At 32.8% G+C, this 221,639-nt stretch overlaps 1 protein-coding gene across 13 annotated transcripts; it reads right to left on the bottom strand.

Annotated features, from left to right (window-relative positions):
- Positions 1–34,447: 34,447 nt before the first annotated feature.
- Positions 34,448–215,036, bottom strand: LOC129942174 (uncharacterized). Of its 13 annotated transcripts, none has more exons than XM_056051005.1 (15): positions 214,944–215,036; positions 214,054–214,781; positions 130,842–131,786; positions 130,417–130,517; positions 125,854–125,928; positions 116,104–116,168; positions 115,773–115,993; positions 115,344–115,426; positions 109,507–109,644; positions 101,506–101,658; positions 83,938–84,152; positions 75,499–75,549; positions 69,867–70,445; positions 58,485–58,604; positions 34,448–42,079 (listed from the first exon to the last, which is right to left on the bottom strand). In XM_056051005.1, exons 3-15 carry the CDS (start codon positions 131,774–131,776, stop codon positions 41,933–41,935), a joined length of 2,883 nt encoding a protein of 960 aa, XP_055906980.1. In that variant the 5' UTR covers positions 131,777–131,786; positions 214,054–214,781; positions 214,944–215,036; the 3' UTR covers positions 34,448–41,932. The 13 variants fall into 13 exon arrangements, with proteins under 13 accessions (XP_055906980.1, XP_055906979.1, XP_055906978.1 ...); XM_056051004.1 differs by having other exon boundaries at positions 214,863–215,030; XM_056051003.1 differs by lacking the exon at positions 101,506–101,658 and adding an exon at positions 107,410–107,562 and having other exon boundaries at positions 214,054–215,031.
- Positions 215,037–221,639: the final 6,603 nt, after the last annotated feature.

Here is a 221,639-nt window from a genome sequence, read left to right as displayed (position 1 = left end):
AATTGTAAGCTCTGTTGCATTGATGGATTTTATATTGTTTTCTTGCAGTATAGAAATAATTAGCGATATGTACATGTATATGTAGTTTAAAAAAATTAATTTTAATAAATTAAAAACTATATTGTTTGGTGATTTGTTATTTTAATATTTTGTCACTGTCTACAGTGCTGCTCTTTACCTCTCCCACATATATACCACATCCTTACAATAAGTTATTTATTTCTAGCAAAATATTCTTTAAAAAAGCAAAGTTTGTCGGGTCAGCTAGTTATTTTATATAAATAAGTCGTCCGCAAAAATATATCTTCTCAAAATTAATATAAATAGTTAAATAAAATGAAGAAGTCTAGTCGTAGAAAGATCCCGAACGTTTCCTCTCATAAGTCGATCACTAAAACAGCAATACCATTCGAGAATCTTCTTTTCGTACTTTTTTTAATTAGATAATTTACTGCAAAATGTGAATAGAAAAACTAATTGTAATTGTTTTTTAATAAAAATGGATTCAATAGCCATTGCAATTTTTGAAACAAATGAGGAAAATGAATTAAAGAGATACTTTTAATCCGTTCGACCTTGATGGCAAAATGTTTTTAAGATTTTTCAAAATAGAAGAATTTTATAAATGAAATACATTTGCGGATTAACAACAAGATGCGAGTAAGGTTTATAGAAGCAAGTTAACCGGGATCGAACTAAGATTCTCATGTGTGGAATCTAAATTTTGGAAGAAAATTCCGATTTTAGTATGTGCCTTGAAAATCAAATAAAATAATTCAACACTTAAAAAGTATTTAAATGTTTATCTTGGCTCTTTAATTTATACCATTTTCAATTTAATTTCAATTTTCTTCTGCAAAAGTTTTTCTTTTTCTTGATTGTGCCTCTTGTTTTCATTGAGACTTTTTTCCTTAATCTCAAAAAAGTTTTTCTACTCGTCTGTAGATTTGGCGCAAACAACTTGAAATTTGCTCAACATTTTTTTCTTGCTTATTCCAAAATCCTTCTGTTTTTTGATGCATAATATGAATTGATTTTCGACATTATAGTATCTTCTTAAAGATTAGAGATATTTACTTTGAACTCATTTATTCTTATAGAAAATATTGTTTTTAACAGTCAGTTTTTTTTATTCAAATTAAGATCTACAAAAAATAGTACGCAAAATTGGTAAAAATTGACATTTGATTTTTGATATCTCGTGAATAAATGAAGGTATTGACCTCAAACTCTCTTGTATTGGTATATCACGAAAGTTTCTCCAAGTGTATGCAAGTTTTATTTCGTCAACAAATGCAAGGACATGGCACGGTATGAAATTTTCAAATCGATTTGAAACAACTTCAGGTGTTCCTCAATGTTGTATCCTCAGCCCATTATTATTTGCCCTGTTCATAGATGATGTCGGCGATCTTCTTCCGGGTGGAGTTAATTTTGCTAACATTTTAATCAAAGTCCTGTTGTACGCGGACGATCTAGTTATGCTTGCTGATAATCCTTTCACGCTACAAATGGAAATAAACCGTCTTAGTTCGTTTTGAGAGTCTTGGGGGTTGCAAATTAATAACCAAAAAAAAAGAGACAATCAAGAAGGCGAGCGGAGGAAAAGTGGTCTCTAAATAATACACATATTTAAGCTATCTAAATCACTCTAAAGAAAAAAGCAACGAAGCTTAATTGGCACTTAACATAATGTGGCCAAAGTTTTTTTCGAACCAAAATGTTGATTTAACGTCCAAGTACAAAGTTTTAAACGCGACAGTAAATGCATGCATGACATATGGCGTTCAAGTCTTCGGATACACACACTTCGAAGCTTTTGAAAGTGTACAAAGGAACTTTTTTAAGAGGATATTTCGTTTGCCTAACTCAACACCCAACTACGCCATATATGTAGAGTCAGGAATATTCCCTATATATATTCAAAACTTTAAGGCAAGTACGAACTTCATTACTAGAGTGATGAAAAGAAGTGAAACTTGTCTTCACAAAATCATTTTAAGAAAATTAAATCGAGTGAATGCTTCCCCGTTTAAAGACTTTAACGAACTAGCTTACTCTTACGAAACAAGTTTAAACTTATCAGAAACTAATGTGACCGATTGGCAGGCTCAGTTTGATGATGTGATTGCTAAGGTGGATCACAAAATGTTTCTGGATAATCTTTTCAGAGCATCTTCATCTACTTCAAGAGCTTTTTATAGTCATTTAAATCACCAACTGCCCTCGGAAGTCTCTTACTTTAGTAATGAATTTTGAGCCTCGGTTATAAGTATTATTTTTAGAGCAAGAGTTGAAACTTTAAATTTAAACTTTGTACCTCATCGACCAGACTTGCCCCAGCTTTGTGATCTATGTAACGGAAGAGTGAATGAAGATATTTACCATTTCGTTGCTGCTTGTCCTATTCTACAAGAAATTCGTCTTTTGCATTTTCGGGAAAGTTTTATATCCTTGGAAAAACTTTTTGAAATTTTAAATGGAGCAATGGGCTGCCGCAGCCTCTTTAAATATTGCCAACACAATCTTTCTTACCGTAACAGTTTCACATATTAAACCTAGTCGATTACCCGCTTATTGCAGTTTAAACCAAATTTTATACCTAATAATTTATTGCTTTGTTGCTGATCATACAAAATTTCATATTATTTCTTTTGTGTTTCAAATCACGTTAAAATTGATATAATTGTTTTATATAAATATATTTCTTCATATCTTTTGCTACTTATTTATTTTTATATTTTAAAATTTTGGCTTTTTTATTATTTCTTTTATTTTTAAATCATATATGAAATGTCATCTCAGGCAGACAGCAGTATTGCCATGTCCTTATTCTTAAGTATACAAATTTGTAAACTTTGTGATGAAAAAATAAAGAATTTATCTATCTATCTATCTATTGACCTCAAAATGATTTCATTATGTACTAAATTTTCTTACAAAAATCCAATTTGTATTTGCTTACATTAGATAGAAATGAAAACTTTTAAGAAATGCTGGTGTAAATTGGTTTTCATCACACGTAAAATGTTGTTGGATTCAACTGACAATTTTTTTAACAAAACCCAAAAATTCCAAAACAGTAAAGAACTAATATGAAATTGAACTTAAATATATTTTTAAAAAGAGGCTGGTTTGCGACCTACACTGATAACTTACCATCCTGTCTGTCAATTTGTTTTGCTTAAAACTTCAACCAAACGTTTATAAAAATATTTTGTTTCATTAAATAATTTGAAGTCAAATTTTTCGATTTTGACTCAAGTATTAAAAAAAAAAAAATTGACTTCAAATTATTTAATGAAACGTATAAATATATTTACGTTCAAAACAGTTTAAACGACTTGTATAATAAAAATTATAGGGTTAACAAATTTTATTAATTCGAGTACCATCCCAACCGAACTAAATATAAAAGTCTTGTCAGCAGTCAAGTATAGAACACAGGTTTTTAAAAGAACAACTTTTGTGTGTATAATTCGTCCGAATCATATCAAAGGCCCCCCGTACTAGATCCTTAATAGCCTTGCAGCCGTAAATACTTAGATGTAAATGAGTCCCTTCTTTAGAAATCAATCAATCGATTAACTGTTCCATTAACTTTCAAATAAATAAAATAAAATAAACCTTAAAATTTGCTTTGAAATAGGAAAACTTAACTTTCTATGAACTCTCAAAAAATGATTTCTATGGCAGTAAATTACTAAAATATCCAATATTGTGTATTTTGAGCTCGTTAAGTCCAATTCCATTTGGGTCTAGATTGGTCCCAAAATAGAATATTAGAAATCCATTAACGCATTATTACTTTAATTCAATCAAAAAGAAAACTATATCCTGCCACAAGAAAAGAAAAGAAAAGTGTCAACGATTTTTGGTTTAGAGATTTTTATTTTTATAAACCTCCTTATAGCCCTCTTGTTTTGTATAGCGTCGCCATTTATTTTGGTATAATTAGTACCTTGCATGGTACTAGGACTATAAAAGGACTTCATGCTTTATCCTTTAGATACACACGTAAGTATGTAAGTTGATTCCATTATACACGTCATAGAATATTCAATCATATACCAACTAATAATTTATTTTGTGGAATAATTTTATTTGTTATTTGACAAATTGTTATTTACTTATTCCAACCACCAGCCACCTAAAAAAAAAACATGCGGGTGTGTCCGGCAAAAATTCAACATTCTTTTTCATGTACATATATTTCGTTTTTTGTTGTTGTTTTGTTTTCAAAAAGATTTGTTTCATAGATATCAAAAGAACGATTAGCTAGAAACAAGGCTTTTTACTTGAAAATAAAACAAAATTCAAAATACTCCTCCTCAATAGCAACCTACCCCTAAAACACGAAGCACACATTATCCTTATACATAATTTTCGTATATAATTTTCTTATAGTTAAGTACATTATACATTTCTGGTTATCTGTAGCTATATACTTATATTTATATACAAGCGTTTTCTTTTTTTTATTTTTATAAATGAATGTGTAGATAAGGTGGTACAACACGCAACCACACATACCTTCTTCTTCTTCTTAAAAAAAGGATATAAAATTTGTTAGATCGAAGCTCTTATAGCGAAGTTGAAAAAATGCAGAAAACTCCGCTTTAGGAATTTTTCGTCCTGTCCCTTACAGTCCTTGTTTTTTATTTTGGCTTGACTAGGAAGAAAGGAAAAGAAAAACTACCTACATATATGTATAAACTTTATGTATGTGCATAAAAGTGAATCAAAGTACCTTATAGTTCCTCGGCACCACCCCAACCCCATCGCACTTAATTTCCCTCTACGAGAGGTAATATCCTTCCTTAGTTAAGTGACAGGGGGTTGGGGTAAAATTGTGGAAAATCAAAGCAAACAACTATGTACCTTACCTATACACACTATACACACTCACAAAAGAGGGAGCTAAGTTTAAAACTATCAAAGGATCAGGATCTATGGGTGTGCATGTGTTGAACAGCTATAGCCAAAATAATGGAAACACTTGAAGAAAAATCTCATAAAATAGTCTCGTTTGGTTGGAAACGTCAAATTTTTGGTAAAAATTTAAGTCTAGGTTTAATTACACTGGTCAACAAGATTTTGTCCTGGCCATCGAAATGCACTTATCTTATGGGCTTTGATGACCTTAGTTCAAAGCTGACTCCAAAATAACGGTGTCACATCATGTTTTTAAATTATTATGTATTGACTACCACCTTAGTCAATATGACAACCGTAGTTTCAAGTTCTTTCAACCAAAGTTGTTATATGGACTAGCGCAGCTGTCATATTGACTATCGCATTTGTCATATTGATTACCACATTAGTCAATATGGCAACCGAAGTTTCAATTTCATTCAACCAAAGTTGTCATATTGACTACCGCAGCTTTCTTATTGACTACAGAATTGTCAATTGTCTACCGCAGTTGATTACTTTCTCAGTCAATATGACAACCGTAGTTGTTTTAACCAAAGTTGTCATATAGATTATCGCAGTTGTCATATTGACTACCAAGTTTTCCTATTGATTATCACGTTCATCTTCTGAAAATTGACTATTTAACTGTCAATTTGACTACAAACATTGCCAATAGGATGACTTTTTTCGTTCTGATGATTTTCAATATAAATTTGCACAATTTTCTATTTCTATTGACATGCCAAACCAAGCTATAAATCAATTGCTGTACAGCTGTCAAAATAGCAGCCCGTTAAAGTTGTGTTTCCAACTTAAATTTCTATACAGCTGCTATAATGTCTACGGAGATCTAGAGACGGAGAAAGAGAGTAAAAGCCCTCTAAAAACCGATGCTTTGGAGAACTGTCACAGAAATGTTGTTGCAATATTTTCCTCCTTCAAACACAACCGAGAGTGAATTAAATTTTAGAATTAAATTATAATTAAATAAACGAAAACAATTTTAAACCAATAAAAATGTGCAACCAGCACTGCGCAAGCTAAGTTCGATTATGATTATGAGCTGTCACAATCGAACGAAGAACAAAGAGAAGAGAAAATAAAATTGCAACAACAACTGCAATTCCCATGCAGCTCACCGGCTAGTCAGCTGGGGTGGGTTCTTTCGAAGAAAATTTTTTGTATACTTTTGATAAACTGGAATTGATTGTTAAATTAATTCAGTTTATCAAATGGAAATATATATTTGTACACTAGGGTGCAAAAGAAAATGATAGGGGCGCCAGGAATTTTTTTGTATACATATTTAGAAAATTCCAAAACTAATGAAATAGATTTAGGTGAATTAAAAAAAAAGAGAAATGGATATTTTTGACTAGGTATATGTATTTTATTTTACTTTATTTTGGGAAACCGTGGGATAGAAAATCCCTGGATTAAAACCCAAAAATTTTTTCGAATTGAAAGGCACAACAAAAATTACAATTTATAAATGGCCGTTGTATTGAAATACAACCAAGTGAAAAAGTTAAAAGTAATTAAAAAAAAATGGGTCTTTACGAATTAACCGAAAAATGAAAAACGCACTACGATAGAAATATATATATATTTCGAAATTATGAGTATATATATATATTTCTATTTGAAATTAAACACAACTACTTAGCTTTTTTTTGTTTGCTATTCCTCCTTTCTGCTATCCTTATTCTTTCCTTTATTCTTCCCACCTCGAATCCTGTTTAGATTTATTAAATTTCCTTCTTTATATTTTTTTACTATTAAAATTATCTTCTCCTTCTAAATTTATATCCTCTTTCTTTCCAAAATTCCTCGATCTTTTTTTCAACTCTAGTTTTCGCTTTCAAGGTTCTCCTAAGAGTGCCTTCCAAGCGAAACTTTCTAACTATCCGTCCTCCCTCGTCCATTCCAATCACACACACATACATACAACTCAACCAATCGCTTTCGAGATCGTCGGTCACGGGATTACGGCTTCCTGGAAGCTTGACGCTAACCGAGAAAGCAACCGTTGTAGATTCTCATCGAAACTTTACACTCACACACACAAGCATGGTTTCAACAAGTTGTTGGATGTGTTTCCAAAACTTGCCGAAACGTAATGGCGAGTTCAGACCCCCCCCTTCCAACTAAATTTTCTTTCGAGGAAAATTGAACAAAAAGAGAATCAAATCGAGAAGGAGCCTTAATTAGGCTTTTTCCTACTACTGTATTATTAACGCGGAATTCGAAGTGGGAAATCAATTAAAATAGGTTTGGATATGTAGAAAGGATTGTTATATAAACTACCATTTTTTTTTTTAAATGTCAAAACTAATTGTTACTATTAAAATTTACCGACGTTAAAACCCATTTTGTACAATTCATAATTTTAAGTTAATTTAAATGAGAAATAAAAAATTATATACTATTTAAGTTAATAACATTCGGGACATTTATAACTTTTCGGCTCGTCCGCCGGAATAAAAGATGCTGGAACGCGAGACCGCCCGTCCGCGTATCAATTTTGGAATCACCCGTTCCATTTGGTCATCATGATCGCTGGAACACCTGTTTTATTGCTTATGCAACATATTGGCTAAGTACACCACTGGCTGATGGAACCATGGTTGCCCTCAACTTCACCAATATTTTGCAGCAGCAAAGAAGGTAGAATAGGGAAGTCAAGGAATCGAAGGCTAGTCATTGTTGCGGTAAATTTTACCGTAACAATGTAGTATACCTAACTCCTCAAGAAAGGTGTCAAAATTCATTTAATTCAATAAAATTAAGGATTTTTAACTAAATTTAAAATATAATTAATTATTAAATACATTTAGTTAACATTTTTTCTTTAGGTGTTAAATCAAGTTTTCCTATTTTTGTAGCTAGTAAAATCTAATTGCATATTTCCTTCTAAGGACCTAGTTACCAAAAATTAAGTGATGTAACTATAATTTTGACCCAAGCTGTATATAGGTAGTCTGGGTATGAGTAGTTTCCGAACACCCAATTGGATTGGCGTTGAAATTTTGTCAGTGTATAAGTGAGATAGGTTCAACATGCAATAATTTTCTGAATTGGTTTAGATTTATAAGGACGAAGTTGGCACGAACTTTTACCAAGTTTTACCTTTGATGATAGGTGCTTCGAGGAAAATTGCTAAGAATAGTTACAAAAACCAATAAAGCAAAAGCGAGAAACTACAATTTTGTTTTAAATTTTGCAAGATACCCTATGAATTCGTTTAATATAAATATTCAATTGACGTTTAGAGTTGTACATTAAAGATGGATCGACTTTAAAATTAAATAGAAAAAGTTTTATATTACTCATACGTACGAGTATATATCAATAAAGCTTTATCTTTATTTGAGGGGCCTATTAATGGCATTATGTGTAAAATGACCACGCGCGTATTCGAAAGGGCCAGTTTTAGATGCATAAATCAGGCTGAATTTGAAGGATGGCAATTATTGTACTGTCTTTGAAGGTAGCGGTGGTTTTAAGGCTTATTCGCATAGACCTACTACTGAAGAACGTGCTACAATAACAAGTCTAAAGTGGTCAAAAGTGGTCGCCAAATATGGTCGCGGGAATCGGGGCGAGATAAGCATGTCATGTAACCGCTTGCAAAGAATATGGATTGTGTCTTGGCACTTAGTGCCATCCTTTTAAAACCATATGTATTCGGTTTCATATTAACAAATTCAGGTCACAAGAAGTTGACGGTGATGGTCTGCGCAGCATTAATTTCGAAAAGGAACAGACTGATGACGACTTCAGTCCAAAATTCTCACCTAAATATTACGATATGAACGCTAACATGATTAAAAACAACAACTTGATTGAGGAATTAACAAAAGAAATGAACGAACTTAGAAGAAAAGAAAGTTAAGAGACATCACGTTTTAGTAATCTTCATAGTCTTCAGTAAAGCGTTCGGTACATTAAATCACTCAAATGTTATTGAGTTGACGAAAGATGCTGTGAGTGGGAAAAAAGTGATGAGATATGGAGTTCCGCAAGGATCAAAACCCGTTTCAATTTTGTTTGTCTTTTAGTTTAACGAATTGCTGCGACTTTTAAAACAAAGTATTCCCTTCACTTTTGCTGATAATATGGCTATCAGAAGTCAGCAGTTAAAATCGATAAATCAAAGGATACATTTATAGAATAACGAATGCTCTAAAACGCAAAAAGAATGCATGGAATTCGCTAACAACTACAAGTAGCTGTAAGATGTAATATACAGTCACTTTTTATGGGATAAACACATAGACAAATTGAGGATGGACCTAAAGAAAGCGATGTTTGAACTATCTCACGACGATGTTTTAAAACAATTTTATTACTCATTGGTGGAATCCAGGATACGATATGCAGCTAAAACAAATATTATTAAAATTCCAAAACTCTAAAATGGAGCTATAAAAAAAATTAACAATGTATATTGACTATAACATAATTGCTAGGCAGTTCGCCGCCAATTAAACGCTGCCAGAGAATGTTATGACTCCGCCTGTACTTGAGCGAGTTGGTGATTCTATGAGACCAATCTTTGTTCACAATCGTACTGTCGCAAGAGTCCTTAGAGATCTAAACACACATAAATCCGCTGGTTCGGATGGTATCCCGCTATTGTTCTGAAAAGGTGTTCTTCAACTCTGGCAAAACCTACTCCTCAGGCCTCGTTCCAAGAGGATGAAAAACTGCATTTGCTTAGCCTATCCCCCAAAGAATGCGAATCTTCCCCATCCTATAATTACCGACCGATTGCACTTACGTCCCTCCTTTCCAAGGTGATGGAAATTCTGATTAATTATCAGCTCAAGAAATATCTTGAAGATCGAAAGCTTCTTAATAACCAGCAGTACGGCTTTCGAAGCAATATGTCCACCGAACAGTAGAGCAAATCTTTACATCGTTTTGGAGAAAGTAAGGTTATTGCACTTGATATTTCAAGAGCATTTGATAGAGTTTGGCATCAGGCTTTTCGAAAATGCGTGCTTTCGGTTTGCATGCATCCATGCTTCATTGGATTAGTAATTACCTTTCGGATCGTTTAATACAAGTTTAAAAACCATAAAATAAATGCTGGTGTGCCCCAGGGCTCTGTTCTATCTCCAATACTCTTTCTCATCCCATCTCTGGGTTGGTGCTCCTGCAACCTACTTAAGCCTGTTGGATAGTATTGAACGTAGAGCATTTAAAATGATAGATGATAATATCATCATAAGATCATTTACTTTGCTTGAGCATCGTCGTAAGGTCTCTTGTCTGACCTTTTTTACCGTTATTTTAACGGCTATTGTTCTAGTGAAATAGCCAGTTGTATTCCTCCCCTTAAACCGTTCAACCGTAATACTCGCGCTTCTAGGAATGCTCATCAGTATACCCTCAAACCCAACTTCGGCCGTACTGTCAAATACTGAAATTCGCTCTTTAGCCTTACTACGCGAATGTGGAATGTCTTACCACACTCTGTCTTTCCTAGTCATTGCAATATTCATGAATTCAAAAACAATGTGCACCGACCAGCCATCTTAGTCGTTGGACCTTTATTCTTTACGCCAGGTCAGTGTCACCGCAAAGCCCGAACAGATCGTCGTTGTATTTTCTTCTCCACTCTGCATTTATGTAGACGGGACCAAACATCACCCGAAGAATTTTTCTCTCGAAGCTCTCATCTTTCTTTGACAGGGTCGAGGCCTCAACGCCAGAAATTAGTACCGTGATGTCGAGTGTCTTATAGATGCTGATTTAAAATGCTCGAAAAAAGACTTAACTACTCCATTGCCAAAGAAGCAGTGTATTCTTCCTTTGATTTTAGAGCTGATGTCGTTGTCTGAATTTATAGCCATGTCTAGGTTGAAAAAGTCCTTAAATACCTCAAACTTTTAGCTGTCCATGGTGATGTTTTGTCCAAGACGTCTTCGTTCAATGTCCTTTTTTGATGACAGCATGTACTTGGTCTTGTCCTCATTAAACCCTAAACCCATCTTCTCCGCTTCCGTCGCAATGCTCAAAAACGCTCCACTGACATCACGCTTTGATCTTCCAATTTTGTCAATATCATCTGCATATCGGAGTATTGGATGGACTTTTGGAAGATTGTGCCTCTAGTGATCACAGTTGAGTTTTGCACAATTCTTTCCGGAATGATATTGAAGAAGTCGCCTTGTCTAAAACCTTTTTTGACATCAAATGCATTGATAAGATCTTTTCGAACCTTGATAGAGCAGCTTGAATTCTGCACAAACGGATAAGTTTGACAAATAAATAAATAATTGGGATGGAGGGGATCTACAGTTTATATGCTGAATCCGAACGGCTAATTAAAGAAAGCACTTTTTCATGACAATAGTTACTCTTGGAGAATTTGTCAATTCCTCGCAAGGCATAGGCAGGGATCGAACCTAAGACCTCTGGCATGACAGTCCAACGCACTAGCGATCATGCCACGGGTGCTACTAATCAGTTTGACAGGTATGCCAAAACTAGACATTGCTCTGTAGAGCTCTTCCCATTGGATGCTGTCATACGCGGCTTTTAAATTGGGTATAGATTTGAAGTTCCCGGGTTTTTTCCAAGATCTGTCGTAATGTAAATATTTGGTTAATTGTGGACTTTACTGGTCTGAATCCACACCGATAAGGACCTTTCAGGTTGTTGACGAACGGCTTCAGATGTTCACAAAAAATGGCTAAAAGGATTTGATATACAATGTTCAGTACACTGATGGCTCTATAGTTGGTGCAATTCAAAGGGTCTCCTTTCCTGTGTATTGGGCAAACTATGCTGAGATTCCACTCATCAGACATGCTTTCTTTCTTTGCTGTGCAAGATGCTTTAGATATAGCTAAACTATCTTCACTTCGTCGAGGTCTGATAGACGGAATTGTCGATCTGCGTCGACTAGTTTGATTTTCCTTAAACACTAATCACACGAGCACGACCAACGAATGAACGAATATTCGTCGATTTTGACATTTCTTTCAAATGAGAATTTTTAATTCGTCGCGAATGAAGTTTGACAAGGAGCCACAGCCAAACACCATTCACCACCGAAAAAAACAAGAATGATTTTTTTAGGTTAAGTACGCACGATTATTTTATTTGTGGATAATGTGGATTGTTGGATAATGTGGTACGCGAATAAAGTTTGACAGTCGCGACGAATAAATTTGTTTTTTTAAATTTATTAATATATGATATTGAAAAGTAAAAGTATGCACCATAAATGAAATAGAAACTATATTGCTATCGTTTTGTTAAGAATTTGTGTGGAAATATGTCTTTAAACGTATATAAACTCACATTTTGTAATTCATTCGTCGTTCGTTGGTCGCGCTCATGTGAATACTACTTTACAGTGGAATTCAAATTGTCATCGCCGATATATAATGTGGAAAAGTGGTCTTTCTATATTCTCAGCATAGACTGCGGTTCTACTATGATGTTAATTTAATAAGTCATCCAACATTTATTGACAAACTCTCAAATTAAATATAATAATACCAACTGAAGTGAATTTACCCTATAAATAATAATACTTACTGAAAATGACTGTTTTTCTGCATATTTCTCCAACTCTTTGGTATAATTTGAAATTTTCGTTTTTGCATGTCAAAGTAGGTGGATATTTACGATGCAGGTTTAAGTTTTGTTTTTTTTTTGGCTCCTACAAACATGCAAATTCATAATACTCGAAGTAGGTATGTACCTTTAGCAAAATTTCCTCTTATGACAGGACTTACATAATTAGGTACTTTATTTTCCCGCTTCTCCTTTTTGGCGCTTTATATAGTAATTTTTATAGAAAACTAAAAGTCTGCCGCCGAGCCGCCAAATTACTCGTAGTCGTAGTGGTAACAAATTATCCCCAAAATAAAACGGAAAAATAAAATAGACAAAAATTAATTTAACAATCAGCTGGAAAAGATCTCAGCACAGATGTTTTTTTTTGTATTCCTTCTGTTTTATTTTATTTTATTTATTTAGGGACGACATCACGGACGGGAATGCCGGCGTGGCGCGGCGACAGGTTCTTCCCATATTAATGATAGAAGGTCATTGGAGAGGAACGAGGAAGTGTACATATAGAAATAATATTATAAATGGCTGTGCATATGTTTCAATTGCAACGGATATTTTGATCGGTTCACCGCGTGCCTTTTGTAATGACAGGTGCAAGCCCAACGAATCCCTCAGCGGAACGTCAACCTGTACTCGAACGACGACGGTACATAATATTAGTAGTGGTAGACGCAGACCTGTTGCAAGATAATGCTCTCTTTTAATGTGAGGTAGTAAATGTTTTTTTATTTTCTGTTTTGTTATAAAATAATTGTGAGCACTGACCCATGAATGTAAACCTACTTAAAAACAAAAATTAATGCATTTTAGGTTCCTTATCCTTTTGTCACTTGTATAGAACTTAGGGTGCAACGTGCAGGGTTCAACTTTATAAAAGTTATTCATTGACATGACATTGCAACCATCAGAAGAAGCATATGCTGTCGAATATTGCATCAGGAATTGGTTAGGTCATTATTTATCAGTGTGGGAAAGACAAAAGTTTTTGAATAAAATTTTAGAAGTATGATCCTTATTTTTGTTGCTTCCTTTTCTGTATTCAAATTTTTGTATTGACAGTGAACATGAACTAGTTGAGTTCAGTTCAGAGTTGTGAGAAAATTTGTTGAAAGGTATGAACTCTATAGGTCCTTCGTCCTTTGAGATTAAAAGTGTAAGGAAATATTTTATGTGTGTTTATTAGTGACACAATTGGAGGAAATAGCATTCACCGCAGTATTGGAAATATAATTGAAGTGGATTATTACTTCCCAACATCTTGATTAAATTAACTTCCCTTTGAATTCACATATTATAGAATAAGAAACGTTAAGGTTTTTCAAATAGAATCAATGAAAAAGAGGCTGGGATGCGACCCACACTGATAACTTCCCATTCCGTCTGTCGATTTGTCTTGCTTAAAAGTTTGTCTATATGTATTTTTACCAAATTTGCGCACTATTTTTTGTAGAATTTATTTTTTATAAAAAAAAAACGGACTGTTGGATTTTTATATAAAAATTACTGAATATTGAAAACAATATTTTCTATGAAATAAAATAACTTTGAAGCCAATACTTTTAATTTTTGAAAAGCTATTTGAGCCGAAAGTAAATTTTTACCAACTTTTATACATTTTTTTTTCAGGTTTTTATTTTTTGTAAGAAAACTGTCAATTCGATTTTTCTCAAAATTTGTCCAAATGTTGAAAACAATATTTCTTATAAGAAAAAATTAGTTAGAACCTATTATCTCAAAGTTTTTAAACGATATTTGAGTCGAAAATCATTTTTTACGAACTTTTGTTGATTTTTTTTTCGGTTTTTAATTTTTTGTACAAAAACTGTCAAATCGATTTTTTTCAAACTTTAACTGAATGTTGACAACAAGATGTTTTAAAAGATAAAAATAAATTAAAGCCATATCTCAAAGTTTTGAAAAGATATTTGAGTCATCAAATTTCAATTTTTTTCAATTTTTACCAACTTTTATAATTTTTTTTTAGGTTTTTATTTTTTGTACAAAAACTGTCAATTAGATTTTTCTCAAAATTTGATCAGATGTCAAAAACATTATTCTTCGTTGCACAAAATAGTTTTAGAGATGAAATCATTTTTCAGTCCTAAAATTTTATAGGTGACAAAATTTTTTTTTTCAGTTTTATTGATTTATAAAAAAAAACCGTTATATTGATTTTGTTCAAAAAATATACCTGTTTGGTATCACGTTACAATATATTATATAAAATTTAATTCAAGTCTCTAGCGTTTTTGGTTCGTAAGATATTTAAGGTTAACCAAAATTTTCACCTTTTTTTCAAACTGCTATGGTGAAAAAACCACCCACGCAATTTTCCTGAGAGCCCTTTCTGCATCTTTCTGCCTTATTATCTGTACAACAAAATTTATTTGAAGTCAATATCTCTTCTGGTTCTTGAGCTATGGACGACGAAAAAAACGTCGCGAACGTACGGACGTACGGACGTACAAACGTACGTACACACGCACGCATAGACATCTTTCTAAAAATCTTTTATTTGGACTCTAGGGACCTTGAAACGTCGAGAAATGTCAAAATTTTCAATTTGACAAATAGGACCCATTACAATAACTTCCTATGGGAAGTTAAAAAGAACAGGAAACAAATAGGATATTTTATTTTGTCTAACTGTGGGAATCTTGCCTTTTAAACGGTTCAACGACATTCCTTTGAATACCAGCAATATAGACTTTAAAACGTTTAGGCAGGTTAAAAGACACGTTTTTACTTGTGACATATGTGAAGAATAATATAGGAACTACTGCATTCGTTAAAAATTTCTAACTCGAGATTTCAATCAATGACATTACAATGGTAAGTCGTTGGTCCCTGAAGCTTAAACCATTGGGTCAATTAAGTTCACACTTGGAAGATAAGGCTTAAAGCAGATTAACTTTTGAATTTGTTTTTAAGACTAACAGTAGTTAGTAAAGTAAGTTGTTGGTCAAAAATAGAAAATTGTATTTTATTAATAATAATTAGGTCTGTTAGATAGATAACTTGGAGTATTTTTAACAATCAAATTGAAGAGTAAGAAACAACACCGATACTTGAAGAAAGCTTCGAGGTTACAGATTAAAAGTTGACAAGCCTGAAACGATGCTAAAAACAAATCGACCAGTAGCATTAAGTGCTACCTTTTTGAACCTAATGGGAGTCAAGATCTGCTCACAGCTCGAACCCATAAGTAATTAAAAGGCAGAATTATTGACTTCGTTAACTTTAATTTAGTATGAGTGGGTGGAATTGATCTAATAACAGATATTATTCTGAGCGAAACCTAAATCTTTGACACAACATTATCGACGTGGGTATCCCACATTAGTCTATTGTTAAGGATCAATCCTAAGTTTTTGATTTGTGTAACAAAATGAAGTATATAATTATTTAATATAACGGAAGAGAAGTTTTCAGGTTTGAGTTTTTTTCTTCGATATTGTAAGAGCTATAGTTTTTTCAGGATTAAGTTTAAGAATGTTGCGGGTCGATCAAGCATATAAATGGCGTTTTTCTTTTTTTGGTTCAGAGCTGAGCACTGAGTACTGAGCAGAGCCTGAACGAACAGAATAGAGTAGAGTAGAGTTCTGAGCAGAGTATGTTCAGACCTCTCTGATTTAATTATGAAATAACTTGAGCACTAGACTGTCATGATTTTAAATTTTAAATGATATATTGGTTTCTTGACGTCTGTTTGAAGGCATTCAAAATTTTCTTTAAATAAATTAATTAAAAAAAAGCAGTCATAGCGTTGGTCCCTTTGTAGCTTGAAATAAATTTAATTCATAAAAATGATATTTGCAATTATTTTTTTTTTTCTTTTCCGCCACTTTCATTGTTTTGACGATGATTTTTTTAATTTCCCAGCTTTCAAATATCAAATTGTTTGTGTTCAGCATTTTACTCTGTTATTTTATTCTGAGCTTACAGAACACGCTCTGAACATGTTCAGAACTAAAAAGGAAACACGAATTTGAAGCTCTAAAGGATCAGGGATCAAAAAGAAAAACACTTCTTTCTTTTGATAGTTCGAGCTCTGTTCCTAACAAAAAAAGAAAAACCTTCTTAATCATGCTCTCAGGAAAGCTAATGTATTACTAAACATTATCAGCGTAAATATGGTACTGACAGAAGTCAAAACAGAAGGCAGATTATTAACGAACAACGAAAACAGTAAAAGCCCAAGGATTTGGTAAATATGAATAAATAAGGTTTTTAGTTGTATTAGAGAAGTTAAAATAAGTAGTCAGTTGATCACAGAAAAGATTATAATTCACAAAATTAAATTCAAGTAAGGTTATCATAAGGCCACGGCCTAGTCACTCATAGATCATCGGTTCCCATCGATCACCGAAATCAAGCATCAGTGAGCGTGATTAGGTGGCAGATGGTGAACAGTCTTGAAACCTATCGCGTGCTGTTGTCGTGTGTTCTTTCTATCTATTATTTTTTCCTTCTGTCCTTCTGTCTTGTATTAATGTGTTGTGTTGTTATCACCTTATACATTTATTCTATCGCTCAAGGTGCTGTGTTCTCTACTCTGTACGGTTATGTATGTGTGTGCAGTGACGGATTTAGGCTTGTTGCCGCCTTAGGCCCCGTTCGATGCGCCCGCCGCCCCTTTTGATAATTTGAATTTCATTTTCATTCATTTTGATCCAATATTTTTATTTTAAAATATAATTTTTTAAATATAAATAATACTATTTTTTTTGTTAATTTTCATCATGATAGAAAGTCATTTTCCTTCGATGTAGTCGTTCTCGGGCGCATGTACCGCTTATCACGACACTATGAAAAAGGGTTTGGCCTGCGCACGTGTATGTTCATGGTGTGATTTGGATTCGATCGCCAACTTCGTCGATGATAAGGATGCGAAGAATTATTTCTTGTCAGGGCCGTTGCTCTGCACATATGGTTGATGTGCAATGGAATTTTCACTTGGTGCTGATGTTTTTGGAATTCCCGTTGGGTGTTAGGATGGCTGTTATGTTTTTCGCTCGGTGACAATAGATTGGTTGGGGGGGGGCTTCGTTTTTGTGACGAAATATTTCGAGAAATATTACAGAAAGTGTGACACAGCGTGACAATGGGGGGAGGGGGTCAGAAAAAGCTGATTTTAGCGTGACGTATTTTATAAACGACCCCTATGGAGTTTTGAACTTATCATTAGACGTGTTGCATTTCAATTTCGTAAAATGTTAATGATGACAATTGAATTAAAGTGGTAACGCTGGTCAGTACCTGTCAAGCGTAGTGCTCTTGTTTTCTGTAAACATTTGAAATACACTCACCCGAACTGCTTAAAAGCACAACAATGCACAATACTCCCGCTTCACTCAAGTTATTGAGATCACGATCACATAAATAAAACACTCTGATAATAAATAAAATTCTTAAAACTTTTTTTTGTATGTATAACTAGCTGACCCGGTGAACTTTGTACCGCCTAACAGTCAATCAATGTCGTGTTAATTTTTAGCTGAATTAATTTAGGCTTTGATGAACGTAAAACAATGATACAAAATAACATATTTATATAGATAGAAACAAAAAAGTATTTTATTATGATAAATGATGATGAAAACATACATACAGAATGAGAATAAAAATAAAATAATAAAAAATAATAATTAAGTACTTCAAACTCATGTCAGAAAAAAATGATTGAAAACTATGTTGTGCAGATAAGGAAAAAAAATAAAACTAGGATTAATTCATTAATATGATTTTCATTCAAGCACTTTGTGGAAAACGACATTTTTTGTTTTTTGGTCAGGCGCAAGAACAAATAAAGCGGATGGTTTGCCGACACGTGCGGATGGACACGACACGTAAAATTGACCATTAGAAAAACATGCATTTTCTAGATTGAGGCTACAAATATTCAAGGATTGGCCCTGTGATTTGTTGATCATCATGGCGAAGGCAAGACGAATCGGGAATTGAATACTTCTAAACTCAATGATCATCGAAATCTTTGGAATATGAACTTCTTCATCTTTAAATTTTCCTTTAAGTATAGACTCGTGAATCACATTGCTCATCAGTTTTCTTATTACCAAACATAAATAAAATTGAGTTCATCTACATCTTCATTTTTAGCGTCCAAAATTGCTCGCTCACTTAACCATTTAGTATTTGTGTGGTTAGCAATGATATCCGGGAATACTTTGTTGATAAGCTCGTCTTTTGATGATATGAAATTGCAAAAATTTGGAGGAAATGAAATCAAACCGCTCGATTTGTCAACAGGAACACGCACATTACCGATAGTCTGCAATTGCATTGAGAAATCATCAGCAGATAGATCGTTCAACAATGAAACTCTCATATTTACAGACAGTTGAAGTTTCTTTACATATCGCCACAGATTTGATGCTTTGAGGCAAGCGTTTATTTCGTCAACAGCAGTAGATCTTGGAATGACTGGTAGTGTTTGTCGGAAATCACCAGATAATAAAATCATTGCACCACTAAAACATCTCGAGTCATTGCGCAGATCTTTTTATGTTCGGTCTAGTGCTTCCAATGCGCGTTTGTGCGCCATTGTGCATTCGTCCCATATGATGATTTTTGATGCTACTAAAACTTTGGCCATTGCAGAGTGTTTCGAAATATTACATGTCGGTTGTTCAATAGTTTGAAGGTTTAATAGCAATTTTAACGCTGAGTGGCCGCTATTTCAGAAGAAGCAATTGCTACCGTAATTTCGGATCTCGCACGTACAGTGGCCAAAATCAATGACATGAGGAATGTCTTCCCAAATCCACCGAAGGCATCCAAAAAAAGCCGCCATTTCCATCATCAATTGCATTATTCAGTGTATCATAGACTTCCCTCTACTTAATTCAACAGAAGTACATTCGTTTGAACTGATTGGATTAGTTCATGTGGGTCATATTCACGTTCACGTTCCAATTCTCTATTAAATGCGTCATTCATTCCGCGATCTGGTGCTGGCATTCCTAACCTAACTAACAAACTTCCGCACATGAGGTAACACATATCTTCGATCAAGAGCAAAGTCTGGTTATGGATCTCCTCATTCACCTCAAGATCGGAATTTCTTGAGCTGAGGCGAACTCGACGTAAAATATCTTCTGACATGTTATCTTTGTATTTGTTCCACAGACAGGTCACGTGGGTTCGATGGGAAGCATGTTGAAATGATGATATCAAATAATGTGCGTATCTGACTTGGAGATGCAGAAATAATTGCTTCAGCGATTGTCGTGTCCCAATGAGTATCGTTTTCAAGCAAATTCAGCTCTTGACATCGAAAATTAATGTCTAAAACAAACAAATATAACGGTACCTGAACTTTGTAGACATTTTACAAAAAATAAATTTCTGAAGGCACACATGATGTCTTCAGAAAAAAATTAGGTAGTGGCTTAAAGGTCTCAGTAACCAGGCCATAAGCTCAAAAAAAATAGTTGTTACACTATTTGACAGGATTGCACAAAAAATGTTTGTCATGTAATAAAAAAAACAGCATCTATTGAAATGATTACGTATTTATTACACATATCGAGTTTTCATTGTTTTTAAGATGTATTCTGCTATTCAGGACGGAAACAAATCCAACAAATCAAAAACCATCGCAATCGGTCCAGCCGTTTTCGAGTAATAAGTGTTGTAACAAACACGACTTTCTTTTATATATATAGATAAGCACATAAATGTAATTGTATCATATGTCGATGACTTTAATATATGTATATCAGTTCACATACTTTATTTAAAAAAAACGAAATTCTTGCACTTGCATTTTCAGATAAATATCTATTTCAGATAAAAAATTTCAATTTTGTACCAATTTGTTGTATGGTTAAAAGAATTGAATATGAAAAAAGACGGTATTTATTTTTCATAAAAAATTATTTTTATGAACAAAAAATGTTCTCACACTTTTGAATGAATATCGAAATGATATTCAATACATGCAAATCTACGGTATTTTTATTTCAAAGTTAAAACAAATTGAGAAGTTATTCCGCTTTAGTAATTTCAAAATGCTTCATACCCGTGAGATTAATCTCACTAAAAAACCAGAAAGTAAAGAACGTTACTCAATAAAGCCTATATAATTGATCTATTAAAAAATTGACATCTTTCCCATGCAGATTAAGAACTAAATTGATGAATTGACTTATAATATATTCTATAAACAATTTCTTATAAAAACTAATCCGAACCAATTTTTAAATTTTATTGTCTCTTTACTGTTTTTAGCCTCTAAAATTTTTTTCATTTCAAAAATGTTGCCACCGATCAAATTATGCCGCACTAGGCCCGGGTCTCAAGAATCCTGACTGCAGATGCAGAGGTGTAAAGAGTTGTTTGCCCTTAATATATTTTTTTAAATTGGTTGTACATAATGCATATAATAATTTCAAAAGTCTTTAATAAAAAAGGAATAATAGATATGGGTCTGTACTCCTTTTCCTTTCCTTGTTTTGGCATAGATATGATGTTAAAAATGTGAGTTATGAGGGGAAGAAGAAGAGGTAGGAGAATTTTAATAAAGTCAGGTTGAATATTGGGGAGTTTAGTGCATTTCGGTCGCATAGAAAAGATTGCTTTTTCTACTTGATAATAATCTACCGCACTTACCGAGTATGCGTTCATACAATAGTACTCTGCAATTTTTGATAACATAAAAGTAATGGGGTTTGGGAAATATAGAATTAACAACTAATATCTTCCAAGTCAATATCATTATAACAAAGTTTGACTTCTTTTCTTAAACCAATGTTCTTAACTTCTTCCCAAAAAACTGTATGCATCGATTTCATTTAGACTTATTTTTGTACAAATTGTATTTTGCAGATTTTTCAAGTTCATAACATCTTTGACTTCATAGCGAGTTCTTAATGGCCCATGTTTATTAAAAAGATAAAAGATTATTATTTTTATAAATTCTTTGTATTTCAATTTAATTTTGTTTAAAGGTCATTAAAGAATACGTTCATGGCTATTCTGCGTCTGCCGGAGTTTACATTACAAAATGAACTAATACAAAATAAGAAAAAAGAAGGAAATATAATTAAATTACAAGATTTAAACAGAAACTTAAAAAAAAGATTTGTAATGTAGTTAACTTAAATTTGATTATTACAATTTTGGATGAGAAGCGAGAGTTTTGATATTTTTTTCAAATTTTATTGATTTGAAACATAAATAAAAGTCAATTTAAATGGTGATTTGAAACATAAAAGGTAATAATTTTAATGATTACGTGTTAGTTAAGAAACTATTATTGATGTACTATAGATTGAGTTCAAATCTATTGATAAACAATCATTAAATAAAGAATCAACATTGATGTTATGAAAGTCACAATACTGGAAGGAATTTTGGGGTTATTTTTGTTTCGAAATTTAAGTCAACCGTTGTGAAAACAAGGTCATGATATGAAAAGACAGGGATCACTCATAAGAAATACATCAATCAAAAATAGAGAGTTAGGGAGAAATTAAGTCGGTTCAATACAATAAACAAAAGAAAATCTATACGTGGTTGCATATAAAAACAACCGACACACCAATTATTATCACCCTCAAAAATATCTTTTAAATAGTAGTCAAGTGCCTCAGTAATATGGCAAGATTAAATGTATGCAATTTGTAACGTATTTATATTGCAACGCCTCCTCTTGTTGTGCGAGTTCGTCAGCTTTACTTACTTACTTAAAGTAGCGCTACAATCCCGTGTGAACTAGGGCCTCACCCAACAAACTTCTCCATCTAGCTTGGTCTCTAGCTAGATGTCTCTAGTTTCGCGCTGTGGTCACCTTCCACTTGTGCGCTCCACCTGATCCGCGGTCTTCCTCTACTGAGCTGTAATGTGGGTGTGGATTCGAAGACTTTCCGGGCCGGAGCATTGGTTTCCATGCGCTCTACGTGACCCAGCCATCTTAGTCGTTGGACTTTTACCCTTCTGGCTAAGTCTACTTCGCTGTACAGCCCGTTCAGCTCATGCTTCTGCATCGTATATCAGGGAACGGATGATGAGGCTCTTGTATAGCGACACTTCGGTTCCGAGAGGGTATGATGTTATACAAATCGAAAACTTATCTAAACCCTTTTTTGACACCGAAAGGTTCTGTTAAGTTGTTTCCAACCTTTATGGAACAGTGTGAATTCTACATGGGATGCCAAAAATATACATGGCTCTATACAGCTCGCCCCTGTAGATGCCGTCATATGCGGATTTGAAATCGATGAAAAGATGGTGGGTGTCGATTTGGTGTTCTTGGGGTTTTTCCGGATCTGCCGTAATGTGAATATTTGATCGACTGCTTCAAAGAGCTCCGCATTCAAGCCATACACTCCAGCTGCTTTGTTAGACTTCAGCTTAGATATGGAAATTGGGAGGACGGGATTGTTGGCTTTCGTCGCCTATGTTGAATGGATCATCCTGCCTGACATCGGAATTCGGTTCATTCATTCATTGCTGCTTTTTACCCTCCCCTTTTTTCTTCTAAGAAGTCAGTGTTCCTCTCGCCTCTTTTGCTCATGAGCAGCTCTCGTCCTTTAATGCAACGTGCTTGTTGTTTGGCTGTATTTGCTTGGTAACATTTCCCATCAAACCAGGGATTCCTTGTTGGTGGTTTCTTGAAACCCAGCACATCAGAGGCGGCTTCTCTGATTGCATCTTGGCAATGTTGCCACTGGTTTTCGATACATTGTGTTGGTGACAGAGAAATTCGAGAGAGGTTACTTGTAAATCAGTCGGAGAAGGATTTTGCGATCTCTTGCGATTGTAGCCGTTCAAAGTTGTAACTTCTCCCGGTACCTCCCTGTTTTGCCTTGGATCTGGAAATCCGAAGTGCTATCTTGCCTAGAACGAGTTAGTGGTCCGAGTCGATGTTAGCTCCTCGGAAAGTTCGTACAAACATTATGCTGGAAGCGTGTCTGGCGTCGATCGCAATATGGTCAATCTGGTTGACGTTAGATTGATCTGGAGAAGTCCAAGTTCTGGCTACCATGACGTTTCGCCCCGCAGCAAATTCTATGAGCCTGAATGCGTTGTCGGAAGTGTTGTCGTTCAGGCTATTCTTTCCGATTATTCCACCAAAGATGTCTTCTCTTCCTAGCTTGGCATTAAAATCGCCCAGGGCTATTTTAATATCGTAGGACACTGCTCATAGTCATATGCTTTGTCTAAAGGCTCGAATAACATATCTATGGTTTTGTCGTCTTTCTCTTCTGTGGGGCGTGGGGGCTTATCAGGCTAATCCGAATTTAGCCTTGATGCGTATGGTCATGAGGCGCTCAATATAGCTCAAGACTTCTTGCCTAAGTCTGGCCCCAATGACGAAGCCGCATCCAAATAAGCGCTGTTGGTTTTCGTGGTAGTAGTCACCATAGTAAATATCGCAGTTTTTTATCCCCTTTTTGCCCGGTCCATCCTAGGCACCCGATGCTCACCACGGAGATGTGAAAGTTGGAGTTGATAGACAGAGGTGGGTTTTGAGAAAAACCTGTGGACGCTTGTTTGAACATCGGCCAGCTCTATTTGGTTCTTTAAGTTGGAATTATCTTTTCTCGATAAAATTCTTTTAACTGACTTACAGCAAACAAGCTCTATTAAAAACTTAAGAAATCGAATTCTTGATTTAGTATTTTCTTCTGACGCTACTAGTACTCTTTTTCTAGAATCTAGATAAGGAATTACTAATAATGATAAATATTACCCCCCTTTGGACATTTTTCTTATGTAATCACCTTACTGAACACAGTAATTCCTTTGATTGCTTACATAATTTTTATTTCAGAAGAGCTAATTTGCATTTTCTAATATTGACGAAGCAGTTTAAAATTTTTATAAGATCCTTAATTATTGTTTGGAAAAAAATCTACCTTTTTATAGAAATCGACAAATACAAACTTTATCCACCCTTGGTACTCAAAAGAACTACGTAACAAAAGAAATAAGGCATGGAAAACTTATCTCAAAACTCTGTCTCCAATCAACTTCTCTTTTTATGTTTTTATTTTTTATTTTGTATATGCTAGTTATGTTATTGATATGGCACCTCTTTGAAAGAAAATCATAAACAATTTTGGAAACTTTAAAACTTAAAGAAAAAATCAGATGGCTTTCACTTCACTTACAAGAACCTTTCATTAGATAAATCTGTTGATATCTGTAACGCTTTGCAACAAATTTCCGTGAGTCATTTGTTAATAGCCCGAAGAAGTTGATGAAGTATATTTTCATGACCTCTTATTCGCAAACCCTGTGTTACAGGATACGGTTCTTGATCTTTTATACGTGTTCAATGATGACTGCTAAGCCGGTTCCGATGGTATTCCCCTGTAAGTATTAAAAAAGTGTATGCTTTAGTTGAACCCCTTACGTTTTTATTCAAACTTTCTCTAAAAACAGGCAAATTTCCAAGTATATGGCGGACAAACAACAGTCCCATTACAAAGCTTTCATGCATTCATAAATTGTTTGAACAAGTTTTTCGTGAAAGTTAAGCATTTTTTAGTAGGAATCTCATTTACAAACAGCAACACGGTTCTGTGAAAAAGATTAACCATTCAAAATTTCTTCACATTCTCAAACATATTTTCAAATGCTTTAGAATAAGGTTACGAAATTAACTGTGTATACAGTATACACTGACTTTTCTAAATCTTTTGATCAACTTAACTACGGATTTATTTTATTTAAACTTAAAGCTTTTGGTTTTCTACCATTTTTCTTAGCTTGGTTCAAATCTTATACCTTGGAAGCAGATCCTATGAGGTAATATGTTCGCAGGGAAAAACTCCCTATTACGAAATTCTTAGAAAACGTATTAAATCAATTCAACATAATTTCATTCGGTTTACCCCAAAGGGTCTTTCTTTTATGGTCTGCCTCCCTTTGAACATTGTAATCTGCTTCTTCAAATGCAATCTCTCCATCAAACGCGTGTTAATAATGACTTAGATTTAAATTTAAATAAGGTGGGATTAAAATTATTTAGAACTTGTGCTTGCCTATCGTAAACGTCTTTATTTTATTTTTTATTCTGTGATTCTCTACGAACTCTTTCAGCAACTTATTTATTTCAACATTCAAAATAACCCTTACAACGTATTTTTTTGACAAATTAAATAACATAATGTTATGTTTTTCGAAACTGCAAACGATCAAGAAAAGAATAATAATCAAAAATATTTGGACAACAAACTTTTTTAGTGCACATTTAATTGGAAAAGCTTTTTCTTATTGTTATTTTTTTTTGCTGTGTGCAACAAAATACTAAGATGTTTTAAGCCGTATGTATGCCTTAGCGACCGAAGTCTATTTGGAAAGGATAACGGTACATAGGGCAGAAAACAAAGCAAATGAACTGATGATTAGCGGTAGTCAAAAGTATTTACACCATTCAAATTAGCATTTATTTTTAATTAATTTTGAGTCAGAGCAGTCTTTAAGTTCCATTGCTTTCATAAACAAAATTTAAAATTTTATAAATAAAATGCCGAAAACAAAGGAATTATCCATTGAAACTCGATTGGAGATCGTTACCAACTTTAAATGTGGGATTTCGGCTTTGGAGTTAGTAAAAATTTATAAAATTGCAAGGAAAACTATTTGTTATTTAGTTAAAAAGAAGGAGACGAACCATTGATTGGACAATTTAAAGAGAACTGGGAGGAAACCGTCGATGACTCAAAAAGAATGCAGAAATCATACAAAATCCCACAGTAAGTCGCGTTAAGGTTGTAGCAGCATCGAATCAGCTTATTGGAAAAAAAGTCAGTGATGCTACACTGCGCCGGAGATTAAAAGAGATTAACATAAACAAGTACGTTCTGCGTAAAGTGGTCGATATTTCTGAAACCAACAAAGCGAAACGCCTCTCAATTGCCTTGGAGTACATCCAAAAGCCTCCACAGTTTTGGTATAATGTGTTGTGGACAGATGAGCTGCATTTCAATTCCAGAGCTCGTTTAGTATACACTTTATGCATTAACAACGTGAAAAGAAGAAAGATGCAGTTCAGCCGCTAAACAGATTCGGAGGTGGCACGGTGATGTTTTAGGCATGTTTATCTTACTACGGTTTTGGAGATTTGGTACCAATTGAGGGCACTCTTAAGCAGTCTGGGTATACAACAATCTTAAATGATCATGCCTTTGTATCCCGGAATAGGCTTTTTCCAACTATATCGACTGGATTTTACTACACTGCAATGCTCTATGTGATAAAGAATGGTTGCCTACTAGACTTTTAAGTGCAGTAAATCAAGTTGTTTTTCTAAACATTATTGAAAATGTTTGGGCTTTCGTCAAAGGTCAGAGGACGATTGATAAGAACCGAAAACGCAATGACACAATTGCTGAAATAACCGAAATTTGGTCCAAATTAACAGTTGAATTTGCGCGCAATTTGGTTAGATCAATTCCAGCCAGATTGCAGGCAGTTATTGATGCCAAACGAGATATAATCATTATTAATTTTATATCTAAGAATAATTAGTTAAGCTAAACTGCAAAATTTAACAATTGTCATTAATCTGGAGCATATTTATTGATTTAAAGTTTTGTGTAAGTTCATTTCTGTCCAATGTACCGTTATCCTTACCAAATAGACTTCGGTCGCTAAGGCATACACAAGACTTAAAAGAACATAGCATTTTGTTGGACTGCAACAGCAACAACAACAACAACAAGAAAAAGCCCTTTCAATTGAATTTGCACAAAAAAGCTTGTTGTGTAAATACTTTTGACCTACCTCTGTATAAAATTACCAGATCCGTTAGTGCTCTTTTAATATCTGCCAATAGGAGCGGACAATAACCAAACACCTTTCAATAAGAAATAGTCCCCTCAGAAAGATTTGAAAGATTTGTCTCAAAATTGTGCAAGAAACTGTCAAAAATTATTTCTTATGTCTTAAAAATCGATATCAGACCATTTTCTGATAATAGCTGACCATGATGATGGCAATATGTACATACAAAATTGTAAGCTTATTAATTATATGACATTTGCAAACAAATTTTTCTTGACAGATCTAATAATATTAGAAAATATGTCAACTGAATTTACTAAAGCTAAGTGCACACGATTGAAAGATCTTTAAGTGTCATGTGAGCTGACAATATCTGACAGTAATCTAACAATTTAGGTAGAAAACTTACTAATCGCTTGCAATTTACTGTCAGAAATTGATTATTGATTAATACCAAATATCTTAAGAGATTCTGCAAGCTCGTTTTGTTAAACAGAGAGATCTTTTGGGTATGCACGTATTCTTGATGTGTATTTTGCATCTTTTTTTTTTCTCATATTCTCCTAACAATTTTTAGATATCTTATTTCTAATTTAATAATATATGTATTTTGTACACTTAATTAGAGGGAATAGGTTTTAGCATTTGAATTTTAAGTTAAAATTGAATTAATGCCACATTTACAAATGTTTATATTGTGGGGTGGACAAATTATAAATAACGAATATGATTAAAGAACAGAAACAGAGAAAAAAGTTTTTTATGAAATGATCACTATGATTGATTTGAACTGCATAAACAAAATTTTAATTATTATATACGTAAATAAACAAAGGGAATAAATATTATCAAATGACGTAGTTTAACAAAGATTCAATGTTATAAGTATCGAAATTAAGAAGCCATAATTTAACTGATTTTAGGAACTGTGGACGGTTTCTAATGCTTCGTAATTCAGCTGGAAGACTATTGTATAATTTGCGAGACACAATAGTATAAGAATTACTAAAAAGTGTAGTTCGAAAAATGTTTAATCGTACCGAGTTAGAATTTCGCATATTATATGTATTACTCATAGGGCTTTCCAAATAACCACTCCTCATAAAAAATATTTTCAAAACCTTAAAATAAAACAAGTGTCTTACTGGTAGAATAACTGTTTGTCTAAATAAATCTGCAGAGTGAGTGAGGCGGGCAGCATTGCATATTTTTCTTAGGACACTTTTTTGAAGAACTGTTAATTGTTGGATTTTGTTTAAGTATGCACCTCCCCAACAACTGATACCATATTGTAACTTCGAGTGGAAAATACCATAGTAAACCTTTTTTAACGTGGAGAATGAACAATATTTTTCTAACCGATAAAAGCATCTTACGGTTGAAAGAAGATATTGCTTTAAATTCATAATGTGCTCAGTCCATTTGAAATGTTGGTCAATTTTGACACCTAAATACTTAAAATCTCTCACTACCTCTATATTGAAGCATGTACTGCAGCAGTTTGCTTCAGAATTAAAGGTATTTATTAAATGAGATACTAGACATTTGCTATTGAAGAGTTTAAAACTAGAACAAGACGGAGCATGGAACAATAATTTTATGTCATTTAGTCCATTGGTGAACATCATAACTTTGGATTTGTTACTGACTAAAAGTTTATGGTCCGCAAACCATAGCCTTAATAAATGTACATCATGGTTTATATCCGAAACCAAATTAAATGGACTAAGTGAATTGTATCCAATTGCTATATTATCAGCAAATGCGTTAACTTTCCCTTAAAATGGCAGATTGAAGATGGAATTTATATAAACCAAGAAAAGAATGGGCCCAAGAACTGACCCTTGTGGGACACTTAGAACATTACCTACTTTGACTATCTGAGACCTTTTACACAGGTAGGATTCAAACCTAGATGAATCCTCGGAAACCAATATCATTTAATTTTTTCAAAAGGATAGGGTGACTGACCATATCAAAGGCTTTTGCAATGTCAACAAAAAGCGCAGCACATTTCATATTTTTGTCCACTCCTTGTTGTATAGAACAGCAGAAAACGCCAACTGAAGTTGATTTATTCAGCGTATTTATAGTTTTCAGTACTTCAAGGCCATTTATTGTTTCGAAGACGAAACTATTTTCACTATGTGCCACATTTGAAGAGCTGAAGCTATTACAACATTCACAAGAGTTTGTGATATCACGAGGAAAAGAAGTTTTACCAACATTTGTAAAATAATTCTTGAATTTTTTTTTTTTTTTTTGTATTCACAAGCACTCAAGGGGTTATTAGTATTCTTTATATGCTTATTTTTAAACACAGTGCGAGCGTTAGGAAAATAGGGAAGGATTTAAGAGGAGATACCGGTGCACATTGGTCTTAAAGTTCTGAACATCAAAATGGGAGGGAAAAATAGAGTTGGCCAAAGCATTCCACATTCTCGATGAGCGATTTAAGAAAGAATCTCTGTACTTAACAGTACGCCCGAAATTGAGCTCAAGGGTAAACTGATGAGCATTCCTAGAAGTGCGAGTATTACGGCTGAATTGTTTAAGGGGTGGAATGCAACTGGCTAATTCGACAGAACATTGTTTGTAAAAATATCTATAAAATAACGAAAGGCATGAAACATTGCGACGGTGTTCTAGCGATGTAAATGTTTCGATTATAGTTCTGTCGCCTATCATTTTTAAAGCCCTTTTTTGAATTCTATCCAAGAGATTTAAATTTGTTTTGGGGGCACCTGCCCAGATATGCGAATTATATTCAAGCTTTGGACGGATAAAAGCTTTGTAGATTATAGCCAGATCAGAAGGGGTGAAAAATTTCTTGCATCTTCGGAGAAATCCTAAGCATCTGGCAGCATTTTTGGCGATATCGAATATGTGATCATTCCATAAGAGGTGATCTGTGATATTCATACCAAGTACTGAAAGTTGATTAGTTTCCTGGATGCAAGTACCGCTCATGGATAGCGGCATCGGGGGTGGGTTACGCTTTAACGACAGGAGACAGCATTGAGTTTTGGAAGCATTAAATTCTACACGGTTTTTGATTCCCCATTGGACAATGCTGTCAAGATCAGAATTTAATGAGCTTATCATACGCTGCCGTTGAAGTTCCACATCCGAAGGACAAGGATGTGAATCTATAAACGAGTATGAAAAGCTGAGGGTACTGTCGTCGGCGAAACAGGTTAATGGATTAGAAGTGGCAGACATAAGATCATTTATGAATATAAGAAAGAGTGTCGGAGACAAAACGGAGCCCTGGGGAACACCAGCATTTATTTTAAGAATTTCAGACTTGTAACCATCCAATACAACTTGTATTGAACGGTTAGAAAGGTAATTTCTAATCCAACGAAGAAGAGATTCATCAATACCAAAAGCACGCATTTTCGATAAGAGAGCTTGGTGCCATACTCTATCAAATGCTTTTGAAATATCAAGTGCAATAATCTTACTTTCTCCAAAACGATGTAAGGATTTGTTCCACTGTTCGGTGAGATGAACCATGAGATCACCAGTGGATCTATTGCTACGAAAGCCATACTGTCGGTCATTAAGAAGCTTCCGTTCTTCAAGATATTTCTTAAGCTGAAAATTAATCAGCGTTTCCATGACCTAGGAAAGAAGGGACGTAAGTGCAATTGGACGATAGTTTGAGGGAGAGGAGGATTCGCCTTTTTTTGGGACAGGCTGGACAAATGCAGTTTTCCATCCACTCGGGAAGAGACCTGTAGAATAGGACAGATGGAAAAGCTTACGCAGTGGTTTTGCCAGCGTTGAAGAACACCTCTTCAGAACAATAGGGGGAATACTATCCGGGCCAGCGGATTTGTGAATGTCAAGGTCTTTCAGTACTCTTTCGACTGCACGAGTGCGAAAGAACATTCGTCCCATAGAATCATTTACGCTCTCAAGAACAGGAGGACTCATGACACTATCCGGTAGCGTCGAATTAACAGCAAAATGTGCTGCAAGCAAATTGGCTTTATCAATCGAGCTAACATATGGAGTGTCATTGTGGACGAGCGTTGGAACCGAGGATGACGTGGTGTTTCGTACGTTTTTTACAAATGACCAGAAATTTTTACTACCTTTGGGACATTGTAGTATTTTTTGCCTTAATTTCTGATCATGCAAAAATTTCGTTCGTCGAATATGACCACTACAGGTCTTTCTAGCTTGTTTAAACTTATTCCGGTATTCCTCAGTCGGGTTGGCTTTGTAACAACGGAAACTTACATCTCTGAACCTAATAACCTTTTTACAGCTCGAATCAAACCATGAGTTCTCTTTGGGTTTGATAGATTTAACCCTGTTCGGGATAAAATTTCTCATTCCACAAAGAATTAAATTTGTAACCATATCTGCGCTGGAATCCACGTCACTATCGAGGAAGCATAGTGACCAGTTAAAGTTCCTGAAGAATTCATTGAGACCGTCCCAGTTGGCTTTCTCATATTGCCAAACGGTTCTCATAGAGTTTTTTCTTTAACTGGGTTTTTTCGACATGAGAATTTTGCAGATATGATACAATGGTCTGATGTGCCTAGAGGCGGTAATACACTAATTGTGTATTTATTAGGGTCAGAGGTAAGAAACAAGTCTAGGGTGTTGGCGGATTGACCTGCAACGTCAGGGATTCGAGTTGGCTCATCGACAAGCTGGGTTAATTGATTTAACTCAGCAAAGATCTCAACATACCTTCCTTCCGGTGTTGACTGACCAGAATAACGAAGCCAAGAAGAATTGTGTACATTGAAATCGCCCGCAATGACAATTTCAGTGTGAGGATAATGGGCAACAATTCTTTGAATGGAGTCAGACAGAGCATCAAATTCGTTAAAAGTTGAATTTCTGTCCAGATTTGGACTTCGATATAAAAAACAAGTGTGGATGATGTGTTTATTTACCGTGAATTTTAACCACATGAAGTTAAAGTTTGTGTTAGTGCACAAACCATATTGTGGCTGGAGTTGGTATGCAACATCATTTCTTATATATACGGCTAGTCCATGATGAGGAAAAAATAATGGCACTAAGTTATACCCATTTAGATTGAATTCCGAATGATCGGAATCTTCACCTATTTGAGTTTCACTCAATGCCAAAACAGCTGGCCTGTTTGATGCAATGTGGACATATGTGGCATAGGAATTCTTTCTTAATCCACGAATGTTACTAAAGTCCACCCTGAATTCACTCAACATTTTAATGTATAAAAACTTGTAAAACAACAAATTCGGACAATTACCTATAGTAAATGTAATATCTAGAATCCAATTTGAACTTTTCAATAACAGACTTTCACTAGTGTTATGCCTTAGTGAAAATCTGCATATCGATCCGCCCCTGGTTAACTAGATATCACATGTACTAATCTATCCGAAGACACATCAACTCAATCCATATATACACTGCATAGCAATAAAAAGAACCGTAGGCAATGTCTACATCGATTGCGATAATATGACTGTGAGGGATGGAGGGAAGGGAGAGAAGGGATTACCCATTGCACTGTGTTATTGTGTTATCATTATAACTTTTGCCATTTCGCTAATTGCTTATGAATTTTTGTTGTAACACTAGTTTAGGTTTTGAATAAATTTGCAATTTCTTTTGGATTTGAAATTCATGTGTCTCCATATTCAACTACCAAAGATTACACAAATGTCAAAGTGATCTTGACATTTGAAATTCATAAGAGTTTAATCATCTTCCGATAGCATGATGATGCGCCCCCTAGTGCTAAGTTGCCCAAGTAGAAAAAAAAATAAGAAGACAACAACAAGACATTTGTTTTCTGTTTTAGATTTATTTTTGCAAAGCTTTTTCTTGTGTGTATTTACATTTATTCATTCTTTTCATTATTATTTGTTTTAATTTGTTTGTTGAAATTAATATATAATATAATGTTTTTCTTGTCTTTGTCGATATTACAAATACGATTTATTTAATGTGGTATTTGATTAATTCGAAATCGATTTTAAAATTTTATTTTATTTTTCTATATAACTATATAATAATAATTTTTCTTGTAAATAAATTGATTTCTCTTCTTTTTTTTTAATTTTGTTTTTTGTAATAAGTAATAAATAATGTATATCATAATAATAATAATAATTTTTATTTAGAATATTATACTTACGAAATAAATAAATTGTATGTTTTTTTAAAGAATTCTTTTTCCTTTTTTTGTAATAAAAATACAAACATAAACAATAAAATATATAAGCATAGAATATATAGTTTGTTTTTTAATAATACGATAACGTGAGTTATATTTTTATTTTTTTATTTGATTCTAAACTTTTTATTTTGTCAATAAACTGAAAACAATTCTCTTTTACAATTGTTGCGACTAGTGTTTAAATTTTTAGCCACTTTTAATATAACCTAGAAATAATATTTGAATTAATTTATAAATATATTAATAAAATTTTATTTACAATTTTTCTGTTAATGTTGGTTTTATTTTGATGTTTGGTTTTTGTTTTTAGGTACAAACTGCTTTTTGGTTTTATTTTATTGAAATATTGCAAAATAAGTTATTGTGGGTTTGTGACATTCCAACGAGGCGGTTTTCAAAAAACATTACATTGATGCTTTTGGGCGGGTATCTTAAACTCAAATTGGTCATTGATTTTCTTGAACTTAAATCATTTTCAAAATTGCCATTTAATAATAAACAAGCCCAATTTTATAAGTTTTTTTTTAGCAATTTCATCTTTGAATATAAATACAGCACCCTCCATTTTTGTTTCTTAAAAGAAGAAACTTAACGCGTTAAGTATTTCTAATATTGTTTTTTAAATTTAAATTTAAGAGTATTTATGTTTTATTTTTTGACTAATGCATCCTCAAAACGATTTAAAAGCTTTATCATACCATTCATTGGATATTAATATGTACAATACAATTAATTTCATCTATCAATTGTTCGCGAAAGCGCTGTGCCCTAGAGTATTTATATATATTTTCAGTTTCTTATTTTTCTAATGTTTTTATATTTTTTAAATATGAAATGAAATGATTTGTTTCTCTTTGAAAATTGTGGGATATTTTTGTTTAGTTTGATATCTATTTTATTTTTAGTGCAGTTGATATAAAATTATGTCTTTTTTAGTCAAGTGTTATATTATTTTTGTATTTTATATTAAATCTGTGATGTGTGGTTTTTTTTCTGGTGAGAGTGTAGTTTTTATTTTGCGAAATAATAAAATGCAAACTCAAAAATTTAAATAAATATTTTTTTCTTGAAAGGCACCTATCGATTTTTTGTTTGTTTTAAATTTATTAAATTTATAGCATTTTACCTACTTAAAAAATGTTTGCTTACATTATAATAATTTTTAGAAGTAATTTTATTTTTATGAAAATTATTTAACACTTTTGTTGTTTTTATATTTTTGAGAATTTCTTACAAGAGTACCTTTTTTTAACTTTTTGGTTGGTTTAAATTTTGTTGGTTTGTGATAATTTAAGCATTGGCATCTTTTGGATATTATGGTTTTTAATAAATTTATTAATTAATTTTTTGTGTTTTGTTTTTAAATGAAAAATAAAATTCATAAGAAGAATTATGTATGCTCATAGTTTTTATATATTTTTATTATACATTTTGAAATGGGATGGTAAAGATGTTATTTTGTTTTTGTTATTTCTATAATTTATTTTTTTACTTGTGATAAATCTTAATATTTGGCAATAATTATATAAAATTAGTAAATAAGTAATTATAAGTTTATTTTGTCTTGTTTTCTTTTTTTCTTGTTTTAAATATAAAAATCTACTTAAGTGCAAGTGAAGGCAATAAAATATTAGACATTGTGTGATGACTTAGTTAACAAATATGAATTAGTTTTTTTTTTTATTTTAAATATTAATATTTACAAAATTGGTTTCAATATTAACGCTATATTGAATTTTGGTTTTTTTTTTGTACAAAACAGAATTGTATTTGATTTTATGCATTAATAAAGGTATTTATTTCAAAAATTTAAAAGGGAACGAAAGTGTAAGTTATTTGTTTAAATATGGAGAAATAAAAACAAATTTTAAAATAGCTAAACATATAGTAAACATTAATATAAAAGTAAAAGTATAATTTAGGATTGAAATAAAATGTATTCACTATTTTATGACCGCTTTTGTCTTTACCTAAACATGTTAAAATAAAATTAAAAAAAAAATGGAAAACATATATTTATCTGTAAAATTCTTTTTGAAAACTTGTGGTCCTTTATGTACCAATTTTTTACATTGTATGTAAAATAATACCTTAATTTAAAATTTAAATTTTCTGTTACAATGTTCTAAATTTGAATTTGAGTATCTTCGTTAAATCAATAAGTTCCTAGAACTGTTCAAATTTCTGTATTTAGAAACAATATTATCAAATTAATATTGTATTGAGAAAAAAATATAAAGAGAAAGTTCATGTTTTATTAAGGTCATATCCTCTAGCTTTTGACATTTGAAAAAATCATATTAGCTGAAATCCTCCGGAAGTTGCAGTGGAAGTACTACTAACACTATTAAGTTGTTACTTAGGCTCTTATTAATCAAGCAAAAGAAGTTCTTCTTAGAAATTCCGACACTTTCAATACAATATTTATGCCTTATGTTTCGAAAAATCAAGATCACAGGTCCACTTTATTACAATAATCCAATACTTATAAATTTTGTCCCTCTGAACTAAACTTAACGAAAAAAGTAAAACGCAATACAAGTTTTTTGAAGATGAAATGTTTGACTGTTAACAGTCGAATTGTTTTTTCCTGAACACCGTTTAATTTAATAAATATGATTTGAAATCATGAAAATGAATATAAAAATAAACCAGCATGGTGTTCATATATGCGTTTTGCCCCGATGTAATAGTTGGGCTCATCAGAACAGTCAAACATTTCATCTTCAAATGTCTTATAGCAAGGAAATAAAAATAGCTACAATTTATCTTCTCTGAAGACTTGTAGCAACCATATAATTCACAGTAGCTCCATGTCGCTCATATTATATGGATTCTCGTTTTATTCGAGAAAATATGCGTCAAGACAAGGTGGAATGTTCATCTTCTGATGAGCCCAACCATTACATCGGGCGAAACGCATATATGAGCACCATGCTGGATATATTCATTTTCATGATTACAAATCATATTTATTTAAAAAAACAAGTTTTTTGTTTTTAGCTCCGAAATGACTTCTTAACAAGTTCAGAATATATCGATTATGCTCGGGCATCGCAGAAATATACCTTAACATTTAGCTGACACTATTAGACATTTTTAATCTACTGTCACTTTTTTCACACAATGTTTTGTTCAACAGCTCAGGGTTTGATAGCCAATTATCAGTTTGGTTTTAGACCAGGAAAGTCTACAAAGACGGTCAAATGTTCACCCTACGGCAGATCCTGGAAAACCCAGGAACATCAAATCGAAACCCACAGCATCTCCAGAGACGAGCCGTATAGAGCCATGTCTTGTTTAAGCATCCTTGCCATGCTCGTCCGTTTGTGCAGGAAGACCATGGAGAATTCACGCTGCTCCATAAAGGTTGGAAACAACTTAACTTAATCCTTCGATATGAAAAAAGGCTTTAAGCAAGGTGAATCCACACCCACAGGACAGCGCAGTAGACGAAGACCGCGGATCAGGTGGTTCGCACAAGTGGAAAATGGCTAGGGACCGAGCTAGATGGAGAAGCTTGGCCTTAGTTCACACAGGATTATAGAGCCACCTTAAGTAAGTCTTTCGTCTGCTATGAACTAGAAACGAATAACGCCTTTTATACACTGGACTGTCAAAAAAAAATGTTTCTAAATGCTCAGAGCGGTCTTAAATGCTCGGAGAAGAAATAACGAGCATTCGGACTAAAAACCTGAACAGGACAAATTTCAAGCGTGTAAAAGAGAGGAACTAAATACAAATTCTCTAAACAATCAAAATTGTGGAAGAAGGAAAATGTTTTGCCAAAGAATGTCATCAATAGATATGGCTCTTATCAAACTGTCATAATAAAATTTTTCTCCTTAGTGTGCTTAGAGCTTTAAAGATGTAATATATTTTTAGTTTCGAGGATGTGTTTTGAGTGTTCAAAGCACTATCAACAAGCTCAAAGAAAGGCTTAACGTTGTGAATAAAAAGCTGAACACAACAAACGTGGAAGATGGAATTTAATACAAATTAATTGAAAAAAAGAAAATGGGGGAAGAAGCAGTGGAGATAATTATTTTTTGGAAATAAAAAGCTCAATATTTTATTTATTACTCAAAAACAACAACATTTCATACTTCAAATGGAAAAGATGTACAATCATGTTCTTAAGCTTGTTCTTTTTGAAAGAGTTTACTAATTTCCAGACCATCTTATATTTTTGTTTAGAATGTAAGCTCTCAAAAATCACAAATGAAAAATCTTGAGTTTTAAAAGTTCGTTTTCAAGCCTAGTACGCTGCTGATGCGAAACGAAATTTTTCGGTGGTCTCCAAGTGTAGAGCGAAATTAAAACGAAAACCACAACGGAAAAATATTTGTGTAGAGTTCTGTCAGCTGTGGAAAACAAAAAACAAAAACACCGAAAGTCACGAGTAAACAATTTTCAATTTTGATTTGTAAACAATTTTTTCCAATAAATAAATTAAACGTCAAAATTTCGCAAGCAATTAATATACCGGGCAATTAAATTGAGAACGAAAAGAGTGGAGAATTGTACTAAAAAATCTAGTACAGCTATCCACTAAAATGACACATTTCGTTGTTCAGCAGCGTACTGAAAAACGAAAAGCACAGCGAAATTTTTCGTTTATGATTTCGTCATGTCATTTTTGTATGGGAAATTTCGTTTCGCATCAGCAGCGTACTAGGCTTCATTTCAAAACAACTTGTGAGTTTTCAGGAAATATCTAGCATCTTCTGAAGTCTCAGAAACTCAGCTCTGAACTTAAAGAGTAAAAGAACGTAGCTTTAACAAATTACGAAAGCTTTTAAGAATTAAAATGACATTTCTTCAGTTCAAAACGTTAAAGAATAAATCTTCTTAATATACATTAAAGCTTTCGTTCAATTTTGTTTAAAGCCCACTAAATCCACATTTTTTTTAACTTAACTTTGGCAAGTAGTTTCCTTGAAATTTTAAAATTGTTATTTGTTAATTCTTTTTTTAAGTTGCTTAGAAGAATTTTCGTTAAGCAAATGCTTCTGATTTTCGTTTAGTTTTTGACAATTTCTTTCAGTTTAAAACGTTCAAGGATAAATCTTCTTAATATACATTTAAGCTTTCGTTCACTTTTGTTAAAATGACCACTAAATTCAAATTTTTTGTTAACAAACTTAACTTTGACAAGTAATTTCCTTGAAATTTTAAAATTGATATTTGTTAACTTCTTTTTAAAAGAAGAATTTTCGTCAAATACTTTTGATTTCCGTTCAGTTTAAGATAATACATCTGATAGCAACCTTTCCACTTTATAGAATTGAAATGTCAAAAATGGAAATAAGAATCTTTACGAATGTAATACAAAACATGGTTTCCAAGACTATACAAGTCAAATTTTGTGTCGAACTTATTTTAATAATTAAATCAATAATTAGTTTTGGTAATTTAATCACTTTCTTTCTTAGACCTCCTTTAATTCATTTATATAGTAATCGCAGTCAAGTTTAACTCAGCATTCGTTAAGTTTAGGATAATACAGTTGAAAGTTTGTAAACTTTCCATTTTATAGAATTGAAATGTCAAAAATGGAAATAAGAATCTTAACGAACGTAATACAAAACATGACTTCCAAGAAACTATACAAGTCAAATTTTGTGTGGAACCTATTTTAATAATTGAATCGAATTATTAGTTTTGGTAATTCGTTCACTTTCTTTCTTTAACCTCCGTCAATACATTTATTTATCGCATTTAAGTTCAAGTCCGTTTTGGAAATATTCATAGCTGCCAACTTTGGGTGCAGGACGTAAACTTCATCGGATGTAAGTGGGGAGTAATTTTACTTGAAGTTTTTGTTTTAATTAAACGTCAGAAGTCATTTCTTAAAGTGATGTGGAGTTATTTCTGTCACATTTTTATTATCTTTTAAAAAATTGACATTTCTAATGGACTTAACTGTCATTAACTCTGTATTGTTACTTTAATGGTGATTGAAAATATAGAAAAAGAAAACTACTTTTTTGTTAATTGTATGATCAAATGAAATAAAATAATTCTATATGAATTTGGTGTTTTAAAATTGTTTGCTGTGCCGAGTAGGATAAAAAAATATGAATTTTCAAAAATTTTACGTCATTGCCTATTAATTAAAAGTGCGAACAATTAATTTAAGCTCTAAACACAATAATTTTGGTATTTATTTTTGTTTTAATTTTATGGACGGGCAAACATAGGTGGAAATATTCTGTTTGTTTATTGCAGGTATAAATTTATTATAGCGATTGTCAATATTGTAAATATAATTAATAAATATTGGGTAAATATTTTACATATGATGTATTTAAAATTGTTCAATTTAGTTTTTTTTTTTATAAAACACGCAAATTATAAAATAAATTAAAATTATTTTGCAAAAATTTTTACAACATTGAATATAGTGTAATTTATTTATGTTTTTTTTTTTTATTTTAATTTTGTTTGTTTTTATTTAAAGGCAATGTCATTTTTGAAAAATAGTTTAATTTATGTAAATATATTAATACTTAATTACAATGGTTAGTGGTTCTTTTTTTGTGTTTTGTTTTTGTTTTTTTTTTGCATAAAAAAGCACTTATGAGTTTATTAATTTTCTTAACATTCTTTTTTACATTTTTTGTTTTAAATATTTATAATAATTCATTAACAAAAAAGATTTTTTGATTTAAAATTTTATTTTAATAATATGCATTTGGTCTTAAGTAAAGTTTTGTTTAACAAATGTTACATTGAACAAAACTACGTAAAATTTGTGTATTTTTGTGTGTATTTAAAAGAATTTAAATAAAAATTAAAATAAAAAAAAAATATAGCAGGGAGGAGCAGTTTGAAAATAAAAATTTTAAAACGTTTCTCATTTGCTCTTATGACATCGATTGTGTTGTTGTATTTTTTAAAAATATTTTTAAAATAAATTGTTGCATATTTACAGAGAAAATTTGTAAATTATAAAAAATACTATTTTGATATGTATTTTCAATCCACAATGGATGCATAAGTTTCTTCTTTTTTTAAAAATTGTATCCTTATTTTTTTGTTTAAATAAATTTCCAACCATTCTTTAACTATTCGCATTCCTTAAAATCGTGTAAGCTATTTTTTAACCAATATTTTGAGGGAAAGAAAATAAGGTTGTTTTGTGAGGCTTATAATTTTTGTGTTTTTTGTTTTTCATTTAAACATAATTTACTTATTGTTTTTCTCACACGCAGATTTTGTCTTGGTTTTTAAGTTTTTTCTTTTTTAACTTTAAATTTTAAAACTATTTCCTATATTTTTTTGCAGATCATTGTGTATTTTTTATTTTGTAAGTCTTAATTTTTTGATTTTTCTAAGCTGTTTTTAAATAATAACTGAATTGCTTACATTTGTTGCAAGTTAAGACCTACAAGGATTTTTTTGTTAATATTTGGTTTTTGGTTCGAGTGCGTAGAGTGTGTCTTATTCTTAAAAGTAAATCGTTGTTTATCGATAAAATTTAATAATTATTTAGCAATGTTTTATATTTGAAATAAAATTCAAAAAATTTAACATAAAAAGGAAATTTTTAAAAAAACCATATCATTGCCAACAATAGTCGACATTTTGAATTATTTTGTTTTATAATACACTTTCTTGTTTAATTTTTGTTTGTTTTCAATTTAAGTTTCTTAACCTTAAAAATATTTTTACATAGCAATATAATTATAATTTAATTGCCAAATCTAATGTGCCTATAATTTGTTTTTTGTTTTATTATTTTTTTAATGCAAATAGTACAAGAAACTTTATGATTGAATTAAATTTTACTATTATTTGGTTTTACTTTTTTTTAATTAATTGTTTTGTTTTAATTTTTATAAAAGGCAGTCAATATAATTTGTTTTTTAAAATATTTGTTGTCATTTTATTTTTCGTACGTAAAACATTCTACAGAAATGATGTATGTATTTTTTTAAATTACATTTTATTTTATTCTGTTCTTGCTTTAATTTTTTTTTTCTAATTTGCATCATTTACTTTTATAATTTTTATCACTTAAGTGTTTCCCTCTGTTAATTTATAATATATATTTATTCATATATATATATATTTTTTAAATTTATAACTAATTTATTTCACAGTTTTGACGATTTCTTTTCAAGTATTGGTTCTATAACAAATAAATCAAAAGAAATGTTAACAAAATAAAAAAATTATTAATATTTTTCTTTTCATTTTACTAAGAATCACAAAAGGTTTTTTTTATTTAGTTTTAATTAAAAGTTAGTTTTTATTTTTTGTTATAATTATTTACTATTTTTATTTTATTTGTTAGCGTAATTTAAAGTTTTAACTTTGCTTTGAATTTTTTAAATTAAAAATCTAAACTAGCGATTTAGTTTTTGTTTTGTTTTTGGTTTGTCTTATTAAATTGTGTGGTTTTTTGTGGCGTGTGTGTGAAGGTGTGTTGGTGTTCAGGATTTAAAATAACTTCTAGGAGAATCCTTTATAATGAACAAAAAAAAAAATTAGGAAAATAGAATAAGCCGTTGGAAAGGTTATCCTGGCAATGACATCAATCGTTTTGGCGACACGAATTGGATGTGGTGGTTCTTTTTTTCGTACTTGAACAAAACAGGTCTGAAAGAAAGAGAAGATTTTTAATAAGTGTCATTTCAAATTTAGAAATGCTTAAAAAATTTTTAAAAAATATAGATTTTTATTAATTTACATATATAAAGCACGTTTCATCAGAAGGAATTATAATTTGCAATCATTTTGTGTAGAGTGTGGTTTTAGTGAAAGTAGATTTGACACTTGACATTATGAAGAGAGTTTGTTTTTAGTGTCTGTAAGTTTGACAGTTAACAGTTGGTTGGCGTTTTTGTGCTTAAAGTGTCTGAAGCGTTAAATTGAATGTCTAGTATTGAGTGGCGACCATTTTATAGCTATCAAGTGATTTATTTCTAGACTTGACATTTCAACGTTAATAGATGAACTCCTGAATAAAGCTTCCAAATTGTAGCGCCCAAATTTTATTTTGCAATGAGGTTTATTTTTGGTTAAATCGATACATCCTCAATTATGTGTTAAGATACGGTTAAATTCACAAAAAATGGTTATTTTGAGTGATTCATTTAGATGGTGGATAACAACATTAACAAAGTCATCGAAAATAAAATATCTATCAATCATAAAATATCTATCATATGTAAAATTATAAGGTCAAAAATTATCTCGCGAAAAATTTCATGTCAATTTTAAAAAATCAGTTCTGCTTATTTCCACTTCAAAGTGCATTTTCCTTAGTGACAGTAGATTTGACACTTGATAATTGATATTATAAAGAAAGTTTGTTTTTAGTATCTGTAATTTTGACAGTTGGTTACCTTTTTTGTGCTTAAGTTTCCGAAGCGGAAGGGTGGATCCAGACTTTTCATGGGGGGGGGGGGGGTATGTCGCGCACTTATATGAGTTTTTACATGTGCACATAGGGTTCCTAGTACCTCAACTGGAGATTGGGTTCCAACCCCAGTGGAAAGTTGTTGGGGCAGCAAACGAGAGAGGTGGGGAGAGGTGTTTCCACTAAGGCACTAAGGCAGCGGAGGGATTCCCGAGATGGAATCAACAGTGGCGTATACAGTTCCCGTAAGGTTGAACTACTTAGTGAACACCTTATAGGTCTTCTTCAACTCCAAGGCTCCCCATACTTGGAGTTATACTTAGGATCTGGCCCTCCAGGTTGGGGGTTGTGCCGTCGGGGTGACTTCCTGGCCACGTAAAAAATTCCTTTATCTGCGAAGCACCAACAAGCCTCGGATACGGACGGATTCACTGTTGACAACCCTCGCAAACGAAATAAGGATAACGAACTTTGGATATGTACGTGGAATGTTAGGTCCCTTAACAGACCACGTGCAGCCGAAGAATTGGCGGAGGCCCTAGACAGCTATAAAGCAGATATCACCGCCATCCAGGAAATACGATGGGATGGGCCGGGCAAAAAGAGGATGAAAAACTGCGATATTTACTATGGTGACTGCTACCACGAAAACCAGCAGCGCTTATTGGGATGCGGCTTCGTCATTGGAGCCAGACTTAGGCAAGAAGTCTTAAGCTATAGGTGCATCAATAAGCGCCTCATGACCATACGCATCAATGCTAAATTCGGCAACATTAGCCTGGTATGCGCGCACGCCCCCACAGAAGAGAAAGATGACAACACCAAAGATATGTTCTTTGAAACGATATTAAAACCATCCAGGGCGTTTATAATGCCAAGCTAGGAAGGAAAGACATCTTTGGTGGAATAATCGGGAAGAACAGCCTGCACGACAACACTTCCGACAACGAATTCAGGCTTATAGATTTTGCTGCGGGGCGAAACGTCATTGTAGCCAGTACGCGTTTTCCACACCTCAACATCCACAAAGGTACTTGGACTTCTCCAGATCAATCTACAATCAACCAGATTGACCATATTGCGATCGACGCCAGACACGCTTCCGGCATCATGGATGTACGAACTTTCCGAGGAGCTAACATCGACTCGGACCACTACCTCGTTGTAGCCAAGGTAGCACTTCGGATTTCCAGACCCAAGGCAAAACAGGGAGGTGCTGGGAGAAGGTACAACATCGAACGGCTACAATCGCAAGATATCGCCAAATCCTTTTCCGACCGAGTTACAAGAAACCTCTCTCGAAGTTTTCTGCCGCCAACACAATGTATCGAAATCTAGTGGCAATATTGCCAAGATGCAATCAGAGAAGCCGCCTCTGATGTGCTGGGTTTCATACAGCTACCAACAAGGAACCCCTGGTTTGATGAGGAATGTTGGCAGGCAAATGCAGCCAAACAACAGGCACGCAAAGTGGCGCTGCATAAGAGGACGAGAGCTGCTCATGAGCTCTATGACCAGAAGAGGCGAGAGGAACGCCGACTTCTCAGAAGGAAAAAGAGAGGGCATGAGAAGCGTGCGGTCGAAGATGTTGAGAGGTTTAAAAGCGGGAATGAAGTTCGAAAGTTTTATGAACAGGTGAAACGAAATTCACAGGTACATAAACCTAGAACCAAAGGCTCCAAAGACGAAAGTGGAAACATGATAGTAGGACCACAGTCAATGCTGAGGATATGGAAGGACCACTTCTGCAGACTGTATAACTGCGACGACGAACTGAATTCCGCTGTCAGGCAGGATGATCCATTCAACATAGACGACTAAGACAACAATCCCGTCCTCCCTACTTAGACGAAGTAAAGATTTCCATATCTAAGCTGAAGTCTAATAGAGCCGCTGGAGCGGATGGCTTGAATGCCGAGCTCTTTAAAGCAGCTGGAGATAAGTTGGTTAGGAGCATGCACTAACTTATCTGTAAGATATAGTCGGAAGGAAGCATGTCCGATGAATGGAACCTTAGTATTGTGTGCCCGATCCTGAAAGAAGGAGACCCTCTATACTGTACCAACTATAGAGGAATCAGTCTACTTGACATCGCCTATAAAATTTTCTCTGCCGTAATATGTGAACGTCTAAAGCCCATCATCAACAACCTGATACACCTTATCAGTGTGGTTTTAGACCAGGAAAGTCCACAGTCGATCAAATATTCACATTACGGCAGATCCTGGAAAAACGCAAGAACACCAAATCGACAACCTCCATCTTTTCATCGATTCCAAGGCCGCATATGACAGCATCTACAAGGACGAGTTGTATAGAGCTATCTCTAATTTTGGCACCCCTGCCAAACTCGTCCGTTTGTGCAGAATGACCATGGAGAATTCACGCTGCTCCATAAAAGTTGGAAACAACTTAACAGAACCTTTCGATGTCAAAAAAGGTTTTAGACAAGGTGATGCGCTGTCATGTGATTTTTTTAACATCGTGCTTGAAAGAATTGTGCAGAGCTCAAAAGTCAACACTAGAGGCACTATTTTTCAAAGGTCTGACACAATCAGAAGAACTCAGCGTGATGTCAATAGGGCTTTTGTGAGTATCGAGGCAGAGGAGGCAAAAATGGGTTTAACGGTTAATGAGGGCAAAACAAAGTACATGCTGTCATCAAGAAAGGACATACAACACCGACGTCCTGGTCAAAACGTTAACATCGACAGACGTACCTTTTAGGTAGTCAAGGACTTTGTCTGCCTAGGCTCCACTGTAAACGCAGAAAACAATACCAGCGCTGAGATCAAACGCAAAATAACTCTTGTTAACTGCTGTTTCTTTGGGTTAAGAAAGATATTGAGTGGTAAGGTCCTCTATCAAGGGACCAAAGTCTCGCAATATAAGATCCTTATCATCCCTATCCTGCTAAACGGTGCAGAAGCATGTACTATGATAAAAGCGGATGAAAGCACCTTGGGTCGGTTCGAGAGAAAAGTTCTTCGTGTCATCTATGGTCCCGTATGCTACGAAGGGGAGTGGAGAAAAAGATGGAACGATGAGCTGTAGGGACTGTATAGCGACGAAGACTTAGCCAGTCCAACGACTAAGATGGCTGGGTCGCGTATAGCGCATGGAAACCAATGGTCCGGCCCAGAAAATCTTCGAATCCACACGCAGAGGACAGCGCAGTAGAGGAATACCGCGGATCAGGTGTCGCGCACAAGTGGAAAGTGTCCTCACTTAACTTGGAGCGCGAAACTGGAGACATCTAGCTAGGGTCCGAGCTAGATGGAGAAGTTTGTTGGGAAAGGTCCTAGTTCACACAGGACTGTAGATCCACCTTAAATAATTGAGTAAGTAACACTACTTTAAGTGGCGGCCAACAAGTGATTTACATTTGAAATTTCAGTGTTCGTAGACTGACCCCTTAACACAGCTTCTAAAGTGTGCAGTTTTAGTATTTATTTATTTCGAGCGAATTTTGTTTATCAATGAGGCTTATTTTTGGTTAAATGGTACGTGTGCGTCCTCAAAAATGTGTTAAGATACCGTTAAATTCGCAAAAAAGTAACTGTTTTGTGTGATTAATGGGCTGATGAATAAATTGGTCCGTACTTCTTTAAAAACGGTGCTGTACATAACATAAACGCAATTTATGGCATAATTAATTTATTGAATGACACGTTTGTCAAACGCGTAGATCTTTTAATTTAACGATTCTCAACTATTTTCTGGAGGGATTTTTCAAGTCGTGAGTCTACGCTCATAAGCGCAAACCTTTTGACCACTTGGATAACAGTATACGGCCACAAATGTTTGACAAAGTCATCGAAAATAGGAACTATAGGTTTGACTAAGTCTGAGCTATAAAAATGGCGGTCATATGACACAAATCATATTTAAATTATAATGTCAAAAAATTATCATCGAAAATTGACAAGAAGCCATTTAAAAACAATTACATATGTCTGTTTATGTCCATTTCAAAGTACAGTTTTTAGTGATAGTAAATTTGACACTTGACAGTTGACATTACAAAGAGAGTTTGTTATTAGTGCCATAGCAAAGTTTTGACAGTTGTTTGGTATTTTTTTGTTTTTAAGTGTTACTAATGAAATGACTACTAGAAGGAAGTCAATCAAAAGTTAGTTTTTGGTTGATTTGTGACATTCGGTTTGATAGCTGACAGATGATCAGAGTAATTATTGTACTTTGATTATTCAAATAAAAGTTCGGTAACTGGATTTTGGTATGCAGGTATATTGATTGCTTCACTCCAAAGTTCTTCATGATATGATTATGTGTAAGTTCAAATAAACGTCAGGCGTATGTATATGAACATGAAAAACCCCTTATATACACCACAAATTGTCTTTTCATTTTAACTTAATATTTTCTATATTGAGTCTGACACCACACAAGAGTCATAAGAGAAAAACTTCCATATCCTTGTATCTTACCTTAATTTTGAATTTAAATTATAGGTTTAAGTTATGTTAAAACTTAAATTAATTACGGTTACGTTTTACACACGGCAGGTGGCGTTGTGCACGATTGTATGTAACTTGATTTGGGTTTTGTTTATGATGCTTTTAACAAAGTTTTCCATCAATTATAAAGTTAAAACTAAAGACCAAAAAGTCCTTGGGTTGTAGATAGTAGATTGTGTTAACAGACTTAGGAAAGGTGTAGGTGAAGTACTAAACTAAATGTTGTAGAAATCATTATTTAAGATGTGTGGGAATATAAAACATTCAGAAGGAAAAAGGGATCATTTTCATTATGTATGATATGACAATGAGTAAAACTGTTGGATTAAAACTAACCTAAGTTAAAAAACTCATATAAGTAACGTAATAAATCTTTTGTACCTATAAAGTTGAAGGTTTTTAAGAAATTCATATTTTGTTTGTAGATGATTTTTTTTGTGAAAAAGGGAGAAGGGAATGAGGAAAACTTTATCTCGTCTAATGTCCTTTTGGTTCTATGTCTGTGTTATTTCAATTATGAGTTTTATCCTAGAGGGAGCTTTTAAATTTGAGTGTCCGTGCCAAAAGATGTAAGCACATCTAGTTGACATTATGTAAATAACTGTAAGTTGCCAAGCGGATGTCTACAGAGAGTTATAGAATTAAATTTTTATCACGTTGTGATGCTGAAATTCATTGTTGAACTTATGTTAATTCGTGTTTTTACTTATGTTTAATCATAATAAATACTGTACCTATTTATTTTAGAAACATTTTTTCTTGTATTAAGAAAAGAAACTACGTATTTTTCAAGTAAAGGAAGTTTTCCATCATAACCGCTCTATCGACGCGCCCCTGAGGTAATTATAAGGCGTGTCCACGTGCACAATTTGAATTTTGAGCTATTTAATAGTGCAGTGTTGCAAACGGAAAATATATAACAATATAAAAGCTGAAGTTCGGGGTTAATAAAGAGGAAAACAGAAAGAACAAGGCATTTTTATTGTTAAGTGATATTTTAAAGTAGATGCTGATCTTTCGAAGAGTTCCTGTCTGATTTCTTTATGAAACGAACTGTAGAACTGAACTATCAAAAGTTTTAGAATTTGCAGTCTATCTCTTTCATAATTCGGTAATTTCTTTTTCAGAGCTCATACAGCTTTCTCGAGCTATAGCCCTGATTGAGGGAAGAATGCATATGCGGTGTACATTGATTTTAAACTTCTGAATATTGCGATGATAGGAAAAGATAGAGCATGGCCAGGCCTTCCACATTCACGTAGTACGGCTAAAAAATGGAACGCTGTACGTCATAGTACGGACTAAGTTGGGCTCAAGGGGAAACTGATGGACATTCCTAGAAGCGCGGGTATTACTGTTATATTGATTAAGGGGAGAAATGCATCTGGCTATTTCATAGTCCGTTGAAATGGCGGCAAAAAAGCATGAGACAAGAAACTTTGCGACAATGTTCGAGTGACGTAATCGAGTTGATGATGTTAATGTTACCAATAATTTTTAAAGCTCTTTGAATACTGTCCAAGAATCAAGAGGCTTAAATAAGTTACTGGAGCACCAGTCTAGAGATAAGTGTTATATTCAAGTTTCGCACGTATATAGGTTTTGTAGACTGTAGCCAGAGAAAAATTTCTTGCAACGACTCAAAAAACTTAGACACCTTGCGCTATTTTTGGCGACATCGCGTATGTTCCATAAAAGGTGGTTGCAGACGCACATTCCGAGGATGCCAAGATTTTCAGTTTCGTTGATACAAGTGCCACTCGTAGGTAGTGGCAAAGAGGATATATCTCGCTTCAACAATAAAAGACTGCATTGGGTTTTCGAGGAATTAAATTCCACACGGTTTTTTAATCCGTATAGAACAATGGATTTTAATGAGCTAATCATACTTTGCAGTTGCAGTTTATCCCAAGAGGAGGGTTGTGAGCCTGGAAATAAATATGAAAAACTAAGAGTACAATCGTCAGCGAAACAATGTATTGGATAAGAAGTAGCAGACATATACAAATGAGGAATAGGGTCGGAGACAAAACGAAGCCCTGGAGCACACCAGCATTAATTTTATGGGTTTCAGACTTAAATCCGTCCAAAACAACTTGAATTGAGCGGTTCGAAAGTAAATTTCTAATCCAACGAAGAAGAGATTCGTCAATACCAAAAGCACGCATTTTTGATAAGAGAGTAAGATGCCAGACTTTATCAAATTCCTTTAAAATATCAAGTGCAATAATCTTACTTGTTCAAAAACGGTGGAGAGATATGTTCAACTGTTAGGTGAGATAAAACATGAGATTCCAAGTATACTTTTGCTATGAAAGCCGTACTGTCCGACATTAGCCTTTTAAGCCTTCGTTCCTCAAGATATGTCTTAAGCTGATAAATAATTATCGTTTCTTAGAAAGAAGGAGAAGAAGATTCGCCTTTTTTGGAAATATCTGAACAAATGCTGTTTTCTAACTATTCGGAACGAGCCCAGAAGAATAGGACAGATGGAGAAGCTAATGCAGTGGTTTTGCTAGTGTGGAAGAACACCTTTTCAAAATAATAGCTTGGATAGCATCCGGACAAGCGGATTTATGAATGTTGAGATCTTTTAAGACTCTCGCCACAATTCAAGTACGATGAAATATTGATCCTATATCTTAACGCGTTCAAGAACTTGAGGAGCCATGACACTATCAGCTAAGGTAAAATTTTCGGCGAACAAGCGTAGGGACCGAAGAAGAGTTGGAATTCCTTATGTCTTTTTACGAATGACAAAAAATTCTTACTGCAGTATTTTTCGTCGTAATTTTTGGTCATGCAAAAATTTGCGCCTTCAAATATAGGCTTTGCAGACTTTCTTTGCAGACTTAAACCTTTTCCGGTTTTCTACAGTTATGTTGGCTCTAAAACCTTGATAACCTCTTTGCAGCTCCAATCGAACCATGATTTAGCCTTGGGTTTAATATTTTTAACTCTATTCGGATAAGATAAGGATACTAGTTATCATGTCTACACTATAGTCTACGTTACTACCAAGGAAGCATAGTGACCAATTAAAGATCCTGAAGAGATTATTGAGATCCACCCCAGTTGGCTTTCTCATACTGCCAAACGGTTTTCCTTGGAGCTCTTTCTTTAACTCTATTTGTTTGACAGGAAAAATTAGAAGATGTGACACTATGTTCCGTTTGGTCGTCAATATACTGATTATAGATTTATCAGGATCAAAAGTTAGAAATAAGTAAAGTGAATTTTCTTTTCGGCTATTAACGTCTGATATTCGAGTGGGCTCATTGATAAGTTGAATAAGATGGTAAACTCGGATCTTCCGAATGAAAAGGCCAAGAAGACAATTCTTTGGAGGGAGTCAGACAAAGCAACAACTTCCTGGGAAGTCGAAACTCTGTCCAGGTTTGTGATCCGATAAGGAAACAATAGTGAAAGATGTGTTTATTCACGGAAAGTTTTAACCAAGTCTTAAAATTTATTTTTAATTATTGTCAGCCCCAGCAGCTTTGTTTTACTTAAGTTTAGATATAGCTATCTTCACTTCGTCGAGGTAAGGTAGGCGGCATTGTTTATCTGCGTCGCCGAAGTTGAGTTGTTCTATCTCTCTTACAGCGCAATTCGGTTCGTCATCGCCGTTGTATAATTTGGAGAAGTGGTCTTTCTATATTCTCAACATAGACTGCGTTTCCACTACGATGTTCCCCTGGTCGTCCTTACAGGCTTCGGTTCGTGGCTTGTACCCTTGGAGGTTTATTTTTAATTTTTGGTAAAATTTACGAGCCTCATTCCTGTTGTGAAATCCCTTTATCTCCTCTTTCGCGAGCTTCTCATGCTCTCTTTTTTGCAGGGGTTTCACTGTTGTGGCCGTTTGAAACCTAGCACTTCAGAGACGGCATCTCAATGCATTGCTACAAGGCAATGTTGACACTGGTTTTCAATGCTTAATGCAGGTAGCATAGGACACCTTAAATGGTTATTAGAGACTCGATTGGAAAAGGTCATGGCAGTCTCTTGCGATTGTGTTGGCTTGGATCGGGATATCCGTAGCCGTACCTTGGCTACAACCAGGTAGTGGTCCGAGTCAATGTTGGCCACTCGGAATGTTCGGATATCCTGTATACTGGAGAAGTGTCGTGCTTCAATCGCAATGTGTACAATCTGGTTGACGGTTTATTGATCAGGAGATTTCCATGTCCCCTTGTGGATATTGAGATATGTGAACTGCGTACTAGCTACCAGAACGTCTCGCCCGCAGTGAAATCGATCAGCCTGAATCCGTTGTCGGAGGTGGTGTCGTGCAGGCTGTATCTCCCGATTATGCCACCAAAGATGTCTTCTCTTCCTAGCTTGGCATTAAAATCTCCTAAGACAATTTTAATGTCATAGCCAGGGAACTGCTCATATGTCTTGTCCAAGAGATCGAAGAATATGTCTTTAGTGTCTTCATATTTCTCCTCTGTCGGGTCATGCGCGGATATTAGGCTTATGTTGGCGAACTTAGCCTTGTCGTGATGCGCTTGCTTGAACTGTTAAAACATTTGCTGAGTCTAGTTCCAACAACAAATCCACACCCAAATACACGCTATCTTTGTTCTCGGTAGCAGTCGCCGTAGTATATATCGCAGTCTTTTAGTTTGCGTTTGCCCGGTCCATCCCATTGCACTTCTTGGATGGCGGTATTATCTTCCTTGCAACAGTTTAGGGATTCCGCTAGTTGTTCGGCTGCACGTGGTCTGTTAAGGGAACTAACATTCCACGTACAGATCCAAAGTTCGTTGTCCTTATTTCGTTTGCGTGGGTTGTCAACAGTGAATCCATCCGTATCCTAAGCTTGTTAGTGCTTCGCAACTAAAGGTATTTTCTACGTGGCCAGGAAGTCACCCCGACGGCACAAAACCCAATCTAGAGGTCCAGATCCTTAGTATAACTCCAAGGACGGGGGCCGGATAAACCGCTCCTTACAGGCCTTTAATTTTGAATTTTTACTTTAATACCTTGAGAACTAAGAAGGAAACTGAATTCAAAGTTGTTGAATCCCATAAACATATTGTTGTTAATGTTTTGTTACATTAAAAGACTTTGTTTCTAACAAAAATCAAAGTCTTACCAATATATATATAATACAATAATATTAATGTATAAATTTGATTTCTCGAATATACAAAAACAAACTTACATTTTTCATTAAAATGTCTTTTAAGTTCTTTACAACAATGGACATGTTTTAAAAAACACCATTTAAATACTTTTATAAAGCTCTCAACCTCTCACAACATCATCCGATATTCCCAAGTGCCTTAATATCGGCATGTTATGTTATCATAAGTACTTGAACCTTAATTGCTAAGTTTTACCTCTCTGTTTGTACAACATCCAAAAAAACCCTTCAATTGTTTTTCAGTTGAAATTTTAGCATCAAGTGTTGTAATTTTTTGTATCAATACACATTAAATTGAATAATTTTTCAAAAAGTGAGTTATAATTGGTTTTTAACCGCCACTAACTACTCAATAACTCGATTCTCTCAGAAAGTGGCTGCCTAAATCCTCTTTAATTTCCACCTTTATCCATCAATGATTTTTATTACAACATTGATATCCTAAGTACCTATACAAAACAACTACATAGAAACGCATTAAACACACATGATGATATGTACGAGTATAATGTATATAAAGGGGAAAAAGAAACACCTTGCTGCATTATCGTCATTTATCCAACATTTAATAGAGTTAACCGAGCGTCAAAATAAATACAGTTTTAAAATCACCTTTAACCTTTCTTATCTATATACACATGTACGTATATACTTTGTCTATATCCCGAATACAAGGACCACAAAAATAAAAACAACATACAAATACATGTTCCTATGTATATAAACATTGTATCCTGGAATAAAATTAAACCACAGTCTTACACCGTAAAAAATAATGTGATCGCATTACACGTTCGTATGCACCAGTGAATTTCGAAGGTATCGTCGTCGTCGTCGTGTCCTCAACATTCTCCATGTCCGCCCGTTTACGATGACGACGATGTCGATGACGGGGCAAAAGGATACTAAACTTTGACTAAAGAGCAGGGTTGCCATGTCCTAAACTAGCATGGTAGCCCAATTAAAGAAGCACTTGAAGTCGAAACCGCAAAAGTAGCTCAAATAATAGATTTATTTAAACACAAATTTTTGAGTGCGAAACAAAATTCATCGCCCAAAATGAGATTTGGGCTACTAAATTTGTTTAGAAACAGCCCATAAATAGCACAATCTAAACGGCCATACAAATAGCCCAATCTGACAGGTAAGAAATGTTTGTTTTACACTATTTTTTTGTGCACAGAAAATTGTCACCCGAGATAAGATTTGGGCTACTAAATTTGCAGTGGGTGATTCTGAAATAAAATAGCCCAATTTTACATAAATATACCAATCTAAAAGGCCGTTTATTTGACCGAAGACAAATTTAGCTCCTGATTGGATGTGGAATAGTTATAGTTGAGTTATGATTGGGTTGGAATACTAAGCTGTTTTTCAGTAATTTTGGAAAAAGTTAGCACAAATTAGGATTAATAGCCCAATGTGACAGGTCAAAAATGTTCTGTTTAAATTATTTATGTGTGCAAATAAAATTATTACTCAAGATTCGATTTGGGCTACTAAATTTTCTGTCGGTAGTTTTTGAATTCAAACAATCCAGTTTGTGATAAATAGCCGAATCTAAAAAGCAAAAAAGTTGTGATAATGTCATTTACTTACAAATTTAGCTCATGATTGGATTTGGGATATTTTTAGCCGAGTAATGATTGGGTCGGCAATTTTGGAAGAAGTTAGCCCAATTTTATATAAATAGCCCAATCTGACAGGTCAACTAAGTTTTGTTTATATTATTGTGCATATGTGTTCGAAGAATTTTATCACTCAAAATTCAATTTGGGCTACTTATAACCCAATTATTTTTTGGTCGTCAATTTTAAAATATGATAGCCCAATCTGGCAAGCCTGCTACATATATCTACCTAGCTACTTCTCGTGTACTCCTCATACTTAGTCCACATAGCATAATAATAAGTGAATGAGTAAGTTTCACTGTGCGTTCTCTCTTACAAGGTATCAAATTAGCATATCTATATGACGCCGAAGACCGACGTTAAAAGCGATACCTATAAAATTGTGTACACGCGTTAAGGTAGGTAAACTTTTTTTCGTCTTGCTGTTGTTGTTGTTCGTCGTCGGTCGTCCTGTTTTTAATTCTAATAAAGCGTCAAACGTGTGTTTGCGGTTTCCGTTTTTTGTTTCGTTGGTGTTTTACTATAGCATGAGCATCCGTGATTTTTTACCTATCGTCTATTTTAAGAGCTATGCATAGGCTCTGCCCTCTGTTGTTTAGCTATTAGCAGGAGGACGATGAAGAAAAGTTCCTTATTGCTATATAACGCTACAACGGCAACGGTGGCGGCGATAAAAGAGTGAAAAACGGCTGCGAAAATTTTATGGTTATTTTTCATTTTTTGTTTGGTAATAAAGCAAACAGTGGGGTTGAAATATTATAAAATTTGCATTAAATCGGGTGCTTAAAATAGTAACATTGGAATTTTGTCTAATTAGGTAGTTCTTTTGGTTTATTATTTTCTACTCTTACTTCTTCGTTATTAAAATAATGCATTCCAAAACAATTCCATCTAAAAAAAAACAAAATCTTCGTCAAATTGTATAAAATAGTTTCGTCAAGTTTTTATTAATTTATGTGATTTGTCATAAGAAACTTTGCATTCAGATGTCACTCAATTCAATTTTAATTATATTTTCGTTTAAGTTGAGTCCCATAAGTATCCGTTTTGCGTTTTTAAAAGCATAGAGCTGGAATTTGACATCTGTCAAATTAAGTTGTTAAACCAATTTTTGTTTTTTAGTTGAAAGTCTGAAAATTACGAAAATGGCATAGAAATTGTTAAAATCTACTACAAAATTGATGATTCTGCCACAGCCACATATCGTGCTTTAAAACGAGATTATGGTTTTCATAACCGTCTAACCACGCAAGCAATTGGTAAAATTGTGAAGAAATTTGAAGAGACTGGATTGAGCATCACCACGATCATTTCGCTCGTACCACTGAAAATATCGCTGTTGTAAATGAAAGTGTTGCCGAAGACCCGAATGTTTTGATTCCTTGTCGTTCTTTTGTAGAATTGTAATATTTGAGGTTCCATAAAAAGTCACTGTTTGGTGCCTCTTTGGTCCGGAGGTGCTTTTGGACCTCCTTTCTTCTTAAACGACGATGGGACGACTGTCACCGTCAATTCGGAACGTTATGGCTTTATTGCAAGACACACGAAAGACCGTATTTATACTGATAAGCCTTTACCTCTTTAACATTTAAAACCAAAATTCGTCAAAATGTGTCAAAAAGTGGTCGAAAATTACCTCAAAAGAATCGATGCTTGCAACAATTTTCGTGGTGGTCATTTAAAGATGTTGTTTAAATTGACGCATGATGTTCAGATCGTAGACATGTGTATTCAAGAGGACTCAAGCGTCCACAGATTTTTCTCAAAACCCACCTCTGTCTATCAACTCCTACTCTCACTCCCCGTGGTGAACATCGGGTGCCTAGAACCTCAACTGGAGATTGGGTTCCAACCCCAGTGGAAAGTTGATGATGGGGCAGCAATCGAGAGAGGTGGGAAGAAGTGTTATCCAGACGGCAGCGGAGGAATTCTCGAGATGGAATCAACGGTTGCGTCTACAGTTTCAGTAAGGTTGAACTACGTAGTGAACACCTTTTAGGGCTTCTACGACTTATTTGCAGTCCAGGCCTTTAAGGAGCGGTTTTATCCTATAGGATCTGGTCCTCCAGGTTGGGGGTTGTGTCGTCGGGGTGACTTTCTGGTCACGTAAACACTTCATAGTTGCGAAGCACCAACAAGCCTCGGATGACAACACCAAAGATATATTTTTGGAGCTCTCAGACAAAACATATGAGCAGTGCCCTAGCTACGAGATTAAAAAAGTTCTGGGCGATTTTAATGCCAAGCTAGGAAGGGAAGACATCTTTGGTGGAATAATCCTGAAAAACAGCCTGCACGACAACACTTCCGACAACTGATTCAGGCTCATAGATTTAGCTGCGGGGGGAAACGTCATGGTAGCCAGTACTCATTTTCCACACCTCAACATCCACAAGGAAACTTGAAGTTCTCCAGATAAATCTATACCGTCAACCAGATTGACCATATTGCGATCGACGCCAGACAAGCTTCCAGCATCATGGATGTACGAACTTTCCGAGGATCTAACATTGACTCGGACCACTACCTCGTTGTAGCCAAGGTAGCACTTTGGATTTCCAGACCCAAGTCAAAACAGGAAGGTGCCGAGAGAAGTAACAACTTTGAATGGCTACAATCGCAAGACATCGCCAAATCCTTTTCCGACCGAGTTACAAGTAACCTCCCTTGAAGTTCTCTGCCTCCAACACAATGTACAATCCCGTCCTCCCAAATTAGACGAAGTAAAGATTGTCATATCTAAGCTGATGTCTAACAAAGCCGCTGGAGCTGTAGATAAGTTGGTTAGGAGCATGCACTAACTTATCTGTAAGATGTGGTCTTAAGAAAGCATCTCCGATGAATGGAACCTAGTTTTGCCATCCCTGCCAAACTCGTCCGTTTGTGCAGGATGACCATGTAGAATTCACGCTGCTCCATAAAAGTGGGAAACAACTTAACAGAACCATTCGATGTCAAAAAAGTTTGTAGACAAGGTGATGCGCTGTCAACCGATATTTTTAATAACATTGTGCTTGCTTCGTCTAAACGCAGAAAACAACACCAGCGCTGAGATAAAACGCAAAATAACTCTTGCTAACCGTTGTTTCTTTGGGCTAAGGAAGCAATTGAGTGGTAAAGTTCTCTCTTGAGGGACCAAAGTGTCGCTATATCCCTCATCATCTCCGTCCTGCTATACGGTGCAGAATTATGGACTATAACAAAAGCGGATGAAAGCACCTTGGGTCGGTTCCGGAGAAAATTTCTTCTTGTGATCTACGGCCGCGTATGCATCGAAGGGAAGTGGAGGAGAAGATGGAACGACGAGCTGTACGGGCTGTACAGCGATCTAGGGACCGAGCCAGAAGGAGACGTTTGTTTGGCGAGGCCCTAGTTCACGAACGACTGTAGCAGCACCTTAAGTAGGTAAGTAAGTAAGTAGTTGACGAATTATGTCAGCATTCAAACTTTATAATAAAAAATAAATATTATGAACAAAAATATTTAATGCATGTCTTATTTGCATGGATAACTCTGTGTGAACGTTCTAAAATATATTTTCGTCAAGTGTTTTTTAAAAATATAAATAGTTATTGCATAACTTTTAAAAAATTCGTGAAGTTTGGGAGAAGTTACTGAGATCAATAAATGATGGCGCTGTTCTGCGATCTAAACCACAACCAGTACGAATTTTCGTTCACTTGTGTTGTGGGTAAATTGGCAGGCGTCGTTTTCACAAGGGCAATTTCTAAGGAGAAGAATTCCTTATCCGAAAAACTGCAGTGATTCGGATTGATTAGATTTTGCATTGACATTGTTTTTCGTTTTTTATTTTATTATCTCTACAGACTAAAGAATTTTTCTAAAAACGTTAAAATGGATAAAATTTCGTCGAGACCGCTTGTATTTTATTTAAATGTGACTGACTTTAGTTTCAACACATTACAATGACAGATTTTCATTTATTTTGAGTTAATTTATTGATAAATTTGTGTAATTATTGTCGATTTATGTTCAGATATAAGGATATTTAGTGTGATTTTGTTTATCGTGGATTGTCTAAGCAATTAAATGCAGTTAAGAAAATTTAACGAAAATTTAATGTCATTTTGACAGATTCTTTTTCCGTGGAAATAAATAAATCATTCCAATTTATTTACCACATTGTACCAGTGTATGAGGTGGAGCTGTGAAAAAAAGGTTATTTTTAACCAAAACTGCCAGCGACATTTTTATTTTACAGTTTAATGTTTTTTCACCGCGTCGTTGTGTCGTCGTCTCGTTTCGTGTGTGCGTTTTTATTTTTCAGCTAAATGGTGTATGTCCATTTTTTAAAACAAATATTTGTATTTATATATTTTACACAACATATATATAAGGTAAATTATTAATGTTTCTTCACCATATTCACCTCTGTTGCACACCCATTGTTAGCTGAATGTGTACACGGACTGCTGCCTCCACCACAGTTGGTGCATGCAACTATTTCATTTGGACCACCAGTTTCACGTTTTTTCTCACCCTGTGAATATTGAAATTTAAAAATAAAACATTTAAGAACAATATTAAAATTTAAAAGGATTTTTTTTTATGGTTGAGCATTCCAAAATAAAATAACATCGATTTTTATATGCAACAGCAACAAAATCAAAATCAAAAACTAAAACTCACTCTCACTACTCACCGGCTAAAAGTCCAAACAGCGCAGCGCACGGGGGCAAATAAGAAATTAAATAACGGAAAAAAGTAGTAGAACCGATATTTTTTCATCAAATAATTTTGTTCAATTGCAATAAAGTTCTTTTTAAATTATTTTCAATTATTTATTGTGTGATGGATATGCAATGAAAAATGGAAAATGAAAAACTGAAATGAAACAAAACGAAACAAAAAAATCAAAACAAAAATCGAAAATATAAACAAATAAAAAATATTTAAAATTTCAAGAGTACGTTTATCATAAAACTAAAATTCAAATTTCAATATTTTTAATTTGAAAAGAAAATAAACGTACTCTTTTGTTTTTGAAAGGTTAGGCCATGTATGAAAATGGGGTTTAAATTATTAACATAATTTCTATAAATGCATCGAAATAATAATAATGGAGATAATTAATGTACAATAACAAATTTCAGTAAATTTTCACTTTTAAAATAATATGATTTTTGAAAAGCATTCATTTTGGTTTTTTGAGGGGAGAAAATTTCGATCGATAAGGATTAATGTATGTATTTTATTTATAATAATGAAATGCAATTCGAAACTTAAAATGTGAATTAAGGTAACAATAAAGCTTTTTTCTAAATAACTGGGCTTAATTTATAAAATATAAAAAATACGTCTTTAAGGCTTGGTTATCTAAATTTGTTGTTTTGTTTGATTAATTTTTCAAATGGCAGAAGCTATAATATTTATATAAATGAATACCTATAAAATTTATTGAACGTAACTCTTGCAATTTTAACTCAATTTTAAAATAATTATATTCATCTACATTTTATTGTATAAATTATGTGTACTAAGGTTTAGCTTGACTACTATATATATTTAACTTGTAACTATGGAACTGGCTTAAACTTATATGTAAATTTTCAGAACAAGAACAAAACGAAATTAATTGAGTTTTGGAAATAATAATAAAATAAAACGTTAAACAAATTAAAACAAAAAATATTTTTCAAATATACTTTTACTTTGATTTCGTTGAATTCAATTTTATTTTAAAAACGTATTCTTCAGTTTTAAAAGTTTAGAATTTATATAAGAAAGATTGGAGGCAACTTTCAGAGAATTCAGTAAAATGTTAAAACTTTTAATTAGTAATTAAGTTTACAAGATGATTGTACTTAATTCAAACAATTTTAGCATCCAACTAATATATCATTTTAGTTTGATGCTAATTAATAAATTAATTAATGGAGCGACAGTCCGTTGTTGTCAGAAATGGAGAGGACCTACAGTTTTAAGCTGAATCAAAACGGCTAATTTGAGAAAACAAATTTCATGACAAGAATTACTCCTGAAGGATTTGTCAATTTCTTCCAAGAAGGAGTACCCGTAAAAAAAACTTCATATGGCACAGGCAGGAATCTAACCTAAGACCTTTGGCATGATAGTCCAACACACTAACCACCACGCCACGGCACAGGTACGATAACATTTCATCTTTTAACAAAGTTAAAATCACAAAATGGCTGCTTTAAATTTAAGTAATTAACTAAAATCCATATTGTTTCTAAGGATCTGTCAGTTGGAATTAGTAGTTCCGTTTCCGTTTTAGTATCTAAGTTTGTTTTTGTTTTTATGAACTGTCACTCTTAAGACGTGTTCAGATAACTCGTTTTTAATAAGAGGAAATGTATACTTTAATTGTTAAATAAACGATTGAATTTTTGGAATGGCTTGGAAACAATTAAACCTATGAATTAGGTGGCGGAACAGCTCGTGGTTTACAACTTTCAACCATTTCTCTGTGCGATTAATGTCAGAGATAGAGGAAGTCTAAAGTTTGTATGCCGAATCCAAACGACTAATTTGAGAAGAATTTCTGCATGACAATAATGCCACTTCCTCACAAAAGGCAAACAACTTTTATAGTTCACAGGGAGGGATTGACCGTAAACCAAACCAACCATAACCAAAGTAAAAACAAAATGGTGGAAAATGTAAAAAGGATTTTTAGCAATTTACTAATCTGCAAAGGTGATTTAGCTAATTTTAATTGATTTTAACATCTTCCTATCTCTTGACATTTTGCGAAAATAAAAATCACGGAATGACTGCGTTCAATCTCGTGTTCGATAGGGTATCTTGGATAGGTGGAGTTTTAGTTACCTTGTTGGAACGAGTCGGATAGCTGTATTGAGATAGCTGTCAACAAATAAAAACAACTTTCAGCTAAGTACAAAGCAGAGAAACATTTAAGCTTCGAAGTCAAAATTGTTGTAAGATAAAACATTTAATTGATAATTCAACTGATTCGTCGGACGATGATGAATTGATAGGTGGGTACCAATTTATTAAATAAGAGTTACTTACTTAAGGTGGCTTACAGTCCTGTGTGAACTAGGTCCTCACCCAACAAACTTCATCTAGCTCGGTTCCTAGTTAGATCAAGTCAAGTTTCGCGCTCCAAGTTGGGTGGGATCACCTTCCACTTGTGCGCGCCACCTAATCCGCGGTCTTCCCCTACTGCGCTGTCTTGTGGGTGTAGATTCGAAGACTTTCCGGGCCGGACCATTGGTTTCCATGCGCTCTACGTGACACAGCCATATTAGTCGTTGGACTTTTACCCTTCTCGCTAAGTCTACGTCGCTGTAAAGCCCGTGTAGCTCGTCGTTGCATCTTCTCCTCCACTCCATTTCGATGCATACGGGACGGACAACTTTTCTCTCGAAGCGACCCAAGGTGCCTTCATCCGCTTTTGTTATAGTCCGTGCTTCTGCACCGTAAAGCAGGACGGGGATGATAAGGATCTTATATAGCAACACTTTGGTCCCTCGAGAGAGGACTTTACCTCAATTGCTTTCTTATTCCAAAGAAACAGCAGTTAGCAAGAGTTATTATGCGTTTGATCTCAGCGCTGGTGTTGTTTTCTGCGTTTACAGCGGAGCCTAGGTAGACAAAGTCCTTGACAACCTCAAAGTTGCGTCTGTCGATGGTGACGTTTTGACCAAGACGTCGGTGTTGTATGTCCTTTCTTGACGAAAGCATGTACTTTGTTTTCCCCTCATTAACCGTTAAACCCATTTTTGCCGCCTCTGCCTCAATACTCACAAAAGCCCCATTGACATCACGCTGAGTTGTTCCGATAATGTCATCAGCATATGCCAGTTATTGGACAGACATTTGAAAGATAGTGCCTCTAGTGTTGACGAGTGAGCTCTGCTCTATTCTTTCAAGCACAATGTTAAAAATATCGCTTGACAGCGCATCACCTTGTCTACAACCTTTTTTGACACCGAAAGGGTCTGTTGAGTTGTTTCCAACCTTTATAGAGCACCGTGAATTCTTCATGGTCATCCTGCACAAACACACAAGTTTGGCAGGAATGCCAAAACTAGACATGGCTCTATACAGCTTGTCCCTGTAGATGCTGTTATATGCGGCCTTTAAATCGATGAAAAGATGGAGGGTGACGATTTGGTGTTCTTGGGTTTTTTCTAGGATCCGTCATAATGTGAATATTTTATCGAGTGTGGACTTTCCTGGTCTAAAACCACACTGATAAGGACCTATCAGGTTGTTGACGATTGGCTTTAGACGTTCACATATTACAGCAGAGAAGATTTTATAGGCGATATTAAGTAGACTGATTCCTCTATAGTTGGTGCAGTTTAGAGGGTCTCCTTTTTTCAGGATCAAACAAACAATACTGAGGTTCCATTCATCGGGCATGCTTTCTTCCGACCATATCTTACAGATAAGTTGGTGCATGCTCCCAACCAAATTATCTCCAGCTGCTTTAAAGAGCTCGGCATTCAAGCCATCCACTCCAGCGGCTTTATAAGACTTCAGCTAAGATATGGCAATGTTTACTTCGTCTAAGTCTGGGGGACGTGATTGTTGGCTTTTGTCGTCTATATTGAATGAATCATCCTGCCTGACAGCTGAATCCGGTTCGTCGTCTCATTTCCATATGCTGAGCATTGACTGCGGTTCCAATATGGTGTTTCCACTTTCGTCTTTGCAGCTTTCGGTTCTAGGTTTACGTACCTGTGAATTTCGTTTCACCTGCTCGTAAAACTTTCGAACTTTATTCCTGCTTTTAAACCTCTCAACATCTTCGACCGCAAGCTTCTCATGCCCTCTCTTTTTCCTTCTGAGAAGTCGGCGTTCCTCTCGCCTTTTCTGCTCATAAAGCTAATGAGCAGCTCTTGTCCTTTTATGCAGCGCCTCTTTGCGTTAACCTTAGAAAATTCGGAGCAAATAGCTGCTACAACTTCAAGTATCACTTTGTATCTTTTTTCCAACAAATACAAAAAGCTGCAATCAATTTTCAAGTTTCTTGACATTCAACCATGTGTTGAATCAGCAGTTCTGACAAATACCTACATACCCCAGAAATTCTTGGATACCTTTTTTGACATCTAAGCTGTTTTTAATCAGCTGTTATTTTACACGTAAAACACTAACAATAAAGGTATTGGTATACCCTGTCTGTCCGAGATTGAACGCAGCCAATGATTACCTAAACTTATAGCAATTTGCAAAATCCATATATATCTGTCAATTAATTTAATAAGAGCAGTGATTGGAATGGTGCAGTCCAAAGTGGGATACGAAATAATAGGTCGTTTATTTTTTTCATGAACTGCCACTGTTTAGACATGTTTGGGTACCTGGCTTTAAAAAAAACTAGTTAGCAATTAACATTTTAGCAAACGAAAAGAAATTCAAAATTTTGGAATTGCTAAATATGTGTTTAAAAAAGTCTTAAGCTCTCAACAGTAGGTTGTTTAAAAACTTGTGTCAATGTTTTGTTAATTTCTGAGATTTGGAAATCAATGTCTGCGTTCAATCTCATGTTCCATAGGCTATTCTAAGTAAGTGAATTTTTAGATATCTAACTGAACGAGTTGAATAGATAGCTAAATTTAAGTAGCTGTCAAAAAATTCAGCTGTTCAGGAAAAACAGACAAACAACCATATATACATAAAATCATTTTTTATTTCAATACAAAATGTTTAAATTTATCAATTTTCAGGATCCTTCAAATTCAACTATGTGTTGAATCAGCTATTCTAGAAAATAGCCATATGCATACTGATAATGTCTGATAGCTTTGGATTTATTTGTTGATAGCTCAACTGATTTCTAAGACATGAACCACTAACAAAAGGGTATTCGGGTACACTTTTTTCTGAGATTGTACACAACTATAGATCTGTTTGATTGCTTAATTTTTCTCACTTAGACGTGTTTCGATGCATGGTTTTCAATTAATATAAACTAGTATTCAAATAACTAGCAAGACAATGTACATTTTTGAGTTCCTAGTAAACTTCTAATTACTAGTATTCAAATAATAACAATTTATATATCAGGGATGGTATAAGTTTTTGAAACTTGGTATAAGTAGGTGCGTTCCACGGATTCTTTTCTTTGTTTCTTGTTTTTATTTTCAAAAATTGTCCCTTGCATTATAAAAGGGAAAAAATGTTTACTAGTTTTTCAAAATGATTCGAATTTAAATGTATACATATAAAGAAAATAACTCAATATTTTCCGCCATTGTTTTCAAGACCAGATTTAGATTAACTTTACCTTCAAGGATCATAGCACTCCCAAAAGATTGTCATATCTTCTGAATTTTCATTTCACGGGAGCTGAGAGAGAAAAATAAACGAATCGATTTGAAATTATGTAGTGGTTTGAATTCGTGAGAGTTATCTTCAAATCCTTTCTTTTGTTTCATCTAGGTTAGGTAGAGATATATAGAACACAATTTTCTTTAAATGCAATTTTTATTTTACACAAAAGAAAAGAAAGTCAGTTTCATTCACTGAAAATGTTCATTATCTTCCTTCTATATAAATACATTCTTTTTTGGGTATACACCCAATGAAGACATATACATTTGAAAAATACTTTGTCATGACTTAGGGGATTTTCTATGACATCTCCAATCTTCATTCTCTTGAGATAACCACATTTCGTTCGTTATACACGAGTAGAGTGTGTGTATGCTTTCTATCCTTTAGTTACGATAAACGTCATTTGAAAGGATTCTTGCCCCCCAATCGAAATTTTCAAAGATTGTTAGAATATCCATATAACTACATATTTTATATACCATGTCCATATCCATATAACCAGATATCTATCTAAACCTAGAAAAAAACGTGCTCTAGAGAATTTCCTTTTGCAATTTTCCATGTGCGAATCTAGCATATCAAATGTAATTTTCTATTTTTCAGAAAAAGGATAACATAAAAAAAAAAAGAATTTAGAAAACTTTGTTGCCTTTACTCAACAACTGCAAAAAACCTCAAACACTCTATCTCTCTCTCTCTCTCTTTATCTTTGAAAAACCCGATTGTCCTACATTTTGTTAAAATTTCATTTCAAAACTTTTGACTTCATTTATGCTGTAGGTACTCTTGGTAAGTTATATAGTCTAATGGGTGTTTGGTTTTAGACTTTATGTTGGCAGAATTATTTTGACATTTCGTCAGCTGTCAGGTTATTTATTTGTAGTTCAGTTTGACATTTCAACGTTGGCTGAAGCCTGCACAAAATGTGAAAATATATTTTGTAATTATGATTTTGTTCGAAATACGCATCATAAGTTATATTTGTTTAATGATGAAGCTCACTTTTGACTTGACTATGATATGGAGAAACTGTGGTTTCATCAAGAAACATCGTCAGAACTAAGTTATTGAAGGAAACGTTTGGTAGCCGCATAGTTTCCAGTAATTATTACATACAGACATCAAGATTTTACGCCGCCGCTTGACTTTTTCTGTCAGGAAATATAAAGTCACTAGCCTATCTTGTTGGCACGATTTGGTGGCAACAGAAACTACTTTTATTAACTCTTCAGTAAAACACAATTGTCTGTGTGAAGGAGTTATAAAATCCTTTGAAATAAATTGTATTTATATAATTATAACTATATTTACAATTCATTTTACTATACACACATTTGTTTCTTAATTTTAGGATTTTTTAAAAGTTTTATTAGGTTATCTAGGTTATACAATTATAGCTTTTAAGGTCCTTCGCGTGCTCAAATTATGGAATGAAAATGGTACAATAAAAAAGGGTTAAAATGGATGCCACTTTATATAGCGGAGACTTCCGGCATATTTGTTTATCCGAAAGCCGCTAACCACCAGGGAGCTTATGACATAACAACCCGATCATACTGGGTCTGCAGCAGGGTTGTTAACAACGCCTGTAAAATGTCAAAAGTATTGGATCAAGTCAGAAATCATATTTAAATTATATAATACCAGAAGATATCTTTTTCATAAAATATATTTCTTGTCAATTTAACAAAAGTCCTGTTTGTTTCATTTCATTTCAAAGTTCTTAACCCCTAAAAAAAACACCCGGTAGTAAAGTCCTTGTAAGGTAGGACGTACTGTATACGCATCTATCTTGAATCTATTCTTACGCAAGTTTGTCCTACTTTTGTTTTATAAGTTTTCCGTTTTGTTATTCCTTTTGTTTTTTATTTCTATTTCATACTTTTGAGTAATAGTTCTACGTACTTGACAAGTGCGTGTACATGTCATATTAGTCAACATCATTAAAACTTTGTTTTTTGTTTTTTTTTAATCTAAGCAATGTGAAATTTCATTTTCCACCCTTAAATTGAGGGATGATGGACTTACTATACGGACACGGAGGTTACATAAGAGTGAAACATTTTATTCATTTTATAGCTTGGTAACTATGTACATAAGGTTTGTGTCTCGTTACAATCTTATGGCTTTTATTACTAACCTCTACCTCTACCTCTACCGATGATGTGTTTTTTTTTTCAGTTCTGTCAACGTTAAAAAATTTCCAGTGAAAATGATTGTTGTTGTTTTATTTTGTCTTCATAAAATCATCAACTACCTCACACAGACATTCTTCAATATAAATACAGAGATAGAGAAAAAAAATACGGAAATTGGATCACTTAAGTTAGTAAAAGGATAAAAGCCAAGTCAGAAGAAGAACACAAAAATCCATCCATTATTAGTTCAAGATACTCTTTCGTTCCGTTTGGCAAGGCAGCTATGATTTACAGGGTAACCCATCAGAAAACATTCTTTAGAAATATGGAAGAATCAGTTTATGATTACAAACATTTGGACTTACCTAGTTTTGTAAAACAATGATCATCTATTTGACAGGTGTCACTAGAAGCAGTGCTGCCAAGTTTTGTTTTGTATCATAACTATTTTCATATTAATTGAAAATTATAGTTACTGAGTGATAGTTCACTCAAGACTTTTTAATTCGAATTATGATTGAAAAGAGTTCGATGCTTTGACAATTTGACCTCATAAGTTGAAATAAAATAGCTACTCACTGCCAAGTTTCTGACACTGTCTGTCGTGGGATTAAACTTGTTTTATTGTTATTTTTTTTTTAGAATTATCATATTTTCGACTTGTTAAGATGTACTGATTTTTTTAAATAGGGAATACATGTCTTGCTAGTAAGCAAAATGGTTTCAAATTTCCAATGGTAAGAGAGTGGCTAAATATTTATAAAATAACAATAAATAAATGAACTGGCTATAAATGTTTATAAAAAAAACTGGATCTAGTGAAACACAGCTCAATTCTTCGTTCGAGTAATGTGAGAAGTATCGGAGACTAACAGTTCGTATGCCGAATCTAAACGGCTAATTTGGGAAGTAATTTTTCATAAGCAGAATTATTCTTAAAGGATTTACTAATTACACGCAAAAAGCAGTACTCGTGAAAGTTACTTTTTAAATGAAACAGGAGAATATTTAGTCCAAACTCCACTAACCGTTAATTCAAAGGTACTACTCCTAACGTTTTACTAAAGTGAAAACAAAATAGCTTCTTACTTTTAGTTTTTGACACTTGAGATTAATTGCTGCTATCAATCTCGCTTGAAAAGTGCCCTGTGTTTAAATTGTCACAAAATAACGAAACCTACTATATCAGCAAAGGTATTCACTTATTGCAAGTGTCAATTATTATTTGATACGAGTATATGTCATAGTTCAACGTGTGCCTAGCCAACTGATGAAAGTTGTGAAAATTAAGAATGATCCAAAAGACTGTAAATACTAAGAAAATGTATGACTATCTTCAAAAGTTGATAAGGTTCTTAATAAATGATATGAAAATATCGAATTTCTAAATTTATCAATTCATAGATGTTTTTGTATTATTTTGCTTGTGTTTATTTGTTAATAATCAGTTCATAGTTGATTAATGTCAAAGTTTAAGATTATATTATCAAATTGATAGGAATTTCGATAGTGAAAAGATATCAAGAACTTTCTGATAATCCTCGAGAAGTAGGTTAAATGTAGTTTTAAAAGGCGAAAATCTAATATTTATCAACTATTAACTATCAACTATCAACAATCAACTATCAACTATCAACTATCAACTATCAACTATCAACTATCAACTATCAACTATCAACTATCAACTATCAACTATCAACTATCAACTATCAACTATCAACTATCAACTATCAACTATCAACTATCAACTATCAACTATCAACTATCAACTATCAACTATCAACTTTCAACTATCAACTATCAACTATCAACTATCAACTATCAACTATCAACTATCAACTATCAAATATCGACTATCAACTATCAACTATAAACTATCAACTATTAACTATCAACTATCAACTATCAACTATCAACTATCAACTATCAACTATCAACTATCAACTATCAACTATCAACTATCAACTTTCAAGTATCAACTATCAACTATCAACTATCAACTATCAACTATCAACTATCAACTATCAACTATCAACTATCAACTATCAACTATCAACTATCAACTATCAACTATCAACTATCAACTATCAACTATCAACTATCAACTATCAACTATCAACTATCAACTATCAACTATCAACTATCAACTATCAACTATCAGCTATCAACTATCAACTATCAACTATCAACTATCAACTATCAACTATCAACTATCAACTATCAACTATCAACTATCAACTATCAACTATCAACTATCAACTATCAACTATCAACTATCAACTATCAACTATCAACTATCAACTATCAACTATCAACTATCAACTATCAACTATCAACTACAATTTAGCTCAGTAATATTAACCAAACATTTCAAATAAATAATTCAAGATATGATTGGGTTTAACGCATAAGTTCACCCTGCGTGGAATGCACTTTGTTGATGCCATCAGCAAAAAAATTGGAAGCAAACTATATCTTTATAAATCGCTTCAAGTATTATGTCAAGAATAATAAATACTTGATGTATATGATAGAAAAGTCTTATCAATTACTGTATTAAACCACTTCAAACTTCTTTAAAGTCTTTAATAAGAAGACAATGGTGCAATAGATATTCCTCCCTATAGACTTTATTTCGTCGTAAATTTGTGGATTACCCTGTTTTTGAAAACTTTAAAACTGCAAGTGCTTTTACAAAGTACAACAACACAACACACATGTATGATTTTGAAGAGGGAAGAAAATTTAGGTTAAATTGTTCCCCGAGGTAATGAATAGATAGAGATACCTACCGTACCGTATCGTACCGACTTCTAAACAACCGACGACGACGACGACGACGACGATGAAGACGACAACACTTTCCCACTGCTTAAATTCTTCGTTAGAACAAAGGGAACTTGAGAATGTTACCTCTTTCCAAGATCCAACATCCCCCATCTAAAACTCTTGAAACATACATTTTTCCACTTACACCCCTACAAAACTTAAGTTCCTTTAACGATGTGCTGTTGCTGTTGGACAGTTAGGATCAGGGCAAAGGATAACACAACAACAAAACAGGAAAAGAAGAAAAAAACCAACACATTTTAACTGCAAGTAGTATCCTCACAAATATTGTACTCTTAATTTACCCTCAAGCTCCCCCTAGCGTACACACCACACAACACACAGCACAGCAAAAGCATACATACAACACACTGGAAAGGGAGTTTTATAGCATTCCAAGTAATATCTTTATTGCAGTTGCAGTAGCAGCATCAGCATAACTAGCGAGAGAGCGACCTCTGTCGTGAGCAAAGCCAAAAACCATACCACACCGCACTTACAAGATTGGTTGTCATTTTAATCTGACCAGCTGTAGCTTCCACATCGTGGACGCCCGATGGCGTTGTTGAACGACTTGATTTGCGCCTCGGAGGTTTAACAGGCAATTGACTTTCGGTCACTTCAACATCCAGGACATTGTCATTCATGTTATCCGTGGTGGTTAATGTTCGTGGAGATGGAGACGGAGACACTCTTCGGCCGCCAATGATGAGTGCTGGGGTATTGGTGGCCATTGAACGTGATTGCCGCATATAAGGTCCGGAGCTGGTTTGCGATGCCTCTGTTGTGTACACTTCAACTGTCTCCACATAAACTGGCTCTCTAGTGCCAGTAAGTGTATCAACTACAATTTGTGATGAGGCCCGGCGAATTGCACTCCCACTGCTTGCACCAGCTCCAGCTCCACCGACACTTATGGCCGTTAAATGTTGATGTTGTGCGTGACTTAAGCCAGTTGTTGTTGGAAAATGCACTGGAACTGCTCTTGTAGCAGAAGTGATTGATGGATGCGGTTCGGCTGCTGCTGCGGCTGCCTTTTCGGATGACAAAGCAGCATGAAATTCTCGTTCGATTATTTCCTAATTTGTTACAATTATTGATAGCTGGAGTTTTTTTTTTCTTTTTTTAGCTTTGTTTTTGATTTTTTTGGTTGGATTTTGTGTGTAAAATACAAGAGAGGAGGGTACATGAGGATGTTGTATATTTGAACAAAAAGAAAGAACTTTTTTTGTAATAGGTTAATTGTTTTAATCGTAGAAACGTACATGAAGTTAGTTTTGGAAAAGACATGGGTTAGTTGTTTTTTCATTCCACATAGAAGCCTTTGGCATGTTTTTGAACTTGTATGCAAATTTCCTGCATGGATTAAGTAACACACAAAAACGGAAAAAGTTAGTTTTTAGACCATAAAAAAGCCTTTTCAAACGGAGTTATATGCTTTAAAGAACACAATGTTTAAAGACAGTTTTTTAAAGTTAAATATGGAAGAAATTTACATTAACATATTTTTATAAACTTTGGCAGCACTCATTCAGTATATAAAACGTCAAAATCTTTGAGAACATTTAAACTGATATAAATTGAGCCAAAACGTCTACTGACTCCAAGTTTCTGACACTTGAAATTATTATGTCTGTTCGTGGGCTTGTTAAATTGATGTTATTTTTGATGATCTGTCATATTTTAGACTTGTTCAGATAAACTAATTTTTAAAAAGAGGTTTCAATTTTGGAATGGCTAGTAGCTGGCTAAAAATGTTTAAAAAAAATTAAAGGAATAAATTCACTGACGCTAAGGTTTGTTAAAAAACAGGGTCTAGTGAATTACAACTCTCCATCAAATTTTGTGTGCGAATAATTTACCTGTGAAAGATGCTTTTCTCGTGTTGGATAGGCTATCTTGGATAGCTAAATAAAATAGTTGCCCATAAAGTAATAACTATTATCAACTTTTTAGAAAAGGCTACGACATCGAAAGAATTAATTATTTCAGCAAAATTATCGATATAAACTTAACGTGAGTGTCAATTATCAGTTGATAAATGTCAACGTGCAACAAGTAACCAGCTCGTTTGGAAGACTAGCAACAAATCCAATTTAAGATTAAGGAAACTAACATCGTACTGAGGTATCTCTTCGCGCCTAGAGAAAACAAAATACAAATATTTAGGAAGCTGCCCAAGATAAATACAAGATTTTCCAGACAGTGAATACTTTGAGTTTAGGCATACTTTATTGTATTTTTAAGCGGAAATTTACATATGGGCATTTCTGCACAATTTGGCAGCATTCATTCAATTTAAAATGTTGAAGCCAAAAGTCAAACATGGGAATGTCTTAAGTTATGATAACATGTTGTTTTTGGTTCTGTTTTTGTAGATTTATGTTAGACTGCCAACCAAACAATTTTTGATTAGCGTTTTAAGAAAATGGAGATTCTCTGTATTGACGTATCCTTTCCTGACTAATGGTAAAATAAGAAGGTGAACAAAAACTATGTAAAAGGTTATACATTTTGCGGTTTCAAAAGTATAGAGCTAGAATTCGACATCTGCCGAACTAAGTCGTTTAACTAATTTTTTTTGTCAGATGACAATTACGAAAGTGGATCGCACAACGCACAAAAATTGTTTAAACCTACTTCAAAAATGCTGTTTCTGCCTCAGCCACATATCGTGCTTTAAGACGAGATTAATGGCTTACATAATAGTCCAACTACGCAAGCAATCGGTAAAATTGTGAAGAAATTTGAGGAGACTGGATTGGTTAAAGATATTGTAAGGCTTGTGCATCATCGTTTCGCTTGTACGACTAAAAATATCACTGTTGTAAGTGAAAGAAGGGGTTGGTGGAGGTGTGTACTCTGAACGACTGAAATTAAGTAACTCATTCCTTCCCAATCATTGTAGCGTGTTCCAGGCGGAACTTTTGGCGATAAAAGAAGTCTTGTCCTGGCTTAAAGAAATAGTGATATCAACATCTGATATCAGTATTTTCTCAGATAGTTAGGCTGCTATCAAATCACTGGACTCTGTCTGTACAAACTCTTTAACAGTCCATAACTGTCAGTTTTATATTCACCTTTGCTGGGTACCGGGCCAGGTAACTGTTAGGCAGATGAACTCGCCAGGAACGCTACAGTGCAGCCCATCCTACCACGTTTGGCACATACTGGCATACCAATCGCCAGGGCAGGAACCAGGTGAAACAACACCACCAGGTGTCATGTCACAAAAAACATCTGGCCAACACTGGATTAAAAACGTTCAAGGTACTTGTTGTCTTTAAGCAGATCGCATATAAGCTCGATAATAGGTGTCATAACCGGACACTGTCTAATAGGAAAGCACGCCACGAGACTAGGAGATTCTCAAATGACTTTTGCAGAAGCTGTATGGACGATTAAGAGGAGGAAACAGTTCTTCATCTTCTCTGCACATGCACTGCTCTGGATCGAAAACGCAAGAATAACCTAGGAGAATTCTTCTTTAACGATCTAAACGATCTTAATCATATCAGCATAATCAACCTCTCACGTTTCGTAAGGAACTTAAACTTGTTCCATTGAGCTTAGGAGGAAGCCTCAAGATTCATGTGGTATCACAATGGGCCATTAAACTGGCCTTAGTGTGTCCGTTTCCATCTTGGACAGCCACTTCAACCTAACCTAACCTAAATGAAAGTGTTGCCGAAGATCCGAATGTGTCGATTCCTCGTCGTTCTCAGGACTAAGGACTGTGTCTTGCGGCACATTTTGGCGTATTTTGGATTTGAATCTAACTCTAAATACACATAAAGTTCAGCTTGTACAAAAACCGAAGCCTGCTGACCTTTCACAACTTCGTCGTAGATACATACGTAGATACAACAGTCGGTGGATGGCGATTTTTCGAACATAATTTTCTTCAGCGACGAAGCACATTTCAAAAAATTGTCGTGTTTGGGGTTCTGAGAATCCTCAAGTAATTGAGGAGATGCCACAAAATCTACAAAAAGTCACTGTAAGGTGCGGTCTTTGGTCCGGAGGTGTGATTGGACCTAACTTCTTCGAAAACGACGACGAACGACTAACACCGTCAATTTGGAGTTTGCAGATAAACCTTTAAATCTTGAACACTTCAAAATCAACATTTGTCAAGTTGTGGCTGAGATACCGAGTATTTGTGTCTAAAAGTGGGCGAAAATTACCTCAAAAGAATCGATGCTTGCAACAATTCGTGTGGTAGTATTTCACACATAATTCCAACTAATTTACGTTTACGTTTACGTTTACCCAAAAATGGATAAACCTGTAAATTGTTTATTTCAATAATAGAAATCAAAGAAACCCACAAATTATTTCTATTTTGACGGGTAGATGGCTGTTTTTATGTTCAAAATGGTAAGGTAGTGTGAACTGTGGTTGAAATAAAAGAGGCAGAAATTGTTTGAAAAGTAAACGAATGTAGCGAGAAAAGAGATATCTACATTGTGTCATTTTCGCAGGGTAAACTAAATCGGAACAAAAATGTTGGTTTTAAAACCGTGGCTTATTTATTCTTACTCAATAAGAACAAAGGTAGATATAGAAAATATTAAAAATATTGATCCTTCCCTTTCAGATAGTCTTTCGAGAGAGGTTAACAAGATTTTTGAGAATTCTTCTAATATTGTTTCTATAATTATTACATTTAAACCACATTCGTGTTGTACGGCTAAAAAATAAACCTTTCTTTCTATTCTGGAATCTGATACGCAATAGTTTTTTGGTTACATTTCATTCCTATATAAAAGTGACATTGAAGGAAGAGAGAGAAATATTGACCGATATCATCAGTTTAGCTAGAAAAAAGTGAAGACGGACCCTAACAAATGGAGATTAGTAAAGTTTGATTCTCTTTTTCACAGAAAGTTAGAAATATTTTAACGTCGCTGATATTACTTTTTAATATGCGAACATTTATTCAAAAAATTCAATGCAATCAAGATTTTTTTGTTAAACTAAATTTAAATTAACCAAAAATAAAATACAATAACAGAAAATTAAAAACCAAACAAAAATTGTTAGTAAATAATTTTAATAGTAAAATTTTGTAACTTTTAAATTCAAATTTCAAACTATAAATAAGGCAGTCTCAATTTTAATTAACATTAATTAATATTTGTACACAAAGCATTTAGCCTAATTTTGTATTTATTAAACTAAAATTTGTAGCTTTTATACTCTTTAACTGTTTCAAAAACAAAAATAATTGATATTTCTAAAATATAATCTTTTCATTAAAATATTTTAAAAACAAGTTAATGTTTACTCATTAATTTAATTTAATATTTTTCAGTCTTAACAAAAGCTTAAGCAAAGTAAAATCTACTCAAATATTGCAGTTTTGGGCTTAGATTGTTCTATATTTTATAATTTTATTTTTTAAAATTGTTCATTTAAACTTTATTTCCACTATCTAATTGGTAGTTTATATTTTAGATAGTGTTTTGTTGCATATAGATTTTGTTTCTTTTTTTTCAAAAATTACGTTTCTTCACACAATAATAATTGATTGTGTGTTTTCGAAACATTTTTCCCAATTATTTGTGACCTTAAAGTGTGTTTTCAGTGATAGAAAAAATAATAATAAAGAAATTACATTAAGAAAGAGTATAGTTTATTTTTTGAATTTGTTGTAAACAAAAGCAGCAGAACATTGTTTGGTTTAAAGTCTTTGTTACAATTTAAATTAATTAACAACGAATTTAATAATAATTGTTTGTTGTTATTTCGAAATGAATTAAGCGTGCAATTAAAGCAATACATAACTTTTTAGTTGGCTTAGCAAAACAGACAAAAATACGCAACATGCTATTTGGTTTTTGGAAGCAGTCAAATTGAAACTTTAAAAAATAAAACATACACTGAGAAAAATAATTAAAAGTTCTCATAACAGAAGCATAAGCAAAGCAGGTGATAATGAATGTTTTACTTAAAAACAAAATTAATTCTTTTATTTTTTAAATTAATTTTTAGTTATTTTTTGTTTAAATTAATTTGAAATTTGGGGTTTTAATTTTTTGTTTTGTGTATTTTTGTGGAAGGGTTTATTCTGTAGATTTATTGTTTTTATTGTTGTTTTTGTAATTGGTGTTGTGCGAAATAGCTTACCAAAGGACTTGCAAGAATAACTCCGATCCTGCTTAGAACCGCTGGAAGACGCTGGAAAAATTTACACAAAATATGTTCATACTCAAAACACACTTTAAGATTGTTTGTAATTTTTTTTTTTTTGGATAGGTAAATAAATTTAAAGAGTTTGTATTTTGTTTATTTTGTTTGTTATAAATATTTCTTTTTTGTTGTAGTATAGAAAGGGTTTTATTTTTTAGTTTTTAAATATATAGGTTTAAAACATTGCTTTTGTATAAAGGTGCGAATATATAATAATATAGTAAAATATAACTCAGGATATTTACGAGAAATTTGTTTTTTGTGTCAATCACGAAAATTGGGAAATAATGTTTTGCATAAATACAATTTAATCCGACGTTTAAATTTTTGTTTGAATATTTTTTTTTAAACATAACTATGCATAATTTATAACCTGCACTGTCTATTTTTTGTGGAATAAAATATACTTAAAAATAAATTTATATTTTCTTTATCTTTGTTTAAGAGGAGTAAGGTAGGACAAACGTTAAAAAATGTATATTATTAAAAGAAAGCAGAATTTAAAATACTTTAAAAAGTTTTGTAAGCTTTAGGTATGATTAAAATTAATTTTGTTAAGAGAAAAGAGGAAAATTATAAACCCTATAGCATTTTAGCGTCTTCTTGAATATTAAGTTTAATCTTAGATCTAATGGAGAAAAATTAACATAAATTAAACCAAAATTTTATTAAAAGGACTAGCTGTAATTTCGAGCTATTTTCTGTTCACTTTTTTGTTTTTAATGGCTAATGATTAATGGGTAATGGTTAATGCTTTATTGCACTTTATTACTTGAAGTTAATTTAACACTAAATTTAAAGCGCTCGATCTAATGTATTACTAAATGTATTTCAATACAAAAATTGTAGTGACAAATTTCTTTCCTATTCGAAATATTTCTGTTCAGTAAAGAAATCATAACTTAAATATAAGAAAAGTGGGTGTGGCAGTGAACGGAGTTTCTTTAAATATGTTTTGAATCTTAAAACCATTGTTATTGCTTTATGTTTCAGTTGAATGTTGAACTATTTTTATTTCTATTTCGTGTGTTTTCGTCTTTTATGTAATTTCTTGAATCAAAAGTTTTTCAATTAAAACCAATATTTGCTTCTAGACAATTTATATAATCGATGTCCTCTAATTTTATTTTATGCGATTTATAAAGAAGTGAAAGGAAAGTTTTGTTCTTTAATATATCAATGCAAAAACACAAAAGTGTCTTTGACATTTTGATGTATCATCTTTGTTAAAAGAATTTTCATATACATTAGAAAAGAGAAACTTTGTCGGTTTATTTATTTATTTTCTTCTTATCTTGTCATGAAAGTAATTTGTTCAAGTTTCTATATGATGAACACCGACAACATCGTATCAATCTGGGTTGTATGTATGAAAATAAGTTTATTTTGAATTACTTTCTTGATTCTTTAAGAAAATTCAATTCATTGATTTCATGGCTTATCATTTTATTTAATTGAAAAAAAAAATTAAAATTAAATAATTAAAATGGCTAAAAATTATGAAATATGAGTATGAATAAAATGTCGGTAATGATGTAGTGAATACTTCATTTAACTTCAATAAAATGTCGGTAATGATGGAGTGAATACTTTATTTGACTGATACATTTTTAGAATTGTTAATTAGAGTAATTTGAAGAGGAATGTATTCTTTTGTGTATTGCAATCATTGATAATGATTCATTGAATTAAACTTAAAAACTGCATTGATTGAATTTATCATTAAATTGAGAAATCAAATTTTATAAAACACCAACTATTTGACCTTTAGGAGATTGTCACAATTTGTATGCAAACAATTTAAATACAAGCAATTGATCTCAATAATTTGAAACTTTGTAAATTCTCTTGCATTCATTTAATGTCTATAATCATTTGAGACTTATGGCATTAATGTGAAGATTTAGCATTCTTTTGTTGTCTTTAAAAGAATGAAAAGAACCTGGAATCGAGCGTAAAAGATTTAAGCTAACTGCTTGCAGTTAAATGATTTTAAACCATTTAAGGTCAAATTATTCATTTTAAATCCGAATTTCTATTGTTAGTGTATCGTTGTAGCTATTATTATTTTCCATCATGTAAAATCAATCATTGGAACGTTTTTGACAGGTCGTTTATAGCGATCATTAAAAAAATTTGTCATTAAACAAAATTTTCCTAATTGAAATTCACCGAAAAATGTTTACTGATAGAAATCTGTCATTGGTATGGTGTGAAATTGGAATACAAATCAGTGGAACGATTCGTTTCACTTTTGAACATAAAAGTATCAGCTGTTTAGAAAGTAGAAAAATTAATTTTTAGCGATAAATTACTGTACAAATAAAGTTAATTTTCTCAATCAAAATTCTTTGTGTGATTTCCGACCGATCAGTACATAATTTTAATTTCTAATTAGTAGGAAAAAAAGTCAAATATCCATTTAAATAAATTTCCAAATTGATTTCAATGATAGCTATGAGTAAAAATAAATTAATTGGGTGGTGCAACAGTCCTTTGTGAACTAGGGCCTAGTGACTTACAACCCTCAACCACTTCTGTGTGCGAGTAATGTTGTCAGGAATGGAGGGGACTTCCATTTTATATGCCGAATCAGAACGGTTAATTTGAGAAAGCACTTTTTCATAACAAGAGTTACTCTTGGAGCATTTCTCAGTTGCTCTCAAGAGGCAGTACCCGTGAAAAGACTTTGGATGGCATAGGCAGGGATCGAACCCAAGACCTCTGGCATGACAGTCCAACGCACTAACTATCATGCCACGGGTACAACTATATAAGCTATATGTTGTCATTTTTAATTTTTTGATTTCATAATTTCAGAACAATGTGCATTTCCAGGTGTCAGTTTTTCTTTCAATGGTCAACTCTAAGATGCCAGTTATAGCTATCATTGAAATAGATCATTACATCGGAAACATTTTTGAATCGATATTTGACCGTGTTAACCTTTGATTAAAAATGAAAATTATATACCGATCCATCGAAAATCACCCAAATATTTTTTTGAGAAAAAAAGTATAATTACTCATTTATATTTCTATTTTCCGGACGGATATTCATTTTCCTGCTGATACTTTTATGTTCAAAAGTGAAACGAATCGTTCCACTGATTTGTGTTCCAATTTCACACAATTCCAATGACAGATTTCTGTTAGGGTCCGGTTATAGCTATCAGTAAGATTCATCAGTAAAATTTGAAACAGGAGGAATCTGAAATGTTTTATTGATGAGCGTTTATAGCAATCAGTAAATTTACGTCATTAAATCTTGTTTTCTATCGATCATAACATCGAGCTTCGCGCCTCAGACAATTTTTTTGCTGTTGCTTTCATCAGTAAAATTTTTAATGATGTGATCGGAACAGCAAAAAATTGAAACACGAACAATAAAACGAAATGGAATTTCTTTTGACTTTTGGCAGTCAGCTGTTCACTAAAATGAAATTTCATCATTAAAAAAATTAAAATGGATTTATAAATTAAATAAAACTTTAAATGCATTGTTTCTTTTTGAAAAAAATACTTCAATATAGGATTCATCTTATTGCATCAATCTTTTGTTAGAAATAAATCTATAACACGCTCAAAAACTAAAAACAAAAATTTTACTGATGGATTTTACTGATAGCTATAACCGGCCCCTTAGTAAAAAAATGTTCGATTTATCAAAGAAACAACACATTTTAACGAAACTGGATCAATTTGAATAACCTTAAAATTCGTTTTCAATATGACAGATAGATGGCTATATTTTGTTTTAAATGGTAAGGTAGTGTGAATTGATCAATTCAAAGAAAAGGGAGGGACCATTTTTGAAAAGTTGACAAAAATAATGAAAAAAAAAGATATCTGTGTAAAATTTGTATTCACTGGGCCTACCTTGTATTATTTTTACAGGGCAACCTATACATGTTTTTTTTGTTGATGATAAAATTAAGCTTACATATATTAAATGAATAAATAGGAATAAAATTATGAAATGAAAACAAAAAATATTGAAAATCGTCTATGAGTTCTACCAAAAATTTGCTTCGAATCTTTTCTTGGAAATCGGAACTAAGTACTCTATAAAGGGTTTTCCATTAAATGCTGGTCGTTTTTTAAATTGATTAAAACAAGTTGTCTTTGAAGGCCCTGGTGGTTTGCGGGTTTGATCCAAAAATGCGGTCCTCATCGCTAAAGATGATTTTTAGACCAAAATTAGGATAATTTTATAAACAGTGGTTATGCTTCGGCAAATTTTGCGTTTCATTAACGTACGTATGTTGGCTGATTGTTCATTGAAACGATGGACTTGAGTTTGGACAAGAAATGTTGAATAGTCAACTTGGATGGGTCAATATGTACCCCATAAAAAAGACGCAACGTGCACATCTTTGCAACTAAAGAACACCCTTTACGTTGTTATAGTTTTATGATTTGTTCGTAATGCTCTGAAATTTGACGTTATCATTTGTCTTTAAGCACCGTTCCTAACGCTAGCACTGTGTTTAAATATAAACATATAAAGGGTAAAAAAAAGGAAACTGCCACGAGCTGTCAAAATCAAATCAACTTGTCCTTTTGGAAAACCCTTTATGTGCGTGCATTGGACTTAGTAAAAGATGTTTTATAAATTATTTTATGCTCTTACAACGTTAATTAGGAAAGTTCTTTAAAGTGGGGCTAAAGCTAAAACTGAGTTAACTGTTGGTAAGTAATGAGTTAACACTGCATTATTTCAACAGATGTGCTTCATGCCATTATGCCATTAGTCAGATTTGGAAAATAATGATTACTTTCATTTCAATTACAAGTAATAAATTTCCATTAACTGTAATTTTAATTGAAAAAATTCAATTCCAAATTACATGTAATTAAAAATTGTAATGGGTTTATGCCTATATGGAACTTTTATCTATTATTACAAAAAAAAAAATCTTTATACAGTAGATTCGCGATAGCAAAAACTCCGTCTTACGTGAACACCGTCTTACGTGGACATTTATTTGTTTGCATTGACTACTCTGTAGCGTGAACAGTGTGTGAAAGCCCTATCAAGTGAACAACTTTTAAATGAGTTTGACATCAAAAACATAGCTTCCTTTGATCGTTTTTCGGTTTTTAAAATCGTTTTACTAAATGGAGAATCCCGTAAAGGATTTTTCAGGTATTATTTACTTTAATTTGGCATTTGTCTTAGTGCGCGGTGTTGGTTTGGCGTAATCGAAAAGAAGATTTTCTTGTAAAATGTCGCAAAAAGTACCAAAATTCTTGTCTTTAAAGGACAAAGTAAGTGTTTTAGAAACATTAAAAGGAGGATTAAGCGTAACCAGCTTAGCAAAGCAATACAATGTTGCGCTATCAACAAAAAAGCTGAGAAACGTTTAAAATGTGTTAACAATACATTTTCTGGACCTGGAATGTGGAAGACTATGAAGCGTTGTAAACTTCCTAAAATGGAAAAAAGCTCCTTACAGTTGGTTCATCAAACATTGAGAAAAAAATCATCCAGTCAATTGATTGATGGTTAAGGAAAAAGCTAAATTTTTCCATTAAAAAAATAATGAAACTCAGGGCGATAGAAGAAGCGTTATGGTGAGCATTTTATTAAAACAAGAAGTGAAAAGTTATCTTATAGACCTGACCTTGTGGACATTTTCAAAAACAATCTGCAAGCCAAAATAAAGGAGCTAGGTCTATCTCACAATCAAATATACAATGCGGATGAATCCGGATTATTTTGGAAGCTGCTTTTTGACAAGACATACGTATCATCTCAAGAAAAAATAAAATGCTCCTGGCAGAAAAACGGGAAACAGAGCGTCACTTTTCTTGCTTGAACAAACGCAACAGGAGAACATAAAATTAAGCTTTTAGTAATTGGAAAGGTAAAAAATCCTCACTCTTTTAGGAATTTAAATCTCCTGTTATTTACAATTGCTCCAAATCGTCACACAGGTAGGAAACAGATTGCAATTTTGCATTGATTTCAAATGTTTTCATGTGTAGGTCATAACAATTTTAAAACACCAAGGGTAACCCACCAAAACTCTTCTTTTAATTGATAACGCTCCATATCATCCACCTGAAAACGTATTAATATATTAGGACGTGTTAATAACTGCTATGTTTATGCCGCCGAATGTCACGCCGCTGCTCATACAGCCTATACATTTTAGACTAACTAAAATGACCGAAAAAACTCATGTTATTAAAGCATTAAAAAAATTGACTTTAAGAGACGCTATTTGCTATTTAAATTCGGGTTGACAACGTCTTGAAAAAGAAACAATAGCAAAACGCTGGACGAATATTTTAACCTCAATATGAAATGAAAAAGAATCTGAAGAGGATATCCCACTAGCTGTTTTGAGAGAAAGAATTTGTTCAATCAACTCTCAAGAGGAACACTAGAACTTTTTCACGCAATTAATCCAGAGGTTTGAACATTTTCTCTTGATCTATGTAGGTCATTTTTTCGGTTGCTGATGTCCATGAAATTAATGAAGATCTTCCAAACGATACCGAAACGAACGAGTTGTTGATCAGTGACGAACGTGAAAGCGAGGACAATATTCTGGAAACAGCACATACCATAGAGCCTAGGGAAGCAATCAAAATTTTCAATAAGGCTTTGTAATGGGCTTAGCCTTTAACAGCACTAAAATTTTAAGTTAGCGTCAATGAGGTTTTGTCGTTGAAGGGTAACAACAATTCCCGCAAAAGAAAAAAACTTCTCAACGGATCTCGAAGTTATGAAAGGAGTATTTGACCTTTCAAACACTTTTAAGACCACTGGATATTTCCTGTTTCTCCATCTGTAAAATTATTCTAACAGGGATTATTCAAAAGACGTATTTAAAAAGTTGAAAACGGATAAAATATATGTAAATAAGTTTAAAAGAATAATCGTTGAAGAAATTAACACTGCAGGAAACTATTTGCTTGATTACTTTTGTTTTCAATTACATTAATGTAATTTAATTACAAGTAATTAAAGAATTTCAATTACATGTAATTGAGAAAATGTATGGGGACTTTAATTACAAGTAATTGTAATTGAAATTTGTTGTAATCAAATCTTCCCAACTCTGCCCTGGGTTCACATACCACTGAAAGCCTTTAAATTTTAGTACGCTTAACGAGGTTTTAATTTAAAAACAGGGCCTACATATGTAAAATACTCATTTTATATGTTGTATTTAAAGCAGGTTTATCTTACTGGTTATTTTTAAGTATTTTATTAAAATATTTTAACATCTAGTTAGTTTAAAGTTTGTAAATATTTTTCTTTAAAAAAACAATAATAATTGTAATAAACATTAAAACGACAAGAAAAAAAGAAACGTCATGCGATTTTTCAATGACAAAAAGAAAAACAATGTATTTTACAACACTTTACAATTAACAATTGTAATTACATGTTGCTGATATAACTAATTCGATTCAATTATTTAATTAGCCATTGTTGAACAAAACACAACGACGCTTTCATATCCTCGTTTGTATCTCATTCAATAAAAATCCTTTTGGCTAAAAATAAACACACACAATAACTACCATCAATTGTTTATTTCTGTTGTGTAGTAATTTTTGTTTTTTAATCATTTCTTTTTATTTATTCTCTGACTGACACGATGTCCTGTCAAAGTGTTTTATGGATTAATTGGCTGTTTCAGTCAAATATCGTATTGCATTCATCATCATTAGTCGTACAATATTAAAAAAAGAAAATAAAAATGATAAAAACAAAACAAACACATACGATAAACATGGAAATAACGAAACAACAACAAAAAAGTAACAATAAAACACAAAAGATTGTACGATCCGATGCAATACAGTGAGGTACAAAAAAAACATACACACGAACATTAATTTGATTTAGTTTGATTTTTATTTTGGTTTTTAAGTTGAAAAAGGACAATTTTACAGGAGGAAGAAAAAAAAAACATTGCTCTAATACCTAACTTTAGATATAAATAAGTTTAATTGGGAAAAATACTTGCTCTATAAATACTCGTACTAACTAAACTAAACTTAACGAAACAAAAAATAAACAACGAAAGTTTGACGTTTGTCTATAGATCTAGAATGAAGGTTTTGAATAAAAAATATGACACAACAAACAGAGATGACAGATTTGAGAAAAAAATCATTTAACAATTTTTGTTTTGTTGAGAAATGAACACCTAGAGTGCACGAAAATGTTTTGTTTCGAAAATGGTTAAATATATAGTTTTTAAATTTCGATATATTTTTTATTGAATTTAAAAATTAAACTTAAAGTCATATATATAACAAAAGAGAATCTGCTTAAAATTTGCTTTGTTTTTGATTTAGAAAATGTTCTAAAAAAATGTTCTTTTTTAAAGTAGAAATATGTTTGTATTACCTGTGTGACTGGATTTTCGCCAGGACGATAGACGACATTGTGCAATGGACGTTTTCGACCAACGTAGTTAACGCAAACGAACTCCAGTAGCGAAGCATAAATAAAGCACATACACACGCCGTCCCAGACATTCATGGCTGTGAGATTTGAGACAACAGGAAGTGTACTTCTGAAACCGTTGGATGTTGTGAAAAAATTCAACATTGTTGTTACACCTGTTTGTATAATAATAAAAGGGAAAAGATTATTAATTTAAATTTTTAATTAAAAACAATTAAAAAGAATGAGTAGATAGGACATTGAGATGTTATGATGTGAATGTTGTTGGTATATATTATGATGATATAGGTTTGGTCTGATGAGTGTGAATTGTTTTTTTTTTTTGCAAGGATCAAGCAATTTATTTTTTGACAGGTGGATAAATATAATTTACACGAGTAACAGACTGAGCTGTCATTTTATTTCACAAACTGGATTACACGACGCACGATGAAATTTTTAATTATAAAATAAAATGTAATGCAACAAAAAAACAGCAGTTTGAAAAATATGACAGAAATGTCACTTTTGTTTTAAAGTTAAAAAACGAGGAAATGTAGTTTCTAGACATTTTACAGGCTTTTAAAAGTAGGGTCTAAAGAATATTCAATTCGAAATTAACTTGAAACTAAGCTCAAAGGCGTCTTTTATATTTTGTGTAACTCATTGACAAAAACTGTTTTGTTTCAATATACATTTTTAAAGGAACTAATATTGATTGGGAATGGAGCGTCTTGATGATTATTGTAAAAGAAAATGGTTCTTCAAATGTCAAATTTTAACATTTCATTCTTTGTTCAGCTGTCACTTCTTAATCTGACAGGTGACTTGTATTGAGCGGAGTTCACATTAGGTTCTTTTGACGTTATAGGTTTAATTTTGTATGTTTATGTTAAGGTCAGTTTATAAATTAAAATAAATATAAAAACGAGGCTGAGAAAAGTCAAATTTTCATTTAAGTGACCTTAAAAAGTATGCTTTCCATATTAAAAGGAAATGACGTTTTGGTTAACTTTATTTTCGTTTTCAAACAAAATTTTTTTTTTTTTTTATAATTAGCAAACACTAAAAGGGTTTTTTATACCTTTAATATGCCAAAGACACAGTGTGAGCATTAGGAAAAGAGGGAAGGGTTGGATAGGAGGTGTCGGTGTACATTGGTTTTAAATTTCTGAACATTGCAATGAAAGGGAAAGATAGAGCGTGGCAAGGCGTTCCACATTCGCGTAGTACGGCTAAAAAAAGAATCTCTGTACTTCATAGTACGTCCGAAGTTGGGCTCAAGGGTAAACTGATGGGCATTCCTAGAAGCGCGGGTATTACGGTTAAATTGTTTAAGGGGAGGAATGCAACTGGCTATTTCACTAGAGCATAGTCCGTTAAAATAACGGTAAAAAAGGGTGAGGCAAGAAACCTTGCGTCGATGTTCGAGTGATGTAAACGAGTTGATGATGTTTATGTCACCAATCATTTTAAAAGCTCTTTTTTGAATACTGTCCAAGAGGCTTAAATAAGTTACTGGAGCACCAGCCCAGAGATGAGAGTTATATTCAAGTTTCGGACGTATATAGGTTTTATAGATTGTAGCTAGATCAGACGGAGAAAAAAATGTCTTGCAACGTCTCAAAAAACCTAGACATCTTGCGGCATTTTTGGCAACATCGCGTATGTGATCGCTCCACAAAAGGTGGTTGCTGATGCACATTCCGAGGATGTCAAGATTTTCTGTTTCGTTGATGCAAGTGCCACTCATAGATAGTGGCAAAGACGGTTTATCTCGCTTTAACGAAGCAAGACAGCATTGCGTTTTCGAAGCATTAAATTCCACACGATTTTTTATTCCCCATTGTACAATGCTATGTAGGTCGGAATTTAATGAGCTAATCATATTTTGCCGTTGCAGTTCCACATCCGAAGAGGAGGGTTGTGAGTCTGGAAACGAATATGAAAAGCTAAGAGTGCTATCGTCAGCGAAACAATGTATTGGATTAGAAGTAGCGGACAGGAGATCATTTATAAAAATGAGGAAGAGGGTCGGAGACAAAACGGAGCCCTGGGGCACACCAGCGTTTATTTTATGAGTTTCAGACTTGAATCCGTCCAGAACAACTTGTATTGAACGGTTCGAAAGAAAATTTCTAATCCAACCAAGAATAGATTCGTCGATACCGAAAGCACGCATTTTCGATAAGAGAGCAAGATGCCAAACTTTATCAAATGCCTTTGAAATATCAAGTGCAATAATCTTACTTTCTCCAAAACGATGTAAAGATCTGTTCCACTGTTCGGTGAGATGAACCATGAGATCACCAGTGGACCTATTGCTACGAAAGCCGTATTGCCGGTCATTAAGAAGCTTCCGTTCCTCAAGATATTTCTTAAGCTGATAATTAATCAGCGTTTCCATGACCTTAGAAAGAAGGGACGTTAGTGCTATCGGTCGGTAATTTGTGGGAGAAGAAGATTCGCCTTTTTTTGGAATTGGCTGAACAAATGCAGTTTTCCAACTACTCGGAACGAGCCCAGAAGAATAGGATAGATGGATAAGCTTACGCAGTGGTTTTGCTAGCGTGGAAGAACACCTCTTCATTTTTTAATTTAAGAATAATATTTTTTTCAAGACGAAATAGGTTTGAAGTCAGTACTGTCATTTGTTCTCGGTATACTCAAACTCTTAAGTGATTTTTCAAAAAATTACACTAGTTGTCAAAAACGTTATTCTGCGTTGGATACAATTATTTTGGAGGAAACATAATTTTTTGTGCTTTGGGATGACAAATATATTGATTTGTATAAGTTCATGCGGTATGACGTCCCGTGTATACCACCAAAGAAAAGAAACGTGAAGTTAAAAGCGTTCAACTTATTATCTTATTTAACACGTTCATTTTTTTTAAAGCTTCAGAATATAGAGCGCGCTATGAGCTAGTTGCGATTGAAAAAAGAAACACAAGCCCAGAGCTTTGATTTATCTGTGCTAAAAAGGAAACACATATCTCTTTTTAACAGTTTAGTTAACTGCTCTATAGTAACGGGTAATCCATTTTGAGGTTTCAAAAGTATAGTGCTGGAATTTGACATCTGTCAAATTAAGTTGTTTAACCAATTTTTTTGCTGTTGAAAGTCTGACATTTACCAAAATGGACTTCTTACTTATCGCAAAATGCATACAATTGTTAAAACTTATTTCCAAAATGATGATTCTGCCACAGAAACATTTCGGGCTTTAAGAAAAGATTATGGTTTACATAATTGTCCATCTACCGAAGCAATTTGCAAAATTGTGAAGAAATTTGAAAAAAGTGGATTAGTTACAGATATTGTAAGGACAGTGCTTATGCAGTTAGACTTTTAACTCTTGAGCTCTTAAAAACCAACATTCGTCAAGTTATGGCTGAGATACCGCCCAATATGTAAAAAAAATTGGTCGAAAGTAACCGCAAAAGAATCGACGCTTGCAACAGTACGCGTGGTGGTCATTTAAATAATGCAGTATTTCAAACATTATGACAACGTTTAAACTTTATAATAGAAAAGAAATATCATGAAAAAAATATTTTATATGATTTTTATTGACGTTTACTTTTGAAACAGAATAATAGATAACCCTGTATAGATTCTATTTGAATTTCCAGTGGGATGTTTATAATAATTTGATGACCATGTTTTCTTGCTCTCACTTGAATGTTTAAAAGAGTTAAGGAAGAGTGGTTTTTGGATGAGTGAAAAGTGGCCAAATTATGAAACGTAATAATCAGTCACCACAAAAACTCTTCAATGTGAACGTTGCCTTAGGCCGTAGCCATTATTAATTTTTGACAATATGCATTGGACTTTGAATTATTTTGACAGCAATTCCTTGACATCGAAAAAGCGTAAAAGATAAAATACATTCATCTTTACTATAAACGTCAAAATCTTGCTCTTTATCCGGAATAGAGTCCCTGTCCCAGTACGCAAAATATACTTTACCTTTTACGATGCAAATGATTTCTACATATACTCAAAACTCATGATTCGTACTTTTGGTAATCACCTATTTCATTTCCAAAATACTACGTGCTTCATAGCTCAAATAGAAACACAAAACCCGAAAAAGTTTAAAACCCCAAATGGGACTTAAATTCCTTTTCGAAGTTCATAAATGGTACCTTTGTATATGAAAAGTTTTCATATACAAAGATGGTACCTAATTCTTCTTCGAAAACTAAAGAAGTTGCTATACCAAAACGTATTCGTTTTTCCTATATTTACGACTTGTATAGTTTATAAGAAGATTTAACCTTTCAAATTATGTTCCTAAAAGGATACACTTCTGTGAGGGGACCACCAACTTAATATACCTAGTTTAAAACGAACTCGAGAGGTCTGCACACACATTGTCGACGTTGTGGTACACAATTCATATTTTTTCAACCTTTATCCGATAAAAGTTTTGTGAATAAGTTATCTACTACAATATAATCGAGGGACTTTCTTTTTATCTTATAATAGTTTCAGGTAAAATATATTCCTTAAAAAAATACTATAAGTTTTTATTCAAAAGCATAAAAGTAAAAGATAAACTAGGTTCTTATCATATTTAAAATTAAAGATAATCTAAATACAAAGGTCTCGCGTGTTTTTTTTTCCACTATGGATTCGTTTCGTTTTTAAAATGCTTGATCCTTGAATTATGATTCACAAGGATAACAAAAAAAAAACACAATTTGTGTGATTTAAATCGGATAACAAAATAAAACTTTTATATCTCAGGAATGGAATTATGTTTGTGTTACAGGAAAATACAAAATACGACTCATAGTTTATTTACACAAAAATGTAGAGTAGGGACGAAAGTAGTAATATACTCGTATCATATGAATCATGAAGGACAATAGAACAAATAAAGGAACTACTCAGAGGAGGACAGGATTAAAAAAACACACACAAATTTTATACCCATGCATAAGTATTTTCAAATCCTTAAAAAGTGTAATATTTAAAGTTTTAAAAGCTCTACTTTGTTTGGTCGTTTTATTACTTTATTTTTAAGGTTTGTTTCTGTCATCCCCTTGTCTGCCCACGCACAATGTTAACAATCACTGAAATCCACTTTAATCCATAATTTTAAGTCCCACAGAATCCATGTTTAACATGACAGAAGTATGAACATGCCACAACGACTCAGCAGAAACAGTGGGGCAGTCTAAGTGCCAAAGATGCAATAATAAATAAATGAAAGATCTCTAAGACCCCTTAAAATAATGCAGTGACAATGCTTTAAAGACACATTTGAAATATTGTTTCAAGGAAGAAATAACGTGTCGTTTAAAAGTTCAATTTAATTACTTCGGTGTTTTTCCAATCAACTTTGTGGCGCTATTGATAATAAATTGTAATGTTTTTTGTTGACACTAGTTTTTTGAATATTAACAAATAATAATACAATTTAGAAGCGTTGTTATGGCGTTAAACGATTCATTATGAATAACCAAACCTTACTGATCAACAAAGTTTGACATTTTTACCTGTCAAACCAAAGACAACAACCACCTTAACCTCTGATGTAGTTGAAAAACAGTTTAGGTTAGGTTAGCTTAGGTTAAAGTGGCTGTCCCTGAAGGAGTACGACACACTTGGGCCAGTTTAATGGCTTAGTGTAATACCACATGAATCCTGAGACTTTTTCTAAGCTTAATGAAACCTGTTTAAGTACCTTACAAAATGTGAGGGACTGATTATGTTAATATGATTGAGATCGCTTAGATCGTTAAAGAAGAATTCTTCTAGATAAATCTTGCGTTTTTGAGCTAGACCAAAGCATGTACAGTTGAGGTGAAGAACAGTTTCATCCTCCGCTTCATCCATACAGCTTCTGCAAAAGTTATTTGAGAATGCGCTTAGCAGCGCTGCATGTCTTTTTCTATTAGACAGCGCCCGGTTATGACACCGATTATAGAGCTTATATGATCTGCTTAGAGATGCAAGAACATTGAGCGCATTAAATTTTGTGACCTGACACATGGTGATGTTAATCCACCTGATGTTTGTCTTCTCCATAGCGTCTTGCATTACCAATAGCTTACCACTTCTGGAGCGTTTGTCTTCCTTACAATTTCCTTGAATGTCGCCGAGCCATATAGACCCAAGAAAGGTGAATATTAAACTGTTGTGCCATCTCCATTAGAGATGACCGAAAGTTATGGACTGTTATAATAGAGTTTGTAGGGACACAGTCCAGAGACTTTCAGAGAAAATACGGATATCAAATGTTGAAATCACGTTTTTTTTGAGCCTGGACAAGACCTCTTCTATTGCCAAACGTTTCGTCTTAAACGCGTTACAATAATAAGAAAGGCGGAATGAGAGATTAAATTTCAGTCCTTCAGAGTACAGACCTCAACCAAGCCCTGTATTTGTTTTTGATCCATCTGTGTTAAAATTGAGTTAATCATCTTCCAGGAATGAAAATTTGCAAGGTATAGAAATCTGGAAGTTTCTGTATAATCGCTGCAGGCGGATGGTGTAGTCTGTGTCCTTTTGAATTGATTCTAAGTAGTTAAGAATTACGGAGTAGCCAATGTTGTTGTTTTTTTTTCAGGCAAATAGCAGAACTTGCAGCTACTTGTTTGCTAAATATATCAAGAGGTGTAAGGTAGAGTAGGGTATTCAGTGTCACAGATGGGGTCTTCAGAATCGATCCGGTTATACATAGGCAAGCTGAACGTTAGACTTTATTTATTTTGTTGCGGTTTGTTACTTTTTCTAAACAAATCCACCATACTGCCTCACCAGAGCTGAATTAAGATGTCCAAAGGCCTCAGGGCAATAAATGAGTGGAGGCCCTCTCGCCCCAAATTATTTTCAAAATAAAGTAAACCATTTTTTTTTCACTCGAGTTTTTCAATAAATAATTCATTGTGAAACCTAGTAGATTCCTTTAGTATTGAACAAACAAATATATGTACATTAATTTAATGGGAAACAAATTATCCGAAATAAAATTTTAGGGTTAACGAACGGAACCTTTTGAGCTTTTTTCGCCGAAAAATCGTTGATGATATCATTGAAATGCAGTTCTCGGAGTAAATCGCTTTCAATACGGTTTTGTCCCATTGTGGTTGCGCTCTCCAGTGCAATTGTTACCATCAAAACCAAATACATTTTTAATACAATATGTTCCATAGTCCTTTTCCTTCTTGTATGAGTCATCAAAAGACACAAATTGAACCAACTCATTACCAAGACTAGATCCTAAATCACAAGACCAACGAGTGTCGCTGAGCTTTTTCAAGACTAAAAACTTTCCGCTTTTTCTTCTTCTCCGATAATTTCTCAATCAGAATTCGGTGCCGCTCTGTACTAGCTTTCTTTAGGCGTCGATCCTTCCATTTATCGAACAACTATAGTTAGTTTATCGATGTGAGCTTTGTCGGAAGTAGAGTCCACTGATACGGAATAATATTTCGATTTTTTAACTCTGGATACTATTTCAGTTAATACCTTATCACCCATAGAACCGATCAGTTCTTCGCAAATCGTGGAAGAAAGGTAACTGACATGACCACTCCCTTTCATTGCATGCTCTTTCAAATGGGTGACCAGTTAGTTCATACTCGGCTAGCAATTCCAAAATTTCCATTTCTTGGTGACCCTACAATTTCATTGTTACCTCGAAATGCTTATCCGCGTTCCGCACTGAATTCAATGGTACTAACGATAATTCTCAGGATTTTTCGCCAATACTCAATTTGTTGACCCTCTTGCATCGCTAGCTCTTGATCGATGCGTCCTGTGACTTGTCGCCGTTGCACTAAAATCATTACTGATTCTAAATGAGTTTTCGAAATCTCCTGTTCATAGAGACTACCGGATGCATGTTTCCAGTCCTTGAAACCTTCTCCACTGAGTTTGTTGTTCTGTAGGGGACATGAATTTGCACGCATAACAATATATTTTGAACGTAGTTGGAGAAAAGGAAAGCCAGAATCGATTGACGGTCTCTTGATTTTTAATGCGGCGTGTAAATATGGTCTTCGTACATTTCCGAACTAAGTTTATCTCGCAGCTGATATTGATGAACTGAAATTGGCAGAGATACTTGATGGCAATTTAGAAGTTCTGTGGAACCTTTTTTCGCCCAATATTCGTTCATTTCCTTTGTTATATTAGCAGACCAAAGACCGATGTCATTTTGGAGACCACACAGTTTTGCTTCTTCCAATGCTTCCTCTTGGGTCTGATATTTGCTTATAGAAAATTGTGGTGTTTCCGGATGAAACCTCTACCTCGTCTGAGAACTTTAATATAGGGATGAGAACGAAAATAGGGATGATTCGGATCATTTCTGAAGATAATTGTCTAAGGCATTTTGTAAAAGTTTTATTAGGGTGTTAAGATGCTTTCCGTCATCCGCATAGTCAAGCACTCGAAATCCGTCACATCTACCAAGTTTCAGAGCGAGGAGATAGAACACCACGTTGCGGTGCCTCTCTACTAACGAATCTTCTAGCAGAAGAGTTGCCTAGTTTTGAGTTAACTATTCTGGTAGTCAGAATTAAATGAATGAACTCTCCAAGCAAACTCTCTCTACGTTCAGAGGTGTTAGTTCAGATGTGATTGTATACATGTCCACGTTGTTAAAAACGCCTTCGATGTCATGGAAAGCAACCATAGAGAACTCTAAGATGGAGGGAGTATTCAATGGTGCTTACTAGTGTGTGTAACACCGATTTATTTTAACAGTAGGCATGGTGAGCCGTACACAGTGTCTTGTATCAATACTTTCCCTTAAATGGATATCAATAAATTATTCTAAGGTCTAAAAAAAGAAGTGACGATACACTTATTAGGTCGTATATCTTTAGGGTTGAATTGAGAGCATTTAAAAACCGGACCTATATATCCGCAGAAACGCACCTTTACATTTTAAAAGAGACCTGTTTTAAAGAATTTTTAAGTAAGTAAATTTTTCTAATTGATTGGTCTTAACAGAGGACCCTAAGAAGAAGATTACTTCTACAAATGTCAGAAGCAAGTATCATCCTACGTTTAAATAGAAAGAGGCTTATGAAACTGTTTAATAAATATACATTCCAATTTTGAGTTGATTACCTCCCACTGTATGGCTCACAAAAAAAGTCCGATGTTAAAAAAGTCCTTTAAGTGGAATAAAGTATTTAAATCAAATTAATTTGTCAGGAGCGCGTCCACGCTGTGTTCACTTCACCCTCCCCTTTATCTACGCTCCCCCTTCCTTATCTCATTTTGACATTGATTTATGAAAACACAAATATAAAAACACAAAAGTTTTTCTGAAACAATTAATCTTTGAATAGTAACAACAAAATAACAAAACAAAAGAAAAACAAATAAATAAGTCAAAAACACAATAAACTAGAACAGTGACATCTGAACAGCAGATCATCTGGGAAAAGCTTCAATGGCAATGTCATTGCTCAAGTATACACCACAGTCAGAATCAAAGACAGAAGAACAGATGATATCCTTCTTAGCCATCATCAGAGTCATCTTCAAGAGAGAGAGAGGAACAAGGACTATATAACATTTGGAAAATATTAAGATTTTGATTCTTTTTTTGATTTCTCTAACGATGCAAAACTTATATTTATTATACTTTCGCTCTAATGTCAAGAACAAGAACGAAAATGATGACGAAAAGTCACGTCCTTGGCTTACAAGGATCAAGGGTTACCACACAACATACGCCATCCTCCACATCCGCCATTTACCACCCAGCGCCCATCAGCATCATCGCATCATTGGATCGGTCCCATCGCGAATTCTGCACAGCACTTAAGACGCCACGCGATACGGCATACATTTTCTCTGTGAACTGAATAAATCTGCATAAGAGAATGGGATGTCGTCCTTAATATTATATCCCCATATCCTTCTTTTGCATAGTTTTTATAGTTTTTGTTTTTATTTCTGCTCTCTGTGTATATTCAAAAAGGATGTGTGGACGTGAAGTGCAGAGGGAGGATGGGCATGAGTTTCAAAAATAACTTTTCGACTTAAAAGTAGGTATTAGTCATTTTTGTTTTTGTTTTTGTTTCATGTTCGCAAAGTCTAAGACTTTGTTTGGTTAACCTCTAACTAGAGCTGGTATTGTACGAATATACTTTCCTAACATTAGGCTCTCGAAAACCCCAGGTTTGAAGTGTATAATTCGAACAAATTAGCTTTTGACGACAAATGACGACGTCGATGTCGACTTTGACGACTACCGATGACGAATGATGACGATGACGATGCCAACATAATGCCCTCGCGTTGACATAATTTTTGTGTTTTAACTGAATGACAGTTTTTGGGGTTGAACTGTCGCCATTCATCATCGCACGAAAATGGGTTTTGGAAGTTTTCCTTTCTAAACATATTATTTTTCGTTGTTGTTTTTGTTTGTTTTTTGTAAAAGGTCTAAATTCAGGAAACTTGACGTCGTTATTATGTCAATTTTGATGAAAGGGTTGCCGCACGCGCAATGCTGGTTAATACGATACGTATATTCGACGTTATAAAGAGACGAGAAAGAGTCTTCTTTCCAAGGATACGAAAAATAAAAAGTTTTGACAAATTAATGTAAGAGTTGTAATTTATTTTAGGCTGAGAAGTTTTTGGCATGTTATACATATTGTTAAACTTAGAAGAAGGAGTGGAATTTTCTTTTTTATTTCGTTTTGTTTTGAAAGTAGGGCACGTTTTATTAGATATTTACTATATTATGAAATAAGGACATCTTCTTATGTGTACGAGTTTCCTTTAATATTATTTGCGATAGATTTTGATGACTTTTTTCAAAAATGAATATTCAAATTACTTATGATAATCTGAATTTAGTAGAAACTCTTGTTTTATCACGATCAAGTTGAATATAAAGTTATTAAGCTCCGTAAATTGCTTGGTAAAGTTTTCTTAGACTGTAGTTCAAGTATTTTAAATTGGAATTGTGCCTTTACATGAGAGGAATATGAGAATATTATAAGAAATAATAATTCAAATTATGTTAAAATAAAAAAGGATTTGTATTAACATATTATTGTACTAATTAAAACGTAGATCAAAAAGGAACATCTTTCCAGTGTTTTTAAAGAATTTTTATATCGTTTAAATGAACAACGTTCACAGGAACATACTTGATACAGTTATTGGAATAACTAAGACTTAATTCTCTTATGAATGTACTTCCAGATTAGTTTTAAGGCCACTATAATTGAGTCCTTGGATCATTCATATTTATGTAAGCAGAAGTATGTTTTTCTTCTAGAAAAAAATATTGTTGGATTGTGCTAATATTATGGGAGAGTAAATTATATTGATGGTTAGTGTGTTGGACTGTCTTGCCAGAGGTCTTCGATTTAAACCCTACCTATGCCGTCTTAAGTTTTTTTTTCAACGATACTGCCTCTTACTAGGAATTGAAAAATCGAACAATACTCGCAAGCAGGAATGGTTGAGAGCTGAAAGTCAATAGGCCTTAGTTTCCAAAGGACTGTTGTTGCACCTAATTTATTTATTTATGTAATTTTGACTTTTTTGACTCACATGTGGAAAAATGTTACGAAATAAGTTTCAAAAGCGCTTTTTTCAAAGAATTATATTTAAATATTTGAGACTGCCTAATTTGTTTTATATGCTAACACTCCCTATATTAAAGGAATCCAATTAAAATTCTCAGACGAGGCGTTGTACAGGGGTCTCAATTAAGACAAAAAATTAAATTGGGAACGCAATTCACAAAGAAGACTCGACAAATCTACTGTAGCTTTCTTCTCTTACAAAAAAGCTATTGGTAATAAATTGGGCTTTCAACCTCGAATTATACGCATCCGTAATCCGACGGATTTTAATATGGTGGATTACTTTAGAAAACCCTATAAAAGGTAGCAAACCAAATAAAGTCTAACGTTCAGCTTGCCTATGTTCAAGCGGATCGCTTCGTACGACCCCATCTGCGGCACCTAGCACCTCTTGATATAATTAGCAAACAAATAGATGCATGCTCTGCTATTCGCCTCAAAGCTTCATTGCAGTGGGTTAACAACTATATTGGCCACTCAGTAATTTTTGAGTACATTGAATCAATTCCAAAGCACATCAGACCATACCATAGCCCAACTGCAATTCGACCGAAATGTCCGGATTTCTATACCTTCCAATACTTTCTGGGAGGAAAGGGCATTCCTGAAAGACGATTCAGTCAAATGGATGGATGGATGTATCAAAAACAAATAATGGGGTTGGTGGAGGTGTGTACTCAGAACTACTAACTATATTTTTAGGTTAACGGACGGAACCCTTCGAGCTTTTTTCGCCGAAAAATCGTTGATGATTTCTTTGAAATCCAGTTCTCGGAGTAAATCGCTTGCAATACTAGAAATCTGCGATAGACGGTATGTCCCATCGTAGTACGAAGCCTATTTTTTATAATTTTAATTTTTGAAAATGAGCGCTATTCAGTGCCATTTGTTACCATCAAAACCAAATACATTCTCAAAGACTAGACTCTTGATCATGCGGATACACTTTCAACAAAACCTCTGCTGCAGCGTGCAAATTTTCAGCATCCATCTTCTCAATGTGATTCAGGAATCCAAATCTCGAACGTACAGCTTCATAGGCATGCAATCTTTCAGAAAGAGAAACGGATAGCTGGTCAATCACTAGGATGAAGGCGGATACTTTGTATTTTTCCTTGCGTGACAGATTTACTTCTTGTTTCAACCTCACATATCTCGTTCTGGTGCGGGTCCGTGATTTTACATATTCATTAGTATGGGATATTTTTGGGCTGCTTCCTCGTATTTATCACAATCATTTTGTTTGGATTCCACGAATGATTTCAATGATTCTGGTACACGCATTGCTGATTCAAGAATCATTTTCTGGTCTTGTAACATCTTGTTTGTAGCGTTGAATCGCTCCAAGATATCGTTCCAAAATGTTGCAAACAAAGCGGTTTCGAGACCACTTTTCTTCTGCAGAAGGTGCGTTGCTTCGTTCCTCACGATGTCTTTTTGCTCTTTATTGGAAGTATGCTGGTTAGAGTTTCTTTGATTTCCGAATAGCCTTCGTAGCTTCAGCTCGACAAGACCAACGAGTGTCGCTGAGCTTTTTCAAGACTAAAAACTGGCCGCGTTTTTTTCTCCGATAATCATCAATCAAAATTCGGGCCGCTCTTTACTGGCTGTGAAAAACGTGTACAAATTCTTCATAAAGTCAAATAATTGAACAGCCAATGGACAAATTACAAATTAGTCAATAATAATTGATTTTTGCCAAGAATTGAAGAACACCGATATACAGCAATTAATTTATATGTACATATAAATATGAACAAACAAAATTTCGTTACACGGAATCGAATACCCAACCTCCGAGGTTGCGGGCAAGTACCACCCCTCTCAGCCATTAAGCGATTGGGATACTCCCTTAAGATGGGTAGTGAATTGGAAGTGCTTCTAATTAGGGCCATTTGAGATTTTGATATTTCACTGATTGCCTGCTTGGAGTGAACAAATATAGATCGACGATTTCTGTTATTTAAGATTAAAATACATAATTAAATAATTATGTAGATATGTACAAAGTACTGTAGGTAAAGGTAAAAGAGAAACAAACATAAATATCAAAGGAATAGATATGTACTAGTGTTTAAGAGTTAGAATTTTAAACACAAATTTTCCGAAGTCTCTATCGTGGGGGCCCCCCGTTTGTGGAGGTTACCCTCCCCTAAATCCGGCCGTAGTACAACTAGTTCTACCACGTTTGGCTAATGGTGGCATACCATTTGCTGAGTGTAAGCTGTTGCTAATGCAAGACGCTATGAAGAAGGCATCAGGTGAAGTAATATCACCACGTTCAACGTAAGCTGATGAGATCAACACGTGCTTAAAATCCACTGAGGCGTAATGTTGAAAAAGTACAAGTGAAAGTAAATATGAGTGTTCAAATGCTTCAAAATCCATCCACTGAAACATTTTTAAAACAACTGTTGGATATAGGCGACGGAAAGTTACTAAAGATGAAACTGGATGCATAAAATTACCGGTCGATTTCTGCACAAAAATTGATGAAAAATGTTATCGAAGCCATAATTCTATTTAGCAAACTTCGAGGTGAAAATATATTACCCACAGATGTGCCAATTCAATTCAAACGCCTTCAATTTTCAATTAGATTGGCATTTGCGATGACTATCAATAAGTCTCAAGGCCAAACGATGACTGTCTGCGGCTTAAATTTGAACACTTCTACAACTACACGTGTTATGCTCTCGAGTGGGCAAACCATCCAGTTGGTTTGTATATGGGAAAGATAGGATCACAAAAAATATTGCATATTGTTGTTTTTTAGTATTGTCATAATTAGCGACATGTTTATTATTTTAAAGAATTAATTTTAACAAATTAAAAAAATTTGGTGCTTGCTATCTCTAAGTAAATCACATATAAGCTCTGTAATCGCTGTCATAACCGGACACTGTCTAATACGAAAGTATGTATGACACGTCGCTAGGCCTATTCTCAAATGACTTTTGCAAAAGCTGTATTGATGTGGAAGAAATAGTTCTTCCTCTCTTCTGTACATGCCTTACACTAGTGCAAAAATGCCAGAATTAACTAGGAGAGTTGTTCTAGAACGATCTTAGCACTCTTAATCATATTAACATAATCGACCGCCACTTTAAACCTAACATAACCTTGGTCAATTATTATTTTGAAACTTTCAAATTGGTGCCCTTTTATATGATCTTTTCTTGGGTGGTCTTTTGTATACATATCTTTTGATATACAAGAATCATATAACAGTTTTCAAATGACTTGTCTTTGTTTGTTTTATGTTTTACCTCCTCACTTGACCGTACACTTTCGGCATAGATTTATGTAGCTAACATTTTTTGTCTTCTGTATGAAATGACTTCATCCAATTATTAAGCGAATGTTATCAATCTACTACTAAATGATAACTCAAAGTAAAAATGTCTGCTTCTAAAATATAATAAAATTCCCAATACCCATTCAGCATTCAATGAATGATGTTATCTTATAAGAAAATAATGCGAAGTTCGAAAAATAATATTTCATTAGAAATTCCAAAATCCAAATTTTGATTCTCAGCATTTTTACCTTTTCTCCTTATCGAACCATTAATTTTTTTTAAAAGGTTTAAATCCCCGAAGCTAACGAGCCCCATCAGCCAGTTATCAGTTCCCTAAAGTCTGTAAATAACATTTTTACTACCTACCTTATACCTCAAAAAAGCCAACAATTCACACAAGATTTAACTTATGTAGGCATAAAAAATCTCTTCCAATAAACAGCTCCATGTGTCTCCATCCAAAACCATTTTTCAAAAAAACACCCTCTTGACTTGTGGTAACCCTAAACATACTTTATTTTCCTTTTCCTTAAAAACCCCACAAAAAAAAAAAAAAAAACAAAACCATGCCTACAACATGACTTAAATATATGGTTGAATGTCATTTTATGTTAAAATACAAGATAAATAAAAATATCCCCCCAAGCGAAGACAGCAAAGAACTTGCACCCATTTTAACCTCAATAATTCTTCGTATGCTCATATCGTATCCAATTTTACGATGTTGTTCGTTGTTTTCTTTTTATTTTTATACATCCCTTACAATAATATTATAGCCACCTTCGCTTCAACCCTCCCTCAAACCCAAAAAAAAAACAAAGAAACCATCAACATGGTTTTATTTTAAAGGATGACATATTAAATTCCCTCTCAGATCTCTGATGATGCGATGAGATGCGATGTGAGGATTTGTGTTGGAGCCGAGGAGCGTGGAAATAGTGCATGAAGGTACTAGAAGTGGTAACTGCACTTTTTGGTTCTAACAAAACTTTCTGAATTAATATCCGCAGAACAGAGAAATGAATGCACAATTCTGCCACAAGACCTGACTTCAAAAAACAACAGAACAATTTTTTTTAAAAATGTCACAAATAAAACAACAATGAAAAAGTGTACAATATAGGTGAAACATATAGAAGAAACAACATCACCGCACCGCAACGGTAGTATGCACAATTTAACAATAAACAATACATATACAATAACAAACAGTGCGCCATGTTTACGCCATTCAGCAAACAAGAAAACTAGAAAACCCAACTGTCTACCATTTCCATCCCCATTAACGAAACCAGGGATGAGGGAGGGTATGTTGCTGTGAGGGTGTGTAGGGTTGGCAGTTGGTATTTTTAGCTTTAGAGATGAAATTCTATTCAATTGCTTTCGTCTGCCCAGTGCCAGCGCTTACAACTCATTTAAAAGAACTTCAAAACCCAACAAGTACTACAACCCTCTAAAAACGGGTGTTTCTTTTTTTTTTAGAGATATACAACTTTAAGTTGGCAACACTGTTTTAACTGTTAGCTATTTTGACAGCTGTCAAAGTGATTTATTTTTAGTTTGGATTGACATTGAATAACACTTCTAAATTCATTTTGAAAACAAGGCTTGTTTTCGAAATACGTACAGATCACTGACGGTGTTCATTTTAAGGTCAAGGTTGGTAAAATTCATCTTAAATTCGATGACCTCTAGAAGAGTTTACTTTTGAGCTAGCCCTTTTATTTCATGTACATTTGAAAAAATGATCTTTATTTTTCCATTCGAAAGAGTTCTATACCTCCAAGAAAACACCCTTTAGTACAACCCTCATCCACCCCTATACAGCATCCCCATTCCCATTGTCATGTGAATTTATTGTTTCTAAGCTTAACCAACAAACTGTCGAAGTCGAGTCGAAGGCACAAAGTACATATACAGATACAATTTAGTGCAGCTAAACTATGAGAACGCAATTGTACGAATAGTTAGTCGTTAGTCGCGTTACCCCGCTTAACCTAGTTTATTGTTTTCGACCACTTTTCAGTTTTTAGTTCTGTTTTATTTTTGTGTGTGTAATTTTTCGTATCTTATTCTGCAGAGCTTTCAAAACAACAATATTTTTTCTCGAGGAGACGACACTTTAAGTGGATTTGAAAATAAATTTAGATATTTTCTATTTTACCTCAAAAATTTAATTAAAAAAGTTTGTTTTAAAAAAAAAATATTCGGTTTGGTTTTTGGGAGAAAGAAACGGGATAGTATTGGATTAAGGGAGACTTAGATAAAGTATAATAATTTTTAATTTTATAACAATGCGCATGCAGAACATAGCTTGTGCATAAAAGTGAATATTTAAACACGTTTTTAACCTACTTTTAAACTACTTGCAATTAACAAATTGAACATTTTTTTTAGCAATATAACAGATTTTAAAATAAAAAGAAAATTAATTCCTATTTTATTTTATTTTTATAACTATCCCCTAGAAATTAAGCCAATTTATATAGTTTCAAAAGACCGTGTTTTTGTCAACTTGATATTTTGAATACTTTAGGTTTTTGACCCTACATTATTTTGTAGTAAAACTATTTTTTTTTTAATATTTTGATTTTGATTTTCATTTCGATTTTTATTTGTTTGTTTTTATTTTTTGTTACATACCAATCATAACTCTGGCTGGTACTGCATTCCATTCTAGCCAAAATGTGATAAATGATGATGTCACCAATATGATTCCAGGTATAAATACAGTTGTGAAATAAAATGCACGATCCCTTGTGAACATAAGTTCAACTTTCAGGCAACTGTAGTTACCTTCAAAAAGAAAAGCGAAGCAATAAAAAAATGCCATTTTTTAAAAGCACCTTTCTGTTTTTTATTTTTTGTTTTGTTTGCTATATTCAAAAATTTCATTCAAAAGAAGCAAAATGGCGTAACCATTTTTTGCAGTTTTGTTTTGTATTTTTAAATAAAAATTGTCTCTTTGAGAGCTAAGCTAATCCTAAAGTTTCTAACGCTACGCGTATGTTCTTAAGGTTAATTTATATTTTTTGTTCTTATTTAAGCTCTAAAATTTGAATGCAAGCATTTTGGATCTTTAATCAAGGTTTCAAATTGAACTTTTTTGATGGGTTTTGAGGACTTTCTTTCAAATCCGATTAAAAATAACTTTTCACGTCAGGTTTTTGCGACAATTTTTGAGAATTTCGAATTCCATAAAGTAGTTTTTCCTTGCGATAAAATTCGTGATGGTTTTCTGTATATCTACCTTTTCTTCTTTTCACATCCAATGTTAACAAGTCAACAAGTTCAAATATCATCAAACGTCTATAAGATGTTGGAAGGAGAGAGCAAGGAAATCCCTTTGCACATAACCCCGTCCACGAACTCGACGAACTTATTCTTTTCATTATTAAATTGTTTGTTTAATAAAATATTTGAAGTTGGCTAATATTTTACCAAACGTAAAATATTTAATAAGTTTGGAATGTTTGGAAATATGTCAAAAATAGTTATGGCCATTTGTCAAAAACATTTTTTTTTTCAACGATTCCTTATTTCCCATTTTTTATTATGGGCACATGCTTTTTGGCAATCGATTTTTCTATTGGAAAAATGTATTAGTTTAAATTACAGCCAAAATATGGAAACATTCCCTAACCCCAAAAATCACCGCTTGCTAAAAACCCACAATGCAATCCCAAATCGAAGTTAAAATATTTTTAATCGTTACGAGCTCGTAAAAGAATCATTTTCAATTTAATCAGAGGGGCCTATTGGCTATTTTCTGTTGAATGTTTAAGAAATAACTTCGTTCTTATTGATTCTCATTATATTCTGGCGCTATAACTAAGGAAAAGAAAATCGTATGGACGCAAGGTACTGCTCACACCATCCGCTATCGATCATCATTAAACACTAATTAAACTTATAATGTTAACCTCAGATATAATATTTAAAAAATATATACTTTAAAACTTAACTAAATACCTAAGCAGAGCCCCTTCTGTGCTATATGAATGGCTGGAAAAGACAGAACGTGGTAAGGCATTCCATATTCGCGAAGTAAGGCGAAAGAACAAATCTCTGAACTTGATAGTACAAGTTGTGCTCGAGGGTATACTGATGAGAATTCCTACAAGAATGAGTATTAAAGTTGAACTGTTCAAGAAGAGAAATGCAGCTGGCTATTTCTTTAGAGCTTAATCCGTTAAAATAAAGGTAACAAAAAGTGAAACAAAAAACTCTACGACTATGTTGAAGGGACGTAAATTAACCCATGATAACCCATGCTTTAGTAAGTTGAAGGAGCAACATCTTGGAGATGGAAAATATGCTCAAGCTTTGGACGTAATAAGCTTCGTAGATAACAGCCAGATAATAGGGTGAGAAAAACATTTTGCATATCCTTAGGAAACCTAAATACCTTGCGGCATTTTTGGCGACATCGCCTATGTGATCGTTCCACAAGAGGTGGTTGATGGTACACATACCGATAATATCGAGATTTTCAGTTCCAAGTTGCAAGTTAAATCCATGGATAATGGCAAGGGGTATATCTCGCTTTAACGATACAAGGTTTTTTATTTCCCATTGTGCAATGCTGTGAAGGTCGGAGTTAAAGCTAATCATATTTTGTCGTTGCAGTTTCACATCCGAAAAAAAGGGATGTGAGTCTGAAAACGATTATGAAAAGCTAAAAGTACTATCGTGAACGAAACAATGCATTGTATTAGAAATTGCAGACAGGAGATTGCGGCATGGCAGATCAGGTAGTTGGTTTAGGCCAGCTATGCAACTTTCTTGCCATGTCGAAGTTCTTGCTTTACATCCTTGTGGTGGCAGTAGGGCAATGAATTGTGTATCCCTATATACATAGCTTAGCATAAATTTCAAGGTGAAGTCTCCTGACTTCAGGATAAGTTACGGAGATTAGCTCTCTTCGTAAGTGACTGTACCGCTCTACTCTGGTCACAATCCAGGAAACGCTCGAGAAGCTGGTGTTGGGTTACTCCTTACAAAAACGGCAACCAGGAGTCTTATTTCGTGGAAGCCCTTTGGCGAAAGGCTTATCAAACCTAGGTTTCAGAGTAGAGTACGATTATACTGTGTTACGCACCGACGGAATTCGCATCCGATGAAGAGAAAGAATGTTTTTATAGTCAACTGGGATTATAGCCTACAACAACAATCCACGCGGAGATATTATTTTGGTTATGGGAGACCTCAATGGTGAGAGGTTCATAGACTTTTGCAATGCCAATAGCCTTGTGATTGGTGGCACTATGTTTGAACACAAACTCTGTCATAAAACTAGCTGCGTGTCGACGGACAGGTAAGTGTCTTCCAAAAAAATTGACCACTTTGCGATTAGTTGACGTCTCAGGAGTAATCTCTTGATTGCACGAAACAGAAGAGGGGTTGATATGGGACTTGCCATGACCACCACTTAAGAATAGCTACGTTAAGATTTCGTACAGCTACAATTCGAAGACCAAACGGAATAACACCAGCCCCTAAATGCAACATCGCCAGACTAAAGGACCCACAGCCTGTCAACAATTGAGGGGTCACCAGTCACACGAAATGATAACAATCAGCAGCACAGTACAAAACGACATCGAACACCACTGGCATGCTTTGAAAAGTGTTTTCATTTCAGGTGCTGACAGAATAGTCGGTCGGAAAGAGGGAAGCAACAACACTTGGCTTTCAGAAGAATCTTGGGCAAGGATCAACGAACGCAAAAAGTTAAGGGCTCGAATAACTGCTGCACAAGGGGAAGAAAGAAACGAGCTGGAGTCCCGGTATCGCATGAAAAATAGACATATCAACGCATTAGTGCAAGCAGCAGAATATGCTGCAAACAAGTGCTACAACAGGACACAGCTCAAAGCAACACCTGGTGAAAGAAGTAGATGGTACTGTCATAAGATCAGTGGATGAGCAAGTCAGAAGGTGGAAAGAACACTTTTCCTCGGTTTTAAATCGAATGTTTGCAAACAACTTGCAGCCGATACCTTCTGAAGCGCTTGAAGAAACTAATCCCCGATTCCGCACCACACCTCCCAGTAAAGATGAGATCGTTGCCGCAATTAAATTAAACAAAGTGGTAGGACTTGATGAAATTCGCGTAAAGCTTTTACAAGCAGGGTCAATGTCATCAAGCGAACTGCTTTATCCGCTTATAAAAGAAGCCTGGACCACCGAAAGCTTCCCCCATGAGTGGAAGAATGGAATTATGGTTACTCTCCCAAAAAAAGGAGATCTTACAAAGTGCAAAAACTGGAGAGGAATTTGCGTTCTACCTGCCGTTGCCGAAATAGTATCAAAATAGATACTGGAACGCATCAGAGAACACCTTGAGGCCACACTCGATACCGAAAAAGCTGTATTTTGCGCTGGATCCTCCTGTATTGATCATAACAACACCCTGCGGATCATTATTGAACATTGCGTTGAATATCGACCACCACTACACCTGCTGTTCATCGACTTCGAGAAGGCCTTTGCTAGCGTTAACAGGGAGTATATCCGGTTAGCTTTACGGATTAGAGGCATCACAGAAAAACTAATTGCTGTTATTAAAGTAACATATGATGGATACAAGTGTCACGATCTGCACGATAGTAGGTTGTAAGATGATTTCGAAATCCGAAGCGGAGTGAGACAGGGCTGTATTCTGTCGCCAATATTGTTTTTGTTGGTGATAAGCGATGTGCTGCGCTAAACTTTGTCAGGTAGGGGAGGGATCCAATGGACTTTGACATCCTATTTAAAGCACTTGGATTACGCGGACGATGTTTGCTTACTCTCTTACTCATGGGATCATGGATCTCCATCAAATCACAACAAGTGTAGAGAGAAGCAGAAGTTGTGGGGCTGAAAGTTAGTTCCGGCAAAACAAAAATGATAAGCCTCGGAATCCGACCATCCTCTCAAATAAATATTTTCTCGCAAACGGTGAAAAAAGTGGAGAGCTTTTAATACCTTGGAAGTATCGTTTCCATCGGAGGCGGAACCGAACACAACGTCATCTGCCGCATCGGTAAAGCAAAAGCTACGTTCGGTATGCTGTCAAAAAAACAAAGCAATGACTGTTTCGCACAAATGTCGAATCTGTGCTTCTTTATGGGCACTTGGAAGGTTACTTCAGCCATAACAAGAAAGCTGCAAACCTTCGTGAATAGATGTCTTCGTAACATCCTAAGAATTTTCTGGCCAAGCCGTATATCAAATGATGTCCTTCATAGAAAGACAGGTCAGGAACCTATAGAATCTATAATACGAAGTAAGTGGCAATGGATTGCACATACGCTTCGAAAAGGTAATGACTGCATTGCAGGCCGAACAATGCAGTGGAATCCGCTCACACAAGAAGGAAGAAGAGCTGGACGACCGAGAAGCACATGGCGCAGAGCAGTCGAGGCGGAATCAGCGTCACTAGGCAAGAGTCGGAGGGCGCTGAAACACATTTTAGGAAGTCGTACACGATGGTGCGTATCCGTAGTAGAGGCCCTATGCCCCTTAAGAGGTTCCCAACGAACTTAACGGGTCTGAAGACCTAAGATAATAAGAAAGTAGACATCCTAACGGATGTTTGAAATAAATATTAGGAATTTACCAATTTATTGATATTTTGAGGAAAAATAATGTTCATACTATTTAAAACTTTTCATTTGGAAAACGTATTCTTATAAAATGCTTGCATTCTGAATTCTTATTGTTTTTAATACTTCAATGTTCTTAATATTGTTTTTCTAACCTTCTAACCTTAAAATATAAATATAATTGGCTTAGAAAATGTATGCAAACATAATTTTTCAATATGCATCTATTTATTATAACTTATAAGTATTTAAGATTTTAATAACCATGCAAAAACAAATTGCGTGATTTTTTATTTTATAATATTATTTTATTTTGTATCTATAAATTATTAAAATAAAAAAGAATAACAAAAATATGTTCATAGCAATACAATATGTCGGGATATTTATAACATTAATTTACTACAGCATTCATCAAAAAGGCAATCAGCTACAGCAGGCGTTTAATATAAATTTTGCATTATGCATGTTTTTTTGTTTTAAAAAGAGCGTTTCGGTCAAAAAACAAACTAAAAATATTTTTAATGAGGTGGGAGTATAATTATTCATTGTTTCTTCCGAAACACCCTGTAAACTTTGACTAATATAATTTTGATAATATATATTGTTTCAAACAAAATGCATGATATTTTGCTGCTGGTTAAAAGAATATATATAAATTTAACGGAAGGATCTAGCCATGTAAGGAATATAATTTATTATTTAAACAAAAAAGAAAATATCAAAAAATTACTCAAATACGTAAAAATAGAAAGGGAAATTCCAGGGATTTGTTGTAGTTTTTTTTTTCTTCTTTTAATTATTTTTTTTTAATTTAATGGTAATGTTTAAATTATTATGTAAATGGTTTTTGTTGTTGTTTATTTTGTTTAAATCAAATGAAAATTGTTGATGTTTTGGATTTTTGAATTCATTATCTGGATTTGAGATTTCGATATTAATTTTTTTCTTTTACCTATCATGGATCGAGCAGGAACTGCATTCCATTCGAGCCAAAATGTGATAAATGAGGACGTCACCAATATTATTCCAGGTATAAAAACGGTGGTGAAATAGAATGCTCGATCTCTTGTAAATATTAAATCGACTTTAAGACAGCTGTAGTTGCCTACGATTATGTATTTTGGGGTTTTTGTTTATTTATTTTTTTTAAGGTTATACATTTTAAAAGATATACATAATTTATTGCAGAGGTCTTATTTCTTTTTCCCAAAACAAACTATATAAATAAATACTTATTTTAAAATAAATTTATTCAAAATAATTTGTAAAAAGAATCCTACCTAATTTGGTGCAAATTTAAAAAAAAATCAAATATGTGCCTCGAAAACACTCATGTGTATCAATTTAAAAGTAAAATATTAAAAATCTTTGTTATAAATTTAATCAACAACTTAATTGGAAAATATTGCAGATAAACTCAGATCTTTCTTGAAAACTTAAAGAAGTGAAAACCATCGAATAAATGCATTCAAAATGAAGTTGTTAAAATTTGTTTTGAAAGGATCAATTTTTTGTGCCGATTTTATACAATTTATAATTTATAAAATTATTTTCTGATTAAAATAGTACAGGATCATTCATTTCGTGTTTTTAATATGACAGTGTTGGCATCTGACATCTTTTAGACTTAGCTGTCATTTGAAGTGTGATTATATCATTTGAATGTCGGCTGCGTAACTAATTGTTTACTGATGTTGGAAGACCTATGTATTGTCGTTCCTTGCAAAATATGGCTGCTCCAAGTAATAAGAATTAGATTTCTCAGTATTCGTAGTAATTTTATGTTTGAATTTGGAATTGAACATAGAAGACTAAATGGATCCCTGAAGTACACCTCTTGTATATTTCAAACTTGAATCCGGCCAAAAGAATTTGAATTGAAAGTTGGAAAATATATTTCTAATAAAAAGAAAATCTCTTCTTCTTTTTTATTAGAAATAAATGCCTTTTAATTTCTCCAAAACCATGAAAAGATTTGATTCTGTTCGGTAAGATGATCACTAGTGGGTCTATATAGCTTTATTTTCTTAAGCTGATAGTTTAATAGCGTTTCCATGATTTTGGAAAGAATCAGTTGGTAATTTCAGGAAGATTGAATGAACAAGTTCTGTTCTTCACCTACCCGGAAGAAGTTACAAACCAATAGATTGATGGGAAATTTTTGTAGGAGTTTTTCGGGCCAACGGGTTTATGTTTGTTGCGATCTCTTTGGATCCTCAACGTACGAAAACACATTGGTCCTATAGAAATATTACCCCCTCAAAAGCTGGGTAGTGATAAAATCAGGAAAAGTTAAAATTATGCAACAATCAAAGCCTGATAAACATAACAGCTATAACTTCCAGAGGCAACGGCAATTTGAATAATAATTTTTCATCTTTAATAAAAAAGTCCAAACTTTTTAAGAAAACAAAATTTTAACAGTAAATTGTCGCTGTGTGTATTTCATTTCTCTTTATTTTTAAATTAAAAAAAATGAATGACCCTGTATACCAACTCAAAAAGGTTAGAACAAATTGATGTTTCAATTATTTATTCCTTTCATTCAGTCAAAAAAGTTAATTCTATCAAATGCATTTATTTTATAATGCAAAAACTTGTATAAAATTCATTTATTCATATTTGTGAAGTTCAATAAATCAGTTGATCTACGAAATAAATTTTAAATCAATTTATTTTTACAGTTTTGTTTTTTATTTCAACCACTCAAGAATAAATTATTGTTAGTTGAAACAAAGTTAAAAAATCAAAAAGCAACCAAAACAAAACAAAATAGGAAAAAATGTCGAGATTAGTTTGGAATTTATGCAATTCATTAAAAAATATACTCAATTTATTAATGTTCCTGAAATAAAATTAAAATATTTATACCAAAATACCTATTACACAAAATTCTTGGTTTTATTGTTTTTATTTATGTGCTTACTCCTAAAAATAAACTACAAATCCTACTTTTTATTTATTCTAATTGAATTTAGTTTAAAATTTAAAAATAAAAAAATCTTCAAACAAATTAAAATTATTTAAAACCAAAATAAAGCCAACTCACCTCTCCAGCTTTTAACAGAACACGTTACGGTTGCGTTTTGTATTAAATATGCATTAAGTGTTGTTAGTGATGGACTTTTACGTAGCGTATCCTCGTCATTTTTCCACACATATTTTATGTGTGATAATTCATATGAAACTGAAATTAAAATATTTAAAGAAATTAAAAATCGTTTAAATTGCAATTAGCTAAATATACCTGTACCTACAGATATGGCCAAAATAATAGGGACAGTAAAAGAAAAATCTAATACAATAGTTTCGTTTGGTAAAAAATCAACTTTTTGGTCGGATTTTTAATCATGGATTAACTCGAAATTATGTCTTAATTTTCTTCACTAAAATGTGTTCGAAAAAAGTTGATTTGAATTTACTCGATAGTTTTACTCTATCGTCAAACAAGTTTAACAATTAAATAATTTATTCATACGTTATTGAAGGAAATTACAGAAAACTTTCTCGTAAACTCATAGTTTTCTATTTATAGACGTTAAGAAACAGATAGCTACTTGTACGAAGACGCCAATCAAAAAACGAGTTACGATATATAATATCAATTCTTCACAATCACGAGTACTGTTTTAGAAATTCTAACATTATTGTAATACAGACGGCATAGCTTTTATAAATAAAATATAAAGAACTGGTGCTAAGTGACTACCTTGCGGAATCCCAGAATTAATTTTCAACATGTTTGATTCACGACGGTTGAAAAGTAAAGAGCGTAACCTATTGGACTTGGTTCATAATTATAAAAGCAAAACTCCATGTGAGAGTTTCTCAAGCGCCTTACGGAAGTCGATAAAAATAAAGCCCAATTTATATCTGCTTTTAAATCATGCAGCAATTGCAGCAAATCTTAAATCCAAGAATTTTAAGGAGACTAAAAAATCATATTTTGAAAAATAATGTAATGGATTGGATTCTTTTTTCGGCTAACGAGTTTTGACAAAATATTGCGAGAGCATTTTTGGAAGACGAGTTCTTTATTTTGCAGATATTGTGCGTTCGTATGTGGTAAGTGGGTTAAAAAATTTCAAACTGAATTTTTTTACTTCAAAAATCTCCAGGCACTTTATCAAACCATCATAAAAAAATTCAAGACTTATTACAGAAAGTAGTAGTAAATATAGACGAAGCTAATAATGTTTACGAATTTATACCCTCCGATTCATCTGATGAATGGTTGGAGAATTGGGAAAATTATTTTTTAAATTAAAACAAAAAAGCAACAGTTTGGTGATGACTCAAAAAAAGTCCCCATGAATCCGACGTGAGCTCAAGCTGCAGTTAAGAGAAACATGAAGTTTGTTTAAGTTTTGCACTTTTATCTCGAAAAATATTTGCCGTATCAAAAAATGTTGTTCTACAAAATTAAAGTTCAGTGAAGAGAAACATATCTTTTTTCGTATGAAAAAATAATCTTCTACAAAATTAAAGCTTATTAAAATTCAGAAAGAAATATTATATAAATTTGATTGTACTTATTTAGTTTGTAAAATAACACTATCGGCATTAACGAAAAACATGTTTTGAAAAGATGCTGCAAGGAAAAGCTTTCGCTAGAGCAGTTCGTTCTTTAATACTAATGCAGACTTCTTTCGCTAATATAATAATAGAACAAGTTGACATAATTAAATGAAATCCAAAATTCAAGAAAAATTTTCTTGATTAGACTCCTTCTTTATAAGCAATAAAACCAAACCCTCATTTCATCCATATTAGTGACAAACTACAAACAAATCTTAACAAAATCAAACCTAATGGACCCACAGCAGACCTATGGATTCAGTTATTTAATATCATTACATTGATTACAAATTTTATTCACGATGAGCGGTCTGGCGATTGGAATGCCCATATTAACTGTGTGAATAATATGATTCCACATTTACATGCCGCCGGACACTTCTCGTACGCCAAATGATGTCATCTGTATTTGCAGGACATGATAAAACTGCATTCTGAGATGACCTCAGATAAATTAAATAATTTTGTGGAAGAAGGTAACTTTACTATGAGAAGAACTAACCGACTTAGGACAGGGGTGTGGTCGGAACGGACAACTAAACAAAGGTATCCTCTATTTCCAGTTACAAATGAAATCATGTCAATAGCGAGTGGCATCGTTAGTGATGATAAAGTAACTTGCTACAATGCTTATTGATGAGCTACGAGTATAGTGTGCCAACGAAAATTTGAAGTAAAACTGTCGCAAAAAAATCGAGCACTCCTCTTGTCTTTTTGTGGTAATGGATCCTTTAATGATATACCAAAAATAAGTATAAAAAAGCAACCCGATGAAGACTTAAAGACTTATATGGAGTATGAGTTGGATCCCTTTCCATTATGATTGTTTGATGAAAATGGGATGCGAAAACGACATAAAATAACCACAACAAATATTGATTTCCTCGAATTTCTTTCCAACGAAAAGAATAAGTCAAGATTGATACCTTTCCTTTCCATGGCACTTTGTTACCAAGGCATAGAGGTAAGAGAAGCACCTGACGATGCTGACCTATTAATTATTCAAACTTCAATAGAAAAATCTGTGGAGACTTCAAACGTTGCAGTGATAGGTGAAGATGTTAATGTTGTGTTCAGCGTAAAAGGAAATAATTTTTATAAAGGAGTTATTTTTACCCTTATACTATTTTTTCTTTCAAAAATTTAATAAGCTTTAATTTTGTAGATAATTATTTTTTGATACGACAAATAGATTTCAAGATATACCCAAAAAAACGTATGTTTATCTTCGCTGTCGCTAGAGTTGTTTAATAAACTGTAAGAGATACGAACAAATTCATCAATGCTTGTTTTTATAAAATTTAATAAGCTTAAATTTTATAGAATAACATTTTTTGATACGACAAATAGTTTTCGAGATAAAAGTACAAAACTTAAACAAACTCCATGTTTCTCTGAACTGCCGTTAGAGCTCACGTCGGTTTTTTTGGGGACTTCTTTTGGGTCATCACCAGACATCCCTTAGTTAGTGTGCCAAGTTTAAAAACTTTTTGGTTTTTTTTTGAGGTGAAGGCAATTTTTTACGTTCATTGATTGGACTATAAAGATATTTCAAGCAAAATATCACCTGGTGAACCTCGCGTGTGTTGGTGTCGTCCCATATAAGGCAGTTTTGCTTGTTAGCACAGCCATTAATCCAAAAATGCACCTCGTCAAATTTTTCGGCTACCTCTTTCAAACGATTCGAAGCCCAGTTAGCGAACAAACGGCATTGTCTATGGTTAAAACTTTGAGCTTCCAGGTCAGTTGATCTTCAGTTTTTAGGTTTTCTACGAAGTTGCAAGAAGTTTTTTACCCTTTCCGATGTGGCTATAATTTACAAAGCTTTTATGCGTCCTAAACTCGAGTATAACTTTCATATTTGGAGTAGAGCTATAATAAAGTACTTGAGTCTTTTGGATAGTATTGAAGAAAGAGCTCTTAAAATGATAGGAGATAGTTCTCTCACCGATACATTTGATTCTCTTGAACACTGCTGCAAGGTCTCATGCCTGTCATTGTTTTATCGTTATTTTTATAAACAATGCTATAGCGAAATATCCAGTTGCATTACTCCCCTTAAACAATTCAACCGTAATACCAAGACCGCTAGGAATCCGCATCAATTTACACTTGAGCCCAATTTTGGACGTACTGTTAAGTACAGAGGTTCTTTCCTTAGCCGCACTACGCGAATGTGAACGCTTAAGCTGACTCAATAATTCCCACTCACAACAATGTGCAGAAATTCAAAACCAATATGCATCGGTTTCTTCTTTCTAATCCTATCCTCCTTTCCTAATTGCTCGCTCTAGTGCGCGCACAATATATATACAAAAAAAATGGTTGGGTCTTGTACGGGAGTAGGCCCAAGTCCTGACGCATAATTAGATAAGTTGAAGTCTGTGAAAGGCCGAGTTCTTGTGCACGGCGAGTAATTCTGAGTATTCGGGTTATGATGTGCACTTTAACGGCCGGAAGCGATGACCTCGGCTGAATTTGCATTCCTTAAACGTACGGGTGTTGGCTGATTGTTTACTGAACCAGTCGTCTCAATTTTTTTTTGAGATGACGACGTTTGGCCAATAAACGTTGAGGAGTCGACTGTGAAGAGCCACCATGTATACCGTAAAATGGACACAAATTGGAGCGTTATGGTCATATGATAACCGACTTTCTTTTGCCTGCTATTGAAGAATACGACTTGGAGAATATGTGGTTTCAAGAAGACGGTGCTACATGCCAACCCCAACAACTCGAGCCAATATAGATGAATTACAAGAGGCATTTTCTGGATAACCCTGTATATTTTAAATGAGCTAATAGTGAATCTTTATCACCTCATTGATCAATAAAGAAAAATTGACCCAACGTACAAATTTTTTTTTACAAAATTTTCGTTTTATTAATTAATTTTGTTTATTGATGAAAGAATTTCGTGAGCTGATGTAAAAACTGAAAAGTGATGAATATTTTCTAAAAGAAAGATTTTTATCAATAATACGAGAAATGTAGGTACTGTTATATTAGGTGTTTCATTAACGTATAAGGGTCAATACGTTAAATCAATTAATTGTTAAATTGAATTTTTCTTTCTTCGGCGTCGTTTTATCGGTATTTTAACAAAAAATTCTCTGTAAAATGTACTTGCACTTCCAGAATTTCAATTTAGGACTGCTGCCAAGTAAATAGAGATTATGTTGTGTACCGTACATTAAGAATGTCGAGTATTTTATGGAACTCTGTTTTTCAATCTCATTTGTACATTCAAATTTTTAAGAACAATGTTGACAAGTACCTTTAACTTAAATACTTAAAAAACTTATATGTGTTGACGATCTATAGAATGTGGACAATATAAATATTTTCCTTAGATGGTGACATAAATTATAGTAACAAAATTGATGTCTTTGAATATTATTTTGAAAAACTGACGTTTCTATTGAGCACAATATTAAAGAGATTAGACATATGTAAGCCTCCTAACAAAACTTATCTTCTCTGTTAACAACGTATTGTTTTTCGAAGTTTAAATAAAGTGTTCCTATTTTTGTGGCCATACTTACATGAAATCTTGACAAACGAAATTGCTTTTCAAAAATCACAATTTATGAATCGTCAATGAAATATTTTAAATTAAAATTAATTAATTAAGTTTTAAATTTGCCGTGTAAAATACACATAATTCTAAAAAAATTAGTTTTGTTCCTATTATTTTAGCCATTGCTGTATACATTTATTTTTTGGCTTCCATACACACTTTTTACTACAAAAACAACCAAATAGAAATGCACCATCATACATTACCATACATTTAGACAAAAATATATTCCTGTTTTTCTGTTTTATATCCTTTTGAAGGACATCAAAAGCATTGCACTAAAAACAGCCAAAAAATACGCGCAAACGAACGAAGCGGAAAAAAGAAGGTTTTCACATTAAGCTAAAAAGCACAACACAAACCAAGCGAATGCAAAAACGAAAATTAAAAGGAAAAAAGAAAAAAACAAAACAGAAATCTCGTTGTAACAATAAACTCTAATTAATGCAAATGGGAAGAGACACCGCTTTTTCATTTACTAACTAACTACTAACGGAATGTGTGCCATTGGCGTCATACGACATATGCATACATTTGTTAACTCACACAGGATATACATATTTAGGTATGACAAAGTACACCCAAAAAAAAACATTCAAATTTAAAATCCTTCTTAAGGCTACTGGCTACACAGTTACACACAAAAGTTGAACTCAACAAGCTTGTTGAACTGAACTGAACTGAATATTATATCCTTACAAAACCCAATTCCTTTGCAAAGTACTTACTGCTTTCCATTGAAAATGAACATTTAGGATCATCGAAGGGAAATATATGCAAACTTCCTTGGCATGACAGAATTAAATGACGTCTGAAAATAAATACAAACAAAATAAACATACAAAAGAGAAAAAGGATATAAAAAAGAACTTTCTTTTGTTAAGGACACTTGAATACAAATTGTCGGATGATTGTTAAAAATTTTCACATTAAAAGTTACAAAATAAAAAAAAGAAAATGGTCAAAGGATGCAAAATAATATGATCCCTACAACGTATCCTTTTCAATTGGTATACATATTTATATTGTCCAAGGATGATGTTGACAAATGATATCCATGAGGAAATGGAAGGGTGAGATGTGGAATAAATAAAATAAAAAAGAAAATTGCAAAGGACTAAAAATAAAAATCCTCAGACTGGGATATTAGAGCTCACCTCATTGCGTACGTAATGGTCCCATTCCGGTAGATTCTCAAAGCGAAATGCATCGGAATGATGGGGTCCTTAAAGTCACCGTGCATAATGAAATACGTATCTGGTGTCCAGATATTGTCATGATGATGCAGTGCATTTAAATAATCATATTGCGATTTATTACCATATTGCAGTCGAGGATCATTCCATTGTTGATTCAATAGGAACTCAACTTCATATTTCTAAAACAATTAAAAACCAAAAATATAAATAAATACATTTAATTAGACTCTCGGGTAATTTGAGGACATTGTTAACGTTTTTTTTAAACATATTTGGTACGTAAACTTACCAAACTAGATTCGTCGGGCGATGCTAAGCTTAGAAGTAATACGTTTACATTAACTGTTAATGTACCTGTAAACAAAAGAGAAAAAATATGGAAAAGAAAATAAGGTAAATTGTAACCTTTATATGTTTTATTTTAAGCCATAAAAGATGTGGATGTGATTTAATGAGGCAATTTACTACAGTTTTTGCCCTTATGTATTTAATATAAACGGTGGTGAGAGGGACACTTCACAATAGAAATAAACATCAACAAAAACAAAACAAAAAACCGAATGAAAACAAAGAAACAAAACTAATGTTGCGTATACGCCATAGTGACCCGGGAGAGAAAATTAATAGCTCTCTTGAAATGGTTATTATGACTTCTGAGACCTTTAACGTAAGTAAAGCGAATAATATAGACTTAAATAAAATGCTAGAAAAGGTATTTTTTGCTTGTTTTAATAGCTTAAGTGTTTGAAGATTGGAAAAAAAGAATATAAGAAATGTGCTAAAAAAAGAATATTTGAATTTCTACAACTGTATAACTTTATTTTTTAGGACTCTTTTGTTTGAATTTGCTTTTCCGTGAAGAATGCTCCTTTTTATTGAGTAAGTTTTAATGCAAGTTTCCATCATAGTTTCTTATTGACCAATTTTACTATTTTTTGATATCTGTTCTTACTTCAAATCGATATTTAGTCAAGAAAATCCAGAAATTAATTCAGGTTAACCTTGGGATGAATGATAGTAAGTTGGAAACTGGTTTAAACATTATTGTTGGTGTTAAGAACATTGTGTAAATAAAATCTCGTGTCTGTGTCGTAAGTTATTGAGGGCCAAAGTTAGCTGTTTCTTTAGTTTCGAAGTATACTCTGCTTCATCAAATAATTGGCTGTTCTAATCTTGATGTTGTAATGGTGTCAGAATCGTGGTTACATGAGGGAATTTCTTGTCAACTTGTTAGTTTTCCTAGGTTAAAACTGTTTAGGAATGATCGACCTTAACGAGGAGGTGGTGTGTGTATTTTTGTAAGAGAAAGTTTTTCATCAAAGCATATCTATTTATCTTCTTAATCTAAAATTGAATTTGTATGCGTTGAAAAATGCGATTTTTTCGTTGTATACTGCCCTCGTTGTTTAGTTAAAGAAGAATTTGTATTTGAATTAGATGAAACGCTTTTAAATTTAAGTAACAGATACAACCATATTGCGTTTGATATTAATGTTAATCAACTAGAAAACTGTGCCACGACTCGATTATTTCGTTATTTTTGTGATAAATTTGGTCTTTCAGCCATCAATAACGTTTGGCCAACTTGTTTTCAATCTCAAAATAATCCATCGCTTATTGATATGTTCTTAACATCCTCAAATGATAAAGTTATTGACTTTGAACAAATAAGGTCTACTTCCGACTTGATTCATGACTTTTTATTTTGTTCTTTTAAATTTGATGTTTAACCCTCAAGAAGTTACCGAACCTTTAGTTATTGGTCATATAGAAAAGCAAACTTGACTGATAAACAAGATAAAGTTCATAATGATGAAAACTGGAATATTATACTTTATATAACTGATGTTTCAACTAAAGTTTCTCTTGTTAATACTTTACTGACTGATTTATACAATGAATGTATCCCACTAGTACAAAAAAGAATTAAAAGTAAAAATTGTCCTTGGTATAACTACGAAATCGAAATGCTTATTCTTGAAAGGGATCAGTTTTTCAGGAGATATAAAAAAATCCTTCATCTTATAATACGAACCAATATATTTTTTCTCGCAACCGAGTTAAAAGACTTATTCGTTTTAGTAAAAGATTGTACTTTTCTCGAAAGCTCAATCTCTCTTTAGGTTCCAAGAAGCTTTGCAGAAACCTTTTTGGCTGATACAGAGCCGCTAGTAATTCATAAAAATAATGTTCGAGCTACTTGGAAGAACAACTTCGGTTTGCCCACTCACAGAGAGCCTTGAAACTAACGTTTCAGAGATAGAGGGCAGAAAGTGTTTAGGGCTAAGAAATTTTTTGAGGTTAAATTAATATTCAAAAAATTAAAATAAGTCAACAATTATCATTGTTTTCTTTTAAATGTATACATTTTTTAAAGGTAGTCTAATTTACCAACGATAAATGCAGAATTTCATCAACATATCACCGTGTTCATTATTAAGTAAAACACAATGTTTAGGACCCGATTTTGGAACCTATGCACACCGCACCGGTTCATTCTTTTAACTACAAAATATTATTTTGAACAATTAAACTAAATGTTTGTCATTGACTTTAATCTATTACTTTTGATCTAATCTAAAAAAAGTTCGCTTAAACTGCCGATTGTGAAAAAGTGTTCAGTAAAATGTTGTGTGCTATAGAATCATTGTGGATCACTTAAAAGTGAGGTTCGCGCATTTAGCGGTCTATATCTTATGACCAGGGATAGGATTTTGCTAACTTTGCTCTTTTTTAAGGGCAAACGGAAGATGAAATCGGCGTTCGATAAACATGTTTCAAGCACTGGTGATTGCAAATATATATATTTTATTTTGCCTTTTTATGCCACAATGGTCCTTTTTTGCCTTTCTTCGCCATTGTTGCCTTTTTCTGCCTTCACTGTTTTTTTTTATTAAATTTTTTTAAGAAATATCTAATAATTGGTTAAGCTTTAAAAAAAATGCGATCACTTTCGCATTCCGTTGAGAATCTTTAGTTCAAAACCCAGATTTTTGAAGATTCGATACAATTTTGCGGCCCTATAAGCTTAAGAGAAAAGGTTTTGTTGTTCGTAACAGACGCTGGACCGCATAAATGAAAAAAAGTGGCAAAACTGTGCAAGGGTTGCACTCGAAAATGGTTCACGTATCTTGTGTCGCTCACGATGTAAACAGAGTTTGTGAAACCATACGCAGTCAATACTCAAAAGTTGACTCTTTCGTGTCTAACTTCAAAAAAAAATATTTCTGAAGAATCCACCTTGGATTGCTATTTTTAAGGATATGGAACCTTTATAGTCCATCCGAAAACACATTATTTTATAGACCTACAAAAATCAGGTTTATTTGACAGTCTTTATCGACTTATAATTTAAGCTAACAATATTGAAGAGATGCCTGTTTTGTAAGATATTGAAGAAAATTAAAAAAAAAAGCAAAAGGGCCCATTGCAGAGAAAGTCTTGAAGAAGTTTACTGCCGTTTTCAATTTAAACACAGGGCTAAGGACGATTGGGGAGATAAATTCTGTAATAAACGGTGACTTGGATTCCAAACTTCAAGGAAACATTGAAGTGAATAATGTTGAAAGCTTTAGATTGGTTCGACTCGTTTCAGCTGTTGAGAGACCGTTGAGCTCCTTCAACCGAAAAAAGATTGCTACCTGAGAACTTTAAAAAAATCTTGTTAGTCCAATGCTGCTTTAATTAAATGTATTTTTGTTTATTTTCCTTTTTTTTATAAATGCCTTTTCTTTGCCTTTTTCAGGGTCTTAGTTTAACTTTTTTAATTTTTTAGGTCAACAAAATCTTAACCCTCCTTCTTAAGCAGACATGATTTTTTTATGAAACTTCCTACAAAATGATAAGAACATCAAAATGAAGCTATAAGTAAGTTTATAGCCTGTCGTCTTTTAATCCAAAATGAAACTCGTATTATTTTACAAAATAAATAGAGATTTTTTTCGTTAGACACCTACAAAAGAAAGAATTTTAATGAACGAAACTAAGTCTCTCATCGATCGTTTGATTAGTCGAGACAGAAAATCGAACAGTGATAAAAGCAAATACCATCAAGTAATACAGTATTAAAACCGGGTTGCAACTTTGAAAGAAAAAGGATTTAGCATTTTAAATTTGATAGGTTGTAGGTTAAAAAAGGGTTTTAATTTGAAGGGTTATGAGACTAGATAAGAAAGCAAATCAATTTTTTATAACTGTTTGAGATCAAGAAAAAAACGCCATTTTAAATAATGACTTTGTATAATTAAATTTAAAAAAAAAAAACTATTTTTCTACTCACGAATTTTTCTAAAGAATTTTCAAAACGTAAATTATAAATTTCTGGAGCTGACAGCATCGCTGCTGAACTATTTAAAGTAGCAGATGATGACTGCTAAAATATGGTCGGAAGAAAGCATGCCCGATGAGTGGAATCTCAGCATAGTGTGGCCGATACATAAGAAAGGAGACCCTCTAAACTGCGCCAACTACAGAGGCATCAGTCACCTTAACATTGCGTATATGATCCTCTCTGCCGTATTACTTGAACGTTGAAGCCATTCGTCAACAACCTGATTTGTCCTTATCTGTGTGGCTTCAGACCAGAAAAGCCCACTATCGACCAAATATTCACACTACGGCAGATCTTGGAAAAACCCAAGAGCTGCGAACCATCTCTTTATAGATTTTAAAGCCGCGTATGACAGCATCCATAGGGATGAGCTCTACAGAGCAATGTCTAGTTTTAGCATCCCTGTCAACCTTATCCGTTTGTGCAGAATGATGATGGAGAATGCACGCTGCTCTATCAAGGTTGGAAAAAATCTCACGGATACATTTGATGTCAAAAAAGGGTTTTAGACAAGGCGATGCACTGTCATGCGACTTCATCAATATCGTTCTGGAAAGAATTGTGCAAAACTCAACCCTCAACGCTAGAGGCACAATCTTCCAAAGGTCCATCCAACTACTCGAATACGCAGATGATATTGAGATAATTGAAAGATAAAAGCGTGATGTCAGTGGAGCGTTTTTAGCATTGCGACGGAAGCAAAAAAGATGGGTCTAGTGGTCAATGAGGGCACGACCAAGTATATGCTGTCATCAAAAAAGGACATTGAAAAACGACGTCTTGGACAAAACGTCACCATAGACGGCTATAGCTTCGAGGTAGTTAAGGACTTTGTCTACCTACGCACTACTATAAACACAGACAACGACACCAGCGCTGAAATCAAACGAAGAATAAATCTTGCAAATCACTGATTCTTTGAACTGACTTATAATTTGACTTAGAAGGCAATTGAGAAGTGAATTCATCTCTCGAGCATCTAAAATTACCATCTTTAAGACACTCATCATCCCGGTTTTCATATATGGCGCTGAGGCATGGGCCTGTCAAAGAAAGATGAGAACGTCTTAGGATGCCTCGAGCAAAAAACGTTTCGGGTGACTTTTGGTCCCGTATGCATAGATGGAGAATGGAGGAGATGATGTGAAAACGAACTGTACGGCCTGTACAGCGGCACTACCTAGTTAACAGAATTAAATTCCAACGGCTTAGATGGCTAGCAAATGGACATAAAGGCTCCAGCCCTGAAGATCTTCAAATCCAATCCCGAGGGACGGCGCAGTAGAGGAAGACCGCTACTCAGGTGGCACACGCAGGAGGGTGAAGATCTCAACCAACTTGGCGTGCGAAACTGGAGACAGCTAGCTAGTGACCGATCTGGCTATAGACGCATGTTGGTTGAGGCACAGCGCTACCCCTGACTTTAGCGCCACTTTAAATATGTAAGTTAGTAAGTTAATTATAAATTGAAGACAATGCTGACTTAAAAAAATTAATAACTTATTTGTTTTGATATAAATTCTTGAAGAAACATTTTAATTTTCAAATTTATCTTTTTGTTTTGAAATTTGTAATGCAACGTTGCTAGGTTAGATTAGGTAAAAGTATCTGTCCGTGATGGCGTTGGACACACTTAGGCTAGTTAAATGGCCAATTGTGATACCACATGAATATTGAAGGTTTCTTCTAAGCTCAATAAAAAAACTGTTTGAGTCCCTTTCGAAAAGTGAAAAACTGATTATGTTAATATGGTTAAGATCGGTTAGATCGTTATAGAACAATTCCCATAGGTACGTGTTTTCCTATTAGACAGTGACCGGTTAAATTTAGTGTAGGCTTCATGTTTTTGGCGACCTGACAAGTGGTGATGTTATTGAAGCTGATGTTTGCCTTCTTTATAGAGGTTCGCATTAGCAATAGTTTATATGTAGGGATTGTAATGTGTAACGTACCTCGAAATGTTGTCGAGTGAGGGATGAAAAAAAAAACTTCAAACCCCTAAAACCATACACTCCGTACACTACCAGTAAGCCTCAGAGCTTACAGGGACTCCAAAGCTGTCCTGGCAGTAAAGTGTATGGGTGCCCAATTTCCTTACCGCGGCATGCTTGCATGGCCAAAGGTTAGCTCGTCGGATTGTCGGGGTTCTTTAGGTTAAAAATCGTACGAAAAATATTCGCGAAGCTGATAATTGTCTTGGTGTAGTAATGACACTATTTGCTATCCTTGATAGAGTGAGGAGAGTTAAGATGATGTTACCCCAGTTTCACACGGCTATGTTCTATGAGCAGAACTATGCGACACATCCTGGTTACTACGTCCTTTATTAGCATTAGCATTAGCCAAACGTAGTAGAATGGTTTGTATTGTACCATTTCTGGCGAGTTCATCTTCTTTACATTTTCCTCTTATGTCTCTATGGGACGGCACCCACTAAAGATGAACATTTAACTGTTGTGCCATCTCCATTAGAGATGATCGAAAGTTATTTACTGAAATAGAGTTTGTAGAGAAAGAGTTAAAAGATTTGATAGTGACCTGACTGGAGTAAGATATTTAATTTCAGTCGTTTAGAGTACACATATCCACGGACCCTTTCAAATATTTTTGACCCATCTGTGTAAATGTGGATTGACTCGTCTTCCAGGACCGCCCTAACCTCCCAGAAAGATCTGGAAGGTATATACAAATCTAAGAAATCTTTCGAATTGCAGTTGGATGATGGTGTAGTGTGTGTGATTTAGAATTGATTCTAAGTACTTAGAAGTTACGGAGTGTCCAATTTGTTGTTAATCCATCCACTGTGTTGAAGTTTTGAGGCAAATAGAAGAGCTTAAAGCTATTTGTTTGCTAAGTGCATCACAAGTTGTTAAGTAGAGTAGGCACTGGGCAGCCACAGATGGGGTCGTGCTAAGCAATCCGCTCGTACACAAACAAGTTGAACGTTGGACTTTTGTTTTACGCGGTTTATAGCTTTTTACTAAACTCTGAAACCCTCCACATCTAAACCAGTTATGATTTCATTTACCACCAAAATTCAGAGGAGAGGTTATAGAACACCACCTAGCGGTATCCCTCTATTAATGAATCTTTTAGTAGAAGTTTTAGCAACGTTGCTAAATTTGATCTAATTGGATGAAATTGTAACGACTTGAATGTACAGTTTTTTTCATTCTTATCAAAAATTATTATTCTATGGTTTTGAAAAATACGATTGAATTTTTCATGGTAATTTTGAAACCGAGTTTGGGGTCAGATTTAAGGAACATGGGTAGATGGTTAGTACGTTATATTATCATGCCAGAAGTCTTGCGTTCAAACCCTGCCTATGTTTTTTTTCACGGTTACTACCACTTGCGGTTAATTGACAAATCCTTTAAGAGAAATTCTTGTCATAAAAAGTGTCTTCTTATAGTAGCCGTCCGGATTTGGCTTAAAACTGTACGTCCCCTATATCCCGACAATAGTACTCTGCCAAAGGAATGGTTAAGTGCGAGTGCAGTCTCAAAGGATTGTTGGTTCGTATAAGACTAATGAGGCTTTTTTGAAACTTTATAAAATAATGAAAATATTTAAACTGAATACGCAAGGATTTAATTTTTCGAAAATATCATCACGAATTATCTTTAAAAAAAACTACTTCTTGAATTCACATAATTTCAAAATGTCTTAAGTTTCAAGTTTCTTTTCGACTTTTTCTGTGTCGTATAATGATTTTGAAACCTTCCAAATGAATTATTTGCTTGACAGTTGCTAAATCTCTTAACCAAGTCCTATTGAATAAACACCAATATTTTCGAAGCTTAAATCTCTTATTTCCTTTGTTTAAGAAATCATCTTAAATCCTTGATTCTACAGCTTAAGGAAAGACCCTTCACTCACTTGGATTTAAAAACTTCCACAGTAGATTCTTCACCAAAAGTGAGAACTGTGGTAAATTTTAAAGTTTCAATTTGTAAATGCCTCAAACAAATAAAGTCTCTAAAAGTAAATTTGCCACAAGAAAGTTTATTCTACTTAACTTCTCCTAAATGCACAAGTTTTACTTTATTTTTGTTTCTTAAATAAAAAAAAGCATACCTATAATTCCAATTATTCTAAAACGTATGCGTAGCTAAGCAGTAGAGACAAAAAAAGTCCAAATTGCGTTGACAAACTTGTTGGCAACCAACATTGTCAACGGCTAGGCAAAGCAAGTCAAGGCAACTTAAAAGTTAATGACAACGAATCGCATCGCATCGCCTGATGGTTTTAAAACCCCGCAGGAAGCTGTCTTTTCACAACTGAGAAACTTTCCCAAAAAAGGAGTTCCGGCAGTAGAATTATGTTATCAAATGCACCAATGCACACGAATCGCAAAGTAGTCTTTTGCAGATAAAGGAAAACGCGACAATTGCAAGAAGTTATTAAAATTTGTATGTTGTTCAATATAAATTTTTCATTGTAATAAAAGTTCCATGATTTTTGCCCATGAACGAACTCTAACAATGGCTTTATTATTACCTCGCAAAAACAGGCTTCTTTCATCATAGCAGTACAGCAACAAAAATGTACTTTAGTGAAAAATGGCACTAAATCACTTGACGTATTTCCCATTAAACAGTTTTCCTTTTTAAAATGAAGAAAACAATTTAAAAATTCATCCAGCAAATTGCCACTCGTTGGGGATGCAATTGATTATGGCTCTCTTATACTTGACCTACCTATGCATACTACATTGCCTAGGTATAGTAAGCCTTAACTGTTATACCTTCCAATCATCTATACCCCTACCTCAACCCGTACTCTAACAAGTCCATTCTGCAGCTGAAATCCCTGCACAAATATCCTTCAACAATGCAACTTCCTTTTATTTGCACCCAGTTTCCACATTTACATTGTTGCGAGAACGGCAAGGCTTCCTTCAGACTTCTCTGCGGCGCGGCGCGGCACGGCTCCTGGCAATGGCAAATGGGCTGACCCATTTTGAAATATTCAAATCGCTCTTCTCTTGTCTACCCTGACCGTACCGAGCCAAGCCAAGCTGAGCCGAGTAGAATGTGCCCGGATGGACGGACTCATGCCCTCGGGGGAAATTTACTTCCTTCATAACACTGTGCTGGATGGACGCCATTGCCATAGCCATCATGGACATGCACATGGACTTCAGGTATTGGTTGCAAAACTTATCATAAATTCATACAAGTAGCATCAGTAACTGACTGGGACTGCGGCTATGGCTACGGCTACCGGAATCCACCTGCTAAAAAGGGATTTTCGCCTTTCCTCTCTCCACATCTCTCTCTAAACATTATTGGAATCGAAAAAGGATGTGGCGGTGGAAAATAATAGAATGGAAAATTCAGTATCCTTTTTTTCTCTGCTGAATTTTGATTTTTCTCTTTTTCATTTTCTACTACCTCGTGACGTTATTGAACTGTGAAATGAATGTTGTTCCAAAAATAGGAGACGTAAAATTCAACAAATTAAAAATAAAAGTAAGAATAAATTACTATCGATATTTTTGTTTCTACTCTTAGTGATTTAAATTTTTACAGTGCAAACATTTTTTTCTTTCAGTGTAAAATATTTTTCTGCTTGAAGAATTATTAAAACAACAACAAAGAAAGAAAGATTGAAAATTAAGTGCGATAACAATTAACAACAAAATAATGAGAAAAGTTTGTTTTATTTTTAATATTTAAATTTTATGGTTTTTTTTTAACGAACCGCGATGGTGTGGTCTCATCGTAGACTGATTTTTCGCATTTTCCGGCGATGACAACCCACAGCAGAAGTCTTCATCTGGAAAAATGGTTGCATGATATTAAAACGGGAACGATAGCAAAACAATTAAAAAGAAATTCTCGTTGTTTCCAAAAATGTATAAAATTCAATGCACATGAATTTCGAACATAAATATTATCATCAAGTCAATAATCATAATCATTTATCTATTTATCATCAGGAACGAACATAAAACTGGAGAATTTAACATTTTGCAGGATTAATTTTTAGTGATGAGATAACGTGATTTCTACGAAGGTATACCAAAAGAGGCAATTAACAATAAATCAATAATATAATATCAATAAAAGTACGGAGCATTTATGTAAAAATGACGGAAATTTAAGAAGGACAATACTACATCTACAGTGGGGCGGGACTTATTCTAATAAAGCAATTAAGAAAATCTAATTTTGTACTAACAAGCTTCTACTTCAATTACTTCAAGAACTGTTATACAAACAAAATTAAAACATACAAAATAAAAAGAATTAAGGAAATATTTTGAACACTAAAGAAAATAAGAAAAGACATAATGCTTGATTACGAGCATCAGAAGTGGGATTACAGATATACTTTTGTACGTTCTTTGTTGCACGAGGTAAATTTTAATACTGAAAACAATGTTTTAGAAGTCATTTAAAGTAAAAGAAATTCTGGAACATTTCCACTTTCAAATGATGATGTAGCCAAGTTTTCATTTTAAGATTGGTGAGTGACTTTTTGAGCTATTTGAGGAGTTAAACTAATTTCTAAGTGTTCATCAGATTTATCATTTGTCGTCATATAAAATTGGTATGAAGTCATTATCACTTTTTCGTCATCGAAAATAAAGTTAGAAGACCATGACCACTACTCAGACTAGTTTACATCTTCAACGTACTTTGACAAGGAGCTGCCTTAATGAGCTGCCCTAATGCTTCTTATCCAACCTGATGTTAAAAAAAAACAATCCAGGAATCAACCTAGCGTTAAAAAAGTAATCCAAGACGCTAAATAACATGTGAAAGTATTACTAGTGCCATCAAGACTGCTCCAACAGCAGCCCTAGAAACATGCCTCTCTTGATATATTCGTGAAAGAACTAGGGTCCAAACAAACCTAAAGAAGACTATTGATATAGACATAGAAACCCAAATAGACTATTTAAAGCCTTAAATAGAATTCAACGCATTTCTGGAAAACATACATATTAAAGAGGATTGGTTGAAAATGGTTAAGCAGGATAATTCACTAAAGGTTTATTAAAATGGCTCTTAACGGAACCTTTCGATGTCAAAGGCTTTAGACAAGGTGATGTGCTGTTTTGTGATTTCCCTTACATCGTCTTTGAAAGAATAGTACAACGCCTCCACATCAACACCAGAGGCACTATCTTTCAAAAGTCAGTCCAATTACTAGCATATGTTGTTTAAATTGACATAATTGGAGAAACTCACCGTGATGTCAATGGGGCTTTTGTGATCATTGGGGCAGAGGCGCCAAAAAGGGTTTAACGGCTTAAGAGGACAAAACAAAGTACATGCTGTCACTATCGACAGATGTGTCAAGGCCTTTGTCTATCTAGGATCCGCTATGAACAAAGAAAATAACACTAGCGCTGAGATCAAACTAACAATTGCTCCTGCTAACCGCTGTTTCTTTGGGCTAAAGCAGTCCAACGACTGCTTTAGCTGGATCACGTAGAACGCATGAAAATCAATGCTCCGTCCCAAAAAGTCTTTGAATCCACAAACCCAGAACTGCACAGTAAAGAAAGGCCGTGGATCAGGTGACGCGCACAAGTGGAAAGTGACATCTCCCAAATTGGAGTGTGAAGCATCTAGTTATGGCCCAAGCTAGATTAAGAATTTTTTTGGCTGAGACCCTAGTTAACACAGGACTGTATCAGCCTCTTAAGTATGTTGGTAAATAGGTGTAAGGTTTTTAAAACTTGCAGGGTTTCAAGGAAGTTATGGCCGAATATTTCCAAAGGAAAAATACCTTTTATCAAGCAGGCCTTGATTGTTTTGTATCCTAAAGTTTCAAGATTATCTGCTTTTAGCACTTAGTTTTTCTTACGGAAAAAGGAGGGACAATTCTGGATGAGGTACAACAATGAATTATGACAATGAGGCACTTAAAAGTAAAAAGATCTCGTCCGGAAACTCCTTTGTGGTATATTTTATGGAAGGAGGAAACTTTTACGACCACTTTTCCTCTGGAAGGGTGGCGTATACCCGGAAACCCAGCGCCTTGAAGTGCCAAACTGGATGGAGTCGGCCCACAACCAAACAAGTTGGAGAACTAAATTTAAAGAAATTTGGTCTGGTTTCAGCAGCAATGACTTGAAAGTGAGTCTTCGGCCAGGCTCACCAAGTAAGTAAATATTACTATTTTTTGTTCGTAAGATATTTGAGCTGATAGTTTTGTTTCCAGTTTGTTGCTCAAATATTTTAAAAACACAAAATTTTGCCATTATAACATTAATTGCTTAAAATCGAAATAAGTTAAAATCCAAGAAACATTTTTTTTACAGAAAATGAAAATATATGAAAAGAAAAACTACTAAAAATCTTGGAAACAGGGGACATTAACTTTAACTAATTTAATCTTGTACAAAATATTCTTGTTAATATTTGATAATTTTATAAAAACACAACTACCACTTTTTCCGATGAGTGGAATCGCAGCATAGTTTGCCTGATACATAAAAAAGGAGACACTATGAATTGCCCCAACTATAGAGGCATCAGTTTCCTTAACATTGCATATAAGATCCTTTCTGCCGCATTATATGAACTTCTGAAGCCGTTTGTCAACAACCTGATAGGTTGTTATCAGTGTGGCATCAGACCAGGAAAGTCCACTTTTGACCAAATATTCACACTACGGCAGATCTTGGAAAAAACCAAGTAACTTCAAGTCGGTACCCGCCTTCTCTTTATCGATTTTAAACCCGCGTATGACAGTATTCATAGGGAAGAGCAAAGCAATGGTAAGGAATCCCTGTCAAACTTATCCGTTTGTGCAGAATGACGATGGAGATTGCACGCTGATCTATCAAGGTAAGAAAAGATCTCACCGATGCATTTGATGTCAAACAATTTTTTAGAAAAGGCGATGCACTGTCATGCGACTTCTTCAACATTGCTTTGTAATAAAGTGTCTACTTAATTACTCCGATACTCAGATGATATTGACATTTTTGGAAGATCAAAGCGTGATGTCAGTAGAGCGTTTTTGAGCATTGCTACGGAAGCGAAGAAGATGGGTTTAGTGGTCAATGAGAGCAAGACCAAGTTTATGCTGTCATCAAGAAAGGACATTGAACAACGACGTCTTGGACAATACGTCACCATGGACAGCTATATCTTTGAGGTAGTTAAGGACTTTGTCTACCTAGGCACCGCTAAAATTCAGACAACGACACCAGCGCTGAAATCAAACAAAGAATAGAAAGCAATTGAGAAGTAAGGTCCTCTCTCGAGCATTTCAAATCACCATCTATAAGCCACTCATCATCCCGATGCTCATTTATGGCGCTAAAACCAGGACCCTGTCAAAGAAAGATGAGAGCGTCTTAGGATGCTTCGAGAGAAAAATTCTTCGGATGATTTTTTGTACCTTATGCATAGATGTAGAAGGGAGGAGAAGGTTCAAAGACATACTGTACGGGCTGTACAGAGACACTGAGCTAGTTAACAGGATCAAAGCCCAACGTCTTAGATGGCTAGGTTTTGTAGAGCGAATATATCCAAGGCTCCAGCCCGGAAGGTCTTCGAATCCAATCCCGAGTTAAAGTGCAGTAGAGAAAGATCACGACTCAGGTCGCACACGCAGGTGGGTGAAGACCTCAACCAACTTAGCGTGCGAAACTGGAGACAGCTAGCTAGGGACCGAGCTGGCTTGAGACGCATGTTGGTTGAGGCTTAGGTCCGCCCAGACTGTAGCACCACTTTAAGTTAAGTACTCGTAAGTAAGTACAACAACCGATTTTTTTTATATAAAGCAACACAAATTACTATTAAAGTAAAAATAAAATCTTGAATATTTTGACGGAAAATAATTTAAAAATCAATTTTGTATTGAATTCATTTTGATGTTCCTTAAATGACAGTAGGGCTTATTGCAAAAAATAATCATTTTAAAGGACAATATCACCATGTCATATCTCAGCATCTATTTTATATTAGGTTTTTCTTAAAGTTTTGTTAAGTTTTAAAATGAAAGTTCAGCAAAGAACGCACAAAAGTTTCTTTAAAAAAAAAACATATTTTTCTTGCATTGAAACGCATTAAAAATTTAAAACGAAAATATACTACAAAAACATCAAATACAATGCAATATTTTGAATTTAACACAAGCGATGTTTCAAAAGAATGATAATTTTATATCTCATATTCATATGTTTCATTAATTAAAACACAAACATTTTGTTTAAAATAATGTTATTTAAATTTAACAGAACAAACATATTTTTTATTTTGTTTTCAATATAAAAAAGTATGAATGTGTTTTGTATACCAATTTTCTCACCATTTACTGGTGGTAGGAGTCTTTTGTCATAACGAGATTTCTGCAATAAATGATCTAGAATTTCCTTATCCGAACTTGATTCGTCAAATCTATAAAAAGAAAAAGAAAGAAGGTAAAGAAATAATTAGATAAAATCTTTTCTTAACAAAAGTCAAGCTTAAAAGGATAACATTTATCACATTGACCCTGAAAATTATATTGTTTTAATATTAAATTATTGAACAAGTTTAAAATATATTCAAAATGTCCCGCTGTAAACAAAATAAGAAAAGAAAAAAGAATGCGTATACGCCCTGGTGTATCATTTTAAATACACATATTCTCTGTTATCTTTTATGAAGTTAAAGTTATTGCTTTGAGCTTTTGGTCCTTAGAGTATTAACTTATGACATAATTGCTTTTGATATACTCACATCGGATGATCCATGACGGTAGCCGATGTAGACGATGTTAAATAGCATAAAACTAATATTACACTAGATGCAGCATAAAGGCTAATTGAGTTTCGGATTGATGAAGTTTTAGCTGAAATTGTTGATGTAGTTGTTGCTGATGCTGATACTGAGGCTGAGGCTGGCGCCAATTCCGTTGCAGATTGCGATACCGATCCTGATACCGATGCTGAGCATTCACTTTGACTATTATGATTTTTATTATTTAAATAACATTTATTCCTAGAATTTAATAAACTATTGCTTCTTCTACTCGTGATACTGCTACTGATGCTACTGATGCTATTATTATTGAATAGTCGTGATGTTATGTAATATCCGGCGCGTATATAATTTTCCATATTGCATTTGGTCCATGCCGCCGTTGTTGTAGTCTCTGGCATCGCTGTTGGAGACACTTTGCCTGACCCAACATCATATTGCTGATGCAGATGGTGCTGCTGGTGCTTTTGCTGTTGGTTCTGCTGATGGCGATTATGTTTTTTATTACTTTCCGATATTACAACAGTGTTGTAGAATTGTTCACTGCTCCTGCTGCAGTTACATGCAACGACAGTGGTGGCAGCAGCAGCAGCGTCGGCGGCGGGGGAGGACGAAAATAACGATGTAGTCGATGTCGATGACGATGACAACACTAACGACGATGACGGCGACGTTGCCGACGACAACGACGAGGATGGAAAATATTTGGAAAAGGATTCGATTTGTAGTTCAAAAGGATCAACTATTTCAAATTCTTTTGCTAAACAATTCGCATCAGCTGCTGATGGGGGGGCTTCTGGTATGTGTGCTCTGGATTTAGTTGTAATAGTTGTTGTTGTTGTTTTAGGACGTTTATCCTTGGATGTAATCTCATTGCATTGATTCCTCTTGGCTGTTTCAAACATACATCCCATGTTATGACATCTGCAAGGACAAAACGATATAAAATAAATAAAATAAATGACTTTGTTTCTTTTCTCATACAGACAAAAATAAAAAGATAACATAAAAAGAAAAACAGAAATCATCATCAATTCAAAAAACCACCACGCACCGCCAACCTTTTACCCTCCTTCTGATGCATATATCATCCTCTTTTTATCTCTTTATGTACAGGGTGTCATTATTCTTGGGTTGCTTGTTAATTTTTTTCTTGTATACAAACAGAAATTTAAACTGAAACATAAAAACCATGTCAAAGGAGTAAATTTTATCAGACAAACACTATCAGGAATATAATTAAGCATTCAGTTTGAAGACGAAAGGGTCTTAATGTATTTAAATTAGCTCCAAGGATTAAACTCATGATTATTTGTTTAAATGTCTGTGTCTACATATTTTCAAAACATTTGTTTTTTTTATCATCCCCTACCCCTTCCCTCTTGAAAAAAAGACTTGTTGAAACACATTCCACATCATCAGGATAAATAAAAACTCTTGTCGCTCTTAGCTAATGATCATCACTTAATTCAGAATGTTTTTGTATTAATGTTTGTTTTAACTGTATTCTGTATCCTTTGTGTGAATTAATGTAGAACTTTTTGAAGTACTCAGTTTGGTCATAATAAGTTGTTTCTTATTCTTGATAGGAACACTTTTAATTTAAAAATTTAAAATTCTTTTACAATTGGGAATATTTCATAAATATTGATTTAATGAAATAAGGATTTTAGTTCCGCTTAATATATGCAGATATCTTATTAAAATTTGTTAAAACTTTTTAACCCGTAATCATTTGATAGCAAATATATGTCATTATTATGAGTGGCTTCGCATTGCTCAAAACGAAAAGCCTTCGTAAATTAATAAATTAGAACTAGACATAGATAGATTTTGTTGTTTTTCGCGAAACAGACTTATTACTCAGGTTTAAGTGTACGGTAGAAATTGATAAATCAAATGTATTTCAAAATACACTTCAGTAAACACAGAACTCTTCAGTTAAGAAGTCTATAGAAATGATCGTCATGTTGGTAATGTAAACGATTTAGGTGGAGGTGTTCTCATAATTTACCATTATGATTCACATTTCTCTTCTTCTGTATCCTTTCCGTTTGAACTATTAATTGAACTGGTCTGTGTATTTTAATGGTATAGACCAAAACTATTTTCATTTTAAACGTATATATTCCTCCAAAAAGTTTAGAGTCTGTTTATAGCAAACTCTCCTTGGCATTAGAATTTCTTATCAGTTTGGCCTGCTCGGACACCAATATTTTACTTCTAGGTGATTTGTAACACTTTGACTGGATTCCATTCGAAGACGAATCCTGCCTTGAAGCCTCTCCTTCTTCTTCATAATTGGGACCATCTCTTCTCGATAAAGTCCTTACTGACTTACAGCAAACATGCTGCATCAAATTCTGGATTTAGCCCTTTCTTCTGACGCTATTAGTGTTCTTGTTCTAGAATCTAGATCAGGAATTACTAATAATGAAAAGTGTCCCCCCCCCCCCTTGGCCATTTTTCTTGACTTAAGAAATCACCTTACTGAACAAAGTAATTCCTTTGATTGCTTTTATAATTTTGACTTCAGAAGAGCTATGTTCCAGTTGTTGTCTAAAGATTTAACCATTTCTGGAATTGCCGATACTTTAGCAGTTTCTGATACTGACAGTTTCAAATTTTTGTAAGATCCTTAATAATTGTTTAAAAAACAATGTACCTTTAAAAAATCGATAAATACAAACTTTAGCCAGCCTTGGTACTCGAAAGAATTGCTTTTACTGCGTAACAAAAGAAATAAAGGCGGATAACTTGTCTTAAAACTTTGTTTCCAATCAATTTTTTTTATGTTTAACTATTAAACAAATTAAAGTCTCTTTCTAGTAGTACCCGTGGCATGATGGTTATTGCGTTGGACTGTCATGCAAGGGGTCTTGGGTTCAATCCATGCCTGCGCCACCTTAATTTTCGCGGGTACTGCCTCATGCGAGGAAATGACAAATACTTCAAGAGTAATTCTTGTCATGAAAAAGTGCTTTCTCAAATTAGCAGTTCGGATTCGGCCTAAAATTTTAGGTCCCTCCCATTCGAGACAAAAATACTCGCACACAGGAATGGTTGAAAATTGTAACTAATTTATTTTATTTTTTAAAGCCTCTTTCTAATTTTGTATATGCTTGTTATGTTACTGATATGGGCACCTCTTTGAAAGATAATCCTAAAAAATTTTGGAATTTTGTAAACTCAAAGAAAAAATTATATGGCTTTCCAGTTAACTTCACTTGCAACAATCTTTCATTAGATAAAACTGTTGATATCTGTAACGCTTTCGCAACAAATTTCTGTGAGTTATTTGTTTATAGCCCTGAAGAAGTTGATGAAGTATATTTTCATAATCTTCACGCTTTTTCGCAAACTAACTGTAGTAACATACCTGTGCTACAGAGTACGGTCCTTGATCTTTTATACGCATTGAATGATGACTGTTCAGCCCCGATGGTTCTTTACGTTCTTATTCCAACTTTCTCTAAAAACAGCCAACTCTCCCAGTATATGGGGGAAGTCATTTCTAACAACAATTTTCAAAAAAAGTAACAAGGCGGATACAACAAACTACAGCCCCATTGCAAAGATTTCTTGCATTCTTAAATTGTTTGAGCAAGTTGTTTGTGAAAGTGTAGCATTTTTAAGTAAGCATCTCATTTGCGAACAGCAACATGGTTTTGTGAAAAAAAGATCAAACGTTACTAATCTCCTCACATTCTCAAACATATGTTCAAACGCTTTAGAACAAGGTTATGAAGTTGACTGTGTATACACTGACTTTTCTAAAGCTTTTGTTCAACTTATCCACGGAATTATTTTATCTAAACTTAAAGCTCTTGGTTTTTCACCATTTTCCTTAGCTTGAATCAAATCATACCTTGAAAATAGATCCTACTAAGAATAATTTTCTGAACCTTTTATTGCTCAATCTGCTGTTCCCCAGGGAAGCCATCTTGGCCCTTTTCTGTTTATACTGTCTATTAGCGATGTATCGTCATGTCTACGCTCAAGTGAAGTTCTCATTTTTGCTGATGACATGAAGATTTTTTAAATAATAAAGTCGACGCATGATCGTATCCTTTTACAAGCCGATATTGATAGTTTTAAATTTTGGTGTGGGAAAAATAGCCTTTCACTCAACCCTTTAAAATTCTAGACGATAACTTTTAATAAAAAACTAATCGGTAGTGTATAAAATTATTGTAATCACAGCAAAAACTCAGTCGCGTAGCCATATTTAAAGATTTAGGTGTTCATTTCTGTTCCAACTTAGAATTTAAACATCAAATTATTTTTATTGTTAATAAGGCAAGTTCTATGCTTGGTTTTATAAAACGCTGGACAAAGGAGTTCAATGATCCCTATATTATTCTTTGTGTGTACAATTGCCATATACTTCCTCATCTTAAATATGCTTCGCAGGTTTGGACTAAACAAAATTTCATTCGCTTTGCACTAGAGGTTCTCCCTTGAGATAATCCTTAAGTTGAGCAAAGTAAAACTCTCAGGTGGCTTTTTAAGCATTTTGAGAGACCTTCCAGGGCCACTTCCTTCTATAAGCGATGGGAGTTGGCATCAAGATCATTTCATTTTCAAGGTTTGTGCTAATCAGATGCCTTGTGACATGTTCAAGCTTGCTGTCAGCAGGGTAGGTGAAGTTTGGCCAAGTGCAAAACTCGTGGTTATTGCTAAGAAAGACATTTATAGTAGACCGATAGCCAGATATATGATTCTAATGGAACCTAGAGGTTGCCAAGCACAACTAGGTGAAAGAGAGTCTTTATATGAATGCCATTGAAATACTCAATAAAGAATCCCTTGCTGACCAAAGGTTCGATCAATTACGGGTTTAAAACGATTAAGATTCAAATTTATACAAAATTTGAGGCCCTCGCAGATAGCTGGGCCTCCTGACTGGGAACACTCGGAGGCGAACTAGCTGTTGGAAGGCCTGAGACGTCGTCTTCTCTCCCGGCAGAGGTTGTCGGTGTTCCCATGCCCTCTCGGATACCGACTCGTACTACTACTAATGTCGACAACAGTCATTCCTATATGGAGACTGAGGACTATCTTTATATGCTTCAGACTCATAAGATCAAAATACCGTGGTGGAGGCTACTATTAGGCGTAGTGATCTGCCTAATTGTAGCCAAAATGCTGCAGTTAGCATACATTAATCTTCAACACACGATAAAGGCCTAGGCCACACTACTTTTTAGTCTGGCCAGAAACGGGGAACACATTGGCCTGATCCAAGGAGCCATAGATTTGATCCATTGTTTGAGGACTCAAGACTCCATACTGTTTTATGTCTATCTGCAGGACCAGATGAAATAATACCAGCTGAACCACAAAAAGCCTTAGACATAATTGCACCAATTCTTGAGGCAATTTTTACCAGCTGTCTTTACCTGGTCCATGTTCCCTCGGCATGGAGAGAAGTTAAAGTTGTTTTTATACCTAAAGCAGGTAAATGCTCCCAAGTCAATCCTAAAGATCTACGATATATAAGTTTATCATAAACCCTTCCTAAGACCTTAGAAAAATTGATTTAAAGGCACGTTACATATCTTGATATGTTAACTAAACAAATAACTGCAAACTCTAATCTTCCCCTCAAAGCTTCGTTGCAGTGGGTTAACTAGAACATTAGCGACCCCGTAATTCTACTAAGAATCAATGGCAAAATATATTACTACGTTTCAGATCACTAAAACCTAGGCTTATTCTCAAAACACTATTGCAAAAGCAGTATGGATGAGAAATAGGTCGAAACAGTTCTTAAACTCCTCTCTACATGCCCTGCTCTAGCTCAAAAATTCAAGAATTACCGAAGAGAATTCTTCTACAACGATCTAATTGATCTCAATCATATGACCATAATCAGTCAGTCTCTCACGTTTCGTAAGGGACTCCCACTGATTTTATTGAACTTAGAAGATTTATGTGATATCACAATGTGCCATTGAACTGGCTTAAGTGTGTCCTACATAATCAATTCAAAGTATCAGATTGGGAAGTTTTTAATTACACTAGCCAAAAAAGTGATTCTCCTGGCAATCAAATTTAACTATAATGATGATTAACTTAATTCTAATCCGATTCCTAAATCACTTTCTCACGTCAGCTTTGTGAGTTATAACTTTTATCAGGCTTTTTGGGGCTATCTAAGTTTGTTAAACGGTTTTTTAATTGCGACATATAGCAAGAACTATATGGCAAGTTATGCATTCGTAAAAAATTTCGAACTCGAGAAAATGGTATAACGATGGTTGAGAAGTCCAAAAAAGTGGGTTCTGCGATTCCGTCCGTCTGTCCTGTCTGTCTGTCCAAGCTCCTACAGCCTAAGCCATTGATTCAATTGAGTTCAAACTTGGAAGTTAAACTTTGGAGCAGATTTAAGTTAGGTTTCTTTTCAATAAAATTTTTGCTAGTTTTTCAAATCTATCTTTAATATTCAGTTTAAATATTTTCAGCATTGAATACAATTTTTTAAAAATCATCATAAGTTGTTCGATTCCACTTGTCATTTATGCTAAAACTATTTTTGACAGAAAACATGTTTTCAAAATTTGGATAGATATTCGAAATTGATATTTGGATACGAAATAAATACTTTTCAAAACCATGAAAGCGCTGTTTTCTCAAAACATCATTTCAGTCAAATCAAGATTCCTATCCAACAAAAAATCTCATTAACGAAGTTTAATACTCAAATGCTTTAAGCGTTATCAAGAATGTGAAGATTTTTACTTTAAAAAATCATCCTTCAATTTGTTGTTTAGAAAAGGCTCAAAAACACCGTTTTTGGTTGTCTTTTAAATTTTTAAAGTATCACATTTTAAAAACCTTATGTAATAGAAAAATTTTAAGGCCATATTCGAATTCAAGACAGCTTAATGAAATTTTGTTTCATTTGTAGGACAGAAATAAAATAAATTTCACCCATCAGTGTTATTTTATTTTTAAAACAAAAACTAGAACAGAAATAAGTTGTTCTAGAAATTGGTCAGTAATATAATTCCAAAACGGTATTAAAGACACAATCTTTTAACTTTATCTCAAATCTGGACTTGTATCTTTTTTCTGTTTTAATTTCAAGTGCATAACTTTGTCCTATAATTGTACCCCAGTCTATACAAGGAGATACATCTCCTGAAAGAATTCCACATCAAGTTTCTATGTTAATCTTTCTAGACACTTTAAATTGTCGACCTAGTTTTAATGAGCGATATAAATACACTTTTGTGTCTTCTTGCGCCAAGGGTTGTTTAGGTTGATTTACAGAGAAAAATCCTTAAGATGTCATTATTATTTGCTCAGATAAACTTCGTTATATAAACTCAATAGGTATACATTTTGTAGATATAAAAATATAGCAAAAGGTGAATCAACAGAAATGAATACTAAAACAAAAACCATCTTCAACGCAGAATATAATTAATGTTAGATTATTCTTCTGACATTAATCCAGAAACTAACTAATAAGAAATAATAAAGAAATAAAAAGAAATCCTTATTATTGTCTGTACATTGACATTTGATTTAATTAAGAGATCAAGATGATGGGAAATATTTTTTTTTGCTAATTAGTCATGTTTTCCTGTTTTGTTCTTATAAATTCTTAGAGCTAAATATTTTTCTTTTTCTTCAATTCAACACCTTCCTACCTTCATATACTTATAAAAAGTTTCAGCAATTAATTTTGTTCTCAGTGAAGGCGGTGAAAACTTGATTAGAAATAAAGAAAGAAGAATATGGTGAGAAATAAGTCTGCATCCTTCGAGGAACACACCCAGGGAATACCTCTCAGCTATAAGCAGCACAGCAAATAATAATGGCTTCGTGCAGGCATTCCAAAGTAGGCCTAGTGATGGGTTACACATAGCTTGCTGATGGGAAACGCTAAAGAAATTAATTTGCATTGCTTAGCAGCTTTCGGTTTTGTGTAGGCTGTTGGCAGCACAGCAGGCATAAGAACTCGTAAATGGGTATAGTTATATGGTATGGAGGTAACCCTGTTAAATTATTCATTTTACTGTCGAAATGAAATCACCCATCCCATTACTATGCCCATACAACTCTCCCTTCCTTTGCCAGTCACCCTGGGGAACAGTGATTTTATAGTTTTTGAACTTACGACTTGTGTTTTGTATGATGATGTCACTGAATACATAAACATAATATTAATGTGGAAGTATAGTGCTGGGGCGGTATTGCCTACATACATACACAGAAAAGTGGAGGTTTTTTGTTGGTTAGGTGACCTTTGACACGCATGTAATAAATCAGGCGAGATATGAAATTTTACACATTCGAGTGATTAAGTGTGTCACTCTATGGTGCAGACGTTAAAAGAATTATATATAAGGCAGTGTTTTGACGAGGATTTAATAATTAAACCCCCTCGAAAAAAAGTCATATATTCTGGCATATCGCAGTACAGGATTACAGATTCCTATAGAAATGTGGTAGAAAGTTAAACTGCCTTAATTTACATTAAGCTGAGATTTATTTGACTTTTTACCAGTTTTTTTTTTGTATTTGTCCCTGAACTGGAATATAAATGAATCTCTTTAGCCTTTATCTATGTGCCTATGAAATACTGTAAGCAGACTCCGTACTTTTTATCCGTTCAACACAAGTAGGGTTTTAAGCATCGAGTCGAAATACTGTCTAGTCAAATTCTGTATGATAATGTTTGGATACATTTAATCCTGTAAGAGCTAAATTCCGTATTTTAAATACAGTAAATTTGAACACTACATAATATTCTATCTCGAAATCGTTTTTCTTATTATGACATATTTTCAAAAATGAGTGTTTTTGCAATATCGTTTTCTTAACTTTCTTTAAAACTTGAGTTAGTTATGCACAAATATTTTTTAAAAATTGGAACAGTCAAACATCGGAATGAAATGTTTCCAATTTCAGTCCATTTACATAATTCTGAAATAAAGAATTTTGATAAATTATAGTTTTAAAATACAGTGTTTTGACCTTCAATGTTTTGTTTATACAATATTTAAACTCTCTGCAAACTAAATTTAGAGTTTTCTATTATATCTGAAGCATTATTTCAAAAACAACAATACAAAAGAAAAGAAGACAAATAGTGGAAGCTCGAGGGATACCGTTAACAAAATCAGCCAAATCTCATACCACAAGATTTCAAAAGTGGTAGGGAGCTGTAAATCAAATACTTTTAGCCGGTGAAAACTCTGATAATCAAAGAAACCTGTTAAAAACCAGCGGAAGTATTCTATAACCATTGAAACCTCAAATGGTTCAGAGAAAACCAATCAAGGGAGGTGCGACAGGTGACAATTTTGATAACCTGACAATTGTATAAATTTGGTCCCATTAACAAATTGGTAATTTTGTAAAATTGTCGGGGAATTCGCCTTAGTTGTCAAGATTTCGGACCATAAAAAAATTGTCATGACAACAAATTTTCAGGGATTTTTATAAACTGTCACAATACCCTGATAAATTTGTAGTAACAATTTCTTAATTAAACAAAAAAAATAGTGCAAATAACAATTATGTCAGTATGTAGTTGAAAATTGTGACAGGAAATCGAGTTTCGGCCGTTATTTTATTTTGATACAATGTTTTCAAGTGAATGTGATGATGAACTTGAAGTACGCCACCCTTATGTTTTTAGACAAAGAATAAACAATGATTTCGTGTAATTAAAAAAAAAAAAAAAACAGAATATATTTTGTTAAAGATTGTTCGGCACCTCCCGCATGTCACAAAAAGAAATCATGCTCTTGATGCTAAGACCCAAATTTAGGTGCCTTACACTGGCTTAAAAGTGGAGCTTAGTACCATGTAGTTGCTGATGGACAGGGTGTTTCTTAAAGTTTGATTCAGCTATGCGTCAAACTTTTCTGCAATCTGATAGTAGACAATTTAAGGGGGGAAGAAAACCGCAGGCCTTCGGAAAAAAACATGTTTAAGACATTTTGCTAATTTGTCTTGTGTTGTTGGAATTGTTAATGGGTCATTAATAAGAATTGATGCTCTAACTGATAATGAGGCAGCATTTGTTGACAGAAATGTTGACCACTCAATAAATGCCAAGTTTGCGTAAGGCCTAAATTTAATAGTTTCTTTTATGTTTCTGCACGCTGGCCTGGATCCGTTCACGATGCTACGGTTGTAAGGAATAGCTCATTAGCACGACGCTGGGAAAATGGATGGAGAGCATTTCCAAATGGTCTAATATTAGGAGACAACGGTTATGGACGAAATAGTTGTCTGATAGCACAAGTTATTCCACACCAAGTTGAACAATCTGAAGCATTATTAACATTAAATGTAACAAATTTGTAGAATTGTCACCTGTTTATGAAATAGGTCCCTGAAGTCAGTAGTTGAACGAACCCCGAAGAAAAAACAGGACTTACTTCCGATGAGGAGGCTTATGTACTTGAGTTTTTATTCGACTATAAATGGTCTAGTCAATCATATACATTAAATAGTTTAATCTAAAAACTACGAGTTGTTAAAAAAGACCTTTAAACTAAAGTTTCTGGGGGCCTACTATGTATTCATTTATTGCCGATTCTACTTTCAAATCGTACTTCGTATGAAAGTAGAAAAAGATGACGGTTATACCAACTTTTTTTCTACAATTTTTACTTGCGATATATAGGAACTATATGGCAAGTTTTGCATTCGTGCAAAATTTCGAACTCGAGATTTTAATCAAACATGATATTACGATGGTAGAGAAGTCGAAAAAAGTGGGTCCCACGATTCCGTCCGGTCGGTTTTGTCTGTCTGTCCACGCTCCTACAGTCTAAACCATTGGGTCGATTGAGTTCAAACTTGGAAGTTAAGGTTTTGAGCAGATTCGCGTTAGGCGTTTTTTTCATTTTTTCTAAGATCAAAACTAACAGTGGCCCCCATACAATTTTTTTGGTCAAAAACCGAAAATTCGAATTTTCTCAAAAACAAACCGATAGATTTTTTAAAATTTTATTTTTAACTTGGCTTCTTTTTATAAGAAAACCATATTTTTGTATTGCTCAGGAAAGGTACCGCTCATAGAACCGTTATTTTGTTTTTTAATTTTCTCAGCAACTTTTGAACTGATTTTAATAAATTTTTTTCTGAATAAGCTCCTTTATTTCCTTAAAAATACTTGATTAACAGAAATTAAATTTTTAATTGTTTGGATTTTTTAAAAAATATTGAATTTTTATTTTTCAAAACTCTATATCTCAAAAACGGGTCAACAATTTTTTACGAAATTCAAACGTAAGACGTATATTTACAATCACTAAATAACTGCATTCCAAAAATATTTTTAGAACAAAATTGGAAAATTTTATATATAAAAAATTAATTTAAAAAAAAACCGCTCTAACGATTTTCAAAATAAAAATTTAAAAATCAACGGTTTTTTTATTTATAAAATGGCATTTACATTTTTGAAGACAAACTTATTTTTCAGGTAAAATTTTGAATCTTAAAATATTATTTATTTAATTATTTTTAGTGTGCATGAGCCCGAAAGAGCGCATTATTTTGACAAAATTGTAATTACATTCCTATCTTTCATCCAAATTAATGCATTTGGTACACATTTATATGATATATTTAATCAACAATCTATTTTAAAGAGTCTATCAAGAAGTATTATCTTGGTAACTTTGTATATAATGATTTTAAAATATTATTCTTTACGAATAAGGTTGTTTCACACAAGATTTACTTGCCTTCGCCTATATAAAAAAATAAATACTTAGTACCTACAAGTTAAAGAAACTGGCCAGAGAGAGTATATGTATTTTCTATTAGAATCACTTTTTCAACGCATACACATTGTACCTATTTATAAAGGTATTACGTACAACTTCTACAACTACTGCTTACGTGTCACTTCTTAACTAAAATCCAAAACGCACAAGAGCCTGACTGTAAACAACACATGAACAGCAATTTCTTGTACTTGTTCGTATGCTTGTTTTTTAAAACTTTAGTGAAAAAATAGATTGAACGTAATAACTCCATATGTTTGCGCTGAAAACTTAAGAAGGAATGTAGTATGTACCTTCTAGCCACCAATAACATTCCTTCATTCCTTCATCATAAACATGAACTTATCTATCTATCTGCATAAAGCTAAGCACGCCAAGTGAACTATTCTATGGTCGTTTTAGACATCTACCTGCTACCTAACTACACATCCAATAGGCGATCGCCTTACAATTTAAACATTCATGGTCTGCCTCTTTCTTATCTTTTGAAGATTTATTTTCCATCCTGGTTCTTCTAATATGAAATTACAATAAAGCTATCTAAAGGAAAAAAGCTTTTAAGGAACAAGTTGAATCTATATCAATCGCATTGTAGCTTTATAGATAATAGAAACCATTTTTCATATACAAAGATCGCACACAAGTAAAAGCAGATTTATGAATGTAAATAAAAACAAATATCGGTGAAAGATCCTAAACAGCTGACTTAAGCATTCAAAAGTTTGTTTCATCCCCTTATTATATACAATATTAAGCCATTTTGTTTGTTAAATAAAGTGCATTGATATAAATAAAACAAAAACAAATTCATCAACCTTCATATGGAAGCTCTTTATATGAAAACATATAGACTCAAATAAAATGAAGGACATTTTGTTGACTTTTTGGGTCGAAAATTAATTATCTCCCTTATTCTGTTGGCTGCTTATGGGAATGGGAATAATATTTTTCTCTCGCTCTCGCTGAATTTCTCCACTTTCGATACTAACGCCACGCCCACGACTCTGCATCTGGTCGCCCTAAAAGTTTATGCTCATGAGAGTACTATGGTTTTCATATACAAAGATCCTGCGGTTTTTTGACAATTAAAATGGCATTTATATCTTTGAAGCCAAACTTATTTTATAGGAATATTTTTAAATCTCATATAAGTACTTTTTTAAACAGACTCTTTGCATACAGGAGCAAGTTCGTGCGACCCAGTCGTGCATTTATTTTTATCAATTTTTGGACAAGAATAACTATTACAAAAATGGATAGAATTTGGTTCAGTTTGCAAAGAAATGAAGAACGGTACGAGCAAATTGAAAGCAGAAGAATACCAAAATAATGGAGCTGAGTGAGAAAAGGTTTGTACAAATATATACGGTAGAATATTTGAACGCGTTATTAATGAAAAATATAAACTTTTGTTTTAGTTTTGCTAAGAGCTATCGTCTTTTTAAAGACGGATTTATGTTTTTACTTAACACCATATTTTCCGATATGACTACTCGCAGAAAACAAAATGCTGTTCCCATTATCATTAAATTATCTGCAACATTGAATTTTTCGGCAACAGGAGGTTACCAAAACCAAGTCGGTGGTGACAAGAACGCTAGCTGATGAGGAATGAAATGAATGCGGAAGAGAAACGAAAGTCCAAACGACATTTTGGGCAAAAATCAGGAATGAATTTCCGGTGTAATTGGGGTGTTAGATGGAACTCATATTCAAAATTTTACTTACACTTTGATAAACAAAAATCTTCGCTCGCGAACAAATTTAATTCTACTTCGGTCTCAGGTAAGGGCAACAAAGTACATTACAGTGCTTGTCAATCAAACTACATTTTTCCCAAGGGTTCTGTTGGGAATTTAAATTTAACTTACATCATGTGTTAAAGATATCAATTTATAAAATAGGTTTTTAAATTTAAATTTGTGATTATTTTACAAAAATAGTTTACATATTTTCAGTATTTTATATAATTTTTGAAAAATCCTCATAAGTTGTTTGTTTTTACCTGTATTACAAAAATTTGAAAGAAACTTTGCATTATTTATGGTAAAGGGACACTGCAAGGTGGTGTTCTGTGTTCTATCCCCTTGCCTCTGGAAGTGGGTAGTAAATGTCTAAATGAAATCCTAACTGGTCTGAATGCGGAGGCTTTCAGAGTGATTGTTTATGCGGAGTGATTGTTTATGCTTAGCAGTTTATTTTAACGCACTAAAGGAATTCTTACTAAATGTTTTAGAGAAACTTATATTTAGGGCTGATCGGTTTAGACGTTTTAGTTCTATTTTCGAGGAAACACAAAATTCCATTTGTTAAGCCTCCCTATATTAAAGGAATCCAATTTAAATTCTCAGACAAGGCTAAATACCTGGGTCTTGTTTTAGACAAAAAAAAATTAAAATTGTAAACGCAATGTACAAGAAAGAGTCAAAAAAGCTACTGTGGCTATCTTTTGCAAGCTGCAAGCTCTGTTATTCGGCTCAAAGCTTCATAGGGGTGGGTTAACAAAAATATCGGCCACTCCATAATTCTTAAGTATTCACAATCAATTCTAAAGCACACAGACTAAGCCATCCCCAAACTGCAATTCGACAGAAACTTCCAGATTTCTATAAATTACAGATTTTTCTGGCAGGATAAGTCAACTTTTACACAGATGGATCAAAAACAAATAAAGGGGATAGTGGAGATATGTACTCTGAAGGTCTTAGATTAAATCTTTTATTCTACCTTCCCAATCATTGAAACGTGTTGCAGACGTAGGTCTTTAAGGCTTGTTCTTGCTTAAAGAAAACGTGATATCACAATCTGATATCGGTATTTTATCAAACAGTCGGGCCGCTATCAAATCTCTGGGCTATGTCTCTATAAACTCTATAACAGACATTCTATTAAATTGTAAACCAGATGAACTTGCAAGAAATAAGACAGTACAACCCTTTCTAACACGTTTAGCTAATACTGGTATAATAAAAAAAAAAAGGTGACACAATAGTCCATGAAGAACCAGGGCCTAGTGACTTACAATTCTCAACCATTCCTGTGTGCGAGTAATGTTGTCAGAGATGGAAGGGACCTACAGTTTATATGCCGAATCCGAACGGCTAATTTCAGAAAGCTTTTTTCATGACAAGAATTACTCTTGAAGGATTTGTCAATTCCTCGCAAGAGATAGTACCCGTGAAAAAAGTTAGGTAGCACAGGCAGGGATTGAACCCAAGACCCCTTGCATGACAGTCCAACGCAGTTACTATAACGCTACGGGTACCTAATACTGGTATACCAATTGCATGTAAGCTCCATAATCGGTGTCATAAGCGGGCACTGTCTAATAGGAACGTACACAACGTGGCTAGGCGTATTCTCAAATGCAGTATGTGCTCTAGCTTTAACTGAAAAACGCAAGAATTCATGTGGGCCATTAAGCCGGCCTAAATGTTAACTACTCTATCACGGACAGCCACTTTAACCTGACCCAACATAACCTATGGTAAGACGATCTACGATAGCTTGAGACCTCTGTTTTCTGCAGAGGTTTTCTCCACTGCTAGCAAATTCACTGTGTCAGCTTTTCCATCTGTGGTGAAACCTCTTAACTTTCTAACTAAGGTCAAATTGCACTTTCATTCCTTCATAGAAAGGTCGATAAATTCTCAGCCAAAGAAATATTTTGAATAGCGAAAGCTTACTTATTACAGGCTGTATGTGTTTCGTATCTATAGAGTCACATTTTTATGATGTTACACTTTATATAGCTATTGTGTCACATTTTAAAAAGTTTGGCGCGGGTTATGATGCCACATTTTATGGTAATTGCAATGAAAAGAATGCAAAGAATTTAAGAAGACTCAAGTAATTACAAACAATTGAAGGCAGTCAAATGTTTGGAAAAAAAGTTATTGCAATCTTTTCATTGTTAAATTGTTAGTAATTGTAATATAAAGTCACATTTTTTTTGTGAATTAAATGAATTAAATCTTTATATTGAAACCGTAATTGATTGCATTCCCAAAAGATTGCATTCTTTTACGCCCATAACATACAAAAAGCTAAACATTTCTACAAAATCTGAAGTATAATAAACAAGGACCAACAGTTTAACCTTGAGGGATACCAATAGCGAACTTGGTAAAATATTACAATCTTTTCGTTAACTTAAGACCTAGAATTCAAGGCTCTAGAGAAATGTAATCTATAATTATTATTGTTCTAAACAAAAAATCAACAAACACAATTTCAGTGTAAATATAAAAATCTTTTAAAAAAAAACATTCTACAATATATCCTTGCAAACGCAACCATATATAATTATGCAGTGTAAATTACGGTCAACCTTGTGTTTGTTAAAATACAAGAAAGAGTAAGTGTAAAGTATGCTTTGCGCTATTTTTTTATTTTAATATTTCAAAACATGAAAACCAACAATTTTGTTCTGTTTTCTTAGCTTGTCAACTCTCCTCACGAAGTATTTTATCCGAGTAGAACATACGACAACACAAACAACACGTTATAATTAAAAATCGTTGACCATTATTATTGTGACATGCAGCACGTCAGGCTAAAAATATACCAAAATCAAATACACGTCATGCTAAATATGAGAACCATGAATCAGAATGAAATTTTCTGGCAAATCCTGCGAATCCTTAAGGGCAATATGAATGATGGCAACAGTGGCAGAGGTAGAACGTAAAAGAGTATGAGGTACTTGAATGGTATGTTAGTCATGGACAGGATCCAACTCATGATTATGATTGCCGCCAAAAAAGGATAAAATAAGAGACTCAATCTCGCTTTAAGGACATAATCCATTTAAATATTGGTCCTTTTTACACTCTTATAGCTGTCAAAACAAGGCTATGCGTATGATACAAATGTGCGTGTGTTTGTGTATTTAAATACGAGTGTGTGTGCGTTATGTCCTGCCATTGACAGATAAACATTAATTAACTAATTGAGGCAATTGACAACAATCAAATCCAAGAGGACGAAACGGTGAAAGGAGAAATGATTAAAAGTTGTGGCCAGAAAGATCCGGTTGTGATGGGGGTAGAGATATAGTTGTCCCTAGGCATGGGAAACACTTAATTGCTTTTAAGGCGGAGATAGCTTTTAATTATCTATGGTTTTCCGTATCTACATTCCAGTCCTGCTTAGGTGATTTGTTGTTGGGTAGAAAGAAGATTATTTGCACAGAAATTGTGAACGAGATATAGAGTCCTGTGATGAGGAGCCCAGATTTGTGATGAAGACTTTTTTATGGTGACTACGTTACAATAGGATCAAATGTAGGCCATGTCTGCCATCACAAGTGTCACACAATCCAACTTAGCAAATAACCACAAATAAGCTATATAGGGGTGCTAAGAGGGTGAATGAGGGGGTTGGAATCGAAAAGGATACGCCAAGACGCGGTTGAACTTTGTCAAGTTTAATATACTATGACAGCTTAAGAGAACGTGACTTGAGAATAAGACAAAAAAGAACTATTTTCTATTATTATACATGAGTTGAGTATTGTATATGTAGATAGATATAAAAGGAGGCAATTTAGAGTACGTTAGGGCCAAAAGTTCAAATTAAAGGATCATTATTCAAATATAAGCTTTGATAATTAAGTTAACTTTAATGGATGACAATAATTGACCCTTAAACGCAAAGAGAGAAAAGGCGACCAAGAACGGTGACAATGAGTAATTAATATGCTTTCATTAAAAGTTCAATAAAATTTAAGTCAATAAAGTTTAATAAACTTTAACGAAATGTTATTTTTGTTACCAATGGCAATAGAAAAAATAACACGACTCTAGTAGATAGAAATTCTAGTAATTAAGAAAGTAAAGAATGGGTATTTAACAATAAAATTAAATATAGGTGTGGTTGAACAGGAAATGATTGGTTTATTTCCAAAATTTGGATTTAATGGCCGACTGTCTATGTTTTTTATGTACATTTATATATTAGGGTGTGTCAAGTTAAACACATTAATTTAAGTCTAAGAAAAACACAGTTTGATATAATTGATTTCTTATGAAATGCACAGCAAGAAAGTACGTAAACATTAAACATTGAAAGGAAAGTAGAACAATCTATGTTAGAATTATTCAAAACATCGAAAGCAATAATTATCGAATACAGATTTCTTCTCAGAACAAAGGGTTTTTAATCAATTAAGATAAACCTGGTCTCATACGATAGAACATCTAAGTTTCTAAAAACCTTACGTAAAGTAAATTTGGTAAATATTTTCTGAACTTTTTTTAATTGTTAAGACTGACGTATAATGCAACAATATTCCAGCAAAGGTCTGACGAGGGATAAATAAAGAGTTTTTAGAGTATAAGGATCTTCAAATGTCTCAGAATTTCCAGAAATAAAAAACAACATCGGGTTAGCTCTAGAAATAACATTGTTAATTTGAAGCTAAAAACTAACCTGAATTGTTTTTTTTATTTCATGATGATCACCAATTTTAACATATTTACTCGTAATACGTTTAACCAAGTAACTTGTAATCCAATCGAGGAGAGCTGAGTTTATTTTAAACAATTGCTTCAAGTACTTTATTGATTAACTGAAGTTTAGCAATATGTCTTCAATTTTCCACAGATCTCTTAGATTTAGATTTGTGCAGAGAATTCATCAGGGGTTGTTTCCAAGTATTTTAAAAAAATTTTTGAAGCAAATACACGTTGAAAATATAACACGGTGGGGCTACTAAATTGTAGTTGCAAAATTAAAAAAAAAGTGTAGGAATACATCTGATGCAGCGAAGAAACTGCTGTTCAGAGATCATAAAGCTGACAACACGTCATCTGTAAATAAACAAAGGCTACCAGCATTTATATTCGAATTCAAATTATTAAAATCTTGGATCATAATTTATTCTCAAAGCCATATTACAAATATCTATCTTTTAAGTTCTCTAAAAAGGCCCCAATCGATTTTCTTTGAGTGTTCAAAAATGAATAAAAACATTTAGAATTTAGAAAACCTTTTTCCATTTGAACACAAACTCTTTCACAAAATGAGCTGGGTGTCGCCGGACAGGCAAGCGTTTTCCAACCAAATTGACCACTTTGCGATTATTCGACAGCAATCTCTTGGATATCCGAAACAGAAGAGGTGCCGATATGATACTTGCCCGTGACAACCACTTGATGATAGCTACCCTAAGATTGCGTACAGCTATAGTTCGAAGATCCAACGGTATAACACGAGACCCCAAATTCAACATCGCCAGACTAAAGGATTCCACGATCCGTCAAAAATTTAGGAACCACCTTAAGAATAACTCTATCAGCTTAAGAACAAAGCTACGACTGTTTTGCACAAATGTCGAATCTGTGCTTCTTTATAGGTGCAGCACTTGGAAGGTTATTTCAGCCATAACAAGAAAGCTGCAAACATTCGTGAAAAGATGTCTTTGTAACATCCTAAGGATTTTCTGGCCAAACCACATATCAAATTATGTCCTTCTAAGAAGGACAACGTCCTTCATGAAAAGTACATGAAATACTTTGTAGCAAAAGACAAAAAATTCGGTATTAAGCTCTGTCGAGGTCAATGTTGCCAGTTTAATTTCATAGATAAATTTGACTTAATTATTTTTACAAATAAAAATGAAAAGCAATCAAATGTTTTTATATCTTTAATTGTTTTCTGGCCTTTTACTGGAAATCAAGTTTTTAAAATATATTTAAAAATTGAAAAATGACCAATTTAAACCTGAACTAGTTTACTCTTTGGAAATGCTATCATTAGTCAATAAAAACTGCCATTTTAAAAAGAAACAAAGGCCACTTGTCGCTGAAATCGTAATAAACATTTATTTTCTAGCAGCTTCTAGTACAAGCTTTAAATATTTAAGAGGCATATTTATTTTCCATTCAAGTACTTTTTTAGCAACTCTAATGATTCTATAAGTAGTTTAAGAAATTGCAACGATTCTAGTACTTTTTTGACTAATTTTAATATTATTTTTTTCAGAAAAGTATCGAACTTAATACTTAAGTTGGTTTCAAGAAACGGTAACTATTTTAAGTAGTCTTTTAGAATTGGTATTCCTATCAATTGGTAACGGTTATAAAACTTTTTTTAAAGTTGGATAAACTGTTCTTGTACTTTTTTTGTAATTTGAAAAGATTCTTGATTTGTACTCGTGTTCACTTATGATAACGATACAATTTCTTTTTGAACAATGATTTTGTTATTTTATTTTAGAAATGGAAACAATTTTAGTGCTCTTTCAAACGATTCACCTATTTTTCCAACAACGAAAAATAGTGATATAACTTTGTTTGGAATGGTAACATTATAGGTTTTTGGTATTTAGAAATAGGAACGATTTAAGTGCTTTTAGATAAACTTAAGCAATCATTAAAAAGTTTATTTTAATCTTCTCTTAAAATAAAACTAGTTTAAAAGAGTTTCTAAAAAGATGCTTGATTTGTTAAGAAAATTTAAGCCGATGTACTTGAAAGCAAATAAGAAGAATAATTACTTTGGGCAGTTAGTGCAGAGTTTTTTGAAAAGCTATAAGGGGGAATCACTATTTTCTTTAGTTCACATCCTTATATATTTACGGATCACTTTTACAAACCTCTTAACCCTATTAACAATAGTCCAATAATCCAATATGCCAGTTCTTTAGTTATAAAACATTACCTTGGTCATCACATTTGTTTGGAGGAGGTCAAAGATGCTAGTGCTAGAACTAAATATAACAAAGAACCTTTTGATTTCTACGAAATTTTAACAGGAGAAGCTTTAGTTGTAACTTCATTCAATCAAATATTTAGTGAAAACATTTTTACACAAAGTTTCCAAAAGGATGACTTGGACTTAGTAGAGAATTATAGAGGTATTTCCTTTCTGAAATGTTTATTGAAAATTTCCGCACTATTACTCTATACAAGGCTTATAGCATGCTGTTTTAAGACAGAATCATTTAACATTTGAAAAAAAAAATGTCACCCTTTTGAATGAACGTTTAGAGCTTCAAATTTGTGATTCTTTTCCTGTTCTGATAGTGTTTTAAGCTTGTTGTAAATTAACTGAGCAGACCGAGTTGAATGCTGAGCACAAGAATTTGACGGGTCAAATTGAAGCAACAAAAAAATCAAACAATTAAAATGACGCAAGAAAATAGTCGTCCTAGTGCCTCCTGCACAAGTTCATATTAAAAATAACAAATAAAATGTATTTTTTTAAAGTCTTGGCTTGAAACGGATGAGAAATATGACTGTAATTCTTCAAAAAACAAATCGAATGCTTGTTTGTTTAAATTTAAGCTTTTTATCTTATTTCTTGTTTCTGAGGAAAATGAAAAATAAACTGAAATGACAAATTGTGACAGCTTAAGTGTTCAGGTGTTTTGTGGACCGGAACGAGGATCCAAGTACTCATATATATACTGATGATATAATCTTGTTATCAAAGAGGTCTCAAGGACTAAGTCGCATGATTCTGGACCTTGAAAAACATTGAGAGATTTAGAATCTCTTAGTGAATTTGAGAAAGTAAAAATGATGAAAGCTGGTGGAATTTATGACAGAAATGGAAAGTGGAAATCACAGAAAAAGATATTGCGATCGTAAGAGTATGATTAGCTAGAAATGAAAATAACCTCAAACTTAAATATGAATAGTCATCTTTCCAACCAGCTTCAATTAGCTAAAACAGCACTTAATAGCACATGGAAGATCTGTATGAGTAAAAATAATTCAGTTTTAGTGCGAAGTATAAACTGTTCGAGGCAACTTCTAAATTAGTCTTGTTTTATGACGCTCAAGTAAGGGTTATCAACAAAATGGAGAAGTTGAAAAACTAGTTGGATTTTTTTCTGAAACGAGTGTTTTATCTCCTATTTAGTTACAAAATTGTAATGCTTTTATTGGAGATGGGAATGCGTCCACTATTTATTTCAGCTTTAAAGCTTCACTTTGATTATGTTGTTATTTCTGCATCTCATCTAAAAAACCATTTAACAAAACTTATTGAAACACATGCAATCTGTTTGAAATGTTTGTTCTATAAAAAGTTTAAAGATAAAGCTAAATCATCATTCTAAAGATAATATTACTGTGAGCTCTACTATTTTCGGGATGAAAACTGTATCTTTAATTCCTCCTCTCCCTCCAACTATAGTCCAATAGCACTCACGTCCCTTCTTTTCAAGATCATGGAAACGCTGATTAATTATCAGCTTAAGAAATATATTAAAGAACGGAAGCTTCTTATTGACCGACAGTTTTGCAACCGAACAGGTCCACTGGTGATCTCATGGTTTATTACACCGAACAGTGGAACAAATCTTTACATCGTTTTGAAGAAAATAAGATTATTGCACTTGATATTTCAAAATCATTTGACAGAGTTTGGCATCAAGCACTTTTATGGAAAATGCGTGCTTTTGGTATCGATAAATCTCTTCTTCATCGGATTAGAAAATACCTTTCTAATCGTTTAATAAAAGTTTTATTGAATAGCTTCAAGTCTGAAATTCATAAAATAAATGCTGGTGTCCCCCAGGGATCCGTTTTGTCTTAAAAAAGATTGATTTGAGCATTACCGTAAAAATTTGTAATTATAATGACTTTAAAATTGAATGAAATTTAATTTAAAATTTAATCTAAAACGATTCTAGTAGTTTTTCAGTAATCCAAACAAGTTTTGTATTTTTTTTCAAGTTAAGCGTTTCTATACGAAACCATCTAGTTTTAGATCCAGAGACAAATAATTCTAGTGCTATCTTGGGAATTGCAACGATTTTAATAAAAATAATTAAAAAATGGAAAATATTCTAGTAACCTAGCCTGAGATCCAATTAGCACTGTAGTGCGCCGTTTTGATAATGGCAAGAATAGTTAACTACTTTTAGGTAATACAAATGATTTAATGTCTTTTTTAGTAATTTAAATTACTCAAGTCCTTTTTCAGTATGCTATTTCATTTTCTGTTGTTTAATGTTGTCTTATGAACTTATTTTACACCAACACTGAAAACCTTTTTTCTTTCGCTTTTTATAAGTTTAACAAGATTAAAAACTAGAAGATTACTATTTTCTTTATGACATACTACAAAAAAGAATTTAAAAACTATTACATTTTAAGGCTTAGTAGATCATAGCACAATATAAAAAACCATTTTTAACTTTACGAACATAAACTGGCCATAATTCTTTTATCATTTCAAGCTCTTATTTACTCTCTTTCCCTCTTGAAAATAAGTCTAAATTTTTTCGAAAATAAAGGATTGTGTGATATTAATTCTTTACGGTTTTAGGAAGACACAAACAATGAGTAAATCATTTATTTTGTCTTTTATGATGGATAAAATAAACTTTCGTCCTTTTGTCTTTCATATATTTTGAGTAAAAATGCAAATGAGAAATATCCTTCCACCCATCCATCAATTCAACACACCACTCATATTGAATAGGATTATAAATCCTTACTACTCCATACACACACTCATACATACACAAAGACACACACAATCACACTATCATGATCGATCATAATTTCTGTTCTCATGCTGATGTGATGGTGTGGTTTTCAATCGCGTAAGGATTATGACATTTAAATGGATGTGGAGTCAGGACTGAACAAAAAAACCAACACAATTATTTATAATCCTTGGAGATTGTATTTTTGTTTGGGTGAGAAGCAACTGTGTGGCTGAAACTTGAAGCTTTATTGTAGTAAATTCAAGCCAAAATAAAACTGCTGCAGGTATTTAATTCATGTGGCACATACGTGCTATGGCATATCCTTGCTCCTTATAACTTATATATGTACCTACAATTGTAGCTATATCCTTTTTCATGAAAACATAATTGGGTTTTTATTAATGTATGCGGTTTTAAGTTATTCATGATGAGAAATTGTAGGGTGAGATTGATATTTGTATTTGCTTAAGCGCGTTTCGGGAATATTTAAGCTGATGGTATAAGTTAAGGATATTTAAATATGTTTTTTTTTGTTTACTCCTGGACGTGTTCGTAAATGAAGGATTTTTATTGAATTATACATAAACATAGGTAAGGTATGTATGTGTATTAAACAAGTCAGTTTATATATGTACAGAAGTTTGTGCAGAAGGTACTTTTAGTTAATTAAATGTTTCAATATAAATTTACTTAAACATGAAACCATTTGCTATGTACATATATTATTATACTCATCATTTACGATAAATTGATAAATCGATAGGGCTTTATTAATTTATACAAGAACAGCATACGAGACATGCAAAAATCCGAACTTATATCCAACCCATTTCTGTATGTACGTTGAAGGCTATTATAGGCTATCAGCTGCGGTGGTGGCTACACTTACCTATGGAATTCTATATAATTTCGATTGAATGTAAAATCAATTGTGGGGCTCGCTATTGATGAAAATAAATACCAGCAAGAATTCATCTTAATAAATTTATTCATGAACAAAAGAAAAAAAAAACAAAATGGAGAAAATGTGATTAATTTGGGAAAAATTTGTAAATATAAATTCGGGAAAATGTTTTACAACCTCATACTCAACTCAAACATGTTTTTGAATACACGAAATGAATTTCCTCAGAAATTCAATTGTTTTACATAACATTTCATTCCAAAAATAAGCTCCGAAAATGCTATTTCTTATCCAAGTCTCTATATTCCTTTGTTCAGGTGGGAATTTAAAAAGTTTTCCTTTGATATATTAACAGAATAAAGGGTAAAGGATAAAGAATATACGCAACGCATCTATATTTGAAATTTTGCGTGGTTATAAAATATGATATGCATAATCCATGAAAGGATCTAAAATGTCAAGGGAATAAAATATTCAATTAATCAAATTGAAGAAATGCTTTATAAGAAATAGGATGTGATTGAAAGAAGACAAAGGGAGTTTAAGGGATTTGTAAAGGCCTCCTTTACCTACGAGTTTGACTGAAGGACTAATAAATTTAAGTTCTATTCCGATGACTTTTTTTGTTTTAATCTAAAATCAATTTTGTGAACATGAAAATAACCTGAATCAGGTGCTATGAATTGGTAAGCAATATTTAAATGTCTAAATTGAAAAAAAAGGAAAATCAATTGAAAGAAAACTATCAATCTTAAGAACTAGACGTTCATTCTAAAAGACCGTATTTTACTGCAAGAAATAAATTATATCATTTTTCAAACAGTTGATCTGGTTAACTTTTTGTACCAGACTTATAAAAGAATGTAATCTTTTCTGAATACATTTAAAGTTGGAAAAAGTTACAATATTTTCTTCCAAAATCTTCTTCTTGAACTATTTTGCATTCACTTGAAGTCCCTTCATTCAATTACAATATTTGTATTTACTTGGAATGGGTGCAATCAGTCAATGCACGTGAGTGCTAATGAATATAGAGACTTCAAAAACGAATGCAAAAGAATAAATAAAGTCTGAATTTATTGCATTAATTGGATAACATTCAAATGATTTCAGAACATATTGTCATATCAGTATGTTCTTATTGCAAACAAAATATTGTTTAAAATTAAATTTGATTGAAGTCGAAAGTACTATCGTCAGTGAAACAATACATTGGATTAGAAGTTGCAGACACGAGATAATTAACAAAAATGAGAAAGAGTGTTGTAGATAGAACAGAGCCCTGAGGCACACTAGGAATAATTTTGTGGTTTTTAGTATCGAACCCATCCAATACTATTTCTATTGAAAGATCCAAAAGTAAATTACTAATACACTGAAAGAGGGACTAATGAAAACCGGGAGCACACATTTTCGATAATAGGACTTGATGCCAAACCATATCAAATGCTTTTGAAATATCAAGTGCAAAAATCTTACTTTCTCCAAAGCAATGTAAAGACTCACTCCACTGTTGATGAACCATGATATCAGTGGGCATGTTGCTGCGAGATATTTCTTGAACTGATAATTAATCAGCGTTTCCTTGACCTTGCAACAAAGAAACGTAAGTACAATCTGTCCCCTTTTTTGGGGATGAGTTGGATAAATGCTGATTTCTATCCGCTGACTTCTATCTTACGCCACCGTTGAAGAACACAAGTTAAGAACAATAGTAGGGATACCATCCAGGTCAGCAGATTTGTGTGTTTTGAAATCTCTTAGAGCTCTTGTCACAGTACGAGTGCGAAAAAAGACTGGTCTCATAAAATCGCTAACGAGTTCGAGAAAAATTGGAGTCATAACATTTATTTGCAACGTTGAATTGGCGGCGAACTGCCTTGCAAAGAGGTTAGCTTTCTCTAAAGAGTTTGCAAATGGAGTGTCATTGACAACGAGCGTAAGAACTGAGAAAGAGTAAAAATTCCTCATGTTTTTTACGTATGAACAAAAATGTTTAGTATCTTCGTGTCATTGCAGGTTTTTTTCTAGTAATTTTTGGTCATGCAAACATTTTGTTTGTCGGTACGTCCGAACGTTCGCGACGTTTTTTTTTTGTCGTCCATAGCTCAAGAAGAGATATCGATTTCAAATAAATTTTGTTATACAGATAATAAGGCAGAAAGATGCAGAAAGGGCTCGCAAGAAAATTGCGTGGGTGGTTTTTTTTACCATAGCAGTTTGAAAAATAGGTGAAAATTTTGGTTAACCCTAAATATTTTACGAACCAAAAACGCTAGAGACTTGAATTAAATTTTATATTATATATTGTAACGTTATATCAAAGAAGTCTATTTTTTGAAAAAATCCATTAATCGGTTTTTTTTTATAAATAAAAAACTGAAAAAAATGTTTTTGATATCTGATAAAATTTTGAGAAAAATCGAATAGACAGTTTTTTTATAAAAAATAAAAATCTAAAAAAACATTACTCTAAGTTGGTAAAAATTGAATATCGATTCAAATATCTTTTCAAAACCTTGAAATTTAGGCTTCAAACTTATTTTATTTTATAAGAAATATTGTTTTCAACACTTTGAAAAATGTTGAGAAAAATCGAATTAACAGTTTTTTTACAAAAAATAAAAAGTTAAAAAAAAGATTAATAAAAGTTGGTAAAAATTGATGTTCGACTCTAATATATATTCTCAACTTTGAGATATTGGCTTTAATTTACTTTTATCTTTCATAAAGTATTGTTGTTAACATTCATTAAGATTTTGAAAAAATCGAATTGACAGTTTTGGTACAAAAAATTTAAAACCTAAAAAAAATTTAACAAAAGTTGGTAAAAATTGATTTTCAACTCAAATATCTTTTCAAAAATTTGAAATATTGGCCTCAAACTAATTTGATCTTATATAAAATATTGTTTTCAGCATTCGATAAAATTAAAAAGAAATCGAATTGACAGTTTTTTTACAAAAAATAAAACTCTAATAAAAAACAATACTAAAACTTGGTAAAAATTTACTTTCGACTCAAATAGCTTTCCAAAAATTAAAAATATTGGCTTCAAACTTATTTTATTTCACAGAAAATATTGTTTTCGATATTCAGTGATTTTTATATAAAAATCCAACAGTCCGTTTTTTTCATAAAAAATAAAATCTACAAAAAATAGTACGAAACATTTGTAAAAATTCATACGAGTAGATATGTATAGACAAACTTTTAAGGAAGCAAATCGACAGACGGGATGGGAAGTTATTAGTTTTTCTATTTTGAGCATGAATAAATAAACAGTTGAGTGTAAAGACTCTACTTAAAATTGGCCATGTGAAGTGTTTGCACTCGGACCTTATTTATGAACATCGAAAATGATAAACGAACATGATAATATAATCTTTTGAAATCAAATGGCATGCTAGTTGGTATCATAGGGATACGCGGTATCAAACACACTTTTCCTTTTGATTTACCAGTTAAGATTGTAGCTTCAATCAAATTTTTCAATAAGTTTTTCACTGCCAATCTGGTGCCATTGTACAGTTTTTTTGGATTGATATTTCGCAAAAATATTATCAAAGAACCAAATTTCAGATTCAAGCAATGCGATTGTATACTAGCCGGTTGGATAATTCATTGCCTTATCTTGATTCATAACACTGTCAATTGATTTATATTTCGTGACTACACCTGGCAATTTCGCTTAAATTTGAAAATTAATGGCATTGATAAAAATATTTGTCGGTGCTAAAATGGTGCGTTCTCTCAACCAATCATAATTCCTGTTATTCTGAAGAATATTCGGAAAAACACATTCAATCAACTCACCTAAAGATTGCGCAATTGAACAAAAATTGTTCAGTAAAGTGATCAATCTGTTGGTATTGTCGATTGGTATTTTTCCATCACCAATTTCTAACAATTGTTTTGATAACTTATGTAGGTTGTTAATTTTTGTACTGTACTCCAAAGAACTGATAACTTCAAACAGGCGTTTATTTCAGCAGTAGGAGTTGATCGAGGAATGACAAACAATGTTTGACGAAAGTCCCCTGACAACAATATCAGAGCACTACCAAAACAGCTGTTGATTACGGCGTAAATCTTGCATTGGTCGATTAAATGCTTCTATTGATTTCTTATTCGCCATTGTGCACTCATCCCACAAAATAATTGACGTTAATCGCAGGACTTTTGCCATAGCAGAATTTCTCGAAATATTGCAAGTTAGAGTTTCAATCAATCAACCTGTACATTCAATGACAATTTTAATGCATAGTGTGCGGTCCGACCACCTTCTAATAATACTATTCCCGAAGATGCAAGTGCAATTTTCTGTTCCGATCGAATAGTCGCTAAAATCAATGATACAACGAAAGTTTTGCCTGCACCACCAGATGCATCCAAGAAATATAAGCCGCCTGTATTATTGGAAACGGCTTGAATGTTATATTCGATTGTACAAATAAACGTAAATCATTAGAAATGAACTCCTGCTCACGTTGCAATTCACGGTCAAAAAATCATGTATCTCAAGATTTGGTGCGGTAATACCCAATTGCGCTAATGCTTTATTTACAATAGTTCGACACACATCTTCGATTATTATTAAAGCTTCGTTGTACATTTCCAAGGTAATCAACAAATATTCTCGACGTACAAATCTTCTTTGGACTTCCACGTATAATTCAAAACCAAAATTAGCCAAATCGGTAAAGGCATTGTTAAGTTATAACTTTACAACGAAAAGTGGCATTGATTTTTATATATATAAATTAAGAAAAAAGATTTCAAGATAGAGTATTATGTAGTGTTCTAATACTGTATTTTAAAATTCGGAATTTAGCTCTTACAGGATTAAATGTATCCAAACAATATCATACAGCATTTGACTAGACAGTATTCGAATCGATGCTTAAAACCCTACTTGTGTTGAACGGATAAAAAGTACGGAGTCTGCTTACAGTATTTCATAGGCACATAGATAAAGGCTTAACAGATTCATTTATATTAAAGTTCAGGGACAAATACAAAAAAAAACTGATAAAAAGTCAAATAAATTTCAGCTTAATGTAAATTAAGGCAGTTGAACTTTCTACCACATTTCTATAGGAATCTGTAAAACTGCACTGCGATATGACAGACAAGACAAATCGACATACGGGATGGGAAGTTATCAGTGTGGGTCGCATCCCAGCCTCTTTTTTTGTTTATGTAATCAAAATATATGTTATTTATTCCTCTTAAAGGAAACTTCTAAAGTTTCAGCAGTTAAATTCAAAATGGCTTATCTTGGAAACAGGTAAAAATTGCATTGTATTTTTACATACTCATATCTCCAGTTAAAAAACTTAAAACCTATTTAAAGAGTTCTTGCAGTTTTCAAAAAATACAATAAAATTTAATCACACAAGAAAGTAAAGACTTAAGTCTCACTTTTTTTAAACAATTATATAATCACCAATTAAGACTTAGGCACGTTTAGACCATATGTACTCGTATGTCTGTATGTGTTCTCTGTATAGAAGGATTCAAAATCCACCATAAAAGCAAATAAAAAGCACTTTTTATATTATTCGTTTCATATACGAGTAAAGCAATAAAAATAGCTACTAAATGACATCATGTTGAAAGGCGGCCTTTTCTGTCACACGAATCGATTATTATTATTATCATACCACATCATCATCATCATAATCATCATCCACCCTCCCAAACTCTCTTTTGTCCTATAGCAACTAAATGTCACTGAACTTATCAACAAATATTATTCTTATTCTTTCCTTCAAACATGCAACCTTACTCCAATTTTATAGACACAACGACACACACACATACGAGTATACAAAACCGCAGTGAACAAAATATATACATACATGTATACACCCCAAACGTTAACACATTTCACTTCCCAGGCTTAAAAATAAGTTATAAAGCTAAAATAATAATAGAAAACTTTGTCAGTGGAAACGACAAACTTTTTCACAAAAACGTAGAATGAAAGTTAAATACAAAAACAACAACAACCAACTAAAACTAAAATTCTAAGTGTCATAATGAACTTAAAAATTAATACTTATATTTCTTTGTGTTTTGGTGTGAGATTATATAAAAGAGAGGAGTTTTTAAAAAAATAAGTTTAAGAATATTTTAACTTAAAATTTATTCTAATTTTTGCGGTGTCAAAGCACAAACATTTTTACAAGTTTTCTTATCTATTACGTAATTTTTGAGTTTAAAAAATGGTAATTTGTGTGCAGTTTTCTTTTTAGTTAAATTTTATATGAAATAACCTTTTTGTATAATGATGGAGTGCGTGGAATATACGTTGGCCTACTCAACTGCCATACTAATGGGAAATTTCATAGCGTGCAGGATGTTGCTGTGATGGCAGAATATAGCCATATAAGGGGTGGTAGAATATTAGAAAAATATAAAGCACGTTATAACTCCTCTAAACTGAAACTTTATGGGTCACCAAATAGGGACTACCATTTCGGGCTTCTAAAGATTAATTTTTACTTTAAATAAAATTAAATAAGTGCAAAAACTCGGTGCAGTACCAGCTCTTTTGAGATTGGGATAATTGACAAAGCTTGAAAGCTGAAGACTCGTTGTGGTCTTATTCACGCTCTCTTTCTGCACATTCAGATCAAATTGATGTGAGTGAACTTAACTATGTCTCTAGTTGAGGATCTGATGCATGAGTTTTGAAATATTCCACAATTTCTGATATTGGCGCTGAACTAGGTTCTTACTCTTATGTTGCTGTAAGTGTCGATGTTGCTGTCAATTCTGATGCCACTTTTTCTTTTGGAAATAAAGTATTATGCTTACTCATCAAATGATGTGCATTTAAATTTCATTAATGGGTTAAGTTTGTTCCAATTGTGCATAGAAGAAAGTCGTTTAATACTCCGTAAGGTAATGAACAGCTCCGTAATCTTGAAAAATTTAAACTGCACGCCTATAATAACATTAAATTTTATCTAAAATATCGAGAGTTATATCAAAACCAATTGCAAATTGTTTTAGATGAAAGAAAGTGTGTTAGAATCCTTAACTCTATGTTCTTCAGAGAGTTGGAATCCTCGGACATAAATGCCACAGTCAAATTGTTTTCTGACTTTTTCCAATCAGTCTACAATAGTTAATTGGATAACTTAGTAAATAAGATTGATCTTGGTTCAAGAAGACATTTTATCTGCAAAGTCAAATGCAGATAGCATACAATTCTTAATTCTGAAAAACTGTTGCAATTCGCTTTGATTGTCCCTAAGTGAGAAATTTCGTTCCTTGTGCGCATTCATAAGTCGGGTGCTAAAAATAATATTGAAAATTAATGAGGTATTTGTAAACTCTCTGCAATTCCCCAGTTATTTGAAAACTTAGTGAAAAAGTAAGTAGATTTTCTTACTTGTGAGTATTTGACTGCAGAATAGCACGTATTTGTCACCGGTAACAAATTTAACTTACTTCACATCATATGTCACTAAAACGAATTCAGAAAGATCTCAAATCGATGCTGTTTATACGATTTTCCGTAAGGAATTTAATTCAGTGAACTTGTTGACATTATTGTGATGCTTGAAATATTTGGATTACATTCATAAATGCTTCGTTGTTTATCTTCATATCTCACTGGTAGAAATCATCAAGTTTAGATAAATAACGTATGCTCTAAGGCCATTTTATGCACGTCAGGTGTTCTTCAAGTAAGCCGTCTTGGTCCACTCTTATTCATTATTATTGATGATGGTCTTTCAGTAATTAATTACTGCGATTGTCTGATGTATGCTTAACTTAGCTTAACGTAGAACCCGTGGCATGATGTTAAGTGCGTTTGACTGTTAGCGGTAGAAAATTTGTTGTGGCAATGTAAATTCTACCACAAAATTCCAAGCTAACAATAGTCTTCCAAACTAACAATGAATTTGCCGATTCTCTTCAGCATTTACACCAGCGATCTGATGGGTTATCTTACAAAGGAAATTGCGTACACCGACGATTTAATTGCGTATAGAGCGGCCGGAAGGGTTGAGGTTATAAGAATTCTCTCACATCGTGATTTCGACAAGATTCAGCGATATTTCAACGACTGGAAACTGAAAATAAATGTCCAAAAGTCGGAGATAATTCTGTTCCAGACTTCGTTGGCTAGGGCCACGAGATAAACGTGCAAGAAATGCCGGAAGATAGTCATCGTTGATTTTCACGGTCAGCCGTTAGCGAGCAAAAGTGTAGTGAAGTACCTTGGTATCGACAGACATATAAATGCTGCTCTGACCAGGGCCTGAGGAGCCATCGCTCTGACGAAACGGTTGTTTTTTAGCAGTCGGCTTGATCCCAGAGTAAAGGTCCTGTGTGGTTCAACGTTGCCCCTTCCCAGATAGAGAAGTTTCGGATTTTCGAGCGGCAGTGTTTACGACGCTGCACAGGCTTATATCGAACAGCCGAATCTTCCTACATGCACTACTATTCCAACGAAGTCCTATACAACGGGGCACAAATCAACAGAATTGACAATTTCGTGATCACATTGCAAGAGCTTTTTCTTTGACCAACAATTTATCGGGGCGTTCTATCTGAACGACGAGTATTTTGAAAGTGCACGCTTGAGCGGCTTCATTCCACCAGTGGCATTCCTCTTTTTACACAGATGCGTCATGGCACAAGGCGGAGCAGAACTCCTCCAGTTCAGTAGGGTTGTGTCCGAACGGGACCGAACTGATAGGGTGAAGCAGGAGAACCAGTTCTGGTGGCTTCAATCGGCACTTGATAGTGGGTAGTCGGGATGGGGTTTTAAGCCTTGGCCGGCTTACATACTTGTTTTATAGTTTTAGGGTTAAGTTTTAAGTAGAATAGGCATGGTGGCACACAAAAAAAAATACAAAAAAGAGGCTGGGATGCGACCCACACTGATAACTTCCCATCCCGTATGTCAATTCGTCTTGCTAAAAAGTGTGTAGGTTTTCGTATTGGGTTAAAAAAGTTGTTAGTTAAATTATTCTTACAAATTTTAAAATTACCAACAGTATGTTCCATATAAAGAGCGTTTAGCGTTTTTGGTTCGTAAGATATACAGGGTTAGCCAAAATTTGCCTTTTTTTTTAACTGCTTTGGTAAAACGAACTCCCACGTTATTTTCTTGCGAACCCTTTCTGCATCTTTCTGCCTAACAAATTTTGTTTGAAGTCGATATCTATTTTGGTTCTTGAGCTATGGACAACGTACAAAACGTAAAAAACACCGAGAACGTACAGACGTACGACATCTTTCTAAAAATCTTTTATTTCGACTCTAGGGACCTTGAAACTCCATGAAATTTTAAAATTTTCAATTTGCAAATCGGACCCATTACAATAACTTCCTATTTGAAGTTAATAAGAACTAGTCAAAACTTTCTAGTCAGGGATCCAAAAGTCTTGATATTTTTATAGCTGAACTTTAATATAAGCTTAAGCTATGATTAAGCACACAATTTGAAGCCGGAAAGAAAAGCTTATGACAAATTAATCTACCTTTAGCTATAAAAATAGCTGTTACTACATTTTAGTTTCTGAATAAAGCACAAAACCTCCTTTGAATGAAAAATCCAAATTGTAGTTTAAGCTTTTTTTTATTCAAAAGATCCAAAAAAGGAAACATTAGAGAAGTTCTACTGTACTTAAAAGAATACAAAAGCACACTTTTGAATATAAGAAAAATACCATGCGTCGTGCGTCGTGCCCTCAATAAACATAATAATATGTGATAGTTTAACTGTTATTTGTATGAATTGTGTATATATAAAATGTTAAATGATCATCCCTAACGCAATTTGTAGTTGTCGTAGTAGTTAACTACCACCACATTGGTAATAGGTCAAAAGGGAGGAATAATTTACAAACCAACTCTGTTCAATATTTTAATTTGATTCGATTTTCTCATCAACAAAATTATTTTTATTTTAAATAAAATTGCTTTTAAACTTAACAATTCCATTAAAAAAATAATAATACTCGCTTAGATTTAGATAAATATAAATATAACATTTATATTGAAAAACCAACAAAAAAAAAAAGTAGTAACAATTTATTGAATTTTTGTTTTTCGTTTGATAGCGTGAAGCAAATTGTGCTTGTCCAGTTTTAAAATAAAATGACAGACAATTAAGCGCTTGTTTATTTTATTGTTGCCGTGGTATGTTTATTTTTGTGTTGTTCTTTCGATAAATTTATTTCTGGCTGACTTAATGGTAATTAACGAAACTATAGGTATTTTTTTTTATTTTAAAAGGACATAATGTTTGAGTGTGTAGCCCGTGGTGGTGTATATTTAAGTTTTAAAATGGTGTTGAAAGAAATTTAAATTGAAATTGACATTTAAATAGAAGTAACTGAGAGCGTGTTTTATAGTTTGTTCTAATATAAAAACATTATTTTAAAAACATGAAACAAAAGCGTTATCTAAGTTTTCGATCTGAAAATGGCTCCCAACGGAACGAAACATTTTCTTGATTATTTTTAAGTATTTTTGTATTCACTTATTCTAACTTAAAATGCTTTGTTTGAAAAACTGTCTCAAAGTTTTAAAATCATATAAATGGCTCATTGGAAGAATTTGCAATTTTTTAAATAATTTCTAACTTTCGATTTAAAAGAAATGATTCGAACATTCCAAGATATTAGTGAAATTTCTTCCCCACACTAATAGAAAAAGAGAAAAAAGCAAATAGCTTACAATCATGAGCGTAAAAACGTAAATTAAAATCATCTAAAACATTTCCAGATATCTTGAAACACCACAATCTTAAGATTTAGAGGTCTTGCTGTATACTCACAATGTTTTCAAATACAGTACTAGATGAACATGCGAAAGCTATATCATCAGCACAAAAGCTGTTGAGGTACCATTCAAATTGAGTTTGATAATTGAATTTATCTAGGCCAAGAAAAACAAAAGCCCAAGTACAGAACCCTGCGGTACACCATTCTTTATTAGCCTTGCATCAATGTAAATTCCTTTAACTCTTAACTAGTTGTTTTCTACTTTTTGAATACGAATAACAAAGCTGCCTCTAAGGCAATAGATCGTGGTCTATTTTATCAAAAGCCTTAGTCACGTCAATAAATAAGCCCATAGTAGATTTGGTGATATTTAAACTATTATAAAATTGACTACACAGACGTAACATAGCATCTTCAGTCTATAAAGATTCTTGAAGAAGTTATACATTTCTAAGAAGGAAACAATTTTAATTCTAAGTAGATCTTAGAAAATGTTGGAAGAAGTGAAGTAGGCCTATAATTCAAAATTGTTGTTCTGTTTCCTTTTCAAAGAAATGGTATAACTCTAGCAGATTTTAGATAATCCGGGAAACAATTGTTTTCAAAACTTTTTTTTACTAAGCAAAATGATTTTCAAGCCTTCATTTGGTTTTATCTAATGAAAAACAGAAAAATTAAATTTAATATTATCCAATACAATCTTTGAAGAAATCGAATAATCGCAGTTTCCACAAGGTTCAACGGCAGGTTTTACTTTTAATGTAATTAAAATTCTAGTAAAATAATCATTAAATTTCTTTGCGAAGGATCAGAAGAATCGGAATCGAAAGTTGATGATCATTGAAAAAAAGGTTCCCAACAATGCAGCTACAAAAGTACTAAATTTCGATGTAAAACTTTTGGAAATATATTCTTAGTGATGAATAAACTCAAACGTATTGATTTTAAAAAATACTTAAAAGTTGTACAACCGCAATTGTAATAACATGTAAATTGGGCCATACGGAACTGCGTTACAGATCCACAGCCAACTATCTTTATCCAGCGCCCAAACAATGAGAGTACAAAAGGCCTAAAATATATTTCGAGTTGCAAAGTAGCCTAAGTGCATTGATTATTAACATTTTGTTATTTATTTTTCTTGCAGTTGTAATAATATGGAAAAAAAAAACACATAAATGGCACCCAACGGAATTTGCTCACTTTAATTGGTCCTTCAACCCGGAACTGATTTGATCCTTAACCAAAATGCATTTCTAGTCAATCATAAATTGCTTACTGCAATATTTTTTTATTTTCTAATTAAATTCTATTATCTCAAAAACTAAAAAAAAGGTCGCCAAAGGTGAAACAAAAAAGGTATTTTGATGAAAGAACCTACAAATGGTGACCGATGGAATTCATTCAAAATTACCCAAAGGTGTTCGTGGCATCAGCCCAGTACTTATTAGTGACTTGATTCTGAATTAGTATGCGTCCCCAGATTTCAGTTAATTCCTTATTGTAAATATTTGTCCATGAATTTTAAGTTGATCTAAATAGATACAAAATAAGAAATGGCGCCCAACAATAAAACAACGAAATAACAAAATACTAACTCAAAACCTTTAAAAATATATTCCGAGATACAATACGTTGATGAAGCGTATTGATTTTAAATATTTCTTTAATTACTGCCACAGCAATTATGATAAAATACATAAAAAATCATTTAAATGCCGCCCAACAGTGAAACAAAATAACTTCAAAATTTTAACGCAAAACCTTTGAAATTCTTGTCCTATTCGCAAAGTAGATTTGAGTTATTGATTTTAAGCAACATTTCTTCCATCATTATAGTAAAATAAATTTTGATGGACAAAAAACACATACATTTATACACAAATGGCGCACAATAAGAGGGTCAACAAACTTTCAAAACATGTTTTTTCCTGAAAAAAAAATTGCTCCATCTTCAAGCTAGTTCTCCAACGTATTTCATCGATACACAAATATTTTCCTATGCTATCAAAAGAACTTCTTATATAGAGCACCATCACTATCGTTATAAGAGCCTCCTCAGTCCTTAAGCCTTCAATTTACCCCCATCTATATGCCTTCAGAAAAAAAATAAAAGGATAGAAAGAGAGAGAAAAAGAAAACACTTCTCTATTCCTGAATTATTCTCAATTACCCTCTTTCACCTTTTTGTAAGTCTATGAACGTATGTGTTCAAAAAGCTGCATCGATATCTACTTAATGGAATTTATTCACATTTTTTTCTTTTTATTTCTAAATTTCAAGTCCCTTAAAGAGTTCACCACCTCCCACTTGCCCTCAGCCTCAACCTAAGGCCAAACCCATGCTGGCCCATTAGCTTGCCTCTGCCTCTCTCCTATCTCTCTGTTCTTCTTTTTATTTTTTTTTTATTTGAAATTCATGTCAAAATGAAATTACTTTTTTTCCTTCTTCATCTATTATTTCCATTTTCTTATATTAAAAGAAAACTATCACATCAAAGAGGTCCTTTTGCGATAGTACGAGTATTCGACATCGACTTGTGTCATAGAGACTTAAACGTAGTGAAGTGTGATAACCTGACAAATAGTGTCACATCATCTCTTTACCCGTGGGCCATCTCTTTGTGTGCTCTAAAGCTGTCAAATATTTAAATCGATAACTGTCATACTGTTTGACGGAAAGGATGGAGAACAGGAGGCGCTGCTCTGTGGGCTAAGATGGGAGGGTTTTTAAAGGGGCCTACATTCAGACGGTTGCATTTAATTTTTATTTCCTTGCATCATCCTCTTTAACTGAATAGGGGTGCTTGCCTGCTGAATGCCGCTGCCGTTGTTGGGGCTGCAGTTTAAGTTAAAATTTACCCAGGACCTGCCGCACTACCGACTCCGTCACAGTCATAGTCACAGTTATAAGCAAAACTGCCACCGGCTGTGGTTGAATTAAACGTGTGCCAGACAAGTTGTAAGTATCATACTTAAAAGTGTATAATTTTTTAAGTCTCTGATGCAGGAGACGAAAAGTTGCGAGAATGACGGGACGGGACGGATGTGACGGGAGAGAACGTACGTATTACGAATACGTTGGAATTATGTACAGTATAAAGATATATCGTAATTAGAACGCGATTACTATCCCAGACAAAATCCAATTACTTATCGTTAGACGAGCGCACGAATATAATGAGGTTGGTAAATGTGTTTTGAAATGTCTTTGTTTCGTTTTTGTTGTTGTTTGTCTTCTTTTACGTTTTTTCTTTTTTAATTTTTAAAGACTCTTAACCTGTCCGGAAAGTGCTAAGCTTTAAGCGAGTGACGTTGGCATGATTGGATAAAGACAAGCAGCGGAATATCTACTACGTACTGAGTGCGATGGCCTCAAAAGCTATTTCTATGAATTTCCTAATATAATTTTCAGCTTTCAGGTCGCTTTGACAGTTTATTTGAAAATTAAATAAATTATGAATTTTGAACGTAAATTAGAAAAAAAAAACTCGGAAAGTCTTTAATTGGAAGCACTTTATGCAGAATCATTTCACTTGAAATTTGTTTGAGAGCCATTCAGTTTTATTTGATTTGGGGAGGGGGAAACGAATTCGTTTGACTTTGATTTTTTTAATAAAATGGAATAGCTTTAATTAATTATAAGTACAATTGGATTCATATTTTAAATGGCGCCCAACGTCGGACTTTATTTTCTTTTTATATTTATACCAATTTCTTATTAAAAAGTTAAAAGAAGTTGAAGAATAGACAAATATTTAAAGAACATACTGCCGCAAATATTTCAAATAAAATGTCAAAAAAATGTATTTCTTCTTTATTCGGTCATTTTCTTTTTTATTGATATTTTTAGTACTCTCCAAATTCCCAACACCCCATTATAATCATTGAAAATCATTTATGTACATCACTAAAGACAACAACAATAATATCATCAGCCAATTTTGGCAAAAGTTTCCCATCAACAAGTCAATAATATTTTTCTGATATACAATAACAACAAAAAGTAGAGTAGGTGTGGTAAGGAAAAGGTAAAAGTTGAAATCAACAAGACATAAACGATCCCTAATTGGACGTGGAAAATAACAACCGACAATTCCCAATGCCAATTTATAATATAACACCTATCACCTTTTTGTATATAGAATAAGGTTAACTTAGGACAACAACTTTACTCTGTACTATGTCGATATAACAACAAAATCATATTGTTGTTGTTATTTTGAGATTTGAGGTTTTTCAACTTGAAATTTATTGACAGATTTGAAAAGATGGTTGTTACAGGGTGTTTATCATTTTATATAATTGCCAATAACGTTTATTTTTTAATGTCATTTCGATGTTGACAAGTATAAAACTCTGAATTTCTTTTGCCAAAATAAGAAGAGACATTTTTAGGTTTTTGCTTTAAGAATTAAAGTTTTGCAGAATTTAGAATACTTTGTGAATATTATTAGAAATTCTCTTACAAATTAATTTCTCAAGAAGCAGAATCACATATTTAGTAAGGAAATCAGATTATCGGAAAAATCGTTCAAAATTCTTTTAACGGTAGGTCTGAAGCTCTCCTGTTTAGACAAGCCCACTGAAAAGGCTTAACTAGTTGGGAAAAAAATTGTCAATTTGTTTTAAATATGGTTCTTTAAGGCCGTTTAAGACAACCAAAAACGATTATTTCAAGGCTAAGCCAAAGCATTATAATAAATTGTGTGATGATTTGTCTTCTACAGTTTAAATAATTTATGTATTTTACAGATTTTATGAAAATATACCCTCTTTGCCACTATGGCACTTGCATCAATGAAAAATCCAGAAATCCCCGAAATGTGCATCAGAGCGATCTCATCCGCGTTTGTCTCCAAAAATGACACAAGATACCTTGCTAAGGTTTTTGAAACGTTGCAAGAATTGTGTCTCTGGCTACAATCTACAAAACCAATATACGTGCGGAACTTGAAAATAACTCTCATCTCTCGGCTGGTGCTCCAGTAACTTATTTAACCCCCTTGGACAGTATTCCAAGAAGAGCTTTTTTAAATCATTGGTGACATTTACATCATCAACTCAATTACGTCATTCGAATATCGTCGCAAAGTTTCTTGTTTCACCCTTTTTTTAGCGTTATTTTAACGGACTTCGCTCTAGTGAAATAGCCAGTTGCATTCCTCCCCTTAAACAATTTAACCGTAATACCCGCTTTAATAATGTCCATTAGTTTCCCCTTGCGCCCAACTTCGGCCGTACGATTAAGTACAGAGATTCATTTTTTAACCGTACTACGTGAATGTGGAATGCCTTGACACACTCTATCTTTCGCTATCATTGAAATGTTTAGGAATTCAAAATCAATGAACACTGACACCTCCTACCCGTTCTTCCATCTTTTCCTTAAGCTCATACTGTGTCTTTGGGATAGAAAAAAAAATTCACTTGACTCTATATGAAGTTTTGAGAAGCTTTCCATGGTTTTAAGAAATACGTTTTAGAGTAAATTTTTTAATTGATTTTGGATTTAAACTTATATTTTGATAATGTTTCCTTTACATTTGAAAAATACTCGTTTTAAACATTATTTTTTTTTTTTAATGTATTCTAAAATCTTTAAGTTCTACGGAGTTTTTACAAAGGTAAACATTTTTGTCAAACCATTTGTCTTGTTTTCTGTTATATAAAGTTTTAGCATAAATAGTTCAATGTTTCTATAAGTTTTGAGTAAGACGGAAGAAATCTAACAACTTATGAAGATTTTTGAAACATTGTACGAAATATTTTGGAAAGAAAAGAGCATCCGTAGCTTCTCACCTCAGGTATTTCTGGGAGCAAGTCGGTTCTACAAAACTGCAAAGCAAATGTCGTCTTATTATGGATCCGGCACTCAAGCTCTTCGAGATAGCGAAGGAAATCTAGTTATTGAAGTACAGAGAATTGTAGACGAGAAGAAACAATTGAACAGCTCATTAACCAACTACGGAAGAGAAAAGTATGCCTGGTATGACTGGTCAAATAGTTTAATATGGAAAATCTACAAAAAATTCGATCTTGTATCCCGCCAAAAATACTTGTTAATGCCGATAACAAGATCATATACAACGTGCTATGTGAGCGACTACGTGCCAGTGTGACTTCAAGCCTGCAGATAAATATAGACCACATATTAAAATTGAGGAAAATCCTAATAAACACCAAGTCGAGACCCACCATCTTTCCATCGATTTCAAAGTCGCATATGATAGCATGAGTCTAAGGATCTTAAAAAACTGATCAAGCTCTGAACCATGACATTACTAAATGCGCGGTGAAACATTCAAATGGGTAACATCTCATTCGAGCTGTTTCAGAGATGTGTCAGGTTCAGGAGCCTAGAGACATTTAAAAAACTTTTTTCAAAACCATTGTCCAATCGAAATAAAAAAAAATTAAGTTTCTATTTTTGATATCTGTTCAGAACAAATTCTCATAACAACAAAACACATGAAATTTTATGAAGTAGCGGAGTAACGTCCGAAATCTCGTTATACATTTGATATTCATTAAAAGTGTTCAACCGTTTTTCACATATTGAAGCTATATTAAATTTAATATATTTCAAAAAATCCAGAAAATAATTAACATTTTTGATCATAAAACATTATAAATAGACCAAAAAATAGATTATTCAAAATCAATCATAAGTTTTTGGAATAATTTAAATAAAAATCATTGTTCCTTAGATATTTTTTTTTTTACAAAAATATATTTTCTTTACCTTCTAAAAAATATAAGTTAAAAGCAAACCAATTTAAAGGACCTGTCAAAAAATTGGGCTTTTGAGTAAATTTGAACTTTCGATTTTTGACCAAAATTTTTGTGTGTGCCCACGAAATCGTTTGACCTACTTTTTTCTCTACCATCATATTGTTCTTAATTTTGTACGAATGCAATGCTTGCAATACTTTTTGACATTTACTGTAGAAGTTGAAAAACCAGAATAACAGTTATTTAAAAAAAATATAATTAAAAGTTGACGACCAGTAATTTTTGTATAAAATATCTATAGAATAAATAAAGGTGTTCACTAAAAATTTATTTTATTTAAAATAAAATAATTTTACTCATTTAAAGTTAAATTTCGGTAAATTTTTTTCGAAGAAATAAAATCCCATTAATCACACAAAATTGGTTCAACTTTTGGAATGTCTCATTGAAAATAGCGTTAACTTTTATTTATTGATCGCATATTTTTAGTTTCATAAATAGCAATTTGGTAAATCGGGAACAATTATTATTTTAAAGCGCACCTATAAGAAGTTATCACATTCTCTTCCGTTAGGGAGATAGAACCACTCAAATAAGGAGATGCAGTTCAACAATTCCACATACCCGAACTCGACGAAATGAATGAATGAAATCGAAACGGAAGTCCAAAAAGCAGCTGGATCTGACGGCATCGCTGCCAAATTATTTAAAGCAGCAAGCGATCTGCAAAATATGGTCGGAAAAATAACTGGGGGATGAATGGAATCTCAGCCTAGTTTGCCGAATAAACAAGAAAGGAGACTTTCTGAATTACCTAAACTTCATAGGCATCAGTCTAATGAACATCGCTTATATTATCCTTTCTGCCAAGCTTTTAGTCAACAACTTGATAGGTTGATATCAGTGCGGCTTCAGACCATATCCATCATTGACCAAATACTCACATTACGGCAGATCTTGGAAAAATAAACCAGAAACTTCAATTTAATACCCAACATCTTTCCATCGATTTCAAAGCCGCGTATGACAGTATCTACAAAGCAATGTGTTTTTAGCATCCTCGTCAAACTTATCTGTTTGTGCAAAATGACGATGGAGAATGTCCGCTGCGTTCTCACCGATGCATTTGATGTCAAAAAAAATGTTTTAGACAAGGCAATGCATCATAGTTCAACATCGTTCTGTAATGAAGTTTGCAAAACTCAACCGTCAAAGTCCATCCAATTGGAGCCGTTTTTAAAATCAAAAATTATTTTGTTCGCAAGATTTCTCTATTCAAACCATACCAGAACAATCAACTTCATAGCAGCCGAAAAATTGAAACTTAACGATATAGTCAAAAAAGAGATCCTGAAAATTGTCCACTTAGTCTGAGCTTCTAAAAGTTGTCAGTCTCCAAAAACCAACATAAAAAAACCTTACTAAATAAGAGAAGAGAAGAGTACGTTGAACTTTCCAAACAAAATTGTTCCAAAGCAAGTTTGAAAATATTGCTGTAGAACTTAATCTTACAGCCTTCAGAACGAACTTCAGAAAAGTGGAAAAAAATCGTTCGAAAATGTAAAACTAAGGAGACCAAAAGAGCAAACAAAAATCTTTATCATTTCATTTCTTTCCATAAAAATACTCATTTTGTTTAATTTCCAAATAATAATTGTCTTCATAAGTTCGTCTTCTTTAAGCAAAATTAAAAAAACACATGTTCCGGAAATTAACAATATAAAAACTAAATTGGACTGAGGATCAAAATATTTTCAAAGTACCGTTTTATATTCTAATTTATAAATACAATCATAATTTAATGAACGAAAAAAAAACTTAACCAACTCATCAAAGACAAATTATAAACTATGAATCATCGTACGATAAAACCATAAAAATTCATAGACATTTTTAAATATCTTTTGAAAATATTTTAGTATGGAAATGTTTGATAGAAAACATTGTTCTTCAAAAATTAAAAAGAATCAGACATTTTAAGATGAAAATAAGCGTAATTCGTATGAATTTAAAGTTTAAAATTCCAAAAATCGACTCTGAATTAAAATTCTAAACGTTGTGATTTTTCTCGTTAAAATTTTGTAGATTCACTTTATTGTTAGGAATTTCAAAGTTTTTTTTTCTCTCATATTATTCATTACTTTACGAACACATCCCCTACTTACAAGTTCGTATCCTGATTTTCATCTTCAAAGGAACGTGATATGAGTAAAACTTAATAAATAATTCAAATACTCTTCACGAGAAAATTGTTCATTTTAGGATAAACATTGGTACATACATATGTAGTACATAGTCTGTCACTCTGTTGAACAACCTTGAAAAATTCGGATGATTCGTAGAAACAAAAATTATGTACATGTATAATAATATCCTTTCCCGCATAACAAAAACTTTAAGAAGACAACAGAAATTTTGCCACCAAATTGTTCTTTTCCTCAAACTTCAATCTATCATTTCCCCACGTTATCTCTTAGACAGCATTTAGTCCTAGAAAAAAAGAATAAGACCTTCGTCGTCGTATTTTTCTATATTATATAAATTGATTTAATACATACACGAAAACAGATAAAAGTTAAAAGGAAAACAACAAAAATGGAAAAACATTTTTTTCCATAAAACCGATAGGTTATCCTTTATCCTTATAGAACCTGATGATGGCTACATTAGCATTTTACTGCGGGCTTTTATGGCCCAATTGGGAGTGTCTCATCTCAGCCGGACGGACGGGCTAAAACAACGTAACGCAACTTAGTCTTTTTACTTCTGTCTTGAAGCTTGAACGATAAACACAGTCAGGATATAACTTTTACTCGAGTCAGTCAAGGTCTCAGTGGAGCCTAAAATTCCACAACACAAAATAATAACACCACGAAAAAAAAAAAAAAAAAACAGAGTAATGGAGTTATGACTCAACCAACATGTATCCGACTTACGTAAGGATTATGATAGCTTTTCGTTGTTGTTCTATGTTTTTATTTGTTTTTTCTCTTTGCTTTGTTTTCTGCTTGAGGCAGATGGATGATGTTTCACACTACCGCAGTTTTTTGATACCGAAATGAATAACATTGTTGAGCAAAGCACAAAATGGCGACTGACAGTTGGTACGTGAGGAACGGATGTTCTGATGTTTTAAACAGATCTGAGGATGAGATCGTCATAGACACAGGACTCAGGACTTTTAACGTCAAAAACTACAAAACAAATTAACAAGGAAAAAAGACATAGAACGGAAACATCATTAACGGAACGGTACATCATTGGAAGTGGAAGAACAACAACAAACTTCTAATGGGTGTTTTTTTTTTGGAAGTTATAGAACTTTAAGTTGGGAACATATTTTATCTCGGTGCCATTTTGTTGCTGTCAATTGATTTATTTTCAGTTTGGTTTGACATTTTAAAATAAATGGACTAACGCCTGAATTACGCTTCCAAATTTTTTACATTTCTTTTTAAAATTATCTTTTTAAAATAGATCTTTTGAAAAGACTTTCATTTACGATCAACATTTTACTGAAACCAGTGGCAGCCATGCAAAAGTTCTTAAGTTCAATCCCTACCTGTGCCATCTAAAGGTTTTATCACGGATGCTGCCTCTTGCGAGGAATTGACAAATTCTCTATGAGTAATCATGAAATCATGAAAATTGCTTTCTCAAATGTGGCTTCGGATTTGGCTTAAAAACTGTAGGCCCTCTCTATCCCTGAGAACATTACTCGCACATAGGAATGGTTGAGAAATGTAAATCACTAGGCGTTAGTTCTGACGAACTGTTGCGTCAACTAATTATTTATTTACTGAAACCGAACTTCCTTATTTAAAGTTATGATAGTTATTAAATGTGCGTTGAGATGTCACTACTGATTGTTTGGGTTGATCTGTACTTCTTTAAAAACGGTTGTTAAACCACCATGATACTTAATGTCGGTAATATGTCCAAAATCATATTAAAATTATAAAGCCAAAGAATTATCATTCGAATTAAGGAGATTACATGTCATTTTAGAAAGACCATGTTTGTTTTATTCCATTTCAAAATGCTGTACTTTCAAAAAAACACCCTTTACTTGACAACAATGACTCCATCAATAACGGCGGCAGTTGGCTATTAAAAAAGGATGTGTGTTAGCCAGAAGCAACGGGCAGTCAGTGGTATGGCATGGAAAGTAGGCTTTCATTATTGATTTAGCCTTTGGGGTTATCCCTGGGCTTTTATTGCCCTTCAAAGGAAGGATTTTGTGTGGCCGAGTGACGGTGACGAGTGACGGTGACGGTAACGGTGGCGTTGGTCGGTCGTTTCGGTTGGTTTTCTAGTTTATTTTAGAAAATGTTGCTTGGTTTTCTACATTACATATTTTTTTTATTACGAGTAGGACCCTACTCCTACTCTTACTCCTATCGGCCATTCAATGTTAGTTGTTGGTTCTTGGTGTTTATTTTTATTTCTGTTGGAATATAAAACAAAATTCTCAGGGAAGTAGAAGTTTCAAACGAAATTATTCTCCCCCAAGGATAGTTTGTGCGTTTGATGTGTTCAAAGCCTTTAAGAGGGAGCAACAAAAAAAACAACGATATAATATTTTTAGTAAAGGTTTATGTTTGTGTTACTTTTTGGAAATAAAAGAACTCTGAACAAAATTTCCTACAAGCCTTTTTTCCTCACTCTCAAATGAAGCTGTGAAAATTGTATCCTTAAGTTAGTGTAAGAACATCAAAATATCTGAACTGAAGGTTGTTCCTTCTAATGATATCCTCTTCTTCATTTTCATCCATGGTTTAACTCTATCAAAATTCAAAAAGGGGGAATAAAGTATAATTTTCCGTCAATGGTATGAATGAATGAATCATACAAATTTCTCTTTTAAAATATAAAGTGCATAGTGTACAAATTCAGAATAAGTTATGTTCAATGTTCAAATGTAAAGGAAAACAAAATGCCGGAAAAATAATTCTTACAAAAGAAAAAATTGAATGTAACGAGAGGTAGAGAGAAGACTACACTAAGTGTCTTCAAAAATACACTTAAAAAAAGTCTAGCCTAAAAATAAGTGTGACAAAGAATTACTGTAAAAAAGTTAATTAAAATTCATCAGAGCTAGGTGAAAAATTTAACACTAAAAATCAAACGAACACAAAATTCTGAAGAATAATATGCCAAATATATAATAATGTTGTTGAATTTCAAAAAAGTTATTTAAAATATAAAACTTATGCATTTTTGTATTGCTTTAAGTTTTTGGGCCAAAAGCAGGGCCGTCGAGAGGAATTCCGGGCCCAGGACGGAAAAATCGAGGGCCCCCAATATTTACCATTTATTTCAAAGTTCATGCCTACTGATATGGTACATTCTAATTTCAATTACAAATAGTATGAAATATGAACCGAAAAATAGTTTTAATCATCAAATCAATCTTACGGGTATAGTCCAATTTAGTTGAAATGGAGGATAGACAAAAAATAGTTCTACATCAGATTCCGAACAGAATCATACATTCAATTCGATATTGCCAACGGCATGTTAGCAACTGTTAATACAGTCGATTAACTATTAAAAAAAAATAGCATGATGATATATTACCTACTATGAAAATAAAATAAAACGAAGTAAAAGTATTTGAAAATTGTCTCTAAAAAAAATGTTTTTCAAAAGGTTTATATTAAATACTCTTTATTGTTTATATTAAATTATTATTACAATATTTTCATTAGAGTTAGTTTGCATTCAATGATAAATTTTCTTTTTGCAAACGAGATTTCCTAGCTTTTTGAACCGCAAAACAACTCATAATTGCATCGAAATTCCATTTCCTTGCCAAAGGTGCTTCGATGCATAGTGAGCAAGTCCGGAAACACGGTCTTGTGATGAGCACAAACGACAAAAATGTTCTGGCAAGGATGCTTAATGAACGTTCGGCACTAACTACGGTTAAAGTAATGGTGGAAAATACACGGAGAGCAACACAAATGTTGGGGAAAATCGTCTACAAGTTCTGGGAATAAATATCATTGAGCAAAAACAATGCCCGAAGTTCTGTTTATAAATGTGTTTCAGATGAATTATTTCTTCTATTAACTCTTGAGACACTTTTGTATGAACCTTTTAGGCGAGTTTTTAACCTCAATTTTTTCCATCAATGAAAACTGCTATAAAAATGAAAATGTAGCATTAAAATTTTTCGTCGTATCGAACAGACGAGAAATTCGAGATGTAATTGACGTAAAAAGTGTTTCTCTTGAAATTTATTTGTTCGTCTGTTTCAATTTGCTCTTCGGCTCCTCGATTTTTTCCAAAATGTCTTTAATTGCCTTTTTCAGTTCGATGGGAACGATTCTAGAACATTCCGCAATCCAGTAGAAACTACTTTGCTACAGATAAAATATGATCCCATCTTTTTCGAATAGTTTTCAAATCGGAGATCAAGTTGTCGAGATTTCTAATTTCAACGTGAAGAATAATGACGGTTCTTTCATTTATAGCGCTAAGAACCTTGCACCAAATTGAAAACTTCTAATGAATTTTTAAGGTTTTTCAGATGGTTTGCAAATGGTGTCACTGCCTCAATTCTAGCTGAACATCTTGTATCAGAAAGTTTGTGAAGGGCACTGCTGCTAAACAAGTTGAAACACTTTTGAAAACACCAAAAATGTGATTTTGGCAGTACAACATTCCGCTATATACACACTTTAAAGTGATTTGACATCCTTCAAATCTTCAGTAAACAACTTATTCAAAATATTAATTAATTGATAAACGATTGCGTGGGATTTTTCGGTCACCCGAAACCGAATAAAAATTTCGTTCCAAGCAGAAACAAAAATAGAAGAAAAGAAACTTTATGAAAACAGGCACCGAAGTATATATTTGTGTTTTGTTTTAAGTTGCCGGGCCCTTACAAAATGATAGATTGGTAGATAACATGAAAACATGAATTGCAAAAGCATAAATGATTTTAAATTTTCGGGCTCCTAAAAATAAGTTTGATAGATAGATTATATTTAAAAAAAAACTCAACTCATTGCTTTCAATTTTACAAGCTCCTAGAAAATCCCGGGCCCTAGGGGTTTCTCCCCCTTTCCCAAAAAGCGAATAATTCCGAAAACATAATATTGCAAGAACTTAACATCTCAAAGACCCCAAGTCAAAAAATCGAATTCCCCAAAAATTATATGAATTATTTCATTTTGGGCATTTCTTTATTAAATTTAATTAAACTTATGTTTTAAAATTCGAAAAACATCAAAAATTCCACAATCCAGAAAGCCCAAAATATCGAAAATCCACAAATGTAAAAACTATTAAATAAAAATGATAAAAAATTATAATTTGGGTATTTTTTTTTAATTTATTTTATTTTAAGCTCTGAACCCAAAATCAAGAAAACTTAAATACTCAAAAACCCAAAGTCTCAAGAATTCGAAATATATAAATGCAATAGACGCAAACTTATGCAAAATCGAAAATTTGGGAGTTTTTTTTTGATAATTTTGATTTTGAGGATTTCAGAAATCCGTGTAACGAAAACAACCAACATACCGAAAACTCAAAACATCAAGTGACTGAGACAAGACATGCAGAGGCCTTGGGTTTGATCCCTGCCTATGCCATCTAAAGTTTTTTCACGGGTACTACCTCTTACGAGGAATTGACAAATTCTCCAATAGTAATTCTTATCATGAAATGTCCTTTCTCAAATTCGTAGTTCGGATTCGGCTTAAACCTGTAGGTCCTCTCCATCAACAGTACTCGCATGGTTGAGAGTTGTAAGTCACTAAGTCTCAACGGACTGTTGCATCACCCAATTTATTTATTTTTTTATGACTGAGAAAAGCATTTATACATTGGATTTGATTTCTTCAACATTTCCATGACGTAAAAGACAGCCTGACAATTCAATCACAAGTAAAACCACCGGTGTTTGTGGCAAGGAATTCAACATTCTAGTAATACGGCTAAAAACCATAATCTTGAAGACCAAAAATAATGAAACCTAATTGCTAAAACACGATAAAACGTAGAAAACCCCAAATGACATAATTTCATTTGATTTCGAGCCTTAAACATATCGCTTTTAAAATTTTAAGTTTTATAGATTATGGAGTTTTTAGATTTTGTGTATTTCAAGATTTCAAATCCTACATTTCTTGAGACCGATTTATAAAAGAATTCAATCTTTGGCGAATGCAATCATTTATCAATTTAAGGATTGCATTCTTGAATTCACAATTATTTTACTGTACTCTTTTGGAAGCATTTTAAAATGCACAAAATTGCCTAGTGTTGCCTAGTAAAAGATATTTAAAGAAAAACTTTAAACAATGCAAATATGCGAAAATTCTCAAAAGACTGCGAAACGATTAGTGCTTGCATTAAATCAGCATAGTTTGCTCAATAATCAAGAACGGAGATCCTCTGAATTGTGCTAACTACAGGGGTATCAGCCTCCTGAATATTCCATATAAGATCCTTTCTGCCGTATTATGTGAACGTGTGAAGCCATTCGTCAACAACCCGATATGTCCTTACCAGTGTGGCTTCAGACCAGGAAAGTTCACTATCGACAAAATATTCATATTACGGCATATCTTGGAAAAAACACAGGAACTTCAAATAGATACCCTGCACCATCTATTAATTGATTTTAAAGCCGCGTATGACACCATCTATAGGGAACAGCTCTACAGAGCAAGGTTTAGATTTGTTATCCCTGTCAAACGTATCTGTTTGTGCAGAATGACGATGGATACTAGGCTATCAAGATCTCAACAATGCATTTGATGTCAAAAAAGGTTCAAGACAAGGAAATGCACTGTCATGCGACTTCTTTAATATCGTTTTGGAAAAAATTGAGCAAAACTCAACCGTCAACACCAGAGGCACAGTCTTCCAAAGGTCCATCCAATTACACGGATAAGCAGATGATATTGACATAATTATCAGTGGAGCATTTTTGAGCATTTCGAAGGAAGCGGAGAAGATGGTTTTCGTGGTCAATGGGGGCAAAACCAAGTATGTGCTGTCATCAAGAAAGGAAAATGAACGACGACGACGTATTAGATGAAAATTCACAGCTTAAAGACAGCTATAACTTTGAGGTTAGTTAAGGACTTTGTCTGCCTAGACGCAGCTAATGATAGACAACGACACCAATGCTAAAATCAAACGAAGAATAACCCTTGGACTTATTAGCAAAGTCCTCTCTGGAGAATTTTAAATCACTTTCCATAAGACACTCATCATCCCTTTGCTCATTTATGGTGCTTAGGCCTTGACCTTGTCAAAGAAAGATGAGAGCGTCTTAGGATGCTTCGAGAGAAAATTTTGGGCTGTATATTGACACTGACCTGGTTAATGAATTAAACAACTTAGATGGCTGGATCATGTAGAGTGAATGTACATAAATGCTCCAGCCCGGAAGGTCTTTAAATTCAATCTCGAGAAAAGGTAGCATAGAAGACGAAGACTGCGACTCAGTTAGCTCAGTCAGATGGGAGAAGACACCAACTAACTTAGTGTGTGAAACTTTAGATAGCTAGGGCCTAGGCTGGCTGGATAGTGGATACGCATGTTGGTTGAGGCATAAGTTCGTCCAGGACTGTGTAAGTGAGTAACGAAACAAATTATTTTCTCTTATGGAAAGTCTCTACCATCTCAAACACAAGACATTTTTCTGAGTGTACTAATCTCAGAATTGTGCGACAATGTTGCCAAGATACCTTTGCTTCCTTTGTATCTATAGGTTAGTCAGTCAAATTGTTGTTGCTGTTGTTGTTCATTGTTATTGAATATTAAAGAAATGCTCATACCACTCTCCCCTTCTCTGAGTTTCTGAAGCTGAATTCAAAGTTGACAATATGAGAATTGAAAGAAAGGAAAATTGCTTTATTGTGGCATCATAAGAAGTGATGAGCATACAAAACAAAAACAACAAAAGTGAAAATTGGAAACTTTGTTTTCTTTTTTTTTCACCATGATCTTTTTTGATTTAATTTTGTTTTTTTAAGAAACAATGATATAATATTTTTGAAAAAGATTGGAATACTAAGTAAGCGTCAAGAGTTTTCTTTTTGTTTGTTTTCCCATCAAGATGAATTGTAATTTTTGAGTGTGGTGAAAACAAAAATAGCGACTTTATTACTTATTGTTGGGAGTTTATGATTATGGATGGTAAGGACTTTTTTTCGTCCTGTTTCTTTTTATTTTATATCATTGACTTTTATGGGCCTATATAAGAGAGTAAGAATATAATGTTGACTTAGATTTTTGTTATATATTTATAAATATTTATTTTACTCGAATACAGACATAGTGTGGTTTGTAATAAAAAGAAAAAATAACGTCAAGACTCATGACTCATGATATTGGAAGGTGGAGCGATTGATTTGTCAATTTTGTTTGTTTCAAGTTTTATTCATGATTTAATTTTTGTATGATAATTTAAGTTTTTTTGTTTATATTTATTACAATTTCTTTTTATTAGTTTGAAACATTTAAGTAAATAACAGATAGATGAATCAGAGTTCGTTTGTTCGGTCAATTTGAATGTTAAGTGTATAAATTGTCTTATAGTTCTTAAAAACGATAATTTTTTTGTTTTTGATCCTGTGCGTCTGAGTCAAATATTTTCAACTAATTAAAGGGTGTACGCTTTGGAATACAAATTCTTTTACTGGGTGACTCACTTAGTATAAAGTAGGTTCTTTATTGCCCCTAATCTCATTTTATCTACTAAATGTTTGTACTTAGAAATCAGTCTCATTGGCATTTTATGATGGCGTTATTAGGGATTTTGGCAACCCGTATTTTTTGTACTGTCTATAGGAAGTTGCATATTGTAATCGAACCGATTTTGGGGAACTTTACAATATTAAATTTCTAGACGTTTCAATGTCCCAAGAATCTAAGTTAATCGTTTTTAGAGAGATTTCAGCGCGTGCGTCAGTCAATATTTTCATTATGAATATATGTTTATTAAGTGGTGAACTGGACTGTTAAAACCATAGTTTCATAGCTCGAATCGGCGATTCATTTTATTTTTGCTAACAGTAAAGTGGAATCCACCTAGGCGAAATTCCAACATTAAAACAAAGCAAATACTCTCGGTGATTAGTAAGGGATGAAAGCCCTTCATATATGTATGTAAGTCTATAAAGAAACGGAGGCTAATCTATTCCATGTAACCATGGAAGAAAACGTAAAGTAAAACTTAAGAACCTTCTGTGGGCACCTTCAAGTCTATCAAGGTAAGTTTAGTAAGAAGGGGCCCAAATTAAATAAACATTTTCAGGGATTGATCTGACGAATGATACATATAGAGTTTTAAGGACATAAGATTCTTAGAATTTCCCTCCGAATCTTTTTAAAAAGCGTAGAATTTTATTAGCTTTTATTCAAATGTGGTTAAAATTATCAGTATAAGTTAACTTTGAGAACAACATGATGCCTCGGTCAAGTACATTATGTTTGCATGTAAGACTCGTTGTTTTGCACTTGTCAATATTAAACATTAAACGATTTGTATTGCACCATTCTCAAAGTCTAAGTAGATCGCATTTAATAAAGGAATTTATTAAAATAGAGGTAAGGTCCTTTAAAAATGGCACAAATAATAACGGATCAAATTGCTAACCTTGAGGAACCCCAGTTTAACGAATTAAAATGGTCATTTTTAAAGACAACAATATAATATCCATCAGAAAGCTAAGTTGATACTCAAGCAAATAATTTGTCATTTAGTTAAATTTGCCTGCTAACTTACTTAAAAGTACTTTATGGCTAAGTTTGTTTAATTCGAATGCTTTGTTAGAATCTGTAAATACACAATCAATTTGTTTTTTTTTTCTTGAAAGCATCAATACAAAATGTTGTAAATTCAAGTATTTATCAACAGTAGATTTTTTTTACAGATGTTGATTATGACAGAAAATAAAGGAACAGGAAGCAAGAGTTTCAGAAAATTTTGGGATAGCAATCAATAAAGCTTTAGGACAATTTGAGAAACCAATAATTCCCTGAAACCTGAAAATATGGACAATTTAATGACTGGTTAAACAGACCCGACAATGGGTATCAAATATGTTTGAGACATATTTTAAGCATGGATGATGTTATTCCGTCAGGGCCAGGTTTAAGGTTGTCTCAAGTCCTAGAATTTTGCAAGCATAGAAGGTTGAGAAGTTCATAGATTAATGTGAACTAGGTGGGGATGTTGATCCATATAATTTTCGAGCTATTACTAAATTGAAAAAAAAATCTTCATAGGCACTTTCTAAAAATCAGCAAACATTTTGGGCAGCGCTTAAGGGTTGTGTTTTTTGGGTATACCCGTAAAATTTTAGTTTACTTTAAACATTTATGGCATACTGAATTCTTTAATTAGCAATTCTAGAACAAAAAGAACACTATCAATATCAGTCGTTTCACCTCACTATTTGTTTTCATTTCTATGAGTTAACTATTTTTTCTATTGAGATAATATGCTTCAAATAATTTAATTGACTTCTTTTTAAAGCTTTTTATCCAACGTAATGTGTCATTTATTGATTTTTTTTTAAATTTAAAAGAGGCTCTAAGGTTGTTACCTCCTTGGAGGCTTAGTCGATAAGCTGAATTGTTACATTGAGGTCTACCAAGCTACCAAGCTACCAAATAACGTTTTGAATTGTTTTCTTTGTTAAAACATAATTCTAGAATATAACGACTAGGACAGAATTATAAAAAAAAAGGCTGGGATGCGACCCACACTGATAGCTTCCCATCCAGTCTGTTGATTTGTCTTGTTTAAGGTTCTTAGGTTTTCGTATTTTGTTCAAAAAAAGTTGTCAATTGAATTATTCTAAAAAATAAAAAGTTTAAAATCAAAATCTATTTTTGTTATACAATGTAGTAGCATTTTTTGAAAGTTTGAATTTCCTTATTATATTCAAAATAATTGGATTCTTCTAAGAGCAATTTCTTACGTTAACAAAAACATTTTGAACAGAATAATTTCATATTTAGGGGCATGCCTTCATTTATTCATGAAATTTCTAGAATCGAATATTAAATTTTAGCAATTTTGCGAAGATATTATTTTTTATGAAAAAAACTGACTGTTGAATATTTTTAAAAGTCGTCAAAAATCTTTTTTGAACAAGTTTTCTCACAATTTTACCAGATGTCAAAAACGTTATTTTCCATTGTACAATTATTTTAGAGATAAAATCGTCTTTTGTTCGTAAAATGTTCGAGGTGACAAATATATTTTTAGATTAATAAAAAAACTGTTACTTGAATTTGTTTCGAAATTGTATTATATATAATTTATTATATAAAATTTAATTCAAGTCTTTAATGTTAATGGTTTACGGGGTATTTTTGGTTAACCAGCATTTTTTTTCTGCAGAACCGATGAAACAACGATATTACCCTGTTTCGGCGGCGTTTCAGAAACATATCGATCAAGAACTCCAGGAGATTTTAGAAGCTGGAGTGATCGAAAAGTCGTAGAGTCCCTGGACACCAACGATTCTTCTCGTTAAGAAGAAAGATAGTAGTTATCTATGTTGACCATATAAATTTGAACAAGGTTACTGATAGGGATGCTTATCCACTACGCTTTATTTCAGCGATTTTAGACAAGCTTCGAAACGTGAAGTACTTGTCTTCTTTCATTAAGCCTGCTTATTGGCAGATACCAATGGATAAAGGATCGCTCAAGTACATAGCCTTTACCGTGGCAGGGTGTGGCCTGTTTCAATTTTGCATGATTCCTTTCAGCTTACACAATTCCCCGGCAACTTGGCAGAGGTTTATTGACGAAGTTTTAGGTCCTGACTTAGAACCGTTCGTCTTTGTGTACTTGGATGACATCATCATCGTCACCGAATCTTTCCATAGGCACATAGAAATTTTAAAAGAAGTTTTTAAAAGTCTAAGAGAAGTGGGTTTAAAAGTAGGTAGGAAAAAGTGTAATTTTTGTACGTCTTCTTTAAAATTTCTAGGTTATCTAGTTGATAGGAATGGGCTTCATGTTGATCCGGAAAAGTAGAAAGCATTATGAAGATTCCTGCACCGAAAAATGAGAAGGAAATAAGAAGCTTTGTAGGGACAATTTCGTGATACCGTAGTTTTGTACCAAGTTTTGCAACTTTGGTTAGGCCACTTACCGATCTCTTAAAAAAGTTTACGGCACTGATTTTGACATTGTCCGGATTTTTCTCGGCCGTTTGTTGTACAAGCAGATGCGTTGCACTATGGCATCGTGCCGTATTATCTCAGTACTTTAAGGTTTGTTTTCTGATATTTTGTTTCAAATTATTACAAATAATAGTAGTGCAATAAAAAGGGAAACAATTTGGCTATGGGAAACAATTACCCACTAACTTTTTTGAGTCCATTCTGCATCTTTCTGCATTATTATCTGTATAACAAAATTTATTTGAAGTTGATATCTCTACTAATTCTTGAGATATGGACTACGAAAACAGCTTCCTGAACGTACGTAGACTCGTTCGAATAGACATCTCTCTAAAAATCAACTTCGATTAATATGAAAATTTTCATAAATACCAAAAAACTCCCTCAAAAAGTCATAATTGGACTTTTTCTTTCGAGGTTTTGCCTCAATAAGCCATAATTAAAATTTTTAAAAAATCATTTTTGAAAATTGTGCTAAACTTTTTTTTAATTAGTAATTACTTAAAATCATTTGAATCGGATAAAACATAGTTATTCTCCCTTTTGTAATGAAAAATCATTATAAGTTAATAGAATAAGAGCGTTTAGTAATGAAATTACGATTTTTTTCCTCTCGTTTAAAAACGTTCAACTCGCAATTCACTCATGAAAAATTGCTTTTAGTTGGATGAGCATTTTTTGTTTACTTATAACAACTTGACGAACCCAGTAAAATATATCATTAAAAATCTTTTGCAGTTTTTATTATTTAAAAAAAAAAAGAATTAAAAAAAACAAACACTCATAAAAGCACCAAAAAGTTTATTTGATCTGAGAGCCTTTTTATATACAAAAAATGCATTTGTCAGTGTTTCTTTTTGTTTAAATAAATACTTTTTTTATTCAGATAACAACACGGCATGAAAATAAATGCTCCCTATATGAGTTCCGCTGATAGAAATCTTTATTATCCTTCCCCAATGTTTTGCCATACTCAAAATATCTCCATCATAAATATATCTTATACCTGGTTCGTATGTCATTAAGGAAAATAAAACAAAAATAAAATATTTTAGCTTAAACAAAAACAGAAAAAAAAAAGAAAAATTCAAACGAAATTTTAATGGTTTTCAGCTGAATAAACATTTGCGACTTTTAAAAAGTATGTACTGGGATATAGAACCATGCTTCGAGGTTCTCGAGGTACTTCACCTCTTAAAAAAAAAAAAACAAAATGCACACCATAACCATAACCTACTATTATCCGAGTTGAATTCAGTTACAAAAATAAACATAAAAGAAAACAACAACAACAACAAAATCGTCACTAACAACAACAACTTTAAAAACAACAACGAAAAAAGCTTCAACCAAAAATAAAAACCAACCAAAAAAAAAAAAGGAAAAAAGTTGTAATGTAGGTCGCAGGAAGTTTTTTCCTGCCAAATTACATCGATGTCCTTTGAATTGGAAACAGAACCAAATCGATTGAATTTTTATACCCACAACATATAAAAGACACAACATAACGAAATAACTTTTACAGGGGAAAAAGTTTGTAGAAAAATGTCGTAGGGACTTGCATGAATTTTGTTTGTATTTTATTAATTTGTTTTGTATGACACACAAAAACATTAAATCGGGAAAAAATTGTTTTAAGTTAAAAACTAGAAGTTGTCATTGGTCAAACTAATTAAATAATGTTAAGTTTGGTCATTAGTGTAACTTCAAAATCTCTCTGATGTCATTCTTTTTTTTGTGGACAAATATCTCGCCCTTAAGTCTAATTCGTATTTCGAAACAAAAACAAAAAGAAACTAAGTCATTGGGGAAAATTCTGTTCTCACAAGAAATCGAACGAAAAGAAAAATACATTAAAAAGAAAAGGACTTATTTCGAAACTGAATTTGAAATGGTTGCACTTTTGAAAATTTATCGTCAAACTCAAGTTACTTTTTTCCAATTTAATTTTCAGAGCATGCTGGATTTGTTAGAAAAAGAAAATTAAATAACTCCAGGGAAATAACTCCCCACCCTCATTTTTCCTTCTTTCATCTCCACCTTCAACTAGAATTTCTAATGCATCCAACTTATTTCTAATTGATGCCCAGCAGAAAAGGAATTTAAAATTAAGACACACAGTAGTTAAGTCAGGGGTATAAGCAGGGAGCGATGAAGAATGACGACGACGACGACGGGTTAAGGAGTGAGTCTTAAGTTTCACCTCAAAAAAGGTAGAACATAAATTATTTGTGAATGTTTCGTTGAGTTTTGTTTTTATTTGTTTAAGAAATTGACGAGAATATAAGATGGCGAAAGACATTACCAACCTACTTACTTTAATGTGGGAGCAATGTTGCCTTTTAAAAAAACGGTGTTGTTGGGAAGAGGCTTTCAAACTTTGTAGGTGCTTTTATAGCCTGGAGTTTCAAAACTACAAACCAAGTCGAATTTTCGGTTTTTATATTTAATTTTTCAACCGAAAACATGATTTTCATGAATGGTCACTGTGGCGTATACGTGCTTTTTTATTTTTTGTTTCTCATTTTAGTGATATCGATTAATTAAGGAACTGTATCGAATAAGCAATGATATCAAAGATAGTATTTCAATTTAATTTATCACAAAAAAGGCCTTTAGATATTTGTACTGGGCTTGAAAAAAGTTCAATAAAGAAGATTTTGCACAATTCTGTTTGGGTTTTCCTTGAAATTTTATAATAAATTAAATTATTTTGCTTGAGGCTGATTTTGCTCAAAAAAATAATTTAAAAAACAACCAACAAAACAAAAAGAAAACAATGAAATCCTGAGCTTTCAATGTGTGCAATATGAATTATTCTAAATACAAACAAACAAAAAACCAAGAAATAAGTATCCATATATAATATTTACCTATACAACAAAACCAACCTAAGGAAAGCTCTAGAGTCAAGGCGTGACTATTAAATATTTTACGATGACATCAAACGTCCGGAGAATGGCAAGCGGTGCAGGAGGGCATGAGGACTGTTTGGTTGGTGGCGCAAGGATATTCGTTTAGGTTACTTTTTTGCGAGTGTGTATTAACTTAGATTAACTGAAGGAAATCGTGACATGAACATTTATATCATTTATAATGATATAATCTTAGAGAGAGAGAGAGAGATGGAGAGTTGCGTTGTGTTGCGTTCACTTCAGTTCAGTTCAGGTAAGCAAAGAGGAAAATTAACAAAAAGAAGTGGGGTGGGGTATAAAAAAGAATAAAAACAAAAATTGTACTGCCTGCTTGTTTGGGAAGCACACCAGATGTTGTTTCTACTTCCACGGAAGATTTCAAAACCAGGTGATGAAGGTAACAACCAAATGTTATGACCCATAAAAAGAACAAAAAAAACCTTCTGTCTGTAACACACTGATAAATTTTGTATATATATAAAATTATATATATTCTTAAAGGTATCTTGTTTATAATCTAATACATGATGGAGGTTTTCGAAGTGCGAGTTGAAAAATCTTCTTAATTAATTTTTGTGATCTTTCTTTTAGAACCTATACAACATTATCAACACATAAATTTGGTGATTTTTGAACCCTTTAAATCAGATTGTTCGAGAAAAAAACATTAGCAGTCACCGTGGCGTATACTTACTTTTTTGTAATTAGTGTTTTAAATGAGATTAGAAAATTTATGAACACGTAGGGATTTTCTTTTACTTCAGGGCAAATTGATATGAGACAAACTTTAATGAGTTATGTCTTTTAAGACAAATTTTTAAATGACAAATGTTTTTACAAATTGAGCGAACAAAATTAAAAGATATATCTTTTTTGTTTGAATTTCATAAATTAGATTATAATATAAATTGAAGCCTTGTACAAAAGTGACTTTTAAGTAAACTTATTAACTTCCCATAGGAAGTTATTGTAATGGGTCCGATTTGTCAAATTGAAAATTTTGACATTTCTCGACGTTTCAAGGTCCCTAGAGTCGAAATAAAAGATTTTTAGAAAGATGTCTGTGCGTGCGTGTGTACGTACGTTTGTACGTCCGTACGTCCGTACGTCCGTATGTCCGTACGTCCGTACGTCCGTACGTCCGTACGTCCGTACGTTCGCGACGTTTTTTTCGTTGTCCATAGCTCAAGAACCAGAAGAGATATCGACTTCAAATAAATTTTGTTATACAGATAATAAGGCAGAAAGATGCAGAAAGGGCTCTCAATAAAATTGCGTGTTTGGTTTTTTTACCATAGCAGTTTGAAAAAAGGGTGAAAATTTTGGTTAACCCTTAATATCTTACGAACCAACAACGCTAGAGACTTGAATTAAATTTTATATAATAGATTGTAACGTGATACCAAACAGGTATATTTTTTGAAAAAAATCAATATAACGGTTTTTTTTTAAATCAATAAAACTGAAAAAAAAAATTTGTCACCTCCAAAATTTTACGACTGATTTTGATGATTTTATCTCTAAAACAATTTTGTGCAACGAAGAATAATGTTTTTGAAATCTGATAAAATTTTGAGAAAAATCTAATTGACAGTTTTTTTATAAAAAATAAAAATCTAAAAAAAAACATTATTCAAAGTTCGTAAAAATTGAATATCGATTCAAATATCTTTTTAAAAACTTGAAATTAAGGCTTCAATTTTATTTTATCTTATGAGAAATATTGTTTTCAACATTCTGAAAAATTTTGAGAAAAATCGAATTGACAGTTTTTTTCGACGATCATGACGAAATCTAGAATGCCAAAAATCTCGAATGCCGAAAATCTCGAAAATAAGAAAAAATTATCTAGAACGATAAAATCTCGAATCCACAAAAATCCAGAATTAACAAAAATCTCGAAAGACTCTATCTAGAAAAAAATCTCGAAAAAAAATATAAATTCGAGATTTTTTTTTTGTATTTTTAACAGTTAAAAGTCAATAAAACACAAATACATCAGTTTACCCAATATTTTATTTTCTGAGCAAGAAAAAAAATGTTTGCAAACAATAAGAAAGGTGCATTTGTGTAGCAATGTTCAGTTGTATAATTGATGACTTTACTTGTCAACTTTAAGTTTGTTAAGAAGCAGTAAGTTATCCAGAATGTATGTTTGAATTTTTGAGGCAATGTTTAATATTCGCGCGAATTTTGAACATTGCCTCAAAAATTCAAACATACATTCTGGATTTTTGCATTCGAGATTTTATTTTTCTAGATTTTGGCATTTCGAGATTTTATTTTCTAGATTTTTGTTTTCGATATTTTTTCCATTCTAGATTTTTGTTTTCGAGATTTTCATATTCGAGATTTTTACTTTCTAGATAATTAATTTCTAGATATCGTGGTAGACCCCTTTTCAAAACTTTGAGATATTGGCTTTTATTTACTTTTATCTTTCAAAAAATCTTGTTGTCAACATTCAGTTAAAGTTTGAAAAAAATCGAATTGACAGTTTTTTTACATAAAATTAAAACCTAAAAAAAAAAAATTATAAAAGTTGGTAAAAATTGATTTTCGACTCAAATATCTTTTCAAAACTTTGAGATATTGGCTTTTATTTACTTTTATCTTTTAAAAAATCTTGTTGTCAACATTCAGTTAAAGTTTGAAAAAAATCGAATTGACAGTTTTTTTACAAAAAATAAAAACCTAAAAAAAAAATTATAAAAGTTGGTAAAAATTGATTTTCGACTCAAATATCTTTTCAAAACTTTGAGATATTGGCTTTAATTATCTTTTATCTTTCAAAAAATCTTGTTGTCAACATACAATTAAAGTTTGAAAAAAATCGGATTGATAGTTTTCTTTACAAAAACTAAAAACCTAAAAAAAATAATTTATAAAAGTTGGTAAAAATTGATTTTTGACTCAAATATCTTTTACAAAAAATAAAAACCTAAAAAAAATAATTTATAAAAGTTGGTAAAAATTGATTTTCGACTCAAATATCTTTTCAAAACTTTGAGATATTGGCTTTAATTTACTTTTATCTTTCAAAAAATCTTGCTGTCAACATTCAATTAAAGTTTGAAAAAAATCGAATTGACAGTTTTTTTACAAAAAATAAAAACCTAAAAAAAATGTATAAAAGTTGGTAAAAATTGATTTTCGACTCAAATATCTCTTTAAAAATTTTAAGTATTGGCTTTAAAGTAATTTTATCTCATAAGAAATATTGTTGGTAAAATTTTTAAAAAATTGAATTGACAGTTTTTTTTTACAAAAAATAAAACTCTAAAATAAAACAATACCAAGTTTTACTTGGTAAAAATTTACTTTCGGCTCAAACAGCTTTTCAAAACTTAAAAATATTGGCTTGAAACTTATTTTATTTCACAAAAAATATTGTTTTCGATATTCAGTAATTTTAATATAAAAATCCAACAGTCCGTTTTTTCATATAAAAAATAAAATCTACAAAAAGAGTACGCAAATTTGGTAAAAATTGATACGAGTACATAAAAACAAACTTTTAAGCAAGACAAATCGACAGACGGGATGGGAAGTTATCAGTGTGGGTCGCATCCCAGCCTCTTTTTTGTTTTAAAAAAAGTTGATTTGTTTAATTAGAATATATACCAATTTTATGAAGTTTGTTTTTCTGTTTGTTTGCATATTATTGGCCAGTTTATATTTCTATAATTTATAAGGATTTTCTCAGTTGGATTCATAGAGCAGAAGAATGAAATATATAAACACAATTCAGTAATCATTCTAACCTAACAATTGAGATATTCAATCGTACAATTCTATTCAAAGATTTCTGACAGCAAAAGTGAGAAATTTTAATGAAAAATATAAACTGGTTATATAATTCTATGATATCCTTTTATTACAAAACAAAGAAAAATGTTGAAAAAGTGTTACCGCCGATTCTGTCTCCTACAGCCTGCAGGCCATTCGGGCAGATTAATTTGAAACTTGGAATTCAAGTTTTTAAGATTTAACGTTTTTTAAGAACAAAAATAAAAAGAGACTGGGATGCGACCCACACTGATAACTTCCTATCCCGTTTGTCGATTTGTCTTGCTGTGTTGCTAGTTGAATAATTCTTAAAAATTTTAAAATTACCAACAATATTTTTCATATAAATAAATAGTTTAGTTTTGGAATCTAGTTTTATTAAATAGATTTTTAGTAGAAAACAAATTTTCACCAATTTCTTAAATTTTTACGAATTGGATAAATGAAATTAATTTGAGAGATATGAAGAACCGAACATCAATATTTAATAAATTTGCGTACTATTTTTTGTAGATTTTATTTTTTTTATGAAAAAAACGGACTGTTGGATGTTTATAAAAAAAAACTTCTGAATATCGAAACAAATATTTTTTGTGAAATAAAAAAAGTTTAAAGACAATATATTTAATTTTTGAAAAGCTATTTGAATCGCAAGTAAATTTTTACGAAGTTTTGGTATTGTTTTCTAAGGTTTTTATTTTTTTTTTTGTAAAAAAAACTGTCAATCCGATTTTTCTCAAAATTTTACCAGATGTATTTTTCGATGCACAAAATTGTTTTAAAAATAAAATCGTTTTGTATTCGTAAAATTAAAGTTTTTTGATATATAAAAAAACCGTTATTTGAATCTTGTCAAAAAATATACCTGTTTGGTATCACGTTACAATATATTATATAAAATTTAAAATTAAAATATTTATTGTTATTCAAAATTTGCACCTTTTATTTTATACTGCTATGGTAAAAAAACCGCCCACGAGAGCCCTTTCTGCATCTTTGTGCCTTATTATCTGCATAACAAAATTTATTTAAAGTCGATATCTCTTCTGGTTTTTGAGCTATGGACAACTAAATAAACCTCGCGAACGTACGGACGTACGAACATACGTACACACGCACGCACAGACATCTTTCTAAATACATTTCATTTCGACTCTAGGGACCTTGAAACGTCGAGAAATGTCAAAATTTTCAATTTGACAAATCGGACCCATTACAATAACTTCCTATGGGAAGTTAAAAAAGGTGAAAAAACGCTAGAGACTTTTATTAAATTGTATATTATATATTGTAACGCAATACCAAACAATGGTAGGTAGAAATGGCGATCTCAAGGCAACCTATCCTGAGATCCAATTAGCGCTGTAGTGCGCCCTTTTGATATGGTACTTTTGAAAGAAAATCCAATTAACATTTTTTGTATAATTTCAAAAAACTGAACAAAATATTTATCACCTCAAAAATTATACGAACAAAAAATGATTTTATATCTAAAGCAATTTTTTTTTAATGAAGAATAACGTTTTAAACTTTTAGATATTCGCATTAAACTAATTTCATGTCAACATTCGATGAAATTATGGGAAAAGCCGAATTGACAGTTTTTTTTTTACAAAAACTAAAAGCCTAAACAAACATTAATTAAAAATATTGGCTTAAAATTTCTTTTATCTCACAGAAAATATTGTTTTGTTTAAAGAATCCAACAGTCCGTTTATTCATAAAAAAAGCAACAAAACATAGTTAGCAAGTTTTGTAAAGTTTGATGTTTGGTTCTCGATATCTCGTGAATAGTAGAAGAGATTGACTTCATAATTAATTTCATTTATCCAATTTGTAAACCAATTCGGAAACCTATAAACTTTTAAGCAAGACAAATTGACAGACAGTGTGGGTCGCATCCCAGCCTGTTTTTTGGTCAAAAATCAATTTTTTTTTAAATTTTCTTTTAATTTCTTTTCTCATCTTGACTTCTTCTAATATAAGTCTATAGAAAATTGTTTAGAGAAAATTGTTTTTGTTAAATTAAATTGCATTTTCATGTTAAAAGACACAATTATTCTGCAGATTTATTTTTAAGTCTTAAAATATATGTAGGTGCTATTTTCAAACCCAGTCTTTGGATATAAAGCCAGGTTATATTTGAGTTTAAATATTAATTAATTTAATTTTGCAGTTTCAAAAGTTAACGGCTGGAATTTGACATACTGTCAAACCTGTCTACCATTTAGAAAAGTGGATCACTTTTTTATCGCACAACGCACAAAACTTGTTAAATCCTACTACAAAAATGGCGATTTTGACATAGCCATTTACATAATCGTTCAATTATGCAAGGAATTAGCAAAATTGAGAAGAAATTTGAAAATTAAAATTGATTTGAATACTCCCTCAGTGGGTATGTTAATAAATAAATAAAAATCGTCGTATTTTGGGTTTTTAGAATTATCAAGTAATTTTGAGAGTTCATTGCATCAAAAAAAAAGTCACTGTTTGGTGCTCTCTTCGGAGGTAAGATTGGACCTTACTTCTTCGAAAACAATGATGAAACAACTCTCCCCCTCAACTCGAAACGTTATTGTCACATGATAACCGACCCGCGATATGTGGTTTCAACAACATGGTGCCACATGTTACACAACTTGAGTGAATATGGCTTTATTGCAAGTGACATTTCCTGGTCGCTTAAAGTGTCATCGTGGTGATATCAATTGGCCACCAAGATCATGCGATTTGACACCGCTTGACTTATTTTCTTGTAGTTCCCTGAAAGACCGTGTTTATGCAGATAAACCTTCAACTCTTGAGGTCTTTAAAACCAACATTTGTCAAGATATGGTTGAGATACCGCCCAATTTGTGTCAAAAAGTGGTCAAAAATTACCTCAAAAGAATTAAAGCTTGCAACGATTCGCGTTATGTTCATTTTAATGATAAAGTACTTCGTTCATAATATCAACGTTTGAACTTAATACTAGAAAGAAATAAGTATCATGAAAAAAAAATCTACGGCAACATGGATTTAAATTTACTTGATTTTTAAGAATTTTCTTAAACCGATTGACATTCTCACCAAATCAATTAAAACTGCTTTGAATTTCTTTTGTAATTTTTGTTAAAGTTGTTTATATTTCTAAGAATACGAAAATATCTGAGATCCAAAAAATTTAAACTTGCCAAAAGTCCCATGTTTTTCTTAAATTTCAAAACAAACAAAAATGCTAGACGACATTATTAAAAATGTTCAAAAACGGCTTAAATTAGTTTTTCAAAAAATATGCAATTTGTTTGTTTTTGTATGTTTTAATAACTTTTTTTGATTCATTTTAAGATTAGCCTAGGCTTTCACATTTCAGAGATAAGGTAAGGTAACAATTAGAGTAAATATCCGTAAGAATAATAAATAGTTCGATATTTAATGTAATCGAAATCTCTATTCCAATTTTTCTATCTTTAAAAGCTTTGTTTAAATCATTGTATTGTAGATTTCATAATTTTGAAATTGTTTTCCAAACGAATTCGGCCCAAAATGCTCTTTTCCACCCCAATCTTAGCCATTTCCAACCCGAAAATACCCAAGATCTTAGCCTTACTTCTAGAGGATTCATAATATTTTGATTTGCGGAGTTTGGATATTTTAATAATGAAACGTGATATTATACGATGAAAGAAAAAACTGTCCATGCTCTACAACCCAAATCATAAGATCGATTAATTGAAATTGAAAATTAAGTTTTTAAACAGTATCGGGTCAGGAGTTTTAAATTTTTTTTTAGGACCAAAAACAATTTTCAAAAATCAAAAATTCGAATTTTCTATTTAAAAACTTCGCCTTGACGTCTTTCAATATGAAAGATAATGGATTTCTTTCTCGTGAAGAGAAATTAATTTGATCTTCATTTTTAAAGAAACACGTATGCATTTTGCAGGCAGATTTTAATAAATCTTAACAAATACAACAATAGAAACTATTCACATAATATTCGTAGGTTTTATTTTAGTTTGAATAGTATAAGGATTTTCAATAAGAGATTTCATTTAAAGCTGTCACTTTTGATGCTGTCATCTTTTAAAAATTGACAAGTAAATACTAACAAATTAGTAAAACGAATTAAAAATGTTAAAATTCACAACAAAATATAGAGCTACATTTCACAGAACAATTTTTAATTAAAAATTTCCCATCCGTAGTATTATTGGTCACAATAACTTTCTTAAACTATTTTCCTTGGGTATACGCGAAAGAAAGTTCAGAGTTTGTTTCCTTAGCCGCACAGCACGAATGGAGAATGCCTTAACCAACCCAATAAAAAGACATTCAAAACCAATAGGCATCGAAGCATGTTAAGCACTTAAGTGTCATACAATATTCCAAAAAATGTTCATCCCCTTCTTAACCGATTTGTCTTCAACCTTATATCTCTTTAATCTCTGCTCTGCTCTTTTATTTTAATGACCTCGTTACCAATAAATCGATACAAAATACAACAAAAGAAACGTCTAATGACGGAAATCAAACCAGAATGATTTCCTATTTCGATTCACTAACCTACCTCAAAAAACCACTTAAGTTTCAAGGCAAGCAGAACAGAAAAAGAAATTTCTGACTGACACAAAAGGTAACCATCAACTGTCAATCTTGAAACTATGCAGCTATTACCAATTCTGTCACTCTTTTCACCGCCCTGCAGCATTACTTTTATACAACGTATTTTCTGAAAATAATTTCTCAAAGCACATTTTTTTCAATCTTTCTTGTATCGATCTGATTTTTCTGAATGCATAAAAATCGATTTGCGTTTTTGAAATTGAAATAGATCCAAGAGAAATCACTTATCCAGCAAATTGCAGCAATAAACCGTGTTTAATTGTTTTACACGACTATTTGCTCTAATCTTAAAATCTCCACCAGGGATTATGGCCAATAAATAAATTGCTAACTGAAGGTAGAGACAGAAAGTATGTAGGTATAAACTGGGCCGGAAGGGGTGGCTGGGGGGTGTGGTATGAGATGCATGCCAAGTGGTATCAAAGTTAGGGTGGGGCTTTATGGATATAGACTGAGATATACTCGAAGTATATAGAGAGAGGCTTACCATAAATTTTATGATTGTTGTTTTTATTTTTGTTCTTTGTTCATTCAACCCACTTCTTTGGATTATTGTTGTTAATAAGAAGACAACAAAAATTCTTCCTCAAAATAAAATGAGACCAAACAAAAAAAATGTACCTAGATAAAATTTCATGCAAATTGTTGTATATTGCATCAATGAAATCAGAAGAACCTTCATTCTCGAGTTCTCTATATACCCACGAAGACGACTTGCCAAATAAAAATTCAAATAAAAACCTAAACAAACAATTTATTTTTTTTTTAACTTGTATCTTATTTAATTTTATTTTATGTTTTACTCTTACAAATAACAAGACAAGTTCCTTTTCATTGAAATACTTTCGGTTGAACCAGATTTTAATTAAATATTTTATAAAAAGAAACACAGGGAACGAAAATCAAACACCAGCAACCAAACCAAGTGAATGTGCCAGCTAAATAAAATAATAAAAATACTTAAACTTAAACATAAACATAAAAGAACAGAGAAGGAAAACAAGAAATTCGTTTAAGGTTATGAAATTGATTGTAGATAGAAGCTTTTCAAACAGGGTTTCAAAAGTAACTTCATAAAAAATAGTATACAGAATATTTGTTTGAAAATGTAAATTCTCAAAATCTTAAACAATTTAGTAAAATGTTGAAACCATTGTTACCAAATCTATAGTACTTCTGAGTTTTTGACGTTTTAAATAAACGGCTCTGTTTTCAGAGATATAAGGTTGCTTGCATTGTTTTCATTTTTGCACGAACTTTCCCATATCAAAAATAACTTCCTCACGTCAGGTTTTGAGATATAACAGTTTTTAAGTCGAAAAACCACATACAGGCTTTTTAATATTTTTTGTTTTTAAGAAAATCTCTTTCTTCAATCTATATTTCAAATATTTATAGTATTTCATAAAATTGTTGAAAAATCTTGATAGGTCTTTAGTTTTTATCTATCTTACAAAAGTCCTTAAGAAATGCTGAACACTTTCTGCTAAAATAGTTTTAAACAGAAAATATCAAAACGATTTAAAAGTAATTTTTTATTTTTGCAATAAATTCGACATCTAAAAGGATATTTTAAAAATTTGAGCATATAGTTAAAGACCGATAATCAACTAGCAAATCAGAGCTTAAAATAAGCTTTAAAACGTATTTTTCCAAACTATAAACGCATCAAATTCAAGGTTGTTCAAAACTTGACCACAAACTTTTGTACTTTGTAAAATCAAAACATATTTAATTAAAAAACTAAGTTTCGTTTTACTTCAGCCTTAAAAAACACCAAATTGTGTGATTTTTAACATTTTTAAAGAGGGATATTTGAAAATCTGGGGTGCTAGAAAAAAGGTAAGATTTAAATTCAGGACAACTAAATCTTTTTAAATGGTTTTGTTTTGTTTGTGGAACTTAACTTAGTTTTAACGATGTAATTAGCACAGATTGTTTTCATTTGTAACCTCAATCATCATCATTAGGGAAAAATAGAAGGGCTTATATAGAACGTGTAGGTGTAACTAAAACGGGGTAATGCCTTCTACATTCGCTTAGTACGGCTAAAGAAAAAATCTCTGAACTTCACAGTACGAGCAATGATGGGCTCCTAGGTAAATGTATGGGCATTCCGAGAAATGAACGTTTCACAACGGTGGTTGGTGATGCATATTCCGAGAATATCATACATATCTCAACATATACAAAATTGCTAGCCCTCAAAATACCAAGCCCTTAACGGATGAAAAAAGTCAAAAAATACTTTTTCCTTGGAAACCTTTTGACATTGAAGTTATTGCCATTTATTATGATAGCGTTTTGGTTGAAATTCATTAACATCTTTGCTAGATGTCAATATAGCTCTGAAAACGAAGCTTACTCTTTTAAATCCGTTTAAACACAATTAAAATTAAATCACAGTCTTAGGATACACCAATTTTTAACTTTAATAGCTGACTTGTAATATTCAATTTATTTAATATCGCTTGAGATTGGGAAGATCCGGGATCCATGATCAGAATCTCTTTTTGAGCTATCAAATTTATCTTAGTCTCTTATATTTTTATATCAATATCGTAACCGATAAAAGTAAGACCTTAAACACAGCCTTGAGGTACTGCTATCTCCACCCTTAATGGGTGGCTTAGTAGATATTTAATAAATTGAAATGTTTTAAGAAGACAGGAACATACTTATTAACTTAAGTATTTTATCAACAGATATAGATTCTATACTTTCTTTATATTTGTATTCTTATACTAAGCCTTCATTAATGGATATTGATGCTTGAATAGCATCATGTCAAAACAGTTTTTTTGTGGCTTTTAATAAAACTTAAACAAATTGATACTCCTTTAGCACTAAATATAATGTTTGAAATTACTAGCATGCTTCAGCTTTGGAAAGAAATATTGAGCATAAAAGACATTAAGGTTTACTTTAATTTCGAAAGAAAGACATCTGCTGCAATATACTTTTTTTTAGAACTTTTAAAGGGCAACAATTCTGTCATACATTGTTTTAGCAAAAGTTAAACCGTTTCTGCAGCGCACGCAGTGGAAGCTTTCAAGAGGGAAAAAATCAACGATTTTGAAAAATTCCTTATCGGTATATTCCTAGCGTGTTATAATATTGTCCTTAGCCTTCTTCAATAATTGGATTCTTAAACGCAAAACGAAATCTCGGACCAGCAGTTCCTGAGGTTAGGGCGTTCAAACAAACAAGCAAACAAACAAACACTTTTGTTTGTAATATCAGTACAAATTTTAAATTTTTTGATGATTTTCAATTAAGGTTATGATTACTTAACTTAACTTTCCTCAGCTTTTTTAAATACCAAAATCCTTTAAATATTTATTTGGTAGTTGTTTTTCCTTAAATATTCAACTTGCCCCTAACTAAATCAAGACCCAAATACTTTATCACAAGTTAAAAGACTACAAAAGTCATAGGTTCTTTGTTGAGCACACATCATACATAAAATTCTACCTACAAACCCACTTATGAAAGAAACAAACAAAATACAAAAATATCTAAAGCTACATAAGCTGAATGTCTAGGGTAAAAGATAATTACAACATTTTGCACTAAATTATTACGCACACGTGCGTTTCTCTTCTCTCTGTCGTTCTGTCTGCCTCTGTTATTTTGTGTCTGCTTTTTCCGTATTTCTAAGCAAAAGAAAAGAGCTGTCGCCGTACTATATAGAAAATGTCTACAGTTATATTATTATATTTTGTGCTTTGTGTGCTTGAGCACAAAATATAAATACCAAAGCAAAATAGACAAAATCAACAAATGTGTCTTAAGCACGCGATTAAGAAAAATAAAAAGCTAAATAATATCAAAAAAAAGAAAAAAAGAAATAAATGGCATAGGAGTAAACGATGAGTATATATGCTTTTCCTTTAGAATCTGACAGCCAACCAACCAGGCAGCGCCACACCGCGTCGCCATCAAAAACGAACGAACTAAAAAAAAAGATTAACCTAGTAACACATTCGAATTATTTGACTCGGGTCTTGAGAAGTCTACTAGTTTATAGGTAGGTATGTTTTTGAGAGAGCTAAAATAGAATTTCATGTTTTATTTTTTTTTATTTCGTTGTTGCTTTGATAAAAATAAAGACGACAAAAAAATAATTGATTTGCTATATTTGAATGAGTCAGGATAAAACAAATAATGTTTATTTAATTATCCATTGATGGAGGTGTATTTAGGGTACAAAAATGTGTGTTTCTGTTTGGCAATCAAATCAATGCTGCCAATGAGTTCTAGTTTGTCTTACAATTAATTGATTACTTAATATTAAAGGGTGTTTTTCAGGTGGCTTATAAGTCTTGATAGTTTGACAGTTCAGATGTCAAAGTGTGTTGACATTTGTCTTCAATTAGGTTTGACAATTGATTTAATTTACTTTGGAAAAATTAATCTGTTAAATTGTTTTGTCAATAAGCAGAATTGCCGTTTATGAAACAAAAATAATACTCAAGCCCTGATTGAATGATCATACATACAAATGGACTGTTTGGTGTGGTTAATACTCTGGTAGAATCTGCAGTCCTAGTTTCGAAATGACAAGGGGCTGCCGTCATGTCAACAATTTTAAATATTTTGTAGTGAGAAAGACATCTATAAAAGAAGTAATCCTTAAAGTATTGGCAGACAATTTTTTCATTAAGTCCTAAAATTAGGAGCAATACTTATATTTAAATCGGTATTAACTATTTTTTTCATGCAAGTACTAGGTTTTGGTGCTATCAAATTGAAACCGCGTATTAGTTAGGACTTGTTTCCAAGCAATTCCTTAAAAAAAGCTAGTACACGGTTATTATGTACATAGATGTCAGTTAGTACCAAATAGTTTCTTCACACAAGGACCAAGTTAAAAGGTTTTTCAATAGGGATGGGCTGATTTTGACAGCTATAGTAGCGGTCATTTTGTTTCTTTTACTATCTGTCAAAATATCTTCTTTTACAGCGTCTAGCAACACGTGCAATTTAACTTTATTATGAAAATGTGTGTTCGATAACAGCAACGATGTGCGCGTTATGCGCCCTTTTTTGTGGGGTACATGGTCGTCCTTCCCAATTGACTATTCAACGCTGACTACCTACTCAGCAAACAATCAACTAGCACCCGTACGTACGTCAATGAAACGGCAGTTCTGATGAAAACATCACCGCTGTTCGTGAAAGTTTACAGAAAATCCGAGGCTGTCAATTCAGCATAGCTCCCAAGAACTTGGCCTGTCTCAGACCACAACATGGCAAATTTTGCGTAGTGATTTGGATCTGCACACGTATAAAAAATTCAACTGACCCAGCAGCTGAATCCAAAAGACCATATACATTGTCAAAGTCATGTGTTCGCTAATTGGATTTTGGAGCAATTGGAAGTTGATCACAATTTTGGCCGAAAAGATCATTTTTAGCGATGAGGCGCATTTTTGAATGAACGGATACGTGAGTAAGCAACAATTTTGGTTTTGGAACGACCCCAATTCACGCTTGATTCACGAGATGCCAATGCATCCAAATAAATTCAATAGTTGGTGTGTATTTTGGGCTATAGGCTTTTTCAAAAATGATTCTTGTCAGGCAATCCCCGTTTCGATGATCACCAACTTTGAATGGCCTGAATTGGATAATATGGACAGCGAAGACATATGGTTTCAACAGTATGGCGTGTCTTGACGCACAGCTCAAGTGATAATTGATATTCTGCGTGAATGGTTTAATGGCATGGTTATCTCGTTTTGAAGCGACGCAAATTGGCAAACAAGATCGTGGGAATTGATTCCTTTCGTTTTTTTCTTGTGGGGCTTTCTTAATTCACAGTAAGCCGCAAACCACCACGGGATCCCCAAAGACAACATAATCGATGACATCTGTCAAATTGAAGTCAGATATAACCTTTCGAATACACTCCACCCAGAAAGGCCGCCGCTGCTATTTGCTATTTATAGGGCTCTCAAATAAAGAATACCCCTTCTTAATATCTCACATATAACTTGTTTTATTTTTATTCAATTTTAAAATCAAGCCGCCTTAACTCTCAGGACTTTGGAACTTCGAAAAACGTAAACAAACATTATTTTTAAAAGCTGAAGCTAAAATTATTTTGAACTCTGCAGGAAGCCGACACAACACATTGCGGATCATTATTGAACATTGCGTTGAATGTCGATCACCACTACAACTGATGTTCATCGACTTTGAGAAGGCCTTTGATGGCATTAACAGGGAGTATATCTGGTTAGCTTTGCGGAGGAGAGGCATCCAAAAAAAATTAATTACTCTTATAAAAGCAGCAAATGATGGATCCAAGTATCACGTTCTGCACGATGGTAGGTTGTCAGATGATTTTGAAATCCGTAGCGGAGTCAGACAGGGCTGCATTGTGTCGCCAATGTTTTAAGTGATAAGCAATGTACTGCACACAGCTTTGTCAGGTAGCGGAGGAATCCAATGGACTATGACATCCTATTTAAAGCACTTGGATTACGTGGACGATTTTGCTTACTTTCTCATAGGATCATGGATCTCCATCAAATGACAACATGTGTGGAGAGAGAAGCAGAAGTTGTGGGGCTGAAAGTTAGTTCCGGCAAAACAAAAATGATCAGCTTCGGAACCCAACCATCCTGTCAAATAAATATTTCCTCGCAACCGATGGAAAAAGTGGAGACCGTTCAATACCCTAGAAGTATCGTTTCTATCGAAGGCGTTCGGTATGTTGTCGAAAATTCGGATGAATAACTCTATCAGCTTAAGAACAAAGCTACGACTGTTTCGCACAAATGTTCGAATCTGTGCTTCTTTATGGGTGCAGCCTTAACAAGAAAGCTGCAAACCTTCGTGAATAGATGTCTTCGTAAGATCCTAAGGAGTTTCTGACCAAACCGTATATCAAATGAGGTCCTTCATAGAAGGGCAGGTTAGGAACATATAGAATCTGTAATGCAAAGACGTAAGTGGCAATGGATTGGACATACGCTTCGAAAAGGTAACGATTGCATTACAGGCCAATCAATGCAGTGGAATCCGCTCACACAAGAAGGAAGAAGAGCTGGACGACCCAGAAGCACATGGCGCAGGACAGTGGAGGTGGAATCAGCGTCACTAGGCAAGAGTTGGAGGGAGCTGAAACAGATCTCGGTAAACCGTACACGATGGCCCTATACCTCTTAAGGGGTTCCCAACGAACTTAACAGGTTTGATTACCTAAGTTAGTAAGTAAGTAGGAAGCCGAAAACGAAAAGTTTTAGAATTGTTTATTTTTTATTTTCATCTTATTAACAACTTAAATTTAAAATAAAAATAATTTTTTCCTTTGATCCTTTCTGTAAATTCAAAGAATGTTCTGCTATTAATGGCAATTTAGAGAAGCATTTCCTTTTATGAACTGTGATAAGAAAATTACATTAAATATATTTACTGTCCATAAGGTTTTGATATATTCAATGCATACAAAATAACCAAATCTATGCCTTATTTTGAATATACAATAAATTTGATTGTATCAATAAGTTTCTGTCAAATATTATTTCACATTCATTTATCTTGCAATTGTATATCGTAATCAGAATATAGAACAATCGATTTACACTTATTTTCCTACACACACACATACAATTGACCTATTTAACCTTTTCCTTTGTTTTCTTTGGGGCCAAACACAAATGTTTCCTTATTTCTGTATTTTGTTTGTGTATATCCTTGATGATAATAAAAATAATAACACCTGCATTCTCTTGGGCAGGGTATAAGATAAAAATAGATACCAACTTATAGAATCAATACCAAAGGATTACAGGACTAAGAAGGAAATGTCTTGTATTAAGTGTAACTAAGTATTTCTCCAAAAAGGATGCACGCTTAGAAGGTTCGTATGTGTTCTTTAGAGCAGCTGTGATAATAAACTTGTACTTACTTCATGCTATAAAAGTTTGTTTCTAAGTTAAATTGGATATGAGTTCAATTATAAGGTTTATAAAATACATAATAATCATAACTGGGGGTGTTTGATTGCATTTTATGAGACCTTTTGACCTGCACTATACATACGTAGTTAAGATACATAGAAATATAGGTCATTCATAATATTTCATATCAATGTTTCAATTGGAAATATTTTCAAAATATTTGAATACATCATAAATTCTAAATTCTTCTATTTTAATCGAAATGTTGTAATTGAAATTCACAGGAATTTGTTCAATTGAATTTTACTTGTATGCTACTAGAGTTTTTAATAAAATCGTGTTTAACATGCAATAAATGGATTGTAATTCAACTAAGCTAAATAAGTTTCTACATACGTCATACAGTAAATATTTTTCGAAATTTCTCATTAATCCAAATAGAATTTAATTGAGATAAAAATAAATTTTACTAACGAGTGAAAAAAGTAACATAAAATGTTTAAGAGTCAATAAAGTAGATTTCATCTTATTTGAAATTGAATTTCAAATCCTAGAAAGAAGCTGCGATGTGACCCACACTTCCGATAGCTCACTAATTCTTAGCCTTTCAAATTATTATTTTTCGCAATAAGTCTAATTGTCATTTAAAGAACAACAAAAAATATGAAATCAATAGTTCAATAAAAAGACGTTGAGCTTATTTATCGTGAAATTTTTGGTAGGATTTTATTCAAGTATTAATTGATATCATTTGTTTATTTAATTATATAGATATTTTGTTTATTAAGAAATAAAATTTCCCTTTTTTTCTAAAGATATTCGAGCCGAACATTAATGTTTAACAATTCTTGTGAGCCAATAGTATCCGCAGCTAATTTTTTTAAGAATTGTATTGCCATGCAATTTTAATAACATGTTAAGAAATAATAACAGTTCAAAAAATAGCAATTTTTGTGGGTTTTATTCTTAAAAAAAAACTAAACAAATTTTAAAGCTTTCAGAAGTGAAGGTAATGAAGTTTTTAATAAGAAAAAATAAGTATGAAATCAATGTTTTAATTTGCAGAATTTTTACTAATTTTAAGCAATATTTGTATTAGGATTATATTGTGTGTAAAAATGATTAGCGACTGGATTTTTACAAACTTCTGAACACTTTTTGTTCATTAACTATTCTAAGTGACAAAAATTTTTAACTTTACATAGGAATTTATTGTAAATTGTCCGATTGTGAAATTGAAAATTTTGACATTTCCCGACGTTTCAAGATCCCTAGAATCAAAATAAAGGATTTTTGGAGAGATGTCTATGCTTGCGTGTATACGTGCGTTCGTACTTTTAGGATTTTTTTTCTTCGTCCATATCTCAAGAACCTGTAGAGATATTGACTTCAAATATATTTTACTATACAGATACAAACTCAGATAGGACTCTCCAAAAAAAAATTGAGTGCGTGGTTTTTTACCATAGCAATTTTAAATGAAGTCAATATTTTGGATAACACAAAATATCTCACAAACCAATGACACTAGCGACTTGAATTAAATTTGATGATATATTCTGACATGACACCAAATGATATATAATTTTGAACAAAATTAATTTTTTTTATAAATACAAAAAAAAACAAAAAAAAAATATCTATCATCTCAAACATTTTGCAACCAAAAACTTCTTTTATCTCCAAAAAAAAAGTTTGGGCAAGAAAGAATTATTTTTTTGAAATCAATAAAAATTTTGAGAAGAATAGAAGTGACATTATTTACAAAAAAAAATGCCAAAAATTGTTAAATTTTGTTTTCGACTTAAATATATCTTTAAAAACTAAAGATATTTTTATTTTTAACTTCCCATATTAAGTTATTGTAATGGGTCCGATTTGTCAAATTGAAAATTTTGACAAAAATTTGGGATTATGGCTCCCAGCTTATTTAAACTTTAAAAAAAATATTGTTTCAACATTCTCACCAATTTTGAGAAAAATCGAATAGACAGTTTTTCTTAGAAAAAATAAAAACCTAAACAAAAAAATTAATAAATGTTGGCGAAAATTGATTTTTGACTCAAATATCTTTTTAAAACTTTGAGATATTGGCTTAAAACTATTTTTATCAGTCAAATTTTGAGAAACATAGAATTGACAGTTTTTGTTAACAAAAAGTTGTTTGTTTCTATCTACTTTCATTTTAATAAAAAATAGACTGAATTTACTCCTTTTTTCTCCTATCACACTTGTACTTGGTCTCAAAATTTTCTAGAGAATTAAAAATCGCTTAAGTGTACGTATTTTCAGTGAGGTTCCGTTATATCTATGCATTCGAGTTTAACAATTTTATTATTTTTCCTTGCGACATATAGGACATATGGCTAGTTTTGCATTCTTAAACAAATTCAAACTCGAGATTTTAATCAAACATGACAATACGATGGCAGAGAAGTCGAAAAAAGTGGGTCCCTAATGTCATCAGTTTGTCTGTATGTCTTTCCTTTTTTTAAACTAAAAAGAAACAGTAGTCTCAATACAAATTTATACGGTACAAAATCGATAATTCGAATTTTCTCAAAAAACAATATAATACATTTTTTTTTATTTTTTGCTTAAATTTTGGGTCTCAGTTTGGCTTCTTTCAATATAAAAAAAAAATGGTTTTGTTCGAAAAGGGTACCCCCATAGAACAGTTATTTTGTTTTTGAGTTTTCTCAAGATTTAAACTACTTTTTTCTTTACAAACTCTCATACTGTCTCAATACTTATTCTTGACCAAAAATGTTATTATTTTTATTTTTAATTTAAAAAAATACGATTTTTTTTCGAAATTTGATATCTAGGAAATGGGTCATCAGTTTTTGCAAAATTTAAATGGAACACGGCTAATAATAAGTTCAAAACTCAATACCAAAAATATTAAACTAAAATTCAAAAAAGATTTTCAATTAAAATTATAAAAATTAAACCAAATGCAAACCAGTAGTGCATTTTATTTCTTTTCTGTTATTTATGTTGAATATGAAAAGATTTTTTTAAGCAAACTAATTTTTTTTGTTTTCCAAACGCTGGGTGCGAAGATAGGCAGACAGACGGAATCGCAGGACATACTGTATTTTACCATTGTAATGTCATGTTTAATTAAAGGTTTAAATTCGAAATTTTTGTGTACTTTTAGATTGCAATTGAAATGTTTTTTTTTTTAATTTTAAGAAAATATTGAGAACAATAAGAATATTTTGAGAGAAGAAAAGATCATTTTTAGTCGAAGAATAATTTTTAAAAATGTAAGCAGAATTTTTTGAAAGTTTTTAACCAGTGAAATGTTGTTTTAGTTTTTTTTTTTTTTTGTAAAAATACCTCTACTTCGGTTTTTTTTTGACAATATTTCTTCGTTGTATGAAATTAGTCAGGAGGAAGATAGTTTTTTATTCTTAAATATAAAAAAATATTTCTTTTTCAAAAAAAGCGTCAATTGAATTGGTTTGAAAACTATTCCAATTCAGCATCACGTTACGTTATTTAATATAAAATTTAATAGGAGTCAGTAGCGTTTTTATTTTGTAAGATATTTGGGAACAACGCAAACTTTGACTTTTTGTTTAAATTAATATAGTATAACAATCAGAAAGTCATTTTCTTAATTTTTGTCTGCATCTTTCGACGGTATCATCTGTAAAACAATATTTATTTGAAGTCGATATCTCTACTGGTTCTTGAAATATGGTTGACGAGAAATGCTACCCTTACATACTTGTTTATTTGTTCGTCTTAAAAGTTACACACTCTTTTTAGACTTATGATTATGCAAAACATAAAAATAAAATACATAATTTACTTATTGCATTATAACAAATTTAATAATTTATGTTTCAAAACATTTCTATTAATATTAAAATCAAATGCAAAATCCCATTCATTAAAATCCTTACAAGCTCTTGTGATAGGGTTATACTTAGCATAGCTAGTACTGTGGTAAGGAACATTAAACAAATCATAGTCACGATAGGTCGCAAGTTTCTAGAAGGCGCATAAATAAAAAACATAGATACAAAACTGGCCAATCAATCAAAATCAATTAAAATACACGTCGTCTCATAAAGAATAACTAAATATTTTTCGTAAGGCAAACTTTGTGAACCTTTTTTGAACTTTTTTATATACGACAAATACTAGACGCAGTAAAGGCGCTCCATATAACAGTAAAATATTCTAACTGTGGTTTTTAGAAAATGTCACAACGCTACATTTCTCATTGTTAAAATAAAGCCCATTGATATTACACTACTTAATTGAATTATTTAAATCAATTTGAACTTTTTTTGCATCGTTAAGTGAATTTATGGAACTGAATATTTTCAAATCGTCAACAAATAGAAGCAAGTTAGAAAAAGTAAGATGTACTGCTAAGTCGTTAATAAAAATGATACAAAGAAGTGGTCCAAGGTGACTACCTTAAGGAACACCCGAAAAATGTATAATTTCCTTAGATAAGACATTATCAATTTTTTCCACCTGTTTTCTACCTACTAAGTAGCTCTTTATCCACATAAGGAGCTGAGAGTGAAATCCATATATATGTTACTAGTTTTTGTAAAAGAACACTATTTAAAACGCTGTCAAAAGCCTTTGAAAAATGAGTGTAAATGGTGTCGACTTAAGAACGCATTTCCATCTGTGATAGACAAAAATTTGAAAATATTCATAAATTTGTAGTAGTGGATCTAACTTTTAAGAAACCATGTTGGTAAACTGAAATGATATTGTGAATAAGATTATACAATGTATTTTTTACTACAGGTTCGAAAACTTTAGGAATTAACTGCAGTTTTGCAATTGGTCTGTAATTTTCAATCGAACTATTTGTACTTGATTAATGAAGGGGAGTTATTGTAGAGTATTTCTATTCAACTAAGAACTCACCATTACTTAAAAAAAAGGTTAAAAAATATACAAAGTGGTGTAGTAAGTATATAAACACAAGTATTTAAAAGAATTGGTGTAATATTGTCTGGTGAAATAGAAAAACTTTTTTCAAGAGTTAAAAGTACTTGTAAGACATCGTCTACAGATAACTGCAAATTACTAAGATCAATTATAGGATCTGAATATATTGTGTTAGCATAGTCTAAGTTGAGATTAATAAAATTAGATTGAAAAAACAACGCGAAGTTATTGCAAATTATATTAATATCATCGGATAACACATTATTATAAGTCATGCTAGATTTAATCCCAGATGAGTTTCTTTTTGTGTTAATAAATTACCAAAAACTCTAAGGGTAGTTCTTAATATTCGGTTCAAGAGGCGAAATGTATTACTTGTAAATTTTTTTTTTTCAAAAACTCAAACTCCTTTCTAATTTGTTTGAACTATTCATTTCAATGGATTGAAGATTTTTAATTTTATTAAGTTTATTCATGACATTTTTCAGTCTTGATAAACTTTTGTTGAACCAAATAGGTTTATTTGAATTTTCAAATACAGTTTTCTTAGGAAAGTAAGAAGAAACCGCTAAATCTAAAATGTTCCGAAACAGAGTAAAAGCTTGTTTAGTATCTTTACTAATTAAGATATTTTGCAACCTACTGTGTTTAAATAAGTTTTTATGGAATCATAATCATAAAATTGACCTGACGAAGAAATGTGATGTTCTTCATTACTCAATTAAAAAAATCAAAACGAAGACTTGCGACTTCAATTCCATTTTAACAGAATATAAAAGAAGTTGTTTTTGATTCTTTTAAACTTACTTTTAGATAATTTAAACTATTAAATTAAGAAACAATTCCAAAATTGCACAAAAAAGAATTTTATTTTAAGTTTAACCACACATACACAAATATTAGTTTTTATCTAATACTTAATTTTTTCTTCGTATACAGTTTGTCTGAAAGTTGCGTCTTTGTTAAAACCTCTAAGTAAAAAAAAACTTTAACAATTGTTTTCCAAAAGTTTCAAAGGTTTTTCTAGACACTCAACGTCTGGAAACTATGATTTATGACTCAACAAAATGTTTTTAATTTTTGTCCTATGATATTTGAAAATCGTCTGGCAACTTTAAACCTTGAAAAAACTACTACAAAACCAAACTGCAAATTTCCTGCCATAGGTAGGAAATGCGAATTGTCTGAAAAGTCCCTATTTTAATACCTAACAAACTTAGTGACAAAATATACTCGCAATAAGAAGAAAGACAAACAAAAATCCAACTCTAATTCATTCTTAAAACTTTTTTAATATAAAATTTAAGTCCAAGAAAATCTTTAAAAAATCCCTCTTAAGTTGATGGTATTTTATATTTTAATTCGAAATCACCTTGTTTGTATTTGTATGAAATAAATTCTTTTTACTTAACAATCAAAACAAAAAAAAACATTAATACAACAACAACAACAATGACGACACAAAAATCTACTCTTCGATTATTTTCATTACGCCTAATTGCCTTTATATCGCTATTGGGCTTATTCCTAATCCTGACCTAATGTCAAATTGGGTACAAATAAGAGAACTAAAAAAGAAACAATAATGGCCAGCTAACATATACAGATATATTCCCACATAAACCCAAGGACACTCTGTAACTGTAATAAGCCAGTTAACATGTCCGAATTTTTTTCTTTTATATAAATATATTTATATATATTTTTATTTTGCTCGTCATAGTCGTCCTTTCTATGAACATACATACACATACATTCATATATTTCGTTCATGAGGTCATTAGTGTTGTATAGTATTTTGTTTTTGCGTTTTGTTTCGGTTTCTTTTTATATAAATTTCTCTCCAATTTCTTTCTTTGTTGCTTTATTATGGGATCGTCCTTTGCATAGTAAGTTGCAATGTTTATATAGGTACATTAATGTGGACCATCATCACACACAGATAGATAGATACTCATAAAATTCATACAAATGAATAAAGTTCTTAAACGAAAAAGGACTTTTTTTCTTCATTTAGATAGAGATACGTCGTGGTAGGTAGAATATCCTTTCCCAATGGTCTTGTTCTAGATTTTATTTTTCCTTAATTTAATATTTTTTTTCTTCATCCTTCCAGGAAGTGTACATATGTAGAAAGTTTTTCATTTTTCGTTTTTTTCGTCCTTTTTACTTCATTATTACACTTGTTTACACAAGTACCTACTTTTGGCACAAGGAACCGAGAGACATAAGGTATACCTTACCTACTCATCCTGTGCCGTGTATCAATGTGTGTGCGGTATTTTAAATATTATACAAAGCACCATACACACAAACAAACTCAACTCAGAACTCAGGGGTGTTTCCCGGCTCCTTTTTTAAATATCTAGGTGCACTCACAGTGCTCTAAAGTGCATCACCTCACACAAAAAAGCAAAGAAACTCATGAAAAAGCTTTTCATTTTCATTTTATCTTGAAAAACCTTAAAATATAAAACTTAAAAAATAAAAGAGAAAATTGTTGACACTAAAATAAAAATAAAAGAAAAAGAAGCAAAAAGGAGACAAGGTAATCAATTTACAATGCCATGGTTCTAATTTAACAAGGCATCACATTTAAAAAAAAAAAACACTTTTAAAAAAATAGAAACCAAATATTTTCAAGTGAATTAGCAGGGTGACAGTATTGTCTCTCGCTTATAATATACTAAATACCATGACACTTACAATAGGAGCTCAATCAGAAGTGAGAAGAGCGAAATAATATTAAAAAAGAAAAAAACGTAGTTTATTTATATCACAATTTGGCTACAACCAAATTAAACACATTTTTTCGCACTAGAAAAAGAAAAATCACACACACACTCAACATCAGCAGAAATGCAAAGCAGCCCTCAAAAAGTGTTGCAATTTTAATAATTGCAAATTTTTTAATTGCCATTGTTTCACCTGTAATTTTTTCATTACTTTTCTTATGTTTCTTCCGTCCGTCACGTCACAGTCAGGACCGTAACCAGGACAAAGGATTTTCGTGTCATTCGTTTTTGTTGAGGGAGTCCCTTGAGAAATAGGGTGTTAAGCAATCCTGAACACTGAACAGAAAAAAAAGAAGTCCTTCTCTATTAAACCATTATCCCCCCTCAAAACACAATGAATGAATCAACCAGGATATATAGACAAGGACGAGGACGAAAACGACAACGACAACGAAACACATAAAACAAAAACAAAAAAATAGTACAAGTAAAACTCAACTCAATATTATTACCTAATTGGCAGAAACTCGTTCGCTATTTAAATCCTTCGGGCTATTTTCCACACTCGCTCGTCCTTTTTTTTCTTTGCTTCACTTGATGATGATGTTTTTCCTTTGGTGCTTTATTTTTATTTATTTGCCTACTCTTTTCAATCCACCAGAAAATAGTGTAGTTTTGTTTTTGTAGCAGCGAGGAGTCGTTGTTTTTGTTCTTGTAAAACAGAAAACTGATGATTGCAGGCAGGGGGTTAAGTGCCGTATATCCTACCGCCGCATCCTTGTTTTTTTTCTTTTTGTTCCTATTTCGTTGTAGTTATGGTTGACACACTAAATGAATAGTAGAATAAACCGTTATTTGCTCTGCTTTTTTATTTTTCTCACTTTCTAGATTTGCACGTTTCTTTTTTTTTGCCTTTTTAATTCTTTGCTCTTTGTTGCTTTGATCTTGTAATTTAATTTTTCTGGTTTTGATTCTTTTTATTTTTTTGTTAATTTAGTACTTTTACTATTTGACTAAATTGGCAACACTTTTTTGATAGAATTTTTATGAATTTCATCAAAATTTCGAACAAACTTTTAGTATCGATATATTCAAGACACTTTTTCCATTTATTTTTCAAATATTTTCAAAAAGGAAGATCACAGAGAGGGTTTTAGTTGGTATTTTGAAAATTAACTTATTTTTTTCTTTCTTTCTAAATTTTTTGAATTTTTTGAAAATTTTCTAATTTGACCACCTACTGAAAAAAAAACAGAGGAGTAAAAAAGAGACAGAAATAGAATATTTTCTTTTAAATCGACGACCAAGACCATCAACCAACGTTAAAGAAAGCGAATCACGCACGAACCACCCAAAATTTTTTGAACACACAGTGAAAAAACTCAAAACAACAAAAACTAACCAACGAGGGTCGTTTTCTTTTCACGGCAGAAAATTTAAATTCGGAGAGATGTTTTTGAAATGCACACCCGCTGCGGACTGAAAATGCAGAAATTTAGCTTGCTTAGAAAACGTTGTATTATGCAGCTTTTTCGGCGGCGAAATGTTGCTTTTCTGCTTTTTGATTTGTTTTTGTTTTATTTTTTGGTGTAAGTTTTGAGCCGATGCGCTATGTCGGGACATGCGCTTCGTGCATTTTCGACAGACGACGACGTTTCTCATCATCATTGAAATCATATGGGAAATATTAAGGATAAGTTTTGCAATTTGCTTTGTTTTGCGGGTTTTGAGCTTTTTATTGTTAGGTTTGTTTTTTCGGGCAGTACTTTGACTAGTTGCTGAGAGATGGCGTTGGTGTAGATCCTTCGTATTTATACCTCTTTTTCAATTCCTTACTTACCTGACTCATGAATTCTTTGAGTTTATCTCTCTTTTTGTGTTCTTATTATTTATGTAGTAAATAGTAATCCTTATAAGCTCAAGTGGTAGCGAGTGTACGTGCAGAAGGATACAAGTTTATACTCTGCTTTTGAATGCACTACATGCTCCGACTCGGGCTCTGTTCCCTTCCGCACAGGTGGGTTTTTAATCTATTTTAGGTTGTGAATGTGAATCCCTAAAGAAATAGCTAGCATCAGGATATTGCTGTGTTGACATAGTTTTTGTGGTAGTTTTAAACTTGTAGTAAGGTAAGGTACATAGTACATACCTCTATACCTCTAAGCTATTCCTAGAAAGCGAGATGATACTTCGGGCCTTTATCCTGAAATTTAGAATGAAGAACATACAAGAGCAAAGTGAGGACTGAAAGACTGAAGAGCGAGGTTGAGGTGTACAATTAAGTTGCAATGGGGCTGAGGGATTTGAGGGAATTTTTGTATGGGGTCAAAACTATGTATAGTGCATTTTGTATATTGACGGTTTTGAACACTGGAGTACTATATTGAATTCATGTCATACTTTTTCGGGGGAAGGGTAGGTAGGTTCTTCATATGATTTTCAAGTCTCTTATAAGGATGCATTTGGTTTCTGTTTTTGATTGTCAATAAGTAAAAATGAAGTTACTATATGATTATTAATAGACTTTTCGTGGGTTTATATTTAGCTCATTTAAGTTTCATTGGAGCAAGTAATGAAAAGGAATGACTTTTATTAGGACAGGATTGTATGATGCACTTTATTCGGAATAGGTTTATTATTAATTTGGGATCAGTTCATCTAGGAATAGAATATAGAATGATAAGTTCACGTTAACTTTGTGTTCACTTTTGGAGCAGTTTTTTTGTTTCCTTTTTAAATAAATCTTAAATAAATAAAAGAGAATATCTATAGACAAATAAGTTTTTAATACTTTTAACATACACCGGAAACTAAGCTGAATGGGATAGTTATCTGATATTAAAGAAAAAATAGAAAAATGGTTTGACCTCCATTGCACAGTGGGACAAATGTATGAGAAATCTATAAATTTGAGAATAGAAAATTGAGCGCATTTTAGCAAACAAAAAAGACTTTTTATATGCAAAGGCTGAGCACCTAATTTTATGTTTTTACTTTTTTATAAATTCTTTTTTCTTCGAATTTTTAGTTTAAAAACAAAAAAGAGTTTTTTGTTATAATACATTTCTTATGTAAACTGTTGTTAATGCGGGACACTATGAAAAAGGCAAACAACGTGGAACAGCATAACCACGTGTCAGGTCACAAAACATTTGCCATACACTAGATTTAAAGCGATCAAGGTGCTTGCTACATATAAGAAGATCGCATATAAGCTCGATAATAGGTGTCATAACCGGGCATTGTCTAATAGGAAACCAAGCCACACGGGTAGGCGTATTTTCAAATGACTTTTGCTGAAGCTGTATAGACGAGCAAATGGAGGAAACAGTTCTTTACCATTTGTGTACATGCACTTCACTAGATCAAAAACACAAGAATTACCTACTAGAATTCTTCTATAATGATCTAAATCGTATAAGCACAATCAGCCTGTCACGTTTCATAGACGACTGAAACTAGTTTCATTCAGCTTAAAAGAAAGCCTCAAGATTCATGTGGTATAATAATGCGCCATTAAACGGGCCTAGGTGTGTTCTATTGCATCACGGACCGCTAAACTCAAAAATAGCAGTTTTCAAAGGAAACGAAATAAATTGTTTAGGATAAATATACAGAAAGTTTTGCAATAAGGGCCGGTCGATTTTAAAATTGAATAGAGGATGGGATGCGACCCACACTGATAACTTCCCATTCCGTCTATCGATTGGTCCTGCTTACACCTTTAACCAAATATTTTTTTTTTATTTATGAGGAAAATCATTTGAAGTCTTTGTTCTTTACAATACTTTAGTCGAAAACCATTTCTTATCAGTTTCTTGTTGTTTTTGAAGGTTCTCGAGTTTTGTTAAAAAAGTTGTCATTACTCAACCAACCCATTTTTCTCAGCTATTAGATCATTACAATGTGAGTGAAATCGATCGATTACTGTTATATGATCAGTTTGAACCTTCAGTTTCAAATGATTTTAATTCAAGTGTAAGCCAAGTGATTTCTCGAATTCAGTTTAGAGATTTTAAGAATATCAATAAAACACATCTTGAAAATGATATTATAAACATGATAGTGTGGAATGACATTTTCCTAATGCCTTCACCAGATGACCAAGTCAAGTTTTTAAACACAAATCTTAGTATTCTATTTAATCAACACTTTCCATTGAAAACACAAACTAGGATTCGAGAAAAGAAACAATGGATTACTAGTAGGATTAAAGACCTTATAAATCGGCGTGATCTAGCATGTAGACGCTGGAAACGTTTCCGTGTTAATGAGCTCAGTGAATTGTACAAATCATAACGAAATAAAGTAGTTCAAGAGCTTAGACGCACAAAAGTACATTTCTACTCTAACAGTCTAGATTTAAGATCCGAAAGAAATAATTATCCAGCTGCAATGACTATAAATAAGCTAAAAAGTAAATTTGCTTCTACACCTTTTATAACTCCAAGAGATCATGTACGAGTATCTCTCAGTGCCATACCACCAACTTCGACAGACATTTTGCTCAGTTTCGATTGTATGAACGCCTTAGACATAGTTAAAAGTTACATAAGTATAAAGTCCAATACCAATGGTGCTGATGAATTGAATCTAATATTCATCAAAGCTATTCTTCCATTTTGTCTACCCTAATTTACACATGTAATAAATACAAGCCTCACCACTGGCATTTTTCCGAATCAATGGAAAAAAGCAAAAATAATGCCTTTCCCCAAAAACTCGCATTTTAATGAATTTAGACCGATTTCAATACTACCTTTTCTATCTAATGTTTGTGAAAGGATAATGCAAAAACAATTTAACAGCTTCATCAGTCGCAACAACCTTTTAGTCGATGTTCAATCGGGTTTTCGTTCACCCCATAGCTGTATTACGGAACTAAATAAAATGCACGACTGGGTCGCACGAACTTGCTCCTGTATGCAAAGATTCTGTTTAAAAAAGTACTTATATGAGATTTAAAAATATACCTGTAAAATAAGTTTGGTTTCAAAGATATAAATGCCATTTGAATTGTCAAAAAAACCGCACGATCTTTGTATATGAAAACCATAGTACTCTCATGAGCATAAACTTTTAGGGCGACCAGATGCCGAGTCGTTGGCGTGGCGTTAGTATCGAAAGTGGAGAAATTCAGCGGGAGCAAGAGAAAAATATTATTCCCATGCCCATAAGCAGCCAGCAGAATAAGGGAGATAATTAATTTTCGACCCAAAAAGTCAACACAATTTCCTTCATTTTATTTGAGTCTATCCTCTTATATGTTCTCACATAAAGAGCTACCATATGAAGGTTTGTGAATTTGTTTTTGTTTTATTTATATCAACGCACTTTATATAACAAACAAAATGGCTTAATATTGTATCTAATAAGGGGATGAAACAAACTTTTGTATGCATAAGTCAGCTGTTTAGGATCTTTTACCGATATTTGTTTTTATTTACATTCATAAGTCTTGTTTTACTTGTGTACGATCTTTGTATATGAAAAATGGTTTCTATTAGCTACGATGCGATTCATATAGATTCAACTTGTTCCTTAAAAGCTTTTTTCCTTTAGATAGCTTTATTGTAATTTCATATTAGAAGAACCAGGATGGAAAATAAATAAGATAAGAAAGAGGCATACCATGAATGTTTAAATTGTAAGGCGATCGCCTATTGGATGTGTAGTTAGGTAGCAGGTAGATGTCTAAAACGACCATAGAATAGTTCACTTGGCGTGCGTAGCTTTATGCAGATAGATAGATAAGGACATGTTTATGATGATAATGAAGGAATGTTATTGGTGGCTAGAAGGTACATACTATATTCCTTCTTTACTACAAGTTTTCAGCGCAAACATGGAGTTATTACGTTTAGTCTATTTTTTTCAATAAAGTTTTAAAAAACAAGCATACGAACAAGTACAAGAAATTGCTGTTCATGTGTTGTTTACAGTCAGGCTTTTGTGCGTTTTGGATTTTAGTTAAGAAGTGACACGTAAGCAGTAGTTGTAGAAGTTGTACGTAATACCTTTATAAATAGGTACAATGTGTATGCGTTGAAAAAGTGATTCTAATAGAAAATACATATACTCTCTCTGGCCAGTTTCTTTAACTTGTAGGTACTAAGTATTTATTTTTTTATATAGGCGAAGGCCAGTAAATCATGTGTGAAACAACCTTATTCGTAAAGAATAATATTTTAAAATCATATATACAAAGTTACCAAGATAATACTTCTTGATATAGACTCTTTTAAATAGATTGTTGATTAAATATATCATATAAATGTGTACCAAATGCACTAATTTGGATGAAAGCTAGGAATGTAATTACAATTTTGTCAAAATAATGCGCTCTTTCGGGCTCATGCACACTAAAAATAATATTTTAAGATTCAAAATTTTACCTGAAAAATAAGTTTGTCTTCAAAAATTTAAATGCCATTTTATAAATAAAAAAACCGTTGATTTTTTAAATTTTTATTTTGAAAATCGTTAGAGCGGTTTTTTTTTAAATTAATTTTTTATATATAAAATTTTCCAATTTTATTCTAAAAATATTTTTGGAATGCAGTTATTTAGTGATTGTAAATATACGTCTTACCTTTGAATTTCGTAAAAAATTGTTGACCTGTTTTTGAGATATAGAGTTTTGAAAAATAAAAATTCAATATTTTTTAAAAAATCCAAACAATTAAAAATTGAATTTCTGTTAATCAAATATTGTTAAGGAAATATAGGAGCTTATTTAGAAAAAAAATTATTGAAATCGGTTTATAAATTGCTGAGAAAATTAAAAAACAAAATAACGGTTCTATGAGCGGTACCTTTCCTGAGCAATACAAAAATATGGTTTTCTTATTAAAAGAAGCCAAGTTAAAAATAAAATTTTAGAGAAAATTTAAAAAAAATCTATCGGTTTGTTTTTGAGAAAATTCGAATTTTCGGTTTTTGACCAAAAAAATTGTATGGGGGCCACTGTTAGTTTTGATCTTAAAAAAAAAAATGAAAAAAACGCCTAACGCGAATCTGCTCAAAATCTTAACTTCCAAGTTTGAACTCAATCGACCCAATGGTTTAGGCTGTAGGAGCGTGGACAGACAGACAAAACCGACCGGACGGAATCGCGGGACCCACTTTTTTCGACTTCTCTACCATCGTAATATCATGTTTGATTAAAATCTCGAGTTCGAAATTTTGCACGAATGCAAAACTTTCCATATAGTTCCTATATGTCGCAAGTAAAAATATTCAAAGATATAAGGACTGAACTCGATATTGACATGGTGAATCACTCGATACTTCTGAATAAACTCCGTCACAGATTCAACATATCTTCAGAAGCTATTAAACTGCTTTCTTCCTTTTTGAACGATGGAAATGAAGCCGTTTTCTTAAATGAAAATCTCTCCGTTTTTCTTCCGATTCAACAAGGAGTTCCCCAAGGATCAATTTTATCCCCCCTTTTATTTTCATTATATGTGAATAAAATCGGTTTCATTATAAATGCAGTACCAAAACATTTGTATGCCTTTGACATTCAAATTTACAAAAGCTGTCGTTTGGGTTAAATTGAAGACTCCATTTTAAATCAAGATCTAGAAAAGATATCCTTGCAATTGATTGATTCTCAACACAAAGAAATGTAAATGCCTGGTTATATCAAGAAAAGAACTAGATTTAACAAACTTTCTTTCCATAATTCTAAACGATAACCCATTAGAATTCGCAAATTCCAGTAAAAACCCAGGTGAAATCTCCAATAAAATATTGACCTGGATTGACCACATCAACCAATTGATACTTGATAGGTAAAACTTATGGAACTCTTAGAACTAAACATAGCCTTTAATAGTATCATTCGATACATCTTTGGGTTAAGAAGGTGCGACCATGTTTTACATTTGCAAGAGATTCTACTTAATATGATTTTAAATGACTTCATGAAGCTTCGAACATTGATTTTTTTTTTAAATCTTGAAAATAAGTAAACGAGATATATCTTGGAAAAATGAGAATTTCAACATCGAACAGATCGACATCTGCAATTTTGCTACGCTTTGCGTGTTTGACCTCGGAAAGGCAATTTTTCATTGCTGCATGTCGTCTC

This window comes from Eupeodes corollae, chromosome 1 (genome assembly GCF_945859685.1).
Source record: "Eupeodes corollae chromosome 1, idEupCoro1.1, whole genome shotgun sequence".
Lineage (NCBI taxonomy): Eukaryota > Metazoa > Arthropoda > Insecta > Diptera > Syrphidae > Eupeodes > Eupeodes corollae.
The sequence above is the reverse complement of the archived record's forward strand: the minus strand, read 5'-3'. Positions and strand labels throughout refer to the sequence as shown.

Bases quoted from the DNA above. Each gene is read 5' to 3' on its own strand.
- LOC129942174 (XM_056051005.1), bottom strand. From the start codon at position 131,776: ATGGGATGTATGTTTGAAACAGCCAAGAGGAATCAATGCAATGAGATT. The intron at 101,659-109,506 runs GTGAGTTGGCTT...TTCTTTTTGAAG, and splicing joins TTCTGTTAAAAGCTGGAGAG to GTAACTACAGTTGCCTGAAA. The intron at 84,153-101,505 runs GTATGTAACAAA...TTATACAAACAG, and splicing joins ACCAGCCAGAGTTATGATTG to GTGTAACAACAATGTTGAAT.